General features: G+C 44.0%; 1 protein-coding gene across 1 annotated transcript; it reads left to right on the plus strand.

Moving 5' to 3' along the window:
* The first annotated feature begins 23,560 nt into the window (after positions 1-23,560).
* Positions 23,561-151,439, plus strand: LOC116985868 (germ cell-specific gene 1-like protein). The gene is made up of 5 exons (XM_033040957.1): positions 23,561-24,223; positions 93,676-93,723; positions 117,816-117,968; positions 126,107-126,218; positions 150,837-151,439. The coding sequence occupies exons 1-5, from the start codon at positions 23,923-23,925 to the stop codon at positions 151,135-151,137; spliced, it is 915 nt and encodes a 304-aa protein (XP_032896848.1). The 5' UTR covers positions 23,561-23,922; the 3' UTR covers positions 151,138-151,439.
* The last annotated feature ends 114,961 nt before the right edge of the window (positions 151,440-266,400 follow it).

Genomic DNA, 266,400 nt, shown 5'->3' on the forward strand with positions numbered 1-266,400 from the left:
GCCGCTCCAGTTCAGCTTGTGCCTCTGATTTTTCTTTATCAGAGAGCACGAACACTCGGTTCGGTATATGTTGAACTGGAGGGCTGTACTTGTGTATAAATTCTATTGTATATCCCTGGATACTGCTTAAGATGTAAGTATTGGTTGTTAACATGCTCCATGCATTCAAAAACCAGTGTAGTCTCCCCCCAACCTCCATATTTTTTAGGGAACCAGACGCACCTACCTCCATTGTTACCAGTGGCAGGTTTACTTCTTTTTGTAGTTTCTTCGCTGTTGTTGTTGCGCTGGTGTCTGGATTTTCGGTTTGGCTGGCGTTGGAGGTCCCCGCATCTTCCAAGAAGGCCGGCCTGGGCCATGGCCTAAAAAAGACTCATGTTTAGAATACCGTGCCTTCGAGCTTTCACCAGTTCTGCTGGTGGGTGCGTAGGGGTGCTGTCTTTGGCTGTAGTGGGTTTTTGTTGGTGTTCCTTTTATTAATCCCAAGGTTTTGGCTTCCTCATCGAGCTCCTTTACCTGCTTCGATAGGTTGCCTCCGAACAAGAGTATGGGTGGTTTCGTGGTCCCAGGTTTGCACAGTCCCGCGAATTTTGGGTTCAGTGTGGGTTGAATGGCACTTTTCCTGATGTTATTTATTTCATGCTGGGTATTGCAGAATAGTGCCAGTGCATCTTGTTGGTCCTGGGACATTTCCCTGTTGTCCATTGTACGGGCAAATGCTGTTATCCCTGCGGTCAGTAATTTCAGTACTTTTTGCAATTTTACGTCCATACTCCTGACTTCTGTTTCAATGTGTTTCCATATACAGTTGTTAACTATTGGAACGTTCAGAGATATGCAATTGCCTGGTGCCAGGTGTCTTCCTGTGGTGTCCAGTACAGCCTGCTCTTGTAACTGGTTTAGAGGCATGTAGTCTATACTGGCAGCAAGCTTTGGCTCCAGATTTTGTCCAGTCTGGTCCGGCTGTATAAAATTGGCCACCATGACCAGTAGGTTCTCTTTTTCCCGCACCTCATGCACACTTGTCTTTTCTTCTGCGGACCCCTCTTCCAGGTCAGCCCAGAACTGACCCGCAGTGCTCCCCTCCGATGAGGTAGAAGCACTGTGCAGCCCTTGAAAAGGTACTGCTGTGGGTTTATCATAGGGCCCACAGTGACCCGACTCCATCTCCCGGAGTCTGTCACGTTGGAACAAATGCTCCATACACCGCTCCATTCGGCTCCAGCGCTCTCGGTCGCTGGCCGCCCGCGGTGGTTCAAAGTCGGACTCCTCTGAGTCCACGACCTTGTTTGTTTTGTGTCTAGCCTTGCCGCCCAGCCGCATGGATTTGGCCGGTGCGGAGGCGACATCGGGCACAGCTGATCCCACTACGGGTGATCCAAGTGCCGTCGGCTGCTGTTGCTGGCTGCCCGCTGCTCGCTGCTCCGCGGTCCTACCTCCCCAGCTTTGTTGCAGTCCTTCTCTTCTTTGTTTTATCCATGTTCCTACCTGTAGTTGGAAATGGAAACAAAAAAGACCGCAGAGTAAACGCTTACCTGCAATTAGCGGCTTTTAAACTGTCGCCGCGGGGGAACGTCTTTCCACCGCATCTGACGTTTCGCAATGCGTGTAGCGATATGACACGCATGCGTCCTGGCGGGGTTCTTCACGTAGTCATTCACGTGACTCCGAAGTAAAATCATTGTTAACTTTTATTGCTCTGTCTTTTTAACTAGGTTCTCTGGTAGCTGAAAGGTTCGTCTATGGATGGAATGATTTTACTGCCATATTTCATGCTGAAAGCATTTGTAGAATTGCTCCAATAAAACTAGTTACCAATCCTTGACTCAAACATCAATGGATCTGTTCAAAAATAAATGCAAATCTGAAAGATATGAAGCAAATTCAATCAGTTAACAAACAAGCTGAGGGAACCCGTTATTTTATGCAGTGTCCTCTACTAATTAGAAAGAGGAAAGAGGACAGATGTAAATTTTGTATTTTATTGTACTGATGTTGTAATCATTCTTTATTAGACAATATAATAGTATAGAATATGAAGTCTTTATTGTACATTTACAGAATTTAAGAGTAGGCATTTTTTAAATGATTAAACAGCAACTGTGCTGGCTTAGACACAAACTGCTGGAGCAACTCAACGGGACAGGCAGCATCTCTGGAGTGAAGGAAGGGGAGATGTTTCGGGATGAGACCCTTCTTCAGACTGATGGGCCTGTCCCACTTAGGCGATTTTACAGCGGACTGCCGGCGACAGTCAAGTTGCTGCAGTCGCCTTAAAAACCGGGAACTGGAACGGCGACTGTCAGAGTGGAACACACACACACACATACACATCGCAAAGACGGGGGCCAGGGCAAGTGGGGAAGCGCTGTCTGAAATTCACATGGTACAAAGCCAAGGTGATACAGATACACACCGCGATGAACAGGATTGGTCCAAGTCAGCATGGATTTACAAAGGGGAAATCATACATGACTATTCTTCTGGATTTTTTTGAGGATGTAACCAGGAAAATGGACAAGGAAGAGCCAGTGGATACAATACAATACAATACAATACAATTTATTGTCATTTGAGCCTCAATGAGGCTCAAACGGAATTCCGTTTCCACAGCCATACAAACAAAGACAATTCCTAGACATACACACAATTTAGTTCACACAAACATCCATCACAGTGAACCTACTGTGATGGAAGGCAAAGTCTTTTCTCTCCCCTGTTCTCCATGTCTCTCTCGATGTCCAAGCCCCAGGCGGGCGATGATAAGTCCCACGGCCATTTTAGGCCGTGCCGGGCGATTTACGGCCCCGCTCCCGGTCCAAATGTCACAAAGTTGGAGCCCCCAGCGGGCGCTGGAATGTCCCACGGCCATGAAGCCGTGCTGGGTGATGTACGACCCCGCTCCAGGTCGTTCCAACCCCACGACACGGGCTGGAGAAGTCGCGTTGCGGGAGCTCCGGGAAGCGGTCTCTCTCTCCCCCCGGACCCGCGAGCTCCCGATGTCCCGACAGTCCACCGGACCTGCGGCTGCGTTGCTGGAGCCTCCGAGCCCCAGGAGTCGAGTCGCAGCAGCGAGTCACCACCGCTCCCCACGCCCCGAGGCCGGCCAGCCCCACGATGGTGCGTAGTCCGCAGCTCCGCAGTCTCCCGAGCCCCTGGGTCATTCAGGTTGGAGGCCGCTCCACGGTGCTAGGCCCCAACGACAACGGAGACCCGACAGGGAAAAGGGAAGAGATTTTAAACAGTTTCCCCCTCCCGCCCCCCACATATACACATTTAAAACCAATATTAAAAAACACCAACACTACATTTAACTAGACAAAAAATAAAAAAAAGACAGACAGGCTGTAGGGGCCGCTGCAACGGGTGAGTCGTAACCGCCAATGTGGTGTGCCTGGACTTTCAGAAAGCCTTTGATAAGGCCCCACATAGGAGATTAATGGGCAAAATTAGGGCTATGTTGTACTTCTCTTTTATTTTTATATTGTCCCTGACTTCCCTTGTCAGCCACGGTCATCCTTTAATCCCCTCGGAATCTTTCTTCCTCTTTGGAATGAACTGATCCTGCACCTTCTGTATTATTCTCAGAAATACCTGCCATTGTTGTTCCACTGTCATTCCTGCTAGGGTATCTTTCCAGTCAACTTTGGCCAGCTCCTCCCTCATGGCTCCATAGTCCCCTTTTGTTCAACTGTAACACGGTCACCTCCGATTTACCCTTCTCCCTTGATTAAAACTTACCATATTATAGTCACTACCTCCTAATGGCTCCTTAACCTCAAGTTCCCTTTATCAAATCCAGTTCATTACACAACACTAAATCCAGAATTGCCTTCTCCCTGGTAGGCTCCAATACATCCTGCTCTAAGAATCCATCATGAAGGTACTCCACTAATTCCCATTCTTAGGGTCCAGTACCAACCTGATTTTTCCAGTCTACCTGCATGTTGAAATCTCCCATAACAACCGTAACATTACCTTTATGACATGCCAATTTTAACGCTTAGATCATTGTTAGCTAGGAGAAGGTAACAACAATGCCAACAGAGATAAAATGTAAATGAGGACAGTTAGACTGGTCAGAGAACTGGGAAGGTGGGAGGGATGGAGAGAGAGGAAAAGCAAGCGTTGGTTGAAGTTAGAGAAGTCAATATTCATACCGCTGGGGTGTAAGCTGCCCAAGCGAAATATGAGGTGTTGTTCTTCCAATTTGCGCTGGGCTTTATTTGAATTGATTATGGGACTTGGGTGAACTGGCAAGGCTAGTATTTAGTGCCCATCGCTAAGTTACTGCTGAGGGTGTGATGGTGAGCTGCCATCTTGAATTGCTGCAGTCCAACTAACCTCAGGGTGCCTGAACAGTCTTAATTTGTTTTTGTATTTATGTTCCTTAAAACAATCACTAGCCTCTGGTTAAAAAAAAAAACCATATTTTCCAAAATGTTTGAAGCAGGGAAATATAATTCTCAATTAGTAATCAAAAAAAGCTGGGGGAATGAAATTAGTTTATGCCAGAGCATGAGACTGATTCACAACAAATTGACAGTGTTTTACACTGCACATAATAATATTCTCTTGCAAGTGACTAGGAAATGAATTAGGGTTCATGTTAAATCATTGGCAAATTCACCACAAGCCTATTTTTTTGCTCTCAGTTTCAACCAAATTTACCCCTTAAATTTCTTCATTCCAGAGTAGTTACATTTATTTGAAGGTCTAACTTTTAAAATGCATATGATCGTAAGAATAAGCGAGAGGAAACTATGCAGCCTCTTGTTTATGTTCCATTTAAAAACAGATTAAAAAAAAACCTGAACACCACTTTCCTGTGGTAGACCTACATTTTTTCAATATCTAAAAATCTATTGTTCTCTGTTCTGAATATACTGAGTAATTCAAGAGAATCAACAGAGTGTTTTATTGTCAAATGTCCTAAACAGAACAATGAAATCGTTCAATAAACAGAATATCTAAACATAGTCCTTTCAGTAATTTAAACAATTTGTATATGTTCCGTATATATACATATATACACTGAACTTTTTCCCGTTTATTATATTGCCTATATATATATAAAATATATATGTAGGATCCATTCATGCTTCGGCTAGTTATTATTAGCATATTTTATTGTTTTGTCTAGATATTTCTTGCAGAATTATTTTGAACACTTGGGAGGCGGGCTCTTAATGCTTTGTAGGACATTATGTATAGCGTAGTCACAGGGAGTGGCTAGATCAGACTGTAGCGGACACGGGATACAGTTTTTTACCAGAAGAGAGAGAGAGGACGGAAAGTTACAGCTTTTATGAGAATAAGGAATACCTGGTATGAATTATCTCTTTGTTTGTACAACTACTTCAATAAAGAATCAATTAAACTGGAAAGAACGACTGGAGGATGCATTCTTTATCGTCTGCGTAAATTCCACTCCTCCCTACGTGTGTAGTAATGGCAATGGAAAGTTGGATATTGAAAATGTTTGAAATTGTCATTACAATATATATAAACACACACACATATGTGCACGCATATATATACACATATATACACACATACTTACAAACAAACAAACAAACAAACAGACAATAGCGCAAAAAGACAAAACCAATGCCCAGAAATCTATGTAGTTCAGAGCTTATTTGGAGGTTGTCGTGTTTAATACCCTGATTGCTGTAGGGAAGAAGCTGTTCCTGAACCTGGACATTACAATTTCAGGCTTTAATTGATCCTCCACAGCCCTTTGCAGGAAGAATTCCAAAAATTCACTACCCTTTGAGCGAAGAAATTTCTTCCTATCATGAACATGAATGGCCAGCCCCTTATCCTGAGACCATGACCCTGGGTTCCAGGCAATTCGAGCAGGGATTTTGTACTTTTCAATGAGATTAATTCTCGTTCTCCTAGGATCAAGAAAATTCAGACTTTGTCTTCAAATATCATGGCTATTTTTTGACAAAGGAAACATTTTTTGAAAATTGTAGGATTACTAAACTGCATTCTCAGATGATGACCCACTTTTACAGGCAGACTTGGCAGCAAGAATGTGCTTGACTCCAACACCAATGGAATGAATGCCCTGTAAGCAAGCAAGCAAGTTTATTTATATAGCACATTTTAGCAACAAGGCAATTCAAAGTGCTTTACACAAAGCATTAAAAAGCAATTAAAAACAGTCATTAAAAAGAATAGAAAATAAAAATAAGCTAAAATAGAATAAGACAAGTATAAAATACAAGAATAAAAATTACAGTGCAGTGTTAGAAATGAATAATTATTTAAACTAATTAAAATTAAAAGTAATTAAAAGCAGTGTCAAACAGAAAAGTATTCAGCCCTGATTTAAAAGAACTGAAAGTTGGAGCGGACCTGCATTTTTCTGGAAGTTTGTTCCATATATGTGGTGCATAAAAACTAAACAGTAGAGCCACGCTTGATGCAAACCAGAGGAAATTCCATTCATTAATGACATGGAATGGCCCCATAGCTGAAGCATCCACGCTGGAAACTGGAAGTGTCCTGAGCTAATTCTGCTACCACCATCATCGTCATCATGGCATGGAATATTTTCTGTTTCATCTGCATTGCTCACACACTGAAGGTAGGCATAACGTTTAATACTCTCTTGCAAGTGAATGGAAAATAAATTAGGGTACAGGTTAAATGGTTGGCCAATTCACTACAAGCCTATTTTTGCTCTCAGTTTCAATCGTATTACATAGAAACATAGAAAATAGGTGCAGGAGTGGGCCATTCGGCCCTTCGAGCTTGCACCGCCGTTCGATATGATCATAGCTGATCATCCAACTCAGTATCCCATCCCTGCCTTCTCTCCATACCCCCTGATCCCTTTAGCCACAAGGGCCACATTTAACTCCCTCTTAAATATAGCCAATGAACTGGCCTCAACTACCTTCTGTGGCAGAGAATTCCACAGATTCACCACTCTCTGTGACTTCAATCATATTTCTTCATTCCAGAGTAGATACATTTATTTGAAGGTCTACTTTTCAAAGCACATGCGATGATAAGAATAAGCGAGAGGTGCGGCTGGTACTGCTGCTTCCTCACAGCGCCTGAGACCCACTTTCGATCCTGACCTCAGGGGCTCTCTGTGTGGAGTTTGCACGTTCACCCTGTGACCACGTGGGTTTTTACACCGGCTGCTCCGGTTTCCTCCCACATCCTAAAGACATGGTTTGTAGGTTAACCTTGAAGATAGACACTCAGTGGGCCGAAGGGCCTGTTTCCATGCTGTATTTCTAAACCTCAGCACTGCATGGAAATGTTCATGTTGCTGTTTAAAGGCAACCAAGACTATTAAATGTGGAGGGGAATGCTGGCTGCAGTATCGTCTTGCTGAACAATAAATAATAAGGAAAGGAGAATGCAGGTCAATGCTCTTGGTTGCAGCATTGGAGTATAGGAAGAGGACATTATGGGTAAAGCTCATTTCCTCAGGCATCTTCCATCAACTCAAAATAACACGTTCAATCAGCCGCATAACTCTTCCTCCATTCCCACAACTCCCACCCTTTGTTCTGCAAATCCTAGTCACCCTGATGAACTAAATACGATAGTGGCATTTAGTTCAGTGGCATTTAAGAGGCTTGTGTATAAGCACATGGATATGCAGGGTATGGAAGCATATGGATTATTCGCTGGTAGAAAAGAGATGGTCTCGGTATCATGTTCGGCACCAAAGGCCGGTTCTTGTGCTGTGCTGTTCTATGTTCAATGTAAATCTATTCATCTCCATAATTCAGAGTTCAATTGCCATCGCTGTAATAGATTTCTGTGCATTTTCTGTAAGGAAGAATTTAGCGATGCTGTCCTTAAAAAGGCAACACTCTACTTTTAAAACAAGACCCCATGTTTAGTAGTTGCCTTCAGAGAAAACTATACGATACGATAGAACTTCATTTATCCCAGGAGGGAAATTGGTCTGCCAACAGTTATAAAACACAACAAGATACATGAAATACGAACTTAAAGTCCAGGATTGGCGATGTGTAAAGATTGGGGAGGAGGGGAGGGGGGGGGGGGGGGAGGGGGGGGGGGGGGGTGGAGGGGGGGGGGGGAGGGGGGGTGTGGGGGTGGAGGGGGGGGGGGGGGGCGTGGACGACAGAAGAGGGAGTAGTTGTACATTTTGATAGCGACAGGGAAAAAGGATCTCCTGTAGCGTTCTGTGCTGCAACTTGGTGGAACCAGTCTGTTGCTGAAGATGCTCCTCAGGTTGACCAGTTTGTCATGGAGGGGGTGAGCTGCATTGTCCAAGATGCTGCGCAGTTTTGAGGAGCATCCTCCCCTCCAAGACCTCCTCCAGAGAATCCAACTCCACCCCCAGGACTGAGCTAGTCTTCCTGATGAGCTCGTTGATTCTGTTGCCGTCCGCAGCCGTCAGCCTGCTGCCCCAGCACACGACAGCGAAGAAGATGCCACCACTGATTGATAGAACATCTGCCGCATCTTACGGCAGATGTTGAAACAGTAGAGCCTCCTCAGAAAGTACAGATGGCTCTGTCCCTTCCTATACAGTGCCTCAGCGTTCTTGGACCAGTCCAGTTTACTGTCCAGGTAAACTCCAAGGTACTTCCTTGGTAAACTGCACATCCACACCCTTGATGGAGACAGGGGCAGGGATGTTCCTCTCCTCCTAAAGTCCATCTCTAACCTCTTAGTCTTGAGTTGCAGGTGATGCAGCCCACATCACTCAACAAAGTCATTGACTACACTCTCAACTGCGTCCATCACCTGTTGGAACCTTCATGCTTTGGTGCAATGTCCAATTGTCAGAAGCACCACAGGTAGCCCTTAATCGCAGAGACACAAGCGACATGCAGATGCCATAATCTGAAGCACAAAACACACTGCTGGAGGAAATCGCTGGGTCAGGCAACATCTATAGAGGCAAAGGATGAACGTTTACGGTTGAGATCGGATTTAACGATTAACTGCAGCTCTGCGCAACTAAAAGATGATGTTGAAGATGGACACAAAATGCTGGAGTAACTCAGCGGGCCAGGCAGCATCTCTGGAGAGAAGGGAATGGGTGACGTTGAAGAAGGGTCTCGACCTCGACCAGAGATGCTGCCTGTCCCGCTGAGTTACTCCAGCATTTTGTGTCTAGCTTTGATTTAAACCAGCATCTGCAGTTCTTTCCTACTAAAGGATAACGTCCATCTCAATGGATTCCAGATCACAAGAATAAAAGCAAACATTACAATATCATTAATATTGTCGTTTTGTACCTGCTAAACTACTTTCTTCCACAGATCATTGCTTCTCACCACCTATAAAGTGCTCTGACGTAACTTGTGTCAATGCTGTAGTAACTGACCCAAATTTTGTGTTAGTAATCCCACTGTGCTGTGTTTTATTAGACTTTGCCCATTAGCAGTCTATTTATGTCAAAGAAACATAGAAAATAGGCACAGGAGGAGGCCATTTGGTCCTTCAAGCCAGCACTGCCATTCATTGTGATCATGGCTGATCACCCACAATGAGTAACCCGTGCCTGCCTTCTCCCCATATCCCTCTTTCTCCAGTATTATAGGTACCCCATCTTTATGTTATGTGGTGGATAGTTTCATCGCCAGGGCTCTATTCATGTACACAGTTCTAGCATTACCTCTTGCTCTTATATTCTATGCCTTGGTTAACAAAGGCGAACAATATCCATTAGGCTCTTGAGCCAACTCATTGGCCTGTCCTGTCTCTAAAGATCCGTGGACATACATTTCAATATCCCACAATTGAACCCTCCCAGTTAATGGGCAGTCCTTTGCAGTCCAAATGCATTATTTCACACTTCAGCGGATTAAACGTCACTTGGCACTTTTCTGTTCAACCATCGGGACTTTCCAAATGTTCCTCGGTCTAAAAGGCTTCTCCTCAAGAGAGCAGAGCACTGTTTAAACCACTGCTTAATCTAACAGGGTTTAAAATGTTCTAATTTCCCAATTTATCTCTTCCACCTCTCTCATATAACGAGTGGAGTTCGTTCATTTTATCCTCAATGTCTATGCGTTGATTTGCATTTTTAAAGAGTGCAGTGATTGTATCCTCACTGTTGCATGAAAAAGCGTTACAATCATTTTGTGACATACTTTCCTCAGGCCAATACTAACTTACTTTTCCCTTTGTGATATCATGTCTTCCACACAACAGCTTCTGAAATGCCTCGGTCTCACATTAATGCACTTATTCATCTTTCCCCTGCAGGGCTCCTCGGTAATAAATCAGAGGCAATTCTTTCCACTGTTTGATTCTAGCATAATTATTAACTTATTAAGTTAACGGCTGTAAAATATGCAGCAGAATTAATCAACAGTAAGTTAACGCAATGGAAAGCCTGAATATTATTTGCTAATAGCCCCCATGATTTTCTGCATCATCAAACTGAATCTGTATCTTGCCTTTTATTACCGAATCTTACTTTAGACATAATTTACATTTTTTCCCTTGCAACTGAATTGTTAATATTCCTGACTGAATATAAATTAAGATCGCTACTGTGCTATAGAGACATATTAAAGTCTAAGGGGGAGAAATTGGACAGTGGCAGAAACTGTGCGCTGGAAATGTGATGTTTGATTAACCCAGTGTGGAGTGCACACACTGTACAATGTCTGCTCCCAGCTCGTTATCATTATTGTGGTAGCAATGCTAATCACACTATTTAGTGCATTGGTGCTCATCCATACGATCCAATTTCGTGACTGGCTGAAGCTAAGGCTCATGCTATATTAAAGGCATCTTCTATGCGTATGATGTATATGCATACATACAGTGTCAATAGGCAGTTCAATAAATCCGTTGCAAAGCATAAAGTGCTGGAGGACACAAAACCCTGGAGTAACTCAGCAGGACAGGCAGCATCTCTGGAGGACATGGATTGGTGACGTTTCGGGTTGAGACATCGGGTCAAGAAGAGTCATCGGGTCGAGAAGAGACCCACCACGAAACGTCACCTTCTCCATGTTACTCCAGCAGTTTCTGTCCTTTTGTGTATTAACCAGCATCTACAGTTGTATCTACAAGTGCTGGAGGAACTCAACGGGTCAGGCAGCACCTGTGGAGGGAATGAACGGAAGACATTTTGGGCCGGGACCCTTCTTCAGACTGATTCCCGAAACATCATCTGTTCATACCCTCTACAGATGCTGCCTGATCCTCTGAGCTCGTCCAGCACTTTGTGTTTTGTTTAAAATTCCAGCTTCTGCCATCTGCGTCACGGTGGCGCAGTGGTAGAGTTGCTGTCTTACAGCGAATGCAGCGCCAGAGATCCGGGTTCGATCCCGACTACGGGTTCTGCCTGTACTGTTGTACCTTGTCCCCGTGACCTGCGTGGGTTTTCTCCAAAAGATCTTCGGTTTCCTCCCACACTACATAGACGCACAGGTTTGTAGGTTAATTGGCTGGGTAAATGTAAAAATTGTCCCTAGTGGGTGTAGGATGGCAGTAATATGCAGGGATTGCTGGTCAGCGCAGACCTGGTGGGCCAAAGGGCCTGTTTCCACGTTGTATCTCTAAACTAAACTAAACTAAATTAGAGACCATCAGACTATCTTTAATTGGTTTTTACTAGACTTTATCTTGAACAAATACATTAATCCCTTATCCAGTTTCTGTACACAATGAATGGTTCGAGAGTAATATGTCCCGATGTTGGGAGAGTACAGAACTAAGCTCCATAGTTTAAGAATAAGGAGTAAGCCATTTAGAATGGAGACGAGGAAACACTTTTTCTCACAGAGAGTTGTGAGTCTGTGGAATTCTCTGTCTCAGAGGGCGGTGGAGGCCGGTTCTCTGGATATTTCAAAAGAGAGTTAGATAGGGCTCTTAAAGATAGAGGAGTCAGGAGATATGGGGAGAAGGCAGGAACGGGGTACTGATTGGGGATGATCAGCCATAATCATATTGAATGGTGGTGCTGGATCGAAGGGCCGAATGGCCTACTCCTGCACCTATTGTCTATTGTCTATTGTAATCATGTATAGTCCTTCCGATGTCTGGATAGCACGCAACAAAAAGCTTTTCACTGTACCACGGTACACGTGACAATAAACTTAACTAAACTGAATATCTGTGGTACTTTTTGTCTTGAAACAAACCATCAACCTGCACCAGCAGTTTTCTCTGTCACTTCATGTTGGATTCAGAGGTGATTCGGAATCCCATACCTTACTCTAGTTCCTACACGTGTGATCATCAATTAATCATCTAAAAATAATTATTTCAACTTGGTCTCTAAATACACATTGAGCCCTTCACTAAATAAGAGCTACTTCATTCATGGAAGCATCTCCCTATTTTCAGCACCAGACGTCAGGGAGAGTGCCGAGGAATAACTTGCGGTGTGAGGGGTTTGCTGGCTGAGTTGCTGAAGATATCAGCTGCATGTGGAATGTGGAAAACAGAAACGGATAAGGAGGTGAGGAAATGGAAAAAGTGTAAGGAATCTCCTTCAACGTTCCAGTTATCCAATCCATCTTCTTCCCGAAATTAGCTTTGCCCTCACTGATTGCTCTCTCCACATTCTGTTCAGGAGAGAAGTTTCACTGACGGGTCTTGTGAGTTATTTTGAGAGGGTGCCAATCAATGTACGAAGGTGGAACATGTAAGGTGTGAGCAAGTGGGCCGGTCTGTTAGTACTGGTGACATGCTTGACACGTTAGAATAATTTTTAGTAACAGCACATTATTTCCCAGCATCTTTTCGGGCGGAAATAATGTGTAGTTACTAAAAACGATTCTAACATGTCAAGCATGTCACCAGTGTTGACAGACCAGCCCACTTGCTCACACCTTACATGTTCCACCTTCGTACATTGAATGGCACCCTCTCAAAATAACTCACGAGACCCGTCAGTGAAACTTCTCTCCCGTCTGTACTCTTGGTTTAGAGTCTGAATAAATTCCTGAATGAAGACTTAAAACAATAGAGTCTGTGTAAGATAGACACAAAAAGCTGAAGCATCTCCTCAGATACTGACTGACCCGCTGAGTTACTCCAGCTTTTTATATCTATCTTTGGTTTAAACCAGCATCTGCAGTTCCTTCCTACACATACCAAGTTTGTATAAATTTGGATTAATCCTTTGCTTTAGACTCTAGACTGCTACATCTAAAATACATCAACTCATGTCCTTCCTTGGCAGATTTATGAAGTCTTATTTGAATTTAGTTTTACGAAAACTGAAGATTTTTTCTACCAGTACTTGCTTTAAAGATTTTCCATTTAGTTTACAGTCTTCAACTTACTTTCCCTTCCAAAAGTACGGTTATATTTCCAGGCATTAACTTTCACTTGACATCTCATTATCTGCTGTTCTAGTTTTCGTTTTTACTGTTGAAGTCACTCACAGTTCCCTTGCCAATTCACAATGCTGCCTATTTTTCTGTTGCAGATACTGCCGTTGTCACCTCATATCTAGAATTTAGCCTGCACCCAAATCTTGATCAAGTCCAGAATGAAGCCTGAATCATAATGGTCTTGACAGAATATAAACTGAACATCAAGGAACAAGATCGAGAACCAGAGCACATAGGGATAACGTGAGGGGGGAAAGATTTAATAGGACCCTGAGTAGTAATTTTTTCACGCAAAGATTGGTGGGTGTATGGAACGAGCTGCCCGAGGAGGTAGCTGAGGCAGGTACTATCGCAACATTTAAGAAACATTTAGACAGGTACATGGATAGGACAGCTTTAGAGGAAATATGGGCCAAATGCAGGGGTGGAAGTTAAAAAGATTTAAACTTACAAAATGGATTCAGCTGAAACTAAGAAGCTGCCACCTTCTCCTATTAAATTGCAAAGCTAGCGAAACACACTAACCTTTGCTTTCAGTAACAAAGCTAACAAACTGTTGATGTTCCCTTTCCAATAACATGAGATAACAAGCACAGCTTCATGAATGTCTCCTTTATAATATAAACATTGAGAGAGAATTCAGACTATCAGATTATAATGTGCGTCATAAGTAGAAAAAAACAAAATGCTTGTTCTGCAGAAATATAACCTTCTCATATAACCATATATGGCTAACCCTTCCTCTGTCAGAATAACCTGTCAATCTTATGAAGCTGTCAATCTTAAGGATCTGTCAATCTTAAGAAGCAAGATGCTGTACTATGCTTTGTAGATAAGGTATTGGTGATTCGTCGATTATTGGGGTATAATATATATGTACTGAGATCATTGTCCCTTTGTGAGGGGATGAGAACTCTGTATAGTCTGTAATCTGCATACTGTTAAGAGTTTTACCAGACCCACCTGGCAAAATAAAGATTGTACTGCTTGATTACTGATTTTATTTGCGTTTCGGCCGGTGTGGGCAAGTTGGGCCGAAGTAGTATGTGAGGCTGGGAAAGCACATCTTGGACCCGCAGACCCTCAGCATAGGAACACCGCAAGGCTGCGTACTCTCTCCTCTCCTTTACTCTCTCTACACCAACGACTGCATCTCCGCAGACTCCTTTGTCAAGCTTCTCAAGTTTGCAGACGACACAACCCTGATTGGACTGATTCAGGATGGGAAGGAATCTGCCTACAGACAGGAAGTGACACAGTTGGCACCTGTGGCCTCCGTAACAACCTGGTGCTCAATGCTCTTAAGACAGTGGAATTGATAGTAGACTTTAGGAGAGCTTCCCCTCCCCTCCCCCCCACTCACCATCAACACCACCACAGTCACATCTGTGGAATCTTTTAAGTTTCTTGGAACCATCATCTCCAAGGACCTGAAATGGGCGGCCAACATCGACTCCACAGTCAAAAAGGCCCAACAGAGGATGTACTTCCTGCGACAGCTGAGGAAACATAATCTGCCAGAGGCAATGATGGTCCAATTCTATACTGCCATCGTAGAGTCTGTCCTCACCTTCTCCATCATGCTCTGGTTTGGCTCAACCACCAAGCACGACATTCGGAGGCTGCAGCGAATTGTCCGATCAGCTGAGAAGGTTGTTGGCTGCAACCTTCCCCCATTGATGAACAGTACACTTCAAGGGCCAGGAAGCGAGCGGGTAAAATCATCTCTGACCCCTCTCACCCTGGCCACAAACTCTTTGAAGCACTTCCCTCTGGAAGACGACTCCGGATTGTCAAAGCTGCCACAACCAGACATAAAAACAGTTTTATTCCACAAGCAGTAGCTCTACAATAACAAAAAGTCTGTAACCTCCTTTTGCTCTGGTATTTAATTTCATTCACATGTTTTAACTATAAAGTTTTATTATTAATGTTTAATATTTGTTACTGTATGTCGTGTTGTTACTTGCGTGCGGAGCACCAAGGCAAATTCCTCGTATGTGTACATACTTGGCACTTATTCATTCATCTCAACCATTTTCCAAACTGCAGTGGATGTTACAATCAGTTGAAAATGTCAGTGTAGACCGGTGCCAGTTGTTCGGCACAGAGCTTGAGGGTAGTGGGGGAAAGTCATGAGTTGGCATCCACAAGACTCACAGTATTTCATGGACAAGTCAGTTACTGCCTTGTGATGGCTTTCTCACCATCATTCACAAAGCAGGGCAGTGGGATTTGGTCAATGCCACTTTGGTGAGGACTTGAATATATACTCATATAGTTCATAACATTAGTTCACCATTGCAGTGGTACTAGATGTGAAACAGTGTTGAATCATAACAGAGGAAGTAAATATTACCAACAATCTGGCATGGACCAACCACTTTTAAGTGATAGCAAAAGAAGCATACCAAGGTCTCTAGTTCTTTAGGAGTGATAAAATCCAATCATCCTTCCATACTTATCGAATAGTAAAATGCCTGATTACAGTGAATGTGGAGAGGATGTATCCACTATTGGGAGAGTCCACGACCAGAGGCCATAGCCTTATAATAAGATGACGCACCTTTAGAAAGGGGATGAGGAGGAATTCCTTTAGTCAGAGGGTGGTGAATCTGTGGAATTTATTGCCACAGATGGTTGTGGAGGCCAAGAATATTTTAAGGAGGAGATTGACAGATTCCTGATTAGTACGGGTGTCAGGAATTATGGGGAGAAGGCAAGACAATGGGGTTAAGAGGGAGAAATGGATCAGCCATGATTGAATGGCAGGGTAGACACGATGGGCCGAATGACCTGATTCTGCTCCGATAACTTATGAACGTATACTTCTACAGGTGCACTGTAGAACGACAGGACGACAGATGGCACAATGGGCTAAGTGTTCGGCTGGCGACCGGAAGGTAGCCGGTTCGAATCCCGCTTGGAGTGCATACTGTCGTTGTGTCCTTGGGCAAGACACTTCACCCACCTTTGCCTGTGTGTGAATGTGTGTGAATGTGTGTGAGTGATTGGTGGTGGTCGGAGAGGCCGTAGGCACAGATTGGCAGCCACGCTTCCGTCTGTCTGCCCCAGGGCAGCTGTGGCTACAAAAGTAGCTTACCAGCACCGAGTGTGACTGAGGAGTGAATGAATAATGCGATGTAAAGCGCCTTGAGTATTAGAAAGGCGCTATATAAATCCCATCCATTATTATTATTGTAGTAGAAAGTCTAAAGTCGGGTTGGTTGGGAGCAACTCTACCCAAGACTGCAAGAAATTGCAGAGAGTTGAGTATGTAACTCAGTCCTTCACACAGACCAGAATTCCCACCATTGACTCCATCTATGTTTCACATTGCCTCGGGAAAGCAGCCAACATAATCAAAGACTTTCCCGCAATCAAGGTCACTCCTTCTTCTCCTCACTCCCATCGGGCGGAAGATACAGAAGATTGAAAGCGCGTTCCACAATGTTCAGGAACCAGCTTCTTCCCTCGGTTATCAGACTTTCCTCAAGCTGGGATACTAACTGATTCTCCAACCTACCACATTGCGGACATTGGACTTTGTCTCTGGAACTTCCACACTACAATGCTGAGATATTTTATTCTGCACTCTGTACCTTTCCCTTCACTCTACCCTATGGATTGTTTTCACTTATAGTCCTGTCTGATTTGATTGGACAAAAGCTCCCACATATGGCAATAAATATAAACTGAAACATAAGTGGACAATGTTTTGTATACTCTTCTATAACTTTATTTCTAATTTGTTCCTGAGGTGTGAGGGTTTACTGACAACATCAGCATTTATCGTACAACCTTAGTTGCCTCCAGAACAAAATGACTTGCCGGCCATTTGTGAAAACGCACACCACCAGTTTCAGGGACAGTTTCTTCCCAGCTGCTTTCAGGCAACTGAATCATCCTACCACAACCAGAGAGCAGTGCTGAACTACTATCTACCTCTCTGTTGACTCTCATCCTATCCTTGATCGGACTTTGCTGGCTGTACCTTGCACTGAACGTTATTCCTTTATCATACACTGTAAATGGATCGATTGTAATCATGTGTTGCTTTTCCGCTGCCTGGATAACACGCAACAAAAGCTTTTCACTGTACCTTGGTACACGTGACACTAAACTAAACTGAACAAAAACTGATTTCAGAGGGCTTTTAGAAGTTACTGAATAATTGCCACTGGACTCATATTTAGATCAGATTGGGTGAGGAAAGTAGATTTTTTTAACCTGAAGGACATTAATGAAGATATGATTTAATAGCAATCCAGTATAAATGGTCAACATTAATAGCTTTTTTATTCCAAATTTAATCGATTATCTTAATTTCAATTTCTCAGCAACCTGGTTGGATTACATTTCACGACTCTGGATCAATAGAGGAAGACTTTGGAAACTACCCCGGTAATTTAAACATTCCTGTTCTGTGTTTGGAACCATACCCCTTCCCAGAATTAGGAGGCAATGACAATTTTAGAGCATTCTGCCCCATTTAGAACCGTACGGTGGCGCAGCGGTAGAGTTGCTGCCTTAGAGCGCCAGAGGCCCAGGTTCGATCCTGATCACGGGTACTGTCTGTGCAGAGTTTGTACGTTCTCCCCGTGACTGAGTGGGGTTTCTCCGGGTGCTCCGGTTTCCTCCCACATTCCAAAGACATACAGGTTTGTAGGTTAATTGGCTTGGTAAAATTGTAAAATTGTCCCTAGTGTGTGGAATAGTGCTAATGTATGGGGTGATGGCTGGTCAGCGCGGGCTGATGTTTAAGAGTCCACTTGGCTGTGGTGCACAGACACGGTGTTCTGAATCAAGATGAAAAAATACTGCAGATGCTGGAAATCTGAAATAAAAACAGAATATGCTGGCAACACTCAGTGGGTCAGGCAGCATCTGCGGAAGGAGAAACTGTTTAAGTTTTAGGTCTGATCCCCTTTAACAAAGAGAATACTAGTTAGTTGTTAGCTGTCAAAACCTAATTTGTTTTTCCCTCAGCTCCAAACAATCCTAGATGTCAAACACAAATTTTTTTTTTCCACCTGCTGAGTGTTTCCAACATTTAGTTTTTAAATTTTTTTGTCCTGAATCAAATCCTGAATGACAACCAAGACATCTGTTTGATCTTATTCTTATATTTAGCAGTTTGATGAAACTGTGTTGTATTGTAGGTCACTTTATAGGGCAGTTGAGTCACTCATATATTTCAGATCAGATAAAGGCAGTAACTATCCTTCTCTGAAGAAGATTTGTGAACTAGTTGTTTTGCATTCAATGAAGTAAACTTTTCCGCTCCAGATCCATTTTTATTTTCACAGAATTTAAATACTTAAATGGAATATGAACTCACACTCTTCTCACTAATTAGTTTAGTTTAGTTTAATTTAGTTTAAAGATACAGTGCCCTTCGGCCCACCGTGTCTGCGCTCTCGGAGATCCTCGTACACTAACACTATCCTGCACAAATATTAGGGCCAATTTACAATTTTACCGAAGCCAATTAACCTACAAACCAGTACGACTTTGGAGTGTGGGAGGAAACTGGAGCACCCGGAGAAAACCCATGCTGATCACAGGGAGAACATACAAACTCCGTACAGACATCACCCATAGTCGGGATCGAACCCAGGTCTCTGGCGCTGTACGGCAGCAACTCTACCGCTGCACCACCGTGCCGCCACCCTGTATTTTGTCCAAGAAGGAACTGCAGATGCTGGAAAATCGAAGGTACACAAAAATGCTGGAGAAACTCTGCAACGGCTAACAAAATTGGTGTCTCCTCCCCTTCCTCAGCCCTCGGGCTGTCTCCTCCCATCCCTCAGCCCCCGGGCTCCTCCTCCTCTTTTTTCCTTCCTTCTCCCCGCCACCCCCTATCAGTCTGAAGAAGGGTTTCAGCCCGAAACGTTGCCTATTTCCTTTGCTCCATAGATGCTGCTGCACCCACTGAGTTTCTCCAGCATTTTTGTGTACCCTGTATTTTGTCCAGCTCTCTGGATAACCCAACCAGCATCATTGCTATAACATTGCCGTACCCTGCCAGCAGGCTGCCCCACCATCCAGTACAGATAAGCTCCAGGCTGCTTGCCAATCCTGGTGTCAATTTACTTGGTAATTCAACCTGGCGACTTGACATTATATGTGTGGGAAAGAACTGCAGATGCAGAATACCCGCAATCAAAGGTAGCCACAAAATGCTGGAATAACTCAGCGGGACAGGCAGCATCTCTGGAGATAAGGAATGGGTGACGTTTCGGGTCAAGACCCTTCTTCAGACTAAGTTACTCCAGCTGAATTACTCCAGCATTTTGTGTCACCCTTCGACTTGACATCACACTTGGACTCAACACAAACAGAAAATTGCTCATGGGTCAGTAATCAAAAAGAAACATAATATAATTTTCCCAGAAGATAGGCACAAATTGTTGGAGTAACTCAGCAGGTCAGACAGCATCTCTCGAGAAAAGGAATAGGTGACGTTATGGGTTGTGACCCTTCCTTAGACCGTACTCTCAGTCTATGAATGGGGCCGAAACGTCACCTATGACTTTTCTCTAGCGATGCTGCCTGACCCAGTTTCAGTATAGTTTATTGTCATGTGTACCGAGGTACAGTGAAAAGATAACTGGTCAGTGGAAAGACAATACATGATTACAATCGAGCCATTTACCGTTTGTATATACATGATAAGGGAATAATGTTTAGTGCTAGGTAAAGCCAGGAAGGTCCGATCAAAGATAGTCCGAGAGTCACCGATGAGGTAGATAGAAGTTCAGGACTGCTCTCTACTTGCAGTAGGATGGTTCAGTTGTCTGATAACAGCTGGGAAGAAATTGTCCCTGAATCTAGAGGTGGGCGTTTTCACACTTCTATAGCTTTTGCCGATGGGAGAGGGGACACCCGGTGTGACTCACTGTGTTACTCCAGCATTCTGTGCCTATCTTCGGTGTAAACCAGCATCTGCAGTTCCTTCCTACACATATGTTTTTCCCTATTTGTATGCATATAAAATTGATTTATCTAATCAATGTTACCACATATGTTACCACATAGAAAGCTCGTCAATAAGGCACAAAGGCATTTGTCAATATCTCTTTGGTTGCATAATCAGTATACATTGGCACAAGCTTCTTTACTCAGAGAGTGGTAGCGGTGTGGAATGAGCTTCCAGTGGAAGTGGTGGCGGCAGGTTAGTTGGTATCATTTAAAAATAAATTGGATAGGCATATGGATGAGAAGGGAATGGAGGGTTATGGTATGAGTGCTGGCAGGTGGGACTAAGGGAAAAAAGTTGTTCGGCACGGACTTGTAGGGCCGAGATGGCCTGTTTCCGTGCTGTAATCGTTATATGGTTATATGGTTAAGTTGTTTGATATCTTTTCATTGTAAGGGATGGCAAATGAATTTATATTTTATTAGTTGCAGAATTCAAATATTTTCCACAGTTGGCTCACTTAAAAATTCACGTTACATTTCCAAAACCTCCTGGCTGAATATAAAATGATTGTGTAAAGAAAATGTTGCACGCTTAACACTGTAGCTGTCATCGACTATGGGAATCCAGAGAGAAAAATTGAGGACAATTTTTGCTGCTACTTCCCTGCGCATTTTCATTGCTACCAAGGCTGATTTGAGGACACGGTCTGCAGATTTCTTGGTAATGACTATATAATAATCAAGGGCGGCACGGTGACACAGCTGTAGAGTTGCTGCCTTACAGCGCTTACAGGGCCAGAGACCCGGGGTTTGATCCCGACTACGGGTGCTGTCGGTACGGAGTTGGCATGCTCTCCCCGTGATCACGTGGGCTTTCTCAATAGTTTCCTCCCACATTCCAAAGAGGTACAGGTTTGTAGATTAATTGGCTTGGTATCAATGTAAAATTGTCTCTATTGTGCGTAGGATAGTGTTAATGTGCGGGGATCGCTGATTGGTGCGGACTAGGTGGGCCGAAGGGCCTGTTTCCACACTGCGTCTCTAAACTAAACTAATCTAATCTACTGCCATTAAGGGCCCGACTGAGAGGGCATCCAAAAGAAGTGGAAGAACTCCAAGCGTTCCAGTTAAAAGTGTCGAAGAGATGTTGGAGGACAATGGAAGCTGCCTGGAGAATAGGAACTCCCAGCTACCTGGTGACCCCGTGGAGTCATACAGTGTGGATACAGGCCCTTTGGCCCAACTTGCCCATATTGAAAAACATGCCCCATCTACACCAGTCCTACCTGCCTGCAGTTGGCCAATAACCTTCTAAACCTATCCTATCCATGTACCTGTCCAAATGTATCTTCAACGTGTGATAGTACCTGCCTCAACTATCTCCTCTGGCAGCTCGTTCGATATACCCACCACCCTGTGTGTAAAATAGTTACCACTCAGGTTTTTATTAAATCTCCCCCCCCCCTCCCCCCCTCTCATCTTAAACTTATGTTCTCTTGTTCTTGATTCTCCTACTCTGGGCCAAAGACTCTGTGCATTTACCCGATCTATGCCTCTCATGGTTTTTGTACATCTCTGTAAGATCACTCCTCATCTTTCTACCCTTCAAGGAATAAAATCCCAGCCTGCTCAACCACTCGCTATAGCCCACCCAGGCCCTCGGTTCCTAGCAAGACCCTCGTAAATCTTCTCTGCACCCTTTCCAGCTTGACAGCATCTTTGCTAAAACTGAACACAATACTCTAAATGTGGCCTCACAGATGTCTTATATAACTGTAGCACAGCCTCCCAACTTCTATACTCAAAACTTGGAATGATGTAGGCCAATGTACCACCCTACCTACTTGTGATGCTTCTTTCAATGCACAGCCTCTATCTACTTCTCCCCTTTACTGTTCCCTCTTTATACCCTTCCCCGTCTACTGTACCCCCCCTCTATACCCTTCCCAATCTACTTCCCCTCCTATATACCCTTCCCCTTCTCCCCTTTACTGTTCCCCCCCTCTATGCACTATCCCATTTCCCGTCCCCCCCCTCTCAGCACCATCCCATTTACTCTTCCCCCTCTCTACCACTCCGTCCTCTGTTGTCCCCTTCTACACCCCTCCATCTGCTGTGTGTCCCTGTAATGTCCCCTCCCCCTCATCTCTCCCTCCCTCTCCCTCTCTCTCACCATTTCGCTGGAGGGACCAGTTGCTGTTTATCTTCGCTCAGTGCCCGTCTCCGAGGCGGGGTCTTGGGCGACGCAAGGGTGGATGAATCCCGATGTGAACCAAAGTGCAGAGGGGAAAGCCGTCAGCGCAGTGACAAGCGAGCAAACCCCGTTCCTTCCAGCAGGTGAGAAAGCAGCCGTGACAATTGAGCCTTCATTTGCATTTTAACCGGGGGAGTTAGCGACATGGGACATGGGTTGCATCGGTGGACTTGCGTTATAGAGTGGGAGGTGGACGTGTGAATTTTTGTACTACTCGGCAGAGGTCGGCGGGCCCGTCGGGCATGCATTGATCTAGAATGTAACCACCTCGCTATTGTTGGGGCTGGGATGGTACATGTAACCCAACAGGTTACAATATACTGCTGCCGCCCTTCGCGACCTGGCGAAAGACTCAATTGCAGAACGGGAATTTAAATGTACTGCCCTGAAATGAAATATTTCATATGTTTAATATCTGATTTCCGAGCGCTGATAATGTGATATATATTAATAGACACTGCCGGCATTATTGACATTAAGCAAGAGTGCATTCGATCATCTCAAAGTGTTTTAATGGTATCATATTTTCTCAGAAATAAAGGTTTAACGTTTTATGGATGAATTTCACCTCGAATTGACTTTCTGCCACGAGAATATCTTTCAACGTGACAGATAAATGCCAGCAGTCAAGACTGAAACACTTTTACATTTATTTTCCTGATCGATGGGCTCTGTTTGTTTGCCTTTTTTAAAAACTGTTGAAAAACTGAGCCTAATAAGATTGCTACAAATGTGCTTGTTGCGATCCTTTTGTTTTTTTTAATCGTTTCTGTTTTGTTTGTGTTTGTGTTTAAAACATGATTGTGTTTTAATACTTTAACAAGTTTAATTTTACGACCCATTCCCGCAACAAAACAAACAAGCAAACAAAAAAATCATATTCGACAAAATAAAAAAGTGTGTCACGTTCTAGGTGAAAATAGCTCTCAAAGTCAGATTTATTATTTCTCGTCCATCCGAGCGCACTTTAGACGAATTGAGGTTGGTTATTTATTTCAGGGCAAGCGACGTGGCACATAATGAACAGCGTGGCGAAATTTGGAGAGAGTTGGTGACACTACAGGTATCTGTCGAAGGAAGGCGGCGGCAGCAACAGCAACAGCAGCAGCAGCAGTAGCAGCAGCAGCAGCAATCTCGATGCACCATGAGTTTCGCCGAAGATGTTGCTGAGACGAGAGGCAGCCTTTCCCCGTCCGCTACCCACACTATCCAGTACTTGCCCGCACACCATCGCCGCACAATGGGCACATTGCAGAAGGACATAGAAGAGGGAACCCAGCTTTGAGGCAAGCATTTTACACGATCCTTCGCTGCGTTTCAATGCAGACCTGAAACCCCAGCTGTGTGTGCATTGTCAGTGACGACTCGCTCTCCAAACCTGAAAGAGAGCGAGATATATATAGAGAGAGAGAGATACTTCATGGTACAATGAAAACCACCAGGAAATGTAGAGCCTTGCTGGCGGTGGGCTTAAACTTAGTGGCTCTCTTCTTCTCCACGACTGCTTTCGTCACAACCTACTGGTGCGAGGGCACCCAGAAAGTGCTCAAACCAAACTGTAACAAGGTCACCAAATTAAACTGCATCAACCTTAACGGCAGCCGAGTGGCGAACAACTCCAATTCCAACCTGCCCCAATACAGCTGGGATACCGGGGACGACAAGTTTTTCTTTCGCTACTTCCACACCGGCATTTGGTACTCCTGTGAAGAGAACATAAACGGCATCGGTGAGTGTGACAGACAACTCGCGCTCTCTCTCTATCGCGTTTCTCTGCTTTAGCGGGTGTCGGTCGGTCTAGTGGGGTCTTGTGGCGGGTCCCCTCCTGAAACCGCCTCTGGTTTCTTCGGTCAGAAACATCGTGCATTTAAAAAAAGATGCTACAGAGAGAACTAAAACTACACATTTCAACTGTTTACAGGCAGCCGCTCTCTGTGATAAAAAACGTTTTGCACTCTGTTAGCCTCGGACGTTTCTTAAGCAATTCTGAAACTACTCTGAAATTGAAAAAAGTAGGGGGCTTATATTGAATCTGTGATTCCAATTAGTTTCAATGAGGATGGCACAAATTCTGAGCGATTTAACTGAAGGAAGACGTGGACAGAGTCATAGAGTCATATAGCATGGAAACAGGCCCTTTGGCCCAGCTTGTCTGCCCCGAACAACATGTCCCATCTACACTAGTCCCACCTGCCTGCATTTGGCCCAAACCCCTCTAAACCTGTCCCATCCACATACCTGTCTAAATGCTTCTTAAATGTTGCGATAGTACCTGACTCAACTACCTCCTCCAGTAGGTCATTCCATACACCCACCATCCCTTGTGTGAAAAGGTTACCCTTCAGGTTTCTATTAAATCTTTTCCACCTCTCACCTTATGTGACCTATGTCCTATGCTCTCGATTCCCCTACTCTGGGCAAGTGCATCTACCTGACTCAATCACAATTAACACGGGGACACCTTGATCAAATCCCCTTCAGACTCCCAAACTGCATAGGCTCATTGAGAAGTAAGAGCACTGAGAGATTTAATCCTGAGTTAAGCAATAACTCTTAATCTTTCTACTTGGCACCTGATTCAGTAAAGCAAACAATTTCTAAAGCAATTTACCGTTTCTGCTTCACTACTTGCTTAGAATAAACATCATTCATTCAAGTCAAGTTTATGCTCATATGTGTAGGAAGGAACTGCAGATAGACACAAAATGCTGGAGTAACTCAGCGGGACAAGCAGCATCTCTGGATAGAGGAATGGGTGACGTTTCGGGACGGGACCCTTCTCAGACTTCGAGATCTGCAGTTCCTTCCTAAAGGAACTGCAGATGCTGGTTTAAACCAAAGATAGACACAAAATGCTGGAGTAACCCAGCGGGACAGGCAGCATCTCTGGAGAGAAGGAATGGGTGACGTTTCAGGTCAGGACCCTTCTTCTGAAGAACATCACCCATTCCTTCTCTCCAGAGATGCTGCCTGTCCCGCCGAGATACTCCAGCATTTTCGTGTCTATCTTTATTGTCATATGCACAATGAAAACCTTGGTGTAGAAGTGACCCAGGCAGCAAGACTCGGATAACACACAGAAAAATAAATTGTACATAAATTACATAAACCTCACATTAATTCTCCAAGAAAATGTAAAGAAAAAGATTGTTTGAAAAACAAAAGTAGTGCAAAAATACATGAATTCACTCATTCATCGTGGATTTCTTAACAATTTTGTTGAATAAATTAGTTGTTCAGTCAGTTGTGTTTATGGAGATAGTTTGTTTATGGAGATAGTTCTCATGAAAGCTCTAATTTAAAAAAAATCATATTCATATATGGTCGGGATTGAGAGTTTTCAAGTCAGATAGATGCAGCATGGAAACAGGTTCTTTGGCTCAACGACCATCAACCACCCATTACGCAAACCCTACATTTGTATTCTCCCCACATACTCATCAACTTCCCCTTCCTATTGTTCTACCACTCACCTACACTGTGGGGCAATTTACAGAGGCCCACCTTAACCTTCCTACCTGTATGCTGTCAAGAGAGAGCTAGATAGGGCTCTTAAAAATAGCAGAGTCAGGGGATATGGGGAGAAAGCAGGAACGGGGTACTGATTGGGGATGATCAGCCATGATCACATTGAATGGCGGTGCTGGCTCGAAGGGCTGAATGGCATACTCCTGCACCTACTGTCTATTGTCTATTGTCTATTGTCTATGTCTTTGGGGTGTGGGAAGAAACTGGAGCACTCGGAGAAAACCCACGCGGTCACAGGGTATGCTTGCAAACTTTAGCAAAGGATTCCATCCAGCATCAGAACCTAAAGACACCGTGGGTTTATGCTCAAACAGAATATATAACAAGGAAAGTTGTCCAGCTCTCAATATCTGGTAGTCTATCAAACACTGAAGTTAAGATAAACTTGCATTTCTATCGATAGTTCAGAGGGATGAAAAAGACTGTCATTTTGGTTAATACTATTTCAAGGTAAACAAAAATAAGTGGTTATGCCTGTTGTCAGTGGCGAGGAAACCATTTTAGAATGTATGTGGTACTGAAAAGTTTAATAGTGAAATAAAAATCAACAATTATTTAGAGTACACCAATAGTTGGGAAATACTGATCACAACATTGTATTCAAAACAAGAATATGCAAGGGCAATGTTGAATCATTAGACTTCACTTCAGACTTTAGAGATACAGTGCGGAAACAGGCCCTTAAGCCCACCGAGTTTGCGCCAACCAGCGATCACCCCGTACTCCAACTATTTTACACGCTAGGGACAATTTACAATATTTTCTGAATCCAATTAACCTAGAAACCTGTACATCTTTGAAATGTGGGAGGAAACCAGAGCACCTGGAGAAAACCCATGCAGACACAGGGAGAACGTACAAACTCCATACAGACGGTACCCGTAGTCAGGATTGAACCCGGGTCTCTGGCGCTGTAACTTGCCACTATGCTGCCCCAATGAGTATTCACCTTTATCATTCTAGGGATTGCATCATTGGGATGAATGGGACTATGGCCCCAATTAATCATGCAGAAAAGTTAAATAGCAAGTCATTTAAGACTGAGGTCATTTTTCACCCAGAGAGTTGTGAATTTATGGAATTCCCTGCCACAGAGGGCAGTGGAGGCCAAATCACTGGATGGACTTAAGAGAGAGTTGGATAGAGCTCTAGGGGCTAGTGGAGTCAAGGGATATGGGGAGAAGACAGGCACGGGTTATTGATACGGGATGATCAGCCATGATCACAATGAATGGCGGTGCTGGCTCAAAGGGCCGAATGGCCTCCTCCTGCACCTATTTTCTATGTTTCTATGTTTCTATGTTTCTAACAACATTGGAAAATCCACAAATGCATTCATTGCTCATGGAAAACTCCACACAGGTGGGATTCAAGGTCAGGATTGAACCTGGGACTCTGGCGTTGTGAGGTTGCCGCTCAACCAACTGTGCTGCCCTTTGATCATTATTCAGAAAGTTTCTGTCACTAATTGGGAAACTAATAGCATGGGAGATCATTCTCTGAACTTGCTGCTGGATTTGGAATGGGTTTACAAACTTAGCTTTTTTTTTGCATTTATCCCACATTTTTTTTAGCAAATACATTTTGACAAAAATTGCTGTCTGCAACAAAATGCTCCTTTTCTCTCTAGGACTGTACATAAATAACCACAATTCTTGAATTATTTCTAATTTCTTAAACAAGTGAAAACACTTTTTGGTCATTGTGTACTTGTTACAATGCACAACAAACCTTATAATTCTGAAGAAGGGTTTCGGCCCGAAACGTTGCCTATTTCCTTCGCTCCATGGATGCTCCTGCACCCGCTGAGTTTCTCCAGCATTTTTGTGTACCTTATAATTGTGTCGGAAGGAACGGCAGATGCTGGATTACACCGAAGAAGGACAGAAAATGCTGGAGTAATTCAGCGGGTCAGGAAGCATCTCTGGAGAAAAGGAATAGGTGATGTTTCGGGTCGAGACCCTTCTTCATTCTGAGTCAGAGGAGAGGGAAAGTAGAGGTATGAAAAGATACAGAACAAATCACGTTCACCAGAGATGCTGCCTGACCCGCTGAGTTACTCCAGAATTTTGTGTCTATCTTAGCTATGTGACTTGGAGGGCAATCTTCAGATTGTGGTGAGTTAGGTTTATTAACGTCGCCTATTCCTTTCCTCCAAAGATGCTGCCTGACCCGCTGAGTTACTCCAGCATTTTGTGTTAATCCTTATAATTGTGTCAGCATTGGACAGGGAGAGAATTAATTTAGTTGAATCTTATTCACCCAGTTAATTGTTATGTATCATTTAATAGTGTTTGCAACATAGAAACATTAAAAATAAAGCACAGGAACAGACATTTCGGACCACCATGCATGCCTTTGCTGATGTTAATGTCCAATTAAACTGATCCCATCTGCCTGCAAATGGTCCATATCTCTCTGTTCCCTGCCTCTTGATGTGTCTGTTTAAAATGACTTTTAAATGTTGCCATCATATCTGCTTCGACCACTGGCATTTTCCAGGCACCTTCCATTCTCTGTGTTCAGCAAATCTTCCCTCGAAAATCTCTTTTAAAATTTTCCCCCTCTCACCATAAAAATCGACTAGTGCTCTGAACATTGGGTGAATATGTTTGAACTGATTCTGTCCTGGCACCTGTCAGCTAATCAGCTGGAAGTCACTTATTATGTTTATCAGAGTCCTCCTTTTCTCGTATTACAGCTCAGTAGAATTAAAGGAAAGTGGGACAAAATATTCAAAAATACTTACTGATTCGAGTTCCTGACACCGACAATTCAAATATCCCTCCTCCCTCCCATGTCACTCATTCAGTGCCTGTTTACATTTTGACCAAGGTTGAAAAAGTTGTCCTGAGTATTTTGTAATCATATTTTTGATCTGCGCGTCTTGTGTGGATTTTTAACAATCCAACTATTGGAATGCACACGATTGTAAATGATCTAATTAGGAAGCTGATAGATGAGAGGAAAGGGCTTTCATATTGGCCATGCAAAGCAGCACCACAACATCGCGGCACACTGATCTGTATTCAGAAGAGAAAAGATAGGCTAATGCTCTGTGCATAATAGCATCGAATGAGGATTAGTACATCGTGGGTGCAAGGCTACACCTGAAATGACCCCGACCTTTCTCCTCCTATTCGCACCAACCCGTGTACAAAGTCGAGTGTAGCTTAAGAATATCAGTGCGGCGGCAACTGCTTAGTGCAGCAAGTTTCCTTGATGTTTTGATCAACTACAAGGCTTTGTCCTGCTTGCATTTATTTGCAAGGAGAGGACCAACGCACAGATGATAGGTGTAGGAAAGAACCGCAGATGCTGGTTTACTCCGAAGATAGACACAAAATGCCAGAGTAACTCAGCGGGACAGGCAGCATCTCTGGATAGGAATGGGTGACGTTTCGGGTCGAGATCCTTCTTCACACAGATGATAATGTGTGTAGCTTGCATTGCACCATGGTTCCGTTTACAATGATGCTTCAATCTCCTCCATTCATTTTCTAATCCCTGAAACACTGAATAGCAGTTTTACCTTGATAATGCCAGCCTTGGATTTATTTTCAAGAAAGTCTTCCAATTGTACATGCTGTCGTTTTATGCACATTCCAAATGCTTTTGTTTTGGTTATATTCTCGGAGATATAAACGTATATAAAACCAAGGAAAGGTTTGTCAAAATGATAGCCCTCTTGGCAATTTAAGGCTTGTTTTCGGGGAAATTAGCAACTACAGTGGGAGTTTGAACCTACCAAATGGTGGTGCCACAGTTTAATCTAATGGCTCCTCGGTACGCCTGTACTCTAGACGACAAAAACACTTGCACATTTTCAATTGCACTGGGCTTCTCAGTTTAGCTGTTAGGAATTTTATGTGTCCACCCTAGGAACAGTTCAATTCACATTTTCAATTCAATTATATTTTATTTTCACATGTACCTAGGTACAGTGAGATGCTTCGTTTTGCATACAACCTGGTAAAATTATACGGCAGACCTCACCTAGGCATCGCACAAGTGTCGCCACGTTTTGGCGCCGACATAGTTTCAAAGGTTCTCCGAACAGTCTTTTCTACCGCCGGCCATCGCACGTGGCAGCAGGTGGCCCCAAGGCCGGGTCCCCGTTCATTCTCGGCGGCTCCCCCCCCCCCCGTTTTGTCAGACTTATCAGAAGTCTTATAGGAAAGAACTGCAGATGCTGGTTTAAACCGAATATAGACACAAAAAGCTGGAGTAACTCAGCGGAACGGGCAGCATCTCTGATTAGAAGGAATGGGTGACGTTTCGGGTCGAGACCCTTCTTCAGACTGAGTCCGGGGAGAGGGAGACACAGAGATAAGGAAGTGTAAGGTGTGAAAACGAGACAAGGGGGATGGAGATCAAGGAACATGTAGAATAGGTCATTGTTAGCTAGGAGAAGGTAACAACAAAGCAAACTGATAAAATGAAAACCAGGACAGACAGACTAGTCAGAGAATGGAATGGGGGAAGGGATGGAGAGAGAGGGAAGGCAAGTGTCACTTGAAGTTAGAGAAGTCAATATTCATACCACTGGGGTGTAAACTACTCAAGCAAAATATGAGGTGTTGTTCCTCCAATGTGCGCTAGGCCTCACTCTGACAATGGAGGCCCAGGACAGAAAGGTTAGCGTGGGAATGGGGAGGGGGAGATAAGTGTTTAGCCACCGGAAGATCAGGTAGGTTTAGGCGGACTGAGCAGAGGTGTTCAGGAGGACAAATGTATGGGGAAAGTATGCATTTAATGGCAGGACCATTAAAGTAAGGGGATTTGGGGACGCGGGGAGGATATTGGCGTTTAAAAGATATTGCAGGGGAAAGTTTTTACACAGACTGTGGTAGCTGCCTGGAACTTGCTGTCAGGGATGGTGGTTCAAAAGATAGGAGAATGCCCTTTAAAAAGCGTTTAGATGAGCACATGGTTACGCAGATAATGGAGGGATAAGGATCATGTACAAGCGGATGGAAGTAGTTTAATTTGGCATCATGTTCGGCATCATGTACTGTTCATTTGCCGAAGGGCCTGTTCGTGAGTTTTAGACTATAGAGATATAGCAAGGAAACAGGCCCTTCGTCCCACTGAGTCTGGGCCAACCAGCGATCACCCCATACACTTACACTATCCTATACATTGGGGACATTTTTACGATTTTACAAAAGCCAATTAACCTGTACGTCTTTGGACTGTGGGAGGAAACCGGAGCACCCGGAGAAAACCCAAGTGGTTACAAGGAGAACGTACAAACTCCGGACAGACAGCACCCACAGTCAGGATCGAACTCGGGTCTCTGCCGCTGAAAGGCAGTAGCTTGACCGCTGCGCCACCCTGCTCTCCCGCTCCCTGTGTTATGCTGTACTGTTCTATGTTCCAGTTAACACAACAATTTTATGAGAGATTAGAACATAGCGTATCCGTGACAATGTCCGTGACAAATATGATTCTAAGTTAATCTAATCTGAAGCTGAATCCTCAGTTGCCCAAATAAGAATTTAATATCTGAGCCAGCATGTTTTTATTTCATTGCTTCAGGGTTCTGCGTGTGATTAAACAGGATATTGCGGGGCATGTTTTTACGCAGACTGCGTGCTTGGAACTTGCTGCCAGGGATGGTGGCGGAAACATATGAGACTAGCCTTTAAAAAGCTTTCAGATAGTCACATGGATTGGCAGAGAATGGAGAGCAGCACGGTGGCACAGCGGTAGAGTTGCGGCCTTACAGCGCCAGAGACCCGGGTTCGATCCTGACTACGGGTGCTGTCTGTGTGGAGTTTGTATGTTCTCCCCGTGACTGCGTGGGATTTCTCCGGATGCTCCGGTTTCCTCCCACACTTCATAGACGTACAGGTTTCTAGCATTTGGTAAAAATTGTAAATTGTCCCTAGTGTGAAGGATAGTCTGGGGATCGCTGGTCAGCCGGGACCTGATGGGTTGAAGGGCCTGCTTCTGTGCTGTATCTTTAAACTAAACTAAATTAAATTAAACTAAGCTAAAGGGTAGTTCATGCCAATATGTGCTCCATGTAATAGACAGATCAGTCTTCTCTCACTGCTTTCTGGACAATTGGCAGCAAGGATTTTGCTTGCTGAATAAACAGTGAAACCATTATAGCTATATTTAGAAAACAGGTTGAGAAATGAATACTTGTAGCATATAAAAAAAAGCCGTGGAATAAAATTAGAAAGTAAATGATTTAAATCTAGTCTAGTGTATAATGTTTCCAAGATTCGAGTTGGACCAAAATTTGGCAAACTGTTCCTTCTTGTCTGAGAGCAGAATCAGAAACATGAAAAATTGGAAATTCAGAACTAGTTTACAGAGTCAACATTGGAGTCAGTGACTGGCCATTCTATGGAAATCTCTGAAATCAGGCTTGACTCGTTCAGCCATAAGGTATATGAATAATGTGTAGAAGGAATAGCAGATGCTGGTTTACACTGAAGATAGACATAAAACTCAGCGGGTCAGTTGCATCTTTGGAGAAAAGGAATAGGTGACGTTTCATGTTGAGGCCGTCTGACACGCAGAACCCTGAAGAAATGACATAAAAACATGCTGGCTCAGATATTAGATTCTTATTTGGGCAACTGATCATTTAGGCTCAGATTAGATTAACTTGGCATCATATTTGTCACGGGCATTGTCACAGATACTCTATGTTCTAATCTCTCATAAACTCCGTACAGACAGCAACCATAGTCAGCATCTCCTGTGGTTGGGGGAGTTTTAGTGGGAGAGTGATGAGTATTAGTGGATATGGAAGTCTAGACCAGAGTAATGAGCACAGTCCCTCTGGAATGAGAAAAGGGGAGGGGAAAGAAAAATCTGCCTGATGGTTGCAATCATAGTGGGAGCGATTGAAGGTATGGAGGATAATCCGGGCACCCGAAAAAGGGACCACATCACTCCGATTCTGGCCACTCTCCACTGGCTCCCAGTGCGGTTCAGAATCAATTTCAAGCTCCTCCTTTATGTATACAAAGCCCTTAACGCGCTTGCCCCCACCTATATCAAAAAGCTTCTTACCCACCGTACCACCTGCAGGTCCCTCGGATCGGCCGACTTGGGGTTACTGACCATCCCGCGGTCTAGGCATAAGCTCAGGGACGACCGCGCTTTTGCGGTTGCAGCACCTAGACTATGGAACAGCACCCTCTCCCCATCAGAACTGCCCCTCCATCAACTCTTTTAAGTCTAGACTTAAATTTTATTTCTACTCTCAAGCCTTTCTTGAGGTCCTCTGAGGGAGCGCTGTATGTATGTATCTATGTATGTATTGTTGATCTATGTACCACTGTTTGTAGAACGTTAGTACCTGCAACTAATGTAAAGCACTTTGGTCAACGAGAGTTGTTTTTAAATGTGCTATAGAAATAAAATTGACTTGACTTGATAATCTACTAAACATAAAGACAGATGGGGTAGAAGGCGAGTTTGTGGGGAGACTGCTCCTTCTTCTGGGCTATAATTTGATGAGCTATATTTTCCAGTTAGTTTAGTTTATTGTCACGTGTACCGAGGTGCAGTGAAAAGCTTTTTAGTGCGTGCGATCCAGTCCACAGTACGGATGCAGGATAAAGGGAACCTGCTGTTGGAGTAAAGGTTTAAAAGATGGGAGGCACAGTGGTAGATCTGCTGCCTCACGGCGCCAGAGACCCAGGATCAATCCTGACTGTCTGTACGAAGTTTGTACTTTTTCTCTTTGGTTTTCCCCGGGTGCTCTGGTTTCCTCCCACACTCCAAAGATGTACAGGTTTGTAGGTCAATTGGCTTTGGTTAATAAACATTGTAAATCGCCCCAAGTGTGTGTAGGACAGTGTAAGTGTGCGGGGATCGTCGGTCCACATGGAAATGGTGGGCCGAAGGGCCTGTTTCCCCGCTGTATCTCTAAACTAAACTAAACTTAAACGAGTGGAGCAATTGTGATGAGTGATTCCAGATCCGCATTTGTGAGCAGTACGCGGAGAGGCGCCTGGTTTAGGACATTCTTTCTCTGCCCTCTATTTTCAATCATCTCTTCTATTTACACCTCCTTCAGACAGATCAGCTGTGATTAACAGGCTAGAACCTCCTCTCTCAGTCGGCACCAACACCATCTGTGTCATTCAATTACTTTCGGTCTCCAGTCTAATTTTGGTTTTAGTCTTTAGTTTTAGAGTTTCAGTGCGGATACAGGCCCTTCAGCCCACTGAGTCCGTGCCGACCAGCGATCCCCTGCCCACTAACACTATCCTCAGCACACTCGGGACAATTTACATTTATACTACGCCAATTGACCTACTGTCTTTGGAGTGTGGGAGGATACCAGAGATCTCGGGAGAAAAGCCACGCAGGTCACGGGGAGAACGTACGGACTCCGTACAGACAAGCGCCCGTAGTCAGGATCAAACCCAGGTCTCTGGCGCTGGAAGGCTGCGACTCTATCGTTACGCCAACGTGTGTCCCAAGGTCTCCACTCTCCAGTTAAATTTCCATTTGTTACTCCTCCTGCCTTTCACACCCCTGCTCATGCTCCCCCCCACCCCTGCAATTTAAAACATGTTGTTCCCTAACTTTTTCCAAGCCACTAGAAAGTTCACAAGTTATAAGCTGATCGTGGACTTTAGGAGGGCACATCATCCGAGGACGTACACTCCATTGAGGATAAATGGGGATCCTGTGGATAGGGTGAACTGTTTTAAATATCTGGGAGTCCACATCTCCGAGGATATGACATGGGCATCACACGCCTCAGCACTCGTGAGTAAGGCAAGGCAGCGCCTTTACCACCTCAGGCAATTGAGGAAATTCAGAGTGTCTCCGAGGATCCTCCAGTGCTTCTACGCAGCGGCGGTGGAAAGCATCTTGTCCGGGAACATTACTATCTGGTTTGGGAATTGCTCTGCCAAGGACAAGAAGGCTCTGCAGAGAGTAGTGCGTTCGGCCGAACGCACTATGGGAACTTCACTTGCCCCCCTGCAGGAACTATACATCAGGAGGTGCAACTCCAGAGCCAACAATATCATGAGAGACCCCTTCCACCTCTGCAACGGACTGTTCCAGCTGCTACAGTCAGGCAAACGCCTCCGTTGCCATGCGGTGAGAACAGAGAGGTTGAGAAGGAGTTTCTTCCCAGAGGCCATTCGGACTGTAAATGCCTATCTCACCAGGGACTAACTCTACTGAACGTTTTTCCTTCCATTATTTATTATGTAAAGGTATATGTGTGTTATGATTGTGTTTATAGGCTGTTTGTCTTTTTACACAAAAGTCCGCGAGCATTGCCACTTTCATTTCACTGCACATCTCGTATGTGTATGTGACAAATAAACTTGACTTGACTTGACTAGAATTAGGCCATTCGGCCCATTGCACCTACTCCGCCATTCAATTGTGGCTGATCTCTGCCTCCTAATCCCATTATCCTGCCTTCTCCCCATAACCCTTGACACCCGTTCTAATCAAGAATTTGTCTATCTCTGCCTTAAAAATATCCACTGACTTGGCCTCCATGTCCCTCTGTGGCAATGAGTTCCACAGATTGACTACCCTCTGACTCAAGACGTTCCTCATCGCCTCCTTTCTAAAAGAATGCCCATTAATTCTGTGGCTATGACCGCTGGTCCTAGACTCTCCCACCAGTGGAAACATCCTTTCCACATCCACTCTATCTATGCCTTTCATTATTCTGTAATTTTCAATGAGGTCCCCCTCAGCTTTCCAAACTCCAGCGGGTAGAGGCCCAGTGCTGTCAAACGCTCCTAGTATTTGTTGAAGCGAAACATCCCTCTACATGGATGTCACTGACTTAGTAAGTATCTCCAGCATTTTCTGTTTTGTTCTAAATTTAGTATAACCTGCTTCTCAGCTACTTATGAAACGTTCACAGATGCTATAAATGCCACGCTTTACAGCTTGAGGTATTCTGCGGCTCCTGGATGATAAAAAAAACTAATATCTCCTGTTATATTCATATTTTGTGGATAAATTGCTTGCTGGATCTCTGAATGGCCCTCTCCTCCAGGGTACCACTACTGCCATCGCAGTGAGGCAGCAGTTGAGTTGCTGCCTTACAGCAAATGCAGCGCCAGAGACCAGGGTTCGATCCCGACTACGGGTGCTGTCTGTACAGAGTTTGTACGCTCTCCCCGTGACCTGCGTGGGTTTTCTCCGAGATCTTCGGTTTCCTCTCACACTCCAAAGATGTACAGGTTTGTAGGTTATTTGGCTTGGTAAATGTAAACATTTTCTGTAGTGTGTGTAGGATAATGTTGATGTGCGGGGATCGCTGGTTTGTGCGGACCCGGTGGGCTGAAGGGCCTGTTTCCACGCTGTATCTCTAAACTAAAAACGAAACTACTACAAGAGTACGTGATACCAACTGCTGCCAGAGAGCGGCACAGTGACACAAGTAGTCGAGCTGTGGGTTCAGCCACCCTGCTGTAATCCCGACCTCAGGTGTTTGCGCGGCAAGGTGGCGCGGCGGTAGAGTTGCTGCCTTACAGCGCCAGACACCCAGGTTCGGTCCTGACCACGGGTGCCGTCTGTATGGAGTCTGTACGTTCTCCCTGTGACCGCGTGGATTTTCTCCGGACGCTCCGGTTCCCGCTCACACTCCAAAGACGTGTATGTTTGTAGGTTAATTGGCTTCTGTAAAATTGCCCCTAGTGTGTTGGATGTAAAACTGGGATCATATAGAACTAGTGTACAGGTGATCATTGGGTTGGCGTGGACTCGGTGAGCCGAAGAGACTGTTTGTATGCTCTATCTCTAAACTAAACTAAACTCTGGTGCTGTCAGTGTGAGTTTGCATGTTTTCACTGCCACTGTGTAGGTTTCCCTTGGATGCTCCTTACATCCCAAAGATGTACGCGTTGCTAGGTTAATGTGCCACTGTAGTGTACCCCAACCATGTAAATAAGTGATTGAATCTGGGAAGAATTGATGGGGACCTCCTTTTCCATTTATTTACCCTATCGCCATTTTATTACCTTAATTGCGGCAGATTTTGGTCAGTTAATCTTGTGGACACATTTTGCATTTCACTGAGATCAAATGAATAGTGAAAGGCTTGGATAGAGCGGATGAGGAGAGGATGTTTCCACTAGTGGGGAGTCTTGGGCGAGAGGTCACAGCCTCAGAATAAAAGGACGTTCATTTACGAAGGAGATGAGGAAGAGTTTTGTTAGCCAGAGGGTGGTGAATCTGTGGAATTCATTGTCACAGAAGGCTGTGGAGGCCAAGTTAACAGATATGTTTAAGGCAGAGATAGATTTTTGATTAGTACGGCTGTCAGGGGTTATGGAGAGAAGACAGGAGAATGGGGTTTAGAGGGAAAGATAGATCGGCCATGATTGAATGGCGGAGGAGACTTGATGGGCCGAGTGGTCTAATTCTGCTCTCATCACTTATGAACTCATGAAATGTGGACATTCTTGTGCTCCATAACCCCCACAATATCGCCATTCAGCAGGAAACTCTTGGTCTCAGATTTGGGTGGCACGGAAGCGCAGGAGTAAAGTTGCTGCCTTTACCAAGGACATACAGGTTTGTAGGTTAATTGGCAAAATCGCAATTTGTCCCTAGTGTGTAGGATAGTGAAAGTGTACGGGGACCACTGGTCGGTGCGGACTCGGTGGGCCGAAGGGCCTGTTTCTGCGCTGTATTTCCAAACCAAACCAAACTAAACAATTGATGTATAACCAGCTGTTCTTTGTAAACTCCACATAGGGCAGAGTTAGATTGAATGTGCACATGTGGATTTCCCAGGGATTTGATTTGGAGAATCTTGTGTACAGTAGATGGGTTTCTGCCTGAATCCAGTCATAAGCTAATTAAACATAAGACCTCTTCGGCACATCTGAGTGTGTTGTGCAATGTACTGAAATGGGAATGTTCTTGAGACTTAATGTTCTAATGATCACCAATTGACCAGAATATTTTGCCTTTGTTATCACTTTGTTTGCTGTTTATTGAGATCAAGATACATTTTTTAAGATCTGGCTTGGCTCTTTTCCCTCGGGTTAATCCAGGTATCAGAGGATATCTTCAAAAGGAAGAGCTGTGGTCCCACAAATTATAACCAAAATATGAAATCAAATCATGCTACAATACCTTGCAGCGCTGCACTACAATTTATGGGAGATACAACAAAATAAGGAAAAAAAATATATTTCCTGCAAAATATTTATGACATGCTTGAGTTACCATTTGAACTAAATCTAATTAATCCCAGGATAAGAAAATTTAGGATAAGAGAGCAAAATGAAGGCAGCTGTGTGCATTAATACAAAACCTTGTGAATCTCGGATTTAATTTCTGCTGGTCCATGGATCTTTGTGTTATTAATACATTAGATTACATTAATTTATTGTAATGTACACCAGAGTGCAATGAAATACCTTATTCAAGGAAACTCACAGAGTAAATACACACAGTAATGACGTGTGATCCTGCATGCATTTTGCTTATTTTGTGAACTGTACACAGCAGAGTGGTGCAAGATTGTCTGTGCAAAATCCAAATAGTACAAAATACTATTTGAGTACAATAATGAGATTACCAAGTGAGATAGTGTTGAGAGGAAGACCACCTGGCAGCACCCACAGGAATAGTTGGTGAGAGAGGTGATGAGTTAAGGAGTGGGAAGGAAGCCGTTCTTAAGTCTACGCGCCCGAGTTTTTAGGCTCCTCTATCTTCTCTCAGAAGGTGGAAGAAAGAAAAGAGAATGGCAACAGTGACTGGCATCTTTAGTTTAGAGCCACAGTGGGGAACAGGGCCCTTTGGCCCACCGAGCCCGCACTGACCAGTGATCACCTTTGCGCTAATTCTAACCAGAACACTGGGGACAATTTACAGAATCCGATTAACCTACAATTAACGTCTTTCGAATGTGGGAGGAAACTGGAGCACCCGGAGAAAACCTATACGGTCACAGGGAGAATGTGCAGACTTCGTACAGACAGCACCTGTGGTCGGGATCGAACCTGGTTCTGCGAGGTGGCAGCTCTAACGCAGCGTCACCGTGCCACCCCTATCAGCATTGATGCTACTTCCAGCCTTCCTGACGCAACACACTGCGAAGATGGACTGGATGGTAGGAAGTGACCGGCTATGACTGACTTAACTGTGTTCACCACTTTCTGCAGGACCTGTGGGCAAGAGCAGAGCATTTGCTACACCAGGCCGAGATGCATCCTGTCAGATATACTTTCTATCGCACAACTGTAGACGTCTGAAAAAAATCATTGTGGACACCTAGTGAAGTAAAAATAATGATGAGCTTTCTTGATCACCATCTCAGTGTGACAGACAGGGTTAGATTGTTTGTGATATTTATTCCTTGAAACTTGGAGCTGTCAACCATCGCTGCAATAGCTTCATTGACGAGGACAGGGTTCTGTTCATCTCTTTGTTTTCTTTGGTCAACAACCAACTCTTTCATCTTTCTGACATTATGCACGAGGTTATTGTCCTGACACCATGGCTATGGGCTCTATGTATCTCTTTCCTATTCTTCGTCTCAACGTCGTAGTAACTAAGGTTGACGACAGTGGTATCATCGGAAAACTTAAAGGTTGAGTTGGCTGCACAGTCATGGTTGTACTGTACATAGAATGGAGCAAGGCTAGATGCAAAATGCTGGAGTAACTCAGCGGGTCAGGCTGGAGTTTCTCTCTGGAGAAAAAGGATGGGCGACGTTTCGGGTTGGGACTTTTCTTCAGTAACTGTAACTTTCCCCTCGTTTTTTTAGGAAAAGGATGAGAAAATGGGATAACAGAACTAGTGTGAGTGGGTGATCGATGGTCGTTGCGGATGGTTGGCTAAAACACCTGCTTCCATGCTGTATATCTTAAACCAAAGTTTATGTAACAATTGTATTTAGTTTTTTTTAAGTTTGTTAGAGACACAGCGTAGAAACAGGCCGTGTGACCCACCGAGTACAAACTCGGGACAATTTACAGAAGCCAATTAACCTACAAACCCGCACGCCTGGAATGCAGGAGGAAACCGGAGCACCCGGAGAAAACCCAATGCGATCACAGCGAGAATGTACAAACTTCGTACAGACAGCACCCGTAGTCAGGATCGAACCCGGGTCTCTGCCGCTGTAAGGCAGCAACTCTACCGCTGCGCCACCGTGCACTTGCATGAATCTGCGTGTAATTAAACATCATTTATTTAGGTTCAGCAACACAGTCGAGAGAGTGAGATAGGCCATTTGTCACACTTGTGAATTGTACATGTTTGTGGTGCTGGTTATATGAACAGTCATACCACGTGGTGTGTGAATAAGGGACCTGGAAAACGGGGATCACTCTGCTTATCTTGTGTACAGGCTGTCCTATAGCCAAATATGGAGGAAGGTTTATTAGGGAAAGTTTAGATTAGTTTATTGTCATGTGTACAGTGAAAAGCTTTAGTTATGCTTTTGTTGTGCGCTATCCGGTCAGCAGAAAGACAAGACATGATTACAATCGAGCCACTACAATGTATAGATACATGATAAAGGAATTATGTTTAGTGCAAGATTAAGCCAGTAAAGTCCGATCAAGGATAGTCCGAGGGTCACCGAGAGATAGAGAGAGAGACAGACAATACCTGCTGGAAGAACCACTTCAAACAACTGCTCAACTGTGACGTTGCCTTTGATGTGAGTGTCTTTGACTCCATCACACAATACGCTAACCGCTCCAATCTCACCAATACTCCCCACCAATAAGAAGCTGAAAAGCTCACCAGCACCTGCAAAACGGCAGAAAATCGCAAAGTTTCCAAATCTGGAACAAAGGAATGGAAGAATTTCTGCTGGTTCTTGTAATTAATATGTTTTGCATAATTTGTCCTTGGGGAGAGAGACTTGTTGGGAAGAAGTTGTGCCAGTATTTTCAATGCTGGTGAACTCTGTCATCGTTGACAAGTAAATGCCTCATTGAGATTCTGCGTGTGTGTATCTGTTACAGCTGGCCTTTTAATGAAGTATTGTTTTACCAAAATAATTTGTGTTCCATATATTTCTGCTGTAAAACTCGACCTGTTAGTTTGTGGTTGAACAATGAACGTCTGTTGAATGAATATAAAATAACTTTCCTGATGAAAATAACAACATCTATTGTCGTCTATTGAGGGGGGGCACGGTGGCGCAGCGGTAGAGTTGTTGCCTTACAGCGCTTGCAGTGACGGCGATCCGGGTTCGATCCCGACTATGGGTGCTGTCTGTATGGAGTTTGTACGTTCTCCCCGTGACCAGCGTGGGTTTTCTCCGAGATCTTCGGTTTCCTCCCACACTCCAAAATCGTACAGGTTTGTAGGCTTGTTGTCTGTGCAAATTGTCCCTGGTGTGTGTAGGATAATGTTAATGTGCGGGGGATTGCTGATCAGTGTGTAGTCGGTGGGCCTGTTTCCGCACTACATCTCTAAACTAAACCAAATTGAGACAAGACCTACGAGTGTGATGAGCTATACAAAACATAAGGCTCTCTGGTAGTCGAGATTAGCATCACCTTGAGACATAAAACACATTAAAAAAAGACAATCTCTTGTCTTCATGAGTAGCTTGTTAAATTTGTTCTGACTTGTTCAGCACATACTGATTTTCCTGCAATTTTTTTGATGGATACAGAAAGTTCTTTTTTAATTTCAACAGAATGTTTTCTTAATTGATTCATCTTAAAATTGCCCATTTGAGATGCATTTTCTAAATAGCCATGCAAAACGTTATTCAGATCGTCGAGCTTTCGGGAATAAACTTGTGACAAGTTTGTTGAACATTTAAATAAAGAGCATTGTGCATTGCTTCCAGGTATTGCTTTAGTAGCTAAACATTAAACCATTGTGTTAATAGTTCATAAGGTCGTAAGTGTAAGGAGCAGATTTAGGCCATTCGGCCCATCAAGTTTACTCCGCCATTCACTCATGGCTGATCTATCTCTCCCTCCTAACCCCATTTTCCTGCCTTCTCCCCATAACCTCTGACACTCTGACAAATTAGCCACTCCCCTTCCCCCCCCCCCCCCCCCCCCCCCCCCCTATTGTACCTGTAAACTTTGGATGTTCGTTGACGAAAGGAACTGCAGATGCTGGTTTACAACAAAAAAAAAGACACAAAGTGCTGGAGTATCTCAGCGAGCCAGGCATCACTCTGGAGAACATGGATAGGTGACGTTTCAAGTCCGGACTCTTCTTCAACTTGGTTATAGTGCTGGGGAGAAAGCTGGGAGAGTGGAGGGGCAGGACAAAGCCTGGCAACTGATTCGTGGATACAGGTGAGAGGTTTCCTTTTACAGGCAGGTGCTTGGACAGAGGCTAGAGATGAAAGGACAAAAAGGTGTGAGATAAGGGTAGATGAGGCGTGAATTGTGAAGCCAGAGGAAGGAATATTGGTGGGAGGGGAAGGGAGGGGGAAAGTGAGAAATGGATGTGAGTCCAGGTGAGGCACAAGCAAGAGAGGGAGAAACATAGAAAATAGGTGCAGGAGTAGGCCATTCGGCCCTTCGTGCCAGCACCGCCATTCAATATGATCATGGCTGATCATCCAAAATCAATACCCAGTTCCTGCTTTCTCCCAATATCCCTTGATTCCAATAGCCCTAAGAGCTTTATCTAACTCTCTCTTGAAAACATCTAATGAATTGGCCTCCACTGCCTTCTGTGGCAGAGAATTCCACAGATTCACAACTCTTTGTTGTGAATGGGGGTAGGGGGTGAGGGGGTTGTTTGTAGGTCAAGTCCTAAAATTGGAGTAGCCTATGTACAAACATCTCCCCTGCGCCGTACCTGGACTTGCACCCATTTCTACTATTCCACCTATATTCCCTTCCCTGGCTTCACAATTCACACCTCTTCTGTTTGCATCTCACACCTTGTGTCTTTTCATCTCTGGCCTTTGTCCAACCATCTGCCTTTGCCTGTATCCACCTATCACTTGCCAGGCTTTGTCCTGCCCCTCCACCCTTCCGAGCTTTCTCCCTTACAGCATTCCCCCCTCCTCCGATCACGATCAGTCTGTAGACCCAAAACATTGCCTATTCATGTCCTCCAGAGATACATAGATACAGAAAATATGTGCAGGAGGAGGCCATTCAGCCCTCTGAGCCAGCACCACCATTCAATGTGATCATGGCTGATCATCCACAATCAGTATCCTTTTCCTGCCTTCTCCCCATATCGTTAATCCCTACTCTTTGTTTCCTGTCTGCCAACCAATTTTCTATCCATGTCAATACCCTACCCCCAATACCATGTGCTCTGATTTTGCCCACTAATCTCCTGTGCGGGACCTTATCAAAGGCTTTCTGAAAGTCTAGATACACTACATCCACTGGCTCTCCCTTATCCACTTTACTTGATACATGCTGCCTGTCCCGCTGAGTTACTCCAGCGCATTGTGTCTTTCTTTTTTGGTGTTTGCCTCTAATAATTCTGCACCTGCTACTTTAAAGCTTCCTTAAAACTATTTTATTAACCTGTTGTCACATCGACTCCCTGCTAACTATTCACACTTGACTGATCCTTCTGAGACACGTTACTCTGCTCTCAACACATCACTCTCTCCACGCCATGATGTGATATGGTTCAGGATTCAATTAAAATACAAAACAGCCATCAGTTTCTTTCTCAAAGCTTTCTTGAAGGAGATGGAGTATCTTTAGTTAAAGGTTTTAAATATTTCATACTTCGAGACATTTAACAGTTTAAAAATAGCAGTGCAGCTCGGCGGCGCAGCAGTAGAGTTGCTGCCTCACGGCGCCAGAGACCCGGGTTTGATCCTGACTACGTGTGCTGTCTGTACGGAGTTTGCACGTTCTCCCCGTGACCTGTGTGTGTTTTCTCTGAGATCTTCGGTTTCCTCCCACACTCCAAAGACGTACAGATTAATTCATTATTTGGCTTAGTGTAAAATGTTAAAAATTGACCCAAGTATGTGTAGGATAGTGTTAGTGTGTGGGATCACCGGTCAGTGCTGACTTGGTGGACCTGTATCTTAAAACTAAACTAAACATCCTTTTAGTTAATCCAGATCAGGGCTGGTTGTCAAGTGATTTTGTTTTGCCCAATAATATGATATCATTGGGTGGGCAGGAACTGCAGTTGCCGCTTTACACCAAAGATGGGCACTAAAACATGGAGTAATTCAGCGGGTCAGGCGGCATCTCTGGAGAAAAGCAATTGGTGACATTTTCGTGCTGAAACACTTCTTCAGACTGAGAATCAGCGGAGAGAGAAAACGAGAGATATGAAAATGTACAAAGAGACAAATGAATGTTAGATATGCACAAGGACAAATCAAAGCCAGCAACAATGATCCAGGAAAGGTGGAGCCCACAATGCTGAGGAGAAGGCGATGAGTGGATATAAACAGTGAAACTCAGTAGGACAACAGTGAAACTAGTACAACAACTAGGGTGGGGGAATGACAGAGAGAGAGGGGATGCAAGGGTTACTTGGTTAGAGAAATTATTAGGGAATACTCCATCAGTCGTTAGAGAAATTATATCATTGTTATATTAATCCTGACCGTACACTGATGAGTCATTGTGATCATTCGCGAATTGACTATTTATTATTGGACACAAAATTAATCCCGTATACGAATAAACCATCATATCATAATAGTATTATTTCTGATCATTCACCATTGACTTTTATACTTAAAATTGAGGGAATGCCGAGTATAAAACCTTTTTGGAGATTCAATGTACATATATTAAATAACCCGCATGGTTATGAGTATATAAAAGAACAAATAAAACTTTTTTTCGAAATAAATGACACGCCGGGTATTTCTGCACCGCTATTATGGGAAATCTTCAAGGCATATATTCGCGGTGTCATAATTTCTTACCAAAGTTTTCAAAATAAGGAAAATAAAAGAGAACTTCAGCGGATAGAACAGAAAATAAAACTATTAGAACTGGACAATGCAACTGACCCAACCATAAATAAACATAATAAGATAACTTTATTGAAATATAAAGTCAATAGAATACTATCGGCTAGGGTAATAAGATTATTCCAAATTACAAAACAAGCACACTTCGAATTTGGGGATAAGCCACATAAACTACTTGCGAGGCAACTGAAGCAACGAGAAAAGGAAAAAACTATTACTAAAATTAAATCGGATAAGGGTGAGTTTTTAACACTGCCTAAGGATATTAATAAGAGGTTTGCCCAATTTTATCACAATTTATATACATCTAAAATAAATACAGATGTAAGTAAAATTACAAATTTTTTAGATAATTGCAAGCTCCCAAAATTGGATAGTTTAGAACAAGAGCAATTAGGAGCACGGATTACTAATGAAGAAATAAAACAAATAATAAACTCACTGAAAAATGGGAAGACCCCAGGACCAGACGGTTTTAGTAATGAATTTTATAAAAGGTTTCAGGAGTCAATTATACCAAGATTATTCAATTTATACATGCAGGCTTATACTGAAAATAAACTACCAGAAACCCTAGCAGAAGCAACAATAACACTTATACCAAAAAAAGATAAAGATTTAGATGAACCGGGTTCTTATAGAGCTATTTCACTACTAAATACGGATCAGAAAATTTTAGCAAAGATTCTAGCTAGAAGGCTAAATAATTATATTAACAATTTAATAAATACGGATCAAGGGTTACTTGGTTAGAGAAATTATTAGGGAATACTCCATCAGTCGTTAGAGAAATTATATCATTGTTATATTAATCCTGACCGTACACTGATGAGTCATTGTGATCATTTGATCCATTCTACAACAAATGTACGGCTGAGAAATTGCAGTTATGGGATGCAGCCAAAATTGTTACCAAACTGAAACTGAGGAAACACTAGGACATGCAGATGTTGGAATGTTGAGCAAAACACAAAGTGCTGGAGGAACTCAGTGGGTCAGGCAGCACTAGAGACTGAAGAAGGGTCCCAAGATGGCAGTCACGGTGGCACAGTGGTAGAGTTGCTGCCTTACAGCAAAATGCAGCGCCAGAGACCCGGGTTTGATCCCGACTACGGGTGCTATCTGTATGGAGTTTGTACGTTCTCCCCGTGATCTGCGTGGGTTTTCTCCGAGATCTTCGGTTTCCTCCCACACTCCAAAGACGTACAGGTTTGTAGGTTAATTGGCTTGTTTAATTGGCTTGATAAAAATGTTAAATTGTCCAAGTTGGCGATGTGCAGAGTACTGCCCTGCCGACTACAAAATTCAGAAGATTCAGAAGGAGAAAAGGTAGTTTTATGAACTCGCTGCTTGGACAAACAAGCTCCTGGGAAGGATGGCTGCCTCCTGCTTCTATGTTCACATTTTTCCTTGCAGGACTATCTTTGAGATATGACACCTCTAAAATGCTGTAATTTATTTTGAATGCAATGCTGCAAGCCGTCATCTGTTAAGTTTAAATTATTTAACTTATACATGAGACAATCCTTTTGCATCTGTTGCAAATGGAGCCCTATTACATATACAGTTGGATTTGGAAGCCACATAAATATTTAACATTTTACAAAAGATTTATGTTAGTTAATTACTGCAATCAGATCTAGTTTAAAATTACAGATTAAAATAGTCACAACAGTTTCTATGGGATGCAGTGGTTCCATATCTTAGCATTATAAAACATCGAGCTTAAATTGACACCGGGAATTAAGTTATGATTTTAAAATGCTATTTAATGATTCATAAACCCTAGCTTTCCTAAGTGAAATCTAACTTTGAAGATCAAGGGCGAGAAATTCCATCCTGATGTGCTTTAAACAAGTGAGCTGTCATTGCTAATACTATGCTTTGAAACAGCAGAGATAAATATAAAAGTACTTTATGGGTCAAATCCTCTCTGGTATAAACCAGCATCTGCACTTCCTTCCTAAAACATTATGGATCAGATTGTTTAGGAAGGAACTGCAGATGATGCTTTATACCGAAGATGTACACAAAATGCTGGAGTAACAGGTCTGGAGGAAAGGAATAGGTGATGTTTCTGTTTGGAATCCTTCTTCAGACTGAAAGATAGAGAGGGCCAGAACAGAACAGGTCCAACAACAGTTGGCTTCGTGAAGGGTGGAGTCTATAATGGTCCATTGATGGCTGGGGAAGACATGCTAATGACAGGGATACAAGGATGCGAACAGTGGAACTAGGATGACTAGTGTAGAGGAGAGGGGGGGAGAAGGAATGCAGGAGTTACTTGAAATTAGAGAAGGCAACGTTTACATCGCTGGGTGGTAAGCTGCCCAAGCAAAATATGAGGTGCTGTTCTTCCAATTTGCATGTGTTCTCACTGTGACAGTGGAGGAGGCCCAGGACAGATCGGACAGTATGGGAATGGGAAGGGGAGTCAAAATGTATGGCCACCGGGAGTTCGCATATAGGCCAAGGTGGACTGAGCGTAAGTGTTCAGCAAAATGATTGCCAAGCCTATGCTTGGTCTCGCCGATATAAAGGAGCCCGCACTCCACCAGATACAGTAGATGAGATTGGAGGAGGTGCAAGTGATCCTCTGCCTCACCTGAAAGGACTGTCTGGGTACACAGAAATGCTGGAGAAACTCAGCGGGTGCAGCAGCATCTATGGAGTGAAGGAAAAGGCAACGTTTCGGGCCGAAACCCTTCGGTTTCGGCCCGAAACGTTGCCTTTTCCTTCGCGCCATAGATGCTGCTGCACCCGCTGAGTTTCTCCAGCATTTTTGTGTACCTTCGATTTTCCAGCATCTGCAGTTCCTTCTTAAACACAGGACTGTCTGGGTCCCTGGATGGAGTCGAGGGGGGGAGGTATAGGGACAGGTGTTGGATCTCCTTCGGTTGCAGGGGAAAGCTCCTGGGGAGGGGGTGGTGGTTTGGGTGGGAAGGGATGGGTGAACCAGGGAGTTGCATGTGGCAGGGAGTTGCATTCTAGAGGGAACGGTCTCTGTGGAAAGCAGAGAAAAGTGGAGATGGGAAGATGTGACTACTGGCGGGATCCCGTTGGAGGTGAGCAAAATGTCGGAGGAGGGTGGGTTGCATGTGACGGGTGATGGGGTGAACGAGTCAGATTGTTGCTCATTAAACAAAATAGCCAATGGAAGCACAACCATTAGTGTTTCAGAAAGAAGTGACACTTCCACAAGAAACATCCGAAACAATGGCATCAACAGCAACGCCAGACATCTGAGAAGCAATGTGGCGTCAGATGGGACTTCACTGGGAGAAGTCACGATTGGTGGGGACCGGGAAAGCATGGACAGAGGTGGGGGTGGAGGCAGATAAGATAGTGGCGTTAAATAAGCTTTTAGATAGACGACAAGGAAGTGCAGGGTGTAGAGGATATCGATCATGTACAGACAGATAAGATCAGTTTAACTTGGCATCTCGTTCAACACAAACATTGTGGACTGAAGGGCCGTTTCTGTGCTGTTCTGTTCCATGTTCAAAGACTACGGGTGCTGCCTGAACAGAGTTTGTACGTTCTCCCTGTGACCGTGTGGGTTTTCTCCAGGTGTTCCGGTTTCCTCCCGCGCTCCAAAGACGTGCTGGTTGGTAGGGTAGTCAGATTGGAATGGGAATGGTAGAGGGAGTTAGATGTGGCCCTTGTAGCTAAAGGGATCAGGGGGTATGGAGAGAAGGCAGGTACAGGATACTGAGTTGGATGAGCAGCCATGATCATATTGAATGGCGGTGCAGGCTCGAAGGGCCGAATGGCCTACTCCTGCACCTATTTTCTATGTTTCTATTGTCCCTGGAGTGTGTAGGATAGAACTAGTGTACGGGGTGATCGCTAATCTGCGCGGGCTGAAGGGCCTGTTTCTACGCTGTACCCGGAGTGTGGCTGTAAAACAGAGGGAAAAATGGTGGAGGCGTTCACACTGAATGGGATAGTATCCTCTGGCCACCACGAAATGGCAGCAGTTGTGATCCCTCGTGGATGCTGATGTATTATTTGACGCACAGCAAGAATTAGTTGAGTGAATGAATAATTGAAACTCAAATATAATTCACTGTAAATTTATTGCACTGAAATATATAAAATATTAAGAAAGCAGTTTGCATAAAAATGAGTTCATGTGCCCTTTCAAGTGTGAAAAATTGCCTTTTAACTCGTTACTGGAGAGATGCAATGGATGTGTAATTAATAGAATTATGTTACCTAATTTGCCTACACATTTCAACAAATAGACCATGGTAATGATGTGAAATTAAAAGCTTGCACCAAAAGTTCTTTAGCTGGGTGTCTAGAAAATAGCATATTTGATCTTGACTTCTAAAAACCCTGATTCATCGAGACATCTTCACTGAATCCAAGTCCTCTGAGAAATTTTCATCTCAACCTCCTGGCATGACGATGACCAACTCAATTTTTTGATTCCACTCATTCACGGTTATCTGTTACTCTGACTATCCAGCTTCATTAAACTTCAGGCTGAGCAATATCAGGAACCCTGCTGAGAAAATAATGCTGTTGGTTGGTTTATATTTAGAGTTACAGCGTGGAAACTGCCCCTTCGGCTCACCGAGTGTGCGCCAGCGATCACCCCGCACACTAACACTATCCCACACACACTTGGGACAATTTACAATTTTACGAAAGCCAATTAAACTATAAACCTGTGCAGCTTTCGAGTGTGGGAAGCAACTGAAGCACCCGGAGAAAACCCATGCAGGTCACGGGGAGAACGTACAAACACTGTACAGACAGCACCCGTAGTCAGGATTGAACCCGGGTCTCTGGAGCTGTAAGGCAGCAACTCTACCGCTGCCCCACCGTGCCATGCTGCTTTTGTTTGGTGGAACTTTGAGAGCGGCACGGTGGCGCAGAGACCCGGGTTCAATCTTGACTACAGGTGCTGTCTGTACGTTTTCCCCGTGATGGTGTGGGTTTCTCCAGGTGCTCCTGTTTCCTCCCACAGTGGCTTTTGTCAATTGTAAATTGTTGCCAGCATGTAGGATGGCACGAATTCGGTGGGCCGAAGGGCCTGTTTCTACGCCACCGAGTCCGTGCCAACAATCATCACGCCGTACATACAACTAAGTGTCTGGCGCTGTGAGGCAGCAGCTCTACTTAAGAGTGCACCGCAATCTTTGTACTTTTCTGCTGTTTTGCATTTGTCATTGTGGTTATTGTTGTATCTATCATTACCATATATACTGTATACTCTATGAATTTCAAGCAAACAGGAAATTTGATTGCATACAGTATTTGTCTATATGACAATAAATTATTCCGAATTCGAATCTGATTCTTAATTCAGTGCTGTCAGTTCAATTTCAATATAAGGTCAGGGTACAGTGCTGCATTTTACTACTGAGCATACTACCTTCTAGACTCAGTCTAGACTTAGGCTGGTGATTCCCATATCTCCTGTAGAGCCATTTTGTTTCTCCATGTCTCTCCATGTATATGTAATTCAAATAAACTACAGATGTTGGAAATAACAGCAGAAGATGCAGGGAACCCTCAGCAGGCCAGGTAGCATCTGTGGGGAGTTTCAGGTGTTGGACCAGGTGGTTGGGCGAGGAGAGGAAAGGGACAACGGTTCGCGGGAACGGCTCCACTATCCCGAGCGTGTGGGCCGACCGGACTTCGAACTTTGAATCGTGGCGCCAAACATGGTGGCGCCCGCATGTGTAATATTTGCAAATATGTTTCACTGTGCAGTTGCATAGGTGGCCGGTAAAGCATCATTGCACCAAATGCTAACTTTTTATTCCCACAGATTTTGTTGTTGTTTTTGCTTTTATCATACGCTCTAGTCCTCTCTTGGCTTGGATTCGCATTCCTTTTTATCATTTACCTCTCCTGCCTTCCTCTCTTCCCTACTGTTTCAAACTTGATATACTATCGTTCATCAACCTGAAACGCTAACTGTTACTCGTTCCACAGCTGCTGTGTGACCTGCTGAGTGTATTCAGCATTTTCTCTTTGAGAGTCATAGAGTGATACACCGTGGAAACAGGCTCTTCGGCCCAACTTGCCCACACGGGCCAACATGTCCCAGCTACACTGGTCGCACCTGCCCGCGTTTGGTCCATATCCCTCCAAACCTGTTCTATCCATGTACCTGTCTAAGTGTTTCTTAAACATTTTCTGAATTATAGATTTGTATATATATATATATATACTGGTGTTCAGAGATAAACCTGATTTTGTCACAAACACATTGTTCAGCAAGACACTAAGTACCAATGACAGTAGAGATTTGAAAATCATTTTCAGACTATTTGTTGCTGCCAATTCAACATACTATGTTACTAAATATAACCAAACAGGCAGTTTGCCCTCATTCTTGATGTGGATTGATATGGGTCATGGGGAGAGAAATGAAAAGACAACATCACATCACCAAATAACATCAGCATGGACAAGCGTACAAACAAAGATGCTGCTTTATACCTAATATCGACACAAAAAACTCAGCGGGTCAGCCAGCATCTCTGGAGAAAAGGAAAGGGTGAAGTTGCGGGTCGAGACCCTTCTTCAGCCCAAAATATGACCTATTCCTTTCAGAGATGCTGCCTGACCCGCTGAGTTACTCCAGCTTTTAGTGTCTGCTCAGGATACTGTACCTCAGTACATGTGTCAAATAAAGTACTATTTAATTTTTAATTTAATTTAATACATTTTAATTCGGACTCAAGATCCAGACAAGGGACAACATTGCATAAAAATACATTGCATATAAAAACATCATAAAATACATATAAAATCTGAACTATTGGACACACATTGCTCCTTTTTTCCAGGAAAATGTTTTCTCATTTATTCCCATCACCCGCTGAATGATCAGGAATTTATCATGAAAAAGGCAACAAAGAAAGGGCACTTGTACGTACCATACCAGATAACGTTGGATTGTTGGAACCTGTTGGAATGTTGGATATACAATTAGAGGTTTGGGTATTTCACGGTGAGATTTGGTACAAGATGAAGGATTAAATGATTTGATGGAAGAAGCAAGTGTTTGAATGTTAGGCAAGAAAGTCTTTTGTTCATCGAAGCAAGGATCTTGCATGAGGACTGGTCAATCAATTCAGGATTACACAGAGTGCACAACCAACAGTCTCAACAATTAGATAGTCTTAAACATCTCAGGAAACTCTTCATTACGGAGAACGACGCAAAGAGAACGACTTTTTGAGACCGATCCAAAACGACGCATATCCACGATCTCCAGGAATGCTGCCTGCCCCGCTGAGCTACTCCAGAATTTTGTGTTTTCTTTGGTATGAACCAGCATCTACAGTTCCTTGTTAAAATATTCTCCAGAAATGCTGCCTAACTCGCTGAGTTACTCCAGTACATTGTGTCCTTCTCTGTAAACCAGCATTTGCGATGCCTTGTTTTTTCATTTCAGATATCTCACACAGCAAGTTAATAAGGGAATGTACAAAGCTGTATTTGATGTAGTGTGTCTTTGTTGGCATGGGTTGGAGTAAGATGCAGTAAGAAATTAATGAGCTGGATTCTGCAGGCAACAAGAGGATCCGCTGTTTATTACACGGACGCCAGTCTTTTTAAGTTTAGTTCGAGTAATTATTGTCACGTGTATCAAGATACAGTGACAACCTTTTGTTGCGTGCAATCCAGTCAAAGAAATTACTATACATGTTTACAATCAAGCTGTCCACAGCGTACAGATAAAGGGTACAACATTTAATGCAAGATGGAGTCTGATTTAATATGGTTTAGAGGTTTCTAATGAGGTAGATGGGGGGTCAGGATAGCACTCCAGCTGTTGAGAAGATGGTTCAGTTGCCTGATAGCAGCTGCGAAGAAACTGTCCTTGAATCTGGAGACAGACACAAAATGCTGGAATAACTCAGCGGGACAGGCAGCATCTCTGTAGAGAAGGAATGGGCGGCGTTTTGGGTCGCGGCCCTTCTTCAGAAGAAGGGTCCCATTCTTTCTCTCCAGAGATACTGCCTGTCCCGCTGAGTTACTTCCAGCATTTTGTGTCTATCTTCGGTGTAAACCAGCATCTGCAATTCCAAAAAAATAAAACGGGGAAAGCGGCTCAACCGCGGCTAACGAGGGATATCTGGATTGCGTTAAATCCAAGGAAAAGGCATATAAATTGGCCAGAAGAAGCAGCAAACCGGAGGACTGGGAGAAATTTAATACTCAACAGGATAAAGGGGTTAATTTAGAGGGGGTAAAAAGAGCATGAATGAAAGCTTGCGGGGAATATAAAAATGGACTCTAAAAGCTTCTTTAGATGTGTAAAAAGGAAACGATTAGGGAAGACAAATGTAGGTCTCTTACAATCAGGCAGGTGAATTTATAATGGGAAACAAGGAAAAGGCAGAACAGTTAAACGAGTACTTTGTTTGTGTCTTCCTTAGTGAAGACAGAGCCAATCTCTCAGAAATACTAGGGGACCGGGGATCTAGTGGGAGAGAGGAACTGAAGGGAATCCACATTAGTCAGGAAATGGTGTCAAGTAACCTGTTGGAACTGAAGGCAGATAAATCCCCAGGGCTTGATGGTCTGCATCCCAGAGTAGTCCAGGAGGTGGCTCTAGAAATCGTGGGTGCATTGGTGATAATTTTCCAATGTTTTCTCGATTCTGGATCAGTTCCTGTGGACTGGAGGGTAGCCAATGTAACTCCAGTTTTCAAGAAAGGAGGGAGAGAGAAAACAGGGAATTATAGACCAGTTAGCCTTATAGACCATGATGCTTGAGTTGATTGTTAAAGATGTTATAGCAGCGCCTTTGGAAAGCAGTGACAGGATCGGTCAAAGCAAGCATGGATTTATGAAGGGGAAATCATGCTTGACTAATATTCTGGAATTTTTTGAGGATGTAACAAGTAGAATGTATAAGGGAGAGCCAGTGCATGTGGTGTATCTGGACTTTCAAAAAGCCTTTGACAAGGTCTCACACAAGATTAGAGCACATGGTGCAAAATTGGAGCACATGGTATTGACGGTAGGATATTGACACGGATAGAGAACTGGTTGGCAGACTGGAAGCAAAGAGTAGGAATTAACTGGTCCTTTTCAGAATGGCAGGCAGTGACTAGGGGGGTGCCGCAAGGACCGTTGCTGGGACCCCAGTTATTTACAATGTATATTAACGATTTAGACGAGGGAATTAAATGTGACATCTCCAGGTTTGTGGATGACACAAAACTGGGTGGCAGTGTGAGCTGCGATGATGATGCTATGAGGCTGCAGGATGACTTGGATAGGTTGGTGAGTGGACAGATGCATGGCAGATGCAGTATAATATGGATAAATGTGAGGTTATCCACTTTGGTGGCAAGAACAGGACAGATTATTATCTGAATGTTCTTGGTTCTTGGTTCTTGGTTTCTTGGTCCTCCAAAATATTCCAAATGGAATTTAAACTGAAGGTGGCAGATTAGAAAAAGGGGAGGCGCAACAAGACCTGGGTGTGCTTGTACATCAGTCACTGAAAGTAAGCATGCAGGTACAGAAGGCAGTGAAGAAAGCTAATGGCCTTCTATGCAAGAGGATTTGAGTTTAGGAGCAAGGAGGTCCTACTGCAGTTGTACAGGGCCCCGGTGAGACCGCACCTGGAGTATTGTGTGCAATTTTGTTCTCCTAATTTGAGGAAGGACATTGTTCTATTGAGGGAGTACAGCGTCGGTTCACCAGGTTAATTCCCGGGATGGAGGGACTGTCTATTGATGAAAGAATGGGTCGACTGGGCTTGTATTCACTGGAATTTAGAAGGATGAGAGGGTATCTTACAGAAACATATAAAATTCTTAAAGGATTGGACAGGTTAGATGCAGGAAAAATGCAGGAAGAACCACGAGTCACAGTTTAAGAATAAGGGGTAGGCCATTAGGATTGAAATGAGGACAAATTCTTCACCCAGAGAGTTGTGAATCTATGAAAATCTCTGCCATAGGAGGCAGTGGAGGCCAATTCACTGGATATTTTCAAGAGAGAGTTAGATTTAGTTCTTGGGGCTAAAGGAATTAAGGGATATGGGGAAAAAGCAGGAACAGGGTACTAATTTTAGATGATCAGCCACGATCATATTGAATGGCGGGGCGAATGGTCTACTCCTGCACCTATTTTTCAATGTTTCTATGTTTCCTTCCTACACATTTAATTAGCAGTCTCCAAGACTCCAGGTGGTAAATGATCTGCAATCTGGAAAGCAGTGCTGTTGGCAATGCTGAAACACTGCTGTTAATTTATTTACCTCAAGTGCAATTGTGAGCAATGCCCAGACAGTCTTGACTACAGACATGACAACTCCAGCGCACATTCTTGCAGTTTCTACTTCTCTTAATTGTTTTCGTAACTGTTTATGTCACCCAAATTAAGTGCCATTCAAAGGATTCACATCCCTGCAAGGCAAAAATTACAGCAAATTTCCTAACATCATTTTAAAGGTAAAAGGGAAAATTACATGTAATTGTTCTAAGACAAGGACAGATGTATTCATTTTTTCCCCCAAATCAGGTTGGAATTAAAATCCTCTTTGCATTTTCTGTAAGCGGTTACTTGGGCAATAGCACTTGTCCACCTCGTAATAATAAACATTACTATGTTCAGCAACAAGTATTCTCAGTGTTACTTAGAGTAAAGGGATGGTTCATTACTAAATTAAATAACGACAATAGCTCCACTTACAGAAGACCCATAAAAGGAAATGACATTGACAAGTTGTATTAGGGCACAAAGGAAATAATTTATCTCCGCGCAAGTGGCTGGGATGCTTATGAATATGAATTGAGACATTAAAACCTTCATCACTGTCATTGATTCAGAGGCAAAGGATATAAAAGACACATATTTCCATTGGTGTGTTTGTTAAAAGATAAACAAACTCTTCAAAGACACACAAGGTCATTTTCAACAAATGCCGGCCTGCACCTCCTAACGTTATTTTGATTGGGATGGCTGTCAGAGGTTATGGGGAAAAGGCAGGAGAATGGGGTTAGGAGGGCGAGATAGATCAGCCATGATTGAATGGCGGAGTAGACTTGATGGGCCGAACGGCCTAATTCTACTCCTATCCCTTATGACTTTTGCAGCCTTTGAGAAAACCGTTTAGGCGTTTGAGTTCTCTTCTGCTGTTCAGTGCGTTCGTGATCGATTTATTTATCAATCTGTCTCAGGTTTCCATAAACTCTGATGCCCAACACCATTTTTCTTGCTCCCTTTTGAATCGTTCTCGGTTGTTGTTGTTGTTGTTGTTGTTGTTGTTGTTGTTGTTGTTGCTGCCTCAGCTACGTCACCGGAACCGTGCGGAAAATGCTAATCGCTGTGAGGTGCCGGGGAGAACAAAAAACAAAAGGCACTTTGATTGAATTATTGAAGCAAGTAATCGGAGCCGCGAACGAAGCGGAAGGCCATTAATTATTAATGACTTTAATTATATAAAAATTGAATGAAATTACAGACGGAATGTCTTTGGAGAGACCGGCTAATTCATGCGGTAAATGCAAGACTATTTCCTTGACACAACAAGTTAATAAGGGAATGTACAAAGCCGTGCTTGATGTGGAGTGACCTGGGCTGGAGTAAGATGTAGCGAAGTTAATGGGCTTGACTCTGCAGGAAACAAAAGTTGTTTATTAGACAGACACCTATCTTTTTAAGTTTAGTTTATTATTGTCACGTGTACCGAGGTACGGTGAAAAGTACGGTTGCACGCTATCCAGTTAAAGAAATGACTATAGATGAATACACTCAAGCTGTCCACAGTGTACAGATATATGATAAAGGGGACAACATTGAGTCCGATGAAGTCTGGTTAACAATAGCTCTAAGGTTTCCAGTGAGGTACAGAGAGGTCCGAGCCGCATTCTAGCTGTTGAGAGGACGGGTCCACTTGCCTGATAACAGCTGGAAACAACCTGTCCCTGAATCTGGAGGGGTGCGTTTTCATGCTTCTGTACCTCTTGCCTGATGGAAGAAGGAGTGAGCGGGGTGGGACCGATCTTTGATTATGCTGGTGACCTCGCCCTGGCAGCGTGAAGTGTAGATGGAGGCAATGGAAGGTATCCATGCACATCTTGTCGGAATCTTTCGACATTAGACTTCAGAGACACAGCGCAGAAACAAGCCTTTTTACCCACCAACCAATGATCACCCCATAGGGATGCACCAACCAGCGTTCACCCTATACACTAGCACCATCCTACACACTTTGGGACAATTTACAATTTTCCGCAAAGGATGGTGAGTGTTTGTAACGAGCTGCCGGAGGAGGTAGTTGAGGCAGCGACTATTGCAACGTTTTTTAGAAGCAAATAGACAGGTACATGGATAGGACAGTTTTAGAGGGATAGGGGCCACATGCAGGCAAGTAGGACTCCTGTCGATGGGACATGTTGGTCGGTGTGGGCAAGTTGATCCAAAGGGCCTGTTTCCACGTTGTATGACTGTGACTATATTTAAAGACTCTCTCCCTCAAAGGGTGGTGGATGTAAAGCTCCTAGGACTTGGAACCCACTGAGAGAAAAAAAATGGCCTTATAGCATTCTTTATGGGCAATCCTTTATCCTTTGACCAGTGACCCAGCGTTAGCAATGAGGACAATTTGAAGCAATGAAGTAGTTTGTCTTTAAAATCTAATTTCCAATCGGAGTTGATTCCTCTGCCAGAATTAATTATCATTGCATTAAATGTTTGTACTTTAGCATGTACTACAGCTAATTTCCTCTAGCAAGTTTAATTTGTATCTATAGTACGAGGCAATTGCAGCAACTTCATTCTGCGGTTGAGCCGCTATTATTGCAGAGATGCTGGAGGGACAAGTCATCTTGGACTGCAAATTCCGACTTCCACATTTAATTGTACATGCCTTCTAAACTTTGGCAAGCAGGCTAGAGTTTGGGAGCTGATAGTGGACAGTCCAGTCTGTGATGTCATGGAGCAAAAGAAAAATTATCAATATTTCCACTTATGTGTCATAGAGCCATACAGCGTGGAAACAGGCCCTTCGGCCCAGCTTTCCCACGCAGACCAACATGTCCCATCTATACTATTCTCACCTGCCTGCGTTTGGCCCATATCCCTCGAAACCTATCATATCCATGTACATGTATAAATGTATCTTAAACGTTTGAGGTAGTACCTGTCTCAACTAGAGTCCATTATAAAGGATGAGGTTACGGAGTACTTAGAAGTTCATGATAAAATAGGTCAAAGTCAGCATGGTTTTGCGAATGGGAGATCTTGCCTGATGAATCTGCTAGAATTCTTTGAAGAAGTAAATTGTAGGACAGACAAAGGAGAGTCCGTGGATGTTGTTTACCTAGATTTTCAGAAAGCCTTTGATAAGGTGTCACATGTGAGGCTGCTAAGGAAGATGGAGAGCCCATGGTATTAGAGGGCATGGATAGCAGGTTGGCTGGATGGCAGAAGGCAAAGTGGCAATAAAGAGGGCTTTTTCTGGTTGACTGCCAGTGACTAGCGGTGTTCCGCATGGCTCAGTGCTGGGTCCACTACACTTCAGGTTGTATATTAATGATTTGGACGAGGGGGTTGAAGGCTTTGTGGCCAAGTTTGCGGATGATACGAAAATATGTGGAGGGGCAGGTAGTGTAGAGAAAGCAGGGACTCTGCAGAAGGACTTGGACAGGTTGGGAGAATGGGTGGAGAAGTGGCAGATGGAATATAGTGTAGCAAAGTGTGGAGTCATGCATTTTGGTAGTAGGATTAAAGGAGTAGACTATTTTCTAAATGGGGAAAGAATCGAGTAATCAGAGGTGTAAAGGGCTGGTACAGGATTCCCAAAAGGTTAATCTGCAAGTCAAGTCGGCAGTAAAGAAGGCAAACGCAATGATAGCATTTATTTCATGAGGGCTAGACTAGAATACAAAAACTGGGATGTAATGCTGAGGCTATAAAGCACTGTTCAAGGCTCATTTGGAGTATTGTGTGCAATTTTGGGCACCATATCTGAGGAAGGTATGGAGTCCACTCGTGGGACTAGAGGTCATTCCTTTAGGATGGAGATGAGAAGGAATATCTTTAGTCAGAGTGTGGTGAAGCTGTGGAATTCTTTGCCACAGAAGGCTGTGGAGACCAAGTCAATGGATATTTTTAAAGTATAGATAGGTTATTGATTAGTACAGGTGTCAGGGATAATGGGGAGAAGGCAGGAGAATGGGGTTAGGAAGGCGAGATAGAGCAGCCATGACTGAACGTCGGAGTAGACTTGATGGGCAGAATGGCCTTATTCTGCTCCTATCACTTATGACCTAACTACCTCCTCTGGCAGCTTGTTTAATACACACTACCCTTTGTGTGAAAAAGTTACCCCTCAGGTTCCCATTCAATCTTTCCCCCTTCACCTTAAACCTATGTTCTCTGGTTCTTAATTCCCCAACTCTGGGCATGAGACTTTAGTCATCCACCCGATCTATTCCTCTCATGATATTGTTCACCTCTATAAGATCACCCCACATCCTCCTATGCTCCAAGGAATAGAGTCTTAGCCTGCTCATCTTCTCCCTATAGCTCCGACCCTTGTGTCTTGGTAGCATCCTCGTAAATCTTCTTAGCGCCCTTTTAGGCCTGTGTGAATGATTAAGTGCTTAGCCTTCTCGCATGGTTTGGGATTAGGGAATGAACAACGAAACTGAGTGAGCTGGCCATGTCTGCTGGGGACGTCGCGCGGAATTTAACTAATTGCCTGCAGTGGGATAAAGTTTTTAAGATGATAAATGCTGGGAACAGTCAGCAGGTCAGATGACATCGCTAGAGAGTGCTACAGAGTGTTTCAGATCCAGCAGACCATTCATTGTTTCTTGATGAATCACTTAATGAGCTTTTAATTTACACGAACTCTACCGCACTTCACTTCAGTAACCTCTGTTAAGATGGCATCTGACTTAATCAACAATTAATTGCTCCGAGGATAGGTCTGCAACTGGTTTTAGGTTCACCCTACACTTTAATGCGGACTCTAATCATGCTGTGGAGAATCTGTTCCTTCACAGTCTGATATTTTAAAAAATCACCATGGCTCTGCTTACGAATATGATAGGTGCCACAAATATCTACTGACAAGTATATAATAGGTTTTGCGGAACATAGACCTCAACGTAAGAATTTTCCAACAGAACATTTAAGAGCCTGTCCCACTTGGGCGACCTAATCCGCGAGTTCTGGCGGGTTTGCCCTCGACTCATACTCGCAGCATGGTCGACACGAGGTCGTAGGAGGTCTCCGTAACTCTCCTTCATGCTCGAGAGTGGTCTCTGCGTACTCGAGGCCTCAGCTAGGTCGCGCCGTTTTTTTCAATATCTTAAAAAATGCCCGCGAGTAATAAAAGTTTGCTATGGGAAAAAAATCGATACTTTTACTCATAGGTTTAGTCGTAGTAGGTCGCAGTAGGTCAGCATGTTAGTCATAGGTAATTGAGGGTAGTCGAAGGTAGTCGAAGGTAGTCATAGATAGTCTTCATCATAGTCGAAGGGAGGTCGAAGGAGATCGAAGGAGGTCGTCTCCACCCTCCACTATTCGGCGTCCAATTTCACTGTACTCAGGAACAGCTTCTTCCCTACAACCATCAGGCTATTAAATATTAAAACCTCATAAGCTATAAACTGCAATAGTCTACAATAGACTATTATAATTATTATTATTGCACTGTTTGTTTTTTGGAGTTTTGTTATATTATTTATTATGATTACATATTCTGCTGTGCTGCAGCAAGTAAGAATTTTATTGTTCTATCTGAGACACATGACAATAAAACACTTTTGACTCTGTACCAAGGTGCAGTGAAAAGCTTTTGTTGCGAGCTAACCAGTCAGTGGAAAGACAATACATGATTACAATCGAGCCGCCCTCAGTGCACAGATACATGATAAGGAGAATAACGTGAATACCGTTGAGTGCAAGATAAAGCCCAGTAAAGTCCGATTGAAGATAGTCCGGGGGTCTCCAGGGAGGTGGACAGTAACTCAGGTCTGCTCTCTAGTTGTTGGCAGGATGGTTCAGTTAGTTGCCTGATATTATTACCCATTCACTATCCTTGGTATATTCTTGATGCAAAGAGGAGGTAATTTTGACATAAAAGAAGATTAATGAAGATATCGTGAAAGATTAAACTGAAAAGTGGCTGAGCAAATATTGAATACTTGAACCATTAGCAGATGGAGTCCAAATGAATGCTGCCGTTACAGTGAATGTTACAGTGTGCTCGCCATTCATGAACAAATCTGCCTGAACTGGTATGCATTTACAGTACTTTTTGCTTTATCTCATTTTCTATCGTAATTGCAAGCTGTAGTTTAAAGTTAAAGTGTTTTAAGTACAAGAAAACCTATATAAAATCAATATTTAATAGTTTACTAGCATCCATGTAAAAACTTCAGCCTTTTCTATTACTCACCAAAAGTGAATGATCTTATACAGTATTTCCTCACAATATGCTCCCATTTGCAGCTTCTAGCCCATTCCCTTAATCTGTTTTATCCCTTTGCAGACCATCAGGCAACTAAACCATCCTACCAGCAACTAGAGAACAGTCCTGAGCTACCATCTACCGCATAGGAGACCCTCGGACTTTTAATTGGACTTCACTGGACTTTATCTTACATTAGACGTTATTCACGTTATTCCCTTTATCATGTATCTGTACACTGTGGACGGCTCGATTGTAATCATGCATTGTCTTCCGCTGACTGACAGGTGGAGATCCTTCTTCTGAAGAAGGGTCTCGACCCAAAACTCCTTCTCTCCGGAGATGCTGCCTGTCCAGCTGAGTTACTCCAGCTCTTTGTGTCTCTCTTTGGTTTAAACCAGCATCTGCAGTTCCCTCCTGCCATTTCTATTACAATGGATTTCAGGGTATTCGTGTTGCCTGATGTGCAATTCCTGACCTGCAATTTCATATTTTCTCTCTTCTAGTTTTAATCAAAAAAAGGCTATTGTAGACCAGGGGTAATAGTTGCCTGGCTATTTATTTAGAACTTCGCTGACAAAATACTCTCGATATCACAATATTAAATAGTTGAGCAATTGGAAACACTTCTGTAGTTTTGGATAATATTGCACGATTAATAATAATTACACTGTACAAAGTAGAACGTTTCAATACAGGCAGCCATTTTGAAATGAGTTTCAAAACAGTTTCATTTCCTAACCCGCTAAATCTAAAAGCCATAATCAGATTTTAGGTAGCTTAAAATAGATACATGAGCAAATTTGTCAAGTTGCAAAATCTGTCAGGTGTATGGGTAAAAATTCAGGACAATGTGACAACTGTTTCAAAGATATGATCAGCCATGATCACATTGAATGGCAGTGCTGGCTCGAAGGGCCAAATGGCCTACTCCTGCACCTATTGTCTATTGTCTATATCAGAATGCATGCTGGTAGAATGCAAATTGTTCGACAGACATACCTTTAGTGCTGAATCAGAGATCCAAATTAATAATGACCTTCATAAACAGGAAATAACGTGAGTTGCCAATATGAGGTTTACACCATTTCAAAGGCCCTGATTACGATTTCAATTTTTTTTTCTAGAATGACTCTTCTTTGTCAGAAAGTGCTGGGGATTGTCGATGGACCTGATTATCAAAAGACAGGAGAGGCTTTCCATTCAAACGCATGCAGCCAGACACCCTGTGAATTACCCAGTTGATAGACATAGTCAGAATAATGAATATTAGATATCTGATACTGTTGGCTTTTGGTACCAAGATTACAGGAAATTCAGGATCACACTAGTTCTATGTTCTATCCCACTTTCATAAGGTCATAGGTGTAGAATTAGGCCATTTGGTCGATCAAGTCTACTCCACCATTCAATCATGGCTGATCTACTGTATCTCTTCCTCCTAACCCCATTCTCCGGCCTTCTCCCCATAACCTCTGACACCTGTACTAATCAAGAATCTATCTATCTCTGCCTTTAAAATATCCACTGACTTGGCCTCTACAGCCTTCTGTTGCAAAGAATTCCACTGATTCACCACCCTCTGACTAAAGAATTTTCTCCTCATCTCCTTCCTTTAATTCTGAGGCAACAACCTCTAGTCCTAGACTCTCCCATTAGTGAAAACATCCTCTCCACATCCACTCTATCCAAGCCCACTTTCACACCCACTCCCGACACTAGGGACAATTTACAGAGGCTAATTAACTGACAAGCCCGCACATCTTAGGGATGTGGGAAAAACCGGAACACCAGGAGGAAACACACATGATCATGGGGAGAACGTGCAAACTCCACACAGACAAGGCCCAAGATCAGGATCAAAACCGGGTCTCTGGCGCTGTGAGGCAGCGGCTCTAATTACTGCGCCACAGTGCCATCCGCAAATGCCACCATGTGACGTGCAGGATGATGTTATTGCAAGAACTCCTGGAACAAACACTCGCAAGATGCGATTGACAGATTCACACCATCTGTATGTTTGGAGAGCAAAAATCCTTCTCACAGACATTCAGTCCAGGGACTTGTGCTGGAACACGCAAGGCTATTTGTCTGCAGTTGCCGTGGCGCTATTCCTGGGGGAAGTCTACCATCTGCTCGGTCTTTCTGCTCTGGATCCTCAGACGGGAAGTCCTTGGCCCTTGGTGAGGAGCAGACTATAATTATTCCGATCCACCAGTGCCTGCTAGGCAGTACAATGGTGCCACTGCCACCTGCTAGAGACAGCAGTCAACATTACCCCAAACCTCCGGGTGGTAGCTACGTATGGAGGCTCAGTAAAGGATGAGTGTGTTTTGGAAGGAAATGCATAGAAACATAGGAATATAGAAAATAGGTGCAGCACAAGCCAGCACTGCCACTCATTGTGATCATGGCTGCTCATCCACAATCAGTAACCCGTGCCTGCCTGCTCCCCATATTCCTTGATTCTGCTAGCCCCTAGAGCTCTATCTAACTCTCATTTAAACTCATCCTGTGAATTGTCCTCCACTGCCTTCTGAGGCAGAGAATTCCACAAATTCACAACTCTCTGGGTGAATTTTTTTTTCTCTCATCTCAGTTTTAAATGGCCTCCCCTTTATTTCTTAGACTGTGGCCCCTGGTTCTGGACTCCCCCAACGTTGGGAACATTTTCCTGCATCTAGCTTGTCCAGTCCTTTTTATAACTTTATAAGTTTCTATAAGATCCCTTCTAAACTCCAGTGAATAATGCTGGTTTACACCGAAGATAGATGCAAAATGCTGGAGTAACTCAGCGGGACAGGTAGTGTCTCTGGTGAAAAGGAAGGATCTCAAACTGAAACGTCACCCATTCCTTTCTCTCTGGAAATGCTGCCTGTCCCACTGAATTACTCCAGCATTTTGTGTCTATCATGAGTGCGTATAGTATAGTTTAGTTTAGTTTATTGTTACAGCATGGAAACTTCGGCCCACCGAGTCTACACTGACCAGCAATCACCCACACATTAGTTCTATCCCCCATACTAGGGACAATTTACGGAAGGCAATTTGAACCTACAAACCTGCACATCTTTTGAATGTAGGAGGAAACAGGAGCACCCAGAGAAAACTAACATGGTCACAGGGAGACCATAAGAGCTCTGTACAGACAGTACCCTGAGTAAGGATTGAACCTGGTCTCTGGCGCTGTGAGGCAGCAACTCTACTGCTGTGCCACTGGGTTCTGGAGCCGGATTACCACTGGTGTCCTGATAAGCGAAGTATCATTCAATGTATCATTGGCAACATCCAATTTAAACCAAAGCCGCTGCAGGCACTCTGTCAATATGGATTTGAAGAGCTGAACTCTACAATTGTATTTAGTGTCAAAACTATTCGTGGAGTCTCAGGAATGCTAGCTTCAGCCAAACCCCGAACCCTCAGAGTTATTGGTCTTCTGTTTCTCACCCTGAATCTTCCATGGATACTCTCATGCGAGGACTAAGTTTTAAAAACAAATACACAAACTGAAGTGTGGACTCAGTGGGTCAGGAAGCAACCTCCTCTGCAGAACGTGGATCGGTTACACTTCAGGTCGGGACCCTTCTTCAGACCCAAAACATTGCCTATCTATGTATTGCAGAGACCCTGCCTGACCTGCTGAGTTACTCCAGCACATTGTGTCATTTTTTTGCAAGCCTGCACCTGCAATTCCTTGTGTCTACTGAGTAATAAGTTAATTGGAAAAGCACAATTCTGGCAGCAGGTTGAGCATAATGTAAGCAGTATGGATAGGAGAGGCTATTTAACCTCTTCAGCCATTCAATAGGATGGTGGCAAAAGAGACATTACTATGTCCTTTTATAAAGTCAGAAGTGATGGGAGCAGAATTAGGCAATTTGGCCCAACAAGTCTACTCCGCCATTCAACCCTGGCTGATCTATCTTTTCCTCTCAACCCCATTCTCCTGCCTTCGCCCCATAACCCCATGACACGTTTACTAATCAAGATCTCCCCTGATGCCCCTGTCCCGCTTAGGAAACCTGAATGGAAACCTCTGGAGACTTTGCGTCCCACCCAAGGTTTCCGTGTGGTTCCCGGAGGTTGCAAGTGGTTGCCGGAGGTTGCAGGTAGTGGAAGCAGATAGGGAGACTGACAAAAACCTCCGGGAACCTCCGGGAACCGCACGGAAACCTTGGGTGGGGCGCAAATTCTCCAGAGGTTTCCGTTCAGGTTTCCTAAGTGGGACAGGTGCATTAGCTACCGATTCACCTCCAGATTATAAATCTACTTATCCTATACTTATGTGTACCCAAGGATGATGCCTCCACAGACAGACCTTCGTATCAAGACCATTTGAAGACTTACACCCCCTGGGGGTAACATTCTATAACATTTACTTCTTCTGTCGTATGTCTTTTAGACCTGCAGCTCCGTTGAGGCGAGCTAGGCCAACGTGTCATCGTCCAGGTCAATCAGACCTCGTTCACCATTCGGTGGCCAGTGTTTGGGGCAACTGGTGACTATGTGCTCCACTGTCTGTGTTGGGTCCCCACACTCACAGGAGGCGCTCACTGTCCACGAGGCCCCACCTCTTCATCGCTACTCCATAGCGTCCGACGCTTGTCCTCAAGCGGTTGAAAACATAACATTTACTAACATTTTATTAAGGATATAATTTACAGAATGCTCCGTGTGCAGAGTTGGTTGACCTGACACCATCCACTGACTGAGGAATTGCAAATGTAACCGTGTGCACTTTGATGTAGTAACTGATGACGTCAATGAACTACTCTCTTCTGTGGCAATATAAGGAAACATTAATAATTAAGATGATAGTTAATAACTTTTGTGATGAGTTTATTACAATTGGAATATTGAAATACATTGTAAATCTTTTGGACGATCCGAGCCTTGGCAAATATTGTTCCATCGAGAATGAGGGAGAACTAATGGCATTGATGTAAAAGGAGCACACTAATTTATGATTTAGCCACATGGACTGGTGCATGGTATACCTGGATGGTATGACCTTCCATGGAAAAACTGTCAGTGTCTGAGAAATGACTTGTTTTTACCAATGATGTCGGGACGACAGATGGCACAATGGGCTAAGTGTTCGGCTGGCGACCGGAAGGTGGCCGGTTCGAATCCCGCTTGGAGTGTATACTGTCGTTGTGTCCTTGGGCAAGACACTTCACCCACCTTTGCCTGTGTGTGAATGTGTGTGAGTGATTGGTGATGGTCGGAGGGGCTGTAGGCGCAGAACGGCAGCCACGCTTCCGTCAGTCTGCCCCAGGGCAGCTGTGGCTACAGAAGTAGCTTACCACCACCGAGTGTGACTGAGGAGTGAATGAATAATGCGATGTAAAGCGCCTTGAGTATTAGAAAGGCGCTATATAAATCCCATCCATTATTATTATTATTAATGATGGAATTAGCACTGTAGCATCATAGAGTCTAATGGCATGGAAACAGGCCCTTCGACCCAACTTGGCCATGCCAACCAGGACGCCCCATCTACATTAGCCCCACCTGCCCGTGTTTGGCCCATATACCTCTAAACCTTTCCTATCCATATACCTGTCCATGGACACAAAATGCTGGAGTAACTCCGCGGGACAGGCAGCTTCTCTGGAGAGAAGGAATGGGTGACGTTTCAGGATCGAACCCAGGTCTCTGCCGCTGTAAGGCAGCAACTCTACCGCTGCGCCACCATGCCACACATCATCATTCATCATGTATTTAAGATCATAAGGGGGGATAGACAAGGTGTACGGTCACAGTCTTGTTCCAGGGTTGGGGTTGACTAAAACGAGAGGATATAGATTTAAGCTGAAAGGAGAAACATTGCAAAGGACTTGAGGGGCAACTTGTTCTATATGGAGGGTGGTAGTTGTGTAGAACAAGCTGTTAGAGGATGTACACAAAAAGCTGGAGTAACTCAGCGGGACAGGCAGCATCTCTGGAGAGAAGGAATGGGTGACGTTTCAGGTCGAGACCCTTCTTCAGCTGAGAGGAGAAGAAGAGTCTCGACCTGAAACGTCACCCATTCCTTCTCTCCAGGGATTCTGCCTGTCCCACTGAGTTACTCCAGCTTTTTGTGTCTATCTTTGGTTTAAACCAGCATCTGCTGTTCCTTCTTACACAAGCTGTTAGAGGAAGTTGGCAAAGGCAGGCAAATGGAACCTGCTCAAGTAGGCAGCTTGGTTGGCATGGTTAAGTTGGGCCGGAGGGCCAATTTCCGTGTTGTAGAATTCTACGATTCTCTGACTATCTGACTTCCCATTGTGTGTTAATCCTCATTCAGTGAGAGGCACCTCGACATTAGATTGGCTTCTGCAGCCCATCAGTTTCATGGAAACAAAGAGGACCTTCCTTAAGCCAGCCAATAGGTGACGTTTCGGGGTGAGTCTGAATAAGGGTCCCCACCCGAAACGTCACCTATTCATTTCCTCCAAAGATGCCGCCTGACCCACTGAGTTACTCCTGCATTTTGTGTCTATCTTTGGTGAAGGATTCTGCAGATCCTACATCTACTAAGCCAGGTACAGTCCTGGCCTTCCGTGTAGTCTGTGGGAAGTTTACATGTGACCACTTTGGTTTCTTCTGGGGGTTCGGATTTCTTCCCATCTCTAAAATCGGCCACACGTAAATTACCACCATTGTGTCACGAGTGGTTGACTCTAGGGGTGATGAAGTTTAGAGGAAATCAAAATGAGATTGGGGTAAGTAGATGGTTGGTGCATATTTGGTGGGCTGAAGGCTATGACTGTGATTCTATGACCATTACACTATGACTTTTCGGCTCATAAAATGAAATGCTTACAAAGTTAAGGGGAAAAGTGCGGTGGGAAAGCTGGTTTTGGTGTACGGGTTAGTCCGTGCAGGAACTATTGTATTTTATGACAGCAATTGCCAAGCTAATTAGAGTAATATAACACGTCCACTTGAAAGGGATTTTATCCAAGAAACCCAAAGAGATTTCAACCAAAATTAATGGATTTTATTCTGCTGAGCTACCATTTGATTGCGGTACTTTAGTTCCCAGTAACAATTTACAACTGTTGCAGATGCAATTTTCAGCAACAGTTTATAGAAAGCTGGGAATAGACTTCAGACTTTAGAGATACAGTGCGGAAAGATATTCCTTCGGCCCAACGAGTCCATGCCGACCAGCGATCACTACCTACACATAAGCTATGGACAATTTCCAAATTTACCGAAGCCAATTAACCTGCAAACCTGGATGTCTTTGGAGTGTGGGAGGAAACCGAAGCACCCGGGGAAAACCCACGCGGTTCACGGGGAGCATGTGCAAACTCCGTACAGTCAGCACCCGTAGGCAGGATCGATCCTGGCTCTCTGCCGTGGTGAGGCAGCAACTTTACCTCTGCGCTACTGTGCCAAACACCTGATATTGGGAGGTCAATTACTTGCTCATCATCCTGACTCAAGTTTACAGCAGATACACACTGCCTTTTGGAATTCATTATCAATATGAGGTGATGGACAAGTGAATATAAGTCTTTTGAAGTAACAGTATAAATTTGCACTAAATAAAACAGAAAATGCTGGAAAACTCAGAGGACCGTCAGAACCTGTAGAGAGAAAAATAATGACAATAGTTCCCATCACTCACCTTCCAGCAGAACTGGAAGTAGTTGAGAGTGTAAAGAGGTTTGGTGGTGATACTTTATTTGTCACATGTACAACTGCACTTGAAATTCTTTCTGCATACATTACACATGCGGGCACCATTCGGCCCATGCACTCGTACTGAGGCAGTTCCTGTTCTTCACTTCACCCGGTCATCTTTTTGTCTCGGGAACGCCTGCAGCAGCCGACCTTGAAGGCACTGGGAGCGTTTCCCTGGTTCACCCTTCTACTAGCCCGTGCTCCTCGTCTCCAGCTCCCTCCCGGTTACGTCGACCAACGAGCCTTCGGGCGGGTCCCCTGTCCCACCGCCCGGGGTTTCAAGGTGTAGCGAAGGATGAAGGAGGAGAGACAACATGGAAATCTGTGACATTTTGACTCCATTTCTCTTTCAGCATGCTGCCTTTTTTTGCTTTTTATCTCCAACATTTTTCTGTTTTTATTTCAGATTCCAGCATCAGTTATTTTGTGTTGTTTGATGAGACATTTAATGATTCGATCGTGTGGAACAACTCACTGTTTATAAGTAAGATAAGGAGATGTGAAAGTGACTTATTTACGGGCGGCACAGTGGTGCAGCTGGTAGAGCTGCTGCCTCAAAGAGCCGGAGTCCTGGGTTCGATCTTGACCTCGGGTGCTGTCTGTGTGAAGTCTGCGCATTCTCTCTGTGACCAAAGATCTTATAGCGGAGCTATAGGATCTTTGTCTGTGACCACATGGGATTTCTCCAGATTTCCTTCCACATCCCAAAGATGTGCGGGTTTGTACGCTAATTGTCCTCTGGAAATTGCCACGAGTGTGCAGGCAGTGGTCGTGACAAAGAACTAGTGTGAATGGGTGATTGAAGGTCTGCGTAGATTCGGAGAGTCATAGGGCCTCTTTCTATCATGTGTCTTTCAATCACTCAAAAATTTGAGGCTCTGAGCTTAACTTTCTTCTTTATAACTGAAAACAATATCTGCATAATTCCACTTTGTTACTCAGTTCCTTTCTAGTTTTTGAAACGTTATATTTTAGCTTCTAATTTAGTTTAGTTTTAAGATACTGCGCGGAAACAAGCCCTTCGACCCACCGGGTCCGCACCGACCAGCGATCCCTGCACATTAACACAAGCCTACACACACGAGGGGCAATTTACAATGATACCAAGTATACTAACCCAAGCCAATTAACCTCCACTGCTTTGGGGCCACCTCCTGCACCTACACACAACTGACTGACTTCATCCACTTCACCACCAACTTCCATCCGGCACTCCAATACACCTGGACGATTTCCGACACTTCCCTACCATTCCTTGACCTCACCATCTCCATCGCAGGGGACAGACTCCTGACCGACATACATTACAAACCCACTGACTCACATGGCTATCTGGACTACACGTCTTCCCACCCTGCCCCCTGTAAAGACTCCATCCCCTACTCCCAATTCCTCCGCCTACGCCGCATCTGTTCCCAGGATGAGACATTCCATACCAGGGCATCGGAAATGTCCTCGTTCTTCAGGGAACGGGGATTCCCCTCCGCCACCATAGATGAGGCTCACACCAGGGTCTCATCCATACCCCGTAACACTGCTCTCTCTCCCCATCCCCGCACTCGCAACAAGGGCAGAGTCCCTCTGGTCCTCACCTTTCACCCCACCAGCCGGCAAATACAACACATAATCCTCCGCCATTTCCGCCATCTCCAACGTGACCCCCCCACTCACCACATCTTCCCATCTCCCCCCATGTCTGCCTTCCGCAAAGACCGCTCCCTCCGCAACTCCCTCGTCAATTCTTCCTTTCCCTCCCGCACCACCCCCTCCCCCGGCACTTTCCGTTGCAATCGCAAGAAATGCAACACGTGTCCCTTCACCTCCCCCCTCGACTCCATTCAAGGACCCAAGCAGTTGTTCCAGGTGCGACAAAGGTTCACCTGTATCTCCTCCAACCTCATCTACTGCATCCGCTGCTCTAGATGTCAGCTGATTTACATCGGGGAGACTAAGCGTAGGTTGGGCGATCGTTTCGCCGAACACCTCCGCTCAGTCCGCAATAACCTACCTGAACTCCCGGTGGCTCAGCACTTCAACTCCCCCTCCCATTCCCAATCCGACCTCTCTGTCCTGGGTCTCCTCCATTGCCAGAGTGAGCAACAGCGGAAATTGGAGGAACAGCACCTCATATTCCGTCTGGGGACCTTGCGTCCGGATGGCATTAACATTGAATTCTCCCAATTTTGCTAGCCCTTGCTGTCTCCTCCCCTTCCTTAACCCTCTAGCTGTCTCCTCCCACCCTCCCATCCGCCCGCCCTCAGGCTCCTCCTCCTCCTCCCCTTTTCCTTCCTTCTCCCCCCCCACCCCCCATCAGTCTGAAGAAGGGTTTCGGCCCGAAACGTCGCCTATTTCCTTCGCTCCATAGATGCTGCTGCACCCGCTGAGTTTCCCCAGCAATTTTGTGTACCTCCAACCTCCAAACCTGCACGTCTTTGGAGCATGGGAGGAAACCGAAGATCTCTGAGAAATCCCACGCAGGCACGGGGAGAACGTACAAACTCTGTACAGACGGCACCCGTAGTCGGGATCAAACTCGGGACTTCTGCGCTGCAACCGCTGGAAGGCAGCAACTCTACCGCTGCGCTAACTTTGTAGATGAAATTGTTCAAAATAGTTGAGCAGATAGAGATGAGAGGCCTCCTTCGTACACCTCTCGACACCTGAGCATTACGTTTTATTTTTTACACCCCACCAAACCATCCACAAATGTAAACAATCCTCTCATCAACATACCCAAGACTCACTGGCACAATAACATCCTTTAGCATATTTAAAAATCTTTTCTCATCAGTTATATTGATCGGAGTCATTGGGAACCTGACAAATAAATCGTTTCCATGTCTTTCAACAATGAATCAATATAAAAACATAATGGCATTCTTACAAATGGAAAGTGAAATCACAATATCAAAGTGTGACTTTGAGTCTGTTGTGAGCTGTTCAATGGGCTGTATTGGCTCAGTTGATCACAGCCTGAGTCAGAAAGTTATGGTGATCCTGCAATCCAAAAAATGCCCAGGCTGGCAATTCCGTACAGCCCTAGGGGTGTGTGGGGTTGTGATTGATTCATCGAGTGATACAGTGTGGAAGCAGGCCCTTCGGCCCAACTTGCCCACACTGACCGAAATGTCCCAGCTACACTAGTCCCACCTGCCTGCACTTGGTCAATATCCCTCTCAACCTGTCCTATCCATTGTTGGAGCTGCCATCTTCTGAATGAGACATCAGACTGTGACCAAGGACTGGCAATCTCTCTGTATACCTTTTTGGTGGCACAGAGGCGCAGCGGTAGAGTTCAATCCTGACCACGGGTGCTGTCTGTACGGAGTTTGTACGTCCTCCCTGTGACCTGCGTGGGTTTTCTCCGAGATCCTCATCCTTCCACACTCCAAAGACGTACAGGTTTGTAGGTTAATTAGCTTGGTATAAATATAAATTGTCCCGAATGTGTGTAGGATAGTGTTAATGTGCGGGAATCACCTGTCGGTGCGGACTCGGTGGGCCGAAGGGCCTGTTTCTGCGCTGTAATTATAAATTAAACTAAGCAAAATTACACATTTCTGTTCAAATTCTGTTTAACTTCTGTTTAAGTAGAGCAAGTCCCGACCTGAAATATCACCTGTCCACTCCTTTCGCAAATGCTGACAGATCCAATGAGTTACTCCAGCACTTTTGTGTGTTGCTCAAGATTTCAGCATCTGCATTTCCTTGGGTCTCTACAGAGCAACATATGCCTAATTCCCTGGTCTATTGAAGGCATCTGAGGAATTTGACTAACCTTTTCACAGATTTACAGATTTTTGTTTTTGCTAGTGCTCTTTCTCTGGCTAAAATTCCTCTCAGTGAAATCAGCAATATATTATGTCATGTTTTTAGTTGAAGTCTGTTAGCACGTTAGTCATGGTAGCATGGTTTGAAGAAGAATCTCGACCTGAGATGTCACCTCTTCCTTTTCTCCGGAGATGCTGCTTGACCTGCTGAGTTAATCCAGCAGGGATGTAACGCTGAGGCTCTGTAAGGTGCTGGTCAGACTGCATTTGGAATATTGTGAGCAATTTTGGGCCTCATATCTGAGGAAGGATAGGCTGGCGCTGGAGATGGTCCAGAGGAGGTTTACGAGAAAGATCCCAGGAATGAGTGGATGACAGCACTGGGCCTGTACTCACCAGAGTTTAGAAGGATGAGGGGGTACCTCATTGAAACTTACTGAATAGTGAAAGGCCTGGATAGGGTGGATGTGGAGAGGATGTTTCCACTAATTGGAGAGTCTAGGACCAAAGGTCATAGCCTCAGAATTAAAAGATGTTCCTTTACGAAGAAGATGAGGAGGAATTTCTTTAGTCAGAGGGTGGTGAATCTGTGGAATTCATTGCCACGGACGGCTGTGGAGGGCAAGTTAGTGGATATTTTTAAGGCAGAGATTGACAGATTCTTGATTAGTATGGGAGTCAGGGGTTTTGGGGAGAAGGCAGGAGAATGGGGTTGAGAGGGGAAGGTATATCGGCCATGATTGAATGGCGGAGGAGACTTGATGGGCCGAATGGCCTAATTCTGATCCTATCACTTCTGACCTGATGAAGCTTTGTTTAAACACCTGTGGTGAATTCACTCACAATGTTAATCCTATCCTTCACCTTTGAAAGGTACGGGCTGGTTTCAATCACCATTTGCAAGCTGGGACTGGAGTTCAACACTCATGAAATTGGGCCCCGCGGTGATGTGCTCAAATAGTAAAGAGTGTGGTGAGTGCTGGCTGTCAGCTGCACTGGGGCAAATCCAAGCAAATTAATTGCATATCATATATCACAAAGTTTTACACATTATCTGCTTTAGCCCTCTGTGACTCTTTACTTTCAGGTTTATTTTTGCATCGCGGCAGGAGGGAGATTTGTGCCGCTTCAGTAAGCCAACAATGTTAAGAGAAAGCTAAACTCTTTTTTTTTGTGCAAACGCCAGGATTGGAGACCTAATTAAACTGCAGATTATCCTCTTTAAATATTTTCAGATTACTAATCATTAGGGGAAACAGGATTACTAACCTGAAGGGTAATAGGATCACTTATCATTAAGAAAAACAGGATTCTGAATCACCTGCTATCCCATTTAATCAATAGACCAGGCTGAGGAATGAAATAAGGGGGTATGTGTTGTGAGCTGATTAAAACTGTGGCTTTTCACCTCTGATGCATGGGCCAGGCTGCCCCAGTTGTGAAACCTATGCCCAATTTGAATAATGCAGACACACAGGAGCAAATGTTGAGAGAGTTCATAAATTCATGTCATAGGAGCAGAATTAGACCATTTGACCTGTCTTGTCTACTCTGCCATTCAATCATGGCGGTGTGATCTGTCTTCCCCTCTCAACTCCATTCTCTTGCCTTCTTCCCATAACCCCTGACACCCTTATTAATTATGAACCTGTTAATCTCCGCTTTAAAAATATCCAATGACTTGGCCTTTACAACTGGTTGTTGCAATGAATTCCGCAGATTCACCACCCTCTGACTAAAGAAATTCCTCCTCATCTCCTTTCTAAAGGCACATTCTTTTATTCTGAGGCTGTGTCCTCTGGTATTAGACTCTCCCACTAGTGGAAACATCCTCTCCACATCAACTCTATCCAGCCCTTTCACTACACCGTAAGTTTCAATGAAGTCTCCCCTCATCCTCTAACACTCCAGCGAGTACAGGTCCAGTGCCGTCAAACGCTCATCATACGTTAACCTAATCATTCCCGGGCTGCCCTCATGGGATATCGAAGGCACTTCGCACGGGGACAGGCAAGGAGAAGTCAATTAATAAGTCTGTGTTGGACATCGATGGCTTCCCGTTAAAATGTTTATTGATCAATGCTCTGTAATATGCAAAATGATTCATAAGAGCTCCCTACATTATGAGGTGCAAGCAAGATGTCCTTATTCTGATCAGTTCTGAGCTGCACAAAGCAACGATTCACTTTGTTCAGCCCGCATCGCACAACGACAGAACATAGAACAGTAGAGTACAGGAACAGGCCCTTCAGCCACAATGTTTGTGTCGAACACGATGACTAGTTCTTATCTTATCTTATCACTGATCTTATTTGCCTGTACATGATCTTATCCCTCTATTCCATGCACTTCCATGTGCCTATATAAAAGCCTCTTAAACACCACTGTCATATCTGCCTCCACCACCACCCCTGGCAATGCGTTCCAGGCTCCCACCACTCTCTGTGTTCCGCAAGTTCTCACCGTGACCGCGTGGGTTTCCTCCAGGTGCTCCATTTTCCTCCCACATCCCAAAGACGTGCGGGTTTGTAGGCTACTGGACCTCGTGTGTAAATTGTCCCTAGTGTGTAGGGAAGTGGATGCGAAAGTGAATGGGCGTGGGGTGTGTGGGCCTGTTTCTGTGTTGAATCTCTAAACTAAAACTAAACCAAATTGAGGATGAAACTGAATCTCGAGGTGAAGTTCTTTCATTTATTTTACATCCTCCCTAGAAGCAGTTTTTTACAGCAAACCTGAATCTAGATGAATTTGGTTATTATAGCACATAGGGCTATATGAAACAGGCCCTTCAGCCCACAATGTCTGTGGCGAACACAATGCCAAGACAATCTCTTATCTGCCTGCGCATAATTCAGATCTCCTCATCCCCTGTACATTCATGTGCCTATCCAAAAGTTTCTTAAACACCACTATCGTATCTGCCTCCACCACCGCCCCTATTGGCAACCACCATCCCCTGTCTAAAGAACATGCCTGGCACATTTCTATTAAACTTTACCTCTCTAAACCTCAAAGCTATGCCCTCCAACATTTCACATTTCCATCCTGGGATATCGGTTCTGACTGTCTGACCTATCTCTGCTCACACCTCAACCTCCAGCGCTCCAGAGAAACCAATCCAATTAAAATCAAACAATTAAACAAAATAATCCTTCCCTGATTAAAATGATGTTGGTGCCAGTTGCAAATCAAACTGCCTATTAAAAAAAGGCGTTCATTAATTATCGTGCGTTTTTGCCCATCATTAACACATTAATCAAAAGATTCTTTACTGCCCTTTCATAAGTCATATGAAAAGTCGTGAGGATGACAATATTAAAACTCAAAATAGAGATTTAACAAGACAATATCATATTCATCGCTGATGGTCAAAGTTGTGCTCGACTATAATAGTGACCTTGCACATAATTTACAATGTGTGCAGAAATGGACTGTCTACGTCAAGGTCAATTATTGACTTTCATTCCCAAAGTTTCTCAGTGAACATAAAATACTCAAAGAATAAATCATGCTTTGCTTAAGGACAATAGACTTGATTAATATTATCTTAAACACATTTTGAGACACTTACAAATTAAAGCTTTTCACCCAAAATCAAGTGAACCGCCGGTTAACAATTTATAACGTTAGCTACTCGGCTATAAATATCTGGAAATTTGAAGCAACTATTCCTGACTTGAAGGTCTGAAGCAGAGAAAGGAGGCGTTTGCTTTCCCAACTGCATTTAATGGTGATATATTTAGGAGGTTGCTTTTAAAATCAAGGAGCAGGCAAAATCACTGAAATCAATATTATTTATTACAGATCCCGTGAACACAACAATTCGCAGAGTAAACAAAAGTTGCTAATAGTCCCCAGACCTATCGTTAGAGTGGGGTCATTTATCCTAATTTTTCCTCTTGGCATCGCTATTAATGGTTATTATCCCTAAATCATTGTGTTTAGTTAATAATTGTTCTGTGGGTAAAGGTCCCATTGATAAAAACCTCCAACCTGCCAACCTTATACACATGGGTAAACTCCAGCAGCAAGCTCCCATTTTGCTGGCAATCCAGAAACAGGTCATTTAGCCCTTTTTGCTTGTCTTTAATTTACCATTGTTTGAATGGAAGTAAATCAAAATTATGGCTGCACACTAACAGCCCTCAATCGCTTGTGAACTTTGGACAATTCTGAAGAACATCGAAACGTGAAAAGATTAGGAAAAGTTTTCTAATCTTAGGTGTATGTGTATAGATAAGTACACATCTATGTTCAAGAAACATATCTGAGGAAGGATGTGCAGGTGTTGGAGAGGGTCCAGAGGAGGTTTACAAGAATGATTCCAGGATTGATTGGGTTAACAATGATGAGCATTTGACGGCACTGGGCCTGTACTCGCTGGAGTTCAGAAGGTTGAGGGGGGGGGGGACATCATTGATACTTACCGAATAGTAAAAGGCTTGGATAGAGTGGATGTAGTGAGGATGTTTCCACTTGTGGGAGAGTCTCGGACAAGAAGTCATAGCCTCAGAATTAAAGGACGTTCCTTTAAGAAGGAGATGAGGAGAAATGTATTTAGAGGGTGGAGAATCTGTGGAATTCTTTGCCACAGATGTCTGTGAAGGCCATGTCAATGGACATTTTTAAGGCAGAGATATATAGATTCTTGATTATTAAGGGTGTCAGGAGTTGTGGGGAGAAGGCAGGAGAATGGGGTTAGGAGGGAGAGATAGATCAGCCATGATCGAATGGTGGAGTAGACTTGATAGGGTGAATGGCCAAATTCTGCTCCTATCACCTATGACCTTATGACCTGAGAACAACCTTATTAGGACTTTGATAAGGTTTTTAAGGAAATCAGCGAGTCTGGGAGCATCTGTGGAGGGAATGGACAGATGATGTTTCGAATCGGGACCTTACGTCAGACAGATGGATTAAGGGGGAGAAAGATGGAAAAGAGAGGTGAGGTTGGGGGAAAGCATAGCCTCTCTTTTCCAGCTTTCTTCCCCCACTCCAGAAGAATGGTCCTGAGAGCAAATTGTATTTCAAAACTCAAATCGTGGGTAGTGATTTATGAATTCTGTAAGGCAGATTTTTCCATTACCCAAATGGGTGCGACGCGGGGGCCATCTGTGTAAACAAACCTAAATTACAGAACGTTCTTCCCGTAAAAACTAGAACAGTAGGATTTATGTGCAGCTGCCTTATAAGTAATAACTAAATTATCAGCACAAATCTGAAAAGACTGCTGGTAATTCTGAGCAGGTCAGACAGCTTCAAAGGAAAGAGAAGTAGAGTTATTATTTCAGGTCATCGACCTTGCGTCGCAGTGAAGCAGTGGGTAGAGCTGCTGCCTCACAGTGCCAGATAGCCAGGTACGATCCTGACCTTGGGTGCTGTCTGTGTGGAGCTTGCATGTTCTCCCTGTGACCACGTGGGTTCCCTGCGAATGCTCTGGTTTCCTTCCACATCCCAAAGATGTGCAGGTTCGTAAGTTAATTGGCCTCCCTAATTTGCAGACATGAGGGTAACACAGTACTTGTGTGAATGGGCAATCGATGGCCAGCATTGGACTCGGTGGGCAGAATGGCCTGTTTCCATGTGAAGGGAGGAACGCTGGTTCAAACCGAAGGCAGTCACAAAAAGCTGGAGTAACACAGCGGGTCAGGCGGCATCTCCGGAGAAAAGGAATAGGTGATGTTTCGGGTCGAGAAGGGCCTGTTTCCTTGTTGCACCTTTCAATCAATCAATCAGAAAACAATAAGTAAAGAAGCACGGTTTAAGTTTCCGAGGTGAGGAGGGAGGTGAGAACATGAAAATATCCGTGAGAGGATGGGATCCAGGATTATCCAGGTGACACAAATGGTGTTGGTGTCATCGTAAAGGGGGCGATGGATGCTTGTAAATCACAACTGATCTGTCTGGAGGAGGTGTAAACAGAAGAAGGCTGAGGGCAGTCAAACAGAAAGGTACCCTGCTGCAACTGTGAGCACAGAGCAAAGCTGGGAATATGACAGAAATAAAGATTGCTGAAAGTATTTGGTGATGTATCAGGAAACTTCTGCAGAGAGAGAAAAACGGAGAAGACTTTTCTGACTCAAAGTGGGAAGGTTTGTGACCCGGGCTTGTCAATGTCAATATTTTTAACTTTTAAATTATTAACACATGCACGGTGTCTCAGCGGTGGAGTTGCTGCCGTACAGTGCCACAGACCCGGGTTCGATCCTGACTATGGGTGCTGCCTGTATGAAGTTTGTACGTTCTCCCTGTGACCCTGTGGGTTCTCTCCGGGTGCTCCGGTTTCCTCCCACATTCCAAAGACGTACAGGATTGTAGGTTAATTGGCTTTGGCTAAAAATTGTAAATTGCCGATGGTGAGTTGGATAGTGCTAGTGTCCGGGAATCGCAGGCCAGCACAGAATCGGTGGCTGAAGGGCCTGCTTCCACGCTGTATCTCTAAAAATACTTGCAGAAAATTGATTCCTGTGCACATGCTACTCAGCTTCTAAGCTATTGACTTTGATCACTGACTCACTGGTTTTTGACCTTCATCCTTGAATTAACTCTCATCCAGAAAATTAGTACGTCTGACAATATAGTCGTCCATCAAATGCTAGATGATGCTTGCGTTTGTGCATGGTCAGACCTCCTAGACGTGGTCGAATCGTTCACCAAAGCATAGGAGAGCATGGGCGTTTCACTCAAGGCCAATAATACCAAGGTCATGTACCAGCCCACACTGCTACACTGCACCAACGAGCAACAAGAGAGATTTATTACCCGCCCCTAGAAAATATTTGATGATTAAAGACCTCAGACCTAAAGTTAATGGTGTACCAGGCAGCACTGATACACCAATCCCTATCGCAGGAACCTCAAGGAATTGGAAACTCCTCCAAAGTCACTGGAAGGATAATCCTCTCCCAAGCCAACACTTCTAGTACTGAGGCCCTGGTTACATACAATCAGCTGCGTTGGACAGCCCGTGCCATTTGTACGCTCCGCACCTGACTGGCTTTTGAGACAATCTGTTTGCAGCTCGGGTATGGGAGAAGATAGGAAAGCAGACATGGAAGAAAATGCCCATTTCTGAGGAAGGATGCACTAGCTTTGGGGGGAGGGTCCAGAGGATGTTTGCGAGCATGATGTGTGTGGGAAGAAGGAGCTGCTGATGCGGGATTAAACTGAAGATCAACACAAAATGCCGGAGTAACTCAGCGGGACAGGCAGCATCTCTGACAGGAAGGAGTGGGTGACGTTTCGGGTTGAGACCCTTCCTCTGAAGAAGCAGGGGTGTTAACTTTGGCCTCATTGATCACCGCAGAAGCCATACAACTAGAGTGGAAACAATGGACTGCCTAAGATGAACAGCCCCTCAATACCACTCAGGATTATATTAATCATGATTATTGATTAGTGCTGATGTCTTTGGTTGCATCATGCCCTTTCAAAAATATTTTCCTCTAGTTCTAAGACCGAAGAACTAGCTAACATTCGGACAGATTGAAAGCTTGTGCAAACGTTACTGCAGCCAATTTATACCTTTAACATGCAGCCTATTTCTCCAATACTGAGTAACACAATCATTTTTTTTGTAACAATGCTAGCAAAATAAAATGTGTTTAATCAAACAGAATCAAACCTAATTCTGTAAGGAATAATAGATGCTGGATTTTACTTTGAGCCACTTGTGATTTAAGTACATTCCTAGTTGAATATTATTAAAGTGAAGAAAGAGGGAGTAGAATCCAGGAATACAATATAACCGGCACGGTGGCGCAGCGGTAGATTTGCAGCCTCTTAGCGCTTACAGCGCCAGAGACCCGGGTTTGATCCCGACTACTGAGCTTGGCTGTACTGAGTTTGTACGTGTTTTCTCCGAGACCTTCGGTTTCCTCCCACCCTCCAAAGATGTGCAGGGTTGTAGGTTAATTGGCTTGGCTTGTAAGATTATCCCGGGTGTGTGTAGGATAGTGTTAACGTGCGGGGATCGAGGGTCGGTGCGGACTCGGTGGGCCGAAGGGCCTATTTTCGCACTGCATCTCTAAACTAAAAGAACCTAAAACTTTGCAAGGATTGTTTCAAAAAGTTCACTGTTATTTTGATACTTGTCACGTGTACTATGTACAAGGTAACTTTTTTTCTTGGCATATAATTCAGTAAAAAATCTTACTATACATAAGTGCCATCATACTGAAGCACAAGAAGTATCTTTTATCTGTACACTGTGGATGGATTGATTAGAATTAGAATATCGTCTTTGACTGGGTAGCACACAAACAAGGCTTTCACTGTACCTCAGTTCACTTGACCATAATAAACTAAACAAAACTTGGTTATAGTCACAGTTAAAAACTAGAAGAACGCATTCCAGGCAGTTCTGTCTTAAGGTGCAATGAAAGTGATCATCCAGAAGAGGCGACAACTAGCAAAAGTTCAAATTATTTCAGGACAATTTATGTAAAAGCACACTGCTTATCCAACTCCACCAATAACGCAGGTACCATGAATCTCTGTTGACTTTGTTCTCAATGGTGCTGTTTATTGATGCTTATTGTTTTTGGAATATTAGTTTTAGTCATTAGTTTATTTTAGTTTAGTTTAGAGATACAGCGCAGAAACAGGCCCTTCAGCCCACCGAGTCCGGGTCAACCAGCGATCCCCGCACAGTAACACTACCCTACATGCACTAGGGTCAATTTAACATTTTTACCGAAGCCAATTAACCTACAAACCTGTATATCTTTGGAGTGTGGGAGGAAACCGACGATCTCGGAGAAAACCTACACAGGTCGCGGGGGGAATGCACCAACCTGGGTCTCTGGCACTGTCAGGCAGTAGTTCTACTGCTACGCCACTGTGGCACCTATTAGTCTGAAAGGTATTTACACATAATTGTGCAAGACAGACACAAGCACTAATTGTCCCACAAAGAAATCCAGGCGAGTGTTCACTTTCTAGGCTGAATTACTGTTTCAATTCAACTATTTGGGGTGAAACAAAACCAAACACTGTCAGAAATATTCAGCAGACCAGGCAGCATGTGTGGAGAGAAAAACAGAGTCATCATTTCAGGTCAGTCATCTGTCTTCCATCCATACTGTTGTGTTGAAAGGTCACTAACCTGAAGTGCTAGCCTTGTTTTTCTTTCCAGAGATGCTGCCTGACATGTTGAGTAATCTCAGAATGTTCTGATTTTGTTCCAGATTTCTAGCACTGAATCCCCCTCCAATATCTTGCACTAAATATGATTCCCTTTGTCCTGATCTGTATACTGCGAGTGGCTCGAATGTAATCATGAATAGTTTTTCGCTGACCGGATAGCACGCAACAAAGAAGCCTTTTCACTGTACCTCAGTACACGTGACAATGAACTAAACTAATCTAAATCATTTTGCTTGCACTAGTAAATGTTCATCAAATGCATTTCTCAATATAATCACAACATTCATTAGATTGAAGGGCCTGTCCCACGGCGAGTTTTTCTGCGACTGCCGGCGTCATTGACTGATGTATCAGGGTCGCCAAAAGATTTTGAACATTTCAAAATCCAGCGGCGACATAAAAATGCTGCGACACTTGAGGGAACACCGCACGTCAATACGTCATCACGCCGCGTCACCGCCGCATCGCGCCACGACTTTTTCGGTGACCTGAATACGTCAGACAATGATGCCGACAGTCGCCAGGAAAAATCGGCAAGTGGGACAGGCCCTTGAATGTGTAAGAAGGAACTGCAGAAGCTGGTTAACACCGAAAATAGACACAAAACGCTGGAGTAACTCAGTGGGACAGGCAGCATCTCTGGAGAGAAATAATGGGTGATGTTTCGTGGCGCGACCCTTCTTCAGTCTGTAGAAGGGTCTTGACCCAAAATGTCACCCTTTCCTTAGACTGAATCTTAGAGGCCTGATGCAGTGATTGCTGTATATATTGTCACATTTTTTAATGTCAATAAACTCACGTTCTTAGGGATATCCCCATGCTAACATAATACATTCCAATTCTCTTAGTGGAATTATCCTGATTCTCTTAAGCAGATAATTTTATGAAGTGAAACAATCTTAAATCACTTGAGCTTTGAAGTGTTTTTTTTCTTCCCAGCGTTTTAATTAAGTTCTATTCTTTCTCGGCTGAAATCATGAACTTTGATTAGACACAGAGTTTCATCCCGGCTGGCTTCCGTCCAAGAAAACCCGGCACCAGTCCAGATATTTCTGCTGGCATGCGTATGGGTTAGCGGCACTAATCAAGTGGGAGTGCTGGTAGAGTGAAATGGAACAAAAGAACTCTACCTCTTGGCTGCCCTGTTTGTGGCAGCAGGCCGGATGAAGTTGCTGTCCATTGCACGTTGGGGACTTGACCCGAATGAGAGTAATGATGTGAGGAGGTCAAGTCCCATCTATGATTGCTCGTGTTTATTTGCATTCACGCCAACCCCGGAACAAAGATCACGCTAACCTGGAGTCAGAGAAGGACGTCTTTTTACTGCAGTTGTACAGGGTCTTGGTGAGACCACACCTGGAGTATTGCGTACAGTTTTGGTCTCCTAATCTGAGGAAAGACATTCTTGCCATAGAGAGAGTACAGAGAAGGTTCACCAGACTGATTCCTGGGATGTCAGGACTTTCATATGAAGAAAGACCGGATAGACTCGGCTTGTACTCGTTAGAATTTAGAAGATTGAGGGGGGATCTTACAGAAACTTACAAGATTCTTAAGGGGTTGGACAGGCAAGATGCAGGAAGATTGTTCCCGATGTTGGGGAAGTCCAGAACAAGGGGTCACAGTTTAAGGATAAGGGGGAAATCTTTTAGGACCGAGATGAGAAAAACATTTTTCACACAGAGAGTGGTGAATCTCTGGAATTCTCTGCCGCAGAAGGTAGTTGAGGCCAGTTCATTGGCTATATTTAAGAGGGAGTTAGATGTGGCCCTTGTGGCTAAAGGTATCAGGTGGTATGGAGAGAAGGCAGGTACAGGATACTGAGTTGGATGATCAGCCATGATCATATTGAATGGCGGTGCAGGCACGAAGGGCCGAATGGCCTACTCCTGCACCTATTTTCTATGTTTCTATTAGACTTTAGAGATACAGAGCCCTTCGGCCCATCGAGTCTGCGCCGACCAGCGATCAACCCGTACACCAGCACTCTGCTACACACTATAGGCAATTTACAATTTTTGCTGAAGCCAATTAGCCTACAAACCTGTACATCTTTGGAGTGTGGGAGTAAACTATTATCTAAATGGTGGCCGACTAGGAAAAGGGGAGATGCAGCGAGACCTGGGTGTCATGGTACACCAGTCATTGAAAGTGGGCATGCAGGTGCAGCAGGCAGTGAAGAAAGCGAATGGTATGTTAGCTTTCATAGCAAAAGGATTTGAGTATAGGAGCAGGGAGGTTCTACTGCAGTTGTACAGGGTCTTGGTGAGACCACACTTGGAGTATTGCGTACAGTTTTGGTCTCCAAATCTGAGGAAGGACATTATTGCCATAGAGGGAGTGCAGAGAAGGTTCACCAGACTGATTCCTGGGATGTCAGGACTGTCTTACGAAGAAAGACTGGATAGACTTGGTTTATACTCTCTAAAATTTAGGAGATTGAGAGGGGATCTTATAGAAACTTACAAAATTCTTAAGGGGTTGGACAGGCTAGATGCAGGAAGATTGCTCCCGATGTTGGGGAAGTCCAGGACAAGGGGTCACAGCTTAAGGATAAGGGGGAAATCCTTTAAAACCGAGATGAGAAGAACTTTTTTCACACAGAGAGTGGTGAATCTCTGGAACTCCCTGCCACAGAGGGTAGTCGAGGCCAGTTCATTGGCTATATTTAAGAGGGAGTTAGATGTGGCCCTTGTGGCTAAGGGGATCAGAGGGTATGGAGAGAAGGCAGGTACGGGATACTGAGTTGGATGATCAGCCATGATCATATTGAATGGCGGTGCAGTCTCGAAGGGCCGAATGGCCTACTCCTGCACCTAATTTCTATGTTTCTATGTTTCTAAACCTGAGCACCCGGAGAAAACCCGACGCGGTCACAGGGAGAACGTACCAACTCCACGCAGACAGCAGGGTGGTCAGGATCGAATGCGGCGCTGTAAGTCAGCAACTCTACCGCTGTGCCACCGTGCCACCCATATTTGACCCACACTGTTGCAATAAAGCTCCATGCTAGGTCTGACTATATGTCCTTACAACCTTCAGAATTCAACATCTCACAACGCAAGAGACCCAGGTTCGATCCTGACCTCGGGTGCTGTCTGTATGGAGTTTCCATGTTCTCCCTGTGAAAGTCTGAGTTTCCTCCGGATGCTCTGGTTTCCAGCTACTTCCCAAAGACGTGTGGGTTTCAGGGTTATTTGCTCCTCTGTAAATTGCCCCTAGTGCGTAGGGAGAGGATGAGAAAGTGGGATAGCATAGAACGCGTGTAAACGAGTGATCGATGGTCGCCGTGGACTCGATGGGCCGAAGGGCCTGTTTCCATGCCGTACTTGTAAACTAAAATAAGAACGTAACCGGAAGCAATAGAAAGATCTCTCAGTCTTTCATATCTAGCATGTTATTCATTGATTAATTTTTTTCCCCTCAACATCACATTCCTGCACAGATCCCATTTCTCTTGCTTCCATTCATAAAATTCTGTCGGCAATATATGCAACGACAGAGGACATTCCATAGACTTACCCTGTGGGTGAAGACATTTCCCCTTATCTCATTCCTGGATAGCCAACAATAATTATGAGATGATGAGCATCATGCATCATGCTTCGAGAAATGCTAGGCTCTGCACCTAAACCCGTAAGAAGTTGGTATGTCACCCCCTCTTCTAAACTTGCGAAAGCACTGTCCCAGTCTATATTATCATCCTTCAGGACAAATCCCCCATCCCAGCAAGAATCTGCATTGAACTTACTGTTTTCCCATATAAGGAGACCAGACCTGTATGGGTGGCACAGTGACACAGCGGTAGAGTTGCTTCCTTACAGCTCCGGAGACCCTGGTTCGATCCTGACTGCAGGTGCTGTCTGTACGAAGTTTGCTTGTTCTCCCAGTGACCGCGTGGGTTTTCTCCGGGTGCTCTGGTTTCTTCCTACATTCCTAAAACGTGCAGGTTGGCAGGTAAATTGGCTTCTGTAAATTGTCCCTAGTGCGTAGGATACTGCTAGTGCTTGGGGGATCGCTGGTCAGCGAGGACTCGGTGGGTCGAAGGGCCTGTTTCCACGCTGTATCTCTAAACTACACTAAACTAAACTAAACCTGCACTAAGAACATCAGGTGCAGTCTTATTAGGGCTGTATGTAATTGCCATAAGGTATCTCTATACTTGCACTCAAATCCTCATGCAATAAAGGCCAACATATTGTTTGCCATCCTAATTATCTGTTGTAGCTGCTAGTTAACTTTCAGTGATTCATGCACAAGGCCGCCAAGGTCTCTGCGAACACAACCAATCTCTCACCGTTAAAAAAATACTCTGTCTTCTATTTTTCTACTAAATGGTTCCCTCGCATTTTTCTCCATTATCCTCAGGTAGCGTAGTTCTCTCTGTGACAGCATAGGTTTCCCTTGCGGACTCCCATTTGCTCTAAACCCATACATTGGTGGTAGATTAATTGGTTTCTGTAAGGGGGGGGGGGGGGGTTGATGTGTGTGTCAGAGAATAAGTTACTGGAGAAAGAATAAGTGGGGGAATTGGACTAATGCGAATGCGCCGAATGCCAGTACAGACTTGATGGGCTAAATGGCCTCGCATGTTGCGAGAAATATTTCCTCTCCCCATGCTGGCCCATTCACGTAGCCCATCTATGTACCCTTGGAGTCCCTCTGCATCCCCCTCACAACCAATATTGCCCGCCATCTTAGCAAACTTAGATGCTTTACAGGAGGTCTCCATTGCACTGACCCTTGTGGCACTGCTCTCGTCATAGCCTCTTGAAAGTAACCTGTGGTGCGTTCACACCCACGTTGGTTTTGCATACAGCCTGTCACCAGCAGCCTCACGAGAAGGTCCAGCCACAATGCTTAAATAACAACTCAAAGGTCAGACACACTAATTGGCCTTGTCTACACCCTGGTTATAATTTGGTGAGAATGTATGTAAATGTGGCTTCTGGAATAAACGTGACACGTGGTGTCTGGCTCAGCTAAGTGTTGGTTGTTCTTTGCTTTCTGTCATGGGATTCAGTAGATCCTACAATTGCCAGGGAGGTTTACGGGAATGATCCCAGGGATGACAGGGTTAACATATGATGAGCGTTTGATGGCACGAGGGCTGGACCTCATTGAAACTTACCGAATAGTGAAAGGCCTGGATAGAGTGGATGTGGAGAGGATGTTTCCACTAGTAGGAGAGTCTAGGACCAGAGTCAATAGCCTCAGTGTAAAAGGACGTACCTTTAGAACGAAGATGAAGAGGAATTAATTTCGTCAGAAGGTGGTGAATCTGTGCAATATATTATCACATTAGGCTGTGGAGGCCAAATGAATGGATATTTTTAAGGTAGAGATTGACAGATTCTTGAGTAGTAAGGGTGTCAAGAGTTATGGGAAGAAGGCAGCAGAATGGAGTTAAAAGGGAAAGATAGATCAGCCATGATTGAATGGCAGAGTAGACTTGAGGGGTCAAATGGCCTAATTCTGCTCCTAGTAATTATGAACAAGGTTTTATGAAACAGCCAAATAGTCGTGAGGGTGAGTTACCTTCTCCAGCTCCTAATTCCTATATTTGTGACTTCATATCCAGAATAGGGTGTAATTTCCATTAAAATCCACATGGAATATGTAGGAACTGACAAAATATTCTTAACACATGACTACACTTGCATTTACACTTTACTTTTTACCTCCAATAATACAATGCTATGCTACTTTTATTTTTAACTTGCCAGTGTGCTCTAGCCGGTATATTTATAATTCTGATCCTTTTAAGTATTAAGTATTTGTTACATTCCTTCTCTCCGGGGGTGCTGCCTGTCCCGCTGAGTTATTCCAGCATTTTGTGTCTATCTTCGGTGTAAACCAGCATCTACAATTCCTTCCTACACAATGTTTGACGAGAACTGTGTTTAGAATTAATGCTATCTGTGTGATAGAGTGAGTGTCACTGTGTAGCTGTTGATGTAACAGGTAGCCTCAATGTCACAGACAGCTCCAAAGATGTTATTTCACTTAATTGAACATTTTTGTTGCAACCATTTCACCTTCTACAATGCTTATTTCAGATTCTTAAATTACCTGATCATTATTTGTAGCTATTTTCGTGCGGTAGTTTTCCAATTACGGATTAAGTGGGAACCTCAGCAAGGTACCTGTTTACTGTACGTCTAGAGACACAGCATGGAAATAGACCCCTCAGTTTACTGAGTTCATGTCGACCATCGATCACCCGTTCACACTAGTTCTGTGTTGTCCCACATTCACATCCACTCCCTACACCCGTGGGACAGCGTGCAGAGGCCAATTAACCTACAAACGCACACATCTTTGGGATGTGGGAGGAAACCAGAGCACTTGGAACGAATCCACGCTGTCACAGGAAGGATGTTCAAACTCCACACAGACAGACAGCACCCAAGGTCAGGATCGAACCTGTGACTCGACAGCAGTATGGTAGCAGCTCTACCGGCTGCACCACTGTGCACCCACTGTGTCCAACGTTAAAAAAGAACATTTGCATTTCTACACAGTCCTTCATACAATTTTCAGTATCTTCCAAAGTTATTTGAAGCTGATGATTTGGATGAGAACGTACATGACATGATTGGCAAGATTGCAGATGATACATAAGTGGGTGGTATTGGAGATAGTGAAGATGGTTGTCAGAAAATGCAGCAGGATGTCGATCGGTTGAGCAGGTGAGCTGAGGAATGGCTGATGAAATTTAATACAGAGAAATGTGAGGTGTTGCATTTTGCGATGATTAACATGGGCAGGACCTACACAGTGAATGGTACGGCTCTGGGAAGTGTTGCAGACCAGAGGGATCCAGGAGTGCAGGTACATAGTTCCACAGGTTGATAGGGTGGTCAATAAGGCTTTTGGCATGTTGGCCTTCGTCAGTCAGAGTATTTAGTGTAGAGATTGCGAGGTCATGTTGCAGTTCTATAAGGCGTTGATGATGCTACATTTGTTGGGCTTATCGGACTTGATATTACAATCCCCACTATAATTGGCACCTTCTAACTATCTTGAGTGGGGGTAAGGGTAAAAACTTCACTGGGGTCATCAGGTGGGCACCCTCCTTCCTTGATGTTTCGTTGATAGGCCCACAACACCTCAACAGCAACACCTGGCGTCCCAGGTGCGCTCCTCTCCGTTTTACCCCTCTTGCTGGTCATTTCGCTGCCCAGTTGGAGTCCTTCCTCTTCAGCCACAGCCAGTTGCTGCTTCGCTCGGCAGCCTCTGACAGCCACCTGACGGCTTGCCGGAAGGTCTGTCCTCGAACTCCCATTCCCTTCAGGAGTCTGGTTGTTGACATGGCTACAAACCCTCTACGACGTATTGTAGATGGGCCATGTTGATCAGTGTGGGCAAGTTGAACCAAAGAGGCCATTTCCACGCAGTTTGACTCTATGACTCTGCCATAATTTTACATCTGAGTGAGTTTTCAGAATTGAACAACATAGAGTATGTAGAAATTGATGCAGGTAGTGGGAGCAGAGACGTAGGATTTTGAATCATAACTTAGTTTGGCCAATGTTCCAACACAGCTCCACACAGCTGGAGATTTGACTGGGAACAAACATTCTATTTAGGGAGGGTCTCGACCCTGGGAATATCAGAACAAAGTATAAAACTTACACCAAATCAAATAAATTTTCTTGATTACAGTATAATAACTGGGAAAAAATTAACACTAAGATTTTGGAAAAACCCAACGACCCCCACAATTAAAATGTGGATTACAGAAATGTCTAAGACCTTACACTTGGAAAAAATTAGACTTGTCTTAACTGACAAATTAGAACTATTTGCTAGAATATGGTTTCCATTTATTGATTTCTTAAAACAACACAGAAACATAGAAACATAGAAAATAGGTGCAGGAGTAGGCTATTCGGCCCTTCGAGCCTGCACCGCCATTCAATATGATCATGGCTGATCATATTGAAACTGGACTGAAACCTGAGCTCAGGATTGGATGAATAACTACGCCTTATAATCTTCGGACCTATCTCCAAAATTGTTATCGGTAATGTTTTTTGTTTGTTTTTCTTGTTTCCCCCCCCCCCCCTCCCTCTCTATTAGTTTATAGACTTTTCTTTTCAGTTCTATCTTTCAAAAAATTCTAAAAAAAAGAACAGAAGCTTTATATGAATGTAATTGATCAACAAACTGTGTTGTTATTATGTGTTTACGCTTCTAATAAAAATAATTGAAAAAAATATTTAAAAAAAGGAAGGGTCTCGACCCGAAATGCCACCCATTTAATCTCTGCAGAGATGCTACCTGTCCCGCTGAGTTACTCCAGCATTTTGTGCTTATCTTCGATTTAAACCAACATCCGCAGTTCTTTCCTACACAAAAATCATATTTACTTCTCTTGTCAGTCCTCTCTTTGATATAACTGTAGGAAGCAAGAGATTGAGTTTGCATTTGACATAACAGACTTTGTAGAAAGTACTTATACTTATACCTGACCATAATCAATTCAATTTATAACCTTAATCAACTCAATTTATGAATAGAACCAGAGAGTCTTACAGCATGGAGACAGGCCCTGGTTCCAACCAGCCCACACCGACAATGCTGTCCCATGTATACTCATAACTGATGCGATCAGAATTAGGCCATTTGGCCCATCAGGTCTATTCCACCATGGCTGATCTATCTCTCCCTCCTAACCCCATTCTCCTTCCTTCTCCCCATAACCCCTGACACCCGTACTAATCAAGAATCTATCTAACTCTGCCTTAAAAATATCCATTGATGGCCTCTACAGCCTTCCATGGCAAAGATTCCACAGGTTGACCACCCTCTAACTATATAAGTTCCTCCTCATCTCCTTCCTAAAGGAATGTCCTATAATTCTGAGGCTATGACCGCTTGTCCTAGACTATTCCACCAGTGGAAACATCCTCTCCACATCCACTCTCCACATCCACACAATAGCCTTTCGCTACTCGGTAAGTTTCAATGAGGTCCCCAGCTCATTCTTCTAAACTGCAGCGAGTATAGGCCCAGGGCCGACAAAACGCTCATCATATGTTACACTCGGCCTACCCAATAGCAGATTATAAATGAACAGCTCAGTCATGTTAAGGTACAGTATCAGGTCAACTGACTTGCAGCTGCTGTAGGTGCTCTCAACCCATAAGCAAACTTCCAGGATCAGTAGGATGAGAATTCCATCTAAAACTCGTGGGAAAAAAAGAATGAAAAACATTTGAGTCAGGATCACGCCACTACAGTCCTGCATGGGTTTCACACCGATGGTCGGAATGGGTGCAATTTTATTTTTTACCATTTACGTCGCATGTTATCCTTGCTGTCCCTCCAAATCACGGATACCTCCGATCACGGAACAGCTCCATCCAAGACCGCAGGAAATTGCAGAGAATTGTGGACACAGCCCAGACCATCACACAAAACCAACCTCCCTTCCATTGATTCCATTTTTCACCTCACTCTGCCTCGGCAAAGCCCGCAGCATAATCAAGGACGAGTCGCACCCCGGCCACTTCCTCTTCCCCCCTCTCTCGTCAGGCAAGCGGTACAGAAGTGTGAAAGCGCACACCTCCAGATTCAGGGACAGTCTCTTCCCAGCTGTTATCAGGCAGCTGAACTGTCCCATCAACAACTAGAGAGCGGTCCTGAGCTACCATCTACCTCATTGAAGACTCGGCTTGTACTCGCTAGAATTTAGAAGATTGAGGGGGGATCTTATAGAAACTTACAAAATCCTTAAGGGGTTGGACAGGCTAGATGCAGGAAGATTGTTCCCGATGTTGGGGAAGTCCAGAACAAGGAGTCACAGTTTAAGGATAAGGGGGAAATCTTTTAGGACCGAGATGAGAAAAACATTTTTCACACACAGAGTGGTGAATCTCTGGAATTCTCTGCCACAGAAGGTAGTTGAGGCCAGTTCATTGGCTATATTTAAGAGGGAGTTAGATGTGGCCCTTGTGGCTAAAGGTATCAGGTGGTATGGAGAGAAGGCAGGTACAGGATGCAGAGTTGGATGATCAGCCATGATCATATTGAATGGCAGTGCAGGCTCGAAGGGCCGGATGGCCTACTCCTGCACCTATTTTCTATGTTTCTATGTTTCATTGGATACCCTCGGACTATCTTTAATTGGACTCTTCTGAACTTTATCTTGCAATGAATGTTGTTCCCTTTATCATATCTGTACACTGCGAATGGCTTCATTATAATCATGTATCATTTCAGCTGACTGGTTAGCACACAACAAAAAGCTTTTCACTGTACCTCGTTAAATGTGACCATTATTCAGACCCGAAACGTCACTATCCATGTTCTCCATTGGTGGTGCCTGACCTGCTGAGTTACTCCGGCACTTTTTGACCTATTTTATACCAAAACCGTTCATTGGTCAGACCTAGATGTGGTTGGCGATGTTGCTCAAAGCTATTTCCTATCACAGGCAGACCCCTTGGAAGAAAACTAGGGAGGAACTGAAGCTTCTACAGGCTTGCATTTGTATCTTCTGGTCACTAGTTTAGGCTGCAGATGGATCAACTCTGTCCCGATTAATTGGCTGATAAGCTGGCAACCAATATGTCTTTGGGAAAGGAAAGGAAACTGGAGAGAAATCCACATGGTCATAGATAGACCATGCAAACTTCAGATTGATAGCGGCAGAAGTCAGTATTGAACCGGGGCCACTGGAGCTGTGAGTTTATTGCTATAGTGCAAGGGTTCCCAACCTGGGGTAAATTTACCCCCAAGGAGTAAATTCTGCCTACTCAGGGGGTAAATTTGTTGATTCTGGATTTGTACATATTTTTTCTCGTTGATTGACTGTGTTTGGTTCTGATATATCGGTATCTGTTCATCATTACTTGTTCATAAATAAGTGAAATAACATTGTTATGTGCTATTAAAGTTGCCAGGGGTAAACGGGACGAAAAAGGTTGGGAACCCCTGCTCCGGTGGATCTGCCAACTAGAAGGATTGAGAATATAAGAATAAGGGGTAAGCCGTTTAGAACGGAGACGAGGAAACACTTTTTCTCACAGAGAGTTCTGAGTCTGTGGAATTCTCTGCCTAAGAGGGCGGTGGAGGCTGGTTCTCTGGATACTTTCAAGAGAGAGCTAGATAGGGCTCTTAAAGATAGCGGAGTCAGGGGATATGGGGAGAAGGCAGGAACGGGGTACTGATTGTGGATGATCAGCCATGATCACATTGAATGGCTCGAAGGGCCAAATGGCCTACTCCTGCACCTATTGTCTATTGACTATTGCCTATAATGCACTCCTTTTACCACCTTGCATTTGGGAGCTCCTTAGGAATGCACTAGGTACCATGATCAATGTAGCTTCAAAGATCGACCTTGCACCTGAACAGGCTACAAGAACAAAAAAAATGGCCACAAAATGGGATTGAAAAGCAGTACAGGCCACATCTTCGAGTTCTGCTTTTCCAAGTATGCTCCTGAAATCCTGGAATAAAATATCAGGTTAAAAAAACCACAGGGTAGTTTAAAAAAAAAATTCTCTCTTCAAAACTACTTGCTTGCATCGAGATGAATACTGATGTGGAATGGTTGGGTAAATACCTTTCATATCTCTGTCATAACTTTTCACACATTTCTTTTACTCTGTGTTCCCTGAGAATTGAGAATTCCCAGGAGTAAGATCAAAAAGGTCTTCCACTTTAGATTTTAAGATGCCGAGAGATAATGTTTTGGAACTTGTTAACGTTGATGGAAATTAAATAATTTTGGCTCTCTTTTATTTTAGGTGAAGAGTGCCGGAATTTTATTGATTTGGCTCCTGCATCTGAGAGAAGTGAGTAACAACAGAGACCTGAGCATTCCGCGCTGTGTTGCCTCGCCTTTTAATTGATGCTGATAATTAACCAGATTAAGAGGAGATGTTTTAAACATCTCGAAAATATTAATACGTTCAACTTTTCCTTACAACAGCACCGTATGCGTAATTAACATCATGCCTTAAGCAACGACTGGAGAACCTAATGGCCATTAATTGTCAGAGACTAGGATTTAGTTCCTAGACTTTGTAATTACTGTGTTCCATTGTTGTACCGAAACGCAACATATGTGATAAGATTGTTTTTTCCATATTTTCTTAGTATTTTCAGGCAAGCAAAATTTTTGTTGAGTATGTTTTATAGGATTTAATTGCAGATACGAAAAATCTATATTCAAGGGGGCCACAGTTGTAGAGTTACAGCACCATAGACCCTGGTTCGATCCTGACTACGGGTGCTGTATGGACAGAATTTGTACGTTTCCCCGTGACCTCTTGGGTTTACTCCAAGTGCTCCAATTTCCTCCCACACTCCAAAGACGTCAAGGTTTGTAGGTTAATTGGCATCGGAAAAATTGTAAATTGTCCCTCTCGTGCAGGATAGTGCTAGTGCATGGGGTGATCGCTGGATGGCATGGACTCAGTGGGTCGAAGGGCCTGTGTAGTGCTATATCTCTAAAGTCTAACTGTGCCAGAGTGGCCTGTTAGTTCAGTATGTTTCATACCAAATCCTTTTCCCTGGGTGGAAATGTCAAAGACTAGAGGGCATAGCTTTAAGCTGACGGGGCAACAGGTCTAAAGGAGATGTGCGGGGTAATTATTTTACACGGAGGGTGGTGGGTGCCTGGAACACACTGTCAGAGGTGGTAGTGGAGGCAGATACGATAGTGGCTTTGATGTGGGCTTTTAGATGGATATGCAGGGAATGGAGGGATATAGATTCTGCGCAGCCAGGTGAGATTAGTTTTCCTTGGCATCATGTTTGGCACGGACATTGTGGGCCAAAGGTCCTGTTCCTGAGATCTGCCCTTCAATGTTCTGTGTTACTCATGGAAGTGTGCAAAATCAAAGAGGCAGCCCAGAGGCACTGCAGTTAGTGCTGGTGTCACTCAGTTCCAGTGACTCAGGTTCAATCCTGACGCCGGCTGCCAATTTTGCGGTGTTATATTTCTTCTCCCGGTGTGTTTCTTTCAGATCCTCCTGTTTCCTCCCACATCTTCTAAGATTCAATCTTCTTCTTGTGTATGGCGTGCGCAGCCTAAAGTTGTAGGTCAATTTGTTTTATTTGATCTATTTGTTTGTGCACGTCAGGTTGATTGCATTAGTCAAAACAGGGTGGACCACGAGAAGGTTGCAATCTCCCACCCCTAAGATTCAATGATTCAATTACACTTTATTGTCACATGTGCCTAGAAACAGCGAAATGCTTTGTTTTGCATCCAACCAGGTAAAATCGTACCACAGTACACAAGAGTCGCCACGTTTCTGGGGCCGACAAAGTTACATGAAGTTAATGGTTAATGTGCTGGTAATATGATTGTCCTTTAGCTTAAATACTGCAAGTGGCAAAAGAGGAATGGATGGGCATGTAAATTGAATGATTACGGGAAATAAATAGACAATAGGCAATAGACAATAGGTGCAGGAGTAGGCCATTTGGCATTTCGAGCCAGCACCGCCATTCAATGTGATCATGGCTGATCATCCCCAAACAGTACCCCGCTCCTGCCTTCTCCCCATATCCCTTGACTCCGCTATTTTTAAGAGCCCTATCTAGCTCTCTCTTGAAAGCATCCAGAGAACCTGAGAATTCCACAGACTGCAGAGAATTCCACAGACTCCAAAAGGGATAAAAAGGACTGAAGGTTTAGAGCTGAGATGAACTGCATGGATTGAATGTATACTGTGTTGCAGCCAATGGTCATAAATTCAACAGGCCTAGAGCACAACAGCTGTGTTAACCACCAAGCACTCATTTGCACGAATCCTATTTTCTCCCCACATTCCTATCAACTCTGTCCATGTTAATAAACTGTGCCAATATGTTTAGTTTAGTTTAGTTTAGAGATTCAGCGCGGAAACAGGCCCTTCGGCCCACCGGGTCCGCGCCGAGCAGCGATCCCCGCACATTGACACTAAGCTACACCCACCAGGGACAATTTTTACATTTACCAAGCCAATTAACCTACAAACCTGTATGTCTTTGGAGTGTGGGAGGAAACCGAAGATCTTGGAGAAAACACACGCAGGTCACGGGGAGAACGGCCAAACTCCGTACAGACAAGCACCCGTGGTCGGGATTCAACCCGGGGTCTCCGGCACTGCAAGCTCTGTAAGGCAGCAACTCTACCGCTGCGTCACCGTGCCACCCTGAAGACTTTTAGCAGACTTGTTTTTGACTCTGTGGGCCTCTGGCACCAGGTATGAAGGGTTAGCCTAGCTCTGAAAGGTTCATTCACTGGAGTAAAGTTTGATTCCCACAGAGTGAAGCGCTGCCCATGTTGAAAGACAAAATGGAAGAACAGCTCAGTTTTTTCCCACAATTACCACACGGGGCACCTGTGGTTAAATAATATAAAGGCTTAATCTGAGCTCTCAAGCAGCACGGTGGCGCAGCGGTAGAGTTGCTACCTTACAGCACCAGAGACCCGGGTTCGATCCTAACTATGGGTGCTAGCCTGTGCCGAGTTTGTATTTTCTCCCCGTGACCTGCATGGGTTTTCTCCGGTTGCTCCTGTTTCCCCCCACACTCCAAAGTCACACAGCTTTGTAGATTGATTGGCTTGGTATAAATGTAAAATAGTCCCTAGTGTGTTTGTAGGATGGTGTAAGTGTGCAGGGATCGCTGGTCGGCACAAACACGGTGGGCCGAAGGGCCTGTTTCCACACTGTAACTATAAACTAAACTAAAGTAAAGTACACAGATGAAGGGAATATCCAGTAAATAGCATGGTATTAATATCACAAGATGATGCTGTGGGTCTCAGAAATGTTGAATTTTAAGCAGATGTTGCTGGTAATTCTAATCTTAGCATCTTTGGAGAGGAGTTAACATTTGTGGCAATGACCTTTCATCAGAAGCAAGTTGCTGCTTCACCGATGCATTCTCTAAATTATTAACATGCCAGGAATCAGTACAGGTACACAGACATGCACACACTGTGGGTGACTCGATTGTAATCATGTATTGTCTTTCAGTTAACTGGATAGGACACCACACAAGCTTTTCACTGCACCTTGATACATGTGACAATAAAGTGCTGGAGTACCTGTTGTAGGAAGCAACTACAGATGCTGGTTTAAACCGAAGATAGACACAGAATGCTGGAGTAACACAGCGAGACAGGCAGCATTTCTGGAGAGAATGAATGGGTGACGTTTAAGGGCTTCTTCACACTCAGCTGAGTTACTCCAGCACTTTTTGTATTTTTTTAAAAATCACCATCTGCAGTTCCTGTGTCTCCATCAGTCTCCCGTGCACAAGTGGGTTACATACATAGTAATCACACAAGAGGAAACACACAGGGTTGTCCTGTCCTTGAAATGTCTGAAACCCATCCAGCGGTTTCTGCTCTGTAAATATAACTGGTTTCACACAGTAATATTTTCATTTACATCACCATTGCCATTTTCAGTTCCAGATCAAGTGATTCTAATGCTAATAAATGGAAATCTATATAGATTATAGCCAAACTGTTTATCTTAGAAGATTCAGGCTTTGCCGTTATATATCATAATGCCAAAGACAATGTGGCCAAAGTTATCATTCATCAATGTGGCAGAAGTTACCATTCACCTCCGCTGTAGTGAAGCTATTCCTGTTCTAAAGTGTTGAAACAAGTAACTGCAGATACTGATATATACCAAAGATAGATGGCAGTGGTAGAGTTGCTGCCATACAATGCCAGAGACCCTGGTTCGATCCTGATTACGGGCGCTGTCTGTACGGAGTTTGAACATTCTCCCCATGAACTGCGTGGATTTTCTCTGGTTTTCTCCCTCACTCCAAAGACGTACAGATTTGTAGATTGATTGGTTTGGTAAAATTGTAAATTGTCCTTAGTGTGTGTGGGTTAATGTGAGGGAATGCTGGTTAGCGCAGATTTGGTGGACAAAAGGGTCTGTTTCTGTGCTGTATCTCCAATCTAAACTAAATAGACACAAGGCATTATAGTAACTCAATGGGTCAGGCAACATCTCTGGGGTAAAAGGATGGGTGATGTTTTGGATCGAGATGTTATCTCTCCTTGTCCAACCCCTCCCCATCTACGCCCAGGACACCTCGCACGCCGTTTAACTCTTTAATAACTATCGGTTTCCAGGCCACCTGTTCATGCATCTTCTCCGTAGTCATTCTACATGGTCACTCTACACCTCCATCCCACACCAGGAGTGCCTTAAATCCCCTCACTTCTTCCTTGAACAAAGACTCTATCAATTTCCCTCTACTAACACTCTCCTCCACTGAGTTGAGCTTGTCTTTTTTATACAGTCTGAAGAAGGGTCCCGACCAGAAACATCACCCGTCCTTTTTCTCCAGAGATGCTGCCTGAACCCGCTGAGTTACTCCAGCACCTAGTGTCTTTCCTGGTCTAAAGTGATTATTCAACGACCTCCCTCCATGGTCTCCTTTATCCAAAGTGGGTCATCAGTGATGATTTGAAATGTCCACAAACAAGGTGAGACGGCAAGGAAAGATGCAAGCTAACAGACAATTGAATTGTGAATGGAAATGCTGCACTTGTGTGTAGCTAATATGCTGAGGAAATGTTCAGCACTTTCAGCAGTAACGTTATTGACCCTCAAGTTACACATGGTACTGATTGTACAGCACTGTGTTAGATCTGCCGATGCCTCGAAGCTCTGACATGCGAGTGATTTGCCAAGGTAATCCATTTAAATAACTATTGGTTGGCAAGAAATGATCATCTGCAGAATCGGAGGCAAGCATACAACTTGGTTTGGGAAATTTATTGAGAAGCCAGTGGCAGACAGGTTAAGGTATATAAACAGCGATTAGAATGAAGTGAGTAGAGATAGACACAAAAAGCTGGAGTAACTCAGTGGGACAGGCAGCATCTTTGGAGAGAAGGAATGGGTGACGTTTCGGGTCGAGACCCTTCTAACTTTCGTGTCTATCTTTGATTTAAACCAGCAACTACTGTTCCTTCTTACACAAGTGAGTCGAGGTGTTCCCCAGAATATCACACGGGACTCCATCTTTTCTGAAAGGGTCTTGGCTAAAGCTATCCACCATTTTCATTTACTTAGATAAGAAATACTTTACTTTGAAGTTCAATAACTTTTAATGATAATAATAATAATAATAATAATAAATAATTAAATAAAGAGACAGACAGACAGACAGACAGACAGACAGACAGACAGACAGACAGACAGACAGACAGACAATAAGGAAAAAATAATTTAATTTTTTTTTATAAAAGACTTATAATTAAAAAAATATGCCCGAACCCAGTTTAGTTTAGTTTAGAGATACAGTGTGGAATCAGGCCCTTTGGCCCACCGAGTCTGTGCTGACCAGCGATCCCCGCACACTAATGCCACTGTCCCACTTAGGAAACCTGAACGGAAACCTCTGGAGACTTTGCGCCCCACCCAAGGTTTCCATGCGTTTCCCGGAGGTTTTTGTCAGTCTCCCTACCTGCTTCCACTATCTGCAACCTCCGGCAACCACCTGCAACCTCTGGGAACTGCACGGAAACCTTGGGTGGGGCGCAAAGTCTCCAGAGGTTTCCGTTCAGGTTTCCTGAGTGGGACAGGGGCATAACACTATCCTACACACACTAAGGGACAATTTACAATTTCACCAATTAGTCTACAAACCTGTACGTCTTTGGAGTGTGGGAGGACTTTCCCAGGGAAAACCAACGCCGGCCAAGGGGAGAACATACAAACTCCGTACAGACAGTACCCACAGTCAGGATCAAACCCGGGTCTATGGCGCTGGGGAACGACTCAACTAGGCAGCATCAGTTATACTTATAGAGAAAGTCACAAGCAGATTACTTTCAGATGTTTTAAGAGCAGGACAACATTGTCACTCCACGCGGTTAGTCTAGGTGATTCCCATCTGCACCCAAAGGAAGGAATAGAGAGAGCAGAAAAATTATAGCCTAGAAAATAGATGCAGGTTGTTAAGCACATTTAGCCTGGAGCTACTGCTGTGGAAGCTGACAGAACATCAACCACTTGGAATCAACTAAAGCTAACCACCAATCTGAAGAGTCCTGACCCATTTCATCCACCTGAACATTCCTTCCACAGATGCTGCCCGACTCGCTGAGTTCTTCCAGCACTTTGTATTTTGCTGAAGATTCCAGCATCTGCAGTGCCTTGTACCTCCAATATGTAACGCTTGCCCATTCCTTTAAAGTGAACAAACATAAAAATTACAACGGGAGCTGGGAAGTATTCCAGGTAACATCGAAGTGCAGCGCAGTGGTAGAGTTGCTGCCTTACAGTGCAGGAGACCTGGATTCGATTCTGACTACCGGTGCTGTCTGTACGGAGTTTGTACGTTCTCCCTGTGACCTGCGTGGGTTTTCTCCGAGATCCTTGGTTTCTTCCCACACTCCAAACACATGCTAGTTTGTAGGTTAATTGGCTTGGTATAAATGTAAAATTGCCCCCAGTGTATGTAGGATAGTTGCAGGGATCGTTGGTCGGTGTGGACTCGGTGGGCCGAAGGGCCTATTTCCCCATCTCTATCTCTGAACTAAATGAAACTAAACTAAATGGAGAGTTGTGTGCAGATCTGCAAAATCCACGAAACGACCCACGTATTTTCACAGGGGTTGTTAAGCACGAGAGAAGATGTTCACGGTAGCGCGGAGGAACCGGGAGAATTGTTGCAGCATTGTTGTAGAAGTAACAAAACTCTGGAGCCCATCAACTATGTAATGAAGTTGTTGCCCCATCTGCATAGGACAAGGGGGCACTCAGGCAGCTGTACAAGGCAGATGCGACGGAGAACAAGGCAGATGCGACGGAGAACGAGGCAGATGCGACGGTGAACGAGGCAGAAGCAATGGTGCAGCTTGGATGCTCATGACTAAGCAGTCAAAAGGACCAAGGAGACAGGGAGAATCGAGCCTGTGTTGCCACACTTTGATGATAAGACGGAACCACACTACAGACCGACTTCTTACAGAAATGCAGGGCAATGATCTTACAAGAGGATCATTTATAGATAGCAGACGTGGTTATGTGCAGGCATAAATTTAGAAAAGGTTATTCACTGTGGGGCTGGGAAGTTTCACAAGTTACAGCGCATGGGAGAATTGTACGCGTGCACTGTGATCAGAAGCCACTTTAGTTTAGTGATACAGCGCAGAAACATGCCCTTCAGCCCACCGAGTTCATGCCAACCAGCAATCCCCGTACACTAGCACTATCCTACACAATAGGGACAGTTTACAATTTACAGAAGATAAATTAACCTTCAAACCTGTACGCCTTTGGAGTGTGGGATGAAACCAGAGCGCCCAGAGAAAACCCACGTGTTCACGTGGAGAACGTACAAATTCCGTACAGACGGCACCCGTAGTCAGGATCGAACCCGGGTCTCTGGCGCTGTATGGCAGCAACTCTACCACGCAGTGGCACCGTGCCGTTTATTGCTGTTACTGGTCTCCCTGGTTCTTGAAGGTTGGTATGGACTTGGCAGTCTGGAGGGCCTGTTTCTAAGCTGCCTCCAAATGGAGTAGGGGCCATTTTCTTTCAAAAGAAAAACAGGTTAGGGTAGGATTAATGTATAAATGGGTGTTTGATGGTGGGGTGCGGACTTGGTGAACTAAAGGGGTGTTCTTCTGATGGCCACATCATTCCATGCCAATTGGCCATCATGTCGGGCTTCTGAACTGTTGAAAATACCTCCCTTCTGCAATCTTTACCACAGGGCAGCAGGGTGGTGCAGCAGTAGAGCTACTGCCTTACAGCGCCAGAGACCCGCGTTCGATCCTGACTACGGGTGTTGTCTGTACGTTTGTACGTTCTCCAGGTGATTTTTTAGGTTTTCTCTGAGATCTTCAGTTTTCTACCACACTCCAGAGATGTACAGGTTTGTAGGCTAGTTGGCTTGGTATAAATGTAAATTGTCCCTAGTGTGTGTAGGATTATGTTAGTGTGCAGGAATCACTGGTCGGTGTGGACCAATGGGATAAAGGGCCTGTTTCGGCGCTGTAACTAAACTAAACTAATCTGTTATAGCTATTTAGCTTTTTTTTTTAAACACAAATTACAATAATATTGTGGGAACTAAATTTGGGTGTCAATTTTACATCAATGTCGCCAGTAAGGGGATTAATAATATATTGAATATATTGAAGAAATATCCAACATTTAAGACATTATGAGAGTTATTCTGCAGCAATTTGTTTCATGACAATGCCTTCGGCAATAGTATATTGATGAACCTGTAGAGTGAGACTGCAATTACTTGTTACAGCTGTCTGATTTAGCAGTGTCACACTGTGTTCACTCCCTCTCTTTATGTATTATTTTTTCCTCTTAGACTTATGCTGAAAGGTTATGTTAGCATAGCATTTGTGCTGTCCATTGAAAGCTGACTCCCACTTGAAAGAGGCAAATCATAGGGGGAAAGGTGAATGCAATTAATCACCGAGACTGATCGGATACTGACTGCTTTTGTGCTGTAACCTTCTACAGTTATTTGTCTGATTCCAATCTGCAATAGAAATAGCCGACGCATGAATCAAAATGGTGAGTAGTGTAGGAAGCAGCTGCAGATGTTGGTTTAGACCAAAGATAGACACAAAAAGCTGGAGTAAGTCAGCGGGACAGGCAACATCTGTGGAGAAAAGGAATAGATGACGTTTCGGGTCGAGACCCGACCTCAGACCCGAAGTCAGTCAGAGGAAAGGGAAACGAGAGGTATACTGTAGATGGTGATTTAGAGGGATAAGCAAAAAAGTGACAATGGTAAAGGAAACAGGCCTTTGTTAGATGTGGGTTTAGGTGAAAACGGGTCACAGACAATGAGACTCAACAAGACGACTTTAAAACTAGTACAACAATGTGGGTGCGGTAGGGACGGGGAGAGGGAGAGAAGGGATGCAAGGGTTACTTGAAGTTAGAGAAATCAATACTGCTGGGTTATAAGCTGCTCAAGTGAAATATGAGGTGCTGTTCCTCCAATTTGCATTTGGCCTCACAATGGAGGAGGCCCAGGACAGAGAGGTCAGTGTGGGAATGGGAAGGGGAATTCAAGATCAAGGTCAAGGTCAGTTTATTGTCACATGCGCCAATTAAGGTGTAGTGAAATATGAGTTACCATGCAGCCATACTAAGTGAAAAGCAAGCAGACACACAACTACATAAAAGAACATAAACATCCACCACGGTGGATTCCACATTCCTCACTGTATTGGAAGGCAATACATTTTAAAACACTTCCCCTTTATTCTCCCGCAGTCAGGGCTGTCGAACCATCCGCTGTCGGGGAGGTCAAAGCCCCCGCAGCCGACGATTGAAGCCCTCGTCGGGGTGATCGAAACTTCCGCGTCGGGGCAGTTGAAACTCTCGTGCTCCTGAGTCGGCCTCTTCTTACCAGAGACCGCGGGCTTCACGATGTTCAAGTCCACAGGCCCTGCGGTTGGAGCTTCGGTCCCCGGCAAAGGGATCGCAAGCTCCGCGATGATAAAGTCCCGCAGACTCCCGTGGCTTGGAGCGCCGGGTCGGTCTCCAGCAAAGGCCGCCAACTCCATGATGTTAGGCTGCAGTGCGGACGGAGATGCGATACGGACAAAAATCACATCTCCGTCGAGGTAAGAAATTGAAAAAAGTTTCCCTCAACCCCTCCCCCCACCCACATAAAACAAACCAAGGAACACTAAAAATACTTTTTAACACATACTACAATTAACAAAAATGGACAGACAGACTGTTGGTGAGGCAGCCACTGCTGGTGGCACCACCGGGCATTGCAAGCGCTGTAAGGCAATAATTAAAGTGTTTGAGGGCAGCACTACCTTTCTCTCTATCCACAAAATAGCAATGCCGTCTGCCACATTCTACACTCTAGAAGGAGAGGAGTAATTAATGCACGGTGGCACAATGGTAGAGTTGCAGCCTTAGAGCGCTTGCAGCACCGAAGACCCGGGTTCGATCCTGACCACGGGTGCTGTCTGTACGGAGTTTGTACGTTCTCCCTGTGACCTGCGTGAGTTTTCTCCGAGATCTTCGGTTTCCTCCGACACTCCAAAGACGTACAGGTGTGCAGGTGTGTAGGTAAATTGACTTGGTATAAATTAAAAAATTGTCCCTAGTGTGTGTAGGATAGTGTTAGTGTGCGGGGATCGTTGGCCGGCGCAGACCCGAAGGGCTGAAGGGCCTGTTTCCGCGCTGTATCTCTAAACTAAAAAACTAAACACCGACTGGTCTGCCTGACATTTGATACTCATCAAATGTAGCACCTCAGCTTTAGTCGTGTCTACTTTAATGGCAGGTAACAGTGACATAGCTTGATGATGATATAAGGGAATGCATTGTTCAGCAGCTTCCAGCAAGTTATTGTTTCAGGCTACTATTGTGGATTTGAAGAATTACAGGTGCAGACTGATCCTTTATTGTATCTGATTCCCAGGCTTGAATGAAGACGAAAAATTGGCTCAAAGTCCACACTCTCCAAAACCCACCCGTTCACCATTTCAGTTGATGGCTCACCCATACCCACCTCCTCCCATGTCAAAAGTCTCGGCGTCATTCTGGACAGTACACTTTCCTTTGGCCCCCACATCAGCAATATCACACGCTCTGCATACTTTCATCTCCGCAACATCTCCAGACTCCGCCCCTCCCTCTCCAAAGACAATACAAAAGTCCTCATCCACGCTCTGGTCACATCCCGCATCGATTACTGCAACGCCCTCCTCACTTGCACCTCCAATAAACTTCTTCATCGCCTCCAATGCATTCAGAACTCTGCAGCCCGGATCATCACCCGCACCAGATCATCGGACCACATCACACCCATCCTCACTCAGCTCCACTGGCTCCCTGTGCACCACCGGATTAACTACAAGATTTTACTGCTGACCTTCAAAGCCCTACACCACCTTGCTCCCCAATACCTCTCTGACCTGCTGCTACCATACACTCCTTCCCGGTCACTTCGTTCCTCCTCAGCTGCAATTTTAACTGTCCCCACATTTAGACTCAGCACCATGGGTGCCAGAGCCTACAGCTGCTCTGCCCCACGTCTCTGGAACACTCTCGCACCTCCCATCCGTCACCTGGACACTATCGATCAATTCAAATCACAACTTAAAACACACCTGTTTAGATTAGCATACCCGACATAACTTCCACCATGTTCACCCTGATTTTAATTACTTAAAACGTTTTGCGTATTTTTTTTTTTTTTTTTGTTTTTGTTTTTAATCAACTTGATTTTAATATTGATAAATGTATTGTGATTTTATGTCCTGTAAGGTGTCCTTGGGTGTCCAGAAAGGCGCCAGCAAATAAAATGCATTATTATTATTTATTATTAAAACACACAAACTGCTGTAGTAACTCACCAGGTCAGGAAGCATCTGTGGGGAACATGGATCAGGTGACGATTTGGATCAGCGCCCTTCCTCGAACCGAAACGTTGCCTTTCTGCGATGCTGCCTGACCTGCTGAGTTACACCAGCACTTAGTGTTTTACTCAAAGTGGCAGCATCTGAAGTTCCTTGTGGCCTCACTTGAATGAGGGCAGAAAGTGTTTAGTAGTTCGACTCCTGACAGCTTTCCTTGGAAGCAATGTATTGATCTACACTGATACCAATGTCATGTTGGTAGTGCAGACAGCATGGGGTCCTGTCTGACATACTGCTCTGCCGTTAGCGTGGAGGCACACACAGGTTTAACAGCAGTCAATAAACAAGGGACTCTCAATTGCTGCAGCTTCCCATCACATTCATAGCTTTGGTTTCCTACTTACCTATGGGGAGAAGGCAGGAGAATGGGGTTCGGAGGGAGAGATAGATCAGCCATGATTGAATGGCGGAGTAATAATAATAATGGATGGGATTTATATAGCGCCTTTCTAATACTCAAGGCGCTTTACATCGCATTATTCATTCACTCCTCAGTCACACTCGGTGGTGGTGAGCTACTTCTGTAGCCACAGCTGCCCTGGGGCAGACTGACGGAAGCGTGGCTGCCAATCTGCGCCTACGGCCCCTCCGACCACCACCAATCACTCACACACATTCACACACATTCACACACAGGCAAAGGTGGGTGAAGTGTCTTGCCCAAGGACACAACGACAGTATGCACTCCAAGCGGGATTCGAACCGGCTACCTTCCGGTCGCCAGCCGAACACTTAGCCCATTGTGCCATCTGTCGTCCCAGTAGACTTGATGGGTCTAATTCTGCTCCTGTCGCTAACTGTATGATCTTATTATTAACATAAAACCCAGGTATGATTGAACTGACTGTTCGGTGAACTTTTGTATCTTTGGCGGCACCAAAACGAGGAGCCACTTGTGTGCTGCCTCGGTGAGGTCTGCGACATGATTTTTTACCGGGTTGAATACAAAACAAAGCATTTCACTGTACCTAGGTACATGTGATGATAAAGTATAAGTGAATCGTTGAAAATAATTTTTGACTCTATTGACATGCTCAGCATTAAGTGGCCATACTCTGTCAGGGGTGCGCGTGCCCCAGAGAGCAAGATAAGTGGCGTGCAGATGCTGGAAAGCTGAAATAAAAACAGAAAAGTTTAAAAAGCACTCAATAGATCAAGAAACTTCTAAAAGAGCTACAAAACGTTGGAGTAACTCAGCGGGTCAGGCAGCATCCCCGGAGAACATGGATTGTTGACATTTCCGATCAGGACCCTTCTCCCAACCTCCCAATAAAGTCTGTGGAAATAAAGTCCGAAGAAGGGTCCCAACCCAAAACATCACCTATCCATGTTCTCCAGAGGTGCTGCTTAACCCGCTGAGTTACTTCAGCACTTTGTGTCTTTTTTTGTAAATCTGTATCTGCAGTTCTGTCTTCACCAAGGTACTTTGGTTCTGTCTTCACGAAGGAAGACACAAACAATCTCCCAGAAATACGAGTGGACTGAGGATCTAGTGGGAGGGAGGAACTGAAGGGAATCCACGTTAGTCAGGAAATGGTGTTAGGTAAACTGTTGGGACTGAAGGCAGGGCCTGATGGTCTACATCCCAGAATACTCAACGAGTTGGCCCTAGAAATTATGGATGCATTGGTGATCATTGTCCAATGGTCTATAGACTCTGGATCAGTTCTTGTGGACTGGAGGGTAGCTAATGTAACCCCACTTTTTAAGAGGGATAGAGAAACCACGGAATTATAGACTAGTTAGCCTGATATCGGTAGTGGGGAAGATGCTTGTGTCGAATATTAAAGATGTAACAGCAGCACATTTGGAAAGCAATGACAGGATCGGTCAAAGCCAGCATGGATTTATGAAGGGGGAATCCTGCTTGACTAATCTTCTGGAATTTTTTGAGGATGTAACAAGTAGAATGGATAAGGGAGAGCCAGTGGATGTGTGGTATCTGGACTTTCATAAAGCCATTGCCAAGGTCCCACATAAAATGAGTGCGCAAAATTAGAGCACATGGTATTGGGTGTAGGTTATTGACATGGATAGAGAACTGGTTGGCAGACAGGAAGCAAAGAGTAGGAATTAACAGGTCCTTTTCAGAATGGCAGGCAGTGACTAGTGGGGTGCCACAATGCTCAGTGCTGGGACTCTAGTTATTTACAATATATATTAACGATTTAGATGAAGCAATTAAATGTAACATCTTCAAGTTTGCGGTTGACACAAAGCTGGGTGGCAGGGTGAGCTGTGAGGAGGATTCTATGAGGCTACAGGGTCTTGGATAGGTTGGGTGAGTTGGCAGATGCATGGCACATGCAGTATAACGTGGATAAATGTGAGGTTATCTGAATTATTATCTGAATGGTGTCAGATTAGGAAAAGGGGTGCAACGAGACCTATGTGTCCTTGTATATCAGTCATTGAAAGTAAGCATTCAGGTACACCAAGCAGTGTACAAAGCAAATGGCATGTTGGCCTTCAGAGCGAGAGGATTTGAGTATAGGAGCAAGGGGGTCCTACTGCAGTTGTACAGGGCCCTGGTTAGACCACACCTGGAGTATTGTGTACAGTCTTGGTCTCCTAATGTGAGGAAGGACATTCTTGTTATTGAGGGAGTGCAGCATAGGTTCACAAACTTAATTCCCGGGATGACGGGACTGACATATGATGAAAGAATGGGCCGACAGGGCTTATATTCACTGGAATTAAGAAGGATGAGAAGATATCTTATAGAAACATATAAAATTCTTAAGGGATTGGACAGGCTAGATGCAGGAAAAAAATTCCCGATATTGGGGGAGTCCAGAATCAGATGTCACAGTTTAAGAATAAGGGGTAGGCCATTTAGGATTGTGATGAGGAAAACTTTTTCACCCAGAGAGTTGTGAATCTGTGGAGTTCTCTGCCACAGAAGGCAGTGGAGGCCAATTCACTGGATATTTTCAAGAGAGAGTTAGATATAGCTCTTAGGGCTAACGGAATCAAGGAATATGGGGAAAAAGCAGGAATAGGGTACTGATTTTGGATGATCAGCCATGATCATATTGAATGGCAGTGCTGGCTTGAAGGACCGAATTGCCTATTCCTGCACCTATTTTCTATATTTCTATGTTTGTGTCTTTTTTTGCAAACCATTATCTGCAGTTCCTTGTTTCAACATCTAAAAGAGAAACAGTTGACATTTCAAGTTCAAGACCCTTCATCAGAACCAGCCAAAGATCACATGAACTGCATCCAACACTGTTGCCCACCCTGCTGAGTCTTTCAACGTTTTCTGTTTCTTTTATGTGCAAATTAAAACCCTCCTTGCGTTTTCCTGAGGCTCCAAGTAGAAGGCACAATTATGAATAACCTCCCTGAGTTGCAACCTATAAACGCAAGTGGGAAGATTTATAATCTGATCTCTTTTTATCAAAGATGCTGTGAATCTTCTCGCATATAGGCAGAAGAGACTCCTCAGGTAATAACCAATTCCACATCCACATCCACGGTCTCTAAATTGTTCGCTGTGAGGCAGAGAATAATTGAAGACAGGATGGAAGTGACTTCACCAAGAACTCACTGTCTCTTTGAAGGTTGCATAGAGCTGACCTGTAATTTAGTTTAGTTTAGGTGGACTTTTTATAACAATCCTGAAGTTTCCCAATTGCCAATATCGAATCAGCTTTTTCTCCGACTTTAGGCTTTAGAGATACAGTGTGTTAACAGGCCCTTCGGCCCACCGAGCCCACGCCGACCAGCGATCCCCGTTACACTAACGCTATCCTACACACTAGTGATAATTTACAATTTTTTCCAAAGCCAATTAACCAACAAATCTACATGTCTTTGGAGTGTGGGAGGAAACCGGAGCACTCGGAGAAAACCCACAAGGTCACGGGTAGAACGTACAAACTCCGTATAGACAACACCCATAGTCAGGATCAAACCCAGGTCTCTGGCGCTGTAAGGCCGCAACTCTACCGCTGCGACAAAGAAATCAAACAACCACAATTAGTTTTTTTGAAGGCTTATAATTTGGAAGAAATCTGCATGTATTTTTAATTCCTTCAGTTATAAGACCTAATTTGAGAAAGGACATCCTTATGATTGAGGCAGTGCAGCGTAGGTTCACGAGATTGAAACCTGGGATGGCGGGACTGTCATATGAGGAAAGATTGAAAAGACTAGGCTTGTATTCACTGGAGTTTAGAAGGATGAGGGGGAAATCTTTTGAAACATATAAAATTATAAAAGGACTGGACAAGCTAGATGCAGGAAAAATGTTCCCAATGCTAGGCGAGACCAGGGACCACAGTGTTAGAATAAAGGCGAGACCATTTAAGACTGAAGTGAGAAAAAAACTTTTTCACCCAGAGAGTTGTGAATTTGTGGAATGATCACAATGAATGGTGGTGCTGGCTCGAAGAGCCGAATGGCCTCCTCCTGCACCTGTCCCAAGCATGAAAAGAACTGCAGATGCTGGAAAAATCGAAGGTCGACAAAAATGCTGGAGAAACTTAGCTGGTGATGCAGCATGTATGGAGCGAAGGAATAGGTGATGTTTCGGGTCGAGAAGGGTCCATCTCTTTCTTTATAATGCCCGACATAATGACGTTGGCAAGAACAGCCAGTGTTCATGGCATGTGTACAAATCGCTGCAGATTCCTACCTTGCACATCTATGTATAGGTTGAAGGTTTCACTGGGACGATCCTCAAGGTACGAGTCAAGCACTAGGCTTCTAACACAGTGTATCTCTAGTGCCCCAATCCCGTACTGTAGATTTTTTCAGTGTGATCATTTCTCACGGCCGTGACTTTGTCTTAAGTAAAATATTTCTGTGTGTCTGGGTTTTCATTAACTTGGTTAGTCAGCCTATTCTGATCTTGACGTTCTTATTAAATTTTTCCTGATAGTGACTGCCAGTCGCATACAACTGGGAGAATAGTTTTCCTTTCTATTTGTTCACTGTTGATCATCATGTTGACATCGCTGGCAGTGATCTTGGAAGCTGTCATTATTTTGCCTTTCTCAGCACTTATTTCCGATCAATAACTCTTCGCGTATTTGACAGGAAATGTGCCATAGATCCAAGTCAATCGTAAGGCGTAAGTTGTCGATCGTTGGCTCCTCATCCTTGGCCTTACACACGAGTGACCAACAAGTATCAGGGTGGCACGGTGGCACAGCGGTAGAGTTGCTGCCTGACAGCGCCAGAGACCCAGGTTGGACCCTGACTACGGCTGCTTTCTGTATGGAGTTTGGATGTTCTCCCCGTAACCGCGTGGGTTTCCCCCGGGTGCTCCGGTTTCCTCCCACACTCCAAAATCGTGCAGGTTTGTAGGTTAATTGGCTTCGGTAAAAGTTGTCAATTGTCCCTAGTGTTTAGGATAACGTTAGTGTACGGGGATCGCTGGGCGGCGCGTCCTCGAGGGGCTGCAGGGCCAGTTTCCGCGCTGTATCTCTAATCCCTAAATTAAACTAAAACTATGTGTCTGATACAGTTTTGTTTAAGAAGGAACTGCAGATGCTGGAAAATCGAAGGTTCACAAAAATGCTGGAGAAACTCAGCGGGTGCAGCAGCATCTATGGGGCGAAGGAGATAGGCAACGTTTCGGCCCGAAACGTTGCCTATCTTCTTCGCTCCATAGATGCTGCTGCACTCGTTGAGTTTCTCCAGCATTTTTGTATACCTGCCTGACACAGTTTCCAGTAATCCTTTAAGGCATTAGACATGATTTGTTAAAATGAATGAACCAATAGACCTGATATCCTGGGTATGCTACTACATAAGTTTCACATCATTCAAGACCATTATTATTGATCAGTACTCCACTTCTGGTTTGCTGTAGATTTATTCTATTAGTTTATTAAGGATTTGCTGATGCTCAGCTTATAATTTGAGAGTCAGTGTGTCTTGTGCCAGACGCTATCTAAAGCTTTTATGTAGTTTAAGTTTACTTTAGTTTTTGTTTAGTTTAGTTTACTGTAGTGATACAGCGTGGAAGCAGGCCCTTCGGCCCACCGAGTCCGTGCTAACCACCGATTCCCGCACACTAACACTACCCTACACACACTAAGGACAATTCACAATTATACCAAGCCAATTAAACCTCCAGGTGGCTCAGCACTTCAACTCCCCCTCCCATTCCCCATCCGACCTCTCTGTCCTGGGTCTCCTCCATGGCCAGAGTGAGCAACACCGGAAATTGGAGGAACAGCTCCTCGTATTCCACTTGGGGAGTCTGCATCCTGCGGGCATAAACATTGAATTCTCCCAGTTTTGTTAGCCCTTGCTGTCTCCTCCCCTTCCTCAGCCCTCGGGCTGTCTCCTCCCATCCCTCAGCCCTCGGGCTCCTCCTCCTCCTTTTTCCTTTCTTCTCCCCGCCACCTCCCATCAGTCTGAAGAAGGGTTTTGGCCCGAAACGTTGCCTATTTCCTTCACTCCATAGATGCTGCTGCACCCGCTGAGTTTCTCCAGCATTTTTGTGTACCTTCGATTTTCCAGCATCTGCAGTTCCTTCTTAAACAATTAAACCTACAAACCTGTAGGTCTTTGGAATGTGGGGGGAAAACCAGAGATCCCGGAGAAAACCCACGCAGGTCACATGGAGAACGTAAAACTCCGTAGCACCCGTAGTCAGGATCGAACCCGGGTCTCTGGCGCTGTAAGGCAGCAACTCTACCACTGGGCCACTGTGCTGCCCAAGTTTAGTTTGGAGAAACAGCATGGAATGAGGCCATTTGGCCCACCGAGTGCATCCAGACCATCGATCATCCTTATCCCGCATACTCCTTTATTCCCTACACATTTGGGGCAGTTTTACAGAGGGCCAATCAACCTACAAACCCACACGTGTTTGGGATGTGGGAGGAATCGGGAGCGCCTGGAGGAAACCCACTCGGTCGCAGGGAGAACGTGCAACCACCACATAGACAGCACACAGGGTCTGGATCGAACCTGGGGACTCTGGCGCTGTGAGACAGCAGTGCTACCAGCTGAACCACTGTGTTTATGGTGACCACAGTTCTTTCTGCATGTTGTTGGATGGTGAAGATTGGCATCCCTGCTTTGAATCCAACTTGCTTTCTCACTAGTACAGTTTTAAGTGAGGTTTGAACCTCTCCAGTTGTACCTTGCTTGGGTAGTATCGTTCTTTGTGCGTTGGTGAAGCTTCTCTCTGTTAGAAAGGGAAATGTGACCGACTTTAACCACTGCCTTTATTAGTGGCTCACAATATTGTGACACCTGGTGTCCTGGTTTCATGCTACATGGAGAATGCCTCTGCACAAAGATGGTTTAATGGTACCCAATCTTTGTTTGGTCTTTTGCAGCCCTAGTCTAGGAGTATCTAGATGCGTCAAAGCAAGAAACTGCAGATGCTGGTTTACACAAAAGGACACAAAGTATTGGAGGAAGTCAAGAATCAAGAGTGTTTTATCGTCACATGTCCCAGAACAAGGAAATTCTTGCTTGCAGCAGCACAACAGAGCATGTAAACATAGTACAGCACCAGAGGTCAGGATCTAAGAAGGATTGCTGGATAATGAGGCAGGATAATGAACCTGCTGCTCTATTGTATGACCGAAAAGATTTGTTATCGACCACTGCCGTCCAGTCACTGCTGGTACACGTTGATAAGTGATAGGAGCAGAATTAGGCCATTTGGCCCATCAAGTCTACTCCACCATCCAGTCATGGCTGATCTATCTCTCCCTCCTCACCCCATTCTCCTGGCTCCCCCCCCCCCATAACCCCTGACACCCATACTAATCGGGAATCTATCTATCTCTGCCTTAAAAGTATCCATTGACACGGCTTCCACCGCCTTCTGTGGCAACGAATTCCACAGATTCACCACCCTTTGATTAAGACCAGTTCATTGGCTATATTTAAGAGGGAGTTAGATGTGGCCCTTGTGGCTAAAGGGATCAGGGAGTATGGAGAGAAGGCAGGTGAAGGATACTGAGTTGGATGATCAGCCATGATCATATTGAATGGCAGTGCAGGCTCGAAGGGCCGAATGGCCTACTCCTGCACCTATTTTCTATGAGATTCCTCCTCATTTCCTTCCTAAAGGAAAGTCCTTGTATTCTGGGGCTATGACCTCCGGTCCGAGACTCTCCCATTAGTGAAAACATTCTCTCCACATCTACTCTATCCAGGCCTTTCACTATTTAGTAATGTTGTGTTTGCTTCTGTGTACTTCTGTGTACTCAACCAAATGGAGGTATTGAAACAGGCTGTGCACCCTATGATTAATATTCATGCCGGCGTTTGGTGACGGATATTGCAGCTCTTCGTCACATAATAATTTCTACATTTTAGCAAAACATCTTTAAAATACTGTCGGAACGGGTTACATACAATGAAAGCTGAATGGGTGTAGCCTTGAAAGTATTTGTGAAATTTGGTACGCAATGCGCACACTAATATCTCAGGTTTACATTGATGATATGAAAAGACCAATAAAGTTGCTGCTGCTTGAAGTACGTTTAATTGAAGTATAACAGAAAGATCAGAGAATATGACAAAATAAATCATATTGCTGTTGTAATAACAAATGCTTTACTTGTTCCCTGGGTCACTCTGCAAATAGCGTGCAATTAGCAAATTGCAGGAAGTTGAAATTGGTTGCAAGGTCATCAGCTAGTATCAACCTTGTTGCCATGGAGAGGCAATGATGTGATTTTGTCATGGACTATCGCAGCCATCGTATAAAAGAGATCCCATAATGTCCTTTGATGGGAAGATCCAGTGACAACAAAAGGAGGATGATACCTATTTAAGTCAGGATCTTTGATGTGAATGCTGATGTTTCCATGAGCACGTGCCCCTCTATGTCGTAACAAGGAACAGCGGATGCTGGTTTAGTAATGCCCCTGTCCCACTTAGGAAACCTGAACGGAAACCTCTGGAGACTTTGTGCCCCACCCAAGGTTTCCGTGTGGTTCCCGGAGGTTTTTGTCAGTCTCCCTACCTGCTTCCACCACCTGCAACCTCCGGGAACCAAACGGGTGGGGCGCAAAGTCTCCAGAGGTTTCCGTTCAGGTTTCCTAAGTAGGACAGGGGCATTAGGAATTACACAAAATGATGAAGTAACTCAGCGGGTCAGGCAGCACCCCTGGTGAACATGGATAGATTAACTTTTAGATTGTGATCTTTCTTCAGACGACGTTTTGGGTCAGGACCCTTCTTCAGACTTGACATTTTATGTCGGGACTCATCTTTAGGCAAAGCATTGTTGTAACTTGTAACTTGTCAGTTCTTTCGAACTGTTCTGTTGAAATCTGGTATCTAGATAGTTACAACCCTTCGTCTGAAGAAGTCCTGACCCGAAACGTCTGGTCTTAAGAAGGGTCGTGACCCGAAACGTCACCTAACCGTGTTCTCCAGGGATGTTGCATGACCCGCGGAGTTACTCCAGCATTTTGTGTCTTCCCATGTCCTTCTAGATGGTGGAGCTCACAAGCTGGGGAACTGCTCTTGAGGAAGTCCAGGCAACACAATGCACTGTAAATGTATACACTGACCACGCAGCATGCCAGTACCGGACTTACATAATTGTCTTACTTAGAAGACCGGGTGTCGCCAAGAGTGGCTGCCTCGCTGACAGTCTGTCTGTCCCTTCCTGCTTTGTTGTTTGTTTGTTTGTTTGTTTGTGTTAAATGTTTGTTTTTAGTGTTCTTTAGCTTGTTTTATGTTCGGGTGGTGGGAGGAATTTGGGGGTAACTTTTTCTAATCTCTTGCCTCGACGGAGATGCAATGTTTTTCCGTATCGTAACTCTGTCCGCCCTGCAGCCTAACATCGAGGAGTTGGCGGGTGTTGCTAGAGACCAACTTCGAGAGCTCCACCGCGGGAGCCTGCGGACTTAACATCACGGAGCTCGCGATCCTTGTCGGGGATCGACTTTGGGGCGCTAGCCGCGGGGGTGTGTCTTGTTGCCTTTTTTGTAGCATGGCTGTATGGTAATTCAAAGTCTTGAGGAAGATTTGCACCGTGTAGAATCAGCAATTACGTTTCTGATGGTGGTAAATTGGACTTCTCAATCAGCATGAGAAATACATGATGGCTGGAGTGGAGTAGCAAGTGATTGTAGCTGAAGTTTGATTAATCAAGTAACATGCAAGGAGCAACTTAATCAAGCAACCCATCTCGGGAGTATCCAGCCAACAGGATTTAAAGAGCCACATGATGTTTCTTTAAATCATTAGCCACCTTTTCAAAGATGGAGGAAATGTGTCGATGTCGAGTGAAATAAGGTTAAGAAATAAGTATATTACTCTTTGGTAGTTCGTTACCCTTTCAGTGGAGCTATCATATCCCCGACACTTAATTAACCTGCACTGAACTGTTACATTGCTGGTTGTATATTTAGCTACATTCTGCTTGCTGCCAGCAGAAGCAACGACCATATGAAGGATTGATAATAGATTGTGAGGATTAAAGCAGATTGTGAAGGATTATGAGGATTGATTCTGCAGATGCTGAAGTTAGACACAAAAAGCCAGAGTGACTCGGTGGGTCAGGCAGCATCTCTAGGAGAAAAGGAATAGGTGACGTTTCGGATCGAGAGGGTCTAAAGAAGGGTCTCGACCTGAAACGTCACCTATTCCTTTTCTCCAGAGATCCTGCCTGACCCGCTAAGTTACTCCAGCTTTTTGTGTCACTCTTCAATATGAAGGATTGTGATGCTTTGAGATCTACCTGAAGATCTGGCACTGTGAGCCTCCACAGTTCATATAAGTCATAGGAGCAGAATTAGGCCACTCTGCCCCTCAAGTCTACTCTGCCATTCAAACATGGCTGATCTATCTCTCCCTCTCAACCCCATTCTCCTGCCTTCGCCCCATAACCCCTGTCACCTTTACTAATCAGGAATCTGTCAATCTCCACCTTAAAAATACCCCAATTTCTGACCACCACAGCCTTCTGTGACAATGAATTCAACAGATTCACCACCCTCTGACTAAAGAAATTCTTCCATCTCCATTCTAAAGGTATGTCATTTTATTCTGAGGCTTTGTCCTCTGGTCCTAGCTTTTCCCACTAGTGGAAACTGGGAGTTACAGCCTGTTGGACATCTAACATTGGATGGGGGAGGTAGGCACTTTTATCTTGAAAAATGAAGTGCAAGCTTAACATAGTAATGTGGCCTTCATTTGCTTGACTAACACTGAGTCACATGCGGGCAGCGAAAGAATGAGCGAGCTATTTAGCGGAAAATCAGAACCTGGCTGGATTTGTGAAACGCAGTCAAGATAATTTAATTTTAAATATCAATTTTGTCACAGATGTCAAAAACATTATAATATAACAGAGATCAGTCTAAAGTAATTAAGCTCTTTAAACTTTACTGGAATTAATATATGATTTAGAATCAATTCAATTTAGAATTTGGAATTGATATTGATTTTTTTTATTATTGTGTACTATATAAGTGTACCATGATACAGTGAAAAGGTTTGCATGCTATCCAGTCAAATCATACTGTACTTGAGTACAATTAGGCCATGTACAAGTACAGGTAGTGCAAAGAGAAAAATACCAGAGTGCAGATTATAGTGTTGTGGCATTATTGTATTATATTTACAGAGAAGGTGCACATTAATAAACAAAAGTGCAAGATCTGCCGTGAGGTAGGTTGGAAGATTGGATGTGCACCGTAGCTTATGGAAGGACCTGATAACCTCAGGGAAGAAGCTGTTCCTCAAGCTGGTGGGACAGGCTTTCAAGCTTTTGTATCTTCTACCCAACGGCCGAGAGGAGAAGAGGGAATGACCAAGGGGGAAATGGCCCTTGATTGTGTTGGTTGCTGAGACAGTGTGTGGTGTAGATGGAGTCAATAATTGATTGGGGAGTGGTGGAGGGGGGCTGGTTTGTGTGATAGTCTGGGCTACATCCACAACTCTCAGCAATTTCTTGTGGTCTTGGGCAGAGCTGTTGCCAAAAGAAGCAGTGATGCATCCTGATTTTAAATGATGTGCAAGGCAAGTTATTTTTTTACACAGAGCCTGTAATGCCTGTAACATGCTGACTGGGATAGTGGTGGGGGCAGATGCCATAATGGCACTTAAGAGACTTCTTGATAGGCCCATGGATGTGCAGGGAATGGAGGGATAAGGATCATGTGCAGGCAGGTAAGAGATTGTCTTGGCATTATGTTTGATTGATTGAAAGAATTTATGGGCCAAAAAGCCTGTTTCTGCACACTAACGTTCTATGTTCTATGCAATTTTATTTAAGTACCTGTATAATATTTATGAAAATATCTTATCCGTCCAAAGTGATTCCACTTTTCAATATGTTTTGCTCACTTTTATTTTATGTTGTGGCAATAAACATCCATTATGGTGGCGATTATTGCGGCAATATCCATCTTAGTATTCTGCATGTAAATAACAATGATATCGTTAGGCCTTCCTTCCATCAGAAGACAACTGTTTGGTCTTGAAACCTATGTGTAGTTTCAGGCCCGGTTTCTGAAGCCTGTGCTTCCTGTGTTACAGGTGTTCTCTGGTTGGCACTCATCTCCGAAGTTTTATATATCGTGCTCTTAGTAGTTGGGTTCAGCCTGATGTGCCTGGAGCTCTTCCATTCGAGCAACATGATTGATGGCCTCAAACTGAACGCATTTGCTGCAGTCTTCACCGTTCTTTCAGGTAAGTCAAATTTCCGTTTCGAAAATTTCCGTCCAACTAACCAAACCCCAACTCTCCGCCCACGGGCATTCAGGATTTATTTCAGATTCTCTATCAGAAACATCGAATCAATTTTTTATATCACTCCCCTGGATAAGAAAAGCATCGCTGAGAATATGGAAAAGAGCAGCAAGATTGTATATGAAGGTGAACCATAAACAGAGGTTCGAAGGAATTACTGAGAGAAATTAGGACATGCTAATTTTGAAATGAGGCACTGAGCTATGTAATTGGTTTTAATTGAATAACAGTTACAAATATAATATCTTAAATCTTAAGTTTTTTTTAAGCTCTTTAAGAAGGCGTACAGTGGCGCAGCGGTAGAGTTGTTGTCGTACAGCACCAGAGATCCTGCTTTGATCCAGATAACAGGTGCTGTCTGTATGGAATTTGGGTTTTGGACCATGTGGGTTTTCCCCAGGTGCTCCGGTTTCCTCCCAAACTCCAAAGACGTACAGGTTTGTAGGTTAATTAGCTTAGTTAAAATTATAAATTGTTTCTAGTGTGTGTAGAATGGTGTTAATGTGGGCCAAAGGGCCTGTTTCTGCGTCGTATCTCTAAGCTAAACTAAATCCCCTTTCTCCGGGTGCTCTGGATTATTCCCACATTCCAAAGACGTGCAGGTTCGTAGGTTAATTGGCTTCTGTAAGTTCCCCTTGGAGGATAAACTAGTGTACAGGGATCGCTGGTCGGCGCAGACTCATTGAACCAAAGGGCTTGTTTCCACTGTATTTCTAAACTAAACTAAACTAAACTAAACTAATCTTTGTATCCTGCATATGATTACTGTGTCCAGTATCTACTGTGCAAGGATCCCACAAACATTTTCTCCTTGTATGAACATGCGATAATTACTCTCATTGTGAATCAATAACCTCATGAGCTTTATTCACCTTCAATGCTGCATTGACTCATTTATTTGACATTCATTTCATAATCATATCTCATCTAAAAAATACTTTTCCAATCTTCAGTAAATAACCAAGATGTGTTTTGAAATGTTAAACATTGTTTCCTAACTCTCATCAGGCACTGTGGTCTGGTATTGATTATTGGGAATTAACAGCAGATATGTTTGGATTGGCCATTAACACCTCATTTAAAATGACACCTCATTAAAAATCTTCTCGTCACATTCCTTTATGTCGAACTCCATATCCTGAGACGGTGACCCCTCGTTCTAGATCCCCTAACAGAGGAAAGTCCCTGCCAATGGTCAGTCTGTCAAGCCCAGTCAGAGTTTTATCAGGTTCAATAAGATCTCCTCTCATTCTTCTAAACACGACTAAATAACAGTGTGATTCCATTTTTTAGTTTAGTTTAGAGAAACAGTGTTAGAACAGTCCCTTCGGCCCACTGAGACTGTACCAACCGGCGATCCCCGCACATTAACACACACTGGGACAATTTTACATTCCCCACCAAGCCAATTAACCTGCAAACCTGTACGGTTCTTTGCAGTGTGGGACGAAACCGAAAATTTCGGAGAAAGCCCACGCAGGTAACGGGAAGAACGTACAAACTCCGTACAGACAAGCACCCATAGTCAGGATTGAACCAGGGTCTCTGCCGCTGGTTCTGGTTCTGGTCGATTACTGCGCAAACACCTCATCAGTGGTTATCTCGCACAGGTCGGAGTGAGTAGAGTAGTGACTAAATTTTGATGTGGGCTTTGTTTTACCAAGTTGAGGAGATCTAGTTGCTCAATTCCCGCTGTGAGGCAGTAGCTCTACCGCTGAGCTACAGTGACACCCCTATCTAGTCTGTCCTTCCTCAGGTGAAGCACAATCTCCACGCAGAGCTGTGGCTGTTCCTGATACTGCCTGCTTTCAAAGCTGCATCTTCTGTGTGATTCTGTAGAGGTCCTTGTAACAGATGGTGGCATTGTGCAGCCTGTATAGCTTCCCTTGTAATACAGCACATTCTGTGGCTTGCTTTTGACAATAGGGCAGGAGCCTTTCAATTACATTAAAAAAAATTTGATATAAACATAAAAATGAAGCAAATTATTCCTGCACTTTAAAACTAATTATCCTAACACGGTAAGATATATGATGCTGCAGAATTTCACCTTTCCTGCTGCTTCCATTTCATATCAGCCAAGGTTCGAGTCATTGAAATGGTTTTGTAACACCAGATAATGATCATTTTTGTTACAGATTTAAATCCCATGTACTTGGTTGATGAACTCCCATGCCTGACATAAGAAGCTGAGGAAAAATAACAGAAGCAAAAATAGCACAGGCTTGAGTAGCAAAGAGAACAGAGGATGGGTTTCTGTGACTGAGGGGCGAATAGATTAGCCACCTCTTCAAAGCTTGCACACCGTCAAAGCATAAAACATAGAACATAGAATGAGGGCAGCAGGGTGGCGCAGAAGTAGGCAAATGCTGCCTTACAGCACCAGTGACCCAAGTTAGATATAGCTCTTTGGGCTAACGGGATATGGGAAGAAAGCAGGAACGGGGTACTGATTTTTGATGATCAGCCATAATCAATAGTGGGGGGGTCATTGTTTTAAATAAGGGTCACCCCTTTAAGATGTAAATTTTTTTCTCTTGGAGAGTAGTGATTCTTTGGCGCTTTCTATCGTAAAGGAAGGTCGCAGCAGAGCCTTTGATTTGATTTTATTGAGGGCAGAGCAAAAAGATTCTCGATAAGAAAGAATGGGAATGGGGATGGGGACAGCGGAAGCAGGTCCGCCGGCCCACTGAGCCACCCTGTTCACCATGTACACTAATTCTATTCCACACACTAGAGACAATTTACAAAAGCCAATTAACCTACAAACCTGCACTTCTTTGGAATGTGGGAGGAAACCGGAGCACCCGGAGAAAACCCACCCGGTCACAGGGAGAACATACAAACTCCGTACGGACAAACCCATGGCCAGGATTGAACACGGGTCTCTGGCGCTGTAATGCCCCTGTCCCACTTAGGAAACCTGAACGGAAACCTCTGGAGACTTTGCGCCCCACCCAAGGTTTCCGTGCGGTTCCTGGAGGTTGCAGGTGGTTGCCGGAGGTTGCAGGTAGTGGAAGCAGGTAGGGAGACTGACAAAAACCTCCGGGAACCGCACGGAAAGCTTGGGTGGGGCGCAAAGTCTCCAGAGGTTTCCGTTCAGGTTTCCTTTAAGTGGAACAGGGGCATTAGGCAGCAACTTCAGCACTGAGCCATTGTTCGTATTTAAATTAAAAAATCTATCCGAGAATCAAATACGCCAAAGTAGATATTGGTTTTATAAATCAGCAATGCGCCCTCATTTTTCAGCAGCAGTTTGTACTGAGCAATTTGCACTAGAAACAGCTGAAAATTCTTTTCACGAAACAGTCAATTAGTGGTATTGTTCAAAAGCAAAGCTCAAAGTCATCAGAATGAATAATGCAATCATGAAAACACACGCAGATGTGTCAACCACCATGAGACTGATACATCTGCTGTCTTACAATGTAATTGAACGCAGAACAAACAGTAATCTTATACTCCTCCTGTACATTGGCTTCTCTAAATGGAAATGAAAGTGAAATATTGCTTATCAGTCCCAAGAGTGCTGGAGGTAGACATGAACTAAATATAGCCGGGCTTTTGGCTGTGGTCCAGTGGAAATCTACAGCAGGCCAGTAGAATGGATCGATAAGGTCAAGCCTCCGAGATGAAAATGAAAAAAAAAAATGCAGATGCCGGAAACCTGAAACAAACACTGAAATAGCTGGAAGCATTTCACCAACTCAGGGGGCATCTGTGGAAGGAGAAACAGGGTTAATCATTTCAGGTCAAAGACCCTTGTTCCGATGACTCAAGTATTTCCAGCAGTTCACCATTCGATCATGGCTGACCTATCTTTCTTTCCTAACCCCATTCTTTAGCCTTCTCCCGCCCATTTATTGACCACTGATAATGGATCTTGAGAAGGTGATGGTGTGCCACCTTTAACCACCGCAGTTCTTTTGATGGGACACTCCATTACGCTGTTGGGTCAGCAGTCCCAGGATTTAGACACATCGGTGTTAGAAGAGTGCAATATAATTCCAGTTCAGGATGGTCTGCAGCTCGAAGAAGCACCTGCAGAGGGTAGTTACCTCATGTACTTACATTGGTTTTGCTTCTTGGTGATATATATACATATATATATATATATATACATATATATAGTTATGCACATATGTCTGCATGTGGTGACTGCAGTGCCTTTTGCACATGGATCACACTGCAGCCAGATTTTAGATTTGAGAGATACAGCAGGCCAACATCGCAGAGTCCGCGCCTACCAGCGCCTACACTAGTTGTATCCTCCACAGTCGGGACAATTTACAGAAGACTTATCTTGTAGATTGTAAAAGTATTTTAGGCAGTTGGAGCATAAATGACTAGCAGAAGGATAACCAACCGCCTGACCTCGTCTCTTTATATATATTATATATACAAATGTTAATAATGCAAAGACAATGACAATGCCCCCCAAGTCTTATCTATTTCGGAGCTTATTTGGAGGTTGTAGCATTTAATAGCCTGAGAGCTGTTGGGAAGAAGCTACTCCTGAACCTGGACCTTAGTTTTCAGGCTCCTGTACCTTCTTCCCGATAACAGGTGAAATGGGAGCGTGGCCAAGATGAAATGAGATGCAGCCAGCCCCAATGGGAGAATGCAATTTCAACATCTAGAAGAATTACAGGCAAGAGAGTACAGATTCCCAGACTCCTGCTGTCCACTCCCACCTTCTGATGAATTGCTGCCTTCATTTTGTTTGTTAGTGATGACCTGAGTCATCCCCCCTATTGTAATTAGTGAAACACCATTCTGCTCATTAATCACCCCTCGCGCCACAGTGGGGTTTTGATTTAATAATTATGTGTTTGTTTGCCCGTTGAAACCAAAGCAGCCCTTGAAAGGTTTAATTTGGAGCAGCTTTCTTTACATGGTTGAAGAGCTCTTCAAGTGTTTTATAATATGACGGCCCTGTCCCACGATACGAGCTCATTCAAGAGCTCTCCCGAGTTTAAAAAAAAATCAAACTCGTGGTAAGCACGGAGAATGAACATAGCGGGTACATCGGAGCTCGGGGACCTCTCTTAGCTGCTCGTAACGCTAACGGCAGATGCTCGGGAAGACTCGCTAACGGCAGGTAAGCTCGGGAAGACTCGTCTAGATTTTTCAACATGTTGAAAAATGTCCACGAGAGCCCCGAGTACCGACGAGCGGCCATTACCGTAAATCTCCGAGTTCGAATCAGGGCAAACTCGGGAGAGCTCTTGGAATGAACTCGTACCGTGGGACAGGGCCATTATTAACTCAGTTGTTGACCAACATGTATCACCTCCAAAAGCTGTGGAGATAAAATCTGAAGAAGGGTCTCGACCCGAAACATCCCCTATCCATGTTCTCCGGAGATGCTGCCCGACCCACTGAGTTACTCCAACGCTCTGTATCTTTCTTTGAAATAAAACCCTGACGTGATGGTGCAAAAAAACCCAACTGTTGGGAGATGCTGTTTAGAAATACAGCATGGATACAAACCCTTCAGCCCACTGAGTCCGTGCCGACCATCGTTCATCTGTGCACACTAGTTCTATGTTATTCCACTTTCACATCCACTCCCTATACACTGGGGGCAATTTACAGAGGCCAATTAACCTACTAACCCGCACATCTTTGGGAGGTGGGAGGAAAGCGGAGCGCCCGGAGGAAGCCAATGTGTCACAGGGAGAATGTGCAAACTCCACACAGAGAGCACGCAAGATCAGGATCGAACCCGGGTCTCTGGTGCTGCGAGGCAGCAGCTTTACCAACTGGGCCACACTTACACCACACTGTCACAATCACAATTGTTGAGATTCATGAAATATTTCTCTAATTATCCCAAACTGACCATGAGGGACTAAGGCAAATATTAGTTCATTTAAAGATTCCGTTTGAAAGCGATTAAATTAAATCTGAAATTTGGATCTTAAATAAATAAAGGCAATTATCTTCATATGAAGGGAAGATTGCCTTAGCAGAGTTTCTCAATCTAATAAGACAATCTCTCCTTCATATGTAGGTAATTGCCTCTATTTACTTAAGACCCAAATTTCAGATTTAAGTTAATCACTCTCAAACTCAATACTGAAATGAACTAATATTTACCTTAGTCCCTTAGGGTCAGTTCTTGTCTATTGAGATCGTGAGCCCAGAACCAAGAGAGTCAAAAGTATTTAATTACATGCACAGACAACAGAATAATAAAAATCTTACTTGCAGTAACTTCGCAGGCCTGTGAATGCAATACATGCAGATAAATGTAATAATAATAAAATACAATAAATTAATAACCATAATCTTCTTGTCGAGTCCACACACTTGACTTTGAGGTTTCCGTTGTCCAAGAGCCTAACCTGTTCCTGGGGAAGAATCTATTCTTGAAGCTGGTGGTCACAGTTTTTAGGCTCCTGTACCTTCTTCCTGATGCTGAACCAGGCGTAATGCAACCAGTCAAGAAGCATTCTGTGCATCAGGTCAAACCTGGCACAGGATGTTCATTCATAGAAACATAGAAAACGGTGCAGGAGTAGGCCATTTGGACCATCGGCATTCAATGTGATCATGGGCCCCATATCCCTTGATTCCGTTAGCCCTAAGAGCTATATCTAACCCTCTCTTGAAAACATCCAGTGAATTGGCCTCCACTGCCTTCTGTGGCAGAGAATTCCACAGATTCACAACTCTCTGGGTGAAAAGGTTATTCCTCATCTCAGTCCTAAATGACCTATCCCTTATTCTTAAACTGTGATCCCTGGTTCAGGTCTCCAACATTGGGAACATTTTTCCTGCATCTAGCCTGTCCAGTCCCAATGTTTTTTATAAGATGCCCTCTCATCCTTCTAAATTCCAGTGAATACAAGCGCATTCTTTCATCATATGTCAGTCCCGCCATCCCGGGAATTAATCACATAAAATACAAAGACCTCACCTTGATGCTTCAGTATAGCATGGATACAAACTGATAATTTATGTATCAAAGTAAAGATTGCTTCCAGAAGAAAATATTGGTTCACCATGTTGACCATGAGACCAGCAACGTTTGAAAAATAGGACCAACCTATTGGACATGATGATGCATCAAAAAAAGGGGAATTAAAAATAAAGGGGCATATGTTTAAGTTGAGAGGGCCAAGCTTTAAAATGAGCCTGCGGGGCAACTTTTTCACTCAGAGTGTGGTGGGTGTACAGAACATGCTGCCAGTGGAGGTCGTTGAAGCAGGTATAATAGCATATAAAAGACACTTGGACAGGTACATGGATAGGAAAGGTTTGGAGAGATATGGGCCAAACACAGGCAAATGGACTGGCTTAGATGGTCGGCATGGAAGAGTTGGGCCGAAGGGCCTGTTCCCATGCTGTATGACTCCATGAGGATACAGCCCTCACGAACTGAAGATGCCACAGGAAAGATGTTCTGTGTACTGCTTAGATGATAAGGATGAGATTAAATTGAGGTACCAATGCAGGGGAAAAAGGCCATCATACAACAGCTTGGTGTACTTTAAATCTCTCCCCGCATGCATGGACCTCAGGATTATCTGGGACATGTCAAGCGATGCGCGTGCAATCATTTATACCTTGTACTCAAAGATACAGGAAACTCTGATGCAGAAATCGACACACAGGTCAGCAGCTTAGTGACATTCACAAGTTGAAAACTCCCACGATATAGATGGTTTATTTAGTTTCGTTTGGACTAGAGATACAGCACGGAAACAGGCCCTTCGGCCCACCGAGTTTTTGCCGACCCGCGATCCGCGCACACTAACACCATTCTAAACACACTAGGGACAATTTACAATTTTGCAAAAGCCAATTAGCCTACAAACCTGCACGTCTTTGGAGTGTGGGAAGTCACGGGGAGAATGTACAAACTCCGTGCAGACAACACCCGTAGTCGGGATCAAACCCGGGTCTCTGGCGTCGTGAGGCAGCAACTCTACCGCTGCGCCACCGTGCCGCTCGAGTGTGGTCTAATGACTGAAAGTATTATATGCGTCCAAATATACTCCGTTGTATTTTACAAACTATGTTCTTTTTTGCTGATTTTGCTGTGTGTGCTTTTACCTCTTGATATTTAGGACTTCTAGGAATGGTGGCTCACGTGATGTACACGCAAGTGTTCCAGGTGACAGTGAGTCTTGGACCTGAGGACTGGAGACCACACTCCTGGGACTATGGGTGGTCATTCTGGTATGAAGCTCCTCTTTTGTTTCACATCATTTTTTCAGGCTCAAAATGCTCCTTTTCCGAAGTATACACGCCATGTAATGATGGGAATTAATGCCACTGCTTTTCAGTCATGGTAATTTTTTATTGACTTTCATAACTCCTTTCCTTTGGAAAACATTCAATTCCTCGTTAACCATTGGGGGCTGTTATACCTCACGCTGCCTCGGCAAGGCCAGCAACATAATCAAGGACCAGTCTCACCCTGGCCAGTCTTTCTTTTCTCCTCGGGCTAAAGATATAGAAGTGTGAAAACGCACGCCTCCAGATTCAGGAACAGTTTCTTCCCAGCTGTATCACGCAACTGAACCATCCTACCGCAGCTAGAGAGCGGTCCTGGACTACTATCTACCTCATTGGTGACCCTTGGACTATCTTTGGACGGACTTTGACACAAATAGCAGGAGTAACTCAACGGGTCAGTCAGCATCTCTGAAGAGAAAGAATAGGTGAGGTTTCAGGTCGAGACCGTCTGAAGAAGGGTCTCGACCAGAAATGTCACATATTCCTTTTCTCCACAGATTCTGTCTGACCTGCTGAGTTACTCCAGCTTTTTTTCGTCTATCTTCGGGTTTAAACCAGCTTCTGCAGTTCCTTCCTAATCATTTGGCTTTACATGAATAGCTCGATTGTAATCAGGTTTTGTCTTTCCACTGACTGGTTAGCATGCAGCAAAAGCTTTTCACTGTACCTCAGTACACGTGACAATAAACTAAACTGAACTGAAAATGAACGGAATAAAGAGACAGCACGGTGGCGCAGCGGTAGAGTTGCTGCCTTACAGCGAATGCAGCGCCGGAGAACCGGGTTCGATCCCGATTACGGGTGCTGTCTGTACGGAGTTTGCATGTTCTCCCCGTAACCAGTGTGGGTTTTCTCCGAGATCTTCGGTTTCCTTCCACATTCCAAAGACGTACAGGTTTGTAGGTTAATTGGCTTGGTAAATGTAACAATTGTCCCTAGTGGGTGTAGGTTGGTGTTAATGTGCGGGGATCGCTGGTTGGCGCGGACCAGGGTGGTGCCGAAGGGCCTGTTTCCGTGCTGTATCTCTAAACTAAACTAAATTAAACCCCTGGTACACAAAAAAGCTGGAGAAACTCAGCGGGTGCAGCAGCATCTATGGAGCAAAGGAAAAAGGTAACGTTTCGGGCCGAAACCCTTCTTCAGACTGATCGGGGGTGGGGGGGCGGGGAGAAGAAAGGAAAAAGGAGGAGGAGCTCGAAGGCTGGGGGATGGGAGGAGACAGCAGGAGGGCTGAGGAAGGGGAGGAGACAGCAAGGACTAACAAAATTGGGAGAATTCAAGAGGAGTAAGTAACCTGCTGGGTTTAACTTACTCCTGACTGGTTATGCACTACAGACATAATTAATAATATTAAGATTGCAGAGGGAACATTGTTTATATATAAACCTAGGCCATAATTTTGTAATAGACGTAGTTTAGAACATTTCATGTTTCAGTGGGTATAATATTGGCCTTTTGTGTATCTCATTCGTCCTGCAGCCAAGTACATAGTGGTACTTATTTACACATTCACATTTACAGCGAGCATCTCCCAATCATTCTTATTTACTCTCGTGGCACATTTATTGCGCATCACTATCTCTTACGCACATGACATCCGTGCATGCAATACTCCATTGTAAAATCATCATATTAGTCACGGCACATGTGTACCTCCCTTTAAACGATTAAAGGATCTAAAGAGTCTGAGGAAACGTGATAATAGCCACTGCTAAAATAGAAATGGCTTTCTCTCGTTCATTTAATTACACAACTGCACAGGTCACAGATTGAATTGTCCTCTAACGATAACTATAACGTGGCAGAGACTTGCTTTTATCCACCTGGGTTACTGTGAATGACAAAATAAACATTTGTTATCAGGGCCAGCTTCTGCAAAAGGTCCTGGTTTTAATGGGGATGATGAGCCATGAGGCAGGCAGCAGACTGGAGGTCAGAGGATTGAGAGTGTCATAGTGGCTGGGCCTGTTACGACAATTATCCCAAATTAACCTGGATCTCTGCCTGGCCCTCAGTGAATCTATGGAATTAATTGCCACAGAAGGCTGTGGAGGCCAAGTCAATGGATATTTTTAAGGCAGAGATATATAGATTTGTGATTGGGGCGGGTGTCAGGGGTTATAGAGAGAAGTCAGGAGAATGGGGTTGAGAGGGTGAGATAGATCAGGCATGATTGAATGGCGGGGTAAACATGATGGGCCGAATGGCCCAATTCTGCTCCTATCACTTATGACCTTATGAATTTATGAGTCAAATACCCCTCTGTTGTTGTTGGGAGGGCTGTAGGGCCTGTTTCCATGCAATATCTTTAAAGTAAAGGCTAAGGTCTAATTACTGATGGAATTCAATACTGCTGACCACTGTCACACATCAGCTGAAATAAACAACGCTTTCAAATTGATAAATTACAGCATTTTGACCTTTGAAAGCATGAAAGTGTGCACCTTCAGTCTCAGGAACAGCGTCTTCCCCTCCCCAATCTGGCTTCTGAATGCCCCTTCCGTATGCTGGGGTGCTGTTCATTCACCTCTACCCCATTGTGGACATTGGACTTTGTCTAAGAAACTGATGTGCTACAGTGCTGAGACCTATATTCTGCACTCTGTATCTTCCCCCTTGCTCTATCTATTGTAGTTACGTTTGAGCTATTTTAGTTTGTATCTATATAAGGCATATGCGATCTGTTTGGAAAGCATGCAAAACAAAGCCTTTCACTGTACCTCGGTACATGTGACAATACTAAACCTAAACCTAAAATCTATCTTTTCTCTGAGCCAGGACACTGGGACAACAATCCTGAGAGATTGTTTAAGAAGGAACTGCAGATGCTGGAAAATTGAAGGTAGACAAAAGTGCTGGAGAAACTCAGCGGGTGGGGCAGCAGTTATGGAGCGAAGGAAATAGGCAACATTTCGGGCCGAAACCCTTCTTCAGACTGAAGAAGGGTTTCGGCCCGAAACGTTGCCTATTTCCTTCGCTCCATAGATGCTGCCAGACCCGCTGAGTTCCTCCAGTAATCCTGAGAGATTGTTGGTTTGCAGAATATATTGTTTCAAAACGTTTTCACACTGTTGGACAGGCCCTAAGCTCAGACTGTGGTGGGAACAGAAGAGGGATGTTTTCCAAGTTGCTGAACCAGGCCGTGATACAACCGGGTCAATATGCTCTCTACTGTACACCTTTATTGACATATCTTTTACATACACCCTGCAGCACTCCAGAGATAAGTGAAACATCAATCTCAAGCATGAATGTCACAGGGAATTGTAGAAACATCTTCATCCGTGCATGTATTGTTTAACTGTGCGGAAGAACAATCACACCATTCGAATGAATTTGGCCTGGCTTGATCACAGCTGCATAGAACCTGGATCACTCCTTGTCTAGCACTTGAGCTAAAATGACAATTGCCATAGAGTTATACAACCTGGAAGCAAGCCACAACATGCAAACTGAAAGAACAATATCTCATTTTACACTTTCAACCCGAGGATATGAATATTGAATTCTCCCATTTTAGTTAATGAACCAACTAATCACCCCCACCTTTTATATCCTGCACCCCCCCCCCCCCCTACCCGATCCTGTTTCATCTACGTCCCTTCCTCTGGCTTCACAATTCACGCCTCTTCTCTCCATATCTCATAGCCCTTTGTCTCCTCTCTGTGTCTGGCCTTTGTCCACCCATCTTCCAATTTCATCTCCTCAGCTGTATTCACCTATCACTTCCCTGGCCTTGTCCCAATCCCACATCTCTTCCAATTTTCTCTCCCCACTGGAATCAGTCTGAAGAAGGGTCCCGACCCGAAACATCGCCTGTCCCTGTACTCCAGAAATGCTGCCTGACCCGATGAGTTACTCCAGCATTTTCATAAGATCATGTGATAGACGTAGAATTAGGCCATCCGGCCCATCGAGTCTACTCCGCCATTCAATCATGGCTGATATATCTCGCCCTCTTAACCCTATTAATAATAATAATAATAATAATAATAAATTTTATTTATGGGTGCCTTTCAAGAGTCTCAAGGACACCTTACAAAAATTGAGCATGTAGAAGAAAAACATGTAAGGGGAATGAAATAAATAGCAGAGACATGACTAGTACACAAAGTAAAGACAGAATTCAATACAAAACACAGTATGAGGCAATTAATGCACAGATGAAAAGGGACGGGGACGTGGGGCTAAGGATAGGCAGAGGTGAAGAGATGGGTCTTGAGGCGGGACTGGAAGATGGTGAGGGACACGGAATTGCGGATCAGTTGGGGGAGGGAGTTCCAGAGCCTGGGAGCTGCCCTGGAGAAGGCTCTGTCCCCAAAATTGCGGAGGTTGGACGTGGATGGAGAGGAGACCGGCTGATGTGGATCTGAGGGACCGTGAGGGTTGGTAGGGGGAGAGGAGGTCAGTGAGATATGGGGGGGCCAGATGGTGGAGGGCTTTGTAGGTGAGGACCAGGATTTTGTAGGTGATCCGGTGAGAGATGGGAAGCCAGTGAAGTTGTTTGAGGACTGGAGCGATGTGATGCCAGGATTTGATGTGGGTGATGAGTCGGGCGGCTGCGTTCTGGACCAGTTGGAGTCGGTTGATGTAGGTGGAGCTGATGCCAAGGAGAAGTGAGTTGCAATAGTCCAGTCAGGAGGAGATGAAGGCATGGATGAGTCTTTCAGCAGCGGGCGGTGTGAGAGAGGGTCTGAGTTTGGCGATGTTGCGGAGATGAAAGAAGGAGGTTTTAATGACATGGTGGATGTGAGGCTCAAGGGAGAGGGTGGAATCAAAGATCACGCCAAGGTTGCGGGTCTGGGGAGATGGGGAGACTGCCTTCTCCCCATAACCGCTAACACCCACACTAATCAAGAATCTATCTATCTCTGCCTTAAATATATCCAAAGAATTCCACAGATTCACCACGAAATAAATTTCTCCTCAACTCCTTCCTCAAACAACGTCCTTTAATTCTAATGCTATGACCTCTAGTCCTAGACTCTCCCACTCGGGGAAACATCCTCTCCACATCCACTCTATCCAAGCCTTTCACTATTCGGTACATTTCAATGAGGTCCCCCCTCACTCTTTTAAACTCCAGCGAATACAGGCCCAGCGGCGTCAAACATATTCGCATATGTTTTCTGTTTTTTGCTCAAGATGCCAGCATCTGCAGTGTCTTGTGTCTCCAAGAACAATTAGTTGTTGTATGCAAGTCTAGTGAGAACCTAGTGAACTAAAGTAGTGGTAGTCCAGTAAATGTTTAATGGAAGGAAACAATGTCAATAGAATTTGAACAATACTGAGATGAAGTAGCAATGCAGTGTGGTCGTTGTACATGGTATAAACAATGGTAATAACAAACAGCAGTGGTTTTAATTTTAAAATAAAGATCAATAATAAGGATATTAACAATGAATGTTAGCATAGTCATAGATTGTTCTGTGTAGGTAATCAAGGAGATTAGCTTGGTGCCATAGGGGAAAGGTACTTTAAAATAATGACCGGCACAGTTGCTGCCTCACAGCACCAAAAACCCGGTTCGATCCTAACTATGGGTACTGTCTTTACGGAGTTTGCAGGTTCTTCCTGTAACCGCATGGATTTTCTCCGGGTGATCCGGTTTCTTCCCACACTACAAAGACGTGCAGGTTTTTTAGGTAAATTGGCTTCTGTAAAATGCCGCTACCATGTAAGATGCAAAAGTGGGTAAACATAAAACCAGTGTGAACGGGTGATCGATGGTGTGCGCTGGCGCGGTGGGCCGAAGGGCCTGTTTCCATGCTGCATCTCGAAAACTCTTAAAAAGGCCAAGAATATATACCAGCAGCACCCTGCGAGCATTTGGATGTGGAATGTGGGCTCAAAGCAAAATTAATGTTCATAGTGGCAGGTTACATTAGCACTTTAGCAGACTGAATTTGCTAGGAAATGATTGACTGAAAAGATTGAAAATAGAATACATGTATTGAGAGAAAACACATCACAAGCCAGACTTTAAGAAAATGCTGACAATATGAAGATATGTTTAAGGATTCATACATGGGCATTAAGAGACGTACAGCTGATAATGTATAAAATCATATAGCTGACCCATCCACATTAAACCCTAACCTGGGGCCTTTGCATTGAAAGTGCCGTTAGTAAAAGAACTGTGCAAACTGATCTTATAGAGGTGTATAAAATCATGAGAGGAATAAATTGGGTAGAATCTCTTACCTGGAGTTGGGGAATTGTGGACCAGAGGACATAAGTTCAAGGTAAAGGGTAAAAGATTTAATAGGAATCTGAGGGGTAACTTTTTCACACAAAGGGTGGTGGGTGTATGGAACAAGCTGCCAGAGGAGGTAGTTGAGGCTGGGACTATCCCAACGTTTAAGAAACAGTTAGACAGGTACATGGATAGGACAAGTTTGGAGGGATATGGACCAAACGCAGGCAGGTGGGACTCGTGTAGCTGGGGCATGTTGGCCGGTATGGGCAAGTTGGGCCGAAGGGCCTGTTTCCACACTGTATCACTCTACAACTTGAATGGTACAGTGAATGGTTCACAGTGACGCTAAGTGAATGGGCGACAGTGATCAGGGTGTCCCCAAGGCAGTCAGAACCATTCAGCTCTGCAGAGGTTGTGAAATGAGCTGGTGAACAATCTCCGCTGCCAACATCCAGAGATTTATACATGGATTTGGCAGGGAGGAGACGGTTTTATGAAGCTCGACCTCTCATGCCTGCAGTCAACTTAATGTAGGCGTTGTGAACAGCATTTCTTGAATATTAAAAACCTTGAGGGCTGCACTTGTATACCAAACAAGTCTTGGATGAAATTGGAATCAAAAATATTCTCACATTAAGATGCTGCATCAGATTCAGCAGTATGTCTCACATCTCTTGATTCATTAATAGGCAGACATCCATGAGCTCTAGTTTGAATTAACTGAATGACTGAGACTCCATTAGTTTCTGAATTGGAGAATTTCTAAAATTTTAAAACTTACCACACAGTGCGTGAGGAAATCATTCCACGTCACAGTTTAGAGATACAGCGTGGAAACAGGCCCTTTGGCCCACCGAGCCCGCAACGTCCAGCAATCCCCGCACACTAACACTATCCTACACACACTAGGGACAATTTGCAATTTTACCGAGCCACGAGCCTGCAAACCTGTACCTCTGGAAACCTAAGATCCCAGAGCAAACCCACATGGTCACGGGGCGAACCTACAAACTCCACACAGACAGCATCCGTAGTAGGGACCAAACACAGGTCTCTGGCGCTGCATAATTGCACTGCATAAATCTTCCTTTTTATCAAAGATGCTGCCTGACCCGTTGAGTTACTCCAGTATTTTGTGTCTGTCTTCGCTGTGAACCAGCATCAGTTCCTTCCTACACATCTTCCCAGTTCCCCGTGTATCCTCCCATGTTCTAATTAAGCCCAGTCTGCTTAATCTTTCCACATAAAGCAAACCCACCATCCCTGGTACTAGAGCAGTTAAACTCTCACTTAACTCCTTGTAAGGCAAGCCTATGTTATTGCAAGCCGATTTTATTTTAGGTAAGGGAACCAAAGCTTGATACAGTGTTCCAGGTGAAGTCTCATCTAGCTCTGATATAAATGCAGTAGAATGTTGTTACACCTACAGTATACAGTAATCCTCTTGTAATTAAATCTACCATTTAGTATACTTGCCTATTGGTTTTCAGTGCTTTGCAGTGCTAGTGGAAGAGTCTAGGACCAGAGGCTCAGAATAAAAGGACGTACCTTTAGAAAGTAATTGAGGAGGAATTTCTTCAGCCAGACATTGGTGAATCTGTATGATCTAATACTCTGTCAGAATCCTACCTAATCTTGCCACAGTAGTGAGATAATTTTAACGAAAGGCAACCTATGGCTCTAGAGTAAGGATCTGCAAAAAGCCTTTGACGTATTTAAGAAAAGCCTCAAGAGTGAGTTGTTTTTCGTACAATGCAGCAGTGAACGTATATCAAAGCTGAACTGCAATGATTCCAGCCATCCGACAGTGCTTATTGGAGAGGGTGTTGCAGGCTCAGAGCTAACAACAATGAATGATTGGCAATATATTCCAAGTCAATGATATGTGTGAGTCAGAAGAGATGTTGGAGGCAAAGGTAGTCCCATGAGATTGCTACTATTTTCCTGGACTGTAGATGTTACAGGTGAGGGAAGTACAGTTGGAGATGTTTTGGCAAGTTGCTCTTGTTATATTTTGTTGACATGCACACTGCATTCAAGATGGAGGAACTGAATGCTCATAAGTTCGTAAGTCCTAGGAGCAGAATTAGGCCATTTGGCCCATTGAGTCATTGGCCCATCATTCAATAATGGCTGATCTCTCTTCACCCGAGTTAAATTGTCCCGTGTGTGTGTAGGATAATGCTAGTGTGCAGGGATCGCTGGTTAGCATGGACTCAGTGGGCCGAGGGGCCTGTTTCTGTGCTGTATTTCTAAACCAAACTAAAACTGATTTTCTTTCCTATTAAGAAGCTGTCACGATTTCCTTTTAACTGTACACCCGCAATATAATTGGGAAATTTGTTTCCAGGTTTTCCCGATTGCATTGGTTATATTTGTGGCACGCCACTTGTTAAGAGTATGAGAGTGGTCAAGCGCTTTGTATCCACATAACGTTAAATTGTATTCTGTGGCTTAAAAGGAAGAAGTGAGGGAACAGCATGAATCCAGCACGTTCGACAGTCTAGCAGGCTGCAGGCAGAGGGCAAGTATCATGCAGAGCAATATATTTGTCATTGGTCATAAATGAACTAGAACCTGCTGCCAGGAGCCTCTGGCAATGGAGATCGTTGTTAAACTGAACTTTAAATCAACCCGAACAAATTGTTCATTGAAGCAGGAAAGGAACAGGTGAGGCTGTGTGATGAACAACCATGTCATAGAAACATAGAAACATAGAAAAATAGTTGCAGGAATAGGCCATTTGGCCCTTCGAACCAGCACCGTCATTCAATATGATCATGGCTGATCATCTAAAATCAGTCCCCCGCTCCTGCTTTTTCCCCATATCCCTTAATTCCTTGTGTAAGAAAGAACTGCAAATGCTAGTTTAAATCGAAGGGCCTCTACCCGAAACGTTGCATATTGCTTCTCTCCAGAGATGCTGCCTCACCCGCTGAGTTACTCCAGCATTTTGTGTCTACCTCTTAATTCCTTTAGCCCTAAGAGCTAAATCTAACTCTCTCTTGAAAACATCCAGTGAATTGGCCTCCACTGCCTTCTGTGGCAGAGAATTCCACAGATTCACAACTCTCTGGGTGAAGAAGATTTTCCTCATCTCAGTCCTAAATGGCCTACCCCTTATTCTTAAACTGTGACCCCTGGTTTTGGACATTTTTCCTGCATCTAGCCTGTCCAATTTTTAAAGAATTTTATATGTCTCTATAAGAACCCCTCTCATCCTTCTAAATTCCAGTGAATACAAGTCCAGTCGACCCATTCTTTCATCATATGTCAGTCCCGCAATCCCGGGGATTAACCTGGTGAACCTATGCTGCACTTCCTCAATAGCAATAATGTCCTTCCCCAAATTAGGAGACCAAAATTGCACATAATCTAGGTGCGATCTCACCAGGGCCCTGTACAACTGCAGTAGGACATCATTGCTCTCACAAATCCTCTCGCAATGAAAGCCATCATGCTATTAGCTTTCTTCACTGCCTGCAGTACCTGCATACTTACTTTCAGTGACTGATATACAAGCACACCCAGGCCTCGTTGCACCTCCCCTTTTCCTAATCTGACACCATTCAGATAAAAATCTGCCTTCCTGTTCTTGCCACCAAAATGGATAACCTCACATTTATCCACATTATACCACATCTGCCATGCATCTGCCCACTCATCCAACCTATCCAAGTCACCCTGCAGCCTCATAGCAACCTCATCGCAGCTCACACTGCTACCCAGCTTTGTGTCACCCTCAAACTTGGAGATGTCACATTTAATTCCCTTGTCTAAATAGTTAATATATATTGTAAATAACTGCGGTCCAAGCACCGAGCTTTGCGGCACGCCACTAGTCACTGCCTGTCATAATTAGATAGACAACCCGGACTCTAGGTTCCCACAGTCGAGCTGCCACTTTTCACAACAGTTCTTCCGTGCCCTGCATTCTAACTCTGGCTGTGATACACTGGCACCAGCGGGCCTTCGCTCTGACTTTCCCGCAGCTCCGGGCCTCACTCACCCAGACCCGCAATGGACCCCAACTCTACTTTATCCAACAGCAGATCCACGCCCTCAACAAACGATTCCTTGTCTACAAAAAAAAACTTCCTTTGTCCTACCCCCTCCCCTGACATCAGTCTGAAGAAGGGTCTCGACCCGAAACATCGCCAATTCCTTCTCTCCATAGATACTGCCTCACCCGCTGAGTTTCTCCGGCATTTTGTGCCTACCTTCGATTTTACCAGCATCTACAGTTCTTTCTTAAACAAACAAGGTCCCATTAATTCCTACACTTTGCTTCCTGTCTGCCAACCAGTTCTCTCCCCATATCGATACCCTGCCCCCAATACCATGTGTTCTAATTTTGCACACTAATCTCTTGCATGGGACTGTCAAAGGCTTTTTGAAAGTCCAGATACACCACATCCACTGGCTCTCCCTTATCCATTCTACTTGTTACATCCTCAAAAAATTCCAACATTGTCACTGGGAACAAGGCCAACAAGTATTCAATAAACTTCCAAATTACTTTAGAACAATCTATAAATAAATTGCATGAATTTCATTTTCAGTTGTTATTTTGTAAACATCGTATTTGTATTTAATTCAAGCCAATATTGAAAGATACAGCGTGGAAACAGGCCCTTCGGCCCACAGAGTCCATGACGAATAGCAACCACCGCACACTAGCACTATCCTGCACACATTAGGGACAATTTACTATTTTCACCAAGTCAATTGACCTATAAACCTGTACGTTTTTGGAGTGTGGGAGGAAACTGGAGCTCCCGGAGAAAACCTACGCTACAGTTGGCAGCCCTCGTCAGGGTCAAACCCGGGTATCTGGCACTGTAAGGCAGCATTTGCCACTTTTATGCCACTTTTACATTCACTACCGACACTAGGGGCGATTTACGGAGGCCAATTAACGTACAAACCTGCACGTCTTAGGGATGTGTGAGGAAACCAGAGCGCTCCGGGGAAACCCATGCAGTCACAGGGAGAACGTGCAAGCTCCACACAGATAGCACACGAGGTCAGGATCCAACCCGGGTCTCTGGAGGTGTAAGGCAGCAGATCCACCAGCTGTGCCACTGTGTCGACATATTAAATCATTTCCATTATATCCAAACAAAACCATGCAAACTATGAAAAGTATATAGGCTAAAGATTTGAAGATTATTATTTTTTTAAAATTGCTCAATTTAAACCATAATCCCTAGTTCCCTCGTTTCCTTGCAAAACAAAACAAGCATCAAAATGAACACCTGACCTGGTGAGGTTCCATGGGGTTCTACTGCACTCCGCCTGCCTCCAGAATTGTAGCACATTTATTTATCCAAAATTTATAATTTGCGCCGGAAAGCAAAATTGTGTCACTGACCTGAGCAACATCACAGCATTTGTTATGAGAGGACTAGAAAATAAAGACCGGGTGCATTGCTGAGGCTTTGGTCAGACCAGATTTGGAGTATTGTGGGCAGTTTTGGGCCCCATATCTGAGGAAGGATGTGCTGGCTCTGGAGAGGATCCAGAAGAGGTTTATGAGAATGATCCCAGGAATGAGTGGGTTAACATATGATGAGCATATGATGAGCATTGGTCCTGTACTCGCTGGAGTTTAGAAGGATGAGGGAACACCTTATTGAAACTTACCAGGTAGTGAATGGGGTTGAAAGGGAAAGATAGATCAGCCATGATTGAATGGTGGAGTAGACTCGATGGGCCAAATGGCCTAATCCTGCTCCTATAACTTATGGACGTATGAACGTATTGTGGCTGTATTATAGTACTGAAGGCCTGCATTCGAGAAGTACCCTCACCCTGAGCAAAGCTGTTCCCAGCTCGGCTCCTACAACTTCTGAACACAGAGAGCTCTGGTTAAATTCTAGCCATTCATGTTGTACTTTGCCACAAAGTAGAGATGACAGTCACTTGGTCCATCAAGTCTACACTGGCTCAAGAAGCGATCCCATCATTCCTACACCCCCCCCCCCATCATCCTTTTCCCCTGCCTAAAGCACTTCTCTCTCATATGTGTCCATTTAACTACTCCTGCTTCCACTGTCACACGCCTACACTAGATGCAATTTATAGTAGCCAATTAACCAATCACCATGTCTTGGGCATGTGGGAGTAAATTGTACTGTACTGCCTACATTGACCTTGCGCTGTTCCAAAAATAGTCCCCATCAAGGCATATATATATATAGTAATTATAGCAATTATAGTGGTGTCAACTGCCTGGGTTTTACTACATTAAATTCCATTACAAATACTCATATTTGAATTTCCCCCTGTAATTATACCATATTATAGTTCAATAAATGAAACCAATCTTGGTTTTGTCCTATTATGCCTTCTTAATCATAGAAATGTTATTTCGTTTTGGTATTTACAGTAAATCTGAATGTATTTTATGATTCTTTATTCTTAGATAAAATACCTAATCTTCTCCCACCAAAGGTGAGATGGATAGAGCTTCATAAGTTCATCAAACATAGGAACAGAATTAGGCCATTCGGCCCATCATGTCTACTCCGCCATTCAGTCATCCCTGTTCCACCTTACCCCATTCTCCTGCCTTCTCCCCATGACCTTTGTCCCCCCCACCCCCCCTCCTAAGATTCAAGAGCCTGTTAATCTCCACTTTAAAAATACCCAATGACTTGGCCACCACACCCGTCTGTGGCAATGAATTCCACTGATTCACCATCCTCTGAACTTGAGGGACCTTTCAGATGTTCTAATTAATAACACATTCCAAAGATAGATATGCAGATTGATTAAAAACTTATGCTTTTTCATGAAGTAATTCACCAATCAGTTGACTGATCCGCAATTCCGTGTCCCTCACCATCTTCCAGTCCCGCCTCAAGACCCATCTCTTCACCTCTGCCTATCCTTAACCCCACGTCCCCCTCCCTTTTCATCTGTGCTTGAATTGCCTCATATTGTGTTTTGAATTGAATTCTGTCTTTAATTTGTGTACTAGTCATGTCTCTACTATTGATTTCATTCCGCTTACATGTTTTTCCTCTACCTGCTAAATTTTTGTAAGGTGTCCTTGAGACTCTTGAAAGGCGCCCATAAATAAAATTTATTATTATTATTATTACTAGTCAACCCACTAAAATGGGTTGACTCATAATCCTAAACTAGATAGGAATGTCACCATTCTTGAATGGTCGTTAAAGCCATATTGCATCGTCCACAAATAGACTTCCCTTCAACAAAGGGAATATTCTGCCTTATCCTATCTGTTCTGTTAATAAATCCTAAAATCCTCATTTAAGTCACTGTTAACTATCCATATTCCCAAGGTAATAGTTTGACTGGTAACTAGCATTGGTCTTAGAACACTGCACTGTTTGGAACAAAAATGCTTCCGAATCGGGTGCCCCAACTGTGAGAGGGATGAAGGCCCTCACTTCTCACTTCTCACACTAGTTTCCACTTCTCACACTAGTTCTCCGACCAGTCCGACTGTCCTCCTGATTAAATTTTACATTGCATGCTCCGTTGTCAACTCCCCCTAGCTAACAATCATCTGTTCTACATTTCCCTTGACGTTTGTCCCTGTTGATCACTCGTTTTCACACCCTACCCATCCACATCTCTGGTTTCCCACTCCCCTGACTCTCAGTCTGGAGAAGGGATTTCGACCCGAAACGTCATCCACTCCTTCCCTCCAGAGATGCTGCCTGCCCCGCTGAGTTACTCCAGCATTTTGTGTCTATCTTCGGTGTAAACCAGCATCTGCAGTTCCATCCTACACATATGTTATACGCCTTGGTTAAGTCTCCCCCCTCCTTTTTTTAAATTAAGCTTCAGTCTTTCCTTTGAGTTAAATCTTTCGAGTCCAATATCTATGACAGAGAACGGTGGGAGTTCCTTCGACACGAGGGCTTCAAAGGGGCTTCACGTCATGCTGAGTAAAGATTGTGTTGAAGTGCTTTTGCACTGTTCCCTCGTCGCCTGTAGAGGTCACTGTGTCGCACTCTCTCAGAAACCTGGTGATTAAGCAGCCACTCATCATCTCAATAGGTTGCTGAAGGTATAATGAAGAGGAAACACCATCAAATAACAGCTGCTTGTGAAAACATAGTTAAATTACAGGACAGCTTGCATGGATGAGGTTTTTTAAATTAAGGGTCCGCTATTTATTTCAGCTTAGTTTAGATTAGTTTAGTGACTATACAGGCCCTTCGGCCCACCGAGTCCGTGCCGACCAACAGTCACTTGTCCACAATTTCTATCCTACACCAGGGACAACTTATCAACCCACAAACCTGCACGTCTCTGGGATGTGGGAGGAAACCGGAGTACCCGGAGGAAACCCACGGGGTCACAGGGAGAACGCGCAAACTCCACACAGACAGTACCCAAAGTCAGGATCGAACCCGGGTCTCTGGTGCTGAGAGGCAGTAACTCCACCGCTGCGCCACCTTTTAAACAAAGGAAGGTGTAATAAGCCGTAGAAGCTTTATGGCCTTCTTGTTGCGGTACCAAACGTGGTGAATAAGGCCAGACGCCAGGCAGGTTCAAACAGTAGTTTTATTCAGGTGTTACATGTTAAGTTGGTCCGCTAACGTAATTGTCATTGCTACTGTAGCTGAGCGGGGTTGTGCTCTCGGGCTCAGCTACCTGTTCACTGCCTAGGTCTCGAGGTGAGACAAGCTTAAGTAGCAGGACACTCGCCCTAGGCCGTGACGTCACGTGCCAGCCCTCGTAGCTACTGACGAGGGTTCTGTGTAAGTGGTCTGTGTATCAGCTGACGCCACATTCTTCTGTTTTTATGTTCTTAATCTTTTGACCTCACTGTTAACCAATTTTTAAATGCCATTAGGTATAGGAGACAGAAACAAAAACAGACAATGCTGGACAGACTCAGCAGGTCAGGCAGCGTCTGTGGCAAGGTACACATAGGTAACATTTCAGGTCAAACACCCTTCCAGAAGTGTTTTCAATGCAAGTTTTTCTACCTGAAACATTAAGTGCGTGTATCTCTCCACAGATGCTGTCTGATCAACTGAGTGTTTCCGGCAATTTTCTGTTCATATTTAGAATCGCATAAAAGTGGATGCAGCACAGGCAACATTCAGATGGTCAGTGGGGGTGAATCTGTGGAATTAATTGCCACAGAAGGCTATGGAGGCCGTCAATGGATATTTTTAAGGCAGGGGTTACTGGGAGGCAGGAGAATGGTGTTGAGAGGGAAAGATAGATCAGCCATGATTGAATGGTGGAGCAGACTTGATGGGCCAAATGGCCAAATTCTGCTCCCATAACTTATGAACGTATTGTGGCTGTATTATAGTACTGAAGGCCTGCATTTGAGAAGTACCATCACGCTGAGCAAAGCTATTCCCAGCATAGTTACAGCACTGGAAAATACTTGGCAATGTGGAAGACACCTTGTTATGGCCTGTTAACATAAAGTAGTAGAAATCCAACCCAGTTCATTTAAGAATAGACACGAAAAGCTGGAGTAACAGCGGGTCAGGCAACATCTCTGGAGTAAAGGAATAGGTGACGTTTCGGATCGAGACCTTTCTCAGGCTAATTTGATATTTACCTATGAACTTATTGCACACACAAGTCACCTCCTTTTTTGTGATAAGCCAAGTTTTAAATTTCCGATTTCATCCTGAACTTGCACAGCATCTTTAATAAATAACCCTTGCAAACGGTGACAGTAATATTTCTTACGATATCCTAACCTAGATGTCCCTTTATGGAATTGCGATTATTTTTACGTGCCGATCCGTACTTTTATTTATTTATTTATCTGTTTATTTATTTATTTATTTATTGTTAGAGGTAAGTACAATAACGTGGTACCACAGTACCTAATACGTACTGACATATTACATTTCATATACAACTTCTTATTTTTAATTTAATAACAAAACAGGAGTAAGGAAGAAAAGAGTAGAAAAAGAGAGATTATCATAGAGATTGGTGCGTGAGACAGTAAGGTAGCCCGAAAGAAGAGAGTACACGAAAAGGTACAGAAGAATGGAGAAAAAAAGGAGAGATAAAAGAAGATACAGAGAGATAAAGAGAAAGAAAAGAAGTAGAAAGAAAAGCTCCATAATGTTGATTCGCCGTCAACTCTGCCACGGTGCCTTTCTCTTTACAACTTCCTGTTCTGCGGGGGCGGGCGCATCCTCGACTGAGATGGCAGACTGCTCATAATTCTAATGTAATTAAGTGTATCATTAAAAGAAAAAGCCGCAATACCGTCGAGCTGCCCATTGATGTGTGGTCTTAAGCAAGAAAGATGACAAAGGTTGAACTCCCTGTGAAATTTATCTGCAGCAAACAGCACAGTTCATTAATGCTGAAATTAATTTCCCAGTATAATGCGGTCATGAATATGACTCATGCTGGTGGATTAAACCGTCTCCCTTTCACTCACCATTACTATTTAAAATGAGTCCTGTCATTTTCGAGAAGAAAAAAAAAAATTTCTCTGATTTGATTGAGTTTCTGATCAAAGGTGACCCCTAGGATATTGATAGCGGGGAAAAGGCACTGCCTGGGAATTTTATGACATGAGTGTCATTTACCACTTATCAGCCCTTGCCTGAATGCTATCTCTAGTCTAGGTGTTGCAGATTGCTTCATTTGCTGCTATATCTGTCTACTGAGTTATGAGCGGAATTGAATATTGGGCTATCACCAGTAAACGTGTGGCCCTGTAATCTTTGGATGAAGGAGGGTAGTTGATGAAGCAGCTCAAGATGGGTGGCCCTTGAACAATGTTCTGCTCAACTCGTGTAGTAGCGTGTGGAAACAGGGAACTGCAGATGCAGGATGCAAGATGCAAAGTCCTGGAGTAACTCAGCGGGTCAGGCATAATCTCTGGGGTAAAAAGGATGGGTGATATTTCAGGTCGGGACCTTTCTTCAGACTGCCACCTTACTCTGTGATGCATGGCTCTAACCATTGGTGAATGAACATTCAACGCTTGATGTTCATTGATTTCAGTTTTAAGACTACTTTGATGACACATTTGGTCAAACATCGCCTTAATGTTCAGGAAATTCACTTTCAATTCACCTCTGGAATTAATGTCTTTGGTCTGGATCTGTACTAGTGGTGTTGACAAAATTCAATATGGACCCTGATGAGGTTAGTGGTGAGTAAACACTGCCGGATAGCATTGGCGATGTCTCCTTCCATAACACTGCTGATGATTGAGAGTGGACTCATTGGGCAGTAATTAGTTGGGTTGGATTTCTCCTACGTTATATATGTAGGACATAACTGGGTATTTTCCACATTGTCGAGTAGTTGCCAGTGCTGTAACAAAACTGCCGTTACAGGCGCTTTCTAAGGGCTGAATCAGCCCATTCGTGGGGCCTTTCAGCGCCCGGCGCGGCTTAAAATCAAACTGGTGCATTGAGGCGATCAAGGCTCCCGATGTTGAAGCCCCCGCCGGCCGATGAAAGGCCCCGCGAACGGGCCGATTCAAGCCCCACGATTCGGGGCGGACAAAGCTGCTGTTGCTGTAGTTCGAAGTTGGTCATCAACCAGGTCAGCTACCGATGTTACCGTCAACAGGGCCCACGGCCGAAGCCTGGTGTGTGTGCACATGCTCGCGCATGCATGTGTGTGTGTGCGCAGGCGCGCGCGGCCGCCAACAAATTGTGTGTCCCCCCCATGTTTTGATAGCGATTTCCGTGCCTGCTATCCTACACACACTACCGACAATTTATATTTATACCAAGCCAATTAACCTACAAACCTGTACGTCTTTGGAGTGTGGAAGGAAACTGAAGATCGTAGAGAAAGCCCACGCAGTCACGGTGAGAATGTCCAAACTCTGTACAGACAGCACATGTGGTCGGGATGGAACCCTGGTCTCTGGCGCTGTAAGCGCGGTAAGTCAGCAACCGTACCGCTTCACCACCATGACGACTTTGTGATGTTTGTGAAGCCCTTGACTGCATGTTCCAGCAAGACACGGCGTAGAAGTATTTTGTGATTTTATACTGCCTGCTTTCTCAGAGAGAGAGTACAGAAAACACACGCTGATTTACTCCAGCAACCCTTTGAAGTTTCATATTACAAGACATTAAAATGATATGCCTGGAGCTGTCAGCTATGATCATAGAGATAGATATGATAGTGGATATCCCACTGACTTTTATGAAGTGAAATACAAAGATTCTGGAATCAAAAATCCACGCTATCAAATCCTTCTAGCATGCCAATGATTGAATATCTTTTTTTAACAGAACTCCATTTCCATAAGTCTATAATATTTGCATATATAAATTATATTTGTGCATGAAAATGCCTTTGGGCTGTTCAAAACTCCATTTCCTCGACAAATAAGTAATGAATGAGTTTGTAGGTATCTGATATAACTATTGGCAAATGTAATGACTGGTCAGGAATTAATAAAGGTAGGCCCGCAATCTCCTGCCCTTAATTATTGTAAAACCTGCCGAGAAGTTTTTGGATTTAAGTTATTAGTTTCAATGCTTTCCCAAGAGGACTTTTTCAAACCTTTCTTATTTTCCTCAGGGCTTATTGGCTTTTTGCTTGCTGGAATATTCGTGAAGAAACACCTCAAGTGCCTAATAATTAATTTTGCCATTTTCGAATGCTCCTATATAAGGTTTTGAACATTATTTCCTAAGCTCAGAATGTAGGGGTAATTCCCGTCAGGTTGAAACCATTTTATTAGTTTTAGTTTAGTTTAGTGTAGAAATGCAGCGTGGAAACAAGCCCTTCTGCCCACCGAGTCCAGCGATCACCCGTACACTAGTTCTATCCTACACACTTGGGACAATTTTACAGAAGCCAATTAACCTGGAAAACTGCACATCCATGGAGTGTGGGCGGTAACCAGAGCACCCGGGGAAACCCATGCCGGTCACAGGGAGAACGTACAACGTACAATAGATTTACTAGAATGTTGCCTGGGTTTCAGCAACTAAGTTACAGAGAAAGGTTGAACAAGTTAGGGCTTTATTCTTTGGAGCGCAGAAGGTTAAGGGGGGACTTGATAGAGGTTTTTAAAATGATGAGAGGGATAGACAGAGTTGACGTGGAAAACCTTTTCCCACTGAGAGTAGGGAAGATTCAAACAAGGGGACATGACTTGAGAATTAAGGGACTGAAGTTTAGGGGTAACATGAGGGGGAACTTCTTTACTCAGAGAGTGGTAGCTGTGTGGAATGAGCTTCCAGTGAAGGTGGTGGAGGCAGGTTCGTTTTTATCATTTAAAAATAAATTGGATAGTTATATGGATGGGAAAGGAATGGAGGGTTATGGTCTGAGCGCAGGTATATGGGACTAGGGGAGATTATGTGTTCGGCACGGACTAGAGGGGTCGAGATGGCCTGTTTCCGTGCTGTAATTGTTATATGGTTATATTATATGGTACAAACTCCATACAGACTGCACCCGTAGTCAGGTTCGAACCCGGGTCTCTGGCGCTGTGAGGCAGCAACTCTACCGCTGCACCACTGTGCCGCCTCATGAAAAGTTCAGAGAAGTTCTTCACATTCTCTCTCAGAGGGAATGAGATTGAGTGTTTTGCACTTGGTACCTGCTGTTCTGAGGACCAGGGTCAAAACTGTTAAACCATTCATTCTGATCTTCCCTTCCAAGACTGAACCAGTGCTCTGGATCCAGGGAGTGTGTTTTCTCTTCAGTATTTATGAGTGGAAATACCCCCGTGTGAATTATATTAGTGTGGGATGTCCCACACACACCAACTACCACGCAGGCCGGATACATAGAAACATAGACAATAGGTGCAGGAGTAGGCCATTCGGCCCTTCGAACCTGTACCGCCATTCAATATGATCATGGCTGATCATCCAACTCAGTGTCCCGTACCTGCCTTCTCTCCATACCCCCTGATCCCTTTAGCCACAAGGGCCACATCTAACTCCCTCTTAAATATAGCCAATGAACTGGCCTCAACTACCTTCTGTGGCAGAGAGTTCCAGAGATTCACCACTGATACAGCATGGTCTTGTTCCAGAGTCAGAAACCATTTGCCATAACTGCACCTAGGAAACAAGATGAGAAGATGAATGGTCAATGTTCAGATGGAACAGGCTGGAGAATGGGAATAGTGAGAGTTTTTTTTTAACAAAAATAATTTAAATCAATTATTTGCAAAAATGAGATGCACAATACAAAACAATACAACCAAACCCTCCACCACAATACAAAGTAAAACAAATATTCTTAAATTCCAAATATTAAATAACTATTTCGCCATCCTTATTGAGGATGCATTCCACCCCCAGCTTCGCCCAGCGGTCCCGGAAATCCCCCACGGCGCCCACGGACAGCGCGTAGTCCCTTTCTAAAACTACCCGGGCACAGACGTAACCTGGAAAAGGGGCAGGCAGCCGGCTCGGGCAGAGCCCTCTTCCTTCCGCCTTGTGAGAAATATTTGGTGGGGTTCCACAGAGAGGTTGCTAACACCAAACCATTGTGCTCTTGGCCAGGGTACAGGGTGGTGAAAGGTGAAGGAAGCGCCAAGCAAAAGGAATAGTTTCACTGTCAGAGACAACAAAACTCTGTGAGCTTGCTGCACTTGTTAATGGAAGTAAGGACAAAGGGAACATAGGCTTAATGTTTGACAATGAAAACAAGTCCGTGAAAATCATAAGTCTTGGTTAACCAGGGCCAGAATCAAATCTTTATGTTATAACATATGACCTTGAACATGCCAAAGTCAATGGTACCCTTTAGTCTTTGAATTTTAATGGGTCTTGTGTGGCTTTATTGCATGATAGATCAAGTATTTTGATTTTAATGTATTTTGTGCCTCAGGTTTATTGGCTACTTGGTGCCTTTTTCAAGTAATATACACATGCCACTCATTCACTACCTCCCCGAGGGAAAGTATTGGAAGCATAAATACATCAGTGTATCTGTATTTATCCTTATTAACGAGTCAGGCAGATGTTGGGCTTCAAGCATATGCATAAACAGGTTGAGGAGTCAAAGCAGATTCTACATAAATTGCATCAGTTTCTTCGTACTTGCTGGCGAATCCCAACTTCACCTTCCTTCTTTGTTACTTTACTTTAAAACTTTAATATACACCGCGGAAACAGGCCCACCAAGTCCACGCCGACCAGCGATCACCCCATACACTAGCACTATCCCACACAGCAGGAGACGATTTTACCAGGGACAATATACAAATTTTTACCAAAGCCAATTAATCTATATACCTGTACGTGTTTGGAGTGTGGGAGGAAACCAGAGCACCCGGATTAAATCCACGCGGGTCACGGGAAGAATCTACAAAATGCGTATAGACAGCACCCATAGTCAGGATCGAACCCAGGTTGCTAGTGACAAGGCAGCAACTCTACCGCTGCGCCACCGTGCAGCCCTTCTCCTCTCCTCACCCTCCATTGTTTCCAAATTCTTTCACCAGATGAGAAATAATTTCTTCCAACTAAGTAACGGGAAGACAGAAGGCTTCATCAAGAAGGGTGCCACCCCGTAACGTCACCTATCCATGTCCTCCAGGCGTGCTGCCTGACCCGCTGAGTTACTCCAGTACTTTGCATCTTTAACTGCCCTCTCTGTTCCAAATTCCACTCCCCCGCCTGTATTGCCTTTGCAATGTGTCTGAGCCTTGTCCACATAAGTCACAGGTGGTAGAAATAAAGAATTGCAGATACTGGTGGCCAGTCTGAAGAAGGGTCCTGACTCGAAACATCACCCATCCTATTTCTCCAGAGATGTCTAATCTGAAGAAGGGTCCATTGAGGAGGGTTTGTACAGAGTTTGTACATTGTATTTTGTCCAGCTCTCTGGATAACCCAACCAGCATCATTGCTATAACATTGCCGTACCCTGCCAGCAGGCTGCCCCACCATCCAGTACAGATAAGCTCCAGGCTGCTTGCCAATCCTGGTGTCAATTTACTTGGTAATTCAACCTGGCGACTTGACATTATATGTGTAGGAAAGAACTGTAGACGCTGGTTTAAATCAAAGGTAAACACAAAATGCTGGAATAACTCAGCGGGACTGGCAGCATCTCTGGAGAGTAGGAATGGGTGACGTATCAGGTTGAGACCCTTCTTCAGACTGATTCTTGCACCACTTTGAAATAGCAGAATGACTCATGATCATAACTATCTTCATTCTAGCCATACATGTGGTAGACACGAGTTCATTATGGATAGTCAGCGTGATTTTGTTAGTGGGCTAAATACAGATAAATGTGACCAGCTTAGATGGGGCTGCTTGGTCGTCATGAACAAAGCAGCATCTCTGGAGAAAAATAATGTGTAATGTTTTGGTTAGAGACCCTTCGTCCATCTCAATAGAACTTAATGGAATTGGTTAACAATTTAATGAAATTTGGTCTAATTTATTGTTAGCAAAGGTTCATAAATTCATAAGTGATTGGAGCAGAATTAGGCCATTCTACCCATCAAGTCTACTCTGCCATTCAATCATGGCTGACCTATCTCTCCCTCTCAACCCCATTCGCCTGCCTCTCCCCATAACCACTGACACCCGTGCTAATCAAGAATCTGTCAACCTCTGCCGTATAAAATAGCCATCAACGGTCTTGCAGTCATCTGTGGCAATGAGTTCCACATATTCACCACCCTCTGACGTAATTTTTATTAAGCCAACCTATTGATGAAAACAAAGAATAAAATAGGAATAGAAATGTAGCAGTTTAACCATCATTTATATTTCACTCTTGTGTTTCATTTTGTATTTGAAAAAGAAATCAACGGTGAATTGTTAATAAACTATTTCTCCATGATGGTCACATTCCCCTTCCACTCTCACCGCGATTGTTCATACCATTTTAACAGCACATCGTGATGTGAATTCACTGCTGAAAGATTGAAGAGCATACTGTGAAGATAAAAATGACATATTCTTGTAGCCAGCACTAATAATCAGCAATGTTGTGAATAATCGTCCACCGGGATGTGGGACGAATCACAACTCTTCCTCCAAATTCCCAGAAGAAGCAAAACAGGTCAATTTGCTTCCTCCCCACACCGCAAATTTGTTTGAAGCTGTCAGAGATTGTAATGTAGAGTTGAACATTGGCATCCGTCTAGGTTAGTTCAGTTTAGTTTAGAGATACAGCATGGAAACCGAGCCCGCTGAGTCCATGCCAACCATCGATCACCCGTTCACAATGGTTATATGTTATGCCACTTTCCCACCCACGCACTACACCAATTAACCTACAAACTCACACGTCTATGAAATGTGGGAGGAAACCGGAGAAAACCCACAAGGTCACAGGGAGAGCACGCAAACTCCACACAGACGGCGCCCGAGGTCAGGATCGAACTTGAGTCCCTGCTGCTGAAACAGCGCTGCTCTACCATTGTGCCACCCAGATATTTTATATATAGAGGTAGCAACAAAAAAGAAATGAGAAGAAAAGTAGGCCATGGGAACCAATGACCTTGTTCTGCCAGTCAGTATGATTATGATTGAACTGATCCTGGCCTCAGCTCCTTGTAGAATCAAAGATCTGCAGATGCTGGTTTGTACCAAGGCTGGTCACAAAGTGCTGGAGTATCTCAGCGGGACAGGCAGCATCTCTGGAGAAAAGGGATGGGTGACGTTTCGGGTTGAGACCTTCTTCCAAGTTTGATCCAAAAAGTCACCCATTCTTTTCTCCAGAGATCCTACCTGTCCCGCTGAGTTCCCCATTATCGTTGATTCCCTTATTGATTTTTTAAAAAACCTGTCTAATCGGGCCAAAATGTGCTTGGAAATAGGAAGAGGTTAGCACGATAGATTAACAATTGACCTCCGCTCACAGGTCCTCTGGGCTTGAAACTAGACCACACTGATGAGATATGAGTCACCTCTCTGATGCATTTATCAAGCCCCAAAGGCCATGACAACGACAATCCACTCCCAGTAAACTCATTATGATCTCTCTTGATAATTCCGGTCACGTGGATATTAATTTCATCACCTCTCTTAGAATCAACACACAGATCCTGAATGGCAGAAGTAGATTAAAAAAAAAAGTATATCATGCCAAATGTGGTTTAAAAAAATACTCATATACCTGCGCTTTGAAGTATTGCGTACAGTTCTGGTTGCCCAATTATAGGCTGGGTTATATGTTCACCCCGTGACCTGCGTGGGTTTTCTCCGAGATCATCGGTTTCCTCCCACACCCCAAAGACGTGCAGGTTTTTAGGTTAATTGGCTGGGTATAAATATAAATGGTCCCTGGTGTGCATAGGATAGTGTAAGTAAGCGGTGATCGTTGGTCGATGGGCCGAAGGGCCTGATTGCGCGCTGTATCTCTAAACTTAATCAAACATGATAAGATTGCTTCATTTGCTGCTCCTTCCCTCTCCACAGTCTCGCATGGGGATCCTTCACCTGTTGCATGGCAGCCTCGGTCACCACGCTGAACTCCTACACCAAGACGGTCATCGAGTTCAGGCACAAGCGCAAACTCTACGAGCAAAGCCTTCGAGAAGAGCAGATGTTCATCGATCACGAGGCCATCAACTACTTCCGAGAGAGGTCCCTCCAGTCAATCTCCAGCTCGGTGGAGGTCTTTGCGGACCCCATCACTCACACAAGTAAATCGCTGATGCAGGGCACATCAATGGACTTGAGTGAAATCCCAGAGGTACTGGGAGAGGACCAGTGTTAAACACCATCTGATGCTGAATCCTGAGAGACAATATCTCTGCTCTAAACTCCCACCTGTAGACCAAGTAAACGTAAAGGTTAGACTGCACTATCCCCTTTGTCAGTGTACATCAGCTGTATTGATGTTTAAAATGCGTTGATGAACGGGAAATAATAAAACAATACATCAATATAGAATGCGTACAATAACGATTTTTATATTTTTAATAGGGTTGTATAATATATTATTGTAATGTAAACTTATTTATTTTCAACCAAATGTATCAATATATGTCCTGGACCATATGCATATGTATTTAATGCTCATCACTCCTTGTCTATCCTAAATAAACATCTAATCTTCTTTATTCCCTTTGTTCACTTGATGATTAAATGCTGAAGTATTTTCTCGAGATTGATTTTAATCTTCATTATAATTGGAGGCACTAATGCATCATCAAGGTACAATTGTTTGTTAACGTTTTAATTCCATTGCTCAATCAGTTCTTCCATCAAATTGATAAATGATTCTGTGTGGTTTGGTTTAGTTTAGAGATACGGCGCGGAAACAGGCCCATCGGCCCACCGGATCCGCGCCGACCAGCGATCCCCGCACATTAACACTATCCTACACCCACATGGGACATTATTTACATTTACCAAGCCAATTAACCTACAAACCTGTACGTCTTTGGAGTGTGGGAAGAAACCGAAGATCTCGGAGAAAACCCACGCAGGTTACGGGGCGAAAGTACAAACTCCCACAGACGGCACCCGTAGTCGGGATCGAACCCGGGTCTCCGGCGCTGCATTCGTTGTAAGGCAGCAACTCTACCGCTGCCCCATCATGACGGTGGCGCAGGAGGGAACTGCAGATGCTGACTTACACCAAAGATAGACACAAAATGCCGGAGTAACTCAGCGGGACAGGCAGCATCTCTGGAGAGAAGGAATGGGTGACGTTTCGGGTCGAGACCCTTCTTCACGCATCCTTGTGTCCCTGTCGTGAGCACATCTATCGCTGACAACAATGGGCCAATTGGCCATAAAGAGATGACCTCCCTTCCTGAGGTCATCTGTTGCTGGCCCTATATTGTTCTGGCCTTTTTGATCTTTCAGTCTGAAGAAGGGTCCCGACCCGAAATGTCACCTATACCTTTTCTCCAGAGATGCTGCCTGACCTGCTGAGTTACTCCAGCACTCTGTGTCTATCTTTGATATATGATATATTTCTGAAATATCACTATACACTTCTCTTGAAAGGTTGCAGCTATCAAAAAACCTCGTAAAGAAAATCCTTGAGAGGAACAGCCACCCCAATCATGGAGGAAGGAATCTCGGTTGCCGCAGAGACATGTATCACCCTCTGAGCATCTCGTAACATTAGCTGCTGCACTTTCTTTGGTGAATTGGAGGGGGGAGGTGGAATTAAAATTCATGCAGCAATGAATCAGGCTCTTCAGCCCAACTCGTTTACGGCTCATCTAAGCTATTCCCATTTGCCCACATTTGTCCAATATCCCTCTAAACTACTATCCATACTCCTGTACAGATATCTTTTAAATGTTATCGTATCTGCAAAGTTAATCGTCATTGAATAAGAGGTGATGGTGAGTTGAGCACTGAGTTCATTTTACACCTGGCTTGTTTTACATTGCGCCTTCTCTTTACTTGATCTTTATTACATCACATGCAGATTTACATTCACCATTTTTAGTTCTGACACTAACTAAGGGGCGGCACGGTGGAGCAGCGGTAGAGTTACTGCCTTACAGCGCCAGAAACACAGGTTCGATCCTGACTATGGGTGCCGGCTGCGTGGAGGTGGACAATTAGGATAAAACAGCAGGTGTAAAATGGACCAGTGTGAAATGTTCTGATATAAACTCAGTCAGATGTACAAACGGACTCAATGAGAAATGGGACTGATGTTGGACAAGAGAGGATGTGATTTGGGTTGTGTGTAAAATAAGTCAGATGTAGGATGGGCCAGATATACAATAGTCTAAATGTGGCAGGTCTAAAGTGGGCCAGTGTAAAGTGGGGCATGTATTAGGTAGGTGAACTGTAAACAGCCTTGTTTGTAAATAGGGCCAGGTATAGAACGTTATTAGACTTTAGACTTTACTTTCTAGATGCAGTGTGGAAACAGGCCCTTCGGCCCACCGAGTCCAAGCCGACCAACAGTCACCCCGTACACTGGGGCACTAACACTAGTACAATTTACTATTTTGCCAAAGCCAATTAACCAACGGTTTCATAGAAACATAGAAAATAAGTGCAGGAGGAGGCCATTCGGCCCTTCGAGCCAGCACCGCCATTCATTGTGATCATGGCTGATAGACCCCAATCAATAACCCGTGCCTGCCTTCTTCCCATATCCCTTGATTCCACTAGCCCCTAGAGCTCTATCTAACTCTCTCTTAAATCCATCCAGTGATTTGGCCTCCACTGTCCTCTGTGGCAGGGAATTCTACAAATTCCCAACTCTCTGGGTGAAAAAGGTTTTTCTCACCCGAAAGGTCACCCATTCCTTCTCTCCAGAGATGCTGCCTGTCCTGTTGAGTCACTCCAGCATTTTGTGTCTATCTTTGATTTAAACCAGCATCTGCAGTTCTTTCCTACACAGCCTGCAAACCTGTACGTCTTTGGAGTGTGGGAGGAAACCGGAGCACCCAGAGAAAACCCACATGGTCACAGGGAGAACGTGTAAACTTTATACTGACAGCACCCAGAGTCGCGTTTGAACTGGGGTCTCCCGGCGCTGTAAGGCAGCAACTCCACCGCTGCGCCGCTGTGCTGCCCAAATCTGTATACATTTTTTATTCTTTAGAAAGGAGATGTCGGATCTGTTTCCATCACACATTGATGAGAAGCTTTCCATGCTCATGACATGCATAATATTCTCTTCAATTACAAATCTGTGCCCCTGCTCAACTGTTTCCCATTGTGCGTTTGATCAAAAACGTCAACATTTTGAACACTCCGCATAATCTCTGCATAAACTCTGTTCCAAAGAGAGCCATCTCTTCACCAACTGCAGTCCACCGTCTCCCCTGCAATTGCAATGAATCTTCTCCACTTCCTTGCCATTGCATTCAGGTAACTTCTTTACAGCGGTGCCCAGAAATGAATACAATAATTGATCTAAATTCCAATCCACGATTCAAAAGGGTTTGCAATATCTCGCATACTTTCATACTTGCTAGTCTCTTTGTAAAGCCAAGGGAACCAAAAAAAAAAAATTTCAAAGGTTATTTTATTGGTCACATACACCTAGGTGTAGTGAAATGCTTCTTGCCATGCAGCACATAAAGAAAGAATACAGACATAACAATAATAAAGAAATTTAAACATAAAAACATCCCCCCACAATGGTTCCCATTATTGGGGAAGGCACAATGTCCAGTCCCCATCCCATGTCCACCCATAGTCGGGCCTATTGAGGCCTCCACAGTTGCCTTTAAGGAGGCCCGATGTTCCAGGCCGTTCTCGCCGGATGATTGTACTCCGGCGTCGGGAGAATCCTCTCGGCGGCATGGTAACCCTGGAACGGCCGCTTCCCTCACCGGAGACCGCGGCTTCCGAAGCCAACAATGCCGCGCCGGTTGGAGCTCCAGCACTGGCGATCTCATCGAGAGACCCCAGGCTCCCGATGTTTAAGTTCAGCGCCGCCGCCCGCAGCTGGCCGCTCCAAAGACCCACAGCTCCGCGATGTTTATCTCGGCGGTCTTCAGCTCACCGGAGCTCCAGCGCGGCGACCCGGGCAAGGCATCGCCCGCTCCGCACCACGATAGCGCTCCAGCGCTGTGCCGCCACCGAAGCCGCGGTTCTGGGCGGTCCCCAACAGGAAACACCGCTCCAGGCCCGCTGGTAGGCCGCGAGGACGGGTCGAAACTGCAGCCCAGAGAAAAGCTGCCTCTCCGACCAGGTAGGGACCCTGAAAGATAGTTTCCCCCCTCCCCCCCCCCCCCCCCCCCCCCCCCCCCCACATAAAAAAGTCTAGACCTCCAGAACAAAAACACTTTAACTAACTAAAAATAAAAATAAAAAGAGATGAAAAGACGGGCAGCTGCTGGCTGGGCAGCCATGCACAGGACAGCGCCCCCTCCCTTTTGCCTTTAAAAAACCACATGCCTTTTCTTTAAATTGTTCTCTAAATTGGCGTGGCACTTTCTGTGCGTGTGTATGCGTGTGTGTGTGTGTGTGTGTGTGTGTGCGTGTGTGTGTGTGTGCGTGTGTGTGCATGCGTGTGTGTGTGTGCATGCGTGTGTGTGTGCGTCTGTGTGTGTGTGTGTGTGTGTGTGTGTGTGTGTGTGTGTGTGTGTGTGTGTGTGTGTGTGTGTGTGTGTGTGTGTGTGTGTGTGTGTGTGTGTGTGTGTGTGTGTGTGCATGGTACCTAGGATACTTTGTTTCCATGTGCAGGAAGGTAGATACTGGTTTATACCAGAGATACACACAAAGTGCTGGAGTAAATAAACAGGTCAGGCAGCATCTCTGGAGAAAAGTGATAGGTGACGTTTCGGGCCAGGAGTCTTCTTCAGACTGAACCTCTTCAGACTTCAGTCTGAAGAAGGGTCCCAACCCAAAACGTCACCTATTCCTTTTTCTCCAGAGATGCTGCCTGACCCGCTGAGTTACTCCAGCACTTGGTGTCTATCTTGTAACTATAAAAGAACTGGGGCTTGGTGCACTGGAAGACTGAGAGTCAGTAATGAGTGGTCAGAAATGACGGGTGATCAGATTTCACTGCCAGATGGGATGTGAGATTTAAGTGTGAAGAGAACTTAAATATTTGCAAAGACTTGCAATCAGTTAACCCATAGAAGAGTGGCAGATTATGATGACGTTGGCCTTGAAGCAGGCAATATTGCAGAGACTGCCGTAGTAACAGATGGAGTGTGAGGTTCGATGCCCAGTTACGGGTAAAATGGATGATTGTCCAACTTAAATTGGGAGACTCAGGACGGGCAAGGAAGAGAGGGCAAGAACACAGAGGTGTAACGGGAACCAAACACAATGGCTTTGATTCGAATTCACCGACGGCTTAAAGCTAACATCGGATGGTAGCAATGTTTGTACTATTGACAAAGCTGCCACAGTGTACTAGTTAATTCATTGTCCACATAGACAGTGGCAGAGAGGCAAACTATTGTGCTACCAAAGCTTCTGGGAGTTCCGTCCTGCCGTGCTGTCAGCTCAAATAGACTTCAAAGTTATGAAGGGCGCCTGAGAGGATTGTGGATTGGATTTTTAATCATTGCAAGATCAGGCAGCTTGCCAAAGTGAGTGGCAGTCCGTCCCCCTGATGGAATAGCTAACACAGATAACGCTTGTCATCTGCACACTTGTTAAACATTGTACATTGACACCAGTCAGGCACATCCCTTTGAACCACAAGATCACTGAATTTATGATCAGTCCCAGGTGAAGGAAGACCTCACTCAAGTTTCCTGGCCAGTTTATGCAAAGCATAGAAACACAGAAAGCAGGTGCAGGAGCAGGCCATTCGACCCTTCGTACCAGCACCGCCATTCAATATGATCACGGCTGATCATCCAAAATCAGTACCCCGTTCCTGCTTTCTCCCCATATCCCTTGATTCCATTAGCCCTACGAGCTATATCTAACATATGTTTATGTTAATTTTTATGTAGTTGTGTATTTCGTTGCTTTGTTTTGGTATGACTGTATGGCAAAATCAAATTCCTCGTATGTTGCAAAACATACTTGGCTAGTAAATTAATTATGATTACGATTAACTCTCTCTTCACTGGTGTCAGAACTGTGTGGAAGAAAGAGTCGTAATTTCCTGATCACAAAGGACTTACCAGGCACCGCAACAAAGCTCCAGTGCGTATTTTGAAGGCAATCGTGGCCGTGAAATCTGGCTACAAACTTTGTGTTGCTGCCATGGTTTACTTGGGGCAGTGTGAGAGGCAGATGGTGATACACATGCCTGTGGCACGAGTCACATCAGTCAGCATATTAATGAAGGTGTGAGTGGGCACATGAATAAAACATGCCTGTAAGTGTGCATTAAAAACAAAGTTAATCTGCAAGCATGATTGCAGGCGTATCAGATCTCAAACCATTAAATAATGGCCTTGTGTCAAAGACCATTGTGCATAGTTTAGTTTAGTTTTGAAATACAGCGGGGGAAACAGGAACCGGGTCAGCGCCGAACAGCGATCCCCGCACATTGATGCTAATCTACACACACTAGGGACAATTTATAATTCTACCAAGCCAAATATCCTGCATACCTTTGGAGTGTGGGAGGAAATCAGAGCTCCCGGAGAAAAGTCACGCAAGTCACAGGGAAAAGGTACAAAGTCCATACAGACAGACCTCTTTAGTCAGGGGGTAGTTAATCTGTGGAACTCATTGCCACAGAGGGCTGTGGAGGCCGTCAGTGGATATTTTAAGGCAGAGATAAACAAATTCTTGATTAGAACGGGTGTCGAGGGTTATGGGGTGAAGGCAGGAGAATGGGATTAGGAGGCTGACATCAGCCATGATTGAATGGCAGAGTAGACTCAATGGGCCGAATGGCCTAATTCTACTCCTGTAACTTGTGAACTTGTGAACATGTGACAGAACCCGTAGTCAGGATCGAACCGGGGTCTCTGGCGCTGTAGGCTTGGCTGCTGGCCTTTCATTGACAGGTTGGCATGGGTGCCTTCAGCAAAGCTGTTACTCTAGAGACGTGGCCAGATTTGCGCTCCACAGGGTCCTCTGGGGCTCAGCCATCTGAATCATTTGTTGCATCACAGTCATATGTTGCAATCTCCGTAGAATGCTGGTCAACAGATCCATGGTGAGACCAGTCTGAAGTCTCTTGGCAGCGCTTGTGCATCTGACAGCAGCCGCATTCATTTCTCTTTCCCCATCAGAGCGGTCGATGTTTAGTTTAGTTTAGTTTAGAGATTACAGCGCGGAAACGGGCCCTTCAGCCCACGGAGTCCGCACCGACCAGCAAACCCCGTACACCAGCACTATCCTGCACACTAGAATTTAGAATGCTATTTATTGTCATTCAAACCTGGGTTTGAACGAAAGTCCATTTCTACAGTTTTTTACATTACAAACACAATCCAAGACCCACACTTAACATAGTTTACATAAACATCCATCACAGTGAGTCTCCAACATCTCCTCACTGTGATGGAAGGCAAAGTCTTTATCTCTTCCCTTTGTTCCTTCTCCCGCGGTCCAGCAGTCCAACTGCAGTGTCGAGGCGAACTGGGGCTCCGATGTTAAAGCCCCCGGCGGGTGATGGTAAGTCCTGAGGCCGTTTAAGCCACGCCGGGCGATGTTAGGCCCCGGCTCCATGTCCTTAAACCCGCGATTCCAGCGGGAGAAGTCGCCGTTGCGGAGCTCGGAAAAACGGTCTCCCACCAGGGACCTGCGAGCTCCCGATGTTCCCGTCCACCGGGTCTGCGGCCGGTGCCTCCGAACTCCAAAAGTCGGGTCGCAGCCGCACGCCACCACAGCTCTTCCCGCTCCGAAGTTGGCCAGCTCCGCGATGTCAGTTCTGCAGGCTCTGCAACTGGAGCCCGCAGGTTAGTCCCAGCCGGAGCTCGCCGCCGGCTCCACGATGTTAGGCCCAACGACATCCGAGACCCGACAGGGAATAGTCGGGTCCCCGCACAGGGAAGAGATTAACGGTTTCCCCCACAGCCCCCCCCCCCCCCACCACCCCCCACATATACACAGCTAAAACAAATAATAAAAACTGACTCAAAGACATACATTTAACAAGACAAAAAATAAAAAAAGACAGACGACTGTAGTCGAGCCGCTGCCGTTAGGCGCCGCCACTCCCACTAGGGCCAATTTACAATTATTACCGGACCCAATTAACCTACAGTACAAACCTGTACGTCTTTGGAGTGTGGGAGGAAACCAGAGCACCCGGGGAAAACCCACACAGTCACTGGGAGAACATACAAACACCGTACAGACAGCAGGATCGAATCTGGGTCTGTGGCGCTGTAAGGCAGCAACTCTACTGCTGCGCCACCAAGCTGTCAGTTTGTAACGAAGAAAAAGCAAATGTTTTCTTGAAGTAAATAAAAGTAAAAATCTAATGTTCAGGAGACAGGCACACAGAAGCAATCACAGGGGGGACTTGCAAACTCCACATTAACAGCATCAGACGTCAGGATCGTGGTGAATCTGTGGAATTAATTGCCACAGACGACAGTGGAGGTCAAGTCAATGGTAATTTCTAAGGCAGAGCTAGATAGATCCTTGATTAGTATGGGTGTCAGGGGTTATGGGGAGAAGGCAAGAGAATGGGGTTAAGAGGGAAAGAAAGATCAGCCACGATTGAATGGCAGAGTAGACTTGATGGGCTGAATGGCCTAATTCTGCTCCTATCACTTATGAAGTTCCTTCTCACACTGCCTGGAGCTTGCACATCAGAAGAGGGCGTGAGGTGACAGGAAACGTGGGGAGGAGGATGAGTATGAAGATGTTAACGTTCTCTTTGGATGTGGTGGCCTCAATTGCTGCCAGCTGACCCATGCTGCAGAATAATAACGATACAAAGCCTCCTGTTGTAAACAGCCAACGTGAGTAGCGGCGGTGACTGCTTGCAGATGCCACATTAATCAATGGGCAGCTCAAAGTTGGCATGTTGCCTGCAGTAGAATGGGTGCGCAGGCAACAATCCTTCCATCAAGTTTTAGAGGCTATCCGATTTAATCTGCCTGGCTTCAACTCCTCAGGCCTCTGAAACCTTAATCGAAACGGCTATGTACTGAAAATACTCTTGGAAGATTGAGTGGCTGTTGTTAAAGGAACATCAGTTATCGTGCTGTATCTTAGAAGCTAGATCTTTACACGGGGCCTTCAGGCTTCCTGCACTACATTAGAATCCTCCGCATTACTCTCCAAAGCCAGGATAAAATGGTCTGCCACAAATGGTCTGACGTATTCTTTTGCTTCTGAAGGAAAACTCAGTGGGTAGAATGGGCGGCAAGGTGGCTCAACGGTAGAGTTGCTGCCTTTCAGCGCTTGCAGCGCCAGAGACCCGGGTTCGATCCCGACTACGGGTGCTGTCTGTACGGAGTTTGTACGTTCTCCCCGTGATCACGCGGGTTTTCTTCGAGATCTTCGGTTTCCTCCCACTCTCCAGGTTTGTAGGTTGTTTGGCGTGGGTTTGTATACTTGGTATAAGTGTGCATTAGTGTGAATGTGCGGGGATCGCTGGTCGATACGGTCCCGGTGGGCCGAAGGGCCTGTTTCTGCGTTGTATCTCTAACCTAAACTAAATTAAACTAAACTAATAGGTAGCTACTTCAGACTGAGAGGAGATATAAACTTGAGTTACCTTCGATGGGAAGTTCATCCCAGTCTGAGGTACAAAAGTGCCACTAAGTGACCACAAAGTTTTATAGAATCATACAGCTGGTAGACATGTTCACTCAGTCCATGCTGGCCATCAAATATCCACTTATACTATTTCTGCATTCATTCCTGGAGCTGGATGTAGTACGCTGGAAAGCTCTAGGTAGAGCATCACTCAGCACTTCCATTTTAATCTTCCTACATTCTTATAAACCGAGCATAGGTTTAAGGTGAAGGGAAAAAGATTTTATAGGAATCTATGAGTGATAACCTTTTCACAAAAGGGTAGTGGGTATATGGAACGAGCTGCCGGGGGAGGTAGTTGAGGCAGGGACTATTGCAATGACAAAGAAGCAATTAGAGGTACATGGATAGGATAGGATAGGTTTAGAGGGATGTGGGCCAAATGCAGGCAAGTGGGATTTGTGCAGATGGGACATGTTGGTCAGTATGGGCACGTTGGGCTGAAGAGCCTGATTCCGTGCTGTGTGACTCTCTCAGTCTATCACTGCTGAGTCAAAGACCTGGAACTCCCTCCCTACCAGTACAGAGTGCCCTTCACTATACAATCAGCATGAAAATAGGGGTGGCGTGGTGGCGCAGTGGTTTGATTCTGACTACGGGTGCTGTCTGCACGCCGTTTGTGCGTTCTCCCCGTGACCTGCGTGGGTTTTCTCCGAGATCTTTGCCTTCCTCCCACAATCAAAAGGTTTGAAGGTTAATTGGCTTGGTATAAATGTAAATTGTAGGATTATGTTATTGTGCGGGGATCGCTGGTCGGGCCGAATGGCCTGTTTCCGCACCATATGTTTAAACTAAACTAAAATGGTTGATCATCACTTTCCCAAAAGCAGCTAAGGATGGGTAATAGTTGCTGCCTTTTGCAAGCAACGTCTCATTCAGAGAATGAATAAGACGTTGTTAGCAAAGCTTTCTTGCATTCAAAAACTAAAGATAGTTCCGCAGAATTTCTAAATGAAATGAAGTCTGTACCATTAAATCACTCCAGTATTCCAGATGAGGGAGATTAATCTTAATTTTAATGGCCTTTATAGGGTGAGAGAATAACTCATTCAAGAATGTTTTATTGTCATATGTCCCAGATAGGACAATGAAATTCTTACTTGCTGCAGCACAACAGAATATGTAAACATAGTACATAACGGAAGAGAAAAAAAAAGTTCAGAGTGTATATATGCACATTCACACATACTCAATAAATAAACGAAAATAGTGCAATAATAATAACAGTCTGTTATAATTCAGAGTTTATTTGCTGTCGTGTTTAAAAACCTGATGGCTGTCGGGAAGAAGCTGTTCCTGAACCTGGTCGTTACAGTTTTTAGGCTCCTGTACCATCTTCCAGAATGTCAACGGTGAAATGAGTGTGTGGCCAGGATGATGTGGGTCTTTGATGATGTTGGCCGCCTTTTTGAGGCAGCGAACTAAGCAATGAAGGATTTAAAAAGGAACTGCAGATGCTGGAAAATCGAAGGTACCCAAAAAATCTGGAGAAACTCAGCGGGTGCAGCAGCATCTATGGAGCGAAGGAAATAGGCAACGTTTCGGGTCGAAACGTTGCCTATTTCCTTCGCTCCATAGATGCTGCTGCACCCGCTGAGTTTCTCCAGCTTTTTTGTGTACCTAAGCAATGAAGGAATTGGATTTAGCCACAAAATGTTGGAGTAACTCAACAGGACAGGCAGCATCTCTGGAGAGAAGGAATGGGTCGAAACCCTTCTTCAGACTTCTTCAGAAGTGGGATTGATTGACATGTTTTCAGTTTGTTACGTTGATTTGTTAAAGAAACGTTGGTTCTCAACTCAGCTCTGCTCAGAACAAAATGTTGGAAAAGACTGAGTGAAAAGTTGCTGGGAATTTATAATTACCTCATCCCCGAGAAATCGGGAAAAGGTAATGTGACTGTAAAATATTACATTTCGAGAAGATGTCAAGGTTAGCAGTGCTACACGAAAAAACAGAATGAAAAAAAATCAATTTATTTTCAATTTATTTTTTCTATGTCTAATATTAGAAATGGGGGCACTGCTCAATAAAGTTGAAAAATAGAATGCATTTTTCTTGTGACAGTGTTAAACATAAAAAATAGTTTTAGTACTACTTAGCTTGTTGCACCTAAATTCAAAACTCCGACAATGGATACGCACCAAAATTGAAAATGTCAGTGTGATTCATGCAGCTTTTAGGGTTGTGCAATGATTTTTTTTTGTATGCATTTGTTTTTTTTTATATATATAGGTTAGAGATATACTTTCTCAATTATGGGAAATGCACTGAGGTTCAGTGACTCTAAAGGAAAACCTTGAATCAGGATGGAAACCCCACAGATCCGTTGCACTATGCCATTAAACCATGACGCTTTGACCCTGTTCAAGTGGCTCATAAAGTTTATGCTCCAATTTCATTATCAGGATTGTGGGCTCCAGACAGCACCAACCACACATTAATGTGAGTGGTTGCCCCGTATTGAAGGCTGCCAGCACTGACTGAAGTCAAGAACAAGGGCACACACACAGGCAGGTGGGCACGGTGGCACAGCAGTAGAGTTGCTGACTTACAGCGCTTGCAGCGCCGGAGACCCGGGTTCGATCCCGACCAGGGGTGCTGTCTATACGGAGTTTGTAGGTTCTCCCCATGAACTGCATGGGTTTTCTCTGAGATTTTCGGTTTCCTACCACACTCCAAAGACGTACAGGTTTGTAGGTTAATTGGGTTGGGTAAAATTGTAAATTGTCCCTAGTGAATAGGATAGTGTGTAAATTGCTCGTTCTAAGCTTCCCTCCAGTTCCAGTCAAAAACACCGAATCAAGCACTTGAACAACCAATCTTTATTCTACAAAGTCTACAAAGCATAATTACAGTTCAACTACTGTACCTATCCCACCGCGGGTTCGATCCTCGTATCTGCCTGATCAAGCCCTCTAGGCCTCGCTCAAACAGAGACACTCCAGAAGGTCACATAGTCCCAAGCGCTCTCCCAGAAGATCGACGCTAGACCTCATGGTAGCGGACTTTTATAGGTCCCGGGACCTCGAGGGGCCGAACCACATGGGGGTGGTCTCTTAATAATCCAATTACAGATATCGACATTAACACCATACATAACAGATATTTCCATAACCTAATAATACAGCAGCTCAATACATTGTATTCAAACCGGACTTCTCAAGGAAGCCAACTTAGAAACATTTATCCTGATCTGCAAGAAACCCAGACAAGGCTCAATACCTCATCCAATCAATACTCGGCAAAGTAGAACATTATTTACAATTATTTACAAGGTGTATGTCTGGTTTGCAACCGTCCAATCCATTCTATGCATTTTGCACCTAATTTACAGGGTCTGCAGATGTTTCTATTTTTTTCTTGCAACTTGTATTTAGGCTCTAGACACACTGGCACCACTCTATAGCTTGTCCCAGCTCTGCAGAGTGCAATTCCAAATTGAGCAAATCTCCCAGCAGCCCTGAAGCTTTTACCCCATTTAAAAGTCCTAGCCTCTCCAATTTGGCCAGGATTAACAAGTGCTAGTGTATGGGGTGATCGTTGGTCGGCGCGGACTCGGTTGGCTGAAGGGCCTGATTCGCTGCTGTATCTCGAAAAGTCTAAAGTTTAAAGACCTCTCTTCAGGTTTGAAGAAGGGCCTCAACCCGAATAATCGCCAATCAATTTCCTCCATGGACGCTGCCTGATCCACTGACCACCATTTTATTATGCTTGAGATTCCAATCTCTGCAATTCCTTGTGTCTCAAGAAACAGCATGTCACCTTAGTGTCTGGTGTCATTTTGGTTTTCAATAAAGATCTCCGGTAATCAGTGTTCCAGTTGACTTATTCCAAAATTCTAGCATGTCTTCCACATTCTTCCAGTAATTTCAGATAATTATTCTATCTTAATCTCCAGACAATCCTTTTTGTTTCCGAATGTTTATTAATTTAATATCTTCTGCCTTCTCACTCCAAAGACGTACAGGTTTGCAGGTTAATTGACTTGGTAAATGTAAAAATTGCCCCTAGTAGGTGTAGGATAGTGTTAATGTACGGGGATCACTGGTCAGCGCGGACCCGGTGGGCCGAAGGGCCTGTTTCCGGACTGTATCTTTAAGCTAAACTAAACTAAACTAAACTACCCTCAGCCCTCACTCAGCCACATCCAAAAATCTGTTTATTGGCCATTGGGTAAAAGGTCGTCGACTTAAAATGTTAATTCTCTACAAATGTTGCCTGACTTGCTAGCATCTCTTGCCCTTTTAGTTCTTAATCCAGGTCACAGCATCTGCAATGCTTTTGCCATTTTGCCAAAGAGAAAGATAGCAGAGTGTCGAGTACGGCGTTACAGCATTATAGTGCTATAGTTACAGGGGAAAAGTGCAAGTTGCAACTACTGTTCCTAATTCACCTGTCTTTATTTCAGCCTGAAAATCATGGAGGTTTCATTTAAAGCCCACGGATGAAGATTCTTAGCGCTGTTACAGTTTTCTGAGCATAATTCACACATTGCATTAGCCGGATTGACAAGGTCCAATTGGCGGGCCTGCCATCAAATTGGCAGTGGATGAAGTTTGACATGCCTGGCTGTCTCAAGTGTGCAGTCTTCCAGCATCTGCAAATGGTGCAGGTGCTGCCTTGTGCTGAACATATGTACTCATAGTTCATCAGCAAATTAACTCCCAATGCAACTAAAGCCCTGCTGCTCTACAACTCAATCACTTGTGGTTTTTTTAAACTGACATTGTTTTACTTACCAATTTGGAGCTTCCCCCAACAGGATTAACAGTGAAATGGGCTGTTAGAATTGGATTTGGCCATATCGGACATTGAGAAATGTGTCCTGTGCAAAATGTGTACAGACCTAGGCAGCAGTGGCACAGCTGTTGGAACCGCAACCTCATCGCGCCAGAGACGCAGGTTCGATCTTGATCTTGGGTGCTGTCTATGAGGAGTTTGCACGTTCGCCCAGTGACTGCATGGCTTTCTTCCTGGTCATCCAGTTTTCTCTGATATCCCGCAGACATGCAGATGTAGCTTTTTTTTTCTTTTTTTAGTTTCCACTAGTGTGTCGGGAGTGGACGCAAAGTGGGATAACATGGAACTAGTGTAAATGGGTGATCGATGGTTGGCATGGACTCAGTGGGCCGAAGGACCTATTTCCACGCTCTTTCTCCAAACTAAACATCCAAACTTTGTTAGTTTACAAATACACTGCTATCAAACACATGCTGCACAAGATAGTTAACAATGGAGTTGGTAAGAATCATTTTTAATCTTCTGCAGGTGGACAGCCATTCAGTCTAAATGTGAGAAAGAACTATAGTTGAAACCCAATTTTGCACTTGTTTGAATATAAACACTTAAAGCCCTGTCCCACGGTACGAGTTCATTCCAAGAGCTCGACCCGAGTTAAAAAAAAATCTAACACGTGGTCAGCACGGAGAATGAACGTAACAGGTACGTCGGAGCTCGGGGACGTCTCTTAGCGGCTCAGTACGCTAACGGCAGGTACTCAGGATGACTCGTTAACGGCAGGTAAGTACGGGAAGACTCGTGAAAAAATTTCAACATGTTGAAAACTGTCCACGAGAGCCCCAAGTACCGACGAGTGGCCTTTACCGTAAATCTCCGAGTTCAAATCAGGGCAAACTCGGGAGAGTTCTTGCAATGAACTCGTACCGCGGTTCAGGGCTATTACATTCCTGTCTGCACTTGGAAACAAGTTAATCATGAATGTGAAACCATATAACTCAGCCAATATTACAGCAAATCGTTTTTGGACAAGAAATAGATTTCATGTGAAAATTAAGCTTCAATGCCAAGTTGAGACCAAATATTCATGTGTTCAATCACTGGCACCTTTGCTCTCAGCTGGCTCATTATATCTCGTCAACCTGCTACAGAGAGGGTGGGATTCTGTATTGGGGACAACCTCTTAAAGGGGAGATTAATTCTGGATCTAAGATTTTACATGAAAGAGAAGGAAATGGATGATGGAAAAGTTTAGTTTTGTTTAGAGATACAGTGTGGAAACAGGCCCATCGGCTCACTGAGTCCATCTGATTAGCAAGGGTGTCAAGAGTTATGGGGGTGAAAGCAAGAGAATGAGATTGAGACAGAAAGATAGATCGGCTGTGAATGAATGGCAGAGTAGACTTGATTGACCATTCTGCGCCTAGAACATATGAACTTGTGAGTCCACACCGACCAACAATCACCCTACTGGAACCCCTACACCCTACAACAAACCACCCTATTTCTATCCTATACACTAGGGCCAATTTACTGAAGCAAAGTAACCTTCAAACCTGCATGTCTTTGGAATATGGGAGTTAACCAGAGCACCTGGAGATGATTTCCCTGAACATAGACACAAAACGCTGGAGTAAACTAACTGTACTGTTCTAAGGTGAAGTATCAGTCAGCCTTGATCTTATTGGGCGACCGAGTCAGCTCGAGGGTGTGAGTAACCTAATCCTGGAACTATTTGCTCTGCTATTGTATCTTATTTCCTTTCTGTGGCACATGAAGGAACATTTGAGCATTGAAACGCAGCAAAAGATGTTCAGCTCTCAAACAGCAATGAGTGTCAGCAACTCCACATGTCCCAAAATTGGTTCCTTTAAATAGCGCTGGTGAGAGAGCCTCCTGCAGATTACTGTCATGCTATCCTCTGAAAGTCAACTCATTGTAGGTCATTTCTGCAAACTGAAAAACATTTCCAGTACACAAAGTCCATACATGGAGAATAGGTGCAGGAGTAGGTCATTTGGCCCTTCGAGCCAGCACCGCCATTCAATATGATCATGGCTGATTGTCGAAAATCAGTACCAGTGATTGAATGGCGGAGTTGACTTGATGGGCCGAATGGCTTAATTCTGCTCCTAGAACTCATGAACCTATGACTCTTTTGTCCAAATGAATACACAGAAGACAGCACATGCATAATACACTCTGCAAAGTCAGATAGACACTATCTAGTTTGCTGAAGGAACATGCCTGATGGACCATTAACCTTTTCTTCTCCTATGTTTGCTTCTGATCTTATGACTATTGAACAGTATGCTTATAGGTCTGCTGATGTATGCATGCTGCATACTTACAATATATCGACATATGGCAATTTTTCATATAAATACCACAAAGATTAGATTTTCCTTGAAACATTCAAGGAAATGCACTTTGGAAATTGAGCCTTATGAATTTCCAAATTGATTTGCATTAGGACTTCTGAAATATTTTCATTTCTAATTTGCATATAAATAGGTTTTGTTTATGTATTTACATAAAGATTTTAGAGTTGTAAATTGAAATGGCTTTTAAGATAAATAAGAAGGAACCAACAACCAAGAAATTATTTTTTGTTAATTGAAAGAAAAAAAGTTTTATTTTTACGGTTAGGTGTTAATTCTGGTTAAACAATATGTAGATATGTATTTGATTATAAAATATGCAGAATCAACAGGAAATCAAAAGTAACGTAAAGGGCGTAGGGTGTAAGTTGCAGCAGGAGTTAAAACTGGCATATAACAAAGGTAATGCCACTGTGGTTATGGGGGATTTCAATATGCAGGTAGACTGGGAAAATCAGGTTGGTTCAGGACCCCAAGAAAGAGAGTTTGTAGAATGCCTCCGAGATGGATTCTTAGAGCAGCTTGTAATGGAGCTGACCAGAGAAAAGGTAATTCTGGATTTAGTGTTGTCCAATGAACCAGATTTGATAAGATAACTAGAGGTAAAGGAACTGCTTGGAGGTAGCGAGAGGATTAGTTTTAATCTGCAATTTGAGAAGGAGAAGGTTAAATCGGAAGTGTCAGTGATGCAGTTGAACAAAGGGGACTGTGAAGGCATGAAAGAGAAGCTGGCCAAGGTAGACTGGAAAGGGGTCCTAGCAGGAATGACGGTGGAACAGCAATGGCAGGAATTTCTGGGCATAATCCAGAAGACGCAGGATCATTTCATTCCAAAAAGGAAGAAAGATTCTAAGGGGAGTAGGAGGCAACTGTGGCTGACAAGAGAAGTTAGGAATAGAATAAAACTAAAAGAAAAGATGTATAACACAGCAAAGAGCAGCCGGAAACCAGAGGATTGGGAAACTTTCATAGGACAATAAAAGGAAACAAAACGGGCAATACGGGCTGAAAAGATGAAGTACGAGGGGAAACTGGCCAGGAATATAAAGAAGGACAGTAAAAGCTTCTTTAGATATGTTAAGGGAAAAAGAATAGCAAAGTCAAATGTGGGTCCCGTGAAGGCAGACACGGGTGAAATTATTAAGGGCAACAAGGAAATGGCAGAAGAATTGAACAAGTACTTCGGATCTGTCTTCACGAAGGAAGACACAAACAATCTCCCAGATGTACTGGAGGACAGAGGATCTAAGGGGGTAGAGGAACTGAAATAAATGTTCATTAGGCGAGAAATAGTATTGGGTAGGCTAATGGGACTGTGAGGGATGATAAATCCCCTGGGCCTGATGGTCTGCATCCCAGGATCCTCAGGGAGGTGGCTCAAGAAATAGTGGACGCATTGGTGCTCATTTTCCAATGTTCAATAGATTCAGGAACAGTTCTTGTGGATTGGAGGATAGCTAATGTTATCCCACTTTTCAAGAAAGGAGCGAGAGAGAAAAAGGGGAATTACAGACCAGTTAGCCTGACTTCGGTGGTGGGAAAAATGCTGGAGTCAATTATTAAAGAGGTAATAATGGGGCATTTGGACAGCAGTAAAAGGATTAGTCCAAGTCAGCATGGATTTATGAAAGGAAAATCATGCTTGACTAATCTTCTGGAATTTTTTGAGGATGTGACAAGTAAAATGGATGAAGGGGAGCCAGTGGATGTACTGTATCTAGACTTTCAGAAAGCCTTTGATAAGGTCCCGCACGGGAGATTGGTGACCAAAATTAGAGCACATGGTATTGGGGGTAGGGTGTTGACGTGGATAGAAAATTTGTTGGCAGACACGAAGCAAAGAGTAGGAGTGAACGGGTCCTTTTCAGAATGGCAGACAGTGGCGAATGGAGTGCCGCAAGACTCGGTGTTGGGTCCGCAACTGTTTATCATATATATAAAAGATTTGGAAGAGGGAATTAGGAGCAACACTAGCAAGTTTGAGGATGACACAAAGCTGCATGGCAGTGTGAACTGTGAAGGGGATGTTAGGAGGTTGCAGGGTGACCTGGACAGGTTGAGTGAGTGGGCAGATACGTGGCAGATGCAGTATAATATAGATAAATGTGAGGTAATCCACTTTGGCGGCAAAAACAAGAGGGCAGATTATTATCTCAATGGGGTTAGGTTAGGTAAAAGGGGAGGTACAGAGAGACCTGGGTGTCCTTGTACACCAGTCACTGAAAGGTGGCGTGCAGGCACAGCAGGCAGTGAAGAAAGCTAATGGAATGTTGACCTCATAACAAGAGGATTTCAGTATAGGAGTAAAGAGGTTATTCTGCAGTTGTATATGGCTATAATAATAATAATAATAAATTTTATTTATGGGCGCCTTTCAAGAGTCTCAAGGACACCTTACAAAAATTTAGCAGGTAGAGGAAAAACATGTAAGGGGAATGAAATAAATAGTAGAGACATGACTAGTACACAAAGTAAAGACAGAATTCAATACAAAACACAATATGAGGCAATTAATGCACAGATGAAAAGGGAGGGGGACGTGGGGCTAAGGATAGGCAGAGGTGAAGAGATGGGTCTTAAGGCGGGACTGGAAGATGGTGAGGGACACGGAATTGCGGATCAGTTGGGGGAGGGAGTTCCAGAGCCTGGGAGCTGCCCTGGAGAAGGCTCTGTCCCCAAAACTGCGGAGGTTGGACTTGTGGATGGAGAGGAGACTGGCTGATGTGGATCTGAGGGACCGTGAGGGTTGGTAGGGGGAGAGGAGGTCAGTGAGGTATGGGGGGGCCAGATGGTGGAGGGCTTTGTAGGTGAGGATCAGGAGGGAGATAGGAAGCCAGTGAAGTTGTTTGAGGACTGGAGTGATGTGATGCCAGGATTTGGTGTGGGTGATGAGTCGGGCGGCTGCGTTCTGGACTAGTTGGAGTCGGTTGATGTAGGTGGAGCTGATGCCAAGGAGAAGTAAGTTGCAATAGTCCAGTCGGGAGGAGATGAAGGCATGGATGAGTCTTTCAGCAGTGGGCGGTGTGAGAGAGGGTCTGAGTTTGGCGATGTTGCGGAGATGAAAGAAGGAGGTTTTAATGACATGGCGGATGTGAGGCTCAAGGGAGAGGGTGGAATCAAAGATCACGCCAAGGTTGCGTATGGTAATAGGAATGTCACAAAATTTTGAGATTTAAAAAATCAAGTCTGCAATTTATCCCGTCATATAAAGCATAAAAAGAAGTTTAATTTGACACCTAATTCACTTTTATATCTTCAGTATTAAAAAAGTTATGGCCATTTTCATACTCGAAAATTAGCATCTTGTTCCCTATTGCTTTTTCCATTGACTTAACACAAAATCTGTGATCGAGGTCAGTCAAAATCCTATAACTTCTTAAAAATTAAGAGAATTGAATGAAATTTTCAGTTATTATAGATTGAAGCATTCTGAAGCAAATATGAAACATCTTACTTGGATGACCTGAAATTAAAGCATATAATTAGTTAATTACCTAATTGTAGCTAATTGCAAAATTGACCATTGTGACGGAAATAGCAATAAACACCCAGACTGCCTTGAAAATTCAAAAATGTGATATTCTCAAGATCAGAACTTTAATATTATTGTATAATATGCTGTAAGTCCGTAACAGACAGGTAAATAAATTACAATTTCTAACAATAGACCAAGTCTTTATGGAGAAGATCAGTTGCTAGCTGGTACATTGGCATATCATAATCAGTAGCATCATCATACTCCTCAGATTGTAACCAATAAGCAACTCTGTACACCTTGTTTTTCCTCAACTTTTTAATTTTGGCATTGTAAACTACAGGTTCCTGTAGGCTTGTATTCACTGGAGTTTAGAAGGATGAGGAGGGATCTTATAGAAACTACAGGTTTTTGCTCTTCAAACCACACGTGACATGCCTTTCTGCCCACTACTTTCCCATTAACAATGTCCTGTAGATTCCATTTCTTAAGAAAAAGATAATTTTTGAAAATAGCCTAAGTATCCAAATAACAAACTAATCCCATTCACACAAGAATTCACAATATAACATGATTTTTAAATCACACTGTCATGAATTTATATCCCAGATGGAAGGAATTTAATGTTTAATTCCCATAAATTAATCTAGAAACATCCACCAAAAATATAATCAAATTATTGTTTTTTGCACAATACATGTGACTCAAACTGTTGTGAATATTTAGTTTAAAAATAATAATCATGAAGAGAGAGAATAACACAAAATATAGACCATTTAGACGGCTCATCTCCAAAAAAATGGGCATTTTAATCATCTTGCTTCTGGAACGTGATCGATTGGAACGTTGCATTGCCGGTGAATTTGAACCCCATATCAGCACAAAAAACACTGCCGGTTCGTATGGGGCCCAAATCACATTTTCGCTTATAGAGAATTGATTAAAGTCATCCCAAGAAACTTTATATGTAAAATAAACGATTTACACCATGTTTTGTCCCATACTTGCGATCCGTCACGTTGTAGGCATTGAGGGCGTTCAAAGTCACTTTTTATTTTAATCCAAGTATTAAATTGTCCAGCGAAATTTTTTTGAAATATAGCACGAACGGGAGGCGGATCGATTCTTCTGCAGCAGCTGGCAGCCCGAGGAAATCCGCCTCCGACAGGCAGGTGAAAACGGCATATTAATCCCACCACCCCCCCCCCCCCCCCAAATGCGCCAAAGTCGCGCACACGCCCAGTGGCAGAGCTGCAGCGCCGCTGAATGTAAGTTTTGTAACATCGCTACTGGTAAGTCCACATCTGGAGTATTGTGTACATTTTTGGTCCCCTAATTTGAGGAAGGACATCCTTGTGATTGAGGCAGTGCAGTAGGTTCACGAGATTGATCCCTGGGATGGCGGGACTGTCATATGAGGAAAGATTGAAAAGACTAGGCTTGTATTCACTGGAGTTTAGAAGGATGAGGAGGGATCTTATAGAAACATATAAAATTATAAAAGGACTGGACAAGCTAGATGCAGAAAAAATGTTCCCAATGTTGGGCAAATCCAGAACCAGGGGGCCACAGTCTTAGAATAAAGGGGAGGCCATTTAAGACTGAGGTGAGAAAAAACTTTTTCACCCAGAGAGGTGTGAATTTGTGGAATTTGTGGAATAAGCCATGATCACAATGAATGGCGGTGCTGGCTTGAAGGGCTGAATGGCCTCCTTTTTTCTATGTTTCTAACAGGGTTATTGGGGGTTCAGCACACAGTATTGGGGGTTCAGTATTGATGTGGATAGAAAACTGGCTGGCAGACAGGAAGCAAAGAGTAGGAGTAAACGGGTCCTTTTCAGAATGGCAGGCAGTGACTAGTGGGGTACCGCAAGACTCAGTGCTGGGACTCCAGCTATTTACAAGATATATTAATGATCTGGATGAGGGAATTGAATGCACCATCTCCAAGTTTGCAGATGACACGAAGCTGGGGGGCAGTGTTAGCTGTGAGGAGGATGCTAGGAGGCTGCAAGGTGACTTGGATAGGTTGGGTGAGTGGGCAAATGCATGGCAGATGCAGTATAATGTGGATAAATGTGAGGTTATCCACTTTGGTGGCAAAAACAGGAAAGTAGACTATTATCTGAATGGTGGCCGATTAGGAAAAGGGGAGATGCAATGAGACCTGGGTGTCATGGTACAGCAGTCATTGAAGGATAAGAGGGAAGTCTTTTAGGACCGAGATGAGAAAATCATTTTTTACACAGAGTGGTGAATCTGTGGAATTCTCTGCCACAGAAGGTAGTTGAGGCCAGTTCATTGGCTATATTTAAGAGGGAGTTAGATGTGGCCTTTGTGGCTAAAGGGATCAGGGGGTATGGAGAGAAGGCAGGGATGGGATATTGAGTTGGATGATCAGCCATGATCATATCGAATGGCGGTGCAGGCTCGAAGGGCCAAATGGCCTCCTCCTGCACCTATTTTCTATGTTTCTATGTTTCTAACAGGGTTGGAGGTAGGGCAAAAATCAAATGAAGGCAGAGGATGGGAAATGTGGAGGCAGGAACTGCAGATGCTGTTTTAGTACGAAGATAGACACAAAATTTTGGCGTAACTCAGCAGGACAGGCAGCATCTCTGGACAAAAGGAATGGGTGACGTTTCGGGTTGAGACCCTTCTTCAGGTTGAGAGTCAGGGGAGAGGGAGATACAGAGATGTGGAAGGGTTGAAACGAGACATCAAAAGAGATGAGGCTGAAGGAAAATGTAGAATAGGTAATTGTTAGCTAGAAGAAGGTGACAATAAAGCAAAGAGAGATATAATTTAATCGGGGAGACAGTCAGACTGGTCGGAGAACTGGGAAGGGGAAGGGATGGAGAGAGAGGGAAAGCAAGGGTTACTTGAAGCTAGAGAAGTCAATATTCATACTGCTGGGGTGTAAGCTGCCCAAGTGAAATATGAGATGATGTTCCTCCAATTTGCATTGTGTCCCACTCTGACAATGGAGGAGGTCCAGCATACCACTGGGGTGTAAGGTTAAAGGTTATTTTATTGGTCACATACACCTAGGTGTAGTGAGATGCTTCTTGCCAATGCAGCACATAAAGAAAGAATACAGACATAAGATTAATAAAGAAATTTAAACATAAAAACATCCCCCCACAATGGCACCCACTGTGGGGGAAGGCACAATGTCCAGTCCCCATCCCATGTCCACCCATAGTCGGGCCCACTGAGGCCTCCACAGTTGCCTCTACGGAGGCCCGATGTTCCAGGCCGTTCCCGCCGGGTGATGGTGCTCCGGCGTCGGGAGAATCCTCTCAGTGGCATGGGAACCCTGGAACGGCTGCTTCCCTTACCGGAGACCGCTACCCAAGCGAAATATGGGCAATAAGGGCGATATTATAAGTGAGGAAAAGAAATGGGGAAAGAGTTGGACGATACTGAGGTGACGTTTACATAGAGAGGTTGATCCATGGTCGGCATGGACTTAGTGGGCCGACAAGCCTGTTTCCAACCTGTTTCTTTCAATTAATCAATGTCAGAAGGAACATTCCCCCGATACAGATATCATAGAAGTATAAGAAATTGTGAGACATAGAAAGGATCGATAGTTAAGAGGAGGTAGTTGAGGCAGGGACTATTGCAACATTTAAGAAACAATTAGATGGATACATGGATAGGATAGATTTAGAGGGATATAAGCCAAAAGCAGGCCGATGGGACTGGTGTAGATGGGACATGTGCGTTGGGCAGAAGGACCTGTTTTCAGGCTATATGACTATGACTATGATTCTGAATGTGAAGGGGAGAGAGGAGATGTGGAGGGAAGGAGAGTGTCAAGGTAGCAAAGAGATGAAGTGGGAGGGTCACTCAGGAAAGGAGGGAGTGCTAAAGGTGTAAATGTAGGCACAATGTAGCAAATGAACCTACTATGGGTAGGCGGCACGGTGGCGCAGCGGTAGAGTTGCTGCTTTACAGCACTTGCAGCGCCGGAGACCCAGGTTCGATCCCAACTACGGGTGCTGGCGTGGGACGGCATGGTGGCATAGCAGTAGATCTACTACTTTACAGCGCCAGAGACCTGAGCTAAATCCTGCTTGTCTGTATGGAGTTTGTACATTCTCCCTGTGCCGCTTTCTCCGAGATCTTCGGTTTCCTCCCACACTCCAAAGACCTACAGGTTTATAGGTCAATTGGCTTGGTATTAATGTAAATTGTCCCTTGTGTGTGTAGGATAGTGTTAATGTGCGGGGAGCGGTGGTCGGTGGGCCAAAGGGCCTGTTTCTGCGATGTATCTATAAAACTAAAAACTAAAATTAAAAGGCTGACTGCCTAAAATGGCACATCGGAGAATTATCTCAAGGGACGTTAGGCAGCATCTCTTCAGTTAGCTGGCCTGATACACCTGGCACAATTTATTGTGTGAGTCTAAGAATTAGTGAATCCAACACTGTCAGGATCTGATTTCAAATTAGGGCCCAGAGTAACCAAGGCCCTGGTTTTATTTTAAGCAGGTGTCTAGAATCCGTATAAAATAACAGCTCACACAAGCTGCCTCCATCAAGAACACAATAATTATGCTGCACCACTGGTAAATTTGGCTCCACATAAAATAAGGTCCAATTCCCATCACACCCCCAATCTTCACATAAATCTTTCACCGTGTGTGGGAGAGGGCCAGGACCTGCATGGAACGTAAACGTTATTAAAGTAGGGGCTGCATGGTGGCGCAGCGGTAGAGTTGTTACTTCACAGCACTAGAGTTCCAGGTTTGTTCCTGACTACGGATGCTGTCTGTACGGGGTTTGTACATTTTCCCTGTCACTGAGTTGGTTTTCTCCGGGTGCTCCGGCTTCCTCCCACACTCCAAAGTCGTACAGGTTTGCAGGTCAATTGGCTTCGGTAAATAATGTGAATTGTCCCTAGTGTGCAGGATGGTGCTAGTGTACGTGGATCGCTGGTCGGTGTGGACGCGGTGGGAGGAAGGGCCTGTTTCCGCGCTGTATCTCTAAACGGTCAGATCGTGGGGAGTTCCCCCCACCACGGGTACCATGTAATCCCGTGCTACCTGCGCCATGGTCGGACAGTCGGCGACTAAACCGTCTCCCCCACCTGGTTTGCCAGGTGAGGAGGGGGCTGTGGACCCCCAGCAGGACCAAAAGCAAGACCTGTCAAAGGGCGGATGAGCTTCTAGCGAGCCAACGGCCACCCAGTACTTCAGTAGAAGTTGCGATCACTGTCGTACACGGCATTGTAAGGAATGATGATAAAGCACCCGCACCAAAATCCGTTACTTCCAGCGGCAGAAGTCCGCAGGAACTGGAGGTCAGAGATGTGTGGTGCTTCCGTCACCGTTCCCGTTGGAAACCAGCACCACTGCGTCGCTAATGTTTTCAACGATGATGAATGAATCTCCAAACAAATCTAAACTAAAGTAAACTGAAGTAGCATCTTGACTTGATGGAGCAGAATTCCTAAACTCCGAACTGTAAACCAACTGGAAAAATATTGTGGATAATTTGCTGGAGGCAGAGAATTGCAATGCCATTTTCTTGCTGCCATAAGTTGCAATAATGATGTTTTAAATGTATCTGGACCAATAAATGGATCGAAAACATTTTTGAACGGTATGTGGGTAAATGGGACTAGCATAGTTGGGCATCTTGGTCAGTATGGATAAATTGGGCCAAAGCACCTGTTTCCATGCTGTATGTCTTTATGACTTTATGCCATTAGTTCCATGCGTTTTCCTGCTAACTAATTTATTCCAATCAGTGAGTGGTGGGCTGAAGGTCCAGTTTCCATACTGTAACTCTAAGCTCTTTCTCTCTCTACTCAAATCGACTGGCACTGATGATGTCCTGTGTACAATAATAAATTGAATCATGGAAATTTAAGGCAAATGGATCAATCAGGTTTTCGCGAGATGACAAAGTGTGTTCCAATCCCCTTCCACTTTCTTCGCCTTTACCCCACCAAATGCTCATAAAAATTATTTTTAAATGTGATCCACTTGACCATTTCAGTCAGAACTCCAGACCCTCCGAGTTAGAATAAATTTCCTCAATTCATCTTCCAACTTCCTTCTGATTACCTTAAATCTTTGACTTTCTGGTTATTGAACTCCCTCAACATCTTTGATAAGAAAAGTATGCTCCTGGAATCTACTCTATCAAAACCTGCCCTGATATTATACACTTCAAGTAAATCTTCCTCCAGCTGTCTCATATTTAAAGAAAACAACCCCATTCTTTTCATGTAAACTTCGCAAACCCTGGCAGAATCCTCATAAATCTCCTTCACTCTCTCTGGTATTTTCACATCCTTCCTTTAATATGAAGACCAGGATTGCACGCAGTATTTCATCCATCACCTAATAGTTCCAGTATGTCCTCTTGTTTAATGAATTCCTCATCCAACAAAATCAATTCTGGTCCTTCTTCACTGCCTTATCTTCCAATGGATAAACTTGTAATGAAGTAGTACATTGAAGATTTCCTGGACTGGTTCAGGAGTTGGTCGGTTTGCTGGATGCGGAGAAATTGACCTCATTGAAACTGACAGAGATTTTACCGCATTCCCCTGGCTGATGCAAGAAACATTTTTCACTGGGTGAGAAGTCTCAGAACAAGAGTCCACAGAAGACAGTTTAATTTACTTTAGTTTAGTTCAGTCTGGTTTAGTTTAGTTTAGAGATACAGTGTGGAAGCAGGACCTTCGGCCCGCTATCAGTGCCGACCAGCGATCCCCGTACACCAACGCTATCCTCACACACTGGGGACAATTTACAATCTTGTACTGAAGCCGGTTAGCCTACAAACCTGCACGTCTTTGGAGCGTGGGAGGAAACCTGAGCACCCTGGAAAAAACCCACACGGTTACAGGGAGAACGTACAAACTCCGTACAGACAGCACTGGTGATCAGGATCCAACCCGGGTCTCTGGCTGTGTAAGGCAGCAACTCTACCGCTGCGCCACTGTGCCGCCCCAGAATGGTTCAGAAACCCATTCAGCTGGTGTTGATGTTTGTGCTCAACATTTGAGTATTGGCATAACATGGAGGATTCCTATTGATAAGGTTGATGGTCTTTTCATGGGAGATACTTGTAAGGCAAGTGGTGCTGCTGGATTGATCACAAAGGGATCAATATATAGGGGGTATATTTAAGGCAGAGATAGATAGATTGTTGATTAGCATGGATGTCAGGAGCTATGGGGAGATGTCAGGAGAATGGGATTAGGAGGGAGAGAGAGACCAGCCATGATTGAATGGCAGAGTAGACTTGATGGGCCAAATGGCCTAATTCTACTCCTATCATTTATAACCTTATGAATGTATGTTGGCATTGATGTCCCTTGAGAGTATTGCATGAATCAGGCCTTGTAGTGCGTCAACATTGATTGAATTGAATTGAATGCCTTTATTGTCATTCAGACCTTACGGTCTGAACAACATTTCGTGCCTGCAGTCATACATACAATAATAACAACAATAAACACAAATTAACACCACCACAGTGAGTCCTCCAAGCACCTCACTGTGGTGGAGGCAAAAATCTTAGGGCTGCAGTCTCTTCCCTCCTCTTCTCCCCCTGCGCTGAGGCGATACCCCACCGGGCGATGGTAAATCAGTCCCGCGGCTCACCGAACCCCGCGAACCGGCCGGCTCAAATACCGCGGCCCGGGGTGGTCGAAGCTGCCGCCCTCCAGTCCAGCGTACGCAGCCGCTGGCCCGCAGCTGAACCCAGGACTCAGGTCACCGCCGCCAGAACGCCGTCCCAGCCACCGGAGCACCGTTCCAGCCCCGAGCCGGATCGCCCTCACGTGAGTGCCGTTCCTCCCTCGAGCTGGGCCACTCCGACGGGAGTGCCGTTCCACCCTCAGGCTGGGCCTCTCCGACGGGAGTGCCGTTCCACCCTCGGGCTGGGCCTCTCCGACGGGAGTGCCGTTCCACCCTCGGGCTGGGCCACTCCGACGGGAGTGCCGTTCCTCCCTCGGGCTGGGTCACTCCTACGGGAGTGCCGTTCCTCCCTCGGGCTGGGCCACTCCTACGGGAGTGCCGTTCCTCCCTCGGGCTGGGCCACTCCGACGGGAGTGCCGTTCCTCCCTCGGGCTGGGCCACTCCGACGGGAGTGCCGTTCCTCCCTCGGGCTGGGCCACTCCGACGGGAGTACCGTTCCACCCTCGGGCTGGGCCACTCCGACGGGAGTGCCGTTCCTCCCTCGGGCTGGGCCACTCCGACGGGAGTGCCACAGCCCCTCACGGGAGAGTCTCGGCCCCTCGCCAGGCCGTCCTCACGGGAGCGAACCCAGGGCGAGTCCTGACAGGCTGCCTCCGGAGTCCCGAGGTCGCCAGCTCCGCCATTAGGCCTCAGCGCAGACAGAGGCAGAGAGGGGGGATACGACGAAAAAGTCGTATTCCCCCCAAGGGAGATACAGCAAACCCCGTTTCAACCCCCCCCCCACATAAACACAACCTAAAAAACAAAAACACAACTAGACAAAACTAAAAAAAAACAACACAAAAAAGTAAAAACAAACGGACTGCAGGCGAGCCGCAGCCGTTCCCAGCGACGCCACTTCCGGTACGCCACCACTTCCATGCCTCTGAGGGTGGCACGGAGGGCAGCACAGCAGTGGAGCTGCTGCCCTACTGCGCCAGAGACCCAGGTTCGATTCTGACTATGGGTGTTCTCTGTTTGAAGTTTGTACGTTCTCCCAGTGACTGCATGGGTTTTCCCCGGGTGCTCCGGTTTCATCCCACACTCCAAAGACGTACAGGTTTGTAGGTTAATTGGCTTCTGTGAATTGCCCTTAGTGTGTAGGATAGAACTAGTGTATGGGTGATTGCTGGTCGGCAGGGACTCAGCGAACCAAAGGCCCTGTTTCCATGCTGTATTACTAAACTAAACTAAACTAAACTAAACTAAACTAAACTAAACTAAACTAAACTCTAAATTAAGACTTCACAATTTCTAACATGCTTTTTGAATGAGAGAATCCAATCTGTGGTTGCAAATCACCACCCTCATGATATCTTGTGAGCAAAGACTAAGTGAGGACCACCTCAGCATTCTTGAAGATGTTTGCATCACAACATTTAGCAGTTCAATTCAGTTTAGTTTATTGCCATGTGGACCGAGGTACAGTGAAAAGCTTTTGTTGCGCGCTATCCAGTCAGCAGAAAGACAATACATGATTGCAATTGAGCCAATCGTCCCAAAGAAACATAGACGATAGGTGCAGCAGTAGGCCGTTCGGCCCTCCAAGCCAGCACCGCCATTCAATATGATCATCCAAAATCAGTATCCAGTTCCGACTTTTTCCCCATATCCCTTGATTCCCTTAGCCCTAAGAGCTAAATCTAACTCTCTCGTGAAAGCATCCAGTGAATTGGCCTCCACTGCCTTCTGTGGCAGAGAATTCCACAGATTCACAACTCTCTGGGTGAAAAGGTTTTTTCTCATCTCAGTCCTAACTGGCCTACCCCTTTTCTTAAACTGTGACCCCTGGTTCTGGACTCCCCCAACATCGGGAACATGTTTTTCAGCATCTACCCTGGCCAATCCTCCAAGAATTTTATATAGAAACATAGAAACATAGAAATTAGGTGCAGGAGTAGGCCATTCGGCCCTTCGAGCCTGCACCACCATTCAATATGATCATGGCTGATCATCCAACTCAGTATCCCGTACCTGCCTTCTCTCCATACCTTCTGATCCCCTTAGCCGCAAGGGCCACATCTAACTTCCTCTTAAATATAGCCAATGAACTGGCCTCGACTACCCTCTGTGGCAGAGAGTTCCAGAGATTCACCACTCTCTGTGTGAAAAAAGTTCTTCTCATCTCGGTTTTAAAGGATTTCCCCCTTATCCTTAAGCTGTGACCCCTTGTCCTGGACTTCCCCAACATCGGGAGCAATCTTCCTGCATCTAGCCTGTCCAACCCCTTAAGAATTTTATAAGGTTCTATAAGATCCCCTCTCAATCTCCTAAATTCTAGAGAGTATAAACCAAGTCTATCCAGTCTTTCTTCATAAGACAGTCCTGACATCCCAGGAATCAGTCTGGTTAACCTTCTCTGCACTCCCTCTAGGGCAATAATGTCCTTCCTCAGATTTGGAGACCAAAACTGTACGCAATACTCCAGGTGTGGTCTCACCAAGACCCTGTACAACTGCAGTAGAACCTCCCTGCTCCTATACTCAAATCCTTTTGCTATGAAAGCTAACATACCATTCGCTTTCTTCACTGCCTGCTGCACCTGCATGCCTACTTTCAATGACTGGTGTACCATGACACCCAGGTCTCGCTGCATCTCCCCTTTTCCTAGTCGGCCACCATTTAGATAATAGTCTGCTTTCCTGTTTTTGCCACCAAAATGGATAACCTCACATTTATCCACATTATACTGCATCTGCCAAACATTTGCCCACTCACCCAGCCTATCCAAGTCACCTTGCAGTCTCCTAGCATCCTCCTCACAGCTAACACTGCCCCCCAGCTTAGTGTCATCCGCAAACTTGGAGATATTGCCTTCAATTCCCTCATCCAGATCATTAATATATATTGTAAATAGCTGGGGTCCCAGCACTGAGCCTTGCGGTACCCCACTAGTCACTGCCTGCCATTGTGAAAAGGACCCGTTTACTCCTACTCTTTGCTTCCTGTTTTTCAGCCAGTTCTCTATCCACATCAATACTGAACCCCCAATGCCGTGTGCTTTAAGTTTGTATACTAATCTCTTATGTGGGACCTTATCGAAAGCCTTCTGGAAGTCCAGATACACCACATCCACTGGTTCTCCCCTATCCACGCTACTAGTTACATCCTCGAAAAATTCTATAAGATTCGTCAGACATGATTTACCTTTTGTAAATCCATGCTGACTTTGTCCAATGATTTCACCACTTTCCAAATGTGCTGCTATCCCATCTTTAATAACTGACTCTAGTAGTTTCCCCACTACCGATGTTAGACTAACTGGTCTGTAATTCGCCGTTTTCTCTCTCCCTCCCTTCTTAAAAAGTGGGGTTACGTTTGCTACCCGCCAATCCTCAGGAACTACTCCAGAATCTAAAGAGTTTTGAAAGATTATTACTAATGCATCCACTGTTTCTGGAGCTACTTCCTTAAGTACTCTGGGATGCAGCCTATCTGGCCCTGGGGATTTATCGGCCTTTAATCCATTCAATTTACCCAACACCACTTCCCGGCTAACCTGGATTTCACTCAATTCCTCCAACTCCTTTGACCCGCGGTCCCCTGCTATTTCCGGCAGATTATTCATGTCTTCCTTAGTGAAGACAGAACCAAAGTAGTTATTCAATTGGTCCGCCATATCCTTGTTCCCCATGATCAACTCACCTGTTTCTGACTGCAAGGGACCTACATTTGTTTTAACTAATCTCTTTCTTTTCACATATCTATAAAAACTTTTGCAGTCAGTTTTTATGTTCCCTGCCAGTTTTCTTTCATAATCTATTTTTCCTTTCCTAATTAAGCCCTTTGTCCTCCTCTGCTGGTCTCTGAATTTCTCCCAGTCCTCCGGTATGCTGCTTTTTCTGGCTAATTTGTACGCATCATCCTTCGCTTTGATACTATCCCCGATTTCCCTTGTTATCCACGGATGTACTACCTTCCCTGATTTATTCTTTTGCCAAACTGGGATGAACAATTTTTGTAGTTCATCCATGCAGTCTTTAAATGTCTTCCATTGCATATCCACCGTCAACCCTTTTAGAATTAATTGCCAGTCAATCTTGGCCAATTCACGTCTCATACCCTCAAAGTTACCTTTCTTTAAGTTCAGAACCATTGTTTCTGAATTAACAATGTCACTCTCCATCCTAATGAAGAACTCAACCATATTATGGTCACTCTTGCCCAAGGGGGCACGTACAACAAGACTGCTAACTAACCCTTCCTCATTACTCAATACCCAGTCTAAAATAGCCTGCTCTCTCGTTGGTTCCTCTACATGTTGATTTAGATAACTATCCCGCATACATTCCAAGAAATCCTCTTCCTCAGCACCCCTGCCAATTTGATTCACCCAATCTATATGTAGATTGAAGTCACCCATTATAACGGTTTTGCCTTTGTCGCACGCATTTCTAATTTCCTGTTTGATACCATCTCCAACTTCACTGCTACTGTTAGGTGGCCTGTACACAACACCCACCAGCATTTTCAGCCCCTTAGTGTTTCGCAGCTCTACCCATACCGATTCCACATCCTCCAAACTAATGTCCTTCCTTTCCATTGCGTTAATCTCCTCTCTAATCAGCAACGCTACCCCACCTCCTTTTCCTTTCTCTCTATCCCTCCTGAATATTGAATATCCCTGGATGTTCAGCTCCCAGCCTTGGTCACCCTGGAGCCATGTCTCCGTGATCCCAACTATATCATAGTCATTAATAGCTATCTGCACATTCAACTCATCCACCTTATTACGAATGCTCCTTGCATTGAGACACAAAGCCTTCAGGTTTGTTTTTACAACACTCTTACCCCTTATACAATTATGTTGAAAAGTGGCCCTTTTTGATTTTTGCCCTGGTTTTGTCTGCCTGCCACTTTTACTTTTCACCTTGCTACCTATTGCTTCTACCCTCATTTTACACCCCTCTGTCTCTACGTTCACACATTTAAGAAACCCTTTCTCTTTAACTCCATCCTCCACTATCCCATTCGACACCCCACCCGCCTTATTCAGTTTAAAACCACCCGTGTAGCAGTGGCAAACCTGCCTGCCAGAATGCTGGTCCCACACCTGTTAAGATGCAATCCGTCCCTTTTGTACAGTTCCCCCTTACCCCAAAACAGATCCCAGTGATCTAAGAATCTAAATCCCTGCCCCGTGCACCAGTTCCTCAGCCACACGTTCAGGTCCCGTATCTCCCTGTTCCTGCTCTCGCCAGCACGAGGAACTGGAAGCAAACCGGAGATAACAACCCTGGAGGTCCTGCTTTTCAGCATTTTTCCGAGCTCTCTAAAGTCACGCTGCAGAATATTCATCCCCTTCTTTCCGACATAGTTTGTGCCGACATGCACTACCACTTCCGGATGTTCACCTTCGCCCTTGAGGATTTTCTGCACACTGTCCATGACATCCTGGATCCTGGCACCAGGAAGGCAGCACACCATCCTCGCATCCCGTCTGTTGCCGCAGAAACCCCTGTGTACCTCTCACAATGGAGTCTCCCACTACACTGTCGTTGCCTGCCTTAGGCCTTTTTGGTTTCGGCTCAACAGCCCTATTCGCATCGCAAGCCAGTCCGCCGCCCAGTGTAAACACCTCTTCTGTCCCGACAGCTTCTAAGTGGGTGAACCTGTTCACAAGAGGTACAACACCCGGGGACATTGGCATTCCATGCTTCCCTCCCATTCTCACTGTCTCCCACCTTCTCTCTTCCAGTACCTTAGGTGTAACAATCGTACTGTAGGACTTGTCGAGGAACGACTCCGTTTCTCGGACGAACCGGAGGTCATCCACTTGCTTCTCATGTTCCCCAACACGGCCCTTCAGGAGCTCTACCTGGATGCACTTCTCGCATTTGTAGCAGCCAGAGGCATCAGCGGTGTCCTTGACCTCCCACATACTGCAAGCATCACACTGAATCAGCTTGCATGACATCTCCTTCTTTCGTCTCTACCTCTCAAGCGTATTGCGTGGTCTCCTCTCCGAAGACTCTCGAGCCAAAGACTCACACTTTTCTCACAGGGCACTTCCTCACAAGGCCGCTCACTCACTGCCGCTCGCTAAGAGCCGTCTTGCTTAAATTCACTGATAAATTGCCTGATTTACCAATTTACAAACCAAATTCCTCAGTTTTCAACTGTTTTCCCGGCACTGACTCACTTCTCTCCTCCCACTTGGGCTAGAGCCAATCAGTCGTATCTATTGCTAAACTCCTGCTGCTGTTGCTCCCAAATCTACAGCAGTTCTGAGTAAAGTCTGCCTGTCCTTGGCCTCTACTTTAACTGTTTTCACCCCTCTGACTCACTTCTCTCCTCCCACTTGGGCTAGAGCCAATCAGTCATATCTCTTGCTAACCTCCTGCTGCTGTTGCTCCCAAAGCTACAGCAGTTCTGAGTAAAGTCTGCCTGTCCTTGGTTCCTACTTTAACTGTTTTCACTTCTCTCCTCCCACTTGGGCTAGAGCCAATCAGTCGTATCTCTTGCTAAACTCCTGCTGCTGTTGCTCCCAAAACTACAGCAGTTCTGAGTAAAGTCTGCCTGTCCTGGCCTCTACTTTAACTGTTTTCACTTCTCTCCTCCCACTTGGGCTAGAGCCAATCAGTCGTATCTCTTGCTAATCTCCTGCTGCTGCTGTTGCTCCCAAATCTACAGCATATGTTCCTATAAGATCACCTCTCATCCTTTTAAATTTGAACAAGCCCAGTCAACCCATTCTTTCATCATACATCAGTCCAGCCATCCCAGGATTTAACCTGGTGAACCTACGCTGCACCCCCTCAATAGCAATAATGTCCTTCCTCAAAGTAGGAGACCAAAATTGCACATTTTGGTCTCCAGGTGCGGTCTCACCAGGGCCCTGTACAACTGCAGTAGGACCTTCTTGCTCATAAACTCAAATCCTCTTGCATTTGGCTTTCTTCACTGCCTGCTGTACCTGCATGCTTACTTTCAGTGACTGATGAACAAGCACAGCCAGGTCTCGTTGCACCTCCCCTTCTCCTAATCTGACACCATTCAGATAATAATCTGCCATCCAGTTCCTGACACCAAAGTGGATCGCCTCACATTTGTCCGCAGGTCCCATGCATGTTCCTGGGACCAGCAGTCAATGTTAGCAAGAAGGTCAGAGGCTAAAATATATGGCATAGTCATTTGGCTCTCCGTATTTTATAAGCCTGCAACTGTATGCAACGAGAGGTCTAGGTTTAAAAAGAAGATTCATCTTTAATTTTGAATTGTAGTAATGACTCCTTCTTGTCTTGAGTGGTTAGGTTTGGATGAGTCAGAATGCAGAGAGAGACAGAAAAAAAAAAGCTCTTTATTGGTGGTTAAAAGTACCAGTGCTAATGATTTGTCATGTTTTGGATCTTTTTATCTGTACCATCATGTTTAATCTAATAAACTGTTAATGAGGGAGATAAGTTCCACGTCATTAAGGAAGCCAGGGGGGAAATTTATACATTTACTTTAAAGTAAACACTCGTGCATCAATTTTCAATGTACGTTTGAGCTTTTGGTGAGGTTTTGAGTTAACAAATGGTTGCGAGTCAGCCCGGGATTATTAATGACGTCGTAGAGCGGTCTGACAGAGTGATTTTGTGAGTTTGCTCGTGGCTAGTAGTCAGACATATTTCCAGCGCCTATTAATCTCCCGGCCCAACAACAGCCAGCCAGCGGTATGCAGTAAATCCTTAGCAACCGTAATGTGCAAGAAACCTGTTTGATGAACTGGCCGCGTCCTTTAGATTTAATGTCGTTCTCAAAGGCCGCTGATGGAACCTAAACATTACCTGCACCGTGGATAGTCACGGTGGCAGAAAATTGAAATCCTAACGCAAAATTTACGGCGCCATCTGAAAATAAAGCTTCTCTTTCCCCTCCAATTATAACAGCTGGCACATTGTCTATTTTCATTAGAGTTTTTGTTCGGGGCGTAGTGCTATGTTAGGTAATTGCTTTTCAAGTCTACATTTCATCATTCTCTGGCATAAAGTATATTAAAGTGTATTACTTCTGCAAAGGTGTTTAACTTAAGCAAGTGAGATAGCAGCAGATATTAAATAAGCAAGATGCCTTTGCTATGACAAAGAATTTGCTCTAATTTAAGTGCAATATAAGAGTAGCTGCCTATTATAGCCCATGAAGGGAGTGGATGGTTATTACAGTATAAAATCTGGTAGCTGCAGGAAATGGATGAATTGGTATAAAATTAATATGCATTTATTTGTAAATAAAATTTATTACGAGGCAAATAAACGCTTGAAGAAGATATGCTGCCTTCTCTTCCACGCATCTCTTACACACAGTTCCGAACAGAGAATATTCTGTACTTCAGACTAATTTTGTGTTAAACCTGCCACGTTCAATATAATGGCATTTCTCAATTCTAACGCTGACACTTCATTCCTTGGTATCGCTGCCACGGCAAAGATAGTAAAAATAATTATAAACTATTTCCATGAGCACAGAAAATGAATGCTTACAATGAATTCCAAATGAGAATGGACTGGTTAAATTAATTTTGTGCGTGTACATGCAAAGTGCAGATTCCAGGGCTCATGGAAGCTAAAAGCCACCATCTGCTTACAGTTAATTTGCAATTATATGCTACCTTGCTTAACGCATTCATTTATGTTCCCCTACCATATTTCACTTTAAAAGAAGTTCGGGAGTAAATAAGAATGGATTAACTGTTCTCGTGAAAAGTCAATGGATCGGTCAAAGCTGGCTGTTGATCCATGAAGAGAAATGTCAGTGTTAGACGATGAAGAGAAATGGTGGCCTTGGTCTTCGGGTACCTCCTTTTCAGTGTGTCAATACGATAAAGGTGAAGACACAAGGAATTGCAGATGTTGGTTTGCAAAAGAAGACACAAAGTGCTGGAGTAACTCCACGGGTCAGGCAGCATCTCCGGATAACATGCATAGGCGACGTTTCCGATTAGGACCATTCTCCTGTCTGATTGTAGTAGGGCAGAGAAAACAGAAGGAGACATGGAGGTGGGGGGGAAGTAGGGGATAACGGGACAAAGCCTGGCAAGTGGCAGGTGGAGTGTGTAAGAAGGAACTGCAAATTCCTGGTTTACACCGAAGATAGACACAAAATGCTGGAGTAACTCAGCGGAACAGGCAGCATCTCTGGAGAGAAGGAATGGGTGACGTTTCGGTTGCTGAAGGGTCTCGACCCGAAACCTCACCTGTTCCTTTTCTCCAGAGATGGTGCCTGTCCCGTTTAGTTACTCCAACAATTTGTGTCTATCTTCAGTGACAATAGGATACAGGTGATCAGGGTTATGAAAGGCAGATGGTCGGAGAAAGGCCAGAGATGAAAAGACAAAACTGATGTAAGGATATCAGGATAGAAGAGGGGTGAAGTGTGAAGCCAGAGGAAGGAATATGGGTGGAATGGGCTGGGAAGATGTGGAATGGGAGAAACGGGTGCACATACAGATGGAACACATGGAAGAGAGGGAAAAAAGGTAAGGGGGGTGTTTGTGGATGAATTATTTAAATTGGAGAATTCAATGTCACTTAAATTGGAGAATGCAAGGAGCAGGCCATTGGACTGACAAGTGGGGCTGAGAAACGCCCTCATATTAGGCTTGACCCTCGTTGCAATGAACCAGCCACTCAAAAGGCAAACGGTAAGGTGGTGTTCAGACACATCGCGAAAACAGGGACTGATAGTGGTGCTTGTTTAGAGCTGATGCTTTTTGGCTCCTGATCCCCTGATCCCCTCCCTGCTCCCTGCTCACTCTCCCCCTGATCACACTCCCCCTGCCCCCCTCTCCCTGTCCCCCCCCCCCCCCCTCCCTGCCCCACCTCTCCTTGTCCACCCTCTCACGGACCCCCTTCTCCCTGGCCCACCTCTCCCTGGCCCACCTCTCTCTGCCCCCCTTCCCTGCCTCCTCTTCCTGCCCCCCTATCTCTGTCCACCCTCTCCTGCCCCCCCTCTCTCCCTGCCCCATCTCACCCTACCCCCCACCTCTACCTGCCTAACCCTCTCTCCCTGCCCCCCTTCCGTGCCCCCTCTCCCTGCCCCCTTCCCTGCCCCATCTCCCTGCCCCCCTCTCTCTGCCCCCATCTCCCTGCCCACCCCCTCTCCCTGCCCACACATTCCGTGTCCACCCTATCCCTCACCATGCCCACCCTCTGCCTGCCCCCCCCCCCGCTCCCTGCCCCCCCCCTCTCCCTGCCCCCCTATTCATGCCCTCTCTCTCTGCCACCATCTCCCTGCCCACCCTCTCCCTCCCTCTCACCCTGCCCACCCTCTCTGTGATCCCCCCTCTCCTTGCCTGGAGAATGTACAAACTCGGTACAGGCAAGCACCCTTAGTCAGGATCGAACCCGGGTCTCCGGCGCTGCAACACCGTGTAGTTGTATGATCAATTATTACATGTTCAATGGTTCAATACTCTGTTGCTAGAGCCCTATTAAAATTCGCCCCCATTGCTTCTGCTCCAGGTCTTTGAAGAAGTCATCCAATGCAAAGAACTGTCTAATTAAGTGTCATAAAATGAACACAACCTTGACTATGAATGCTTCATGTAATTACTTCATTTCATTCTACTTATTTTTCTACAAATGGCATTTTCTATGAATGCATTTCTCTCAACTCATTATTATGTAACACAATAGGTGGTAACCAGAGATTTTCAATTACCAGGGAAAGTGTTCTCCAGTACGTTTCACGAGCTTGCAAATGGACAGCTTTCTCCCAGCCTTGGCAGTGACCTTTGAACAATCTCGATGCTGCTCTAAACATGAATGGAAAAGAACGCATCAAGTTGAAAGGCAGAAAATACACTGGAAGACCGTATCAGCCCGCTCTCTATGTCCTTGCCCAGAGTCATCTTGGAAAGGTAATTCTCTTTCATGAGCCAAGTGGCAAAAATAACAGGAATATGTGACACCGTGAAAGGCCTGGATAGAGTGGAGAGGACGTTTCCAGTTGTGGGAGAGTCTAGGACCAGAGGCCATAGCCTCAGAATAAAAGGATGTACCATTAGAGATGAGGAGGAATTTCTTTATTCAGAAGGTGGTGAATCTGTGGAGTTCATTGCCACAGACGGCTGTAGAGGCCAAGTCAATGGATGTTTTTAATGTGAAGAGTGATAGGATCTTGATTAGTGTGGGTGTCAAGAGTTGTGGGTAGAAGGCAGGAGAATGGGGTTGAGAGGGAAGGTAGATCAGCCATGATTGAATGGTGGAGTGGACTTGATGGGCCAAATGGCCTAATGCCGCTCCTACAAAGTATGAACTTATGAACCATTAAAGCAATACATTCCCCACAAAACCTGTTTGGGGCATTAATAGAACATCAGCATGGGAACCACTGAAAATGGAACAATAGATAATGCTGCCTTACAGCGCCAGAGACCCAGTTTCAATCCTGACTGCGGGTGCTTGTCTGTACGGAGATTGTACGTTCTCCCCGTGACCTTCATGGGTTTTCCCCGAGATCTTCAGTTTACTCCCACATTCCAAAGTCGTACAGGTTTGTAGGTTAATTGGCTTTGTAAAAATTGTAAATTGTTCCTAGTGCGTGGGATAACGCTAGTGTACGGGGTGGTTGCTGGTCGGTGTGGACACAGTGGGCCATAAGGGTCTGTTTCCCCACTGTATCTCTAAGCTAAACTACAAAAGACAGCCAATTCCTTTGGTCAAGAAGGAAGGAAGATCATTTATTGAACACAAAGCGCTGGAGTAACTCAGCAGATAAGACAGTATCTCTGGAGGACGTGGATAGGCGACGTTTCGTGTCGGAACCCTTCTTCAGACTGTCCTTCATGTTCTCCAGAGATGCTGCCTGACCCGTGGAGTTGCATAGAATCTTTGTGTTCTGTCCACTCTGTCATTCATTTCTGTCAACTCACTATCTTTCACACAATAGGTGAGAATCTTTGGCATCATGGTTTTGAAACAAACGTTGTGGGCCGAAGGGCCATCTCCTGTGCTGTACGGCGTAGAATCTTTGGGTACTTACGCAAGATTCCTGCATCCTTCTGTCTCCAAGAAAGGTAATTTACATTGTTCAATTTTGTACCCGTATAAATCATATTGTTGTTATAGATTTCCAAACTGACAGGCCTTGCATTAAATTTTAATTCACTTCCCCCATTTCTGCCTTTGCACACTGTTAATATAATACCGTTTTTTATGGGCCTGTCCCACTTGCCGATTTTTTTAGGCGACTGTCATAGTCATTGCAGGTCGCCGAAAAACTGGCAACCTGCCACATCATCCTGGCAACAAACTACGACAGCACCTACGTCAGGAGAAGTCAAGCTATGCTCATTGGCGTCAAACCCACTGTTGCCGAAAAAATTTCAACATGTTGAAAATTTAGCAGCCACCAGACTTTTTGTGCGACTGAGGGGATTACTGCTGGCGACCACCAGTGAACATGTGGGGACAAACTAGTCACCTGTATTTGCCTTAAAAAATCGCCTAAGTGGGACAGGCCCATTACTCCCTTTCCAATTCAAGTCTAATTTACCCAGATTTACAAACACTCCTGTTTATTTCTCAATACTTAAACCTCCCTGGGTAGGGAAATAGATCTGCCCCTTTCCTCCACATCATGTTATTACAATACAATACAAATTTATTGTCATTTGAGCCCCAGTGAGACTCAAACGAAATTTTGTTTCCACAGCCATACAAACAAAAACAATGTCCTACAGACATACACACAATTAAGTTCACACAAACATCCATCACAGTGAACCCACTGTGATGGAAGGCAAAAGTCTTTTCTCTCCCCTGCTCTCCATGTCTCTCCCGATGTCCAAGCCCCAGGCGGGCGATGATAAGTCCCACGGCCATTTTAGGCCGTGCCGGGTGATGTACTTCCCCGCTCCGGGTCGTTCCAAACCCCGCGACACGGGCTGGAGAAGTCGCGTTGCGGGAGCTCCGGGAAGCGGTCTCTCTCTCCACCCGGACCCGTGAGCTCCCGATGTCCCAGTCCACCGGACCTGCGGCTGCGTTGCTGGAGCCTCCGAGCCCCAGGAGTCGAGTCGCAGCAGCGAGTCACCACCGCTCCCCACGTTCCGAGGCCGGCCAGCCCCACGATGGTGAGTAGTCCGCAGGTCTGCAGTCTCCCGAGCCCCCGGGTCGTTCAGGTTGGAGGCCGCTCCATGGTGCTAGGCCCCAACGACAACGGAGACCCGACAGGGAAAAGGTCGGGTCTCCCGGACAGGGAAGAGATTTTAAACGGTTTCCCCCGCCCCCCACATATACACATTTAAAAACCAGTATTAAAAAAACACCAAACACTACATTTAACTAGACAAAAAATAAAAAAAGACAGACAGGCTGTAGGAGCCGCTGCAACGAGTCGCGCTGCAACCAGTCACACCTCCCATAGGTCATGTGTAGTAAGGAACTGCAGATGTTGGTTAGCACAAGGAATGAGTGACATTTCGGGTCGAGACCCTTCTTCAGACAGACTGACAGTCTCCTATCCAGAAATGCTGCCTGTCCCGCTGAGTTACTCCAGCATTTTGGCTATCTCCCAGAGGTCATGATGCATGATAATTCTGAGCTAAAGTCAGCTGGAAAAGTTGCTCTCACTAAAGTTGATCTGCAAAGCTCCAGTGATCTCCAGTAAAGGCAACAGAAAGCTTACACAAAGGAGCAGTGGATAAGAGTTTATCTTTAAACTTAAAGATGCATTTATCTTTGAATTTAAATGTAAAAATTTAGGAACGATTGCATTTAAGCATGGTTGAACTTTGAATTTAAATTTAAGAATTTAGTAATCGTTCAGTAATCGTAGAAGTTAGCATAGTTTAAACGGATATTCAACTAAATGTACACCATTGAGGTTCCATAACCGGGTTTACTCAGAATAAACAATTTTAAAAATAAATTGTGATCTATTTTTGATTTTTGCACTACATACTTAGTCTCAAAGTAGAAACATGGAACTGCAGATGCTGGTTTACTAAAAAGACACAAAGTGCTGGAGTATCTCAGTGGGTCAGGCAGTATCCCCGGAGAATATGAGTAGGTGATGTTTCAGGTGATGTTGGAAAGGGACCCGACCCGAAACGTCATCTATCCATGTTCTCCAGGGATGCTGCCTGACTCGCCGAGTTACTCCAGCACTATGTGTCTTTTTTTCTACTTAGTTCCAATACGTTCTAACATGTTCATTAAAATTGAACAATGGTATATTTAGCTTTGGATATTATTCCATCTGCCAAAGGTCCATTCAATATTGATCGTTGTAACAACATTAGTTATGGATTTCAATTTAGTGGGATGCTATTGCATCGGCTAATTCACAATAATCCTTTCTTTGTGGCACTGTGTGTATGGATTTTTGAAAGCAGCAATGTAATTTTATTTTAAAAAAAAATTGTATTGGCATGTCATAATCTTAGCTTATTCCATATAAAATTCTAAAAGTTTGAGATGAGGCTGAAAGTCTCGATCAAGAAGAGTGCTTTTTTAATAAGTGTCCAATCTTTTCATGGGACATAAAAGATGCTGCTTTTTGGTCGCTTTTACCTGCTAGAGGTTTGGTGAACAAAAACATTTCATCTCACTATCATGGTCATTTCAACAAATAACACTTTTCATGGAATTTGACGTTTCACAAGACTTTAATTTTCTTGTTCAGACATATTAGATATTCCTTCGATGAAAATTAAATTATGAAGCACTTTAATTACGGTAATGTTGGGATTCAACTCCTATCTCTCCTTTGTAATTGGGTCTTTTCACACACAGCGTCGGCAACTGGGAAAATCACTGTATTCTTTCACACTGCGTTTTTGTGAAACTGATGGTACACACACACGCACACTCACATGCACGCACGCACACACGCACACACTCATACACACGCACACACTCACACGTACACACTCACACCTACACGTACACTCATACGCACATTCACACGACACACTCATACGCACACACTCACACGCACACACTCACATGCACACGCACACACTCACACTCACATGCACACGCACACTCACGTTTGAACTTAGAGATTTGTAAGACTTGTAAAGACAAAGCAACAGTACCGTGGGGCAAGTGGTAGGAGACAGACAATTGCCAGAAGCACTCGAGGCAAACTACCATAAACAACCTCATCCTGCCAAAATATAAGACCTCACACTTTCCTGCTGCAAACACCATTTGCCAAGTTTTGATTCACATACTCACCTATCTATAACCTGACAGAGTCTGAATATTGTCATTGTAGCACTACTGTTGTTCATCAGGAACCATGAATACCTTCCATATGCCCCTCCTCCAAGATATTGGAGTTATAGTCATACAGCACAAGCACAACTTGTCCACACCGACCAAGATTCCCCATCTACTTTAATCCCATTTGCCCGCATTTGGCTCATATTCCTCTGTCAGCCATGGATAGGGATCAGAGCGACATCCGAGGTAGGGGGCGCCGTCACGGACTCTATACCTCGATGACCACACAATGCAACTGGACGGAATGACAAATCTGCTAAAACACAGCACATCCTTTGCAATAACTACGCACCCACTCCCTTCTTCTATTATTAGTTTTAATTTTACAGGTACAGTGGGAAACAGGCCCTTCGGCCCACCGAGTCCACACCGACACTGTCCTACGTACACAAGGGACAATTTACTTTCAGACCAATCCAATTAACCTACAAACCAGTGCGTCTTTGGAGTGTGGGAGGAAACCAAAGATCTCGGTGAAAACCCACGCAGTCACGGGGAGAACATACAAACGCCGTACAGACAGCACCCGTAGTCGGGATCGAACCTGCGTCTCTGCCGCTGTAAGCGCTGCAAGGTAGCAACTCTACCGCTGTGCAACCGTGCTACCCTATTGTCTCTATGTAAGGCCATTAATCTTTTGAGTTAAAAGTGAGACTATTGCTACATAGCCCGCAGCTGTCTGAACCACTTGCAGACACCAGATCACTTTCACTTTACAATGAATCCACAGCCTTTAAATGTCTTCATTGCAAAAGGTCGCAAACAATCAAAGGAAACAAATTGCCTTGAGCCTCGGTATACAACATTGCAAGTAGGATAGAGTGGAGAGCTCTCTGCATTTATAGGCCTGCGCTATTTGGAGGCAGTGAGAGATTGCAATGTTAGTAGAACTCGGCCAAGTTCAGTTTGGTAATGAGGTGCCTTCCCTGCCACCAATTCATGATCAACCCCTCACCCTTTCCTTTTGTGAGATTCAAAAATCACAAATGCTCTTGAGACAAATTCAGACAAAGAAGTGTTTTTATTAATTTCATATTCTGCAGAATAGGTGCCTCTCCACTGATGTCCCCTAGAGGCACACCGAGGATCGGGATGTCTTCTATCTTTATACATTCCTTTTCATTATTATCACATTCTCATCTCTCCCCATTGAGCTTCTTCCAATCATAACATAAAGCCCAGATTCCCACGAGAACGTCGTGGAGCGCCCACCCAACGTCAAAGGCACCTCCCCTATCATGCATCGCATGTACATTTAAATTAGGCATCTTGTCATAGTGGGTGTGAGTACATAGTCATGGAATCGCATCAAGCATGCGTAGTTGAGCGTGACTTCGTGTCCCTCTCCCCTTTGTTCTAAATCTCTTCTATCTCCTGCTGAAGTCTTTCTATTGCTACTTTTTATCTAGAATTTCTCTCTGTTCTTTATATTGTTACTTTCTATTCTACCAGCAGTCTGGCTTCTGCTGACACCTTATTTCTTTCTAAGTTATATTTCTATCCCTAGTCTAAATCAACCATGTCTGTTAACTCTTTCCTCACACTTTCTCACCTGAAGGTTAAGATGCAGGCTAAGGAAACAAAGAACTGCAGATGCTGGTTTTCAAAAAAAAGACACCAATTGCTGGAGTCATAAGATCATAAGGAATAGGAGTAGAGTTAGGCTATTCAGCCCATCAAGTCTACTCCGCCATTCAATCATGGCTGATCTATCTCTCCCTCCTAACCCCATTCTCCTGCCTTCTCCCCATAACCTCTGACACTAATCATGAATCTATTTATCTCTGCCTTAAAATAAATCCACTGACTTGGCAGTAGCCAAGTAACTCTACGGATCAGGCAGCATCTCTGGAGGAAATGGAAAGGAGACGTTACGGGGTGGGACCCCTCTTCAGACTGATTACATTACTTTACTTTAGAGATGCAGCGGGGAAACAGGCCCTTTGGCCCACCAGGTCCACGCCGACCAGCGCTCACCGCATACACTCACACTACCCAACACACGAGGGACTAAGCTATTCATGTTTCTGGATGAATAACACTAGTGCTGCAATGCAAAATAAATCCGACTCGGTGCCAGGATACAGATGGGTGAGTGCGCGAAAACAAAACTTGGCGAATGGCCTTTGCCTAGTTGTGGTTGCTTTGGAGTACATTGGGCAGCACGTAATCCTGGGCAAAGACTGGTTTACAAGACTGGAAAGTAATTGGGCCGAAGTGTTTACTGCTGCAGTTGGCGTGTGTTGAGATTACTGCATGATTCATCCCATATTGCTGGTGAAAGTTCAATTTTCACAGCCAGCCAGAAGATGAAGAATTTTCTAGTGGCAACCAATGAGGCTGCTCAAGCAAGATAGATTACTAAAGCACCCCGGCGGACACACGGCCTTAACAAGTATCCAAATAAAACTTTATAGCCTTTCTATTATCATGGGTTTTGAATTATCAACCAACCAATGATGTCTGGAAAGGTGATGATGAGTGTCATTCCACGAGTTGTCTGGCAAAGGATTGTAGACGGGCTACACACTGAATGTGCTGCAGTTATTGATCTTCTGATAAATCCACTGTTCACATCCTATCACTGTTGCTGCAATTGTTTTCAGATTATTGGAATGAAATTCAAAGCAAGAAATAGTCCCCCCACTGAAATTGTCTGCTTTGAGTCCAGATACACCAATGTGCTCTGCACATCATGATATTCCTTCTTAACTGCCGATCCCTGTCTGTTCTGTTTTACCAGTTCCTGGATGTAAAAATGTAAATTTTCCTGCGAACTGGTCATGTTATCCAGACTCAATTTGTGTAGGGAGTGTGCCCTTTGTGCTGTGACCAATGCCATCAGCATGACCGTTTTTAAGGTCAAAGTCTGTAATGACAGGCTAGTGGCTGGAGTCCAGTTCCTTAGTAGATTCAGAACGATGCCAACATCCCATATATGGGAATATCTGGCCTTAGGAGGGTTAGCATTGAATATGCCCCTCTTGAGCTTGGTTACCAAAGGGTGTGACCCCACAGGCTGTTGTTCCGTTTCTCTCCAGAGGTAGGTAGACAGGGCACTTCTGGCACAGTTGATGGCACTGTACGTAAGTCGTTCGTCATGGTGTAAATTTACCAGAAATTCCAATATCGGTTGAATGTTCATAGGTCTGTGGATAATGTTGTTCTGGTTGCAATACCTGTGCCATTTTCTGATATATACTAGGTATTGATTTTTTGTTGACTGTCGTTGGGCTCCAGCGATCATGTTCATAGCTCTCGTTGTTAAGCCCAGGTGTAATAAAGGAGCTTTCAGACTCTACAAACCAAAACGTTAATTAGATTAGATATAATTTATTGCCACACAACCAGGGTCGGTGGAATTTGGTTTGTCAGCAGCAGTACAATAATTAAGAACACACAACCACAATAAAAATGTAACACAAACATCCACCACAGCATTCATCACTGTGGTGGAAGGCACAACATTTAGCCAGTCCTCCTCCATTTCCCCCCCCCGTGGACAGGACCAGAGTCCAGAGTCAGTCCAGGATCGGCTCTTCCTCACCGGAGACCGCGGCTTTAAGATGGTGTAGGCCGCAGGCCCGCGGTCGAGATTTAAAGTCTCCGCTGCAGCCAGACGATGACAAGGATGACTTGTTCCTAGTTGCTGGATTTACCAGTAGATCCGGTCTGTGTTGAATGGTGATGTGAGGTTCTAATATCATCTCCTGTACCAATGGGAACCATGGTTGGGTAGGCCAATCGGGTACTATTAAGATACCAGACGCAGAGTCTTGTCTTATCTTACTTAGTACCCGACTGATGAGGCAGAAGGGAGGGAATGCATAAAAGAACAATTTCCCCCAATGCAGCGAAAAAGCATCTGTAGCTGCTGCCCCAGGGTCTGGTTCCCATGATACATATTTTGGCACTTGGTGGTTAAGCCTGGATGCGAATAGATCGACATCTGGTGTTCCGTATCGTGCTGTAGTTTCAGCAAATACTTTTTTGTCCAACATCCATTCGATGTTCTCATTGAATTTGCGTGACCTGGTGTCTGCCACTAAGTTTTGTCTACCTGGTAAGTAGGTAGCTGATATCCAAATTCCTCTGCGGATACACCATTGCCAGATCTTGTTTGCCAGATTGTCACATGATGTCGATTTGTTTCCACCCATGTGGTTGATGTATGCTACCACAGTGGTGTTATCAATTTGTAATCTTACATGCTGGTGAAATAACCCTAAGCAATATGACTTAAGGCCGTGAAAAGCTCCCAACATTTCTAAGTAATTTATGCCCAAAGTGTGTAGTAATGATGACTCCTGTTCATTCCATCTCCCACCACAGCTGGTGATGGAATCCGTGGCACCCCATCCGTTTGTAGTGTGATAGACGGATTGCTGATAATGATTGGATTGGAACAATGCCTAATGTTTTCTTTCCACCATTGTAGTTCTAGTATGGCTTCTTTTGGTAGTTCCATAGGTCTATCAAAATGACCTCCATTGTATTTCAGAGCTCTTATTTTTGCCCTTTGTAAATTCTGATAATATAAAGGTCCGAATTGTGCAGCTGGAAAAGCTGCTACTATCTTGCCAATCATTCTCGCCACCTGTCTAATAGATGGTTTTCTTGTGTCAATGATTTTGCTGCAATCCTCCTCGAGGGCTATTGCTTTGTCTTGTGGCAAAGTCACTGACATAAGAACTGAGTTAATGGTAAATCCCAAGAAATCCATTGTTGTTGAAGGTTTCAATTTAGATTTTATTGGATGGATAATGAATCCTAGGCTTTCAAATAATTGTATAGTGGCTGTTATTGCTTGTTTACCTTCTGCCCAATATAAGTATATCATCCAAATAAGCCATCACAATGTGTTTATGTTCCCGTAGGAAAGCTAAGGCTGGTTTTAATATTTTGGTAAATAACCAAGGTGCAGAAGTAAGGCCATTTGGTAGTGTTCTGTATTGCCAGCGTTGATCCATCCAATTAAATTTCAAATAACGTCTGTGGTCACCTGTTATGGGTACTGAATAGTAAGCATCTTTTAAATCAATGCTTGTCATATAGTAACCTTTGGAGATTAATAGTTTAGCAGTAGCAAAGGTTTCCATTTTGAAGTGAATATATTTTACAAAAACATTCAAATTACTCAAATCTATGATGATGCGGCAACCACCATCTTTCTTATGTTTAATAAAAATGTTGGACACGAATTCTAAAGGTTCGTGTTGGGTTTGTTCAATTATCCCCAGTTTATGGAGTCTCTGCAGTTCAGCATGTGCTTTTGCTTTATCTTCGCCCTTAAGCCTGAACACTCTGTTCGGCACATGCTGGACTGGAGGATTACGTGGTTGTAAGAACTCTATCGTGTATCCCTGGATACTGCTTAGGATATAAGTATCTGATGTTAACTTATACCATGCATCCAGAAAAAAGTGTAATCTGCCACCAACACCCATGCTTTCGTTAATAAGTAAGGGACCAGACCCACCTACCTCTATGGTTACCAGTGGTCTTATTTCTTCCCTTGACCACTAGGACGTTGAGGCCCCGGTGTCTTGATTTGTGTTGTAGATGGGTGCATCTTCCACTAGGGCCGGCCTGGGCCATGTCCTAAAAAAGACCGCTGTTGGATTGGTCTTGCCCTCGACTGTTCCCCAGAGTAGTCCTTGCGACCCATGAGTGCATAGGGGTGGTACTTCTGGGGGTGGCGTTTGGTTGCTGTTATGATTCCCAGGGCTTTGGATTCTTCGTCCAAATCTTTTACCTGTTTTGGTAGGTCCCCTCCGAACAGGTAAGTCTTTTCGGTGGTCGTTTCCGTTCTGCATAATCCTGCAAATTTTGGGTCTAGTACCGGCTGTATGCTCTTCTTTCTGATATTATTTAGTTCATATTGGGTATTGCAGAAGAGGGCCAGGGCATCTTTCTGGTGTTGATTCATATCTTCCTCATCCAGTGTTCGTGTGAATGCTGTTATCCCTGCGGTGAGGGTTTTAAGTACTTTTTGCAGTAAGACATCCCTTGTCCTGATGCTTGCTCCTACATGCTTCCAAATACATGCGTTCACGGTTGGGACATTAAGGGATTTACAGTTTCCAGGTTGCAAGTGACGCCCCATGGTGTCAATTAGGGCTTGTCCCTGTAGCTGGTTCAGGGACATGTAATTAACACTTGCCGCTAACCTGGCTGGTAAATTATCCCCTGTGAGTTCTGGTTTTGCGAACTCAGCCACCATTTCAAGTAAGTTCCCACTCACCCCTTGCACTGAGTTTTCCATCAGTTCCTGTTCAGGGTCAGTCCAAATCTGCCCCGCTATGCTGTCCTGGGAGGCAAGATGCCGAATACAGCCCTGAATAAGGTACTGCAGAGGGGCTGAATGTCTGCCCAGTAGAGCCAGACCCCCTCTGGAGTATTGCCTCCATCAGCCGCTCCATTTTTGTCCAGTGCTCTCGGGCACCTGGCTCTGGCGGCTTGTCCTGGACCAGCTGCCGCTCCAACGCGGTACAGTGCTTTCGAGCGCTGACCGCTCGCGGTCGCTGGTCCCGCAGCTCAAACGCGTTCCAGTGATCTCGGTCACTGGTCGCTTGCTGCTCCTCCAATTCCTTCAGCCCCACAGGCCCCTGAGCGAAGGTGGCGTGGGGCTGTTCGAAATCCGAGTCGTCCGAAAGAACGGCTCGGTCGGTTTTGCGTTTAGCCTTTCCACCCGCCGGTGGTGAGGCTAGCTCTGGCACAGGTGCTCCCGACAATGGAGACAACCCTGCCGTCTGCCGCCGCTGGCTGCCCGTTCCTGCACGGCTCTCCTCCGCCAGTTTTTTGCAGCTTTGGTCCGTCTTCTGTCCATCCTAGAGGTAAGAAAAACATAGATCTCTTACCTGTCTTCGCTGGTTTTATACACCAGCCCTTTAGGAGGAACGTCCTTCCTCCATCGAAATGACTCGTGCAATGCGTGTAGCGTAATGACACGCATGCGTCCTAGCGGGGTTCTTCACGTAGTCACTCACGTGACTCCGAAGTAAAATTACTGTTAAAGAAGTTAGAGGGGGGAAATATATCAAATAAACAGAGATTTAGAGGCTCTGGTAACATTCCAAGTGGTGGCCAGTGTTGAAATCAAGAGTCAAGTGTGCTTTATGGTCATATGTCCCAGATAGAACAATTAAATTCTTATTTGCTGCAGCACAACAGAACATGTAAACACAGTACACTGCAAACAATATCAATGAGGAAAAAAAATCAGTGTGTATATACACACACACACGCACACGCATGCATACGTACACATAAAAAACAAACAAATAATAATAGTTTCTCTGTGTACCTAAGTGTGTGTGTGTGTGTGTGTGTGTGTGTGTGTGTGTGTGTGTGTGTGTGTGTGTGTGTGTGTGTGTGTGTGTGTGTGTGTGTGTGTGTGTGTGTGTGTGTGTGTGTGTGTGTGTGTATACACACACCAAACTTTTTCTTTCCTCATTTATTATATTGTTTTATCTTTATCAATTTTGTCTTTGGTGATTCTTAAGCATGCAAACTACTTCTGCTTCAGTCATAGAACCAATATGTGGAATGGGTGGCTGGGTGGAAACAAAGAAAGAAAGGTAAATGAGAGACAGAAAGACATTGGGTGCAAGTAGCCATTCCGAATGATACGAACAGCCTGTTTACGAATGGAATTGACAACTCAGCAAATTGCAAATTAAGTCTGTGCTTCTATCTCAGCTTATTTCACGCTAGTAATCAGGGCCAATTTCTTCCCTGCAGATTGCTACTTATTTCAGTTGTTTACTGATCAGAACTCAGTTTTGTTAAGGAATGTGGTGTGAATATTTGCCATCTACAATCAAATGGCAGAGAAACTTCAAAAGTCAATTCAAGTCAAGAGAGTGAAGATTGTTTGATTGTCATGTGTCCCAGCTAGAACAATGACATTCATACTTGCAGCAGCACAACAGAATGTGTAAACATAGTGCACTGTAAACAATATAATCAACGGAAAAAAGTTCAGTGTGTGTACATATATATACACATATACTCACACGTACACACACATATATATGTGTATACAAAAAGCTGGAGTAACTCAGCGGGACAGGCAGCATCTCTGGAGAGAAGGAATGGGTGACGTTTCGACCTGAGACCCTTCTTCAGCATTTGCAGTTCTTATATATATATATATATATATATACACGTGCATACACATAAAAAACAAACAAAGAATAATAGTGCAATAATAACAATAATAGTTTATATAATTCAGAGATTATTGGAGGTTGTAGGGTTTAATAGCCTGATGGCTGAAGGGAAGAAGGTGTTCCTGAACCTGGACGTTACAGTTTTCAGGCTCCTGTACCTTTTTCCCGATGGCAGGGATGAGATGAGTGTGTGGCCAGGGTAGTGTGGGTCTCTGATGATGCTGGCTGCCTTTTTGAGGCATCGACTCCTGTAAATCCCTTCGATGGTGAGGAGGTCAGTACCCGTGATGGACTGGGCAGTGTTCACTACCTTTTGTAGTCATCTTTGTTCCTGGGAATTCAAGCTGAGCATTCTGGGGCTCAAATGGCTCAGGTCTGTTTACAGTTAGACTAACTATTTCAGAGGATCTGATTCAGCATGGCTGAGCGATGGCATTTCAGATTTATATGTTCAGTATGATTGTAATTGCTGAAGCATTCGGTTGCTTGACCTTTGGAAGTGGGAAATAAAGTAAATCCTGGCCAGAGGTAAATGCTACAAGTGTTGATCTATTAATGAAAGTAGCCTCTCAAATTTGTAAATTAGTTGGTCTTAACCAGTATGCAGAAACAAAGAACTGCAGATGTTATACCAAAGATAGACACCAAATGCTGGATAACTCAGCGTGTCAGGCAGCATGGGTCTTATCTTTTTTCTGCAGATGACCTATCCTCTTTCTCCAGAGATTCTGTCTGACCTGCTTTTTATTTTATTTTAGTTTAGAGATACAGTGCGGAAACTGGACCTTCGGTCCACCGAGTCCGTGCCGACCAGCGATCCCCGCACACTAACACTATCCTACACACAATAGGGACAATTTACAATTTTACCAAGCCAATTAATCTACAAACCTGTACATCTTTGGAGTGTGGGAGGAAACCGGAGTTCCCGGAGAAACCCCACGCAGGTCACTCGGAGAACGTACAAACTCAGTACCGACGGCACCCGCAGTCAGGATCGAACCTGGGTCTCTGGCGCTGTGTGCGCCACTATGCCGTGTTACTCCAGAATTTGGGGTCTATCTTTGGTCTTAACTAGTCTCTACATTTTGTTTTGCAGAAAGATGTCTCCAGCGTAACACCTCCTGGACAAATAATAATGAATTAGCAATCTCAAGCAAAATGGCATATACTTGGCGCTAAGTCTGAATCCTGCAATAAATACTAATGTGCTGTTCTGGAGGTTACATTGTAACATTCAAATCATATAATAATGACCATATATTTCAATTCTAGATATCAGTGGAGGCATGAACAGCTTCTCACGGGAAATCAAGGGTCTAATTAACATTCCTGACGTAAGAAACAGGAGCAGGATTTGACTATTTGGCCGCTTGGGTATTGCATCTTTCAATTACGCCATGGCTGATATGGTGTTTCAACTTAACTTCATCTCCTGCCTGATCCCCGCGACTCTTGATTCCTGTTATACAAAATCTATCTTACTCTGGCACATCAAGAAGGGCCGAGATAATAGCAAAAAAATATACTCAAATTTTGGAAAAATACACCCATACCAACGCTTAAAATGTGGATTATAAATATGTTGGACACAGCACATCTTGAAGAAATGCGATTCCTCGTAATAGATAAACCAGACCAATTCTTAACGAGTTGGTCTCCATTTATTGACTTCTTGGATTCATATGGTGCAACAGTATCGTAAAAAACAACTGTTTCAGGTCTGGGTGAAAGATGTTCAAGAATATAAATACTCATCTCCTATCTATTTTCTACTCTTTCTCTTTCTTTCTCTTTCTTTTTCACTTTTCTCCCTCACTCTCTCTCTCTTTTCGTATTTTTTTTCTTTCTTCTCACACACTACACGTTTTTCTACTCTCTATTATCTAATCTCTTTTTCTTTCTCATTTAAAAAAAATTAAGCTGTACATAGAATGTAACATGCCAACATATATTTGGCACCTGAAAAAAGGTACCACTGTATTGCACTTACTTCTAATAAATAAAATAAAAAAGAAAAAAGAAGGGCCGAGATGGCCTGTTTCCGTGCTGTAATTGTTATATATAAGAGTGAAGAGAGTCAAGTATCGAGAGGGTTGCACAAGCCAGAAGGTTGTGAGTTCAAGTCCTACTCCCGAGGTTAGAGCATAATCTCCAGGTGGTGATGCCGTGCAGTAGTGAGGGAATGAGAAAGCCAACTCAATGCTCGCATTTATTTCACGAGGGCTTGTAGACAAAAAACAGGAATGAAATGCTGAGGCTCTTTAAGGCGCAGGTAAGGCCGCATTTGGAATATTGCGAGCAATTCTGGGCACCATATCTGTGAGAAGGATGTGCTGGCTCTGGAGAAGATCCAGAGGAGGTTTACAAGAATGATCCCGGGAATGAGGAACCTATGATGAGCATTTGTCGGCACTGGGTCTGTACTCGTTGGAGTTTAGAAGAATGAAGAATGAAGGCGGACCGTACAGAATAGTGAAAGGATTGGATAGAGTGGTTGTGGAGAGGATGTTTCCACAAGTGGAAGTATCTAGGACTAGAGGTCATAGCCTCAGAATTAAAGGTCGTTCTTTTAGGAAGGAGATGAGAGGAAATGTCTTTAGTCAGAGGGTGATGAATATGTGGAATTCTTTGTCACAGAAGGCTGTGGAGGCTGTCCGTGGATATTTTTAAGGCAGAGATAGATAGATTCTTGATTAGTACAGGTGTCAGAGGTTATGGGGAGAAGGCAGGAGAATGGGGTTAGGAGGGAGAGATAGATCAGCCATGATTGAATGGCAGAGTAGACTTGATGGGCCGAATGTCCTAATTCTACTCCTATCACTTATGACCTTATGACCTTATGAATGCGAACTGTCTGGTACTGAGGTACTGTTTGCCCTTTTAAATGGACGTAAGAAACACCCTCAACACATCTCAGAGGAATGGGATGTTTGAGGGACAAGAGAGGGTCCATCCTTTTCACAATCCACCTGGACCAGTTACAGTACAGAGTGAAAACCTTCACTGTTCATAAACATTCACCTTGCACTGAACGTTATTCCCTTGTCATGTATCTACACGCTGTAAATGGCTCGACTGCAATCATGTATTAGAATGGAAAATAGGTGCAGGAGGAGGCCATTTGGCCCTTCGAGCCAGCACCGCCATTCATTGTGATCATAGCTGATGGTCCTCAATCAATAACCCGTGCCTGCCTTCTCCCCATATCCCTTGATTCCACCAGCCCCTTGAGCTCTACCTAACTCTCTCTTAAATCCAACCAGTGATTTGGCCTCCACTGCCCTCTGTGGCAGGGAATTCCACAAATTCACAACTCTCTGGGTGAAAACGTTTTTTCTCACCTCAGTCCTAAATGGCCTCCCCTTTATTCTAAGACTGTGACCCCTGGTTCTGGACAATGAACATTGGGAACATTTTTCCTGCATCTAGCCTGTCCAGTCCTTTTATAATTTTATATGTTTCTATAAGATGCCCCCTCATCCTCCTAAACTCCAGTGAATACAAGCCTAGTCTTTTCAATCTTTCCTCATATGACAGTCCCGCCATCCCAGGGATCAATCTCGTGAACCTACGCTGCACTGCCTCAATCACAAGGATGTCCTTCCTCAAATTAGGAGACCAAAACTGTACACAAGACTTCAGATGTGGTCTTACCAGAGCCCTATACAACTGCAGAAGAACCTCTTTACTCCTATACTGAAATCCTCTTGTTATGAAGGCCAACATTCCATTAGCTTTCTTCACTGCCTGCTGTACCTGCACGCCAACTTTCAATGTCCGGGATACAAGGACACCCAGGTATTGTTTTTCTGCTGCCTGGATAGCACGCAACAAAAGGTTTTTGGCTATAACTCAGTACACGTGGCAATAAACTAAACTGAAGCAGGTGCTTTATACTGTCAAGGCAAACAAACGTAGACAAGTTGGCTCCTGGTGTGAACCCAGCTTTATTTACACACTCTCACATACAGTTAATCACGCAATACTTAATATGTAGAAAGGAACTGCAGTTGGTTAGGTGTTAATTCTGGTTAAACAATATGTAAATATATGTTCGATTATAAAATATGCAGAAAATCAACAGGAAATCAAAAGTAAAGTAAAATAGGGTTGGAGATAGGGAAAAAACCAAATGAAGGCAGAGGATGGGAAGTGTGGAGGCAGGAACTGTAATTGCTGGTTTACTACGAAGGTAGACATAAAATGTTGGAGTAACTCAGCGGGACAGGCAGCATCCCTGGAGAAAAGGCTGAGTTCCGGAGAGACGACCCACCGAGTTACTGCAGCAGTTTGTGTCTAGGCAATACTTAACTTTCTATCGGTCTGAGTCCCGAATATTATCCGTTATGTCTGGGACTGAATACCGGCACCTTCGCTGGGCTCCCAGAGTCCGCGGCCAACTAGATATGTCTGGTCCAGCTCGTGTTGATGTGGAGTCAGATATTTCACTTAGCTAAGATCAGCTTGGCTAACGTTCCAATGAGTCCCAGCATTCCTGTTCTGGGAAGCTTACTTGGCCACTACAGTTTTGCAGACTTTCGGGAAATATGTTGCATACAGTCAAGTAGAAGTTTCTCTTCAGCCCAAATGTCCCACACTCTCCTGACTGACCTGACACACATACCACAAAACCCCCCCCCCCACAAAGTGCTGGCATAACTCAGCGGATCATGCATATCACTGGAGAACATGGATAGGTGACGTTTTGGGTCGGGACCCTTCTTCAGACTGATTGTGGGGGGGGGGGGGGGGGGGGGGGGGGGGGAGTGATAGAAAGCCGAAAGAGAGGAGAGTCATGACATAGACTGGCAGGTAATATTTAAATAAAGGCAAGTGGGGATCTCGATAGGCAGGCGGTTGGACAAAGGCCAGAGGTTAAAAAGAAAACCAGAAGGTGTGAGACAAAAGGATTGAAGAGTTGTGAATTGTGAAGCCAGAGGAAGGAATGTAGGTGGAGCGGGAGGTGGAGGGGAGAAATAGTCTGAAGAACGGTCCTAGCCCTAAATCTCACCTATCCATGTAGTCCTGAGATACTGCCTGATCCGCGGAGTTACTCCAGTGTTTTGTGTCTCTCTTCACTGCCAGATAGCATGTTTTGTAAACCGGCATCTATCCTTTTTTCTATGTTCATGCATATCACAAAGCCTTCAGTAACACAGTGTTCACCACTGATGCAGCCAGTGAGCGAATAAATAACTCAGCAGCTAAATGCGGCAACAAGAACTCCTCGGTTGTTTTAGCAACTCTGGGAGAGGTCTGAGTTCTGGAGCTGTTCGGTGAGGTTACCTCCTTCCCTTCTATTGATTCCATTTATACCTCACGCTGCCTCGGCAAGGCCAGCAGCATAGTCAAGGATGTCGCACCCTGGCCACGCCCTCTTCTCTCCTCTCCCATCGGGCAAAAGGTATAGGTGTGAAAACACACCTCTAGATTCGGGGACAGTTTCTTCCTAGCTGTTATCAGGCAACTGAATCATCCGACCACAACCAGGGGCAGTGCTGAACTACTATCTACCTCATTGGTGACCCTCGGACTATCCTTGATCAGACTTTGCTGGCTTAACGTTGCACTAAATGTTATTCCCTTATCATGTATCTGTAAACTGTGAGTGGCTCGATTGCAATCATGTATTGTCTTCCTAATCTGAGGAAAGACATTCTTGTCTTATAGAAACTTACAAAATGCTTAAGGGGTTGGACAGGCTAGATGCAGGAAGATTGTTCCTGATGTTGGGGAAGTCCAGAACAAGGGGACACAGTTTAAGGATAAGGGGGAAATCTTTTAGGACCGAGATGAGAAAAACATTTCTCACACAGAGAGTGGTGAATTCTCTGCCACAGGAGGTAGTTGAGGCCAGTTCATTGGCTATATTTAAGAGGGAGTTAGATGTGGACCTTGTGGCTAAAGGGATCAGGGGGTATGGAGAGAAGGCAGGTACAGGATACTGAGTTGGATGATCAGCCATGGTCATATTGAATGGCGGTGCAGGCTCGAAGGACTGAATGGCCTACTCCTGCACCTATTTTCTATGTTTCTATATTTCTGCTGACTGGATAGCACGCAATCAAAGCTTTTCACTGTACCTCGGTACATGTGACAATAAACATAACTAAACTAAACTAAACAGACAGCAGAGTGTCTCTTTTTCAATCAGGGATAAAATATAAATGAAGCACACCGCGTTCATCTCCAGATACTGTTCAATAGCAGTTAGTATGTGTCCCAACTCCTACAGCAATGGCTAGAATATGCACTGCATGATGATCGGTATAATCATGTGTTTCTCTTGATCATGTGAAAATTCCAGGCATGCCAAAATGAATTGCAGGCATGATCTCTCTCGATAAAATTCAATTTTGGACTGTGTGTCGCTGTGTGGCGTGAAAAATATTTAGTGCCACATGATCCAAATTCCAGGCAACAGAAGTATTATGTTGTGGAAAATCTCAGATGTAATACTTGGCCGATTATTTTTGCTGCTGCAATTTTGAAATCGTGACTGGTGGCTTTTCATCAAGGTTACTTTGAATCTCTCCCTGACAATCGCATTTCACAGCTGGGGATAATGATGTGGCAATTAGATCTTGGCCTACTTGCGAACTGGAGAATTTTGCTCAAGTCACTTTGTACATTTTTTTCCAATGATCATTTGACTTAATTAGATGTAGAATGATAAATTCAATTTATGCTCCTTAATTGACCTACTGTATGTTAAGGATTTCAATCCATAGAATCAAACAAAGCATTGAATTATTAAAGAATAATGTTTATAACAGGACAATACGATACGATCGAATTATATTCATCCCTGGAGGGAAATTGGAGCATGCTTTTTAAATTCATTGCAAAGAATATATCTGCTGTCATACTTTTGTCACAGAACCGAAGTTCATAAGTTTCTCGAACTCACCGGAAATGTAGCCAAGATGTGAAATTGTGCATTGTATATTTCAATTAAGTCGGTCATAAGGCCATAAGTGATAGGAGTAGAATTAGGCCATTCGATCCATCAAGTCCACTCTACCATTCAATCATGGCTGACCTATCTTCCCCTCTCAACCCCATTCTCCTGCCTTCGCCCCATAACCCCTGACACCCTTACCAATCAAGAATTGGCCAATCTCCGCCTTAAAAATATCCATTGACTTGGCCTCCACAGCCGTCTGTGGCAATGAATTCCACAGATTCACCACCCTCTGACTAAAGAAATTCCGCCTCATCTCCTTTATAAAGCTGCGTTGTGGGATTTAATTCAAGTGTGGAATATATATTGGCAACTTTATTGCCCAACTGAGCTGCATTAACATACTCCATGGTCGCTTTTGCGTGCAATCGCTGAAGATTCATGACAGCTGTGTATTTACTGATGTGAACAGTAGTTTTATATTCAGTTTCAATATTCATTCAAAATCCTATTCCTCGTATAAGGACCCAAATCACAAACAAATATAATCTGTCCTTTCAGTTACAAATAGTTAAGTCAACAAATTGTAATAATCTGTGAGATATCGTAGAATAACATTTTAAATTAGCTAAAATACATTCATATTTTGCCTTTGACGCAACATTATGGCACAAGGTATTTCAAGTAGGCTAAAGATTTAATAAGTCACGGAAAGTGGTATTAGAAGGGAGTGAAAGCTTAATCAAAGGGATGGGTTTTCGGGAGGTCGTATCGACAGGAAAGGGCGATGGACATACGGCAGGACTTAATGCTGTTAGGCTGGAAAGGGTGCGGAGAAGATTTACAAGGATGCTGCCAGGACTCGAGGGCTTGAGCTACAGGGAGAGGTCGAGCAGGCTAAGACTTTATTCCGTGGCAGGAGGATGAGGGGTATTTTATTTCATTCACATGTTTGAACTATAATGTTGTATTCTTAATGTTTCAATGTTTATGTTTTATTCTTAATTGTTTACTGTATGTCGTGTTGTTACTTGCGAGCGGAGCACCAAGGCAAATTCCTTGTATGTGTACATACTTGGCCAATAAACTTATTCATTCAATCACTCATTCACTCATTTAAGTTCAATGCTATTTGTAACTTTTTTGAGTTAACTTTAGAGGATGAATCCTCCTTTAGTGATGTTCTTTTTTAATTAGAGTGTAATCTTTCTGTGTTCTCCGAAAGATCCTCTTAATCGTCCACTATTGCATATCACAACCCAACCTTATGCTACGGTATCATTTCTCCACTCACTTCAACAAGCTCGGCTTTCATGCTCTCATAATTCCCCTTAATTTAAGCTTAAAATGCTCATCTCGGACCTATTCTTCTTTCTCTCACACTTATGTAAAATTCAATCAGATTATGATTGCTTTTACCGCAAGGAGCTTTCACAATGAGGTTGATTAATCCTATCTCATTGCACAATACCAGGTCTGCTATGGACTTTTGGCTACAGAACCTGCCGTCCTGGATCACTATCCTGAAAATACTATGAATTCTCAACCAGAGTACATTTGGCCTTTGATTTCCCAATCTGTAAGTGGATTAAAGTCCTCCTTATAATAATGTAGGTGGCGCAATGGCTGAGCTGCTGCCTTACAGCACCAGAGAGCCAAGTCCGATCCCGACTACATGTCATGTCTGTACGAAGTTTGCACATCCTCCCTGTGACTGCATGGGTTTTCTCCACGTGATCCGGTTTCCTTGGGGGGAGGGGGGGGGGGGGGGGATAGGGGGGGGGGGATAGGGGGGGGGGATAGGGGGAAGGGAGGGAGGGGGAGGGAGGTGTTTGTGGAAGTTATCTAAAATTGGAGAATTCATAGAAACACAGAAAATAGTTGCAGGAGTAGGCCATTCAGCCTCTCGAGTCAGCACCGCCATTCAATATGATCATGGCTGATCATCTAAAATCAGTACCCCGCTCCTGCTTGCTCCCCATATCCCTTGATTCCGTTAGCCTTAAGAGCTCTATCTAACTCTCTCTTGATCGAAAACATCCAGTGAATTCGCCTCCACTGCCTTCTGTGGTAGATAATTTTACAGATTCACAACTCTCTGGGTGAAAAGGTTTTTCCTCATCTCAGTCCTGAATGGCCTACCCCTTATTCTTAAACTGTGACTCATGGTTCTGGACTCCCCCAACATCGGGAACATTTTTCCTGCATGTCGCCTGTCTAATCCCTTCGGAATCTTTTATTTTCAACATTCATATTGCTGGGTTGTGAGCCACCCAAGCAAAACATGAAGTGCTGTTCCCACATTGAGTTCTCCATTTGTAGGCACGAACGCTGAATTCACCAATTTTTACCCATCCATTTTCTCCAGGGATGCTGTCTGACCTGCTGAGTTACTCTGGCATTTTGTGTCTATCTTTGGTATAAACCAGCATCTGCAGTTCATTTTTATTCGTTAACAGAAAACCTACTCCTCCTCTTCTTTTTATTCCTGTCCTTCTTAATGTCATGGATGCAAGACCAAACCATTCCTAGTTATTTCTATTTGTAGTCTTAGAGAATTTGCTTCATTTAAAATGCTACTTGCGTCCAGGTACAGATTAGTTTTGTCCTTTTAATATTTTTATAACCTCTGTCCTTATCTATTTATTTCTCTTCAGACTTGCGCTCACTGTTCTTTCCTGTCACAATCTGTTTATTGTTTCCAATATCAATAGATTTTCCCCCAGCCTTGTCTCGACTCTCTGGTTTACCACATCATCGTAACTGTGGTGCCATGTCCCATTCATTTAGTGTAAACCCTTCTCCACTTTCCTCATCTGGGCGGCACGGTGGCACAACGGTAGGGTTGCTGCTTCACGGCACTTGAGGCCCGGGTTCAATCCTGACAACGGATGCTGTCTGTACGGAGTTTGGCTGTTAACCGTGTGACTGCGTGGGTTTTCTCCGGGTGCTCCGGTTTCCTCCCACTCCCCAAAGATGTGCAGGTTTTTTAGGTTAATTGGCTTCGGTAAAATAGTAAACTGTCCCTAGTGTGTAGGATAGTGCTGGTGTACAGGGGTCACCGGTCGGCACGGGCACAGTGGGCCGAAGGGCCTGTTTCCATGCTTTTATCTCTAACATCTCAAAAATCACTAAAAATCATGCAGCTTGGTAGAACTCTGGTCTCATTGATACGGTTCCATTTTTCCCAGTACTTGATCCCACTTCTAATGCCCCAGTCTTTGAGCCAAGCTTTCATTTTTCTAACATGTTGGTCCTATGTCAATTTGGAACTAGTTTAGGTATCAATCCAAGGAAGGGGTGGGAGATTGTAACCTTCACGTGGTCCGCCCTGTTTCGACAAATGCAATCAACCCGGCGTGCACAATCAAATAAGATCAAATAGAGCACGTTGTCATACAACTTTAGGCTGTGCACGCCATACGCAAGAAGAAGAATCCAAGGAACTATTATCTTTAAAGTTCTGCTTTGTAATATGAGCCGAGCTCCTCTCACTAACCTTGGGAAGCATGTACCACACAGACTAGAACCCCCTCTGCCATGGAAGTTCCTCTCCAGCCCAAAACAAATGCTCCTGTACAGTGGATGCCAAAAATTGGCAGAGTTACAGACCGTGAGGAAGACTGTCAAAGTAAACGGGCATACAGATCAGCCAGCGAAACGGGCAGAGAAATGGCAGACGGAGTTTACTACGAGCAAATGTGAGCTGTTGCACTTTCGGAGATTGAAAGTGGAAAGTGTACAGTTAATGACAAGACCCTCAACAGCTTTCACATACAGACGGATATTGGGGTCCATATCCATAGCTCCCTGAAAGTGACAACATGAGTAGATAGAGTGGAAATGAAGGAATATAGTATGCTTGCCTCTGACAATCAGGGCACTGAGTGTAGGAGTCAGCCTGAAGAACGATCTCGACCAGAAACGCCACTCTTTCCTTCTATCCAGAGGTGCTGCCTGTCCCGCTAAGTTACTTCAGTATTTTGTGCGTCTATCCACTGAGTATAGGAGGCAACAAGACCTGCTGTGGGATTACTGCTGTGGGATTACTGCTGTGGGATTACTGGCAATTGGTCGGTGAGGGCGCTGCAAGCCGGCAGCCCTGCCAGCAGCGTGTTTGTTTTTTTTACATTTTTTATTTTTTTAGTGTGTCTTAATGTATGTTTTTAATGTTTCTCGGTGTGTCTTGTGTGGGGGTGGTGTGGGAGGGTAAGGGGGATACCGTTTTGGTCGCTTCCTCCACGGAGAGACAAATTTTTCCATGTCGCCTCCCCCGTGGCCTAACATCGAGGATCGGTGCGGCCTTTCCCAGAGACGTGCATGGGGCTTCAGCTGCGGGCTCTCGTCACCGAGCGTGCGAGCCCTCGCCGGGGGTCGCTGGAGAGGGGCGCTCCGTCCGCTGGCCCACGGCAGCCTGAAGCCGCGGTCTGCGGAGCTCCAGCTGGCGCAGCGTCCACAGCCTGGGATCCCTCATTGGGCACCCCTGAGGAGAAGAGCTCCGACCGCCGGCCCGCGGCCAACTTCTACCGCGGGCGTGGAGGGGACTTACCATCCGGAGCGGGGTCCCTCGCCGGGGATCCCTGGAGAGGAGCTCCGACCGCCGGCCCTGCGGTCTGCGGTGCTTCCGGCTGCGGCGCGGTGGGGACTTTAAATCTTCGACCGCCGGCCTGCGGCCTACACCAACTTGAAGCCGTGGTCTCCGGTGGGGAGGCACCGATTCAGGACTTACCTGTACTTACCCTGTCCGTACATCTGGACGCCCTCAGCGGCGACTGCGGAGGCTTGAAGTCCCGACCACAGGGGGAAATGTAGGAGGACTGGCCAAATTTTTGTGCCTTCCACCACAGTAATGAATGCTGTGGTGGATGTTTGTGTTAATTTTTTTATCGTGTATTGTGTGTTCTTTTTTATTGTACCACTGCTGGCAAATTCATTTCACTTGCACTTTATGCGCAAGTGACGAATAAAACTTGATTGATTGATTGATTGTTTAAGAAGGAACTGCAGATGCTGGAAAATCGAAGGTACAAAAAATGCTGGAGAAACTCAGCGGGTGCAGCAGCATCTATGGAGTGAAGGAAATAGGCGACGTTTCGGGCCTGGCCCGAAACGTCGCCTATTTCCTTCGCTCCATAGATGCTGCTGCACTCGCTGAGTTTCTCCAGCATTTTTGTGTACCTTTGATCGATTTATTGATTGATTGATTGATTGTATGAGGGTCAGTGTGGATTGAGTGGGTCAAGGGGCCGTTGTGTGAGTGTGTGACTGCTTTGCTTTCATTGATCCATGCTGGATGGAGCATCTGACACGATCAATAATATCCAGCCTTGTTGGGGACTCATGAACAGCAATCATGTTATCCCTCAACACACTCTTACCTAATGATAACAGGCTCAGTTTATAATTGTAATTCGATCCAACCATCCACGCAGTCATTGTTGTATAAATAATGATAAGTTGGCAGCATTTAAAATGTCTCCTGCTGCAGCTAAACTTTTCCATAATCTGCAATTAATGTCACATAACAAGTGCCAGGGAGTAAGTCAACAACAATTTTACTGCATTTGTGGCACTATATAAAAGCAGATTGTTACAAATGCATGATTAGATTTCGCATTTAGTGTGCGTATAAATTACAAATTGGATCACTGCTGGCTTCCAGAGAAGTATTCCGCATATAATATTCATGAATGGTCCGAGAAAATTATGATGTCTAAATTTACAAATGACGCTGAATAACATGGAAATGCGAGACGCTGAGAACAGAAATGAGGAAATGCATTCATAAATGCCGTGCAGAAGTTAATAACTGGGTTGGTCTGGGCTATGCGCAATAATGTAAAATAGCTGACAGCAGTTCTTCCTACTGTTACTCCTTGGCATTGAAGTCAATCAGCTGTAGTTCAGCGAGAAGCCAGGGAATGAGCCACTTACTTGTTTATTGCCAGTTTAACATTATCACGTAGAATTAAACCCCATTCCTATCCATTTTAATCTACTCCCACATTAGTAGTGAATACAGACTCAAATGTCAATACCGTAATATTTGGGAAGAGGTAAATTCAGAAAGTCTAGTTTTGTTTAATTTAGAGATATAGTGCAGAAACAGGCTCTACAGCCCACCGAGTCCGCACCGACCAGTGATCCCCGCTCACTAACACTATCCTACACACACTAGGGATAATTTACAATTTTACTGAACACAATTAACCTACAAACCTGAAAAACAACATAATGGTTGAACACAAATTCAAAACCGACGCTAGGGTCGGGTGAGCGGGCGTAGGGAAGACTAGTGGGATATATCTCCACTTTTTTCACTACTTCATTAGTTCAGGAGTTTTTCTTTTTTCTCTTTCGTGTCTTTTTCGAAATTCTTTCTTTTCCTTTTCTTTTCTTCTTCCTTTACCTTTTTTTCCTTTTTTCTTTTTTCCGATTTAGTTATTAGTTTATAAAACGTTAAAATTGAAGCTGTACGAAAACTATATAACCGTTATGTCGATTACTTTCTCCTTATACAATTGCTTCTAATAAAATTAATATATATTTAAAAAAAACCTACAAACCTGAATGTCTTAGGAATGTGGGAGGAAACCAAAGGTCTCGGAGAAAACCCACGCTGTCATGAAGAGAACGTACAAACTCCGCGCAGACCACACCCGTGGTCAGGATCGATCCTGGGTCTTTGAATTTTAACGTAGTTTGAATGCTGAACGATTATAAGTCAAGGGTCAGGCCTCAGCTTGCATGTTAGTTCAAACCATTCGCATCATACTTTATGTGGCAGGTCAGGACCTTGGAGAGGGTGCTCTGGAGATTTACTGTAATGACGACAGGGATGAGGCACTTCAACTCGCCAACGGTCTGTCTGCCATTTTGGCTTGTTTGTTATTTTTAGTGTGTTTTAAAAATTTTGTGTTAATATTCTCTGGTTTGTGTTATGTGGGGGTTGGTGGAGGTTAGTCGGGGGAAACTTTTTTTCAATCTCTTACCTTGCCCGAGATGCGATTGTTTTCCGGATCGTAACTCCGGTCTCTCTGCGGCCTAACATCATGGAGCTGGCAGCCTTGCTCGAGACTGACTTTGAGCCCCACCGCGGGGCCGTGGACTTACCATCAGAGCCTGCGATCCCTTGCCTGGGATCGACGTTCCAACCGCGGCCTGCGGATTTCACCATCGATGAGCTCGCAGTCTCGAGTAGAAAGTGATGTCGGGGAGCTCCAAAGTCGCAGGAGGTTCGACTAACCCCGACCCAGGGTCCGATCGCCCGGCACAGGGGGAGCTGAGATCACCCCGATGCGGGAGCTTGATTGCCCTGACGCGGAGGACCCGACCGTCGGCTATGGAAGCCAAGATGGCCCCCAACAACGGAAGGCTCGAGTCCTCCGACCACGGGAGATCAAAGAAGGGAAGAGATGGAACTTTTTTTCCCCCTTCCATCACAGTGAGGAATGTGGAGTGTCAGTATTCCAGTTGAGCAAAGGGGACTATGGAGCCATGAGGGAGCAGCTGGCCAAAGTTCAATGGAAAGATACCCTCGCATGGATGACAGTGGAACAACAATGGCAGGTATTTCTGGGAATAATACAGAAGGTGTAGGTTCGGTTCATTACAAAGAGGAAGAAAGATTCTAAGGGCAGTAAGAGGCGATCGTGGCTGACAAGGGAAGTCAAGGACAGTATAAGAGAAGACGTCTAACATAACAAATATGAGCGGAAAGCCAGAGGATTGGGAAACTTTTAAAGAGCAACAGAAGATAACTAAAAATGCAATAGTGGGAGAAAAGATGAGGTATGAAAGTAAGCTAGCCAAAAATATAAAGGAGGATAGTAAAAGCTTCTTTAGGTATGTGAAGAGGAAAAAATCAGTTAAGACCAAAGTTGGACCCTTGAAGATAGAAACAGGTGAATTTATTAGCGGGAACAAGAAAATGGCAGACGAGTTGAATAGGTACTTTGGATCCGTCCTCACTAAGGAGGACACAAACAATCTCCCAGATGTACTAGTGGCCAGAGGACCTGGGGTGACTGAGGAACATAAGGAAATTCACATTAGGCAGGAAATGGGAATATCTTTGTGACATCTAGATAGGAGGTGTTGCAAAGGCTATGGACAAAATATAGGCAAATGGGACTAGCCCAGTATTCCAACATGGCCGGCATGGACAAGGTGGGCTGAAGGGCCCGTTTCTGTGCTGTATAGTTCAATGAAGGAAACAAGAATAATGGATTAATAATTAACCTTGCTTCAACTTATTTATTTAAAAGTTGTGACTAATAAGACGGGATTAAACAAAGAATCAGAGGGTGGTGAATCTGTGGAATTATTTGCCGCAGAGGCTGTGGAGGCCAAGTCAGTAGATATTTTTAAGGCAGATTCTTGATTAATACAGGTGTCAAAGGTTATGGGGAGAAGGCCGGAGAATTGGGTTAGGAAGGAGAGACAGATCAGCCATGATTGAATGACAGAGTAGACTTGATGGGCCAAATGTCCTAATTCTACTATTCCTTAAGACCTTATAGTCAATGTCAGAAAATAAATGCATGGTCTCCCATTGAAATCCTGCAGAAAATATTATATTTATGAGTTACATCTGCCAAACCTATTGTTTGCAAAACTGAGATAAAATAATAGCATGGGTAAAATAGTCAACATTCGACCTTTTGCTTTTATTTTCATCTGAATAGATTGGTGGGTAATTTCACTTCAAATCATCCATGCACTTTTATAAAAGTGTCTTCAATTTCAAAATGCTATCAGCTCAGTATTGATTACATTGTTGAACATACAGTTAATCTTGGATCAGATAAAAGCTATGTTACAATTAAACTTTATCTAAAAGCCAATTGATTTCAAGAGCTATCCACCTAAATAGAAAGCCCAGTAAATCCTCAATCTGGCAGGTTTCCAACTCGGCTCCTGGCAGTTCTGCCTAAAACACTTTCAGGAATGAAGGCACACTGACTGGAAGAATGACGTTACTTGGGTGAACTGATTTTCTTTGTGACATTATCAACAACTCTTGACGCACTTCTGTTCGAAAACGTTGCTTTTAACATTCAGAAGATGAGACGTTGGCATTCCCGCATTGAATCATTCCCGCATTGAATTGGCGCAGCGGAAGAGTTGCTGTCCTACAGCGCCAGAGACCTGGTTCGATCCCGACTATGGAGGTCCTGTCTCTATGGAGTTTGTACCTTCTCCCTGTGACCTGCGTGGGTTTTCTCCGAGATCTCCGGTTTTTCCCCACACTCCAAAGCCATACAGGTTTGTAGGTTAATTGGCTTTGGTAAAATTGTAAATTGTCCCTAGCGTGTGGGATAGTGTTAGTTCGCCAGGATCGCTGGTCGGCACGGACTCGGTGGGCCGAAGGGCCTGTTTCCGTGCTGTATCTCTAAAATCTCCAAACAATCAGATGCCAAAGTGTCATACTGTCGTTGTGTCCTTGGGCAAGACACTTCACCCACCTTTGCCTGTGTGTGAATGTGTGTGAATGTGTGTGAGTGATTGGTGGTGGTCGGAGGGGCCGTAGGCGCAGATTGGCAGCCACGCTTCCGTCAGTCTGCCCCAGGGCAGCTGTGGCTACAGAAGTAGCTTACCACCACCGAGTGTGACTGAGGAGTGAATGAATAATGCGATGTAAAGCGCCTTGAGTATTAGAAAGGCGCTATATAAATCCCATCCATTATTATTATTATTATTAGTTTCCAATTTATTGGCAGTGGAAAATTTGCCTTTTACCAATCTGATGAATGAATATATTCTATAAACACATAAATTATAACAATAACACATTCATGGATTTGGAGCTCCTGAGCTCTAATCTATCCAGTTTATACAAAATAAATCTTGCAGTGGTGCTGACTTCTATCTCCCCTGTTTCGTTTAGTTTGGTTTAGTTTAGAGATACAGCGCGGAAACAGGCCCTTTCGCCCAGAGTCTGCGCCGACCAGCGATCCCCACATACTTACACTATCCTACACACACTAGGGAATATTTACAATTATACCAATTATACCAAGCCAATTAACTTACAAACCTGTAGCGTGTGGGAGGAAACTGGAGCACCTGGAGAAAACCCATGCAGGTCACGGCGAGAACGTACAAACTCCATACAGACAGCAGGCCTACCAGCTACCAACTGTGCCACACTGTGCTGCCCTAAGTTCAAGTATATTGCTGGGGATCATTAGACGCACCCTCAGTTCCCGCTGAGTTTTGTGGTATTTCTCTTTAGGTAGAGAGAAATAAGCTCAGGATAATTAAGGAAAATGTTCAAGATAGTTCCTTGTAACAGAAGAGCATGGTTCTTCACTGTTTACAGTGTAAGGATATTTGGCAAACCAATGTGTTAACATCTTTTATAGGGGAAGTCACACATTTTCAGCAGAATTCAGACAGAAGGTAATCAACCTGAAACATTTTCTCGCATTCTCTCTTCTCTTGCCACCAGCCTAATGAGTGCTCCCAGTTTTTTTCTGCTTCATTCCTTGTGCCACATGCCTGTAGCATAAACACACACAGAGCCAGCCTCTGAAAATCTGATCCCAGGAAACATTTTATGCACAGATTATTAAGCTTCTTTTCCACGTCCCCCAGCCAGAAACAGCACTTAAGGTTTGGCAAGAGGTCAGAGATTCTAGATTAGTACAGGTGTACGAGGTTATAGGTAGAAAGCAGAAGGATGGGGTTAGGAGGGAGAGATAGATCAGCCATGATAGAATGGCAGAGGACACTTGATGGGCCGAATGGCTACTCTTGATGGGCCGAATTCTACTCTTGATGGGCCAAATTCTACTCCTATTCCTTATGACCTATTGACCTTATGTTTGCAAATGAAATGAAGACTTCTTCTCCATTCTATTAGCTCAATTTCCCTGAAGAATACGCTGACTAGATGTCAGCACCACATCTTGGAAATACCAGACTCAAATTAACTAACATATTTTTGTCTGAAGATGGGTCCCAACCCAAAACGCCATCTATCCATGTTCTCCAGAGATGCTGCCTGATCTGCTGAGTTACTCCAGCACTTTGTGTTTTTTCTTATGGACCAGTATCTGCAGTTCCTTGTTTCTGCACTTTTGCTCTAAGCAGCAACAATACATCATTGAAAATTCATTCATAATTATTCAGGGTTATAATCCTTCATAATATGTACGACTCTTGTAAAACCCACTTTTGGAAATAATTCTTGGATGTGTTAGTTTAGTTTAGTTTATTGTCATGTGTCCTGAGGTACAGTGAAAAGCTTTTTGTTGCGTGCTAACCAGTCAGCCGAAAGTCTATATGTGATTACAATCGAGCTGTCCACAGTGTTCAGATACAAGATAAGGGAATAATGTTTAGTGCAAGATAAAGTTCAGTAAAGTCCAAAGAAAGACAGTCCTAGGGTCTTCAATAAGGTAGATAGTAGCTCAGGGCTGCTTTTTAGTTGTTGGTAGGATGGTTCAGTTGCCTGATAACAACTGGGAAGAAACTGTCCCTGAATTTGGAGGTGTGCGTTTTCACACTTCCGTATCCCTTGTCTGATGGGAGAGGGGAGCAGAGGGAGTGACCGGGGTAAAACTCATCCTTGATTATGCTGGTGGCCTTGTCGGGGAAGCGTGAAGTTAACACAGTTATAAATGTTACGTCGCCTCTTATCGATGGACTCTATGTGTTGTAGATGGCGGATAATGAGTGTTAAGTGGATAAGATTGGCTATCAGTCTTTAGTCTAAGGATTTAATTATAGCGTATACAATGAGTGCACTTCTTTACATCAACCAAAGACTACGACTTGAGTTAGTTCACTCAGGGCCTGATGCCAGAGTTTTATAACACTCCGTGGAAAAGCAAACCACAGTTGGTATACGACAACATCTTGAAGGTCAACTATCAGTTCTGCTGCTTTAAACAACACTAACCGAACTTGATGCATGGCACTGGTAAACCAAAAAAAAAAAAACAGGGCACACTTGAGTGAGCTAAATCAAGGTTTTCAAAATGCACAGTTATCAAGCATTTAATGGAAAGCGGGGGTATATGCAAGGGCTTATTCCAAATTAACATCACTTGCATGAGACCTGCAGTCAACCTAAACTGATAATTTAAAAAAAGATTTAATCCTTACATTTTTCAAAGTAAATTATATTAGAATAATCTAATAATCCTCTCCAATTAATTAAGTTAAAAGGATCTCATTCCAATTAATTTAGGGTTGTAAACAGACTAATTAATAAATGTTTTTAACGAACAGGGATTGTTATGGTTAGTATTTATAGAATTATAGATTGATTCTTGCTGGACACATTATATCAGAGAATATAAAATGTATTTTTGCCTGTTCTGTTACCTCCCAGCCCCTGCGATTCAATGTTTTTTTTGTTTTTAGAGATACAGCATGGAAAGCAGACCCTTCGGCCCACCAAGTCCCACCCCGACCATCGATCACCCGTTCACACTAGTTTTAAATTATCCGACTTTCTCATCCACTCCCCACACACTAGGGCAGATTACAAAGGCCAATTAACCTACCAACTCGCACGTCTTTCGGATGTGGGAGGTGGCAATTCTGGAGCGCCCGGAGGAAACCCAAGTGGTCACAGGAAGAACGTGCAAACTCCACACAGGCCCCACATAGTTAGGATCGAACCCTGGTCCTGGCATTTGTTCTCGATCTCTCTTTTAATCTACTTTTAGTTCTGTGCTGCTTCATTCTTTGCTTTGCTTTTATCGTTGTTTGTAGACTTTAGACTTTAGATACAGCGTGGAAACAGGCCCTTCAGCCCACCGAATCTGCGTCGACCAGTGATCACCCCGTACACCAGCACTATCCTAACCACTGGGCACAATTTACAATTTTACCAAAGCCAATTAACCCACAAACCTGTGAGTCTTTGGAGTGTGGGAGGAAACTGGAGCACCCTGAGAAAACCCACGTGGTCACAGGGAGAACGTATAAACTCCGTAAAGACAGCACCCGTTTATCATGTACATCAATGTAACAACGTTGCCAAAGGTCACTCCATTCTGTCTAATGAACTGAAGTCAGAGCTATAGTGTGCAACCTCTGATCTTCATTTATTATTCATAGAAATGCAAAGCACAAGATCCATGGCACGACGGGAAGGAATGGTGAATTAAAGGGTCTGGACTGAGCAGCAAGGTACTGGAGTAACTTAGCAGATCAGACAGCAATTCTGGAGAATATGGTAGGTGACGTTTTGGGTGGCTGGTGAGGCCACATCTGGAATATTGTGAGCAGTTTTGGGCCCCATATGTGAGGAAGAATGTGTTCAAAAGGGAACTGCAGATGCTGGAATATCGAAGGTACACAAAATTACTGGGGAAACTCAGCGGGTGCAGCAGCATCTATGGAGCGAAGGAAATAGGCGACTTTTTCGGGCCGAAACCCTTCTTCAGACTTGTGAGGAAGAATGTGCTGACTTTGGAGAGGGTCCAGAGGAGATTTACAAGAATGATCCCAGGGATGCTTGGATTAACATATGATGAGCAATTGAAGGCTCTGGCCCTGTACTCGCTGGAGTTTAAAAGGATGAGGAGGGATCTCATTGAAACCTACCAGATAATGAAAGGCCTAGATAGAATGGAAAGGTTATTCCAATCACAGGAGAGTCTAGGACCAGAGAGTACAGTCTCAGAATAAATGGATGTACATTTAAATTGTAGATGATGAGGAATTTCATAAGCCAGAGGATGGTAAATCTGTGGAATTCATTACCACAGGTGGCTGTGGAGGCCAAGTTATTGGGTATTTTAAAGGCAGAGATTGATTGGTTCTTGATTAGAAAGGGCAACCAAGGTTACGAGGAGAAGGCATTAGAATAGGGTTGAGAGGGAAAGGTAGATTAGCCACAATTGAGTGGCGGAGTAGACTTGAAGGGCTGACTGACTTAATTCTGCTCCTCTGCCTATGGTCTTATGCATTCGGACAAAGTTCACAATGGATGAGATTTCAACAGGGAAAGGTTAGTCTTGCTTTAGGTAGACCTGAAGTAGGGTCCCGACCCGAAATATCACCTGTCCAAATCTAAATGAATCTGAGGTTTTTAAAAGGTTATTAGTACATAGAAAAGTCACTCGCAGGTCTTGCAAACTCTGCACTTACAACGACTGGGACTTGAAAATGGTGCCAAACTGGCGACGGTGTGTACTGTCTTAATGTACCACTACTACGAAACATACTTGTACTGTATCTGAGATGCTTATCTAAGTAGCAATGTTACAACATTTTGAGATTTTAAAAATCAAGTCTGTAATTTATCCCATCAGATAAAGCATAAAAATAAGTTTAATTTGACACCTAATTCACTTTCATATCTCAAGTATTTAAAAAGTTATGGCCATTTTCATACTGGGAAATGAGCATCTTGTTCCCTATTGATTTTCTATGGACATAACAAAAAAGCTGTGATCGTGAACAGTCAAAAGCCCATAACTTTCTTAAAAATTAAGAGAACTGAATGAAATTTTCAGTTATCATAGATTGAAGCATTCTGAAACAAATATAAAATAATCTTACTTGGATGACCTGAAATTAAAGCATATAATTAGTTAGTTACCTAATTGTAGCTAATTTCAGACTTCAATTACTAGATCTAAACATCTATCCATTTCTTAATAAATGATTAACATTTTTAAATAGCCTAAATGTCCAAATAATATTCACAAATAATTCACAATAAAACATGATTTTTAAATCTCATTTACATTAATTTATAGGCCAAATGGAAGGAATTTAGTGTTCAATTGCTGCAAATTAAAGTCCATTTTAAATCAGCTTTCCAGTGGGTCCCTGTGGAACGCGCTGGTTTAGAACGTTCACATTGCGGTAGATTTGTGCCCCAAATGCCGAGAAAAATACTGCGGGATATAATGGGGCCAAATTGAGCTACTCGCAATATTAAACTTTGTATAAAGGGATCTTTAAAAGCCCTTTTTAATGTAAAAATATACAACCTAACTTCTGTGGTTTGCTTTATGGGACCCTGCGGTTGCTGGCTGTCGCGGGTTTAGAGATTGATTTTTAAACTACTATAACTATTATTCAAGGCCTTTAAAACTAATAATAGCTTTTGCGACGGGGTCTTCCAGCGATTTTTCGTTAATAATTAACTAGGCTGAACATTTTCGATTGGAACAGCTTAGAGAAAATCGCGTTTTAAACCCGCCCCCTCTAAACGGCGCCAAAATCGCGCACACCCACAACGGCAGATTTTCAACGACGCTTCAGGTAGGCTTTGCAACATACCTAATCTAAGGTACTGTATCTAAATGCTTAGATACAGTGATATTTGTACTGAAGTGTTACAAAAATGAATTTCATTGTACACGTGATAAATAAAGTACCATTGAACCAGTAAACGTTTGAACCATCGATACATCCTACGTTACTGAGGATGTGCCAAAATCAAGAGAGGACAAAAATACAGGAGGATGTGCCACGATCATTCGGTATTCCCAAGGGAGGGAGAATTCCAGGCTGCTAACGGTTGAGAAGTGTTACACCCCGTTCAATAATTGGAAGAAATGTAAACTGAGCTAAGGTGGGGTGAGTTCTTGAGACCGTAATTGGGACAAAATTAATTGTCACTTGAACAGGAATTAAGAGATGATAGTGCGTTAGATGAAACTGCAGATGCTGGTTTAAACCGAAGATAGACACAAAAAGCTGGAGTAACTTAGCGGGACAGGCAGCATCTCTGGAGAGAAGGAATGGATGACGTTTCGGGTTGAGGCCCTTCTTCAGAGATGATGGTATTGATTTCTGTAACAGCAAATCGCATTTAACTAAGTTGATCGTGTTCTTATGAAGTATTTCAGAGATCAGCATGTAACATATCATATTACGGAAAGCTTTAATAAAGTATTAGCAAATAAACATGTTAGAACATCATAACGGCCCCATAACAAAAGCGTCCACGTTGTGGGGCTGGGAACTGGAAGTATCCTGGACTAATTCTGCGACCACCATCATCTATTGCGACAAGTGATGACTTCCACTGATTGTCGCCGGAAGCTTGCGTCTTTTTCAGGATGGACGATGACAGAGAGGTCAACATTTGTAACAAGATGGACACGAAAAAAAGAAGAAGAAAAAGAACATTACAACTAATGGCATAAAAGGGTTGTGGGCAGCATGGATATTAAATTAGCAAAGGGAGAAAAAGCAGAGAGTAGAGGGGAATGGTGATCAGATTATAAACTGCAAGCACTGGATTATAATATGTAATAATGACGAGGTCTGCAGGGCATAATTTTGAAGTCTGAAGAGGATAAAAAAATCTTTAATAAGTTGTGAGGAGTATGATGGCAGATTTCAGGATGTTACATGCTAATTATCCGCTCATACTTAAACATTGTCTCAGTCTTGCACTACGCAGGGCTGGTTGTTAATTTGCTAAGCTGTACGTGACTTTAGACTTGAGATACAGTGTGGATACAGATCCTTCAGCCCACTGAATCCGAACCGACCAGCGATCACCCTGTACACTAGCACTATCCCACACACTGGGGACAATTTACAACTTTACCGAAGCCAATTAACTTACAAACCTGTGAATTTTTGGAGTGTGCGAGGAAACCTGAGCAGCTGGAGAAATTGCACACAGGTCACAGGGAGAACATACAAACAACGCCCGTTGACATGATCGAAACCGGATCGAAGCCGAGAATCCAGTGAATATTACTGGATACTAAAGCTTTACAGTTGCCAAAGATTCTAGGGTTATAATTTCTCTGGAGATGGTGTCAGGAAATACAAAGGAACCCTGACCTTCATGAGCCATAAACACAAACCGTAGCGTACAGTCATAGAACACAGCGTACAGTCATAGTGTTGCTCCAGAATTATAGCACCAAATCCAAGTTGGCCGCCGCATGATGGCAGCCTCTGCCTACATTCTGTTTGTTTTTCCATCTTTTTTTATTTTTAGTCTGTTTAAAAGTATGTTTTTTAGTATTTCTTAGTATTTTTTATGTGGGGGAGGTAGGTAGGGTAAGGGGGTACCCGTTTCCCAATCACTTCCTGGCGAGGATGCGACTATTCTTCGAGTCGCATCTTCGCCGCCACCCCCGTGGCCTACCAACTGGATTGGCTCAGCTTTTCCTGCCGGAGACCAACCAGAGCTTCAGCAGCGGCGCTGCACTGATTTGCCATCGCGGGGAGCAGGCGATGCCTTAGCTGGGATCGCCGTTTGAAGCTCCAGAGTGTTGGGCCTGCTGCTTCAACATCGTGGAGCTGTGGTTTGCGGAGCTCAGCCGCGGGCGGCGCTGACTTCAACATCACGGAGTCCTGGGATCCCTTTGTCGAGGGCCGCCAGTATTGAAAGGCGGTGCTGGCTCGAAGGGCCGAATGGCCTACTCCTGCACCTTTTGAAAAAAATGTTTCTGGCTTATTGTCACTCATTAATGGTTGCCCTTTTGATACTTCAGTCCGCTTCCTCACATAATGCTGGAAAAATGGAGGGGTGAGCAATGTCATTCCGTGCATCCACAAGGGGCAACTAGTACAAGGGGTAACGAGGAGCAACGTGTCAAACTTGCCCTGTGGAATTTTGAAAATGATGAGAAACATTGTTATATTGTTCTGTGAGGGGGAAAAAATAAAAATCAATTTTCAATTGAAAGATGCTTAAAAAAACACTGTGCTATGTGATTGAGCTACAAGACATTGTATAGGTATGGGCATTTTTCTTTGACCTTTTCTAAATGTCACCAAAACATGGTGAAGATAATTAGCTTGTCTTCCCCATTCAACCTCTGCTTTGTGTTGAAACTAATATTAAAGGAAAAACATAATCTCTCTTCCAATTGAATGCACCTAAAGTTTATAGAACACAAAATAAAAGCTTTAAACTGGCATGTATTACTGCCGATGTAAATTCAGGTCATGTCGCCTAACCAGAAATTCATCGTTAATCAGTAGTCAAAGACTATGGAATGCATAATAATGGATCAAGCTCCAGGTTCGGATGAATTCTGTCCCAGGTTACCAAGGAGATTATTGGAGCCCCTGTGGAGATAGATATCTGCAACTTTGTTTGTTACTGTTGAGGAGCCAGAAGACTAGAGGTTATTCATGTTGTTAGAAACATAGAAAATAGGTGGAGGAGTAGGCCATTCAGCCCTTCGAGCCAACACTGCCATTCAATATGATCATGGCTGATCATCCAAAATCAGTACCCCGTTCCTGTTTTCTCCCCATATCCCTTGATTCCGTTAGCCCTAAGAGCTATATCTAACTCTCTCTTGAAAACATCCAGTGAATTGGCCTCCGCTGCCTTCTGTGGCAGAGAATTCCACAGATTCACAACTCTGGGTGAAAATGTTTTTCCTCATCTCAGGCTAAATGGCCTACCCCTTATTCTTAAACTGTGACCCCTGGTTCTGGACTCCCCAACATCAGGAATATTTTTCCTGCATCTAGCCTGTCCAATCCCTTAAGAATTTTATATATTTCTATAATATACCCTCTCATCCTTCTAAATTCCAGTGAATATAAGACAGGTCGATCCATTCTTTCATTTAGGAATTTTTGTTATTTTGTTTAAGAAGGGGTGAGCCAGGTTATTACAGGCCCATCACCCTTGCATGCAATTATTGGAGATCTAAAGGGATAGGATTTATATACATTTGGCAAGATCTTCTTCTTATCGAGTCCACAAACAAGATTAGAAGTTGTTCAGCCAGAGCTGAACATACAATGGTGTCTGTCTTGTCGCTTTTTGTGCTTCTTGTGCATGGAGGTGTAAAGATTGGTGGAAACATAGCCACGACGTGAACGCTCTTTCCTTGACCCCATTTGGCAAGATAGGAGATGATCAGAGTTAGCCAGCATGGCATTATACAGGGAAAATCTTTCTTCACTAATTTGATTGAGGTTTTTAAGGAGATTACCATGAAGATCGAAGAAGGTGGGGCAGTGGACTCCCGTCAATATGGACCTTAGGAAAATATTTCATAAGGTACCAAACATGGTGGGCTGGTCCAGAAGGTGAAGCTAACTAATTTGATTCAAAATTGACTTGGTGATGGAAGGTAGTGGGTTCTGGTGGATGGGATGCTATTCCTATTGGAAATTGCTGTGGTGCTGGAATTCTTGTTATTTGTGAAAGAAGCATATAATAATCATAGAGTTATACAGCATGGAACTAGGCCCTTCAGCCCAACTTGCCCATGCCAACCAACATGTCCCATCTACACTAGCCCCACCTGCTTGCATTTGCCCCATATCCTTCAAAACCTATCTTATTCATGTCCCTTCCAAATGTTTTTTAAACGTTGTGATAGTACCTGTTTGAACTATCTCCTCTGGCAGCTCTTTCCATATACCTACCACCCTTTGTGTAAAAATGTTGACCCTCAGATTCCTAAGAAATTTCCCCCCCTCGCCTTAAACCACGTGGGTTTTCCCCGGGTGCTCCGGTATCCTCCCACATTCCAAAGACATGCAGCTTTGTAGGTTAATTGGCTTCTGTAAATTGTCCCTCGTGTGTAGTATAGCACTAGTGTACAGAGATGCTGCCTGACCTGCTGAGTTACTCCAGCATTTTGTGTTTATCTTTGGTACAAACCAGCATCTACAGTTCCTTTCCACACATTGATGTGCTTCCTTGATCAGTGCGACTGAACCAGAAGATAGACACACAAAGCTGCAGTAACTCAGCGGGACAGGCAGCATCTCTGGAGAGAAGGAATGGGTGACATTTCAGGTCTGAAATGATTCGGTCTGAATAAGAGTCTTGACCCGAATATCACCCATTCCTTCTCTCCAGAGATGCTGCTTGTCCTGCTGAGTTACTCTGGCATTTTTTGTCTATCCTTGGTGTAAACCAGCATCTGCAGTTCGTTCCTACACTCTCTCTTTCAGTTACTATGCTGTGTAGGATTCCTTCGACAACTATATGAAACATCTCTCCAGTCTAAAATCGTGTCGCTGCCTCTGAATCATTCTAAGTGTGGAAACGCTGTTTCAGAATGCCAATGGTCTCTTCGTTTTGGTGCATTTGTGAAAGCACGGACATTGTTATGCCTCCAGTTTAATAGGATTACACATGGGAGTAATAGCCTTGGTATGAAATAGGACTGGGCATAAATGGCCGCCTCGTGATTTAAAGTATATGACAACTGTCTTGGTGACTTGCAACAATTTGCATTTTGTGTCAAACAGAAGCCAGGCACATAATTCTCTGTGTTCAAATAAATTACCACTTTTCTTTTCAGGAGTAATTCAAAAGGCCACAGTTGCCTCATCAGTAACCTGGAGATTCTTGGAAGAGCTAAAAAACTATGGAATCGAGGAGCTCCAGCTTGCATTCCCATTGAAAAGGTTATTAGTGTTGATAGCTCATGCAACAAGGGCAACCATGGACCTATGGCCAGCTACATTCAGTCCAATCTAATTTAACAAAGTCCTCTTCTGCTAATGCCTTCATCAAAGACTCGAGCCGGAAACTTGTCCCATGGGACGGTCATTGATATTTCAGATACTAAGCTCCAAAACGGAACACCATCTCAGGCAGTAAATCAACAAAACAGTTGTGGGAGACAAGCAATAAAATTAATTGCCGCTGCGGCAATGTGGAAAGCACTCCGAGTAAATAATCTTCAAAGAGATTCAATTCAGGCCAAGACCCCACAAAACAGAGGGATCTGTAGCTGGATTTCACTGATGGAGAGAGGAGAGCCAAATGAAACATAAAAAATATGCATTCACCTATCTGATTTACCATTGTGTGAGGTGTATTCAACAGAATTTTAGACTTCAATAACTGAATTGCAAATGTCACTCATCCCCTTAATTAATACACACATTTGTGTAGCTGTGTAGAATGTCAGATAATATTGCTTATAATCACAACTTATGCAAGTTATGCTGTGAATAACGAAATAATATTCAGAATTACAGTGAAAGCTTATTTATTTATGTTATTGTGAATCCTTACCTAATGAAATAAGATGTGGTAATTTGGACAAGATGATTCTGGAGTTTGCTGTTATATTTACTATGGTGTGAATTCCTTGTCACTTAGATGATCACTGACAAGTAAATACTTTTTGGACATTTACATTCCCCTCCCATAGTACCGGCTGGCGGTGCTGGTTATGGCAAGTAATTTACCATGCTGTTCGGACAATAAAAGGCCAAGGGTGACACAGCAGTAGAAATGCTGCCTTAAAGCCCTGTCCTACTGTACGAGTTAATTCAAGAGCTCTCCCGAGTTTAAAAAAAAAATCAAACTCATGGAAGCACGTAGAATGTACGTAGCGGGTACGTCGGTGCTCGGGGACGTCTCTTAGCGTCTCGTAACGCTAACGGCAGGTACTCGTGAAACACGGTAAGCTCGGGAAGACTCGTGAAGATTTTTCAACATGTTGAAAAATGTCCACAAGAGCCCCGAGTACCGACGAGCGTCCATTACCGTAAATCTCCGAGTTCGAATCAAGGCAAACTCAGGAGAACTCTTGAATGAACTCGTACAGTGGGACGGGGCTTTTACAGTGCCAGAGACCCAGGTTCGATTCCGACTACAGTTGCTGCCTGAATGGAGTTTGTATGATCTCCCTGTGACCACGTGGGTTTTCTCTGGGTGCTCCGGTTTCCTCCCACCTTCCAAAGTCATGCCAGTTTGTAGGTTCATTCGCTTCTGTAAATTGTCCCAAGTGTCTAGGATAGAACTTGTGTACGGGGTGATCGCTGGTCGGTGCGGAATCGGTGGGCTGAAGAGCCTGTTTCCACACTGTATCTCTAAATTAAACTAAACTAAACTAAAACTAAACTAAATTCCCTGAATATGTGACATTAGCAATGAAGGTGTAGGGGGAGCTAACTCCACTGGAAACCACTTCTTCACCAAATGCTTGGAGCACCTCCTTATGTAACCAACACCTTGTTTCATAAAAAAAGAACAAACACAAAATCTAATGGTAACACCACCCAGGCACTGGCATCTGTTATATACAACACAAAGTGCTGAAGGAACTCAACAGATCAGGCAGCATCTCTGGAGGGAATGGGCAGGCAATATTTCAGATCAGGATCCTTCTTTGTGTTTACAGTTCCTTGTGTTTATAGTTTTACTGATGCCTATTAGTTCAAGTCATCGTCTGAGTGAGAGATCGCAAGGATGTCAGCAGTGACAGAGGACTGCTTAGTTTAATATTTAGAGATACAGCGTGGAAACAGGCCCTTCGGCCCCACTGAGTCCGCGGCGACCAGCGATCCCCGTACACTAATACTTTCCTATACACAGTAGGGACATTTTACAATCTTTACCAAAGCCAATTAACCTACAAACCTGTACGTCTTTGGAGTGTGGGAGGAAACCAGAGCACTCGGGGAAAGCCCTCGCGGTCACGGGGAGAAGGTACAAACTCTGTACAGACAGCACCCATAGTCAGGATCGAACCCGGTTCTCTGGCGCTGTAAGGCAGTAACCCTACCACTGCGCCACCGTGCCTCATCTGTGGCAGAGTTTGTCGGCTCCACATCAGTCCCATCAGTTACCTTGCAACAAACAAAACGGAGCAGAGGCAATAATTCTTACTCCCTACTGGCTGCCTAAGACAAAGAGGAAGATAAATATAGAAACAAATACAGCAGTTTGTCCTGAATTGTGTTCTCTGTGGATTTCGGTTCACATCGCCATTCAGCCAAGAAACTAAATCAAGTCCTGAACCTCTGGGCATTGTGAAAAACTAGATTCCAGCATAAACTGACAGATACAACCCTCTGAATCTCTCAGCTCACTCCCCCACCAGACATCACACAACATCGAACAGCAAGTACCCATTGCGATGAGAGTCCTCGCCGTTATGTGCATGAAGCAGTAGATCAGAACTGATGGATGGTCCAAGATCCTAGTGATCCCAATGGGCTTCTAAACCACAGATTTGACAGGGAAAGAAAGACTGTTGTATTGCTTCCATATTGTGATCATCATCAGTCCAAACGCTCTGACTCTGGGAGCCACAGATGAGACCAAGTTGGCCTACAATGTCAATGCAGAACACGTTGGCATGATAAACATATCTCCTCTGCGTGCACAGAGTTTAATTCTATAATTGTTTGTAAGTTGTCTGTGTTCTCGATTGATTTTATCATTTTGATTTTTCAAAACAACTTTTTTTTCGATGTTAATATTTTTTAGATAGAACTCTCCACCTCTCCTCTCCCCCTCCCACTTACCTCCAGTTTCCCAGTTCCCTTCCCAAAGTCGTGTAGGTGGTAGGTTAATTGGCCAATGTAAATTGCCCCTAGTGTACGTGGTTGGATGAATCTGGAGAGAATTGATGGGAAAAGTAACAGGGAAATTTAACGTGGCATAGAATGATTCTGTGAGCCAGTATGCACTCAATAGGCCGAATGGACTCCATCTATAATCATAAAGGAACATGAAATGCATTGAACATACTTATTTTGATTGATCGGTAAAGACATCTTAATCATCCAATCCAGATTAAATAACAAATGTCCAAAATGTCTCTTATGGTTTAAATGAAAATCTTTGTATTGAAAACAAATTTATTTGGGATGAAATTAAATTTAAAAGCAGATATCATTTTAAATCCATAATTGCATTTCTCAATACAAAAATAAACAATGAAACCAAGCTGATAAATGAAAGATACAGTTCAAGCAGTGTTTCAGAGAAATGCATGAGGCCAAATGACTACTTAGAGGCAAATTGCTGATGCTTAGATGTACGTTATTTTGTAATATTTGTGTACCAAAGGATTTTATTTTGCTTCAATGAATAAATTTCAAACATCAAATTAACTCATTATCCTGAAGTGAGTTAACATCTGTAGAAAATTGGGAGGCTACTCATACGATTCCGTGAAGTGAATTAAACAATTTAATAGTCCTCTTTAGAAACACATTATTTTATCACTTGTTGTAATGAATAATTGACTCTTAATCCATCTTAAAATAAATTCCGTGTCTATCCATTAAGCATTTATTTTGTCAAATGATGGTTACTTTTTCCTTCTTTCTCGAACCTGCTATTCTCAAAACATTTCCCTGCTCACATTGCCCTGATAATGTTTAGTTTAGGGATATATTTATATTTAGAGATACAGCATGGAAACAAGCCCTTCAACGCATGTCACCTCAAGTCCCATATATCCACAGAGCAACGGGCAGGTGGAGCGTTGTGTGCAAACCATGAAAAAAAATAATGAAGAAAGCCAAACGCAGCGATCTTAACCAACAACGAGTCAAAGCCGACCATCGATCACCCAGTCACACTGGTTCTATGTCATCCCATTTTTGCATCCTACATTCTAGGGGCAACTTTCAGAAGCCAATTGGATGCCATTGGAATGTGGGAGGAAACCTGAGCACCCGGAGAAAACCCACGTGGTCACAGGGAGAACTTACAAACTCCGTACAGACAGCACCCGTAGTCAGGGTCGAATTTGACTCTAGATTTTTCTTTTAATACTTACAGCGCTTTTGGCAAAGGAAAGAATTGCTGGAATTTCCCTGTGTAGGAAGGAACTGCAGACTCTGGTTTACACCGAAGATAGACACAAAATGCTGGAGTAACTCAGCGGGTCAGGTAGCATCTCTCGAGAAAAGGAGTAGATGAGGTTTTGGGTCGAAACCTTTCTTCATACACTTCTCCAGAGATGCTGCCTGACCCGCTGGAAGTTTCCTGTATGATTTATGTTGATCTTTGGTTAGGAATGAATCAATATTAGTGATTGTTATGAAATCTAGGTTTTAAAAGGAAATCACATTTTCAGATTAGGTAGTTAATCGAGCTTAGAGATAAAGAATTTAAATCACCCACATGAATATCTATTTTATGCTTTTGCTGGAGGATTGCATTCCATATTTAATGTAGATCTCAATGCCTTTTATTATTTATCTTCATGTGGTTTAATGAATTCACAACAAAAGTGTGTAAGTCTCTCAAAGCAGGCAACAGAAACACATAGAAATAGACAGTAAATTATAAGATGAACCTTAACCATAAAACTGCCATTGATGGTAATGTGAACTCAAAAGAACAGGATTATTTTACTTTTTTTATTCTGAAATATCTATAGACTTTAGACAATAGAGATACAGCACAGAAACAGGTCCTCCAGCAAGCCCGTGCCAACCATCGATAACCCTTATACTAAGCTACACACACTAGGGACCATATTACAACTTGTTTGCTCCATATCCCTCTAAACCTATCCTATACATGTACCTGTCTAGATGTTTAGTTTAGTTTAGAGATACAGCGTGGAAACAGGCCCTTCAGCCCACGCTGACCAACGTTCCCTGCACACTATCACTACCCTACCCATGAAGGACAATTTACAATTTACAAAGCCAATTAACCTACAAACCTCTACGTCTTTGGAGTTTGGAAGGAAACTAGAGCACCCGGGGAAACCCCATGCGGTCAGGGGGAGAACGTACAAACTTAGTACAGACAGCACCCGTAGTCAGGATCGAATCCGGGTCTCTGGTGCTGTAAGGCAGCAACTCTTTGCTGTGCCACCGTGCTGCCAGAATGCTCTCTGTTCAGTTTTAGTAATGAAAATTTAAGCCAAGTTATGAAGTTATGAAGAACAGACTCAGATTATATCTGAATTTGATTATATCAGATATAGTCTGAAGAAGGGTTTCGACCAGAAACGTCACCGATTCCTATTCTCCAAAGATGCTGCCTGACCAGAGACATTCCTGCATTTTGCCTCTATCTTAGATTATATCATGCTGGTAATCGTTTCCTGAAACCCAACAAGGGACCATTTTGTGTGCCTAATGGCAGATCTGTCAGTTTAGACAGTGGTTCCATTGGCTGTGCATCCAAGCTGTGTTTGACTACAACTCCTATGTAATATCAGCATATTAATAGAGTAAAAAGGAGGCACCAGTATGTCTGAAGATAATGTCCTGAAATTGGATATTGAACGAAAGACAGATCTCAGTGGATAACAGATAATGAATAGATGTAATTACAAGGATGGGGCCTAATGCACTGAACACTAATGCTCCAAGGAAAATGAAATGTGAAATTCTACAAATTTTAATTTAATTTATGTTTCAGCTCAAAACCCAACTGAGAATAGAATTGAACCAAGTTCTTTTATTCCAATATAATAGCATAACATGAGAGGATTTGTCATTCGAGAAAGGACCACTAAAATTACTTACTGCCCTATATGAATGAGGAATATACTGACTATACTGTGGTTATGTTCCCATTATGGAACATAACCACAGCTGGTGCAAGAGACAATATTTAAGCTTTAGGTGTACAGGAAAAAGAATGCACGGCACTGAGATTAACTCTTTAAAAGCAAAATTGTAATTAACATCAAAATAAATGCAAATTATACAGTGAATTGAAGCTCAGAGAGTCATCATAGTGCATGTAAACAGGCTTTTCGGCCTAACATGTCCCATCTACACTAGTCCCACCTGCCTATGTTTGGCTCAAATCCCTCTAAACCTGTCCTATCCATATGCCTGTTTAAATGTTTCTTAAATGTTGCAATAGTACCTGCCTCACTACGCCTCCGGCCAATCGTTCCATACACCCACCACCCTTTGTATAAAAAAAGTTACCCCTCAGGTTCCTATTAAATCTTTCCCCCCTCACCTTAAACCTATGTCCTCTGGTTCTCGACTCCCCTACTCTGGGCAAGAAACCCTATGCATTTACCCGATCTGTTCCTCTTATGATGTTATACACCTCTTTAACAGTACACCTATTTAAGATCACCCTTCCCTTCCTCCTGTGCTCCGAGAGTCCTAGTCTGCTCAACTTCTCCTTATAAATCAACCCCTCGAGTCCTGGCAACATCCTTATAAATCTTCTCTGCACCCTTTCCAACCTAACAGCATCTTTTTATAACATGGTGCCCAAAGCTGAACACAATACTCTAAATATGACCTCACCAACGTCTTATATAACAGCAACATGACCTCCCAACATCTATTCTCAATGACTGATGGAAGCTTAAAGAAATGAACAGCTTCAAATACCTGGTCTTCATTATCTTCTCAGACAAAACATCTACCATTGAAGGAAAGACTCACATCACAATGGGAGCTGACCCAAAATGATAAGAATTTAGAAGTGCAAGGATATGAGTATTACCATCACAATCGGACTGTCAAAAACTCATAAGATAGACACAAACAGTGGGTCAGGCAGCATCTCTGGAGAAAAGGGGTAGGTGATGTTACAGGTTGAGACCCATTTGTTATATTGACTGTTAAGTGTAACAGTGAAACATCCAGTCTCAGAGCTGGGATTGAAGCCTCCGAAGACTTTTGAACTGTTCTTACACGATTCTGAGATTCTCCTGTCTTGAAATAGAAGGCCAGGGAAGACATGCAATGGACTATGAACTCAAGAGCCAGGAATCCAAAGCCTTTCTTGGCCTCATCAGAATAAAAACACGCAATGGTCAGTGAAGTGCAACAACCTCCCAAAAGCAATACTGCAAGGAGCCATGAAAAAGGATAAGAAAGATATGAAAATAAAAGAAGGCACTGGCAAAACAGGACTGGAGTGATACTACCTGAGAAAATTGGTAGTGCCAAGACCACATTTGCTACAGCAGTAACCAGAAGGATATTTCACAGCAGAAAGATATTCCAGTGTTTTGCACATGTTTAATTTTATAATCACCCATCAGGCAGCATGTTGGCGTAGCAGTAGTGTTACCGCCTTAAACAGCCAGAAACCCAGGTTCGATCCTGACTACGAGTGCTTGTCTGTATGTAGTTTGCACGTTCTCCCCGTGACCTGCGTGGGTTTTCTCCAAGGTCTTCGGTTTCCTCCCATACTCCAAAGACGAGAAGGTTTGTAGGTTATTTGGCTTGGCATAAATGTAAATTTTCCCTAGTGTATGTAAGGTAGTGTTAATGTGCGGGGATCGCTGGTCGGTGTGGACTCGGTGGGCTGGTTTCCTCGCTGTATCTCTAAACTAAAAAAACAAAACTAAATCATGATTTATCTGCCAAACCTATATTGTTTTTCCCTTATTCCCACATAATAGTAAGATTAAACGAGAACTTACCAGTTTGAAGTTTGATCTGTATACAATACAACAATACAATACAATTTATTTGTCATTTGAACCCCATTGATGTTCAAACGAAATGTTGTTTCTGCAGTCATACACACAAGAAAGAACCAAGACACAACACAATTTACACAAACATCCATCACAGCGCATCTCCTCCTCGCTGTGATGGAAGGCAAAGACTTATCTCTCCCCTGCACTTCCCATTCCCCTCCCGATGTCAGAGTCAAAGTCAAAGTCAAAGCCCCCGGCGGGCGATGGTAATTGTCCCGCGGCCATTTTATGAGGAGTAACGTTGAGGGATTACGTGAAGACCCTGTCCAGTACGCATGCGTGTCAATCTTCAAAGCAGCGGTGTGAAATCACAGAAAACAGTTGTTGAACTGAACATAGTAAGAATACCTGTTGAACTTTATGATAGAGGGCTGGGAGCAGAGGGCACGTAATCCCTCAACGTTACTCCTCATAAAATAAAGATCAAACTTCAAACTGGTAAGTTCTCGTTTAATCTTACTATTTTACTTCGGAGTCACGTGAGTATGTGAAGATTTTAAAGCTCTGTGATTTCATGCCGTGGAACCGAGTCCAGGCGCCATACACTGCATCAGAAGGCCAATGATGAGTGAACATTAAGAATGCATTCAGACATGACATAGATATAGACATGTTGATGCTATTAATGAATAATAGTGGCAATAGTAACCTCCCTCAGTCATCCGTGCCGAGTTAAACGTAAGGAAGCATAAACAATGCTTCCCATCTCCTATGCAGATAGCTGCTAATTGGTGCTATCCCTGCAATCTATAGTGAGCACTCTTAACGCTCATGGTTTGACAACCCAAGCCGCAGAAACGATCTCTCAGAGTCTGTAAGTCTATGATTGATTATATCATGCAGAGGATGGTTTCAACATCACAACTGAACCAGCATCTTTTTATTCGGGATTGACCATGTAAGGTTTTATGTTCATTCTTCGCCTCAGCAGGAGCCATAGGTGTATAACCCAGGCAGGCACTATGAAAACCCGGAAGCGGGAATCTTGCTGAATTTTGCAAAACCCGTCTATTGAGGCCAAATGGAGGAAGACATAAAAGAACATTCCTTCCTAGTGTAGCGAGAATGCACCCTTCGCCACTGTATGCCTCGTTCACTGTTGATTGAAACTGGATGCAAGCAACTCAATAGTTAGTGTTCTATCAATCCACATTGTCATTAAATACTTTGTGATCACACATTCATTCTGTGTTGTCATTGATTTTGCATAATAATACACCAGTGCTAAATCTGGTTTGGTAAAACTATCACCGGATACTTTGATTTGATTGTACCTTTGTGATTAACATATACCACCACCAAAGTGTATCACCTTGGACTTGTGCATGCCGTATATGCATATCCACACTCTTTAATGCCCAGAATGCACCTGGTGTCCATTGGCAGTTGATATCATGACTGAACACTTGATAACTCATGCTAATCCCATCTGCCTCCGTAACTAGAGATGGTATTAGTAAATTACTCATCTTTGGGCAATAGCATTAGTTGGAAATGACTGAAGATTTACGGATAAGAGGTTTTAGTGGAGCAAAGCTGTCCATCATCGTGACTTTGATTGTTTCAGCTAAAAATAGCAGAGGTCTAATTTTTTGTCTCAGAGCTGATCCCAGACCAATAAATGGATGATTGTATCCCAACAATCAATAGTTTCAGTTGGTATCAACTTAATTTAAATTTAACTGGGTGGGTGAGAACCAATTCCTCAAATATAGCTATGTGGCTGATAAGGCTAATTTAGTAAAATACAGTATGTTCAATATCATCCAGATTGGCCATGCTACTTATGTGTTAGCTCTGTGCAACCGAAGCACTCATAGTAGTGATTTGGTAAATAATCTGGAAACTGGAGTTAGCCCATTGTAACGCTACTGAGTGAATCGTTGCCTCATCCAGTTAAATTTCAAATATCTTCAACCCTGTGAGCGGAAATTATCACATGGAAGTTATTCAGAAAAGTCTATATTGCACATGCGGGTTGAGGCTGTTGACAATGATCAGTCCACATCCCATTCTTGTGAGCCTTGTCTTGAAAGGCAACTTCAACCATACCTGTGTGCAGTATAAACTAATCTAGTGTTATCCCAAACCAGTTTAAATATTCAAACCAGTTAAATATTACCAACTTGTATCCGTGACTGGAGACATCATCGATGAGGTTCCATACCTTTATCCGAATGGGAGGACTTATGCAACCCGACCAGGAGCTGCCTCAAACATGTGTGCATGATTTTACATCTGCTCCTGGAGGTAGAGGAGCTCGCGTACGAGGTTGGCGCATCTTCCAACGAAGGCCGTTCTGGGCTGAGGCCTAAAAAAGACCTTTGTCCTGGTTGTACGGCCTTCAAGCTTTCACCAGCTTCAGTTCATCGTGGTTTGCTGGTGGGTGCGTAGGGGTGCTGCCGTCAAAGATGTGAGGTCTTGCGTGATGATGTGGCCTTCCTGAACCCGACGGCCACTCGTCGAGCTCCTGCTGCTGGTAGTGTCGTTCCTGCACCCCCTGCACACTTGTGGTTTCTTCAGCCAAACCCCTGTCTTCAGAGTCAGCCCAGAAGTGACTCCTAATGCACCACTCTGTCAAGGGAGTTGCATTATGCAGCCCTCAATAAGGTGCTGCTATGGGCGTCCCAGGACCCCCTGGTGACTAGGCTCCATATATCGGAGCATGTCACATTGGAGCTTCTAATCCATCAACCGCTCCATGCGGGATATGCGATCACAGTTGCTCCCGCCGGCGTCCATTCCTGTAACATATTCTCACAAAATAGCACACAACGACCTTCGAGTAAGGAATTTACCTGCATGTCCTTTTAAAACTTTCTGCTGCGGGGCAACACTCCTCCCGAGCCTGGTCTCGTGGTCGTGGTTTGTTACAGGTGGGGTTCCTCTGTGGTCCTTGTAGAAACACTCCATTGCGGGTTATTTCTCCTCCCAGCTTTTTCTCCGCGGTCCCTTATAACAGGGCTTCTCCACGGTGTTCTCCAGCTGGGGCTTTCTTTCCCCCCCCCCCCGAGTATCCCCGCAGTAACTGCAGCCGGGATATCCCCGCAGTCCCTATCAAAGGGATAGCCGCGATTTACAAAGTCGGGGGGGGGGGGGGGGGGGGGGTTTATCCTGCTTCGGGGGGGGGGGGGTATATGAAGCCGCTGGTTTAACTCCCAGCGGCACAGTACTTACTGCCGTCCGCTCCTCGCATCCCGCAGTCTACGGAGCGGGTTCTCAGGTCGCTCCCCATATTCCACGGTCTCCGTAGCGGCTGTCCCGGTGTCCCCAGCACCAATATGAAGCCGCTGGCACCACTGCCAGCGGCTCGAAGGTGAATCCACCGCTATCGGCTCCCCGTTTCCCACGGTCTCCGTAGCGGCTGTCCAGGTGCCCCCCCGGCACCAATATGAAGCCGCTGGCTCCACAGCCAGCGGCTCGAGGGCGAATCCACCGCCGTCCGCTCCCCACATCCCGCGGTCTCCGGAGCGGGTTCTCCACCAATATGAAGCCGCTGGTTTTACTGCCAGCGGCTCAAAGGTGAATTTACCGCCGCTCGCTACCCGCATTCCGCGGTTCCGAGCGCCTAGGTCCGTGGGCGGGATTCCCCGTGACCGGGGTTCCCTGAAGTCCGAGACTGGGGTTTCCCCTCCGTCCCGACTTAGCCCCGGACTTTTAGCAGGACCTCTAAGTAGAGGTTCCTGCAAGAAGATTTTAAAACCTAAAAGTATTTAAAAAAAACTTACCTCAGGTCTGTTGCTGGCAGGAGAATCACATTCCCCTGGCACGCATGCATACTGGACGGGGTCTTCACGTAGTCACTTACGTGACTCCGAAGTAAAATAGAGTCATAGTGTCATACAGCACGGAAACAGGCCCTTCATCCCGACTTGCCACAAGCAACCATATATAGGCAGACAGTGGTTACCATTCATCTATTAAATGGGATAAGACTACAGTTTTGAAAACTTGGACCTAATTGAAAAATTCTACTCCCAATTGATGAATAAATTTGTTTGCAAACAGTGCAACACAAATAGTATGGACAAGTTGGGTCAAAAGGCTTGTTTCCACAATGTATAACTCCATGACAACCAAGATGTCCTGTCTCCACTATCCCACCTACCTGTGTTAGGCCCATATCCTTCTCAATCTTTCCATCCATGTACCAAACCTACATTATTATTGTTTTCCTAATGTTTTGCTTTACTCCTCTTATTCATTTTCTTTAAAATTGTGTTTGTTCTTCCTAAATAGCAAGTCTCCAAGAATATATTTTTCCGACCAATGTCACTATGCAACTGTGTCCCTGTAACATCTTGTCGATCAAACTCATTTATTCCCATTTGTATCACTAAATTGCCAACCTTATTATAAATTCTTCATCCATGTCGAAAATTTAAAGTACCATTAAATTTAACATTATGTTACTTTCCCTAATCTCGTGTTGAGTACAGGTGCTCCATCACTTTTAAACTGAAAGTCCTTTCCATTTCACACACTGTTTACCATGAACTAACTTGTTACTTTATGACAATGGTCTTTGACCTGTAATGAAAGCACTGTTTGCATTCCCAGTTGCTGCCTGACCTACGAGAGTCATATTTTATTTTTCGTTCAGTTTTCAAGCATCTGTAGATTTTTAACATTAATTCGCTATTTTAGTCAATGGTTTTGATTGGAATTAATGGCTATCCTTATATGAACCTTCCTTTTTTAAATTTTACCTACAATTCTATCATCCAATTCCCCAAGGCATAGTCCTCGCCTCACATTAAGTGGTGCCCTTTCTAACTGAAAATATCATTTTTTTCCTCCTGATGACAGATCCCCATGAATTAAAGTTCCTGATTGCTGCCGCTTTGAATCAGGGAAGATTTTTTTTTAAATTCGTTGACCTTAAGACAGCTTGCATATGATTGAAGTGATTGATTGAAAGATACAGCGTGGAAAAAGGCTGTTTGGTCCACCGAGTCTGCTCCGACCATTGATCACCCAATTACACTAGTTCTATGTTATCCCACTTTCGCATCCACTCCCTACACACTCAGGGCAAATTTACAGAGGACAATTAACCTTCAAACCCTCACGTCTTTGGAATGTGGGAGAAAAGTGGTGCACATGGAGGAAATCATTGCGTTCACCGGGAGAAAGTGCAAACACCACCAGATAACACCCAAGGTCAGGATTAAAAGCAAGTTTTCTGGCACTGTGAGGCAGCAACTCTATCAGCTGTGCCACTTTTGTTCAGCTATGTGTCTGGAAAATCTTACCTTTCGTCGCTCTGCATTTTCATTTCTACTCTGGAAATTCCATAGATTCACACCTCCTGGATCCAGTAAAAAGAAACAAAATTAATATTTTTCTCTGTCACACAGTGCACATGTAGAAACGTAGAAATACAGATGCTGGTTTACACAAAAGGACATGAAGTGCTACAGTAAATCGGTGGACCAGCCAGCATCCCTGGAGAACATGGATAAGTGACGTTTCAGGTCGGGACTGAGGAAGGATTCTGCCCCAAAACATCATCACAGTCTGAAGAAAGATCCCAACCCAAAACATCTCCCAAAACACATCACCAAAACAAGTTCTCCAGAGATGCTGCCTGACCTGCTGAGTTACTCCAGCATTTCATGTTGTTTTATCACACAGTCTAATGTTGTCTTACTGTGCTCAGAAACAGGGGCGCGCATCAAAGGTTGCTTTATTGCTGCTGTTCATGCATTGAAATGTGAAACCATGCAGAGTTGGAATAGATTTGTTTACTCGGGGTTATCTACCAGGCTCGATTGTTCACTATCATTTAGCCGTGGGGCCGAGATTCTAATGTAGGAGAAATATGCAATCACAGGTTTTATTGACAGTAATTCAGATGTTGTGTACTTGAGTCACTGAATCAAATTAGCTGGAAGAATAATGATATCACCAACAGATTTGTGAATCATGGTGTTGTTAGACTGAATGAATGATGGTTGCACTCTGACAATCGAAATGAACAGAGTGGATATTTAGGTGTCGTTTTGAGAAAATCTATAAAGCATGGAAGAATCGCGTAACTGGAGGAATATTGGCCACTGGGTCAATAATTATTTCAATACCAAAACTGGCTGTTGCAAATTTTGTCTCAGAAATTTTCAATTGATTGGGTTTTTTTCAATAGCATTTGGCCTGAAAGAAGAAGAGAATAGTTTGCAATCCTTCTGAGACCCATTTTAACACACACATAGAAGGTGGACAATCACCATCTGAGCAGTCTACCCATAATATTCAGCTCAATGTGGGACCCCAGGGTTGAGGAATCACCAACAAATCCTTACACTTATTGACTGATAAATAAAACTGGATTTATGTCTCCATTTGCTTCTTTGATACATTTCGAAACAGTTCTATAGAGGCAAATCCTTTGAAAAGCCGTGATTGTTGGGTTTGCTACGGTTGCTGGCTTCCCTCATACAGCTCGTTCAATGAATGACACGGAGGTTAACGGGAAACTAATCTGTATCTAATATGACTGCATGGCAAACCAAATTCCTCCTATGTTGCAAAACATATTTGGCTAATAAATCACGATTATGATTATGATCAGTCTTTCAATGGCAATTTCAATGGCATTAGTAGTGGAAATATTCGAGTCACCAGGAAGATTGGGCTTTATGTTCTATTGAAGGGCATTACCACTGGATTACAATTGCAATTTTAGTGTAAGTTTCTGCTCAGCCACTAAATCGAGCTCTGAAATCAGAGACTCACAGGCAAACCAGCCATAAACTCAGTCAAGTTGGCGTTTCATAGTAAAACCATATTTGCGTTAATGTGTTATACAGATAATCATGCCTTTTTTGAGATGTATTCCTAGAATTTGGTTGTGACTACAAAGCACATTAGATTGTTTCCAGCAAGCCAGTGAATATGTTGTTCACGAACTACTGCTCGTTTACTCTGTGCTGCAGTAATCCCATAGGCGTCCCTCTCTGAACAGTCCCTGCTCACTCTGTCCTTGCACGTTCAGTCCGTGTACATTCTGCCTTTGCACCCCTGGCCCTTATATGCCTGGCGCTCATACAGCAAATACACGTGCATCAAGCCCTTACACACTGTCCTTGCACAACAGGCCCTTACACACTCTTGCACACTCCATCCTTGTGTATGCAGTCCTCGCACGCCCAATAATTGCATGCTCTGCCCTTGTACACCAGGTCCTTGCACATTCAGTCTTTGTATTGTATTGTATCGTATTGTATTCAATTTATTGTAATTATCTCATAAGAGACAACGAAATGGGTTTTCCTTACAGTCATGTAACATAAAAATAAATAATAAATAAATAAATATTTAAAAAAAGCACAAACACAGAAGTCCACGGCACAACATAACCCCACAGGGCACCAAAGTTAAGGAAGGTACCATAGTCCAGCCAGCCTCCAGTATGCCAAATTTCCTCAGTTCCCGTAAGAAAGTAGAGGCAATAGTGTGCCTCCTTGGTTGGCCTGGCCATTAATCTTGTGAATATTTATTGGACTGCCCCTTTTGGGTTGATTGAAGATACCTAAAATGGTCTCACCTAAGTTGGGTTACTTGGAATCTTCTGAGGCAATTCCCTTTTAAGTCACTGTGAAAGCCTACATTATATGAGTAGTGCCGGGCTGTTCACAACCAAGCCCCTTAGAGGTGGCAATGCGAAACAGATTGCCACTATCTGGAATCCATAATGTTTACGCATCATACGCATAGAGCACCCGGCATCAAAATTGCATATGTTACACAACCTGCACATTCCCTGGTTTTTGATTACTTTTGGTGCTTCATTGAAATTAGATCACAGAGCTCACATAAATGTGGCAGCACGTAATCCAATTTCGCAGAATTTACAGAATCACAGAGTCTCGGAACAGAATGGCAAAAGAAGTATAAGCTTATCAAAACCAACGTTTCATTTGAAATACATCTTAAAATTATAACTGTATTACGAACTTGCACTTTTGTTAAATCCAAATAATTGCCGTTTGCAGAATTTCTAATGAGGTTTAAATGAAGGTCATGTTAATATCAGAATGACAAATTCATTGCAATCCCGTATACTTGTCCTGCATATAAATTGTGTGTATTAGCATCTGTGGCATCTGTGTAAAATGATTTCATTCTGACAAATGGTGTTTTCCAAAAAAGCAAAAATATCAAAAGTACACGAAAATATCGTTCTCATTGAAAACAGAAAAGATATTGACTTCAGCAAACAAAGGTGGCTGGATTGTGATGTGACTAAGTCCAGCTGGCTGAATATTGAATTAGTGTGGTTAATGCAATTGAGCAAACAAATAGTTTATCGAATTTGGGTCAGATGATGTTCTATAAAATTTCTATCATAAGCATCACAGCTGGATGCAAACTCAAACAGCAGAGATGAAAACCAGAAACTAACCCAATGCACCATCACTGCCAACTTCAAACACTGTGGACTGAGCAGAATGCTGATTATTTCAGCTTATTTGCAATCCAAATCACATTATATCATTGCAGAAGGCATTCCAAAACAAATTCATAAAACTGTAAAAGTAGAAACCTTTTAATTTGTCAGGATGATCTGTGATTTATTAAAATTTGCTTTTAATAATAATATTTTAAACGACTTTACCTTTAAAAAAAAACACCCTCAAGGAGCTTATCATACTGTGGGTGAACAGGACATAGATTTGTCACCATGGCTTTGATTGACTGAAAGTGGCAGCTGGGGAATTAATCTTCAATCGTCCGATTTGCTGGTCTTTAAAATTAATAGGAAGTTATCAAACCTGCTTCATTATACAAGTTCTTGATTCTCAGTATGATGACTGGAGCAATGGAGGCCTGAATAATTCTTTGTTGTTGCAGTTTTAAAATCTATCCGCAGTAATTGCTGGAGGTCCTTCCACAGGCATCAGTGGCTGTGTGGTTTTGATACCAATCACAATCTCATATAGAAGTCTAGACATCATCTGTTCCTTGCTCACTGTAGCCACAGAGAGTAATTACATTGATGGAAATACATATACTGTATCAATGGTCTGTCTGCCAAAAAAGCCTGTATTCCCCTCAAGTACCTCAGTGCCTGGTCATGTTTGCCACATCTACAATGAGCTTATTCTGGTTGATTGTATTCTGGTTTATCCCATTTAGTCCCGCCCCATTGTTTGTCACCGGTTTTATCTTTAGTGAGTTTATCAGACTCTTGATTGTATTCCAGTGTATCCCATGTTAGTCCCTAGCTATTCCCCATATACTTCTAAACATGCCTGAAACATCACCTGCCCATTTCCCTCCTCAGATGTTGCCTGACCTGCTGAGCTCCTCCAACACTTTTGGACGAACCTGGTCTCACCTAATGTGTAAGAAGGAACTGCAGATGGAGATGAGGAGGAATTTCTTTAGTCAGAGGGTGGTGAATTTGTAGAATTCATTGCCACAGATGGCTATGGAGGCCAAGTCAATGGATATTCCAAAGGCAGAGATAGATAGATTCTTGATTAGTATAAGTGTCAGGGTATGAAGGCAGGAGAATGGGATTGAGAGGGAAAGGTAGATCGGCCATGATTGAATTCTGCTCCTATTGCTTATAAACTTATGAAATCCACCACCCCTGCAGTCTGCGAGGGGTCAGTAATGTGTTCATTCAAAAGCACATCAATAGATTTAGGAGATTAAGGGGAGGAAGGGAATTGGCGATGGTGCTAAAAACTGGCATGGAGGTACAAGACCAGCCAAAAATGGTGGAGCAGTCTCAAAGTGCTGGATGGTCTACTCTGCTTCCTGTTTCTTGTGTTCTTATGTTCTTATGTCGTTTAAATTAATTAGGGGAGCAGGTTAAGGTCTTAGTTACATCTAATTAACAGAGGACATATTTCAAACATAACTTCAATTCTGTCCCCTGAAAAGCACTTAAACGCGTTTTTATCTCTTGGAATTGATTTACACCAGTAAAGAATCTGGTCTTTTAATCACTGCAGGGCCACAAGCTTCTCTCCTTTAGGATGATCGGTGGGAAGAGGGGGGATGGGGAAATGGAAGTGTTGAGTCTCCCATAATTCACCTTGTTCAATGAACTAAAGGGAGATGCTACCGTTTAAATCGGCTCCCACAGCTTCGCCCAAAAATTCGGTTAATTGAAAACACCTTTGGAATAATCTCATAAATTAAAATGTAACGAGAAGTGAATATCTATTGGAATGTTTGCCTCTTGTACCAAGATTTATACCAAGACCATGGATCCTTAGACAAAGTGCTTTTCTTGTTATATTTTAAGAAAATAGGAGCGATTTTGAAACAACTAAAATATTTAGTCAATTTTGGCCCTAGACGTTACTGAAAGTATTTTGCGTATAAAATAATAGCAAGTACATTAGTGGAAGGGCAGGACTCTGCAGGGCTGAAGAGTATGAACCTTCACGTTCAATGGATGTCAATTCAATTCTTCACAATTTTCAATGCCTTTAATGAGATTACTAGACTAAGTGGGACACGTTGGGTCCCATGTTCTCACGGGAGGGCTGGTCCCCTGACGCAATATTCCACCTCTCCACCAATTCCAATATTGGTGGCCAGTGGGGGGCTTTCTGGAGTGCCGGTATGGGTTCTTGGGTGGCAGCTCAGTCCCTCACGCCTGATCTGCTGGCAGCTCACTCACTGCTGGTGGGCTGGCAGTTGACTCATGACTATTCCTTGAAATTCCATTTCAAGTAGGGTGCAAGGCCATCAAATTCAAATCCATGTTCCTACCATTTCAAGCAGGGTGCAAGGCCACCAAATTCAAATCCATGTTCCTACCATTTCAAGCAGGGTGCAAGGCCACCAAATTCAAGTACAGTTTCCAACCACTATGAGCAGGGTGCAAGGCCACCGAATTCAAGTGCAGTTTCCAACCACTTCAAGCAGGGTGCAAGGCCACCGAATTCAAGTGCAGTTTCATACCACTTCAAGCTGGATCCAAGGCCACCAAATTCAAGTGCAGTTTCATACCACTTTCAGCAGGGTGCAAGGCCACCAAATTCAGTGCAGTTTCATACCACTTCAAGCAGGATGCAAGGCCGCCAAATTCAAGTGCAGTTTCATTCCACTTCAAGCAGGGTCCAAGGCCACCAAATTCAAATGCAGCTTCATACCATTTCATGCAGGGTGAAACCACCATAAAACCACACAAAACACCAAACTCACAGTTCAGTAGACATTCAGTGTGTTCAGTTGATTCACAGCTCAGACAGAGTCATGACCTCTCCCTCCCCCATCATGCAGAGACTGAGCCACACCCACACTTCCGGGTTTTATAACCCCTCCCCCTCCCACCGGAAAAGGTGTGGCTTTCACGGCGTGATTAACAGGAGAGAGATTCTCAACATTTTTTAAACACTAATAACGCTTTTGTTTTTCATTGATGGGAAGAATTCTCTGCACCTGCTCAGCGAAGGGGGGACTGAGTAAGATGGCCAAAAATCACACCCGTAAGTGGTAGCGTTTTAACATAAATCAATATACAGTGCAAACAGGAAGTAAGTGCATTTGCAGTAGTGCCTTTCAACTTCAAGCAAAGCACCCAAGCCACCATTTGCAGAAAGTAGTGACTTTCAACTTCAAGCCAAAGCACCCAAGCCACCATTTGCAGTAAGTAGTGCCTTTCAACTTCAAGCCAAAGCACCCATCATTTGCAGTAAGTAGTGCCTTTCAACTTCAAGCAAAGCACCCAAGCCACCATTTGCAGAAAGTAGTGACTTTCAACTTCAAGCCAAAGCACCCAAGCCACCATTTGCAGTAAGTAGTGCCTTTCAACTTCATGCCACCATTTGCAGTAAGTAGTGCCTTTCAACTTCATGCCACCATTTGCAGTTAGTGCCTTTCAACTTCAAGCCAAAGCGCCCAAGCCACCATTTGCACTAAGAAGTGCCTTTCAACTTCAAGCCAAATCACCCGTCACCATTTGCAGTAAGTAGTGCCTTTCAATTTAAAGCAAAGCACCCAAGCCACCATTTGCAGTAAGTAGTGCCTTTCAACTTCAAGCCAACGCACCCAAGCCACCATTTGCAGTAAGTAGTACCTTTCAACTTCAAGCCAAAGCCCCCAAGCCACCATTTGCAGTAAGTAGTGCCTTTCAACTTCAAGTCAAAGCACCCAAGCCACCATTTGCAGTAAGTAGTGCCTTTCAACTTCAAGCCAAAGCACCCAAACAACCATTTCAGGCAGTGCCTTTTTACTTCAAACAAACCATATTTTCATTTTCAAATCACATTAAGGGTACTCACAGTTGTGTAGACATTTGTTCAGTGTTATTCAGAGCTCAGAGAGACGTGACCCTTGGCTTCATCCATCTTCCAGAGACTGGGTGAGGCACACCACTTCCTGGTTTTATAGTCCCTCCCCCTCCCTCCAGCAGGGGCAGCAGAGAGAATGGTGACTTTTTTAAACTTCAAGCCAAAGCTCCCGCCAACATTTGCAGTAAGTAGTGCATTTCAACTTCAAGCCAAACACCCAAGCTACAATTTGCAGTAAGTAGTGCCTTTCAACTTCAAGCCAAAGCACCCAAGCCACCATTTGCAGTAAGTAGTGCCTTTCAACTTCAAGCCAAAGCACCCAAGCCACCATGTGCAGTAAGTAGTGCATTTCAACTTCAAGCCAAACACCCAAGCTACAATTTGCAGTAAGTAGTGCCTTTCAACTTCAAGCAAAACACCCAAGCCACCATTTGCAGTAAGTAGTGCCTTTCAACTTCAAGCCAAAGCTCCCAAGCCACCATTTGCAGTATGTAGTGCCTTTCAACTAAACCAAAGCTCCCAAGCCACCATTTGCAGTAAGTAGTGCCTTTCGTGATCCAACTCACAGAACTACTTGAATGTTTAACATATTGTGTAAATATATTATATAAATCATACCTGAAACTCGTCAAGACCAAAACCTGCACATTTTTTTTAAATATGAGAAAAACTTCCAATTTTCCGAGTAGTAATTGTCCAATCAATGCACTTTTGACATTGAGGTCGGACGCAAATTGACCAATCACACGCTTTGTTTTATGGTCGCTAGGCAGCGAGGATCCTGGGATCATGGCTGCCTCCTAATCACATCAAAACAATAACAAGGTTTCCAAGAAATAAAGGTAATGCTCACCTTGTTGATAATTTTGTTTTTCAATTGATTTATCTTTATAAAGTTATGACGTGAACTGTTAAATAAAAATGATAAATAACAAATGTAGAGCTAGGGTTAGGGTTAGGGTTAGGATTAGGATTAGGGTTAGAGTTAGGGTCAGGCAGTCATGCAGTCAGTCGGTCTGTCGGTCGGGCTTGTCGGAAGGCCGATGGATGCTGTGTAGGATTGGTCGGGCTGTCGGGCCGCCAGTGGGTGGTGAGAGTGGCCGGGCCGCCGGTGAGTCGTGAGAGTGGTCAGTTCGCCGGTGGGTGGTGAGAATGATCAGTTCGCCGGTGGGTGGTGAGAATGGTCGGTCAGCCGGTGGATGCTGCGAATGGTCAGATGGCTGATGGGTGCTGCGAGTGGTCGGACGGGCTGTCGGTAGGCCGGTGTTGCAGCGAGCGAGCGGGCGGGCAGACTGACAGAGCTGGCGCTATGGGGGTGCTGAAGGCGGCCCGGGCGGCTTGCAGGGCAACACCACAATGATCCAGAAGGGCAACTTTTGGCACTGACGAGTTATGACTTCCTTATCATTTATATTTTATCTAAATCTGTGCAAAATTTAATGTAGTTCTGAGACATGGGTCACGAAAATTGATTTCTGGACACATTTTTGAGCCTACCTAATGCGCTTCTCCTTCCTTGTCCATTTTTGGAATTTCAAAGGAATTGTTCCCTCATTGACTTTTTTTTATCTGCCCTTCCATCTCCACCAACTTTTCTCCTTCCAATGACACTTTCCCATGCAACTACTGAGGGGCGGGATAGTGGTGCAATGATGGAGTCCTGAACTACCATCTACCTCATTGGTGACCCTTGGACTATCGTTGATCGAACTTTGCTGCCTTTACCTTGCACTAAATGTTATTCCCTTATCGTGTATCTATACATTGTGAATGGCTCAATAGTAATCATGCATTCAAAGGTTATTTATTGGTCACATACACCTAGGTGTAGTGAAATGCTTCTTGCCAATGCAGCACATAAAGAAAGAATACAGACATAACATTAATAAGAGATTTAAACATAAAGAACATCCCCCCACAATGGCTCCCACCATGAGGGAAGGCACAAAGTCCAGTCCCCAACCCCAGTTCACCCATAGTCGAGCCAATTGAGGCCTCCACAGTTGCCTCTACGGAGGCCCGATGTTCCTGGCCGTTCTCACCGGGTGATGGTGCTCCGGCGTCGGGAGAATCCTCACAGCGGCTTGGGACACCTGGAACGGCCGCTTCCGTACTGGAGGCCGCGGCTTCCAAAGCCAACAAGGCCGCGCCGGTTGGAGCTCCACTACTGGCGATCTCGTCGCGAGATCCCAGGCTCCCGGTGTACAGTTCGGCACCGCCGCCCGCAGCTGTCCGCTCCTCAGACCCGCAGCTCCGCGATGTTGTTCCCGGCGGTCTCAGCTCACCGGAGCTCCAGCGCGGCGATCCAGGCAAGGCATCGCCCGCTCCACGATAGCGCTCCAGCGCTGTGCCGCTGCCGAAGCCGTGGTTCTGGGAGGTCCCCGACAGGAAACGCCGCTCCAAGCCCGCTGGTAGGCCGCGAGGACGGGTCGAAACTGCAGCCCGGAGAAAAGCTGCCTCTCCGACCAGGTAGGGATCCTGAAAGGTAGTTTCCCCCTTCCCCCCCACCCCCCACATAAAAAAGTCTAGAACTCCAGAAACAAAAACACTTTAACTAACTAAAAATAAAAAAAAAAGATGAAAAGACGGACAGCTGCTGGCTGGGCAGCCCTAGGCTTTCCACTAACTGGTTGGCACGTAAGAAAAACTTTATACTATACCTCGGAACACGTGTCAATAAACTAAACTGAAATGGGTTGCTGCCTTACAGAGCCAGAGAACCGTGTTCGATGCTGACTACAGGTGCTGTATGTAAGGAGTTTGTACTTTCTCCCTGTGGCCTGTGTGGGTTTTCTCTGGGTCCTCCAGTTTCCTCCCACACTCCAAAGACGTACAGGTTGGTAGTTTAATCGGTTTCGGTAAAATTGTAAATTGTCCCTAGTGTGTGTAGGATAGTGTAAGTGTGGCGGGATTGCTGGTCAGCGCGGACTCAGTGGGCTGAAGGGCCTGTTTCCGCACTGTATCTCTGAACTAGCTAAACCACACATCTTCCCTTCCCACTATCCAGGGACACAAAGGTCCCTTCCGCACAAGCAGTTTCCAAGTTTGAATTTAAGACTTATGTTCACTGTTGAAACATTTCACAATCTATCTTCATTCCAGTAAACACAAAATGCTGGAGTAACTCAGCAGGTGAGACAACATCTCTGGAGAGCAGGAATGGGCGAAGGAGACAACACCAAGGGTCTCGACCCGAAACGTCGCCCATTCCTTCGCTCCAGAGATGCTGCCTTACTCGCTGAGTTACTCCAGCATTTTGTGTCTACCTTCGATTTAAACCAGCATCTGCTGTTTTTTCTTACACATTAATTCCAGTAAATCTCTATACTTCCTCCAAATGATTCAATGCCCTGCCATGGCCATTATCCCAATTAGCACGTTTAATCCAAGGATGAAACAAGGAACTGCAGATGCTGGTTATTAAACAAAAGGACACAAAGTGCTGGGGTTACTCGGCAGGTCTGGCAGCATGTCTGGAGAACATGGATAGGTGACTTTTCGGGTCGAGACCCTACTTCGGATCCTGAGTATGAAGAAGGGTCTCGACCCGAAACATTGCCTATCCATGTTCTCCAGAGATGTTGCCCGACCTGCCGAGTTACTCTAGCATTTTGAGTCCTTTAATCCAAGGAAGTCACTTTGATAACTACGTTAGAACTACATTGAGGCTATAACATTAGTTACGCCTTCAAAGTGGTAATTCATGCAGAATGTCCCTTTTTCATCAATAGTTTGCTTCACTGTACCTTGCCTAAAGTCCAGCTGTTTTATGGGAATTCAGAGTAACTTCCTTGAAAATGACATCCATACAAAATATGCAGCATGCTGCGTAAGCTAATGTTGTTTTTTCAGTCTGTGTATCAGAAATAACAGCACTAAATCAGAAAAGGAAATGAAAACAAAACTTCATTGACTTGTGGAAGGTCGTTTCAGGAGAACTAAGTAGATAAATCAGAAAATAATACACAGCATAGAAGAAATGTGCGGAAACTATATCTGAGTTCTGGTTGATGAACATTGGTGGTGCATGAAATACCCCCACCCACCCCACCCACTCTCTCACTTAACTCCCAACAATACACGGCAACCAGGACTCAGAAAATCTTTTCACGTTCTTTCTGTAATGTGCGGAAAGGCATCTCTTTCCGAGACCAATTGAATTAGTCCACCTATCTGCATTGTCCACATATTCCTCCAAATTGGTTTTCTCTCTCAAGTATCTATTCACTTTCCTTTTGAAGGAAACAACAGAATTCATATCTCCACTCTATCAGGCTTTGGATTCTAAATCATAATTGTTCAGAGCATATGAAAGCTTTGCCATACGTCATCTCTGCTCATCTTTGGAAAACAGTTGTTTTTTATAATGTAACTAGACTAAATGCAGACCCGTTGTGCAAAACCGGAGCACTCAGAGAAAACCCGCGCAGTCACAGTGAGAATGTACAAACACCGTACAGACAAGCACCCGTAGTCAGAATTGAACCTGGGTCTCTGGAGCTATAAGGTAGCAACTCTACCGCTGCACCAACGTGCCGCCCGAAGCCGAGTATCAAGAGTGTTCTAGTGTTATGTGCACCGGAGCAGAACAATGAAATTCTTATTTGCAACAGCAGCAGCACAACAGGTTTGTAAATACAGTACTCAACAGATACTGTAATAAACAAGCAAACAACTGTCAGCTGTTGTCAGCAACTCTACTGTTGTGCCACCGAGCAGCCCGTATTGAGGTACAGTGAAAAGGTTTTGTTGCCTGCTAACATGTCAGCTGAAAGACAATACATGATTACAATCGAGCCATTTACAGTGTATAGTTAAATGATAAGTGAATCACGTTTAGCGCAAGGTGTAAAGCCAGTAAAGACCGATTAAAGTTAGTCCAAGGGTCACCAATGAGGTAGATAGTAGTTCAGGACTCCACCACTGCTCTCTAGTTGTGGTAGGATGATTCAGTTGCCTGATAACAACTAGGAAGAAACTGTCCCAGAATCTGGAGGTGTGCGTGTTCACACTTCTATACCTTTTGCCCGATGCGAGAGGGGAGAAGAGGGAGAGGCTGGGGTACGAGGGATAGGCATGACGGGAATGCATGATTACAAGTGTTGTGTCGGATGTAGTGGTTTGATTTACTGGAATCAGGGGCGCTGGGGTGATGGCTGCTCTGCCGGCAGTCTGTTCGTTTTTTCATTCTTCTTGTTATTTTCTAGTGTGTTAAAAGTTTGTTTTAATGTTCTTTGGTTTGTTTTATGTGGGGGGAGGGGGGAGGGGGGAGGGGGGAGGGGGGAGGGGGGAGGGGATCGGGGGAAACTTTTTTTCAAGTTCTTACCTTGCTGGAGATGTGATTCATTTTCGGATCAAATTCTCCGGGCGCTCTGCGGCCTTCCATCGATGGAGCTGGAAGTCTCCTCGGACTGACTTTGAGCCCTATTACGGGGTGCGGACTTAACATCAGAGCTGATTCCTTGCCGGGGATCGCTCCCTCCGCAGCCAACGCAGACTTTACCATCAAGCTTGCAGTCGGGAGGGGCTAGTCGGGATGCTCCAACGTCGTGGAAGGTTCGACCAGCCCCGACGCGAGGTTCGATCGCCCGGCGCGGGGGAGCTAACATCCCCCCGATGCGGGAGCTGATTGCCTCGACGCAGAAGGCCCGAACGCCGCTGGCTACGGGAGTCAAGACCATCCCGTCAACGGGGGCTCGAGGCCCATGACCGAGGAAGAACTAAGGGAAGGACTTGAACTTTATTTCGCCTTCCATCACAGTGAGGAATGTGTAGGAGTCACTGTGGTGGATGTTCATGTTAAAATGTGTTTTTGTGTGATCTGTTGCTTTTAATTGTATGACTGACCTGGCCAATGAAATTCCTCGTATGTTGCAAAACATACTTGGCGAATAAAGTGTGATTCTGATTCTGATTCTGAATTGAAAAAAAATCTGCACCCTGAAATGGCCTCATCCAAAATGAACCCGCATCGCGGCGGAAAGGATATAAAGGAAAGTAGATAAGATTTTAAATTAATAAGATAGTGAAAACAATACAACACTGAAGATAAAAAGTATGAGAGGAGAGTGAAGCTAAAGAATAAAAATAATGTTAGTTATCTGGAAACAGATAGATTAATAGAACATAAGCAAAAATAACGGACAAATAAAGAGACTGGAACAACTAATAAATACAAATAGAAGTGTAAAGTGATGTGTACTGCTTGCAAAATTAGGGGAACAGGAGATAATTCACAGTGAGGAGTAAATACGGTAGAATTAACTAAAACATTTTCGATTAAAATTATTTTGTTTTAGGATTAACAAAAAACAGAATTGACCTAAAATGTTTCAGGATATACAGTGGAAATGATGGCAAAAGAGAAAGGAGTCACGTAGCTAGTCTAATTAGAGATCACAAGGATGTAGTAGGAAAAAATGAGACAGCATTAACACAGAGAAACAGGCAGAATCTACAAGAATAGAAATGAAAGATGGCAATGCTCAGAATTGGAGTAAATTGTCCACAGCCCATAGATAATCCAATATATAAATGTCCCTCAGTTATCTCTCCCACTTCCAACTCCCATGTTGTCAAGTTGGAACGGGTAAAGAAAAGATTCACGAGGATGTTGCCAGGACTCGAAGGTCTGAGCTATAGGGAGAGATTGTGCAGGCTGGGACTCCTTGGAGTGCAAGAGAATGAGGGTGATGTTATAGAGGTATGTAAAATCATGAGAGAAATAGAGCCTTTCGCCACAGAGTAGGAGAACCAGAGGCCATAGGTTTACGGCGAAGGGCGAAAGATAAATTGGAATCTGAGGGATAACTTTTTCACACAAAGGGTGGTGGATGTATGGAACGAGCTGCCAGAGGATGTAGCCGAGGCAGTGTTTAAGAAACAATTAGACAGGTACATGGATAGGACAGATTTGGAGGGATATGGGCCAGACGCAGGCAGGTGGAACTAGTGTAGAGGGGCATGTTGGTCGGTGTGGGCAAGTTGGGTCGACTTCCATGCTGTATGTCTTCCATGCTTCCATATGACTCTATGACTATATATTTACATATGCATGTAGATCAGAAATTCTATTCTAAATGATGCACAGGAGGACAGAGACAAGCAAAGAAACGCAGAAGAATGACACCAAAGGAAGTTTTACCCTCTCTATGTTGGATATTATTAACAATTATTACATTGTATCCTTTCATTCTCTTTGATCTCTGCCGTTGCTATCACAATCAAGAGAATATGATCTTACCAATTTCCCTTTCATCATTTGAAAGATTCTCCCTAGTCTTCAAGATAAATGATTACTTGTGTTTGTGACTAACTAGTTGTTGCAAAGGACTTGAAGCCATCGTAAATTCCTTAAACCCCTGGTATATCTTTTTCTGTGAGATTTATAAGCTCTAAAGAAGCTTTGAAGAACCAAATACTACCTAAGGAGAAAAAAATATGCAGTGGATACTGGAAATGTGTAGTGAAGAAAACAGAAAATGCTGGAATAAATCAGCAGATCAGTTCAGTTCAGTTTAGTTTATTGTCATTTGTATTGAGGTACAGTGAAAAGGTTTTGTTGCATGCTAACCAGTCAGCAGAAAGAGAATACATGATTACAATCGAGCCATTTACAGTGTATAGATACATGATAAGGGAATAACGTTTAATGCAAGGTAAAGCCAGTAAAGTCTGATCAAAGATAGTCTGAGGGTCACCAATGAGATTAGGCCACATCTCTGGAGAAATAGAGTTAATATTCTTGGCCATTGATCTTTCATCAGAACTAAGACGCAGAGCTGATGAAAAGTCATTGACATATAATGTTAATGCTTTTGTACTTAGCACAGATGTTGTCTGATCTATTCCGTATTTCTGTTCATGTTTCTGTAAAGATTAATCAGTAATGAAAGTGAAAATAGTTGGTGATCTTATAAAGTAGCTCAGCAAAGAATCTTTACTGCGAACCAACAGTTGATCCTCTCGAAACACTGATGATGCACCACTAGATGCAGTCACCAAATTAGTGCTCTTTGGTCGTCAGCCCTGCAAATTAAAGCATGTGATTCGCGCGCCCCTTGGGTGCCCAAAAGAACTTTAACATTAATCAGAATGGAAAATAGAAGGCAATTTTTTCTAGAATAAGGAATGAAATATGGACATGTTTAACTGAGTCATAGAGTGGTCCCAACGTGGAACAGCGCCCATCCATTCCGTTCACAGATAGAAGGGTTTCCACCCAAAACATCACCCATTCCTTCTCTTCTCGCTGAGTTACCACAGCTTTTTGTGTCTATCTTCGCTGCCTGACCTGTTGAGTTACTCCAGCACACTGTGTTCTTCTCAAGACTCCAGCATCTGCAGTTCCTTGTGCCTTTGTTGACAGATTCATGGTTAATTCTTCAAAGTAGTGTTTTAATCAGGGCATGCAATGCTTGGATTGTCAGCTCTGCTTGTGCTCAATCTGTTAACAAGATTCCCAAATAAGGACGACAGCTGAAGGTTATTTCACCAGAAAATGTGAGCCTGTTCAGTCATCTCTTAGAAATGCTAATAACAATGATGTTGCTTGAAAATTCATTTGTCAACTCTTAAGTATGTTACTAAGCCTAAAACAGTAAAGAACTAGCTCCATCAAGACACCTTCGGATGATAATAACTGAACATTGAAGAGAATGAAGAAATTTCCCTGATGTGACGATTCATTGACCCAGGAATAGTAACTAATGAAATCAACCACTAATTTACAAGCACAGGCAGAGGTAGGATTATGGTTGTGCTTCAGATGGGTTTATATCAATTAATTGTTATGCGCTTGTTTTAAGACACAAAGTGCTAGAGTAACTCAGCAGGGCAGGCAGCATCCCTGGAGAACACGATCGGCGACGTTTCAGGTCGGAAGATTGATTGAATCTTTTAAAGTCTTTTACTTATAGAACATAGAACCTAGAACAGTACAGCGCAGGAACAGGCTATTCAGCCCGCAATGGCAGTGCTGAACATAATGCCAAGGTAAACTAATCTGATCTGCCTGCAGTTGATCCATGTCCCTCCATCCCATGCATATCGATGTGCCTATCTCAAAGCCTCCACCAGCCCCAACAGAGCACTCAACATATCCACAACCTTCTGTGTAAAACAAAACACCACACATATCTTTAAACTTTGCCCCTCTGACCTGAACGCTATACTCTCTGGTCTTTGACATTTCCACCCTGGGGAAAAGGGTCTGACTGTATACCCTCATAATACCTCTCATAATTTTATATACTTCTATTAGGTCTCCCCTCAACATCCAGTGTTCGAGAGAAAACAATCCAAATTTGTCCATCCTCCCCTTGTAACTAATTACTCCCAATCCAAACGGCATTCTGCACCCTCTCCAAAGCCCACACATCCTTCCTGTAATGGGGCGACAAGAACTGCATATAATACTCCAATATACAGCACAACCAGAGAGCCGCATTATGACTTTAGTTTAGTTTAGAGATACAGCGCGGAAACAGGCCCTTCGGCCCACCGGCTCCACACCGACCAGCGATCCCCACACATTAACACTTTCCAATTTTTATATTTACCAAGCCAATTAACCTCCAAACCTGTACGTCTTTAGAGTGTGGGAGGAAACCGAAGATCTCTGAGAAAACCCACACAGGTCACGGGGCGAACGTACTAACTCCTTACAGACAGCTGTAAGGCTGCAACTCTACCGCTGCGCCACTGTGACCTACTGCTTGACTCGTACACTCAGTGCCCAGACCATTGAAGGCAAATATACCGTACATTTTCTTTGCCACTCTATCTACTTGTATTGCCACTTACAGGGAGTTATAGACCTGGACCACAGGGTCCCTCTGCTTATCAATGCTGTTAAGTGTCTTGTCATCAACCATATACTTTCCCGTTATATTTGACCTCACAAAGCACAACATCGCATACCTGGTTGGATTATACTCCATCTGCCATTTCTTTGCCCACTTCTGTAGTTGATATCCCTTTATGTATTTTGACAAAGGAGGACCCGGCGTGGGGGATGGAAGGGGGGGAGAACAAAGGTGGACCCGGCATGTGGGAACCACCATGAGGCGAGGGGGGGAACAATGGAGGACATGGCGTGGGATACTCTGTAACTTTGACAGCACCCTTTATGTGGTGAGTATTTGCATACCTTGGGTAAGCAAGCAAATAATTTAATTGTAACTTGTCACATGTGATAATAAAGTATTCAATTCAACTCAATTCAATCATACCTCAAAGGTAGAAACAAAATGCTGGAGAAACTCAGCAGGTCAGGCAGCATCTCTGGAGACAAGGAATGGGTGACGCTTCAGGTCGAGACCCTTCTTCAGACCCGAAATGTCACCCATTCCTTCGCTCCAGAAACGCTGCCTGTTCCGCTGAGTTACTCCAGCATTTTGTGTCTATCTTCGGTGTAAACTAGCATCTACATTTCCTTCACACTTGACATCGTTCCTCACTGCCCACAACTCCAGATATTTGGTGTCATCTGCAAACTTACTACCTAACTAACCCAAGTTAGTTAATGTCCAAGTCATTTATAGACATCACAAATAACCAGCACAGCACAAATTCCTGCTGAACTCAACTAGTCACTAATCTCCAGTCTGAATAATGGCTTTCCACCACAACCATCTATCTTCTGCGAGTAGATATGAGGATGTTGGCAGGACTAGAGTATCTGAGCTATAGGAAGAGGTTGAGTTGGCTGGAACACTATTCCCTGGAACGCAGGAGGATGAGGGGTGATCTTATAGAGGTGTATAAAATCAAGAGAGGGATAGATTGGGTAGATGCACCGAGTTTCTTGCCCAGAGTAGGTGAATCGAGTACCAGAAGGCATAGGTTTAAGGTGAAGGGGAAAATTAGCAGGAATCTGAGAGGTAACTTTTTCCAGACAAATGGTGGTGGGTGTATGGAACGAGCTGCCAGCAGAGGTAGTTGAGGCTGTGACTATCCCAACGTTTAAGAAACAGTTAGACAAGTAATAGATAGGACAGGTTTGAAGGGATATGGACCAAACGCAGGCAGGTGGGACTAGTGTAGCTATGACATGTTGGGCAGTATGGGCGTTGGGCTGAAGGGCCTGTTTCCATGCTGCATCGCTCTATGACTAAACAAATTCTGAATCCATAGGACCAAGTCACTGTGAATCCCATGCATCTTAATCTTCTGGATCATTTTACCCTACTTGACTACATTAGGTTGCATATTAGAGTGGGCTCACCTACCTGTGACCGGTAGTTGCTCACCGTAAGTGTTCCCTGTAAAGTGGTCCTCATAATTCACCACAACATTTTGAGGCTGAAAACTTTCTTAGTATATCAGTAATCTTGCTCCCCAAAAATCTCTAGTCTATTGCTACCCTGTCGAACAACTTCAGTAACAATTGTGGATTCTTCCTGTGGATTTTGTAATTGAACTGAGATTAAATTCACTTGTTTTTCTCATTTCAAATAATCAATAGACAATAAACACTGACTCTACAATTGTTCATTCACATTCAATACAAATATAGACCCATCCAGAAAAGAGGACATAACTGCAATATCAATTTATTGCTGTTGCAAGAATCAGATTCTAGTTTCCTTTTAGATGCCTCCAAATTGTTATTGAGGATGCACAATGCATGTAAACTAAGTCAACACAAGCTGTAAGAGCAAGCTGAAGTCATCTAAATTATGACCAACATTTCATTCACAACTGCGCAGATATAGGGACAGAGGAATAATACTTAGCTGCTTAACATCAGCTGATCGGAGAGAGCACCAACAATGTCGGAAATGTAGAAACAAGGAAATACAGACGCTGACTTACAATGAGAGACACAAAGTATTGAAGTAACTCAGCAGGTCAGACAACATCTCTGGGGAATATGGATAAATTATGTTTTGGGACATCCACATCCAAGATCAGAGTTTTATAAGTATAAAGATAATTTACAATCATTTCATGCCTTTCAGATCCTCAGGACATCTCTAATTTTTTCCTGTCCATCTACATAGCAATGTCTTGTCCATCATATCAGAGGGTGGAGTGGAAAATTAGTGCTTTGCAAGAACTCATTCAGGTGAATGTTACAAATCTGAAGAAGGGTTTCGACCCAAAACTTCACCTATTCCTTCGCTCCATGGATGCTGCCTCACTCGCTGAGTTTCTCCAGCATTTTTGTCTACCTTCGATTTTTCCAGCATCTACAGTTCTTTCTTAAACGTTACAAATTAATTGATTTATTCATGTGATTGAGACATAATTGAAATGCTGGCAAAGATAACTTTCCTGCTCTATAAGGACATGTTTAAAAAAAATATTTGAGTAGGCATACAGAGCTTGATTAATATTCCGTTCACAAGGTAGCACTTCTAACACTATCTTTCTCTCTTACTACTACTATGGAATGTTCACTGAAGTCAGTAAATGACAATTGAGTAGGGAAGTTCCTTCCTACAAGTTATATTCAGAAACAGTTTGAATAACAAGAAGAATGTGAAGGGTGGATACCTGTGCCTTAGGTGTTGGCTATGGCTCAGTAGAAAATCTAGTCACTTATCAAAGATATATATTGATGTGTGGTTCTGAGAAATAGCGCTTTGGTAATTATTAGGTGAAATATTAAATCACCAAGATTCTGGCTGGGGCCATTTCGTCAATTGATTTTACAGCTCCTTGTATTGGTTACCAGGATTTGTAAAAGGCTTGGTCCTCTTTATTCTTCATCTTTCAGATTTATGATGTCCCTTATCTCCACATACATCCATAGTTCATCCTCCAGCAACTAGAACTCTGGTGTAACTTGGTTTAAACATCACAGCTTTACTGTCAATTGATCCGTTCATAGGTTTGCCCAGTTTATGGTGGACAGGTTTATGTTTTGAAACATGAAAGTCAACCTTACCAAAACAAGAATCTTCAGAACAGTTTTGAAATCCTCCTTTTAAACTGTACATTGAGTTCAATCGTACTTTAATTCCCATTAAATTAATATTTTTTCATCATTATACTGTTAACCTCATTTATCTAATTACCATCTTAAATATAGAATATTTCTTCGGATTCTCTAAAATATATTCTTCAAGGGAAATATTAAAAATTCATTATCTTTTATACATAATCCAGTTTGATTATTCCAATCTGTATGAAAGTTTAAATCCTTCATTTGAGGAATTTTGCTTTGCTATGTAATTATCAGATTTGTTGCATTTATACATTCTATCAATTCACAGTGGCACAGGGACTTAGGGAAAGTGCCGACCAGAAAATGCTTTACATTTCTTTATTCTGCTCCTCAAGTCTTCAATGCCAGTTTACCTCATATCCACATTCATGAATAATTTGATTTAATCTTTAAATCACAATGATTCTGGCTTTCCCATTCTCTGTGAAAAATCACAACCATTCGGCTCGAAAGGCCGAATGGCCTACTCCTGAACCTATTTCCTATGTTTCAATCAATGTCTATTACTCCTCCTTTGTCACTTTCCCCATCTTTCCTGCAGGTCCTATAAACTGGCTTTTAGCTGCAAAGGAAAACTAAAGCCTAAGCATAGGTAGGTTGATATTACATTAAGAGATCGTGGTTCTCCCTCATAATGTTGTTATCTGCAGCTTCATATATTTGCAGCTCTCATATATTATTGTTATTTGCAGACTTTCATTGTTAACAGTTTGCTGGTAGAGCTGCTATCCCACAATGCCAGAGACCCGGGTTTGATCCTGACCTCGGGTGTTGTCAGAGTGGAGTTTGCACGTTCTCCCCGTGACCTCATGGGTTTCCACTGGGTTCTCCGGATTCCTCCCATATCCCAAAGACTTGTGAGTTTGTAGCTTAAATAAGATCTGTAAAATTGCCCATAGTGTGTAGGGAGTGGATAAGAAAGTGAGATAATATAGAACTAGTGTGAACAGGTGATCTATGGTTGCTGAGGGTCGAAGGGTCTGTTTCCATGCTGTATTTCTAAACTAAACACCATTTAGTTCTTCTTGATGCTCTGTGTGTAAGTAAGGGAGTAAGCAATACTCAGTTCTAACCCCAATCAGAAAAAACGGACATTACTCCGATAGTGTTGATAGAATGTGTAGAATTCCCAGGCAGTATAAATAAGAATGGCTGATCCTTACAAATTTGCAACAATATTTCTAAACAGAATGGTGGCAACATCTCTGGGCGGACTAGTTTAAGATCTAGACTCTGAAAACCAGCTGAATTCTAAACTCTGCCATGGGAAGAGATTACCACGTAGACAAAGGGTAAGATTCAAGGACATGCTCAAAACCTTTGTAAAAATGCAACATTCCTCATTAATTCTGACAGGACAACTCAAAATGGAAAAAGAGCATTCAGGATGGTGTTTCGAACCTCAAGTCTGTGCGCTGGGACCAAAAAGCCTGACGTACATGACAGAGGGAGCATACCATCTCATACCCTGTGCATTCACCTGCCTTATTAGGCACTTGTTGCTCTGACTGGGGAAGAGATTGCAGTTCCCACAATAGCCACATCGGTCACATATGTGCTTAAAGAACTTAAAGAGGGAGAACAGATCATCCACAATCTCAATTATCTGCCTTAGAAGCTTTCTGAAGCTAAAATAATATAAGCACATTACAGAAATTTGCTCAAGATGAAATGGCAGAAATGGTATATAGCGAAAAGTTTGACAGAAGCAATAGTCTATTATAATGTATAAGAGGCAATTAATAAGAGGCAATTAATATTTACTGGGAGCATTTGGACGTTCTCTTCAAGGTTAATGATATTGTGGAGGCTGTGGGCAACAATATTAAAGAACAAATTGTTGTCACTGTGAATTTAAAAAATAGATATGTGTTCTGATATTTGCAAATTGATTGGCAACATATAATGCAACAGACATCTCATTTGATGAAATGATTGCAAAGCTAAAAGCACTAATACACTCCAAAATAATTCAGAATTATTGTTTTGTACTGGTGACAAGATACCCGCGGGGACCATTGTGACGGATAGACACAAAATGTTGGAATAATTCAGCGGGTCGGGCGGCATCCATGGAGAACATGTATAGGTGACGTTTCGGGATGAGACCACCAGGCTGAGGCCCTCAAATCAATTCACAGGCTGGGACTATTGTGAATTCCATTATCTATTTGAGCAAATTAGGAAGATGGTGTAATTTTGGTACATTGTTTTAGTTTTATGAAGAGGTGACCAAGAACTTTGATGAGGGCAATATGGTAGACCTTGCCTACCAAATGGTGCACCACAGAGAATGGTGCTGAGTCCATTGTTGCTCATTATTTCCATTGATGATTTGGATGTGGTGTAGGTGGCATTATAAGCAAGTTTGATGATGACACTAAAATTGGATGGTGTAGTGGACAGTGAAGAACTTATCTGAGATTACAATAGGATCTTGATCAACAAAGGACTGAGGAACTGCAGATGGTGTTTAATTCAGATAAATGAGAGGAATTTGAACTTAATTTATTGTCAGGTGTACCACTCCTGAGCTACTATCTATAGCGTTGTCACAAAACCTACCATCAGCGGCGCTGTAGATCTGCCACTGCCTGTGCGTGCGATTTCGGGGGCTTTGGGGGTGGGGCGGGATTAAAATGCAGGTTTTTATTGGTAGTCGGAGAGGGATTTCCTCAGGCTGCTAGCTGATGAAGAAAAATGGTTCAAGCTTCCCTTCCTGAGTTTTTTTTTAATTTGCTGGACGATTTAATCACTGCATTGAAGTTAAACGCGACTTTCAACACCTTCAACATCACAGATCGCAATATCAGGACAAAACAAAAGATATGTTGTTTATTTAACATATTATCTTGCTTTTTGGTGTGGCTGCATTTTAATCTTATGATCCATAAAATGTTATTTAAGCCCCCATACGAATCAGCCATCTCTTGCCTGCAGATGGGGCTTAAAATTTATGGCAACGGCAACATTCCAATCGATCACATTCCAGAAACATCCACTCTCAAGATAATCAAATTCATTATTATTTTGCACAATCATGTCATAAGAACATCTAAATCATCTATATTTTGTGTTGTTGCCTATCCATGATCAATATTTTCATACTAAATATCCACAGTACAGTTTTAGTCAGATGTATTGTGTAAAAAATAATGATTTTGATTACCTTGAGAGTGGATGTTTCTGGATTAATTTATGGGAATTAAACATAATTCCTTCCATTTGGCATATAAATTCATGACAAAGTGAGATTTAAAAATCATGTTATATTGCGAATTATTGTGTGAATGGGATCAGTTTGTTACTTGTTATTTGGATACTTAGGCTATTTTTTTAAAAAAACCTTTTCTTAATAGATGTTTAGATCTAGTAATTGAATTTAGATGAGTTTAATTGATTAGATGAATTCAATTGATTTGATGAAATTGATGAAAATATTTTTTTGTTGGGTATTTACTATTTGTTTTAGTGTTTAACTTTATAATTTCTACCTTTTTTTCTAAAACTGCAAATAATAGCTTGTTTCTGTTCATGCTGTTCAGTGTTTTTTTTCCTTTACATATTAGATGTCTCCGAAGAAGAGATGCAAAATTGTCAATCCAAATGCCCAGCAAAAGAATCTGATTTAGACAGCATTCGCAGAGATTATCCTAATTTGGACTACTCTAAATGTGATGATCTACAGGACATTCTTAATGGTAAAGTAGTGGGCAGAAAGGCATGTCATGAGTGATTTGAAGAGCAAAAACCTGTAGTTTACAATGCCAAAGTTGAAAAGTTGAGGAAAAACAAGGTGTACAGAGTTGCTTATTGGTTACAATCTGTGGAGTATGATGATGCTACTGATTAGGATATGCCAATGTACCAGCTAGCAACTGATCTTCTCCATAAAGACTTGGTCTTTTGCTATAAATTGTAATTTATTTACCTGTCTGTTACGGACTTACAGCATATAATACAATAATATTAAAGTTCTGATCTTGAGA

The sequence above is a fragment of the Amblyraja radiata genome, chromosome 22 (assembly GCF_010909765.2).
Source record: "Amblyraja radiata isolate CabotCenter1 chromosome 22, sAmbRad1.1.pri, whole genome shotgun sequence".
NCBI lineage: Eukaryota > Metazoa > Chordata > Chondrichthyes > Rajiformes > Rajidae > Amblyraja > Amblyraja radiata.

Coding starts and splice junctions, on each gene's coding strand:
- LOC116985868 (XM_033040957.1), top strand. CDS start 23,923: ATGAAAACCACCAGGAAATGTAGAGCCTTGCTGGCGGTGGGCTTAAAC. Junction 93,724..117,815: donor GGCTCCTGCATCTGAGAGAA/GTGAGTAACAAC, acceptor CCTGTGTTACAG/GTGTTCTCTGGTTGGCACTC. Junction 126,219..150,836: donor GACTATGGGTGGTCATTCTG/GTATGAAGCTCC, acceptor CCCTCTCCACAG/TCTCGCATGGGGATCCTTCA.